The sequence below is a fragment of the Bos indicus genome, chromosome 22, assembly GCF_029378745.1.
Source record: "Bos indicus isolate NIAB-ARS_2022 breed Sahiwal x Tharparkar chromosome 22, NIAB-ARS_B.indTharparkar_mat_pri_1.0, whole genome shotgun sequence".
Lineage (NCBI taxonomy): Eukaryota > Metazoa > Chordata > Mammalia > Artiodactyla > Bovidae > Bos > Bos indicus.
In genome coordinates, this window is record NC_091781.1 from 398,260 (window position 1) to 645,771 (window position 247,512).

The following is a 247,512-nucleotide window of genomic DNA, read 5'->3' on the forward strand; positions in this document are numbered from 1 at the left end:
GAAATGAAGAAATGATAATCAGCAACATAAAAACATATGAAAGTACCCATCACACTGTTAAAGATGAAAACCATGTGGTCAGGTTTAGAACAATCTCATTCTGTAATAGAGTGGTATATTAACATATCTATGGCATAATAACAAGAATGAATTAGCAATCTAATTCTATAATTGGGTGGTATATTAACATATCTATAGGTTAAAAGTAAAGAGCATTAAAATAACTAGAGCGAGTAGTGACTCGACATCAGTATCATGATGGTGTGAGTCCTTCTTCTTTCTCTCCTCTTTGATTAGTTTTGTTGTTATTGTTCAGTTGTTAAGTCATGACTGACTCTTTGCAACCCCATGTTCTTAGCAGGCCCTGCTCCTGTGTCCTTCACTATCTCCTGGAGTTTGCTCAAATTCATGTTCATTGAGTCAGAGGTACTATCTAACCATCCCATCCTCTGCCACCCTCTTCTCCTTTTGCTTTCAGTTTTTCCCAGCATCAGGGTCTTTTCCAAAGAGTTGGCTCTTTGCATCAGGTGGTCAAAGTATTGGAGCTCAGCATCAGCCTTTCCAATTAATATTCAGGGTTGATTTCCTTTATGATGATGTACTCTGCATATAATTTAAGTAAGCGGGGTGACAATATACAACCTTGTTGCACTCCTTTCCCAATTTTGAACCAGTAAGTTGTTCTATGTTCACTTCTAACTGTTGCTTCTTGACCTGCAAACAGGTGTCTCAAGAGACAGGTAAGATGGTCTGGTATTCCCATCACTAAGAATTTTCCATGGTTTGTTGTGATCCACACGGTCCAAGGCTTTAATGTAGTCAATGAAGCAGAAGTAGATGTTTTTCTGGAACTCCCTTGCTTTCTCCATGATCCAATGAATGTTGGCAACTTGATCTCTGGTTCTTCTGCCTCTTCGAAACCCAGCTTGCACATCTGGAAGATCTTGGTTCACATACTGTGGAAGACTAGCTTGAATGATTTTGTGCATAACCCTGCTAGCATGTGAAATGAGCACAATTGTACAGCAGTTTGAACATTCTTGGATTAATATCAGTACACTATGGCTGGATCCCTAATGCACTCCCATAAATGGCAATTAAGAAAGTACAAGCCTTTGCAGAGAGACAGCAAACAAATGCAGAGAGTCAGCCCAGCTCTATGGAACTGGAAGAAGAATCAAAAACAGCGGCAATTCAGGAAACCATTCTAAAGAAAACAAATGGGAGGTTGTCAGCACCCAGCCTGGCTTTAGGCACATAGTATCAGGAATTCCACCCCCATCCCCATCATTGGAGGACATTAGAAGAATAGAGCAAGTGCATCTACAGAAGAAAGGTCTGAGAAACTCTCAGGATTCCATGCTGAACTGACTGGGGGAAGTTATCTCTCTCTCAAAGAAAACAGTAAGATTGGAAGAGGTGATTGCTTCTTAAAATGTGAAGACAGCAACACAAGACTTTAAAGAACATGGAATACCAAGGAAAATAACACCACCAAAGGAACACAAAAATTTCCAGCTATTGATCCCAAAGAAATATAGAAATATAAAAAAGATTAAAAAAAAGAAAGATCTTGGTTTTTGAAAGATAAAAAAAATTGTCAAATATTTCGCTATATAACTAAGGGGAAAAGGGAGAAAACTCAAATAAATAAAATCAGACTCAAAGTGTAGACATAACAACTAATACCATAAAATACCATAAAAACACATATAATTGCAAGAGATTACTATAAATGACTGTATGCCAAAAATTTGGGTACCTTAGAAAATAGATAAAATCCTACACATTATCTACAAAGATTGAATAAGTAAGAAATATAAAATCTGAACAGACTAATAACAAGTAAGAAGACTGAATCAGCAAAAAAACCTCCCAACACAGAGAAGTCCAAGACCAGATGCTTTAGCTTGTGAAATCAACCAAACAATATCAATCTTTCTCAAACTCTTCCAAAAATTGAAACGGAGGAAACATTCCCAAATTCATTTTACAAGGCCAGTATTACCCTGATACCATGGATGGATAAGGACAAAATAAGAAAATAAATCTATAAACCAATATCCCTGATGAGTGTAAACTTAAACATTCTAAATGATATATTAGAAAACCAAATTCACCAACAAGTTAAAAGGATCGTATAACATGATCAAGTGGGACTTATCCCTGGGATACAAAGATGGTTCAACACATGTAAATCAATGTGTGATATCATATTAATGAAATGAAACATAAAAATGGTATGGTCATCTAAATAAATGCAGGAAAAGCAATTGACAAAATACATCTCTTCATGATACAAACCATCAACAAATTGGATATAGAAGGAACATACATCAACATAATAAAGACCATATAGACAAACCTACAGCAAATATCAGAATCAAAAACTGAAAGGTTTTAAGGGTTGTAAGCTTTTTCTCTAAGATCAGGAACAAGACAAGGATGTCCACTATTACAGCTTTTATTCAACATAGTACTGTAAGTCCCTGGTAGCTCAGACGGTAAAGAATCTGCCTGCAATGCAGGAGACACCAGTTCGATTCCTGGGTCGGGAAGATCCACTGGAGAAGGGATAGGCTACCCACTCCAGTATTCTTGGGCTTCCCTGGAGGCTCAGCTGGTAAAGAATCCACCTACAATGCAGAAGACCTGGGTTTGATCCCTGGGTTGGGAAGATCCCTTGGAGAAGGGAAAGCCTACACACTCCAGTATTCTGGCCTGGAGAATTCCATGGACTCTACAGTCTGTGGGGTTGCAAAGAGTCAGACAGGACTGAATGACTTTCACTTTCACTGTAAGTCCTAACTAGAGGAATCAGACACAATAAACAATTAAAAGGCGTCTAAATAAGAAAGAAGCAAAATACTCATTATTTGCAGATGATAAGATCTAATTTGCAGAAAATACTAAAGGTTTAACCATAAAACTATTAGAAATAGTCAACAATTTTAGTAGAATTGCTGGATATAAAGTCAACATACAGAAATCAGTTAGATTAATAAACCCTAAAAATGAAATATCTGACAAAGAAATAAAGACTTTCACAATATCAAAAACAAAAAAATACTTAGGGATAAATTTAACCAAGGAAGTGAAAGATTTGTACAATGAAAACTACATGAGTTTGATGAAAAAATATTGAAGAAGGCATAAACAAATGGAAAGTTGTCCCATGTTTATGGTTCAGAAGAATTAACACTGCTAAACTATCCATATTACCCAAAGCCATCTATATTCAGTACAGTCTCTAACAAGTTTCCAATGACATTTTTCACAGAAATAGACAAAAACTATCCTAAAATTTGTATGAAATTGTAAGAAACTTGGGATAGTCAATACGATCCTGAAAAAGAACAAAACTGGAGATATCACATTTACTGATTTTAAGACTTAAACATAAATCTTGATACTATAAAACTGTGAGAAGAAAACGTAAAGGAGAAACTCCTCAATATAGGTCTTGGCAATAATTTTTTTTTTTTTTTGGAAATGACATCAAAAGTACATGTAACAAAAGCCAAAAATTAGTAGGTGAATGACTTCAAACTTAAAAGCTTCTGGAAAGCAAAAGAAACAGTAAAGTGGAACAGAATAAAGTATTTGCAAAAGATATATCAGAAAGGGTGAACACCCAAAATATATAAAGAATTCATACAACTCAATAACAAAAACAAAACAATCTGATTAAAAAATTGGCAGAGGAGCTGAATTGACATTCTCCAAAATTAGGAGACATACAAATGGCCAACAGGTGTATGAAAAGAGCCTCAATATCAGTAATCACCAGGGAAATAAGTGCAAATCAAACCCACAATGAAATATCACCTCACACTGATTAGAATCACCATCATTAAGAAGACAAGAGGAACTGTCCTGGCGGTCCAGTAGCTAAGACTCCACACTCCCAATTCAGGGGCCTGGATTTGATCCCTGGTTAAGGCACCCCACTCAGTACTCTTGCCTGGAAAATCCCATGGTGGGCTGCAGTCCATGAGGTCGCTAGGAGTCGGACACGACTGAACGACTTCACTTTGACTTTTCACTTTCATGCATTGGAGAAGGAAATGGCAGCCCACTCCAGTGTTCTTGCCTGGAGAATCCCAGGGATGGGGGAGCCTGGTAGGAGGCCGTCTATGGGGTCGCACAGAGTCGGACACGACTGAAGTGACTTAACAGCAGTAGCAGGAAGGAACTAGAGGGCTTCCCTGGTGGCTCAGAGGTTAAAGCATCTGCCCGCAATGCGGGAGACCTGGGTTTGATCCCTGGGTTGGGAAGATTCCCCTAGAGAAGGAAACCCACTCCAGTATTCTTGCCTGGAGAATTCCATGGACGGAGGAGCCTCGTGGGCTACAGTCCACAGGGTTGCAAGGAGTCGGACACGACTGAGCGACCTGACTTTCACTTTCACTTCAAGGAACTAGATAACACATGATGCAGCTAGGAGTTTGCATGTCACAATAAAGACTGAAGATCCTCATGCTGCAACTAAGCACAGTCAAGTAAATAAATAAATAAATATTTCTTAAAAAGACAACAGATACCAAGCATTGATGAGACTGTGTAGAAAAGAAGACAATGGTGTACTCTTTGTGGGAAGGTAAGTTGGTACAGTCACTATGGAAAACAGTATGAAGAATCCCTAAAAAAATTAAAAATATAATTACCAGCAATTCCATCTCTGAGTATATATCCAAAGGAAATGAAAACTCTATATCATCTGCACCCTCTTGTATATTATGGCACTGTTCCAATAAAACAGTGTTCCAATGAAACGGATTCACTGTTTCAATGAAACAATCCAAGTGTTCATCAGTGGTTGAATGGATATTGAAGAAGTGGCACATTTATTACAATATAATGTTACTTAGCCATGAGAAAAAAGGATGTTGAGGGCATTGTGCTAAGTGAAGTAAATCAGACAGAGGAAAACAAACATTGTATTATGTCATTTATATGTGGAATCTAAAGAAGCTGAACTTGTAGAAACAAAATGGTAGGTACCAGAGGCTGGTGTTATGGGGAGCTGGGGAGATGTTTTTTGAGGATACAAACAAACAACTAGGACATAAATAAGTTCTGAGAATCTTATGCACAGCATAGAAATTTTTAGCCAATAATACTGTATTATATATTGCAAAGTGGCCTAGAGACTTGATTTAAATGTTCTCACCACAAAAAAAGAATTGATAATTATGTTACATGATATGATAATTATGTTATATGTTACCTAACTCTATGGTGGTAATCATATTGCAATCCAATCAGTCAGTCAGTTCAGTCGCTCGGTTGTGTCCAATTCTTTGTGACCCCATGAATTGCAGCATGCCAGGCCTCCCTGTCCATCACCAACTCCCAGAGTTCACTCAGACTCACGTCCATCAAGTCGGTGATGCCATCCAGCCATCTCATCCTCTGTCGTCCCCTTCTCCTCCTGCCCCCAATCCCTCCCAGCATTAGAGTCTTTTCCAATGAGTCAACTCTTCACATGAGGTGGCCAAAGTACTGGAGTTTCAGCTTCAGCATCATTCCTTCCAAAGAAATCCCAGGGCTGATCTCCTTCAGAATGGACTGGTTGGATCTCCTTGCAGTCCAATGGACTCTCAAGAGTCTTCTCCAACACCACAGTTTCAAAAGCATCAGTTCTTCGGCACTCAGCTTTCTTCACAGTCCAACTCTCACATCCATACATGACCACAGGAAAAACCATAGCCTTGACTAGACAGACCTTTGTTGGCAAAGTAATGTCTCTGCTTTTGAATATACTATCTAGGTTGGTCATAACTTTCCTTCCAAGGAGTAAGTGTCTTTTAATTTCATGGCTGCAATCACCATCTGCAGTGATTTTGGAGCCCCCAAAAATAAAGTCTGACACTATTTCCACTGTCTCCCCATCTATTTCCCAAGAAGTGATGGGACCAGATGCATTGATCTTCGTTTTCTGAATGTTGAGCTTTAAGCCAACTTTTTCACTCTCTTCTTTCACTTTCATCAAGAGGCTTTTTAGTTCCTCTTTACTTTACGCTATAAGGGTGGTGTCATCTGCATATCTGAGGTTATTGATATTTCTCCCAGCAATCTTGATTCCGGCTTGTGCTTCTTCCAGCCCAGCATTTCTCATGATGTACTCTGCACAGAAGTTAAATAAGCAGGGTGACAATATACAGCCTTGACATACTCCTTTTCCTATTTGGAACCAGTCTGTTGTTCCATGTCCAGTTCTAACTGTTGCTTCTTGACCTGAATACAGATTTCTCAAGAGGCAGGTCAGGTGGTCTGGTATTCCCATCTCTTGAAGAATTTTCCATAGTTTATTGTGATCCACTCAGTCAAAGGCTTTGGCATAGTCAATAAAGCAGAAATAGATGTTTTTCTGAACTCTCTTGCTTTTTCGATGATCCAGCGGATGTTGGCAATTTGATCTCTGGTTCCTCTGCCTTTTCTAAAACCAGCTTGAACATCTGGAAGTTCACCGTTCACGTATTGCTGAAGCCTGGCTTGGAGAATTTTGAGCATTACTTTACTAGTGTGTAAGATGAGTTCAATTGTGTGGTAGTTTGAGCATTCTTTGGGATTAGAATGAAAACGGACCTTTTCCAGTCCTGTGGCCACTGCCGAGTTTTCCAAATTTGCTGGCGTATTGAGTGCAGCACTTTCACAGCATCATCTTTCAGGATTTGGAATAGCTCAACTGGAATTCCATCACCTCCACTAGCTTTGTTCATAGTGATGCTTTCTAAGGCCTGCTTGACTTCACATTCCAGGATGTCTGGCTCTTGGTGAGTGATCACACCATCGTGATTATCTGGGTCATGAAGCTCTTTGTTGTACAGTTCTTCTGTGTATTCTTGCCACCTCTTCTTAATATCTTCTGCTTCTATTAGGTCCATGCCCCCTTTATCGAGCCCATCTTTGCATGAAATGTTCCCTTGGTATCTCTAATTTTCTTGAAGAGATCTCTAGTCTTTCCCATTCTGTTGTTTTCCTCTATTTCTTTGCATTGATAGCTGAGGAAGGCTTTCTTATCTCTCCTTGCTATTCTTTGGAACTCATGAATATATGAAATCAACAAGTTGTATACCTTAAATTTACACAATGATATGTGTCAATTGTCTCTCAATAAAAAACAAAAGAATTAAAAAATAAAAATGACAGCTTTATATAAATGGCTTGCCCTAGAATGAGTGATTTAAGAGAACAAAGAGTGGTAATATCTTTTATGATTAGCTATAAGTCACACACCATCATTTCCACTGATAACCACATGAGGAAATTACGTGGCAGTGGGAATCTCAGAAGGTGAGAATCATAAGGACCATCTGAGAGGTTGGACTCCACGATTCCACATAACAAAATAACTCTGCACTATTACTTTAGGACAATCTGGTGGATATTCACGTCTTGAAAAACCTGTTTATAATTAAGTCCACAATGAAACTGTGTTTTACATATAAACACTATGTAGTTTTTGAGCCAGCAAATATACACTAAATTTTCTAGGAATGTAATTTCTTTGTAAATATAAGGAAAGCATATAACCATTTTGTTTATAACTGCACTAAATTTTTTTTAATCACTTCCCATCACCAACAGTAATGCCACATGACACTTCAGCCAAATAGCACACCTGGCAATCTTGGTATACACTTTTCTTCCAATTCATGGTAATTCTCTATATAATGGCAACTCGTTAACCACTCCACTGCATCAACCAGTGCTGAATATTTACATATCAAGGTACATATTATTTAATTATAAAAGTTTTTTTCTCCTTTTTACAGTAAGATTATTATGTTGTTTTAAATTATGTCTTTGTGAGGTATGAATTTCATCTCAGGATAGTAACAACAGTATTACAGTATATTTTAAGAAAAGGTGTGGAAGTCAAATAATGTTATGGATCATTGCTTTAGTTCAGGGTCTATTTTGCTAATTTTTATTTTATATTTGGGTATAGTCCATCTAGTCAAGGCTATGGTTTCTCCAGTGGTCATGTATGGATGTGAGAGTTGGACTGTGAAGAGAGCTGAGCGCTGAAGAATTTATGCTTTTGAACTGTGGTGTTGGAGAAGACTCTTGAGAGTCCTTTGGACTGCAAGGAGATCCAACCAGTCCATTCTGAAGGAGATCAGCCCTGGGTGTTCTTTGGAAGGAATGATGCTAAAGCTGAAACTCCAGTACTTTGGCCACCTCATGCGAAGAGTTGACTCATTGGAAAAGACTCTGATGCTGGGAGGGATTGGGGGCAGGAGGAGAAGGGGATGACAGAGGATGAGATGGCTGGATGGCATCACTGACTCGATGGACGTGAGTCTCAGTGAACTCCAGGAGTTGGTGATGGACAGGGAGGTCTGGCGTGCTGCGATTCATGGGGTCGCAAAGAGTTGGACACGACTGAGCGACTGAACTGAACTGATCTACAACGTTTTGATAATTTCAGGTATGCAGCAAAGTGATTCAGCTATACATATACATGTATCTATTCTTTTTCAGATTCTTTTCCCATATAGGTTATTACACAATATTGAGTAGAGTTCCCTGTGCTACACAGTAGGTCCTTATTAATTAAATACTTCCCATATAGTAGTATATGTATGTTAATCCAAAACTCCTAATTTATCCCTTCCCTCATTTTTCCCTTTGGGTAACCATAAGTTTGATTTTTATGTCTGTGAGGTTGTTTCTGTTTTGTAAATAAGTTCATTTGTACCATTTTTCTTTTTTGGATTTCATATATAAGTGATAGGACATTCATCTGTGTGTGAGTTACTTCATCTGGTATGGTGATCTCTAGGTCCATGCATGTTGCTGTAAATGGTTTGTTTCATTACGTTTATGGCTGAGTAATATACCATTGTATGTGTGAATCACACTTTATTTATCCATTCATCTGCTGATGGATACTTAGATTGTTTCCATTTCTTGGCAGTTGTAAATAGTGCTGCAATGAACATTGGGGTGTATGTATCTTTTTGAATTACGGTTTTCTCCAGAAACATGCCCAGGAGTGGGATGCAGTAGCTCTATTAGAACCCTGTTACTGTTCTCCCATAGTGGCTGCACCCATTTACATTCCCACCAGCAGTACAGGAGGGTTCTCTTTTCTCCACATCCTCTCCAGCATGTATCGTCTGTAGATGTTTTGATGATAGCCATTCTGGCTGATGTGAAGTGATATCTCATTGTAGTTTTAATTTGTATTTCTCTAATAGTGGTGTTTGAGCATCTTTTCTTGTGCTTTCTGGCCATCTGTATGCCTTCTTTAGAGAAATGTCTACTTAGATCTTCCACCAATCAACCAAGTTTTGATTGGGTTGTGTGGTTTTTTTATCTTAAACTGCATGAGTTGTTTGTATATTTTGGAGATTAATCCCTTGTCGGTTGCATTGTTTGCAAATATTTCCTCCCATTTCACAGGTTTTCTTTTCATTTTATTGATTGTTTCCTTTGCTGTGCTAAAACTTTTACATTTAATTAAATTCCATTTGTTTATTTTTAATCATTCTCAGAGGTGGATCCAAAAACACATTGCTCTCGTTTCTGTCAAAGAGTATTTTGCCTATGTTTTCCTCTAAGAGTTTTTATAGTATCTGGTCTTATATTTTTAATCCATTTTCAGTTTATTTTTGTGTATAGTGTTAGAGAATGCTTTAATTTCACCTTGTGCATGTAACTGTCCAGTTTTCCCAGCACCACTTATTAAAGAAGCTGTCCTTTCTCCATTGTATAGTATTGGCTCCTTTGCTGTGTATTAATTGATCATAGGTGTGAGTTTATTTCTGGGCTATCTATCCTGTTCCATTTTGTAAACTTTGACATGTTCCAAATACATTCGTGAACTCTCACAGTTCTCTGGTAGCATATTTAGGATTTTCTAGGTATAGCATTATGTCATCTGAAAACAGTGACAGCTACTTCTTCCTTTCCAAGTTGCATTTCTTTTCTTTTTCTTCTCTGATTTCTGTGGCTAGGACTTCTAAAACTATTTGGAATGAAAGTGGTGAGTGACCATCATTGTCTTTTTCTTGACCTTAGAGAAAATACTTTCAGCTTTTTATCTTTGAATATGATCTAAACTGTGGGTCATATATGTCATATATGGCCTTTAATTATGTTGAGGTGTAGTCCCTCTGTGCCCACTTTCTGGAGAGTTTTTAGTACAAATGGTAGTAAATTTTGTCAAAAGATTTTTATGCATCTGTTGAGATGGTCAATTTCTTAGTGTGATGTATCACATTGATTAACTTGTAGATATTGAAAAATCCTGTATCCCTGAGATAAATCCCACTTGATCATGGTACATGATCTGTTTAATGCATTATTGCATTTGGTTTGCTAGTACTTTTTTGAGGATTTTTGCATCTATATTCATCAGTGATATTGGTCTGTAATTTTCTTTTTGTGATATCTTTGTCTGATTTTGGTATCAGGACAATAGTGGCCTCATAGAATTAGTATGGGAGTGTTCCTTCCTCAACTATTTTTTTGAATAGCTTCAGACGATAGATGATAACTCTTATTTAAATGTTTGATAGAATTCACCTGTGAAACCATCTGGTCCTGGGCTTTTTTGTTTGTTGGTAGTTTAAAATCAGAGTACTAGCAATTTTTCTTGGCTGGAGAATCCTGCCGTCTGTGGGGTCGCAGAGAGTCGGACACGACTGAAGCGACTTAGCAGCAGCAGCAGCAGTAATTTTTCTGTTCATATTTTCTTTACTTGTAATTCATCTGTTCATATTTTCTGTTTTTTATTGGTTCAGTCTGAGAAATAGTGCCTTTCTAAAAATTTGTCCATTTCTTCTAGGCTGTCCATTTTATGGCATACAAATACATAGACATACATAGATACATAGAAATACAAATACATACAAAATCCTTTGTATTTCTATTGTTTCTGTTGTAACTGTTTCCTTTTCATTTCTAGTTTTATTGATTTGAGCTCTCTCCCTATTTTTATTGATGAGTCTGGCTAAAAGATTATCAATTTTGCTCATCTTTTCAAAGAACCAGTTTTTAGTTTCGTTTATCTTTTCTATTGTTTTGTATATATCTATTTCATTTATTTCTGCTCTGATATTTCCTTCTACTAACTTTGAGTTTTGTTTTTCTTCCTCTAGTTCCTTTAGGTGTAAAGTTAGCTTGCTTCTTTGAGTGCCCCCCCCCACCCCCGCCCACGAGGTAAGACTGTATTGTTACAAACTTCCCTCTTCAACCTGCTTTTGCCATGTCCCATAGGTTTTGAAGTGTCATGTTTTCATTTTCATTTGTCTCTAGGTATTTTTAATTTCTTCAGTGATCCATTGGTTGTTTAGTAGAGTATTGTTTACCCCTCGTGTGTGTGTTTTTTACAGCTTTTTCCCAACTTCATAGCATTGTGTTCAGAAAAGATGATTGATGTGATTCCAATTTTCTTAAATTTACTGAGGTTCCTTCCTCAACTATCACTTTGTGGCTTACCATATGATCTATCCTGGAAAATGTTTCATGTGCATTTGAGAAGAATGTGTATTTTTCTGTTTTTAGATGGAATGCTGTAAATATATCAATGAAGTCCATCTGGTCTAATGTGTCATTGAAGGCCTGTGTTTCCTTAATGATATTATCTGGATCACCTATCCATTAAGGCAAATGGAGTGTTGAAGTCCCCCATTAGTATTGTGTTACTGTCAGTTTCTCCTTTTATGGCTGTTAGCATTTGTCTTGTATATTTTAGGTGCTCCTATGGTGAGTACATATGTTCACAATTGTTATATCTTCTTCTTGGGTTGATCCCTTGATAAATTACGTAGTATCTTTATTTCTTGTCAGAGAAGGCAATGGCACCCCACTCCAATACTCTTGCCTGGAAAATCCCATGGATGGAGGAGCCTGGTAGGCTGCAGTCCATGGGGTTGCTAAGAGTCGGACACGACTGAGCGACTTCACTTTCACTTTTCACTTTCATGCATTGGAGAAGGAAATGGCAACCCACTCTAATATTCTTGCCTGGAGAATCCCAGGGATGGTGGAGCCTGTTGGGCTGCCATCTATGGGGTCACACAGAGTCGGACACGACTGAAGTGACTTAGCAGTAGCAGTTTATTTCTTGTAACAGTCTTTATTTTATAGTCTATTTTTTTCTGATATGACTATTGATACTCCAGCTTTCTTTTGATTTCCATTTGCATGGAGTATCTTCTTCCATCCCCTCACTTTTAGTTCATATGCATCTCTTGATTTGAACTGATTCTCTTATAGACAGCATATATATAGATCTTATTTTTTAATCCATTCAGCCAGTTCTATGCCTTTTGGTTGGAGCATTTAATCCATTCACATTTAAGATAATTCAATGTGTATGTTCTTATTGCCATTTCATTAATTGTTTTGGATTTGTTTTTGTTGGTGTTTTCCCCACTTCCTCTTTTGTTGTCTTTTCTTTTGATTTGATAGTTTTATGTTTGTATTCCTTCTTCTTTTGTGTATGTGTATCCATTGTAGATTTTTGGTTTGCAGTTACCATGAGGTTTTGATACAGTGGTATGGTATATATATATATACAGTGGTATGGTGTGTATATTGTGTTATATATATATATATGTACACACTGTATATATATGCATATATATATGTATACACATACATATATATATACACACACACATATATATACAGTGTGTACATATATATATAGTGTGTATATACTGTGTATATGTGTATATGTATATACTGTGTATACTGTGTGTGTGTATATATATATATATACACAGTGTATATGGTGTTTTAAATTGCTGATCTCTTAATTTCAAATGCATTTCCAATATCCTTCATTTGTACTCTCCTCATGATTGCTGGTTTTGATATCATATTTGTGTGTGGATGATTTCCTACCTTTACTGTGCATTTGTTCCATTTATTATTTTGTTTCTAGTTGTGGCCTTTTCTTTTCCACTTAGAGAAGTTCCAAAAACTGGTTCAGTGAATTCTGTTAGGTTTTGCTTGTCTATAAAGCTTTTGGTTTATCCATCGAATATGAACGAGTGCCTTACTGGGTGATTATTCTTGGTTGTAGTTGTTTTTTCTTTCACAGCATTAAATGTATCATGCCACTCCTTTGGGCCTTCAGAATTTCTGCTGAAAAATCAGTTGATAACGTTATGAGGATTCTCCTGTGTTTTATTTGTTGCTTTTCCTTTGTTGCACTGAATATTTCTCTGTCTTTAATTTTTGTCATTTGATTACTATCTTTCTCAGCATATTCCCTCGTGTTTATCTTGTATTGGAGTCTTCTTCCTGGACTTGGATGACTGTTTCCTTTCCCACATTAGGGAAGTTTTCAGCTATTATCTCTTCAAATATTTTCTTAGGCTGTTGTCTCTCTCTCTTCTCCATCTGTGACCCCTAAAAAGCAAATATGTGTGCATATGTCCCAGAGGTTTCAAACTGTCCTCACTTCATTCTTTTATCTTTATTATTTTTTCTGTGACTGTGATTTCCACCATTCTTTCAGCTCACTTATCCATTCTTCTGCCTCATTTATTCTTCTATTTCTTAATTCATATGGAAATAGAAAAGACCCTGAATAGCCAAAACAGTCTTGAGAAAGAAGAATAGAGCTGGAAGAATCAACTTTCCTGACTTCAGATTGTACTACAAAGCTATAGTCATCAAGATAGTATGGTACTGGCACAAAATCAGAAATATAAATAGCAAATGAAACAACTGACAAAGGATTAATTTCCAAAATATACAAGCAGCTCATACAACTCAATACCAGGAAAACAAACAACCCAATCAAAAAGTGGGGAAAAGACCTAAACAGACATAACAAACATATGAAAAGATGCTCAACATTGTTCATTATTAGAGAAATGCAAATCAAAACTACAATGAGATATCACTCACACCTGTCACAATGGCCCTCATCAAAAAGTCAACAAACAATAAATGCTGGAGAGGCTGTGGAGAAAAGGGGATGCTCTTGCACTGTTGGAGGGAATGTAAATTGATTCAGCCACTATGGAAGACGGTATGGAGATTCCTGAAAAAACCAGGAATAAAACCACCATATGACTCAGCAATCCCACTCCTAGGCATATACCCTGAGGAAACAAAAAATGAAAGAGACACATGTATCCCATTGTTCATTGCAGCACTATTTCCAATAGCTAGAACATGGAAGCAACCCAGATGCCCATTGATAGATGAACGGATAAAGAATTTGGTACACAATGGAATATTACTCAGCCACAAAAAGGAATGCATTTGAGTCAGTTTTAATGAGGTGGATGAACCTAGAACCTATTATACAGAGTGAAGTGAGTCAGAAAGAGAAAGATAAATATTGTATTCTAATTCATATATACAGAATCTAGAAATATGGTACTGAAGAATTTATTTACAGGGCAGCAGTGGAGAAACAGACATAGAGAATAGACTTATGGACATGGGGAGAGGGGAGGAGAGGGTGAGATGTATGGAAAGAGTAACATGGAAAGTTACATTACCATATGTAAAACAGATAGCCATGGGAATTTGCTGTATGGCTCAGGAAACTCAAATAGGGGCTCTGTATCAACCTAGAGGGGAGGGATGGGGAGAGAGATGGGAGGGAGGTTCAAAAGGGAGGGGATATGTGTAGACCTATGGCTGGTTCATGTTGAGATTTTACAGAAAACAACAAAATTCTGTAAAGCAATTATCCTTCAATAAAAAATAAATTAAAAAATGTTTAAATGTAGAATTTCTAATCATTCTGTTAGGCAGTTAGAGTAGGGAAGAAGGGGTCCAAATGGCAGTCAGAGGAAGTGGGGACTGGAAGAACCACATGCTGCCGCTAAGTCACTTCAGTCGTGTCTGACTCTGTGCGACCCCATAAACAGCAGCCCAACAGGCTCCACCATCCCTGGGATTCCCCAGGCAAGAACACTGGAGTAGGTTGCCATTTCCTTCTCCAATGCATGAAAGCGAAAAGTGAAAGTGAAGTCGCTCAGTCGTGTCCTACTCCCAGAGACCCCATGGACTACAGCTGACCAGGCTCCTCCATCCATAGGACTTTCCAGGCAAGAGTACTGGAGTGGGGTGCCATTGCCTTCTCCGACATAGAGGGCAAAATAAAGGTTAAAAAAAAAAAAAAAAGCCCATGAAAAAGGTAAACTGTGGACCAGAGTGAAGACATGCAGCAGGAAAACACTCCCCTTCCCTGACTGGTCTCAGACATATGTCCTATTTTCATTCCCTTCTCTGATTGGTCTTGGGTTCATGCTTCATTTGTATAAGGCATAACCAATCAGGCTCTGGAGACCACCCAGAGGAGGGAACAAAAGATTAAAAAACAGAAGCCAAAATGAGATGAGACCACTCCAATGAGGGTTGCTCTGCTCTCACGTCTCAAGAATGTACTTCTTACTGCTTGCTCAATAAACTTTGCCTGCCTGAGCTATCCTAGTCTGTTGTTTCAATTCTTTCCTATGAGGAAATAAGAACTGAGGGGGAGAAGAACTGACCCAACCTTTTGGTGCAGTGACTAACATCTAAGACCTCTTTCAGTTAAGGTAAGGTTCCTCGCCCATATGACTGGAAGGACCTTGACTCCCTCTAAGGCTTCCTCTGAGATTTCTCATTTCTTATCTCCTCAAACCCTCTGTGAATGGGCAAGCAGGTATGGAAGAAATTGAGGAATTCTGACCAGGGTTACCCCCTGGCATCCTCCAAAGTCCCTACTGCCCACTGTGCTCCAGTAGTTGCTGCCCAAGTGGACGAGGATCCCTCCTTCCTCTATCTCTCTTGTGCTGAGGAACAGGCCAATTATAATTGTCCAGGCATGGGTCAGGCACATACAAGCCTTTAGGGGCCTGCTGCTTGAAAACTCCTGTGACAGGATAAGAGAGGGTCATGGAATGGACCAGACAATTAATATCCACCCCCAGCAAGACAACTTCCATGCAATCCAGGCATATATTGGTTCAAGCAAAATACTGATCCCACTTCTTGGCTGCTGCCTCCCCAGTAGGACTATGAGGTGGACCTGGCAAATCTTTCCTATTGCTTTCATCTCCCATCCTCCTGGTTCCTCTTCTATCTATGCTTCTATTTATATCTGCAAAATTTTGGGAGGATCATCAGCTTCCTATTTCCAGAGGGTATATGCCTTTAGCAAGTCCTGTCCAAGCCCTCAATGCTACTTCTGCAGCCTTTTAGTGGGAAAATTGGTTGGCTGGCCCTGGAAAGCATGGAAATTCCCTACCTCAGGAGGGAGGTATTCTACAGTCCCCTTTATGTCCAAAGATTCAGGCCTTCATCTCCTGTGGTTCCTATGACATGTACAATGCAGCAACTCTCAATGGACCCATCAGAACAAGCAGCAGGCACACAGTGTCTTTTAGAAGTCCACCTATTGGTGCATCTCTTTGAGGGCAGTTGGCTTTACTGGGATGTTTGCTGCTTTAGGAATTAGCCCTCTTGGCCATTCGAACCCAAACCCTTACTGCCCTTCTCCTAAAGTTATAAACATATCCCCTTGATTGAGTCTCCACTCCACTCTATCAAACGTAGTCTGCTGCCCTTCATTATTCTTTGTAAGTTTGGCAGTCCCTGGTCCCTAAGCCATCTCATGCTTTACCTCTTACAATCACAACCTTGCACTCTCTGTGGGCAGAATTGCTCCAACTGACCAGCTCTTGAGGCACTCTGAGTACCCCTCACAGGATCAGACAACCCACTCCTTTATCATTACTTCTGTTATTACCTAGAATGGGCCCATGGTAGAAATATGTTCACTATTGGGAATACCCTGAGCTATTACTGTGGGGGGTTGGGGGAAGAAATAAAAAATTCACATCTCCTCAGGAAAGTACAGGGATTAGACCTGCAGTTATTCCAGCAGCCTCTGAGTCTCAGGGCACACTGCTCTACATCATTCTATTTATTCCCACTCAGGGTGGACAACTGACAAGGAATCCATCACCTATCTCCACTCAGGCTTACTAGACATCCTTCCTGCTAGAGTTCTCTGGGGATGCCCACTCCAGTAAAGGGGATCCCAAGGAGCATCACAGTCTGTATTGGGATCTGTATCTTGAAAAAGGATGCTAGTCTTTTAGATTACAACCCTTATTAATGTGGCAGAACAGGGATCCTTTCCCATTAGGCATGGCATGGAACCATCAGGAAGCATAGGGATGCCTGGAGGCCTAGGGATGCCAGGGAATTACCTGCCTCTTGAGAAATCTGTATGCAGATCAAGAAGCAACAGTTAGAACTGGATATGGAACAACAGGCTGGTTCCAAATTGGGAACGTAGTACATCAAGGCTGTATATTGTCACCCTGCTTATTTAACTCATGCAGAGTACATCATGCGAAATGCCGGGCTGGATAAAGCACAAGCTGGAATCAGGATTGCTGGGAGAAATATTAATAACCTCAGATACACAGATGATATCAGTCTTATGGCAGAAAGTGAAGAGGAACTGAAGAGCCTCTTGATGAAAGTAAAAAGGAGGGTGAAAAAGCTGGCCTAAAACTCAACATTCAGAAAACTAAGATCATGGTATCCAGTCCCATTACTTCATGGAAAATAGATTGGGAAACAATGGAAACACTGACAGACTTTATTTTCTTAGACTCCAAAATCACTGCAGATGGTGACTGCAGCCATGAAATTAAAAGACGCTTACTCCTTGGAAGAAAAGCTATGACCCACCTAGACAGCATATTAAAAAGAAGAGACATTACTTTGCCGACAAAGGTCTGTCTAGTCAAAGTTATGTTTTTTCCAGTAGTCATGTATGGATGTGTGAGTTGGGCTGTAAAGAAAGCTGAGTGCTGAAGAATTGATGCTTTTGAACTGCGGTGTTGGAGGAGACTCTTGAGAGTCCCTGGACTGCAAGGAAATACAACTAGTCCATCCTAAAGGAAATTAGTCCTGAATATTCACTGGAAGGGCTGATGCTGAAGCTGAAACTCCAATACTTTGGCCACCTGATGTGAAGAACTGACTCACTGGAAAAGACCTTGATGCTGGGAAAGATTGAAAGCAGGAGGAGAAGAGGACGACAGAGGATGAGATGGTTGGATGGCATCACTGACTCAATGGACATGAGCTTGAGCAAGCTCTGGCAGTTGGTGATGGACAGGGAAGCCTGGCATGCTACAGTCCATGTGGTTGCAAAGATTCGGACATGACTGAATGAATGAACTGAATTGAACTGAAGAGACATGAAGGAACTTTGCCTTAAGTATGGGATTGATGTTTACCCTAAATGTGGGCCTGCTAGACAAATGGTGTTGGGCATAGACAACCAAGAAAAAGAAGTCCCTAATAAGGCTCACCTCCCATGGTTTCTGAGCTGCTCCTCCCCTGTACCTCAGAGCACCCCTCCACAAAAGCCAGCTGGAATATGTCCCTTAGTTGAAATCAGAGGGGAATTCAGACCGACTCATGTTCATAAGCCCTTCTCCCTCTTAGAACTTAGACAAATCAAATAAGAACTAGGAAGCTATACAGACAACCCAAGCAAATATATAGATACCTTCCAACACATTACTTTGGCCTTTGACTTGACATGGAAAGGTGACATGGTAACATTTAACCAGACTTTATCTGACCCTGAGTACACTAGGGTTTTAAAGTGAAGTGAAGTGAACTCTCTCAGTCGTGTCTGACTCTTTGTGACCCCACGGACTATAGCCTACCACGCTCCTCTGTCCATGGGATTTTCCGGGCAAGAGTACTGGAGTGGGTTGCCATTTCCTTCAGCCCAAAAATATTCTATGGGACTTCACATGTCAAGCGATAAATATCTAGTGGGGGAAACTGCAGTACCCTCCTCAGATCCCAGTCAGAACTGTAACAACCTTGATCACATTGGGAAAGAGACTATTTTGTAGTCTGTATAAAGGCAGGACTAAAAACAGCAGGAAGTAATCAGCTACACTTGAGTCTCAGCAGTAACTCAGAAGCCCAGTGAAAACCCCATGGCCTTTTTGGAAAGGCTAAAAGAGGCTCTCTATATGTTCACCTTGCCTGGAAAATCCCATGGACGGAGGAGCCTGGTGGGCTGCAGTCCATGGGGTTGCTAGGAGTCGGACACGACTGAGCGACTTCACTTTCTCTTTTCACTTTCATGCATTGGAGAAGGAAATGGCAACCCACTCCAGTGTTCTTGCCTGGAGAATCCCAGGGACGGGGAGGCCTGGTGGGCTGCTGTCTATGGGGTCACACAGAGTTGGACACGACTGAAGTGACTTAGCATAGCATAGCATATGTTCACCAATGAGGGACAGATGACTTTAAAGATCAAATTTCTGTCCCGAAGTGCATCAGATATAAGAATAAAGTTATAGAAGTAACAGCAACAGGACCTTGTGGCCTCTGTAGATGAGATGGTCCAGACAGCCATTAATGCCTTTTATAATCAAGAGCAGGAAAGGGAGGCCAATGCCCAGGAAAAGGAAAAAGGAAGGAGACAATGCATGCCTGGATGCTAGCCACCGTCCAGGGATGCTCTATGGCAAATCCAAACCCCAAGTCTTTAAAGGACAAGGCACAAGATAAATGCTTGATCTGTAGGCAGGTGGGGCATTAGACTAAAGAATGTCCAAGTCGTGACAAGCATCCTAAAATGGCCTGCCAGAAATGCTGTCAGTTGGGACACTGGGACCCAAGGAAGCCAAAAGCCCTGAGATCAAGCACCAAGCCCTCCCCTGTGATGCTCCAGCAGGACTGAAGCAGCCCACTCCAGCCAGCCCCCATGTCTCAGATAACCATCACGCGGTTGGAGCCAAGGATGCAACTGGATGTGGCAGGTAGGTCCAAGAATAAAACCAGGGTTGCCTACTCTGTCCTGACGTCCTATTCCAGAGCCTTCTCCCCCAAATCCTGTACCATGTTATGTGTCACAAGAACAACAGTCACTAAAAGATTCAAACAGGCACTTCACTGTTGCTGGGGTGGACAGATATTCTCCCACCAGTTTCTGGTAGTCCCTGAGTGACCCACCCCATTGTTGGTTAGGGACATACTTCACAATTTGGAGACTACTCTCATCGTGGGTGGCATCTTGATCCCCAAGGCTTTACAACTTCTGCTGGTAGTAGGGGAAACTATCATGATCCCTCTGACAGGGAAAGCGGAGGAACCCTGGGAAAATGAAACTGACCCCTGGGTTCAGGACCATGGGGCCCGGGTGAGGGCACCAAACTAAGCCTGTCATTACAACCCTCCAAGACCCCACTTGGTTCCCAAGTTGAAAATAATATCTCATCAAAAAAGGAAGCCAGTGAGGGGTTACAACCCCTGATAAATAAGTTCCTTGCCTGCAGTCTAGTAATCCCCACAAATTTTCCATGCAATACCCTGATTCTTCCTGTAAAGGAAAAGGACAGGACATGCTGTATGGTACACAATCTAAGGGTCATAAACGAGGCCATGGTCCCAACTGCACCCAATAGTCCCCAAGTCATATGGTATCCTGGGCCAGATCCCACCTAATGCCAGGTGGCTTACTGTCCCAGATCTTAAAGATGCATTCTTTTGCACACCACTGGCCAGAGAACCCCAGTGTCTTTTTGCCTTTGAGTGGGATGCCCCAGGAGAAAAGCATCAACAGCTAACTTGGATGGTATGACCACAGTTCCCATCTGTTTGGACAGGCCTTAAGTCAAGACCTCCTAGATCTATACTTGGGACCAGGAGGAAAAATAATACAGTATGTAGATGATTTATTAATTTGCTCAGCAAATAAAAACGGAGCCCAATGACATGGTCCAGGTTCTAAACTTTCTGGCCAAATAAGATCTCCCATGCCAAGGCACAATTAGTCCAGTCAGAAGTATTTTACTTGGGAGCACAAATTGCCTGTGGATCAAGAAGACTCTCATCTGATCGAGTACAGGGAATACTCCAACTATCCAATCCCACGACCCAGAAACAACAGCCCTCAGAAACAACTCTTGGGGGCTGACAAGGTACTGAAGAATCTGGATACCCAATTACAGTCTTATAGCACAACCCCTCTATGAGAGCCTAAAAGGGCAAGATGACACTGTCCCATTGACATGGAGACCACTACAGGAAAAGGCAATGTCTACCCTGCTGCTGCTAAGTCACTTCAGTCATGTCCGACTCTGTGTGACCCCATAGACGGCAGCCCACCAGGCTCCCCCGTCCCTGGGATTCTCCAGGCAAGAACACTGGAGTGGGTTGCCATTTCCTTCTCCAAATGTCTACCCTAAACAGGTGTTAATTAGGGCTTCTGCACTGAGATTACTGGACTAAGAGAGGCCATTTCAACTGTATATTTACGAGAGGGAAGGAATGGCCTTGGGAGTCCTAACTCAGAGTTTGGGGTCTGAAGCCCAGCCAGTGGGATACTTATCTAAAAGACTTGACCAACATGGCTGCCATTGCCTTCTTACTAGAAGATGCCATCAAGCTCCCATTGGGAGGGAATTTAATCATATTCACCAATCATTGGGTGAATCAATTCCTCAGTGGGAAAGGTCATTTGTGGATATCTGACCAGAGGATCCTCGGATACCAGGTAATGCTAAAGGAAAACCCATAGTTCCCTGTGGGACACTCAAACCCGCTACTCTCTCACCCCTACAGGAAGAGTCTCTCCCCTCCACTCTTACCTAGAGACCACAGACCATTGGGAAAAGCCCAAAGATGGATTATCAGAAGATCCTATGACCAATCCTGAGGAAATTTGGGAGCAGCTGATGGGAGCAGCTTTGTCTTAGATGGATAAAGGAGAGAAAGGTATACCATAGTCTCCATTCACGAGAATAAAGAGGCTAAACTTTTACCACCAGGAACTTCAGCCCAATTGGCTGAGCTCATAGCTCTGACCCAAGCATTAGAGCTGGGGAAAGGGAAAAGATTAGCTATTTACACTGACTCCGAGTATGCCTTTCTGATGCTACATGCACATGCTGCCATTTGGAAAGAAAGGGGTCACCTGACCGAGGGTCCTCAACCAAGTATGGTGACCAAATCCATAGCCTCTTGGAAGCAGTCCATCTGCTTGCTGAGGTTTTGGTCTCCCAATGCAGGGGACACCAAAAGGGAAGTACGGAGGTGGCACAAGGAAACCAAGCTGCTGATCAGAGAGCGAAGAGAGCGGCACTACAGAGTAATGACCTAATAGGACTTGCCATCCTCAGGTACCTAAGGATACCTTACCAGAAACCCCTTCATATACCAAGAGTGGAACCCTCAAGGCTAAGAGTGAGGGCTTTCAACAAGATCATATGGGGTAGTTCCAAAAGGAGGGATGCTTCTTTCTGCCCGGGTACTTCCAATGGAAACTGGCTAACTCCCTACATACCACCACTCATCTAGGGGACAAAGCCCTCCAAAGATTACTGGAAAGATCTTTCAGGGGAATAGGCCTCCAAATGACTATAAGGCAGGTGGTCTCCTCATGTCCCACTTGCCAACTAAATAACCCCCAAGGAGCTCAAAAGCCCCAGTTGGCCCAACCAGTCCATTGGTGAGGAGCATATCCAGGGAAAGAGTGGCAGACAGACTTTACCCAGATGCCAGTCTCTCAAGGATATAAGTACCTACTGGTCATGATAGAGACCTACACAGGGCAGATTGAAGGCTTTCCTACCTGGACCAAAAGGGCTGAAGGGGTGATGAAAAAGGTGCTCCATGAAATTATTCCAAGATTTGGTCTACCGAAGTTGCTGCAAAGTGACAATGGAACATCATTTACTTCTAAAGTCACCCAAGGAGTTTCCAAAGCATTGGGCATTACTTATTACCTCCACTGTGCATGAAGGCCTAGTCTTCAGGAAAAGTAGAAAGAGCCAACCAATTCTTAAAATTGACAATAAAAAAGATAACCTAGATGACCTCCCTCAGATGGAAGGAGGCTTTGCCAATAGCCCTCCTTCACACTTGCATTGCTCCTAAAGAATAAGTCAGTCTTAGCCCTTATGAGCGGAGAAGGCAATAGCACCCCACTCCAGTACTCTTGCCTGGAAAACCCCATGGCGGAGGAACCCGGTAGGCTGCAGTCCATGGGGTCGCTAAGAGTTGGACACGACTAAGCGACTTCACTTTCACTTTTCACTTTCATCCATTGGAGAAGGAAATGGCAACCCACTCCAGTGTTCTTGCCTGGAGAATCCCAGGGATGGGCGAACCTGGTGGGCTGCCGTCTATGGGGTCGCACAGAGTCGGACACAACTGAAGTGACTTAGCAGCAGCAGCAGCAGCCCTTATGAGATGCTTTATGGGAGGTCTTTATTTTAATGACCTCTTTTTAGATCCAGAGACTCAGGCCCTCTGATCTTACACTATGGCCACTGGACAATTCCAACAAGAAATGTGCTTATGGGGTCTCAACCAGGACCCAAAAGACTCTAAGAAACTATCGCTATATGTCTCAGGGACCCAAGTACTAATCAAGATTTGGAAAAATGGGTCCCTAAAGGCTCAATCCCAGCCCTTATGGAAGGGCCCCTACCCTCCAATACTTTCTACCCACACAGCAGTCAAGGTACAAGGGCATGACTCCTGCATTCACCTCTCAGAGTCAAACCATGGAAGGAAAAAGAAGACCCCCAGTATACCTGCAAGTTCCTGGGAGATCTCTAATATCTATTCAAGGCTACAGATAAGTGCCATTCTGATGACCAGCCAGAAAATTAAGCTTCTTGGGATAAGCATACTGCTATGTCTATATTTTGTTACTATCACTCTCTTGGTTTGCCTATCCCAAGGAAACTCTTGCCTCACTTGTTATACTCAGATCCCATAAACTCTGTACCCTAGACACCACACCTCTTTCTCATCTGTCTCATCAGCTTAGGCAACTTGTACATACACCCTTTAAGCCTGGCCATCACCAAGGTTGCCAAGTCCCTCAACCAGTCTTTTGGGTGTGCCCTCATCTAGTGAAGAATGTTGACAATAAAACATGGTGACTACTTGAATACCCCTTGGTGGCCATCCTTGTACCTTATGCCAATCTAACACAGGTCAATGGGAGCTGGCTAAGTTCCACTCACTCAAAAGGAAATAATGTTCCAAAGGTCGGAAAAGTTGAAACAATGCCTGGTGTTGCCCCTGTATGCTTTGTAAGTTGCCCCTGGCAAAATGGAAAACTACTCATGAAGGTGTCATGTGATTTCTTCACTGGAGAACTTAACTTCTCCACCTACTGTAACTGGACTATGAAGATATGGAACTCTTCCCAGCTCTGGGACACCAGGTTCAAAACCCTTAAAACAGGACCTGAACCCTCAAAGGGCTCATCTCAGATGGTTAAAGAGGAATCAATTGGCACCAAAATCAGACCATCAACCCCTGGGACTTGGAATGAGGATCCCTTATCAAGGGAAATATAAAAAAATTTTATGATTGTAAGACCTACAACAACACTAATAGCTTCCCTAACAATGACAATGGAATCTGGTTTGCAGATGCCCACATACAGCTATACAGGCCTGTCCAAGCTGAGATTGGGGGAGTATCTGGGGACATATGTGGAGCAAATCCCTGTAACCCTAACCAAGATTGTGGAGCTGGGCACACAGTAAGACATTGCTACTCTAAATAGTCCATGCACCACCCTGGAAATATTATTTCACTCATCTTCCGAAACACCATTTGTCAAAAGACAACAACACATCCCGCATGCCAAAAACTTCCCCCATAGTGACAGACTACACCAAATGGGGGGTACCATCAACCAGCACAGGCCCCCATACAATGTATGGGAAACAAATTCACCTCACCAGGGCTAAACCGAACATCTCAGGTCAGCCCACATCAAGGGAAATCTCTATGGTGGGAATGGAAGTCTCTATACCTCGTCCTCCTGGCCCAATGATATGGGGTTTGCACAGTAGCCCTGACTGTTATGAGGGTTTGGTTTCTTACAGCTGAACAACTTGGAGCAACCTCGGGGCAATCTCCAACTTGAGTTCATTCTTAGAATGGGCAATAGCTAAAGCCATGTATTGGCACAAGCATTCCTTCCCTTCTTACCAATTACCATCTGATATAGGAGGCCATGCTCATGATAATCCCATCTTGGAAAGACTGGGAATAGGACATTCGATAGCTAGAGGGGTTTTTTTGGTTTGTGGGAATCCCCCTCCTTGAGAGCTCAATAATAAATATCTCACTGATGATGCAACAGAGACACAGCATCAGCTCTAGAGGATCAATAAAAATCCATTGACACCTTGGCAGGGGTGGTATTCCACAATAGGCAGGCTATAGGTCTTTTAACTGCTGAACAAGGAGGAACCTGTGCCATCCTGAATGAGACTTGCTTTTTTGGGTAAACATCTCAAACCAAGTTGAAGAAAGTCTTTCCATTCTCAAAAAGAATATACAGATTATCTAAGATCTCAAACATCAAGCAGGGGACCTCCAGATTGGCTCCAGTTCCTCCTCAGGCTTCTCTTGGAGAGAAGGGATTTGGAGTTGGCTGCTGCTCCTGCTGACCCCTGTTGTCACCATACTAATAATACTATTATGATTGCTCCATGCATTATCAACTGTTTAACCTATCTTATTTCTGTCCAGGGCAACAAGCTACAGAATGCAGTGTTAGTTCAATGAGGACATGTAGAACTGCACTCAACCACAGAAGAAATCTACTACTCTCCCCTTGATGGACATTATCACCACAACCCTGGTTTTGAAGTCTAAGTAGTAGCAAGAAAGGGAGACTTCAAACCCTTCATCACCCCTTCTCAGCAGGAAGTAGCTAGACCACTCATTGTCCCTATTTCTAAAGAACTGGGTCTCCCATCTCTTGAGAGGGGAATGTTAGGCAGTTAGAGTAGGGAAAAAGGGGTCCAGAGTAGTGGTCATAAGAAGTAGTAGCTAGAAGAACCACACAGAGGGTGAACAAATGGGGGGGGGGGGAAGTCGACTAAAAAGGAAAACCATGGACTAGACTGAAGACTTCAGCGGGAAAACGTGCTTAACACACCTCCTTTCCTGATTGGCCTTGGGCTCATACCTCCTTTGCATAGTGTGCAACCAATCAGGCTCTGGGGACCACTCAGAGGAAGGAACAAAAGATTAGAAAAGGGAAGCTGAAAGGAGAGGGACCATTCCCATGGAAGGTTGGTCAGCTCTCACGTCTTGAGAGTGTACTGCTTACTGCTTGCTTAAGTAAGATTCCTGGAAGATGTCATATATTAAGGAAGCTGATAAGCAAATTGTGTTCCCCTTCCTCCAATTTTGTATGTTGAAGCCTTAACTTCTAGTACCTCAGAATGTCACAGTATTTGGAAATAAGACCCATAAAGAGCTGAGTAAGTTAAAATGAGGACATTAGAATCCAAAATGACTGGTGGCCTCATAATAAGAGGGAACTTGAACACATAGATACCAGGCATGCATATGCATAGAGGAACAATCATGTGAACAGAAAGCAAGAGGGTGACCATCTATAAGCCAAGGAGAGAGGCCTCAGAGAAAACCAACTCTGCCAGTAGCACCTTGATCTTGGGCTGACTTTCAGTCTCCAGAACTGGATAAAATAAACTTTTGTTGTTTAAGCCACCCAGTCTATGGTACTTTGTTATAGCAGTCCTAGAAAACTGACACAGACTAATTCTGAAAAGTGGGGTGTTGCTGTAACAAATACCTAAAAATGTGGAAGTGACTTTGGAACTGAGTAATAGGTAGGGGCAAGGAGTTTTAAGTACATGTTAAAAAAACCCTAGATTTTTTACCTTGAAGTAAAAAAGGCTAGATTACCTTGAAGGGAATATTGGCAGATGAAATATGGACATTATAGGTCACTCTGATGAAGTCTCAGACAGAAATGAGGAAAATGCTACCGGCGGTGGAGAAAAGGTGATCCTTGTTATTGAGAGAGTCAATTCCTAGGCAGGTTGATAAGAAGTCCAGGGTCCCCAAGGAGAGAGATGTTTGGGATTCTTGAGGAGGAGATAGAGGTCTGGAATTCTCAAGGAGGAGGAAAGGACAAACATCTTTCTTTTTTTTTTTTTTCCTCTACCTTCCTTAGTCTTAGGCACATAAAACATTTTTTCTTTAAGCCCAGAACTAATGATTACACAACAAACAACTCAGTTTAAACTCTGTACTAAGGACTGCAAGGAGATACAACCAGTCCATTCTAAAGGAGATCAGTCCTGAGTGTTCTTTGGAAGGAATGATGCTAAAGCTGAAACTCCAGTACTTTGGCCACCTCATGTGAAGAGTTGACTCATTGGAAAAGACTCTGATGCTGAGAGGGATTGGGGGCAGGACAAGAAGGGGACGGCAGAGGATGAGATGGCTGGATGGCATCACCGACTCGATGGACCTGAGTTTGAGTGAACTCCGGGAGTTGGTGATGGACAGGGAGGCCTGGCATGCTGCAGTTCATGGGGTTGCAAAGAGTTGGACACGAATGAGTGACTGAACTGAACTGAACTGACTGAAGGATTATATAACAACAATGTATTCTGCTTGAGGACAGTTTCTCCTTCCTAAAACCCTGGCTAATCATGTTATCCTAAAATGTAAATTGTGGGAATGGGTCTGGTAAAATTTTCACAAACTTGAGACATTCTTTTGATTTATTGTAATAATTAGTTAAAAAGTATATAACTCCCCTGCTAACACTAGTGAGGGGGACACTCTCCACCCTCTTCTGATGTCTGTCAGAAGCTTTGTCTGTCCCTTTCTTATTTTAATAAAACTCTGCTACACAGAAGCTCTTGAGTGATCAAGCCTGGTCCATGGTCCCGAAGCTAAATCTTTGGAGATCACAAATCTGACACCGTTCACCATAAGCTATCATTATAAAGTGGCAAAGAACTTGATTGAATTGTGTTCTAGTGTGTTACAGTAGAAATCATAAGTGACAATATATAGCTAAGGAGGTTTCTAAACAATCACAATCACAATCTTAAAAATCAGAAGGTGATTGTAGCTCCCTTAAGGATAAATCTATTACACGGGGAAGTGAACTGTCCTTGGTGTTCGCATGTTGCAGGCGCAGAACTGGCTTTCCTTACTGCTTAGAGTAAAATGAGAGTGGAGAGAGATAAATTGAAGAATCAATTGGTAACCAAAGAGGATCTATAACTTGAAGATTTTAAATTCTGTCTGTCCATATTGAGAAAGTTGAGACAGCATTGTCAACCACCAACTGGCACTTGCCATGGGTATTTGCCATCTACAGCTACAAGGATTAAATAATGTGCTGCTGCAGCTGCTGACCTTCAATACATCCTGAAAGGAGTTCAGAGTGGAGAGTAGAAATGAGGCACTCTGTGCTTAGGGAAAAATTTGCAAAGTAGGCCTTCAGATGGCTAGATATTTTCAGGAGCTGATTTTATGAGCCCAATTCTTGTATCTCCTCATATCTAGAAAAGCAATAAAATCCTTCACGGTGATGGCTATTCTTCGTGTCTAGTAGAAAGCTTCACAAGACTAGAATAAACCTGGAAAAATATGTGGTTGATTGCATGTATTCCCCCTTCACCAAAATCACATATATACTGACCTTTCCCCCATGCCTCTTTGAAACAGTTTCTCAGAGCTGTCTGAGGTGCTGTCCCTTGAGCTGTAGTCCTCATTTTTCCTCAAATAAAACTTATAAAACTCACAACTCTAACATTGTGCATATTTTTTCAGTCAAGAGCTATATGGTGTCCAAGAAGAAGGGACCCAGAGTGGACTACTCTTCTTCGTCTGAACTCTATGAGGAACCAGAGCCTTGGTATCAGCCGAGGCTCCTTGTGCCTGTTTGCCTCCTTGGAGAGTCCAGATGAATTCTGTAAGTCTTCCCTGGTTTGATGGATCTCCCATACTGGTTGATGATCCTGAGTTTTATTTGGTGGTGGAGCAGGTACCTAACCCCCTTCCAGTTGAAAGAGATGGGAGGTTGAAAGATACAGGCCATACTCACCTAGTGGAAAGATACTGGGGTGGGGCTCAGTTGAAAGGTAACAGGGGAATACCTACCCAGTTGAAAGACACTGTGGGGTGTGGTTGAAATGTACCAAGGCTGCTTAGTTGTAGGAGACTGAGGGGTTAGGTAAGAGGCTGACCTGATGTTTTTATAAGGGGTATCAGAAAGCTAGCCTCTAACTAACACCCCAGCCAGGGTCATGTAGGTACAAAACTTTTATTTGAAAGTATCTACTTAACTGGGGAAATCATACTACAGAAGATCTGAACCTAAAATGGCCAAATTGGGGTTCTTTTGATATTCCAAAGTTGATATTTTTGTGCTTACAATTAGAAAAAGCTGACCATAAGATCAACAGAATGAATGGAATGGAATGCTTACTTTGATTGATATCTAGAAGCTTCTCTTGAAACTATCAGAGCCAAAAATACTGCTAGCACTCTGTCACTGACTCTGTCTCTCCCTCTACTTCTCCCATATATCATCTTTTATCTGTATTTCCTGACCAGATGCTTCCTCTTTTTTTTCTTTCAAATCTTCCTCCTCATGCTACTCCCCTTTTCCCAGGAAAGGAGGGGAAAAAAAATCAGAAGGTAATTATAGCTCCCTTAAGGAGAAACTTATTACACGAAGAAGTGAGCTGTCCTTTCTGTTTACATATACACCCAGGACCTGAGCAGAATTTAAAGCCTTGGCTAAAGAATTTTCCAATCCAAGTCAGGATACATTGGAATTTGCTAAGGAATTCAGGTTAACCATCTGGTCCTATGACTCTGGGTTTTCAGATCTATATCAATCAATACAGCTGTTAACTTCTAAAAGCAAAGCAAGGGAATGACTAAAGAAAGCAGGGTGGAAACACCCCTTAATGAACTTTGAATCACATAGTCCAGAGGCTCACACTAAATGCAAGGAATTAGCTTAAAAATTACTCTAACTTGTTTCAAAGCTTTTTCCTAAAACTGTACAACTGGACAGGGATTCAGCAGTGCAAGCAAAGATCAAATGGATCAATTCTGGCCTTTAAGAAAGGTTTAAAAAAAAAAAAAAACCTTTTAAGCAACATTATGTCTTGAGACCTGAGTGATTCTCTAACCACCAAACAATCCTTTGCTTAACTCCACTTTTTAGAATCATTAGATGAGGATTTGGCTACCGTAGTAAAAGAAAACCTAGGTTGGTCTGAGTTACACACAAACACCCTTGTTCCACTGGCTGACCAACTTTTCAAAACCATTAGAAGAAAGAAAAGGGGGTATCTATGAAAATTATGAACTTTCAATAGTGCCAGTTAAATACACAATGCCAGTTGAAGGTAAACCAACCCCCAATGAGTTTAATTTCAACTACCAGAGAAAATTAGCTTGAAAGAAATAATAATAAGTCCTGAAGGAATAAGCCCTATTTGGAGAACCTGAATTTTGCTCCTTATGCTTTGAGACCAGAGCTCCCAGGATCACTTATTTTATCTGCTGCTGCTGCTAAGTCACTTCAGTCGTGTCTGACTCTGTGCGACCCCATAGATGGCAGCCCATCAGATTCCCCTGTCCCTGGGATTCTCCAGGCAAGAACACTGGACTGGGTTGCCATTTCCTTTGCCAATGTGTGAAAATGAAAAGTGAAAATGAAGTTGCTCAGTCGTGTCTGACTCTTAGCGACCCCATGGACTGCAGCTAGACCATCTCTAATTCCTGAAACTGAAGGAAAAAAACAGGAAATGAATTAAATTTTTCTTTACTGTTATTATAAACTAGTGAGTTTTATATTGTGATATCTGATTCATGACTAAGTTTAAAAAATGAAGCTAGATTTCTTGTTCTGTCTATGTGAATATATATGTCTCAGTATGTGCCTTGGTCTTTGGATAATATTACTGAGGTTAATTTATAAATGAACTCTAATTTAATTGGCATAAAGAAAAGTAAGTGCTTACAAATCAAACAATTCTAAATATAAGAAAAATTAAGCTAAATGAATTCCAGGTTCACATGAACTGGGAAATATTCAATATTAAATTAATTCTTAAGTACTAATGATTATTAATGCTGGTATTAATGCTTAAGTTTATTGGTTGAATTAAGATAGACATGTCTTGAATCATCAAGATTAAGAATAATATTAAGTATAATACTTTCACCATGCCCAGATTTAATATAAGTTAAATAAAATCTTGTTATATCAGTTTCAAATTTGTCATCAGCAAAGCAATTTGATATGAAGAAAACCTTTAGGAAAGAGTTAAATGAGATAGCTTTAGATAAACTCTGTTAAGAATAATTATGCTTTAGGAATCTCTATTTTAGTCTCTGCAGATATTTGACACTTTAAAATTTAGAGTTGAGGCAAATATTAAGTGATGGAACTTTACTGAATAGCTAGGTCATTCCCTGGAGAAGGCAATGGCAACCCACTCCAATTCTCTTGCCAGGAGAATCCCATGGATGGAGGAGCCTGGTAGGCTGCAGTCCATGGGGTCGCTAAGAGTTTGATACGACTGAGTGTCTTCACTTTCACTTTTCACTTTCATGCATTGGAGAAGGAAACAGCAACCCACTCCAGTGTTCTTGCCTGGAGAATCCCAGGGACGGGGGAGCCTGGTGGGCTGCCGTCTATGGGGTCGCACAGAGTCGGACACAACTGAAGTGACTTAGCAGCAGCAGCAGGTCATTCCCAAATAAAAAAGAGAGTGAAACATTAATTACCAAACATTAGCTTCTTCTTACAGAGAAACTAAACATTTTGGACTATTAATGAATATGTTTGGTGCCATCCAGAGATGTTCTCTATAAGAAAGCAAATGTTTTTAGAATTATCACTAGTATTTATGCTCACCAAACTACAAAATGCTAATATAAAGAACAGTTCACGGTTGCTTAAGGATCATAGGATGTGTATTTTCAGTAAAGAAGGCATGATGAATGGGATTTCATTTTATTAAGGGAAAAGGAAGTAGGCATGGTTTATAGGTGGCTGTTTCTGGAAGAGCAAGTTAAGTGATGGCTACAGAAAGTAAGGAAGGTTTCTGGAAAGTGGACCCTGAGAAAAGAGTTTTGTGCGTGGTACAAGTTTTCTTAAGATGATGAACGTCTTTTGATAATAGATTTTAAATTTCTTTACATCTTGTGATCTGTTCTGTATTTGCCTTTGAAAACTTTTATTGTTACTTGGTTAAGTGAATAATGCTTTCACAGTGACTATGATCCTATATGACTGAGTGTTCTAAGCCTTTTTGGAATTCTTTGAAAAAATTTCCTAAATCAAATTCTAATGAAGTCTTTTTGTAGTTCTAGACAGCTAATTCTGGGATGCTTCAAAGGGCCCCTGAAACATGCTAAAGAGAGGTATAAACCAGGTTCATTTGGTACATTAAGGACTTCCCTTGTGGCTCACCTGGTAAAGAATCCACCTGCAATGTGGGAGACCTGGGTTCAATCCCTGGGTTGGAAAGACTCCCTGGAGAAGGGAAAGGCTAGCCACTCCAGTGTTCTGGCCTAGAGAATTCCATGGAATGTAGAGTCCATGGGGTAGCAAAGAGTTGGACACAATGAGCAACTTCCACTCACTCACTTAGTACATTAAATTACATGGAAAGTATTGTTTAATGAGTAATAAACCTTTTCAGATTATACTGTATGGTAAATGTTATTAATACAGATAACCTAAAATTCTGACACGTCCTGGCAAAATATTACCAGTCATTTTGTTACTTTCTAGTTACTTTCTTCAGGTGTTGTGTGTCACAGCAGTAACCAAGTTTCTTTGTCAACTGCATTGTAATCAGATTTTAAACATGCCTTAAGTCTTTTGTCATTATAGACAGTTATGGTTTTATTCTGATGTCTTTGCAAAAATGTTTCCTCTTCAAGAAGGCTAGTAGAAAGAACCTTTGGATAAATACAAGTTTATGATTTTTAGACCATAATGCTGAACTTGGGCTTCTCAGGTGGCGCCAGTGGTAAAGAACCCACCTGCCAAAGTAGGAGACATAAGAGACATGGGTTCAACCATGGGTAGGGAAGACCCACTGGAGAAGGGAATGGCTACCAACTCCAATATTCTTGCCTGGAGAATTTCATGGACAGAGGAGCCTGGGGGGCTGCAAAGGGTGACAAACAGTCAGACACGACTGAAGTGACTTAGCATGCATGCATGCTGAACTGGGTAAGAAATTAAAGAACACTAGTGAGAAACCTAATGGCTTCATAAACTGTTAACAAAAAGAGTTAGCTTCCGGTTCAAGAGTTAATTCTACTTCTGGCAGAGTAGAAGGACTTGTGTTCCTGTCCTCTTGCAAGAACACCAACATTGCAACTAGTCGTTGAACAACCATAGGCAGGAGGATACTGGAACCCACCAAAAAAAGATACCCCATATCCAAAGACAAAGAAGAAGCTGCAGTTAGACAATAGGAGGGGCACAATCACTATAAAATAAAATCCTGTACCCACAGACTGGAGAACAATAATACCAAACAAGTTCTCAGACTGTTGTGAAGGTTCTGAAGCCCATATAAGGCTTTCCAGCTTAAGAATCTGACAAAGGGACTGGGAACCCCAGTAAATCTGACCTTGAGAGCCAGTGGGAGTGATTATAGGACATCCAGAGATCTGGAGGAAACAGAGACTCCAGTCTTGGAGGACACAAACAAAATTTTGCACATACCAAGACCCAGAAAAGAGGAGCAATGACACCGTAGGAGACTGAACCAAAACTACCTGCTAGTGTTAGAGGGTCTCCTGTGGAGGCATGGATCAGCAGGGGCTCATCACAGGGACAGGGGCACTGGAGGGTCCCCTTTGGTGTAAATCCTGTAGGCCCCAGGGCTGGGTCGCCTCAGGCCAAACAACTACCAGGAGGGTGTGCAGCCCCACCCATCAGCAGATAATTGGATTAAAGCTGTACTAGGCAAGGAGAAGGCAGTGGCACTCCACTCCAGTACTCTTGCCTGGAAAATCCCATGGACGGAGGAGCCTGGTAGGCTGCAGTCCATAGGGTCGCTAAGAGTCGGACACGACTGAGTGACTTCACTTTCACTTTTCACTTTCATGCATTGGAGAAGGAAATGGCAACCCACTCCAGTGTTCTTGCCTGGAGAATCCCAGGGACGGGGGAGCCTGATGGCCTGCCGTCTATGGGGTCGCACAGAGTCAGACACGACTGAAGCAACCTAGCAGCAGCAGCAGCAGAGCAAGGCCCTGCCCACCAGAGCAGGACCCAGTTTTTACCATCCCCAGTCCCTCCTATCAAGAAGTTTACATAAGCCTCTTAGCCTCCTCCATCAGAGGGCAGAGAGAAGAAGCAAAAAGAAGCATAGTCTCACAGAGGCTAAAACAAAAATCATATTACAGAAAGTTAATCATAAAGAAAAGGCAGAAAGTTATGTCCCAGATGAAGGAGCAAGATAAAATCCCAGAAAAACAACTAAATGAAGTGGAGATGGGCAACCTTCCAGAAAAAGAATTCAGAATAATGATAATGAAGATGATCCAGGATCTTGGAAAAAGAAATGGAGAGAAGAAATTGAGAAGATGCAAGAAATGTTTACCAAAGACCTACAAGAACTAAAAAACAGAGTTGAATAGTACATTAGAAGGAATCAATAGCAGAGTAACTGCGGCAGAAGAATGGATAAATGACCTGGAGGAGAGAATGCTGGAAATCACTGCTGCAGAACAGAATATAGAAAAAAGAATGAAAATAAATGAAGACAGCCTAAGAGACCTCTGGAAAAACATTAAATGCACCAACATTCACATTATAGGGGTCCCAGAAGGAGAAGACAGAGAAGGACCTGAGAAAATATTTGAAGAGATAATAGCTGAAAATTTCCCTGAACATGGGAGAGAAAATAGTCAACAAAACTCAGGAAGCATAGAGAGTCCCAGGAAGGAAAAACCCAAGGAGGAACACACCAAGACACGTAGTAATCAAACTGACAAAAATTAAAGACAGAGATAAAATATTAAAATCAACAAGGGAAAAACAAATAACATACAAGGGACTCCCACCAGGCTATCAGCTGAGTTTTCAACAGAAACTCTACAAGCCAGAAGGGAATGGCATGATATATTTAAGTGATGAAAGGGAAGAACCCACAACCAAGAATACTCTATCCAGCAAGACTCTCCCTCAGATTTGATGGAGAATTCAAAAGATTTCCAGACAGGCAAAAGTTAGAATTCAGCATCACCAAACCAGCTTTATAACAAATAGTAAAGGCACTTCTCTAGGCAGGAAACACAAGAGAAGGAAAAGATCTACCCCAAATAAACCCAAAGCAATTAAGAAAATGGTAATAGGATCATGCTGCTGCTGCTAAATCGCTTCAGTCATGTCCGACTCTGTGCGACCCCATAGACAGCAGCCCACGAAGCTCCCCCGTCCCTGGGATTCTCCAGGCAAGAACATTGGAGTGGGTTGCCATTTCCTTCTCCAATGCATGAAAGTGAAAAGTGAAAGTGAAGACACTCAGTCGTATCCGACTCTAGCGACCCCATGGACTGCAGCCTACCAGGCTCCTGCATCCATGGGATTTTCCAGGCAAGAGTACTGGAGTGAGTTGCTATTACTGGAGTGGGTTGCCATTGCCTTCTCCATACATATCGATAATCACCTTAAATGTAAATGGATTAAAAGCACCAACCAAAAGACATAGACAGGCTGGATGGATGAAGTATACACTTCCGCTTCCCACATCACTCTGCTTGAGCCCCCCTCAAGTTGTATGCAATTATTTTATATTGTTGTTAATCATGTTCCCATTATTGCTTGCAATTGTAATTGTCTTATGTTTTTTTGACTGGCTATTTATTGTGAAAACTTATAAACATCTTTTACCATTGTGATTATGCAGCTATTACTTAATACCATTGTATCATGATTGGTGAACAGAAAAATAAAAGAACTCTATATCACCAAAACTGCGATCTAATAGAAAAACCTGTCATCACTTTTTAAAGCATATCAGATGCATATCAGAACTATCCTGAAATTTTTTGAAAAATACAAATCCTCAGGTATAGCTGTTTTTTTCTCCAGAGCTCCAGATATGTTTCTATTGAGCAGTTATGTTTAAAAACACCTGAACTGTATGATATCTTTTACTTTTAGCTAGCTTGTTTCACTTTTTCTATTTAATATTCAGGGCTTCCATTTCACTTGGTTTGCATTCTCCAATTTCTCCATCTCTCTCTTTTTTTTTTTAATGTTCTTTCTCAAGCCTTTATCAAGTGTAACAGCAAAGCTTTTGTATACATTTATATAAATAGGTATAATATATATTTTGGAAAAATGAATTTTTGCCTAATTTTAAAAATTATGACATTTTGATTCCACTTGTTTGATTTAGTATGAATAGAATGCTCGATTTCTAATTAAAATTTCTAATTAAAAATTCTAAAAAAAAATTCCTAATTAAAAAATTTTTTTCTAAAAAAGAAAAACGCTAATTTCTAATTATGCAGCAAGCAACAAAGGTTTACTATATAGCATAGGGAACTATGGTTAATATCTTATAACAACCTATGATAGAAAATAAAATAAAAAATAATATATGTGTATAACTAAATCACCTTGCTGTGCACCTGAACCATTGTAATTTAACTATACTTCAATAATATTTTCAATATATATTTTAAAGAGTTAGTTAACAAAAGGACTGAGTGAAGTGGTAAAAACGGTGATAATTTTTATGGTTGCTACTCTGAAAAATTATTCTTTTGAATCTGTGTTACAGGTGTAAGGAAAGTCTTCCCCTCAAATTAAATATGACTCATAGTAATTTGGTAAATTACACTTTTGTAAACAGAATTGAAACATTTATGCCTTTTCTCTATCTGCTCCCTCCAGAGATTGTAAACTCTTAGGTTTTCAGCAGCTTTATCAGATAAGTTAGGAAGGCTACCTCACTAACAGATACAGAAATCTCAATATATTTTGGGGATCTTATAAATGGAGGAATTCACCTAGATATTTTAGGAACCCATGTGATAAGCCCTTGACATGACTTTCTTAGACCTGAAAGGTTTTTTCCCCAAGGTTCAGTCTGAAAGTGAAAAGTGAAATCGCTCAGTCATGTCTGACTCTTTGCGACCCTGTGGACTGTAGCCTACCAGGCTCCTCCATCCATCGGATTCCCTAGGCAAGAGTACTGGAGTGGGTTGCCATTTCCTTCTCCAGGGGATCTTCCCAACCCAGGGATGGAACCCAGGTCTCCCGCATTGGAGGCAGACGCTTTAACCTCAGGTCAAGTTTTTCTGAGACCAGGGTTATTTTGCAACAAATTAGGCTTAAATTGGATATATTTGGTAGAAAGGAGGGTAATTTTAGAGAGAAAAAGATTATGTATCAATGAATGTTTATCCCAGTTTTGTTAATGGAGGACTGTATTACTGATTCATTTCCCAGAAAGTTCCTTACTGTTATGCTACATTAATGTAAAAGTTAATGGAATTATTAAAAGGACACTCTAAGTTTTGCTTCTGAAGTTTATCTCAGTAATCTTTGGATGAAGATCAGATGGCCCACAACCTGCAACCAGGGGATTATGCCTACTGGAAAAGGCACAATTTAAAGGAGTCTCTAACCTGGATGGGAGGACCTTCATCAGGTACTCTTAACTAGTTCATGCACAATGAAACTAAAGGGAAACTGGCTCTTAGATGAATTCCCACTTCCAAAGGCCCTGACCCGAGACTGACCTATAGAAGGGACTGCTGATCTCAGTTCATTTCAGTTCAGTCACTCAGTCGTGTCTGACTCTTTGCAACCCCATGAACTGCAGCACGCCAGGCCTCCCTGTCCATCACCAACTCCTGGAGTCCACCCAAATCCACGTCCATTGAGTCGGTGATTCCATCGAATCATATCATCCTCCGTCGTTCCCTTCTCCTCCTGCCCTCAATCTTTCCCAGCATCAGGGTCTTTTCAAACGAGTCAGCTCTTCGCATGAGGTGGCCAAAGTACTGGAGTTTCAGCTTCAACATCAGTCCTTCCAATGAACACCCAGGACTGATCTCCTTTAGGATGGACTAGTTGGATCTCCTGGCAGTCCAAGGGACTCTCAAGAGTCCTCTCCAACACCACAGTTTAAAAGCATCAATTCTTTGGTGCTCAGCTTTCTTTATAGTCTAACTCTCACATCCATACATGACCACTGGAAAAACTATAGCCAAAGCAATCTTGAGAAAGAAGAATGGAACTGGAGGAATCAACCTGCCTGACTTCAGGCTCTACTACAAAGCCACAGTCATCAAGACAGTATGGTACTGGCACAAAGACAGAAATATAGATCAATAGAACAAAATAGAAAGCCCAGAGATAAATCCATGCACCTGTGGACACCTTATCTTTGACAAAGGAGACAAGAATATACAGTGGATTAAAGACAATCTCTTTAACAAGTGGTGCTGGGAAAACTGGTCAACCACTTGTAAAAGAATGAAACTAGAACACTTTCTAACACCATACACAAAAATAAACTCAAAATGGATTAAAGATCTAAATGTGAGACCAGAAACTATAAAACTCCTAGAGGAGAACATAGGCAAAACACTCTCCGACATACATCACAGCAGGATCCTCTATGACCCACCTCCAAGAATATTGGAAATAAAAGCAAAAATAAACAAATGGGACCTAATTAAACTTCAAAGCTTCTGCACAACAAAGGAAACAATAAGCAAAGTGAAAAGACAGCCTTCAGAATGGGAGAAAATAATAGCAAATGAAGCAACTGACAAAGATTTAATCTCAAAAAAATACAAGCAACTCCTACAGCTCAATTCCAGAAAAATAAATGACCCAATCAAAAAATGGGCCAAAGAACTAAATAGACATTTCTCCAAAGAAGACATACAGATGGCTAACAAACACATGAAAAGGTGCTCAACATCACTCATTATCAGAGACATGCAAATCAAAACCACTATGAGGTACCATTTCACACCAGTTAGAATGGCTGCGATCCAAAAGTCTACAAGCAATAAATGCTGGAGAGGGTGTGGAGAAAAGGGAACCCTCTTACACTGTTGGTGGGAATGCAAACTAGTACAGCCACTATGGAGAACAGTGTGGTGATTCCTTAAAAAACTGGAAATAGAACTGCCTTATGACCCAGCAATCCCACTGCTGGACATACACACTGAGGAAACCAGAATGGAAAGAAACACGGGTACCCCAATGTTCATCGCAGCACTGTTTAGAATAGCCAGGACATGGAAGCAACCTAGATGTCCATCAGCAGATGAATGGATAAGTAAGCAGTGGTACATATACACAATGGAGTATTACTCAGCCATTAAAAAGAATATATTTGAATCAGTTCTAATAAAGTGGATGAAACTGGAGCCTATTATAGAGTGAAGTAAGCCAGAAAGAAAAACATCAATACAGTATACTAATGCATATATATGGAATTTAGAAAGATGGTAACAATAACCCTGTATATGAGACAGCAAAAGAGACACTGATGCATAGTACAGTCTTTTGGACTCTGGGAGAGGGAGAGGGTGGGATGATTTGGGAGAATGGCACTGAAACATGTATAATATCATATATGAAACGAGTCGCTAGTCCAGGTTCGATGCACGATACTGGATGCTTGGGGCTGGTGCACTGGGACGACCCAGAGGGATGGTACGGGGAGGGAGGAGGGAGGAGGGTTCAGGATGGGGAATGCATGTATACCTGTGGCAGATTCATGTTGATATATAACAAAACCGATACAATATTGTAAAGTTAAAAAATAAAAGAAAAAGTAAAACCATAACCTTGACTAGACAGACCTTTGTTGGCAAAGTAATGTCTCTGCTTTTTAATATGCTGTCTAGGTTGGTCATAACTTTCCTTCCAAGGAGTAAGCGTCTTTTAATTTCATGGCTGCAGTCACCATCTGCAGTGATTTTGAAGCCCCCAAAATAAAATCAGCCACTGTTTCCACTGTGTCCCCATCTATTTCCCATTAAGTGATGGGATCAGATGCCATGATCTTAGTTTTCTGAATGTTGAGCTTTAAGCCAACTTTTTCACTCTCCTCTTTCAAGTGCATCAAGAGGCTCTTTAGTTCTTCTTCACTTTCTGCCATAAGGGTGGTATCATCTGCATATCTGAGGTTATTGATATTTCTCCCGGCAATCTTGATTCCAGCTTGTGCTTCATCCAGCCCAATGTTTCTCATGATGTACTCTGCATAGAGGTTAAAGAAGCAAGGTGACGATATACAGCCTAACGTCTTCCTTTTCCTATTTGGAACCAGTCTGTTGTTCCATGTCCAGTTCTAACTGTTGCTTCCTGACCTGCATACAGGTTTCTTAAGAGGCAGGTCAGGTGGTCTGGTATTCCCATCTCTTTTATTTATTTATTTATTTTTTTCTTGTTCTCTTTTATTATTTTTTTTTTTTATTTTTAAACTTTACATAATTGTATTAGTTTTGCCAAATATAAAAATGAATCCGCCACAGGTATACATGTGTTCCCCATCCTGAACCCTCCTCCCTCCTCCCTCCTCCCTCCCCATACCATCCCTCTGGGCCGTCCCAGTGTACCAGCCCCAAGCATCCAGCATCATGCATCGAACCTGGACTGGCAACTCGTTTCCTACATGATATTTTACATGTTTCATTGCCATTCTCCCCAATCTTCCCACCCTCTCCCTCTCCCACAGAGTCCATAAGACTGTTCTATACATCAGTGTCTCTTTTGCTGTCTCGTACACCGGGTTATTGTTACCATCTTTCTAAATTCCATATATATGCGTTAGTATACTGTATTTATGTTTTTCCTTCTGGCTTACTTCACTCTGTATAATAGGCTCCAGTTTCATCCACCTCATTAGAACTGATTCAAATGTATTCTTTTTAATGGCTGAGTAATACTCCATTGTGTATATGTACCACAGCTTTCTTATCCATTCATCTGCTGATGGACATCTAGGTTGCTTCCATGTCTTGGCTATTATAAACAGTGCTGCGATGAACATTGGGGTACACGTGTCTCTTTCCCTTCTGGTTTTCTCAGTGTGTATGCCCAGCAGTGGGGTTGCTGGATCATAAGGCAGTTCTATTTCCAGTTTTTTAAGGAATCTCCACACTGTTCTCCATAGTGGCTGTACTAGTTTGCATTCCCACCAACAGTGTAAAAGGGTTCCCTTTTCTCCACACCCTCTCCAGCACTTATTATTTGTAGACTTTTGGATCGCATAGAAACGAATGAAAATGAAAACACAACAACCCAAAACCTGTGGGACACGGTAAAAGCAGTCCTAAGGGGAAAGTTCATAGCAATACAGGCACACATCAAGAAACAAGAAAAAAGTCAAATAAATAACCTAACTCTACACCTAAAGCAACTAGAAAAGGAAGAAATGAAGAACCCCAGGGTTAGTAGAAGGAAAGAAATCTTAAAAATTAGAGCAGAAATAAATGCAAAAGAAACAAAAGAGACCATAGCAAAAATCAACAAAACCAAAAGCTGGTTCTTTGAAAGGATAAATAAAATTGACAAACCATTAGCCAGACTCATCAAGAAACAAAGGGAGAAAAATCAAATCAACAAAATTAGAAACGAAAATGGAGAGATCACAACAGACAACACAGAAATACAAAGGATCATAAGAGACTACTATCAACAATTATATGCCAATAAAATGGACAACGTGGAAGAAATGGACAAATTCTTAGAAAAGTACAACTTTCCAAAACTGGACCAGGAAGAAATAGAAAATCTTAACAGACCCATCACAAGCATGGAAATTGAAACTGTAATCAAAAATCTTCCAGCAAACAAAAGCCCCGGTCCAGACGGCTTCACAGCTGAATTCTACCAAAAATTTAGAGAAGAGCTAACGCCTATCCTGCTCAAACTCTTCCAGAAAATTGCAGAGGAAGGTAAACTTCCAAACTCATTCTATGAGGCCACCATCACCCTAATACCAAAACCTGACAAAGATCCCACAAAAAAAGAAAACTACAGGCCAATATCACTGATGAACATAGATGCAAAAATCCCATCTCTTTTAGAATTTTCTACAGTTTATTGTGATCCACGCAGTGAAAGTCTTTGGCATAGTCAATAAAGCAGAAATAGATGTGTTTTTTTTTGGAACTTTCTTTCTTTTTCGATGATCCAGTGGATGTTGGCAATTTGATCTCTGGTTCCTCTGCCTTTTCTAAAACCAGCTTGAACATCAGGAATTTCACAGTTCATGTATTGCTGAACCCTGGCTTGGAGAATTTTGAGCATTACTGCTGACCTCAAACTCACCTTAAAAAGACACTCAGAGGAAACCACAATTATACCAGGGTGAGATGAAGATGACATCAGAAGTAGACAGCTTACCTAAGGTGCTAGACATGATTTGTATGATCATTTATAGTGGGTTTTTTTGACTTTTGGATCTTCATATGGATCAAATGTTTCCTATTATGGACAAAATCCTATTCCAGTTTTAAAAATAAATTCAATTGTTGGGTTGTGGCCAATTACACATGCCTAGAACTTCTAGACTTCCTTGGTGGATTTCTCCACTCGAAGGCTCTATTTGGATGACACTTAAAAATTTATTTTAGAAGAAAGAAGGCTCAGTCCTGTTCAGGCTACTTTTAATATTACTAGGTGGGATCCTCTTACCTGGTCAATTAATAATACCTGCTCTGACCCTGTCCATAATACGAATTTTCCTCTAAGTTACTCAAGCTCAATCAGAACAACAAGCAAAAATTTAGCCAGGGAATAAAACTTCCCACAATTAGGGGATGGATTCATGTGGTTAACACTTGGCTGTGGTCGTTTAAGAGTTAATACCCCCCTTTATCTCAGGAGGGCTTCCTTTGTGGTTCAGCTGGTAAAGAATCCGTCTGCAATGCGGGAGACCTGGGTTTGATCCCTGGGTTGGGAAGATCCACTGGAGAAGGGAAAGGCTACCCACTCCAGTATTCTTGCCTAGAGAATTCCATGGACTGTATAGTCCATGGGGATCACAAAGAGTCAGACACAACTCAGTGACTTTCACTTTCACTTTATCTTGTGAACAATTAAATTATGCTAAGCATAACCAGCCTAGTAACACTAGGACATTGGGCTGGGAGCCTTATGGATAGTGCCAATGTATATTAGGTTGGTCAAATGTAATTCCAGTTTTAGATTGTGAATTTTAAATCATTATAACTAGGCTCAAACACATCTACACTAATCAAAATAGGAACCATTAAAATCAACACATTTTTGCAATGAGAAATAAGTTTCTTTATTCTTGTAGTGTAGAAATCTGTGCTTCAGGACTCAATGAACTCTTGGAAAACATTTTATGCCTCATGCTGGTTGTGAAAGCATTTTAGCTGCAAATGTCAAGATGCTTGAAGAAGTGGTAGTCAGTTGCTGAGAAATCAGGTGAATATGGTGGATGAGGCAAAACTTTGTAGCCCAATTTGTTCAACTTTTGAAGCTTTGGTTGTATTATGTGTGCTTTGGCATTTTGAAAAGAATTGGGCCCTTTCTGCTGACCAATGCCTGTTGCAGGTATTGCAGGTTTTGGTGCATCTCATTGATTTGCTGAGCATACTTCTCAGATGAATGGTTTCACCATGATTCAGAAAGCTATAGTGGATCAGAGCAGAATCAGACCACCAAACACTGACCATGACCTTTTTGGGGTGCAAGTTTCGCTTTGGAAAGTTCTTTGGAGCTTCCTCTTGGTCCAGCCACTGAGCTGGTTGTCTCTGGTTGTCGTAGAAAATCCACTTTTCATTGCATGGCACAATCCAATCAAGAAATAGTTCATTGTTGTTGCATACAATAAGAGAAGACAACACCTCAAAACAATTTTTTTTTTTTCTGATTTGCAGTCAGTTCTTGAGGCACACACTTATCAAGCTTTTTAACCTTTTCATTTTGCTTCAAATGCTTCAAATGGTTCACGTTGAGTTCTTCAGCAACTTTTCATGCAGTTATAAGAGGATCAGCTTCGATGAAGGCTCTCAACTGGTCACTGTCAACTTCTGATGGCCAGCCACTGTGCTGCTCATCTTCAAAGCTCTTGTCTCCTTTGCAAAACTTCTTGAACCACAACTGTACTGTACATTCATTAGCAGTTCCTGGGACAAATGTGTTGTTGATGTTGTGAGTTGTCTCTGCTGCTTTAACACCCATTTTGAACTCAAATAAAATCACTCGTTTGTTTTTTGTCTAACATTATCTCCATAGTCTCAAATAAATATAAAATACACAGTAAGTAATACATCATTAGCAAAAAATCATAAAATGAGAAATGTGCATTACAAAGATATATAACATATATATGTTATATATATTACAAAGATATATAACATATATGTTATATATATTACAAAGATATATAACATATATATATTATATATATTATAAAGATATATAACATATATATATATGTATAACATAACCTCATTTAAGAATGTATTCCAATATCAGACAGCAAAGTTCAACAATGTAAAACTGCAATTACTTTTGCACTAACCTGATAATTTCCCTGAAAGATAAAAAACAGATATACTGGGTTGCACCTAATGGAAGTTCTTGGCTTAATTCTTTGTTACCTTTAATAATATTGCTAGCTCTGTTATTTGTACTTTGTCTGTTTTACAAGATTGTTGTTTCTAGCATTATGAAACATGTGACTGAACCTCCAATGAAAATAATGATGACTAGGTGATTTGAAACAGTCGATCAATATATAGATCTATAAGTGATCAATGATTGTAATACTGTAATTCTAGATATGGGAAGATACAACAAGCAGGAATATTTCCTGGACCATAACAGATTGAGGAAGGCAGCTGGTCCAGAGCTCCTTTGGTTACTATTGATAGACCTAGTCCAGTAAGAGAAAACTAAGTGACCTATCAGTGAAATCTTTGCTAGACCTGGGAATGAGCCTTCCTAGCATCATGGGATGAAATGGTCATGAAATGGTCAAATTTGTGACCAAGAGGGGCCCCTGTCAACCACAAACTGGCACTTGCCAAACAGTAATCCAAGTCTATGCTCCAACCTCTAATTCCAAAGAAGTTGAAGTTGACTGGTTCTATGAAGACCTACAAGATCTTCTAGAACTAACACCAAAAAAGATGTCCTTCATCATAGGGGACTGGAAGGCAAAAATAGGAATTCAAGAGATACCTGGAGTAACAGACAAGTTTGGTTTTGGAGTACAAGATGAAACAGGGCATAGGCTAACAGAATTTTGTCAACAAACTACAATGGTCATAGCAAACACACTCTTCCAACAACACAAGATACATCTCTACATATAGACGTCACCAGATGGCCAATATTAAAATCAGAATGATTATGTTCTTTGCAACCAAAGATGCAGAAGCCCTATAGAGTTAGCAAAAACAAGACTGGGAGCTGACGTGGCTCAGATCATTAGCTCCTTACTGCAAAATTCAGGCTTGAATTGAATAAAGTAAGAAAAACCACTAGGCCATTCAAGTATGACCTGAATCAAATCCCCTATGATTATACAGTGGAGGTGACAAGTAGATTTAAGGGATTAGATCTGGTAGACAGAGTACCTGAAGAAATATGGAGATCCATGACATTGTACAGGAGGCGGTGACCAAAACCATCCTAAAGAAAAAGAAATGCAAGAAGGCAAAGTGGCTGTCTTATGAGGTTTTACAAATACCTGAAAAAAGAAGAGAAGCTAAAGCAAGGGAAAAAGGGAAAGGTATATCCAACTGGATGCAGAGTACCAGAGAATATCAAGGAGAGATAAGAAGGCCTTCATAAGTGATGAACGCAAAGAAATAGAGGAAAACAATAGGATGGGAAAGACTAGAGATCTCTTCAAAAAAAACTGGAGATGTCAAGGGAATATTTCATGAAAGAATGGGCATGATAAAGGACAGAAATGGCAAGGACCTAACAGAAGCAGAAGAGATTAAGAAGAGGTGGCAAGAATACACAGAAGAACTATACAAAACAGATCTTGAAGACTTGGATAACTACAATGGTGTGGTCACTCACCTAGAGCCAGACATCCTGGAGTGTGAAGTTAAGTGTGCCTTAGGAAGCATTACCATGAATTAAGCTAGTGCAGGTGATGGAATTCCACCTGAGATATTTGAAGTCCTAAAAGACGATGCTGTTAAAGTCCTGCACTCAATATGCCAGCAAATATGGAAAACTCAGCAGTGGCCACAGGACTGGAAAAGGTACATTTTCATTCCAATCACAAGAAGGACAATGCCAAGGAATGTTCCAACTACCATACAATTGCACTCATTTCACATTCTAGCAAGGTAATGCTCAAAATCCATTAATCTAGGCTTCAGCAGTACATGAACCAAGAACTTCCAGATGTTTAGAAAAGGCAGAGGAATCAAAGATCAAATTGCCAACATTTGCTGGATTACAGAGAAAGTAGGAGAATTCCAGAAAAACACCTACATCTGCTTCATTGACTGCACTAAAGCCTTGACTTTAGTCAAGTTGTGTGGATCACAACAAACTGCAGAAAATTCTCAAAGACATGGGAATACCAGAACACCCTACCTCTCTCCCGAGAAACCTGTATGCAGATAAAGAAGCAATGGTTAGAACCAGACATGTAAAAACAGACTGGTTCAAAATTGGGAAAGGAGTACAGTCAAGGCTGTATATTGTCACCCTGCTTACTTATATGCAGAGTACATGATGTGAAATGCTTGGCTGGATGAATCACAAGCTAGAATCAAGATTGCCAGGAGAAGTATCAGCAACCTCAGATATGCAGATGATACCACTCTAATGGCAGAACATGAAGAGCTATTAAAGAACCTCTTTAATAGCATGAAAGAAAAGAGTGAAAAAGCTGGCTTAAAACTCAGCATTCAAAAACTAATGGCACTTGTTTCAATCACTTCATGACAAACAGAAGGGGAAAAATGGGAAGAAGGGACAGATTTTTTTTTTTTCTTGGCCTCCAAAATCACTGCAGACAGTGACTGCAGCCATGAAATTAGAAGATGCTTGCTTCTTGGTAGGAAAGCTATGACAAAGCTAGTTGTTATTGTTCACTCAGTCATGTCTGACTCTTTGATATCCCATGGACTACAGCATGCCAGGCTTTCCTCTCCTTCACTATCTCCTGTCCTTCAGGAGTTTGCTGAAACTCATGTCCATTGAGTCAATGATGCCATCTAAGCAACTCATTCTTTGTTGCCCTCTTCTTCCTCTGCCTTATCTTTCCCAGCATCAGGGTCTTTTCCAATGAGTTGACTCTTCACATCAGGTGGACAAAGTATTGGATCTTCAGCTTCAGTATCAGTCCTTCCAGTGACAGGGTTGATTTCCTTTAAGATTGACTGGTTTGATCTCCTTGTTGTCAAAGGGACTCTCAGGAGTCTTCTCCAGCACCAAAGTTCAAAAGCATCAATTTTTCAGTGCTCAATCTTCTTTATGGTCGCTGTCTAGGTTTGTCATAGCTTTTCTTCCAAGCAGAAAGTGTCTTTAATTTCCTGGCTACAGTCACCATCTGCAGTGATTTTGGAGCCCAAGAAAATAAAGTCTGTCACTGCTTCCATTTCTTCCCCATCTATTTGCTATGAAGTGATGGGACTGAATGCCAGAATATTAAAGAGCAGAGATCACTCTGCCAACAAAGGTCCATATATGGTTTTTCCAGTAGTCATGTATGGATGTGAGAAATGGACCATGAAAAAAGGCTGAGTGTCAAAGAATTGATGGTTTTGAACTGTGGTGCTGGAGAAGACTCTTGAGTGTCCTTGGACTGCAAAAGAGATCAAACCAGTCAATCCTAAATGAAATTAACCCTGATATTCATTGGAAGGATTGATGCTGAAGTTGAAGCTCCAATACTTTAGACACCAGATGGGAAAAGTCTACTCATTGAAAAGACCCTGATGCTGGGAAAGATTGAAGGCAAAAGGAGAAGGGGGGCGACAGAGGATGAGATGGTTGGATGGCATCGCCAACTCAATGGACATGAGTTTGAGCAAACTCCTCGAGATAGTGAAGGACAGAGAAGCTGGCATGCTGCAGTCCATGGGGGTAACAATGAGATGGACACAACTTAGCACTAGAACAACAACAACAAATGGGCACTTGCCATCTCCCTCTACAAGGATTAAGTCATGTGCTGCTGCAGCTGCTGACCTTCAACAATACTTGAAGGGAGTTCAAGGTGGAAAGCAGAAATGAGGCACTCTGTCTTTGGGGAGAAAACTGGAAAGATAGATCTTTAGATAGGTATTTTCAGGAGTCGATTTTATGAGCCCAATTATTTTATCTCCTCATATGTAGAAAAGCACTAAAATCTTTCATGGTGACGACTGTTCCTTGTGACTAGCAGAAAGCTTCATGAGACTAGGAGAAATTTTCTGGAAAATTATTTGGTTGATTGAATGTGTTCCCCCTGCAACAAGATGACATATTTACTGACCTTGCCCCTTGCCTCTTTAGAACAGTTTCTCAGAGCTCTCTGAGTTACTGTCCTTTGGGCTGCAGTCCTCATTTTGCTCCAGATACAACTTAACTCGAAACTCTCATATTGTGCACTTTTAAAGTCAATATAATATTTTAGAGAGAATCCCAAGAGTGGTTAGACAATCATTCTGTACACAGATTACATATATATAAAATAGATAACCAACTAGTTACCTACGATATAGCACAGGGAACTATACTCAATATCTATAATATTTTTCAGATTCTCTCTCCTTATAGGTTAGAGAATCTGAAAAATTATATACATATATATATATATATCTGAAGATACATATACATATGAATGTATATACGAATCTCTTTGCTGTACATGTGAAACTAACACAACATTGTAAATCTACTGTACTTCAATTAAAAAATGGTTAAAAAATAAAGAGATTTCAGCATGACCTATGGATCTAGTCCACTGTCTCAGCAGAAACTGGGAATATAAATGGGGTTGTATATTACCCAGCAATCCCACTGCTGGGCATACACACTGAGGAAACCAGAATTGAAAGAGACATGTGTACCCCAATGTTCATCGCAGCACTGTTTATAATAGCCAGTACATGGAAGCAACCTAGATGTCCATTGGCAGACGAATGGATAAGAAAGCTGTGGTACATATACACAATGGAGTATTACTCAGCCATAAAAAGAGTACATTTGAATCAGTTCTAATGAAGTGGATGAAACTGGAGTCTATTATACAGAGTGAAGTAAGTCAGAAAGAAAAACACCAATACAGTATATTAATGCATATATATGAAATTTAGAAAGATGGTAACGATGACCCTATATGCAAGACAGCAAAAGAGACACAGATGTATAGAACAGTCTTTTGGACTCTGTGGGAGAAGGCGAGGGTGAGATGATTTTTGAGAGAATAGCACTGAAACATGTATATTATACGTGAAATGAATCACCAGTCCAGGTTCAATGCATGAGACAGGGTGCTCAGGGCTGGTGCACTGGGATGACCGTGAGGGATGGGATGGGCACGGGGGTAGGAGGGGGGTTCAGGATGTGGACACATGTACATCCATGGCTGATTCATGTCAATGTGTGGCAAAAACCACTACAGTATTGTAAAGCAATTAGCCTCCAATTAAAATAAATACACATACACACACACACAAATAATTTACCAACAGGAAATGCACCAAAATGTTATCAAGATTATGTCTGGATAGTAGGTTCAATGGTGACTTTATTTTTCCTTTCTATATTTTTTTATTTTCTATCACATTTGTATTAAAAACTCAAAATTTTATTTTTAAATAAAGTAAGTAATACACACACACACACACACACACACACACAATGGGGTTGTAACAGCAGGAACACCAATGTCTTGAACTAAAGGGGACAGAAATAGTATAAAATGAGGGAAGACTATTGCGGATTCTTCAGGATGGGACAACAGAACTATTTGGCTTTGAACATGCATTATCCTTCAAGAAAAGAGGGAAATGACCTTCAGGTGGAACTGTCTCCTCAGTTTCAGAGAGCAGGGCCACTTACTAGGTTCCAGTGGGCCAAGCTGCCAGCATCCAGGGCTGAGGAGGCAAGCTTTCCTCTGCTGCACCCTGTCAGTAGGCCCAGATGCCAGAGATTCAACCCTAGTGAGCCCAGAAAACATAGCACTGAGGCAAAGAGAATTATTCTCAAGACTTAAAATCTAAGAATTTTTCCTGCTGGATTTGGATTTGTTTGGAACCCATCCCTGCTTCCTTTTTCTCCTATACATCTATTTTGGAATGGCAATGTCTGTACTACGCCTGTCCCACTTGTATCTTGGAAGTAAATAATTTGTCAGGTTTCATAAGTTCACAGCTGAAGAGGAATTTTCCCTCAGGATGAGTGGCACCTCAAGTCTCGCGCACATGTGAAGCAGATGGAATTTAGATGAGATTTGGGATTTAAGAGTTGATGCTATAATGGGTAAGACTTTTGGGCTCTTGGGTTGGAGGTGAATGTATTTTGTGTGTGTCAACTTAAAAAAAAACACACAACCTAAAAGTTGAAAATGATGTTTTTTGTGGACTTACTGAGGACTTAAACCTGGGAGACAGCCTCTCAGATACCTCTGAAGGACTGTTCCAAAGAGGTAAGGAAGGAGGGAGGTACAGGATATATAGGAGTTTTTGGAAAAAAAAAAAGAAGAAAACCAAAAATTAGGTAGTGTGAACATCAAAAGATTACTAATAATGAAAAACCAGGCACCTCAAATTAAGAAATTTAGCACTTTTCTCTGTATGGGAAGATGCAAGAGTCTGGGCTCACTGAAATAACTCCTTTTCTATGTACCTTAACTATCTATGGCCACTGTCCTGCTTTCCTCTATCCTGAATCTTTTCAGGGTGTGCAGTCTGGCGGAGCACAGTGGTTGAGGGCCTGATGCCCACATCATCCTTTGTTTAGTGCTTTGGTAGGCAATATTCTATGTCCACGTGTTTGAGAAGGACATGAATTCGGGAAGGACAGTGGTGGAATATTGTGGGCTGAATTGTATCTTCTCCAACTCATATGTTGAAATCCTAATCATCAGTACCTCTGAGTGTGATTCTTTTTGGAGACAGAACCTTAAGGTACGGGGAGGAAGGAGGGAGGACGGTTCAGGATGGGGAACACATGTATACATGTGGCAGATTCATGTTGATATATGGCAAAACCAACACAATATTGTAAAGTTAAAAAATAAATAAATAAAAAAGAAAAAGAAACTGAGGCCTGGAGAAGTTAAAAAAAAAAAAAAAAGGTGAGAGAGGTAAAATAAGGCCATTGTTGTGGACCTGAATCCAATCTGGTGGTGCCCTTACAAGAGGAAATTTGCACAGGGCCACGAGGGCCCTGTACACAGAAGGATCAGCACGTGAAGATGCAACAAAAGGGTGGCTACCTGCCAGACACGGAGAGAAGTCTCAAAGGAAATCAACCTGGTTGACCCATTGATTGTGAACTTCTTCTCTTTGGAACTATGAGTAAAATAAATTTCTGTTGCTTAAGTCGTCCAGTCTGGTACTTTGTTATTGAAGCCTAAGCAAACACCTAGAGCAAAGGAAACTGAAAAGTGAAATCCTCAGTATGCTAAACCCTGGGGGCCTATTTTTATGGAAGAAGAGGTGGGTTAACTCAGAGACTAGCATAACCCCTTCTCGTTGAAGACCTTTTCTTTTCTAAAGAGTCCCAAGTAATGCTTCAGACTGAAAAATTGAACTAAAACATCAGTAGTTAAGGGCTCGGTTATGTTGCACCTACCTTGTAAGTGATTAGGTAACCCAGAGACAGAAGTCTGCAATTCTTTCAATTGTTCATTTAGTAACGTCTGGGGCTGCTGAACAACCAGGTGTGGTAATGTCTTTTCCTATTCAGTACTCCCAGGTCTCTGCACTTTGCATCCTACTGGTGCAAGAGACTATCTCTCCCTTTAGACACTAGGCAGAGTTTTCTCGCCTCCCTCCCCACCTCCCCCACGAACTGCCTCTCCAGCTCATGATCTGGTACAACTTACAAGCTCAATAAATACTTGTTGAATAACTGTACAAATGAGATGCAATCTGAACCAAGATGTGGGGGGAAAAATATGGTAAGTACGTGGTACTGGAAGCTTCCCTTATGGCTTAGCTGGTAAAGAATCCGTCTGCAATGCAGGAGATCCGGGTTCGATCTCTGCTTTGGGAAGATCCCCTGGAGAAGGGAAAGGCTACCCACTCCAGTATTCTGGACTGGAGAATTAAATGTACTGTACAGTCAATAGGGTCGCAAAGAGTTGGACACGACTGAACTTTCTTTCTTTCTTTTCACGTGGTACTGAGGGGTGGAAAGTCAGTTCAGCAGAGGCGAAGGACATTGCAAGCTTACCAGCGGGACGGTGGGCTTCAACATGGTCCAGATGTAGAGGGTGTGCATGCAGGGACAGCGCAGGGGGACGTGGGCATGAAAGCACCACATTTAAGTGAGAGATGAGGCATAGGGAGCCTTCCATTCTCGGTCTGCCTCCTCATCCTTTGGCCATCCTTGCAGTCACACGTGGGGAGGGTGTACCATCCCACGGTAAGCGCAGGGATGAGAGGGACGAAGAACCTGCAGGCACACAATAGGTTCACGTGCCTCCTTGGAACAAGCCTCACACGGCGGAGACTGCTTCTTTTATAAACCTTACCAGGTCTATTCAGGGGTGACACGACGGTGTCTTCGGAGGGAGCAAACGGCTGGCAGCTTCCCTCCACTCGCCCTGCCGCGCGACTTGCCTCCTGGCTCCTGGCGCGTGCACTCTGGAGGGGAGGACCCTTGACACTCCTTAGCTGAGCCGGGGGCGCGCGAGCCGGGGGCGGAGCGCGGCGAGGGCGGAGCGGCTCATCCCGGGTCCCCGCTCGCCCGCTTGTGCCTCTGGGTCCCCAGGCTGGGATCCCGCCCGCCAGCCCGCTGGCCGCCTTGCAGGGGAAGTGCTACTGACCCGCGCCTGTGACCAGGAGGACGTGCAGCCATGGACAGCCTGGCCTGGAGAGTGGCGGCACTGCTGCTCGGGCTGCTGGTGGAGGTAGGGCCGGGCCGGGCGGGGTAAGCGGGAGCAGCACCGACCGTCCTCAGGAGCCCTGGGGGCCGAGGGACGAGAGCCAAAGGCTCACCGACCCGCAAGAGCCCCGGTGCGGAAGGCTCTGGGCCCTGGTGACAGGGTCGCCCGAGCCCTCCCCGCTCTTCTGATGGCCCTCAGTCCCCCCGCCCCGCATTTATCGTTTCTCGCGAGTAGAGAGGACTCAGGAGCACCCTTTGCGCGCTGTGCGCCGGTTCACCCCGCGGGGCCTCGGCTCTGGTCTGGGTGAGGGTCTCGGGTGCGGTGCAGGCAGAGATTCCAGGCGCCCAGTGGTTTGGGGCTTGGGGCTGGGGCGCCGCCGGGTCCAGGTGCGACCGCGCGGATGTGTGGTTGTGGGAAACGTCACGGAAGCACGAGTGAAATGGCGGGACAGAGCAGAAGTCCTCGCTTGTGAAAATGGAGCGCAGAGTCTTCAGATGCGAGAGAAAACCTCCGAAGAGATGGCGTGGTGGGTGTGGCCTTTTGGCGCCGAGACCCGGGACTTGTTGAAGCGACTACGGAGGAAGCGCCGGTAACCGCAACCTCGTGGAGACCTCGACTGCCCACTGCTGGAAAGGGGCTCCCTCGGATGGGGTCACCCCCTCCTTGATAAAACGGATTCTTTAAAATGTGAGCTGGGGGGTAGGTACTGGGGTGCAGTGTGGATTAGGGCTTGTTCCATTCCTTGCTTGGCTTCATTATTTTAAAGGAAAATATTGTTAATGAAGTCTAAGTAAATGGAGGGTGAGTATCTTACGTTTTCTATTTTAGGTAGTACATCTCTGGAAACGACTCCTTGGTTTTCTTCATTTGTAAAGAAATACAAGTTATAAAATGTTGGGAGGGAGAGCCTTAGCTCTCCTGCAAGAAAGGTTAATGGAAAAGTTTCTTATGCCAGGCGCCACCGTAGCAAGACTTCCTGTTTTTGTTCCTGTGTCCCCTGGCTAAGTGGTTAAAATTTTCGTGGCGTGCCCTCCACTTGAGTTGTCTTCGGTTATTCAGAATTTTATGACCTTAGGAATAACATCCTTTCTGTGATCACCAGACAGATAATGGAGAAGTGAATCTGACACCACTGTTCACATAAAAAGGCATGCATCTGTACTTACACGTGCAATCCGCCCCACCCCCCCCAACTTAAAAATCAGCACTTGGTGAAATAATTTACACTAAAATTTAAATAACTGAATTGATGCTTTCACAAAGTCGATTATCTAGATGGTTGGTAATTTTTGTTTTCATGGGATCATGCAGTGTAACCCATTTTTACATGATTGTCCCAAGCAGCTATTTTGTTTGTGGTAGAGGGGTGTCTCTCTGTGGCATTAAGGAGATTTCTTTCTAATTGATCACATGGAATCTTAACGCATGAGTTATGTATCTGAGATGTTTTCATCTTTAGTGTGTTGCTCTGAATTTCATTTAATATTGGTTATCAGGACATTTTTGATGTTTTTGAAGTCCTGAATCACATACTTAAATGTGCGATTTCTGTTGCTGAGTATGTGGAAGCAAAGAGCTGTTTTCAGTTTGAGGGTATAAGACAATTAAGGGAGGTGTTGGGAAGCCTGACAGCCAGCTGCAACCTGGGATTTTCCTTTTTGTTTCTTTGTTCTGCTTGCACTGGTTTCATTGCGGTTGTAGTGTAGTTGACCATAAACCACCTGGCGGCCTTTTTGCCCTCTGGGATCCTCTTCCAAGCCAGAGTCACTCTGGGTTGCTTGGGGTGAGGGTGGGGAAGTGTGTTTGAGAGAAGTCCTTGAGCAGGGAGAGTATCTAAAAGCTGTTTAAGCTGTTTAAGAAGGGATTTCCTCCAGCTGCTTCACTTCCTTAAATAGAAATTCACTTACCTGTTAGAGAGCTAGACTGGATGTTTGTTTTTTAATTAGCAAACACAGAGTGCCTACCCTGTGTCAGGGATTGTTCTAAGCATTTAACAAATATTAACTCGTTAATCTTCTTAGCAATTACTTTAATTCCCTTTTTTGTTTCAAATGGGAGATGATAGAGAGCTTGTCCACAGTCTCACTGCTGTGACATATGAGGGCTTGAGATGTCAGCACTAGCAGTGGCCTGACCACCCAGTGCTGTGTTGCTGCCTGTCCCACTGCTGGACACAGAGACGTGCAGAGAATTTGTACAGGTCTGTCCTGAGGCCAGTGATGGACTTGGAGAGGTATTGTCTCATGAAATGGGTAAGCCAACAAAATTCCCATTGGAACTCAGTTACATTTCCTTCGGGGACCATATAATTTAGCATCCAAGCTATGACACTGGAGAGTGAAGGTGGGGACTGTCAGCAGTCATGTCTGCACAGTTAGGCAGCAGCAGGACTGTCCTGGAAGCCCCAGTATGTGCTCACCCGAAATCCCAGGCACAGCTGTTGGTAGAAACAGGCTGGGGGTGGCATTATCCCTTCCCCGGGAGACTTCAGGGAGCTCATTACTCAAGTGACCTTTTCTTTCCGTCAACTTGGACTTGCCTGTGAACTGCATGGGAAGCCAGTGAGGACCCTTGTTACATCTTTTCTCCTCCCCACTCTATGCCAGCCTTGTAGATCCCAGGCACATAGGCCGTGGGGGAGGCCACAGAATAGGGGAATCCCAAAGCTCTTTGAGGGTCATGAAATTCTAAACTTCTGTGTTTTTCTTCTGTTCTCTGGTTTCTGGAAGGCCCTGCTAACAATGCCTGCAGGAAGAGTGATGATGTGAACTGTCCCCTAGTAACTCTGGTGAATTAATTCCCAGTGGCCTTCACTGGGCTGCAGCAGCACCTTAGAAACTGAAAAAGAAAAGCAGTTTCAAAGCTAATTATGCCTTAGTAGAACCTGGGGAGTCATTAGGTGCTGAGCATATGTGCATATGGGTTTTTGTCAGGCTGTGTGGTTTTCTGGATATCACTGCAATCTCTTTCTAGAGGTCTGGTTGTTGACACTTTGTTAGATACTGAGTAGTATTTGTTCTGGGTTCTGTCCTTTCTGAAATGAGCCCAGAAATGTGTAGTATATTATTCAGTATAAAATAACCCCCGTGCCAGGGCTGGGGACTGTAGGCATCCATTCACAAGGGAAGAAACTCTGTACTATGTTATTTTATTTAAGAGACTGGCATCAGTATCTTTCTGATCCTCCCCTGGACCAAAAGCCGGAAACCTTTAAGTGAGGCCGCCATGTGTTTCAAGTTATTCTGGCCAAAGAACATCCCTTCTTGGGCTAGAAAAAGGAGTGGTCTTCTCTTAGAGACAGTTGGAAAGGGAACATTGTCTCTTGAAACCAGGGAAATTAACAGGATTACTGAGTATTTTTCCAAGTCCATTGTATTTTGACACCCAGGAGTCTTGAAATTAGAACCAACTCATGTTTAAGAGTGTTTTTTGTCTCATGCCATCTGTTTTTTGTACCCTGGAATTGCAATGAATGTGGCAGCCCCTGGATGCCAATTTTCTGAAATAAACCAGTGCAGCTGTCCCTGAGCAACATGCAGTTTGAATGAAAGAGAAGACTGTAGGGAGTTTGTTATCTCTGGAAGCTCTCTGGAGGCTAGGTGATGAGGATGAGAGGTGGCAGTGGTAAATGAACCTGGTGGGAAGGACTCCACTCGGAACTGCGGGAACTGGCTCCTGGTGTAAGAAGAGGACCTGGGGCTCTGGGCGCAGACTCTGGGGCCCTAATTAACCTTGCATTCTTTGACTTGTGCAAACCTGTGAAGACCAGCTGGATGGCAGTGACTCTAGAAGTACATAGATTAAGCTAGTGGCCACTGGATTATTTAGCCATGGGCTGGCAAGTCATTCTCTTAGAACCTACATTTATCCTCTCAATGAGGTCTCTTAGATGTCACCCTCTTGATGAGGCCTACCTTGATCACTCTATATAAAATTCCAACCTAAATCTCTTCCCAGCACACTGGCTCTAACCTAAACAATTTCTTCTTTTCTACGTATTTATTCACTTCAAAATATGATGGAATTTACTTCCCACAATGTACACATTATAAAGGCAAAGGTTTTGATTCACTTGTGTTACCTGAAATATCCCAAACTCCTGGAACAGTGCCTGGCATACAGCAGGGATTCCATAAATATTTGAACAAGTGGAAAGAACCATGGGTAATGACCCTGGAGGAGGGAGCTGAATACAACTTCAGTAGGAGAAGGGAAGGTAATGTATTAGCTATGACTCTGAAGGGTCTTTGTGTGCTAATCACACAAAGAGCTAATCATTATGTGAACACCTGTAGAGATGGAAACTCACTATCTCTAAAGCAATGTATCAAAATTTTGGATAATTTTAGTTGTTAAAGTTTTCTGTTATATTGAGTAGAAATGTCTGCATTGTTTCTACCTGGTCCTAGTTCTATATCCTTGTGCTTTTCAGAAGAAATGTAATCACAATGACAGCCCTTCAATTGAACACAGCTGTGTTGGTCTCCATGCGTTCTTCTCTAGGTTTCATTTCCTTCTGTCATTTCTGACAAGACATGGTTTTGAATCATCGCATCATCCTCACAGCTACCCTTTGAAAACTGCCAAACTGGATGGAGAGTGCTTAGGAAATTATCACTGAAAAACTGGTCCTAGAAAAAGACCTTGGAGGACAAAGTGAAGTTTGGCCTTGGAATACAAAATGAAAAAGGGCAAAGGCTAACAGAATTTTGCCAAGAGAATGCACTGGTCATAGCAAACACCCTCTTCCAACAACACAAGAGACGACTCTACACATGGACATCACCAGATGGTCAGTATTGAAATCAGATTGATTATATTCTTTTCAGCCAAAGATGAAGAAGCTCTATACAGTCAGCAAAAGCAAGACCAGGAGTTGCCTGTGGCTCAGATCATGAACTCTTTATCGCAAAATTCAGACTTAAATTGAAGAAAGTAGGGAAAACCACTATACCATTCAGGTATGACCTAAATCAAATCCCTTATGATTATACAGTGGAAGTGACAAATAGATTCAAGGGATTAGATCTGATAGACAGAGTGCCTGAAGAACTATGGACAGAGGTTCATAATGTTGTATGGGAGGCAGCAATCAAAACCATCCCCAAGAAGAAGAAATGCAAAAAGGCAAAATGGTTGTCTGAGGAGACCTTACAGATAGCTGAAAAAAGAAGAAAAGTGAAAGGGAAAGGCAAAGGAGAAAAGAAAAGATATATCCATCTGAATGCAAAGTTCCAAAGAATATCAGGAGAGATAAGAAAGCCGTCCTCAGTGATCAATGCAAAGAAATAGAGGAAAACAATAAAATGGGAAAGACTAGAGACCTCTTCAAGAAAATTAGAGATACCAAGGGAACATTTCATGAGAAGATAGGCACAATAAAGGATAGGAACAGTATGGACCCAACAGGTGCAGAAGATATTAAGAAGAGGTGTCAAGAATACACAGAACTATACAAAAAAAGATCTTAATGACCCAGATAACAACGATGGTGTGATCACTTACCTAGAGCCAGACATTCTGGAGTGTGAAGTCAAGTGGGTCTTAGGAAACATCACTACGAACAAAGCTAGTGGAGGTGACGGAATTCTAGCTGAGCTATTTCAGATCCTAAAAGATGATGCTGTGAAAATGCTGCATTCAATATGCCGGCAAATTTGGAAACCATCAGTGGCCACAGGACTGGAAAAGGTCAGTTTTCATTCCAATCCCAAAGAAAGGCTAAAGAAAATCCTAAAGAATGTTCAAACTACTGCACAATTGCATTCTTCTCACATGCTAGCAAAGTAATGCTGAAAATTCTCCAAGCTAGCCTTCAACAGTATGTGAACCAAGAAATTCCAGATGGTCAAGCTGGAATAGAAAAGGCAGAGGAACGAGAGATCAAATTGCCAACGTCTGTTGGATCATCGAAAAAGCAAGAGAGTTCCAGAAAAATGTCTACTTCTGCTTTGTTGACTACACTAAAGCCTTTGTGATGGCACCCCACTCCAGTACTCTTGCCTGGAAAATCCCGTGGACGGAGGAGCCTGGTAGGCTGCAGTCCACGGGGTCTCCAAGAATTGGACACAACTGAGTGACTTCACTTTCACTTTTCACTTTCATGCATTGGAGAAGGAAATGGCAACCCACTCCAGTATTCTTGCCTGGAGAATCCCAGGGACGGGGGAGCCTGGTGGGCTGCAGTCTATGGGGTTGCACAGAGTCGGACACGACTGAAGTGACTTAGCAGCAGCAGCAGCAGCAGCAGCAAAGGCTTTGACTGTGTGGATCATAGTGAACTGTGGAAAATTCTTCAAGAGATAGGAATACCAGACCACCTAATGTGCCTCCTGAGAAATCTGTATGCAGGTCAAGAAGCAACTTTTAGAACCAGACATGGAACAATGGAATGATTCCAAACTGGGAAAGGAGTATGTCAAGACTATATTGTCACCTTGCTTATTTAACATCTATGCAGAGTACATTATGTCCAATGCTGGGCTGGATGTGCAAGATTGCCGTGAGAAATATCAATAACCTCAGGTATGCAGATGACACCACCCCTATGGCAGAAAGTGAAGAAGAACTAAAGAGCCTCTTGATGAAAGTGCAAGAGGAAAGTGAAAAAGCTGCATTAAAGCTCAACATTAAAAAAATGAAGATCATTGCATTCGGTCCCATCACTTCATAGCAATTAGATGGGGGAAACAGTGGAAACAGTGAGAGACTATTTTCTTGGGCTCCAAAATCACTGCAGATGGTGACTGCAGCCCTGAAATTAAAAGGTGCTTGCTCCTTGGAAGAAAAGCTATGACCAACCTAGACAGCATATTAAAAAGCAGAGACATTACTTTGCTGACAAAAGTCCATCTAGTCAAAGCTACAGTTTTTCCAGTAGTCGTGTATGGATGTGAGAGTTGGACCATAAAGAAAGTAGAGTGCCAAAGAATTGATGCTTTTGATCTGTGGTGTTGGAGAAGATTCTTGAGAGTCCCTTGGACTGCAAGGAGATCCAGCCAGTGAATTTAAAGGAAATTAGACCTGAATATTCATTGGAAGAACTGATGATGAAGCTGAAGCTCCAATACTTTGGCCACCAGATGCGAAGACTGACTCATTGGAAAAGACCCTGATGCTGGGAAAGATTGAGGGCAGGAGGAAAACAGGACGACAGAGGATGAGATGGTTGGATGGCATCACCGACTCAATGGATGTGAGTTTGAGCAAGCTCTGGATCTTGGTGATGGAAGTTGGTGATGGACAGGGAAGCTGCAGCTCCATGGGGTCTCAAAGAGGTGGACACTGAAGTGAGTGACTGAACTAAAATGAGAAAAAGACCACTCAAGAGTGAATAAAACAGAGTTCAAAGTTTCATACTGGGAAAAAGTTTGATTTAGCTTTATTTGGAAAAAGCAAAGCCCAGATTATAAAATAAGTTAATTTTATTCTAAGTACTCATTTTTAGAATTGAATCAATGGGTGAGGGGAGGAATTATTTTTCTGGTAAAAGTCTGTGATGCATAATAGCATAGTCCTCACTTGACTTTGGAAGTTAGTGGCATGATCATATTAAGAATTTTTTCTGTTTTTCCAGAATTACTTGCTTGAGTAATCAATCCCACCATCTCCAGGTGGGGGCAGGAGGGCCATCTCCAGCTTCTCTTGGTCTTTTTTTTATTATTAATATCATTCTGTTTTGAGCATCTGTGGGGTCACACAGAGTCGGACACGACTGAAGTGACTTAGCAGCATCAGGGTCATTATTAACAGGTAGCTTCCAGACTTTTTTGTCTCTTCCATAGGCTTGGTGTATCTTTGTAAGATCTGTGTCAAGATCTGCAAGGTCACTTGGCCGCCCATCTGTGTGTTACTGGTGTTGTACTTACTTGCCTGTGATCCTGGCATGGGAGGTTGCCTATGGAGCTGCTCTTGTTAAGTGAGCTGGGGTGTTGGTGCACTTTCTACAAGGAGTGAGTTCAGTGTTGTGTGCATTTTGTCATGCGGCCTTTGGCTTGACTCCCATCTCTTCCCCACTGGGACTTGTTTGAACAATAAGGACACCCTGTTCTGTAGGTGTGCCCTCGCTGGCACTGTCACAGCCCTTGTTTAGACCTTTTCGTTATGCAGATAAAATAATCCAAGAGGTTCACCTTGACTTTGCAGTGACACTTAAATCTTTTTAACATCAACTGGTGGTAACCCACAAATCCTCATAATAGTTGTAGAGCGTTTAGTATAATATTTAAAACCTGAATTGAGGACTATATATTCATTCTAATTATATTTTATGTTACTTCCTTCATCTCATCTTCTTAAGTCTGTTTAAATACTGTTTTTTAAAATCAGGTGTCCTTTATGGTTTTGTGCCATATACAGATTTCATTATCATACCATTTTCAGCTTTTCCAATGGAGTATTAAAAATATTAAACTGAGCCAAGTCAAACATGGAGACTCTTATCTGAGTTGAAGTAGATTGAGATTTTGACTTGGAGAATACTGATGTCCTTAATTTTAAAAAGTCACAATTTAGCTTTAAATATGCAGTGTTGAAGTGTTTCCTTGGTGAGGAAAGAGACAACAAATGAAAGTCTAGAACTCCAGCAAGATATCTAAATTTGGGAGTTATTTTGTGCTCATGCTGCAGAGCAATTGAGAGCTTTATGCAAAGCTGCTGTACTTGGTGAGTTGGACACGGTGGCCTTTGCTGGTTGGGGTTAATGAGTCAAGTAGTCAGCGAATACAGAGAGGCAATGAATATGAATATACATATTTTTTCAAGAAGTACAGCTGCATACTTCAAAGTTCTTGAAGAACACAATATCCTCAGACCAGAATAAAGAAGTAGTATCTTCTAAATCAGATTTGAAATAAGACATGTGATAGTAGTTAGTTTCTTGTTTAGATGTTCTCTTAGTCCATTTGAACTGCTATAACAATACACAGAATACTACCTACTGGGTAGTTTATAAACAACAAAAGTTCTGGAGGCTGGCAAGTCAGTCAGGGCACTGGCAAGGTCCATTTCTGGTGAGGATTCTCTTCCTGGTTCACAGCTGGCACCTCTGTCTGTGTCTTCACTTGGTAGAAGGGGCAAGCAGTCTCTGTGGAGTCTCTTTTATAAGAGCATCTATCCCAATCATGAGGGCTCTGCACTGTGATCTAATCACATTCTGAGCGTTCCCACCTCCTAATGCCACCACCCTGGCTTTGGGATTTCAACATGATTTTTAGGGGACATAAACATTCAGAGCATAGCAGATGGCAACATGGTGATGTGTTGTGGAATCTCAGCTCTTTGTCTATTGTCTGGCAGGCTTTTGAGTGAATTACTTAGGTTCTCATCAACTCAATTGAGTCACCTGTAAGAAAAGAAGTGCCCCAGCTTTCCCAGAGAGAAGGTCTGGGAAAATTCACCACTTGAAATTTAGCTCTCCGCACAGGATAGACCAGCAGGTTGTGAATATCGTCACTTGTTTCTAAGCAAGGTTCTTGGCCCAGGTTCCCTGCCAAAATGGAGAGAGGGTTCCAAAAAATACCTTTTCTAAAAGAATGTGTACTTTTATTTATTTATTTTTGCATGTACTGAGTCTTTGTTGCTGCATGTGCTTTTCTTTAATTTGGGTCAGTAGGGACTACTCTCTAGTTGCGGTGTGCAGATTTGTCATTGAGGTGGCTTCTCTGGTTGCAGATCACAGGCTGTAGGGCACATGGGCTTCAATCATTGCAGCACATGGGCTTAGTAGTTGTGGCTCCCAGACTTTAGAGCACAGGCTCAACAGTTGTGGAGCACTGGCTTAGTTGCTCTGAGACTTGGAACCTTCCCGGATCAGGGATTAGACCCACATCTCCTGCATTGGCAGGCAGATTCTTTACTGAGCCACCAAGGAAGACCCCAAAATACGTTTTTGTTTAAAAATTGTGCTTTCTTGCCTTTTCGTTGATGTTGTTCAGTCTCTCAGCCGTGTCCAACTCTTTGCAACCCCATGGACTGCAGCATGTCATCCTGTCGTCCACCATCTCCTGGAGTTTGCTCAAACTCATGTCCATTGAATCGGTGATGCCATCAAAACGATGTCATCCTCCATTGTCCCAACTGTTCAAAAAAAGTGAAAGGAAGACTGTGATTATTGTCATCTTTGGCTCTTCATTGTTGCCCTGGGTAAAGCAATGAAAGAGTGCAAATAAATGTTCTCTTCCCCCTTCTATGCTGTCTGGATGGAGGAGCAGAAGGCAGCATCCACACAGGTCACACCTGGACTTTAACTGGGAAGTAAAGATGAGTGAAACCCTTTGGCTCTTTAGCTTGTCTTGGTCTCTTGGTGTTTTGTAATTTGTGACAGTTTTTTTGAAAGAATCAAACTATTGCTTCCTGGAGAGAGTGCCGGTGGGGAGTGTGGGAGTGTGTTTCTGAGGGTTTCTAAAAGTTCCTACTGGTAATACCTTGTTTCCATGTGTGTATGTGTGCTCAGTCGTGTCCAACTCTTTGCAGCCCCATGGACTGTAGCAAGCCAGGCTTCTCTGTGCATGGAATTTTCCAGGCAAGAATACTGGAGTGGGTTGCCATTTCGTACTCCAAGGAATATTCCTGACTCTGGGATCCAACCCGTGACTCTTGCATCTCCTGCACTGGCAGGGAGATTCTCCACCACTGTGCCAACTGGGAAGCCCACCTTGTTTCCTTAGTTAGAAAAAAAGCCGGCATGAGAAGTGGGGATGACAAGGGTGCGGGGTGTTTGAAACAAGGCCCATAGCCCCATTGTTCTTGCACTGCTGCAGGGTCTCTGCCCTTAGTTAAAGTCTCTGCTACCTCAGCTGCTCTCTACTGACATTATGTATTTCAAGCAATTCAGGATTCTTTTCAGGAACCTTGGTTTCTTTCTGTTGTTCTTTTTTACTAATTTCTGGTCACTTTCCACCTGACCATTTTTCTCTAGCTCAGAGAGTGTCAAAGTTTTTGTGTGTATACTCTCTTAAGGAACTTTCAGAAACTATATACACCTGCACATATTTTTTAACTTGACATGCAGTCTTTTATTACAGATTTTAAATGACTAATGAATTGGATTCAATGAGATGAATGGATTTGATCTCTTGTCTATTGTGAAAGTTAGCTATTGAAAATTAAACTAGAATAGCACTCATTGTATACAGTGAAATTTAAATACCAGTAGCCAGGACTTCCCTGGTGATTCTGTGGTTAAGAATCTGCCTGCCAGTGCAGGGACACTGGTTTGATACCTGGTCTGGGAAGATCCCACGTGCTGCAGTGCAGCGAAGCCCATGTGCCATAACTCCTGAACCCTGTGTGCCTACAAAGAGGAAAAATTAAATTTTTCCATAACTTCCTGCTCTTTCTGCCTCTGTAACTCAGCTTGCTTCTTGGAGTCTGGATCATGTAGGTCATGTAGTCTCAGAAAGTGGGGACTTAATAATACTTAGGAACAGGAGCTTATCTCACTCGCCCTTGTCCTGCTCTTTGCAATCGCCTGGCCCCTGCAAACCTGCTTAATCATGCCTGTCTGTGTAAAGGTCCAGGCATCCCCCTCCCCATCCTGACTGCTGTTCCTGCACATGCGAAACCCTTTAGTTTAAACCAGCCTATTAACAGCCAGTGTTGCCCACTATAATCTGTCTATAAAAACTCTGTAACCCCTTTGTTCAGGGCTCAGAGCTTGGAGTGTTAACTCCTCTGGGCCCGCTGGCCCAGTAGTAAACCTGAGTTCTCTAACTCTCCGAGTGTGGTGCTTGGTTTCTTGAGTAGTGGTTTCTGCAACACCTAGAGCCCATGCTCTGCAACAAGAGAGGCCCCCACAGTGGGAAATCCACACACGACAACTAGAAGAGTAGCCCCTGCTCACCACAACTAGAAAAAGCCTGTGCACAGCCTTGAGGACCTAGTACAACCGAAAAAAAAAAAAAAAAAAAAAAAATACCAGTAGCAATTTGATACAGATTATTGTGGAGGAAGAATGTCACCTGCGGTATCAGTAAACAAAGGATGTCTGCGGCCTCTAAGCCAGCAGCTACTGCTGCCTCCCAGACTGTGCACCCTAAGGGGATTCATGATAGAGAAAAACAGGATACTGGCCCTAAATAGTTAAAATGCATAGCAAAGGAAGGATTTCAAAGAACCTAGACACTTGCATCTTCTCATACTTAGAAAAGTAGTAAATTCATTAACTTGAGATGCCAGGTTTTCTTTTTTTAAAAATATTTATTTATGCAGTGTCTTTGTTGCAGCCTGTGAGATCTTTAGTAGCGGCATGTGGGATCTAGTTTTCCGATCAGAGGTTGAACTCAGGCCCCCTGCGTTGGGAGCACAGAGTCTTAACCACTGGGCCACCAGGGAAGTCCCAAGATGCCTGGTTTTCTTCGGTAATCTTTTAATACTCTTAACTACATATTTTGGCTCCTCCCTTACCTCTTTGAAACAGTCTTTTAGCTACCTGAGAACCTGTCTCCAGGGCTTACGTCCTCAGTATATCTGCTGAATAAAACAATTCTCAATTTCTAGGTTGTGCCTTATAATTCCTTTAAAAATAAATGAGTTCATCTTACAACATTTGGAAATTTTATATCATATACTTTTCTCTTTAATCTTCTGTTTCCATTCTACTTCCCCCACAGAACTTTATTCTAATGAAATCTATGCTTAATAGTCTTTTTCTGATATCCATTTTTATAGCGAAAATATATATCTTGAGTTAATTTTTGAAACATTTCCTCAGATAAATCATTAAAAGATTAAAGAGTTATTATTACAGCTATTACTATCCATTTGATTGAAACAATATAAATATATTACAAACTGAATATTATTAAACAGAAAAACATTATTAAACAGTAAACATTTACTGGCAATACATTTCTGAGTGAGGTGGATGAGGGTTTTTTTGTTTTTGTTTTTCATTTAGATCATGTATCACTGGTAGAAATGGGAGAAGTTTCATGTTGAACTTCCTCTGAGTAATGTGCCCAAGCCTCATACTAAACTATGATCAGGCTGTTTTTCAATTTAATTAAAAGCGAAATATTTGAGAACACCTGAGGTGTAAAGTATGCATTGACGAGGGTAGTCTCCTTGATGGGACTTCAGCGAGGTTCTTTTGAGCTGTCTTCTTGACCAGCCCTCTCCTTGGCCTTGCACATCTGTCTGCACTGACCCCCATTTAGCAAGAATCTTGCTAAGTTATCCCCCAAGGGATAAGGGTATCTTGATATCCAATTACTTTGCCCTGCCTTCAGCAAGAATTCTCTTAAGTCAACTTAGCAAGAATGCCCCTCCCCTTGCTAGTGATTTTCCATCCCCTGACTCCCTCACTCTGCTCCTTGGCTATAAACCCCCTACTTGTCCTTGTTGATTTTGGGATTCAGCTCCATCACACTCTCCCCTGGGCTCATAGTCTTGAATAAAGTCTTTCTTAACATTTTAACATGTGTCAGAGGAATTTCTCTTTAAGAGAGTTGATACCAGTACGTGCAGTGGCCTTAGACAGATACCTGAACAGTTTTCAGTTCTAGACCAGTAGAGCCTGTAAAAGTAATGAATGAGTGGGAGGTGTGCCTTGTTTTGTAGAGAGGAGAAGGGTGATTCTGAAAGAGGAACCAGCACGGCCACTGGCCCAGCATCTTCACCAGAGCGTGTGTTCTTAGGAAGGTCAGTTTCAGGAAAGAGGGCCCATAAGAAGGTCTAGAGATTACATTTTTAACAGTATGTGAAATTGAGACCACAGGTTACTTGATGCGTTTACCACTTCCTTGCGGGAAAGGAACTGGTGACCACAGTCATGACACCTGGGCTTCAGTCAGCTGAGCAGGGTGTGAGGGGCCATCACTGAGATGGCTGGTCAGGCTGCTGTGTGGTCAGCTCTGTGGGCAGTGGCTGTTCTTCTAGACTTCATCCTGGACAGGGTCATGCTTCTCTCATAGGACTGGAGGGGTCAGCCTCTTCATTAGGCCTCTGTCTGGTCCCTTTCCAAGTGTCACCATGACCTGCTATTGATGTATTTCATGAAACTGCCTAGAGTAGAGATAGGTTTGTTTATTTTATTTCACTCCCACCCTTTCGATCAGAATTCAGTTGTGTGTTGGTCTAGCAAAGTGGGTGAGAAAGACCTGAAACAGGGGCAAGCACATAATGAGAAGACAGACACATGTAATTGGCAAGTGGGGAGTCAGGGGGCCCTCCTGCTCTCCATGGCAGGAGGACAAAATGGGCCTTTCAGCCCGCACTTTTATTGGCAGAAGTTACATGAGATTATTAGGGAATAGCTATACTGGGGAGCTTGATTAGCACACCGTAAAAGGGGAGTAAAGTTAAGGCTCTGCTGTTGATCAGGAATATCTTGTTTTGTTTCCATGGGGATGGACGCAGGGGTAGGCAGTGAAGTGGAGCAGCGAGCATGTCCAGCCCCGAAGATGTCCCGTTCGGCATGCTTACTAGGACAGTTACGAGGGTGCAGTTTGCCTTACCCTTGAGTCATGGGGCAGGTTCTGGTCTCTGCTCCACCAGGCTACAACAGTGTGTCTAGTTCTATTTTTGGTAGCTGGCTCAGGATCTCATTGAAACCACCATCTCAAAGAGGTAAGGGACCAGAATAAAGGAAACTTTTACTATCTACTTAACACCTAACATCCACCTGACTTAAGTTGTCTGTGTATTAATACTTTGAGCACAAATGTAATTAATACCGTTAAGTCTTCAGAAGGAAACTTAAAGAGGTGTAAAGCTTTTCAATGAAGCCAGCTCCTCTCTGAGCTTGAACATTAACCTTCCCTTTGCTTTCTCCTCTGATTTTTAGCAAGTTTGCACTATCTTTGCTGAAAAGGTCTTAGGACACTAAAACAGCTCTTTCTTTGATAGTCAGCTTCACCAGTGATGCCAGGGTCTGGCATTGTCCCTTTAGCCTACTGTGTTTTAGGCCATGGTCTGAAATCCTTACTCTGTGGGGTCATTGGCTACAAGGGGGCTGGAGTGAAAGAATGAGTGGCTATGTGGGTGAAGGTGGGAGGTGGGGAATTTTTCAGTGCAATGCACAGTCATGCTGTCTCTGTACAGAGACATTGTGGTTCCTGGGAGACTGAGCAGATATGGTTGGAATTGGCATTAGCAGAGCATTTACAGGTGGCAGGGCCCATCCACTGATGAAAGCAGAAACCTCCCATGAGGTTTCGTGCAAGGAAACAAGTTAGCAGGTATGAAACACTCACATAATTTGTATGTGTTTACATTTATTTCCCTGGGGAAAGTTTAAAGTAAACATTTGAAAAAATAATAGGATTCTCTTGTGTGCCTCTAATTAGAGTCCTTTAATTAGACTATATTGATTAGAATGCTTTCAACCCTAAGTGTTGTTGTTGTTCAGTTGCTCATCATGTCCGACTCGTTGTGACCCCATGGACTGCAGCACGCCAGGCTTCCCTGTCCTTGACCATCTCCTGGAGCCATCCAACCATCTCATCCTCTGTCGTCCCCTTCTCCTCCTGCCTTCAATCTTTCCCAGCATCAGGGTCTTTTCTAGAGAGTCAGCTTTTCGCATCAGGTGGCCAAAGTATTGGAGCTTCAGCTTCAGCATCAGCCCTTCCAATGAATATTCAGGATTAATTTCCTTTAGGAATGACTGGTTTGATCTCCTTGCTGTCCAAGGGACTCTCAAACACCACAGTTCAAAAGCATCAGTTGTAAATTTGGTCCACTGGAGAAGGTAATAGCAAACCACATCAGCATTCTTGCCTTGATAACCCTGAGTAACAGGGTTCTGTCTTTGTGGCTGCATTGTGGGTTGTAGCAATCCTTCATGTTATGCAAATAAACCAACTTCCACAGCTCTCTGTGAGGACATAGATGTATTTTTTCTGTTCTGGACCAGCAGTATGACTTGTTCCCCCCAACCCCCTGCCCAGTATTTCTCAATGTGAAACTCTTGGATGAGGATGGTATTGGATCAGCATTTTCAAGTCAAAAATCTACACAGTGATTCAGATATTAACACTCAGATATAGAAAACTTGCTAGCATGTGGCATTAATTACTTTTTGAAACCTCTTACATTTGAGTATTTTTTAAACTCTCCAACATTATTTACTTTCTCTAATTTATAAGTGATGATGGTGAAGATGTGGTAACTAGTACTTACTGTGTTTTTACTATGTGTCAAAGACTATTTTAAAAATTTTTTGATACTTTCAAATTTTCTTGTTCTCTTTTCTTTCGGCTTTACTGAGGTATACTTGACAAATTAAAATGATATATATTTAAGGAGTATAATATGATGATGTGATATGTGTATATTTGTGAAATGATCACCACAGTCAAGTTCATTGACACTTTATTACCTCATGTTACCTTGTGTGTGTGTGTGGTAAGAACATTTAAGATCAACTCTTTTAGGAAAATTTCAAGTACAATTTTATTAGTTTCAGTCACCATGCTGTATATTAGATCTCCAGAACTTATGCATCCTGTGTAACTGAACTTTTATACCCTTACCAACACCTTTTTATTTCCCCATCCTCTCAACTCTTGCAACCACCATTCTACTCTCTGCTTTTATGAGTTTGACTTTCTTAGATTCCACATATAAGTAAGATTATGTAGTATTTATGTTTGTGAGTTGTCTTATTGCACTTAGCATAGTGTCCTCCAGGTTCATGTAGATGTTAAATGACAAAATATTGTTTTTTAAGATTGAATAATCCATTATACATAAATGTTGTATATTTTAAATAAATAAATTTAAATAAGTTAACTTTGTTTAACACATATATTTATTTAAATAAATATACATATATGTAAATACATAGAATGTAAATTACTATATTAAATTTTATTTCACCTATATATGTATTATATATAAATATGTTATGTATACTGTATAACATATTAATATTATATATGTACATATTTTTTCTTTATTCTTCCATTGATGTACACTAGGGTTGTTTCCTTATCTTAGCTATTACAGATTTTACTGCAGTGAACATGAGGGTTCAGATATCCCTTCAAGATAGTGATTTATTTCCTTTGGATTTGTAGCCAGATATAGGATTGTTGAATCATATGGCAGCTCTATTCTTAATTTGTTGAGGAATCTCCATACTGTTTTCATAATGGCTATACCAGTTTATATTTCCATTAAAAGTGTGCAAGTGTTCTCTTTGCTCTACATCCTTGCCAACACTTATTCTCTTATGTTTTTGATAGCAGCCATTAAAACATATGTGAGGTGATATGTCATTGTGGTTTTGATTTACATTTCCCTAATAATAACTCCAGAATGAAGAGATGGAGCCAAAGCAAAAACAACATCCAGCTGTGGATGTGACTGGTGATGGAAGTAAAGTCTGATGCTGTAAAGAGCAATATTGCATAGGAACCTGGAATATTAGATCCATGAATCAAGGTAAATTAGAAGTGGCCAAGCAGGAGACAGCAAGAGTGAACATCGATATTTTAGGAATCAGTGAGCTAAAATGGACTGGAATGGGCGTATTTAATTCAGATGAACATTGTATCTACTACTGCAGGCAAGAATCCCTTAGAAGAAATGGAGTAGCCATGCATAGCCTCCTTAACAAAGGAGTCCGAAATGCAGTACTTGGGTGTAATCTCAAAAATGACAGAATCTCTGTTCATTTCCAAGGCAAACCAATCAATATCACAGTAATCCAAGTCTATGCCCCAACCAGTAATCCTGAAGAAGCTGAGGTTCAATGGTTCTGTGAAGACCTACAAGACCTTCTAGAACTAGCACCCAAAAAAGATGTCCTTTTCATCACAGGGGACTGGAATGCAAAAGTAGGAAGTCAAGAGATACCTGGAGTAACAGGCAAATTTGGCCTTGGACTACAAAATGAAGCAGGGAAAAAGCTAACAGAGTTTTGCCAAGAGAATGCACTGGTCATAGCAAACACCCTCTTCCAACAACACAAAGACGACTCTACACATGGACATCACTGGATGGTCAATACCTAAATCAGATTGATTATATTCTTTGCAGCGAAAGATGGAGAAGCTTTATACAGTCAGCAAAAACAAGACCGAGAGCTGACTGTGGCTCAGATCATGAACTCGTTATTGTAACATTCAGACTTAAATTGAAGAAAGTAGGGAAAACCATTAGACCATTCAGGTATGACTTAAATCAATTCCCTTATGATTATACAGTGGAAGTAACAAAGATTCAAGGGATTAGATCTAATAGAGGGATTAGATCTAATAGGCCTGAAGACCTATAGATGGAGGTTTGGGACATTGTACAGGTGGCAGTGATTAAAGACCATCCCCAAGAAAAAGAAATACAAAAGGGCAAAATGGTTGTCTGAGGAGGCCTTACAAATAGCTGAGAAAAGAAGAGAAGCTAAAGGCAAAGGAGAAAAAGAAAGATACACTCATCTGAATGCATAGTTCCAAAGAATAGCAAGGAGAGATAAGAAAGCCTTCCTCGGTGATCAATGCAAAAAAATAGAGGAAAACAATAGAACGGGAAAGACTACAGATCTCTTCAAGAAAATTAGAGATTCCAAGGGAACATTTCATGAAAAGATGGACACAATAAAGGATAGGAACAGTATGGACCCAACAGATGCAGAAGATATTAAGAAGAGGTGGCAGGAACACACAGAAGAACTATACAAAAAAGATCTTAATGACCCAGATAACCACGATTGTGTGATAACTCACCTGGAGCTAGACATCCTGGAACATGAAGTCAAGTGGGTCTTAGGAAGCATCACTATGAACAAAGCTAGTGGAGTTGATGGAATTCCACTGAGCTATTTCAGATCCTAAAAGATGATGCTGTGAAAGTGCTGCACTCAATATGCCAGCAAATTTGGAAAACTCAGCAGTGGCCACAGGACTGGAAAAGGTCAGTTTTCATTCCAATCCAAAAGAAGTTCAGTGCCAAAGAACGTTCAAACTACTGCACAATTGCACTCATCTCACACGCTAGCAAAGTAATGCTCAAAGTTCTCCACGCCAGGCTTCAACAGTATGTGAACTGTGAGCTTCCAGATGTTCACGATGGATTTAGAAAGACAGAGGAAAGCAGAGATCAAATTGCCAGCATCCTCTGGATCATCAAAAAAACAAGAGAATTCCAGAAAAACGTATACTTCTGCTTTATTAATTACACCAAAGCCTTTGATTGTGTAGATCACAACAAACTGTGGAAAATTCTTAAAGACGTGGGAATCACCTGCCTCCTGAGAAATCTGTATGCAGGTCAAGAAGCAACAGTTAGAACGAGACATGGAACAACAGACAGGTTCCAAATTGAGAAAGGAATACATCAAGGCTGTATATTGTCACCCTGCTTGTCTAATTTATATGCAAATACATCAAGTGAAATGCCAGGCTGGATGAAGCACAAGCTGGAATCAAGATTGCCAGAAGGAATATCAATAACCTCAGACACACAGATGATACCACCATTATGTCGGAAAGTGAAGAGGAACTGAAGAACCTCCTGATGAAAGTGAAAAAGGAGAGTGAAAAAGCTGACCTAAAACTCAATATTCAAAAAATGAAGATCATGACATCCAGTCCCATCACTTCATGGCAAATAGATGGGAAAACAGTGGAAACAGAGACTTTATTTTCTTGGGCTCCAAAATCACCGCAGCTGGTGATTGCAGCCATGAAATTACAAGATGCCTGTTCCTTGGAAGAAAGCTATGACGAACCTAGACTAAAAAGCAGAGACCTTACTTTGCCAACAAAGCTCCATCTAGTCAGAGCTATGGTTTTTCCAGTAGTCATGTATGGATGTGTGAGTTGGGCTGTAAAGAAAGCTCAGCACTGAAGAATTGATGCTTTTGAACTGTGGTGTTGGAGGAGACTCTTGAGAGTCCCTTGGACTGCAAGATCAAACCAGTCAATCCTAAAGGAAATCAGTCCTAAATATGCATTGGAAGGACTGATGCTGAAGCTGAAACTCCAATACTTTGGCCACCTGATGTGAAGAACTGACTCACTGGAAAAGACCCTGATGCCGGGAGAGATTGAAGGTGGGAGGAGAAGGGGATGACAGAGGATGAGATGGTTGGATGGCATCACTGACTCGATGGACATGAATTTGAGCAAGCTCCTGAGTTGGTGATGAACAGGAAAGCCTGGCGCGCTGCAATCCATGGGATCACAAAGAGTCAGACACCACTGAGTGACTGAACTGAACTGATAGTTATGTTGAGCAGTTTTGTCATGTGTCTGTTGACCATCTGTATGTCTTCTTTTGCTTAAGTCACTCAGTCATATCTGACTCTTTGTTATCCCACACTGTATCCCTCTGTCCATTATATTCTCCAGGCAAGAATACTGGAGTAGAGTATCATTCCCTTCTCCAGAGGATCTTCCTGACCCAGGGATTGAAGGTGGATATCTTGTGTTGCAGGCAGATCCTTACTGTTTGAGCTACAGGGGAGAATATATCTTCTTTGGGGAAACATATTTTCAGGTACTTTGCCTATTTTTATTGGGTTATTTATTGTTTTTTGTGTTTCATTTTTTTGTTAATGAGTTCATTGTATATTTTAGATATTAGTTCCTTATCAGATGTATGGTTTACAAGTATTGTCTACCACTCTATAGGTTGCCTTTTCACTTTGACTGTTTCCTTTGCTGTGTGGAAGTTATTTAGTTAGATGTAGTCACATTTGTTTATTTTTTATTTTATTGTCTCTGCTTTTGGTATCATAATGCAAAGACTCATGTCCAAGAGCTTTTTCCCATATGTTTTCTTCTATGGGTTTTACAGTTTCAGCTCTTACATTTAGGGGTTTGAACTTGTGATACTTTGATTTGTTGGAAATTTTTATGACCTGTTTTGTGAACTAATATAATCTTGCAGAATTTTCAGTGTATACTTGAGAAGTATGTGTATTCTTCTACTGTTGATGCAAAGTTCTATATATGTCTGTTTGGTCTATTTGATTCTATAGTGTTGTTCAGTTCTGTTGTCTCCTTATTGGTATTTTCTGATGATTTATCCATTTTGAGAGTGGATAGTGAACTCTCATATTTTTATTGTATTGCTGTGTATTTCTCTCTTTAGATCTGACAATATTTTCTTTATGTATTTAGATGCTTTGATCTTGGGTAAATACATATTTATAACTATTATAGCTTCCTGTTGAACTGGCCTTTTAGCACTATGTAATGACCTTCTTTGTTTATTTTGACAGTTTTAACTTAAGGTCAGTTTTGTCTAATATAAGAATAATTGACCCCTGAACAGTGGGAGTTAGGGGTGTCAACTGCCCAAGCATTTGAAAATTTGTATGCAACATTATAGTGAGCCCTTTGTATTCAAGATTCTGCATTCACAAGTTCAACCAACTGAATCATGTAATACTGGAGTACATATTTATCACAAAGCATCTGCGTAAAAATGGACTCTCACTGTTCAACACTGGTGCAGTGGGACAGCTATACAGTCACCCCTGTTCTTTTTTGTTATTATTTGCATAGATTATCTTTTTCCATCTTTTTTAGTCTATGTGTGCCTTTAAAGCTTGAGTTTCTTTAGCCATTCTGTTTTTTTGATTGGATAGTTTCATCTGTTTCTAAAGTGATTTGGTTCATTATTTTGTGACTTCTTTTTTCAAGTTTCTGTGTCCTTTTTTGCTTTTCTTCCTTTGGAATTTGTAGTGGTACACTTTGAATTGGGCTTCCCAGGTGGCACAGTGGTAAAGAATCCACTTGCTATTGCAGGAAGTACAAGGACTGTAGGTTTGATCCCAGGGTTAGGAAGATCCCCTGGAATAGGAAGTGGCAACTTGCCACTCCAGTATTCTTGCCTGGAAAATTTCATAGACAGAGGAGCTTGGCAGGCTGCAGTCCATGGGGTTGCAAACAGTCAGACACAACTGAGCAATTGAGTTCATACACATGCTTTGAATCATTTTAAGCTTTTGTGCATCTGCTGTAAGTTTTTCTTGGTGATTACCATGAGGTTTACATAAAATGTCTTATAGCAGTCTATTTTAAGCCAGTAACTTACCTTCATTGCTTTCTACACTTTTACTACCCCACACATTTTATGCTATTGATGTCACACTTCTTTTTATATTGTATATCCACTAACAAATTATTGTAGTGTATTTATTTTTAATATTTTTGTGTTTACTTTTTTTATACTAGAGTTGAAAATTATTTACCCATCAGCATTGCATATTATTCTGAATTTGATTATGTGTTTACCTTTACCAGTGAGTTTTATACTTTTGTATGTTTTCATGTTACATGTTAGCCTGCTTTCATTTTAACTTGAAAAATTCCCTTTAGCTTTTCTTGTAAGATAGGTCTAGTGGTGATGATTCCATCAGATTTTGTTTGTTTGAGAAAGTCTTTGTCTTATCTTCATTTCTGAAGGGCAGCTTTGCTGAATATAGTATTCTCAATTGGTCATTTTTTTTTCTTTTGTCAGTTTGAATGTATTATCCTACTGTCTCCTGGACTGTAAGTTTTGTGCTGAGAAATCCACTTATAGCCTTGTAGGGGTTCCTTGATATATCATAAATCCTGTTTTTCTCTTGCTGCTTTTAAAATTTTGTCTTTGGAAAAAAAATAATAAAATTTTGTCTTTGGATGTTGATAATTATATTTCTGTGTAACATTCTTTGGGTTGATCCTTTGAGGATTTGGGTTGATATTTTGGAGACCTTTGAGTTTCAGGAACCTGGATGGGCTTATCGCTCTCAAGATTTGGAAAAGTTTCAGCCATTTTTTCTTTAAAGAAAGTTTCTGCCTGTAATTTTTTCTCCTCTGCAAAGTCCCATAGTGCATCTATTGATCTGCTTAATGGTGTCCCTTAAATCCCATGGGCTTTCTTCACTGTATTTCATTCTCACCTCCCCCTGCCCAACCCCACTGGATAATTTCACAGATTCTGTCTTCTGCTTGGTAAAGTAGTGTTGAAGAAATATATTGGATTTTTCATTTCATTCATTGTGTTCCTTAGCTCTAGAATGTCTGTTTGGGTCTTTTTAATGATTTCTATCTTTTTGTTGAAGTTCTCTTCTTGTTAATTAATGTATTTTTATCTTGATTTTATTGAGCTGTCTGCCTGTGTTCTCATGTAGCTTGGTGAACTTCCTTAAGACAATCACTTTGAATTCTTTATGAAGCAAGTCATAGATTTCCGGTTCTTTGTGTTTAGCTACTGGGGCTTTATTAGTTTCCTATGGTGGGTCATGTTTGCCTGATGCATGTAGCCTTGTGTTGATGTCTGTGCATTTGAAGAAGCAAACACCACTTCCTGTCTTCACAGGCTGGCTTTAGTAGATTAAGGCCTTCTGCTGCTCTGTCCTCAGGCTGATGGAACTGCGTCACAGATTAAATTTGAGCAGGGCTAGAGCCTGGTCTCTTGGCTGCTGCTGGGTCCTCAGTTGTGTCCACCTTTGGCAGGTATATAATTGGGGATGCAAGTGGTTTGAATCCTGTCTGTTCCCTGGGTGCTGGGACTGCCTGCAGGACTATGGTTGAATAGCCTAGTCATGGTGCCATATCTAGGTCCACAGTTGAAAGGCCTTTTACCAGGGTCATGGATAGTGTGGTATCCACTGTGTCCCTGAGCATTCTCCCACCAGGTCTCTGGATGGGCAGCACTGCCTCTGGGACCAGAGTGCAGAGTGGGGTTAGAATGTCACAGGGCTGCTTCAGGATTTACCATCAGAACTGAGGTCAGCAGACCTGCCACTAGGGGTTCAGACCAGTGTGTCTTACACTGGTTTCCTGAGTGGGCAGTATTGCCTCTGGATCATGGCAGGTTGGGCTTGGAATCAAGTGGTAGGGCCCCTTGAGCATCTACAGCTGGGACTGAAGTCAGCAGACCTGCTATTTTCAACACTGATAGAAATTTCTTCTAATATTTAAGTCTATAACTTAAACAGAATGCTTCTCCTAAAGTTTTTGATTGATTTTGTTGTTATATATTTATTATTGACTTGTTATTTTGGGAAGTAGCATCTGGTTTAGCTATACCTTCATTCACACACATAATGGTTTTGGTGGTGGGTGCTCAGTCACATCCAATTCTTTGTGAGCCCATGGACTCACTCACATGTAGCCCACCAGGCTCCTCTGTCCTTGGGATTTCCCAGGTGAGAATACTGGAGTGGGTTGCCATTTCCTCCTCAGGGGCAAAGACTGGTGTTGCTGGGTCCCTGGGCCAGCCGGAGTGACTCCAAACCACTTCAGAGTGGGGCTGGGGCCAGGTCACAGGACTGCCTCAAGCCTGCAGTTCGGTCTGAAATTGGAAGTCGTGTTAACAGAGGCATGAATGTGTGTGACATCTCCTGGTCCCTTGGCAGCTTGGCTGTGTGCACCATGGCCAGGTTGGGCCAGAGCCAAGTCTGTGGGGGAAAGGGCTGTTTTTGGTCTGTAGCCAGGGCCACTGTCAGCAAGCCTGCTTCTCCAAGCAGTTCTTCTTGGTCTTGGGCTTATCAGGGTTTTGCAACTTTATACATGGATCCCCAAACTCCCAAGAAGCCCCTTTTGTCTGTGGAGGGATGCCAGGTTGCTCTTTGTGTGGGAGATGTGAGCTTGGCACCACCTATTCAACCATCTTGCTGCTATCCTGCTAAACACTTGACGTTTCATCTCTACAACACTTCTCTGAGTTTACGCTGCATTATGTCCATTTTGTAGGTGAACCAAATGAGGCACAGGAGATTAAGAAGCTTGTCCAAGGTTTTCTAGCTGGAGCCAGGATTCCAACTTCTTCAGACTGACTTCAGAGTTTGTGTTCTTAAATACTGTGGTTCCTCTCCCCTAAGTGTTTACATGCATATAATAATAATGTTTTCTTCTCTGCAGTTCCTGGGTGGCCTGACATGGAAGGAGTTCTTGGTGGATGGTTCACATGTAGGGCTTTTCCATTCTTAAAGTCTGAGAAATTCAGTCATGTTACCTTAAGTGATGTGTCTTTATTTTAAATAGAATGTGGAAATGGGGAAGATGGGGATTTTGGTTCATGGAATCCAGAAATGGATAAACAAGCTTAAGATCTGGAAGGCGACTCAGGAACCAGTGACCTCACTGGCTTGTCTTTGTGGCCTTTGAGTCACATCTTCTGCTGGGCTGCCTCACCAACCCCCACCAAACCCTTACCTACCTCACTAGGTAGGCTGCAGTCAGGGGCCCAACCTGTTTGGCCTGGTGCCCTGTGCCAAAGTGGGTCAGGGCAAGTTTAAGGAGACTTGACAGGCTCTGTGAGAGTGGAGGACTCAGAAGCAGGCTGCAGAGGTTCCAGGCGAGTGCCTTGTGCTTCATAAATGTGACTGGTTGGTCCCTGCACAGGTGAGCTGCGAGGCCGTGGGCACACATACACATTGTCATTGCCATGTAAAAATTATGCAAATCTCTTGGAAAATGTCTTAGAACACATAAAACAAGCAAGTAGGTTTTGGTTTATGAACCATTTGGCATTATTCACTAATTTGTATTTATTTTCTGTCTTATATTTTCATTAGTAGAACTCATTGAAGTATTTCTAGTACAAGCAGTCTTTTTATTTTGGCTGTGTGGCCTATGGGATCTTAGTTCCTCGACCAGGGATTGAACACATGACCCCTGCCGTAGAAGCAGAGTATTAACCTCTGGACCATCAGGGAAGTCCCAAGCAGTCTTTTAAGTCAGTAGGATTATAATCCATGAAAGGCCTTTGTAGGTAGAAATTATGTGAGTGAAACTTGGTTTTCTTTTTAAAACTCATCCTAAAGAATTATGTTGTCAGCCAAAGGCATGCCACTGCTGTGAAAATAATGGGCCACTACTACTCTAATAATGAACTGTGGGGCAGGGAAATGAGGAGCTCACACCTGGAGAGCTTTTGGCGCTTGGACACTTAGGGAAAGAGCCGCCTAGAACAATACACTGAACCAGGATGGCACTCCCACCCATGAGAGCTGGATGTCACCTGCACCCACAGTTTGCTGCTCACCCTTTCAATTGTTGTGGCCTACTTGTTTCCCCACAGGAACCTTGTAAATATCATTACTCTACAGGATGCAAACTAAGGTTGAGAAGTTAAGTGGTTTATTAAAGGTCATGTGTGAAGTAAATGAAGATGGTAAGAGCTTTCTTTTCACCTTTCTTGTGTGTGTGGGAAAACTGAAACACTAAAGGTCAGTGATTGTTTCAAGTCAGCATCATCCCCTTCCACACTTTGTCTTGCACCTTCCGTGTTTATGTCTTCTCCCCTTGGTTGAGCACTTCATCCTCTTCTCATTCTCTGAACGATCATGATAAATCTCATTCATGCCTAAATCTTCAATTACAGTGTTTATGCTAATGTTTCCAAAATATGTTTTTCTAGCCCAGGAATTCCCTGCTAAGTGCCAGCTCCTATTGCTCTGGTTGTCTAATAGAAATCTCTCAGGGCCTATATCTGAAATAGAGACCATCCTTTCCCCAGTAAATGGCCTCACCACTCACCCAGAATGCTGCTCCAGAAGCCTGGACTACTCCAACACCACCTACTCTGCATTCTCTGCAGTCCTGTTGACTCTTACTCTTCCAAGTTTCTGGAACTCGCCTCTCTCAGGCCTCCAACCTGTGTGCTTGCCTCAGTCCAGGCCATTCTTCTGTGGACAGCCCTCTTTCTTCTGTGTGCTCTCTTAAGGCGTAACCCAAGCTGTCACTTCCTTGTTTGAAATCCATGAATGGACCTAAAAATTCCACTCAGTCTTAGCTAAGTTCAGAGTGCCCATTGGTGCCCTGTCCACTCTTTAGGTGGTGTGGCTGTCCTGTCCCAAGCCTTTCTGACTCTATACACCATTGCCCTATGCAGGTGCTGCATCTAAGAGTGAGGTAGCAGAGATCACACATGTCTAAGTATGTTTTATCTTATGAGAATTAACTGATTACAAGTTTTGGAGCCTGGCTCGTCAGCAGTGAGTGAGTGAGGAGGGCCTTTGAATGGCTAGTTCTCTCTGTCTTTCTTCCTTAGCAGTGATCACAGTTCTGGGTAAAGTTTCACATTTTGGAAATCACAAAGGGTTGGAGGGAAAGATATCCAAGATTGTGAATTTTGAACAGAGTAGGCAGCATTGCTAAGATGCAACCAGGACATGCCTGCCAGAGCTGTGTCTTTCGAAATGGCCCCCACTGTGTTGTGCACTGTGTCATCCTTGTTGTCGAGCAGGACAGCCTTGGGAGCAGCCCTGCTATGAGGCTCCAGGCTCAAGGAGGAAGAGTGTGTGTGAGCAGTTGTGTGTGTGTGCTTAGGGTGGAGGAGAGGGAGCACAGTGAAACCAGTGGAATTGGGGTGGGGGGCTTCTTTTGTGGTGATGAATGACTCAAGTAGCCATGTTGTGTGTGTAGGGGGGAGTGGAGCTGTTGGGGTTGAGAACAGGGAGTGGGGGCACCTGGTAGAGTTGAGGGGAGCCCCAGTTTGTCTCATTGGTTTTGTTAAGGGAATATTTAAAGCAAAACCTCAGTCTTTAGGCCTAGATCTGTAATCTGGATATTATGTTTTGCAGTTGATGAATCAGCACTTATAGCCAAGCCTCATACCCTCGCCTTAGGGTCTGTGTCATTGGTAAACAGCCTCTGGCTCCCTAGGCTCGTCTTTTATTACCCTCACTTTGAAAGCAAGCCTCTTACCAAGATTTTCCACTGGTGAGAAAGCTGTCAGTCAATGTATTCCTGACTGCTCCTCCCAAGTGCTGCAAAAGCAGAAATGAAAATATATCCCCATTAAATTTTGCTCAGTGGTTGAACTAGTTGCTAGGAACTAGAAACTAGGGGCATTAAAATTTTTTCCTTTTAACCTCATTTTTGCAAAAAAATTTCCTGAATTCAAAAATTTAAATTAGCTGGTACAACAGATGAACTTTGGTTCCTCTCCGGCAGTACCTCCTGGTAGTGTAATAACATGTACTAGGAATGAGGTTATGAGATACAGTTAACTCCTGCACCTATGTTGTCACTCACCGAATGGTTCCAAGTTCAATTCCTTGTAGGAAAATTGACAGTTGTAATCATGTTGTCAGTCATTTGCCTTTTTTGCTGTAGCACCAACATTGATGTCCAGACAGAAAGCTCCACCCCGACTGACTAATATGAGGCACAGGTCTTGGTTGCATGTCTTTGCTAAAATGTCAGTATTCATCAGCAGTTTGCAGCCAGTGCTGTGTATATTTGTTTCCTTGGGTTCAAGAGTACAGTCTAGGAAGTCCTGTGTCTTGTCTCCACAGTGTTTAGTATGGTCAAGTTTCTATGTTTAGTATGGTCGACACCTGGAGGTCTCCTGGGAGAATGTCTCCACCAGGTGCCTTATCACTTTCTTCTATGAGTAAATCCCCATCAGCTGTCTGGTGTATTCAGACTCCATGACCTGAGGTCTCCCTCGGTTTTTGGAGGTGGTGTAATGTGGTAGGAAAAAGGCAGCTTTGGACCCAGACATTCCTGAGTTTTAAACTGATTCCAGCATTATGTTTGGGGGCATGTCGCTTAGCTCTCCTGGACTTTATTTGTAGCACAGGGAAACTCCTGTGTATCTGGAAGGGTATGAGCTTAGCAGTCCTGTGGAATGTGGACATCTGCCAGGTAAGAGACATCTGATAATGCCTGATGTCCTTGATATGTCATTTGCCTATCAGGGAAGCCATTCAATTTAAGGTGGGAATGAAAATATTTGCCACCGTGTTCCTAGAGACAGTGTGAAGACAACAGCCTTTGAAGGCAATTTAAGCTTCTTATGGGGAAAGGCATTTTGTGCAGAGCTTTTGAAATCAGCTAAACTCTCTCCTTGCTCATACTTACGTTCAGTCACTCAGTTGTGTCTGACTCTTTGCAACCCCATGGACTGTAGTCCACCAGGCTCCTCTGTCCATGAGATTTCCCAGGCAAGATACTGGAGTGGGTTGCCATTTCCTTCTCCAGGGGATCTTCCTGACCCAGGGATTGAACCTGAGTCTCCTGCTTGGCAGGTGGATTCTTTACTACTGACCCTTCAGGCAAGCCCAACCTCTATCCTTGCTGTTTCTAAACCCAGAAGTTGCTAGTATGTGTCCATTTCATCTGGTTCTTAAATGGCCCACCTTATCCATACAATGAATGTTAAAAACTAGCTGAAGGCACAGCCCTCAAATGCAGTGAGTCCCCCCATGGCAGTCCCCGCCATGTCGCTGGCCGTGTCTCTGACCTGGCTCCCAGTTCTCTCCCTCTACTTCTGCACCCTTGTTTAGTTCAGCACCCACTTTGTGTTGTCCTCCTGCTCCAGCTTCCATTCACTCCTTCACTGTGTTTCCCTTTCCCTTCCTTCTGTTCTAAAGGGAAACCAGGCCCTCCTTCTCCACCTCATGGACCCCTCCCCATTCAGGGTTTCCCTTGGGAGGAAGGTACAACACATCCTTTCATTTATTTTTGTGTGTGGGTGGGAAAATTGACCTTTGAGATATAGAAAGTGCTCAGAAACTGATTTAGCACAGAACACATCTTGAACTGTTTCAGCCCTCTAGGAAATTTATAGGTAATTTGCCAGCCAAACTGGAGTGCTCAGTGTTTACACAGAAGAACCTTTCCCTTTGCTTCTGGTGGTGCTGTTTCTTCCTCTGGGAACACCCTCTTTCCTTGTCTTTCTGTTCTCATTTCATAGACAGCCTCCTTAAGAAGCCTGCCGCAAAACAATGTGATCTCTGACTTTCAAACTTCATAATTAAAAATTGCTGATTTATTATGAAAATAAAAATAATGCATTCTAATAATAGAATAATTTTAAAGTAGAGAAATACATGAAGAAACAAAACCACATCTCTCATTACACCAAGACAAGAGCTATTTACATCGAATGATGTTTTCCTTCCTGCCATTTTCTTTGCATCCTTCATACAGTGGTCATAACATACATAAAATTTTGTATTCTCCTGTCGTAAGTACTTCTATTCTATTTTACATTTCCTTTAAACATTGTAGAAGCTGTATGATATCTTATGATGTGGCTCCTGATTGGCTGATCCGTTCTCCTGATGTGGAATATTTAGCTTCTTCCCCCATTTTTCTGTGTTTTAAGAATCCTAAGATAAGCATCTTTGTGCATTTTGGATTTTTTAAAAAAAATAGATTTCTAGAAATGCAATAACCAGATCAGAGCTTATTGACAGATTTAAAAGTATGTGCTATATCTTAGCAAACTGACTTTCAGAAAGTTTGCTTTTTAAAACAAATTTGTACTCCCAAATTTATACATTCAGCAGTGTATGTGACTACAGGGTCACATATTATATGTTTGCTATTTGAACAAAAATATATTTTCCCCATGTTATGAGACTTGGAGGATTAAGACTGTAGCACATGTGTGCATTTACTGGGTATTGCAGATGTCGTCTCTTGGAGGTGGGTTGACAATCCACTCCTTGGTCCCAGCTTTCACGCCAGGTAGATCAACCTCTCAGTTGGTGTTGGGTTGGAATGTCAATCCAGATGGCTGAGTTCTGCAGTGATAGGAAGTGGGATTCTTCCAGGAGCTTTTGGTCTAGTGCTGTGCCCTCTCCCCAGCGTGGTGTTTTCTGGTGTCCTCCTTCATTCTGCTCAGCTGTTCTGGCCCCTTGATTCCAGCCCTGTGGTCCTCAGCGGCGTGGGCTCTGGGAGCATCCTGGAAAGCAGCCAGTTTTGATATGGATGACTCAGGCACTGCTTCCCTGGTCAGAGGAGTCCGTCCCTGCAGTTACCCTGATGGGAGTGGGTGAAAATGAGCATTGCCCTGATTTGAGAGCACCATTTTTTTTCCTTCAGAAAGAATAGGAGTGGAGGCTTTTAAATATATAGGGTTTTTTTTTTTTTTTTTAAGGGAAGATTTCTTTTAGAACAATCCCTTACTCTCTTGTCTGGAAAGAAGCAAAGTGTTCTTCATATAGTTGGATGTGTGTCTGTTTAGAATGTAGTGTTTGGATTAAAGGAAGTAGATGAAGCCTTGCATGCATAGGCAGATGCCTCATCGTTTTGTTTATTGAGCACAGAGCATTAGCCAGTGCAGCCCTGCTCCTCCCAGCCGCCCTGGGGAGACTGTGAAGGTTGAATAGATTATTTCTTAGGGTGGGAAACATGAAAAGATCTCTAAGAACATGGATCTCTGGTTCTGTCCCGATTGCAAAAATGATGTTTGAGGGTCACTGCCTTCCTTACTTTCTGTCTGGTTGTGTCACAGATTAGAGGATTTGGGTAGAAATTAAGCCATATTACCAAGTCTATGTTCCATGAAGTATGGATCCCTGACCTGGGGGCCACTTGCTCTGAGGGAAGGACAAATGGTAAAAGGACTTGAGCCCTTGCTAACCTTTTTGTCCCATGACTGTCTTAATAAATGGGCCTTTGCTTTAAGAGCCTGGGTATTTTTTTTTCTTTTTTCTTTTTCTTTTTTATAATGAAAACTTTTATTATATTTGGAATTAACCAGCTGGACTCAGTTTGCTGCTGCTGCTGCTGCTGCTAAGTCACTTCAGTCGTGTCCGAATCTGTGCGACCCCATAGATGGCAGCTCACCAGGCTCCCCTGTCCTTGGGATTCTCCAGGCAAGAACACTGGAGTGGGTTGCCATTTCCTTCTCCAATGCATGAAAGTGAAAAGTGAAAGTGAAGTCGCTCAGTCGTGTCTGACTCTTAGCGACCCCATGGACTGCAGCCTTCCAGGCTCTTCCACCCATGGGATTTTCCAGGCAAGAGTACTAGAGTGGGTTGCCATTGCCTTCTCAGTTTAGATGATCTAATTTTGTTGGCAACATCCAAAGCATCATAGTCAAGAGCCACTCGAACATATGCCTTCTTCTCTCCATCAGGCCTGATCACAATTTTCACTTTGGCCATGTTAATGTCATAGAGCTGCTTCACAGCCTGTTTAATTTGGTGCCTAGACGTTCACAATGGATACCAATGTGTTATTGTCTTCTGTTTTCTTCATGGCTGACTCAGTGCTGAGCAGGAATTTGATGATGGCATAATGGTCAAGTTTGTTTCTCCTAGGGGCACTCTTCTGAGGATGTTTGGGCTGCCTCCTGAGCCAGTGTTTCAGGCTGTCAGAAGGGGGGTAACATTTGGATTTTTTTTTTTTTTTTTTTTTTGTGGCTGTGGATGCCTTTCAACACTGCTTTCTTGGCCTTTAAGGCCTTTGCTTTGGCTTTGGCTTTAGGAGGGGCATGGGCTTCCTTTGTCACCTTCAGCACCATCTTTGTGAAAAGGAACCTGGATATTTTTAATGCTTGGGAATGGTTTACGGTGAACTAGTCTTATCTCCTCGCCTATCTCCAGCTGAGCTATTTCAAATCCTAAAAATGATCCTGTGAAGGTGCTGAAATCAATATGCTAGCATATTTGGAAAACTCAGCAGTGGCCACAGGACTGGAAAAGGTCAGTTTTCATTGCAATCGCAAACAAAGGCAATGCCAAAGAATGCTCAAACTACCACACATTGCACTCATCTCACACGCTAGCAAAGTAATACTCAAAATTCTCCAAGCTAGGCTTCAACAGTACGTGAACCAAGAACTTCCAGATGTTCAAACTGGATTTAGAAAAGGCAGAGGAACCAGAGATCAAATTGCCAACATCTGTTGGATCATAGTGAAAGGTTGCTGCTGTGAGCCATGTGCTGCACCAGGATTTGTGACCTCCAGAGGAGAGGATTTTGATCCAGGGCCAGAGACCAGGCTTGATTAATGGAGCTTTTTATGTAACAGAACTTTATTAAAGTATGAGAGAGATAGAGAAAACTTCTGACATAGACGTCAGAAGAGGGAAGAAAGAATGCCCCCTTGATAGTTTTTAGCAAGGTGTTTTATGTCTGTTAGCAAGCTTATTAATCAGATAAGAGAGACCTCAGGGCTGAGGGAGTTTCACCAGGCCCCTCTCCCACAATATGCATTTATGAGATAAGATGGCATAAGGTATGTCATCCCCCAGCCATAAAACAACTGGAATGAATACTGGTTTGTTGAGCCGTTATCAACCCAAGGTTTGAGAAAAGAAAGTAGTTAGTCTTAGGGGGAACCATTTTGAAGAAAGGCAGATTCCAAAGCAAATAAATAGTTTCATTAACATAGCTTAAGAAAAACATTTCCTTAAGGAAAACACATTGGTTAGCTCAAGTCAGAACCAGGTGTCCTCAACACAGAATTAAAAGAAGACTCTTTTAATTTTGTGTAGAGAAGGAGAAGTCTGCCACTTGCAGTTTATTTCTCCTGCAGCTTGGGGACCTTTAGCCTTTCTACCTGTTACCCTCTCAATAGAAAAAGCAAGAGAATTCCAGAAAAACATCTGCTTCTGCTTCATTGACTATGGTAAAGCCTTTGACTGTGTGGATCACAACAAACTGTGGAAAACACTTGAAGAGATGGGAATACCAGACCACCTGACCTGCTTCCTGAGAAATCTGTATGCAGGTCAAGAAGCAACAGTTAGAACTGGACATGGAACAATGGACTGGTTCCAAATTGGGAAAGGGGTATGTCAAGGCTGTATATTGTCACCCTGCCTATGTAACTTATATGCAGAGTACATCATGAGAAACGCTGGGCTGGAGAAAACACAGGCTGGAATCAAGATTGCCGGGAGAAATATCAATAACCTCAGATAAACTGATGACACCACCCTTATATGAAGAGGAACTAAAGAGCCTCTTTATGAAAGTGAAAGAGGAGAGTGACAAAGCTGGCTAAAGCCCAACATTCAAAATACAAAGATCATGGCATCCAGTCCCATCACTTCATGGCAAATAGATGGGGAAACAGTGGAAACAGAGAGACTTTATTTTCTTGGGCTCCAAAATCACTGCAGATGGTGACTGCAGCCATGAAATTAAAAGGCGCTTGCTCCTTGGGGGAAAAAAAAGCTATGACAAACCTAGACAGCATATTAAAAAGCAGAGAAATTACTTTGCCGACAAAGGTCTGTCTAGTCAAAGCTATGGTTTTTCCAGTAGTCATGTATGGGTGTGAGAGTTGGGTATAAAGAAAGCTGAGCACTGAAGAATTGATGCTTTTGAACTGTGGTGCTGGAGAAGACTCTTGAGAGTCCCTTGGACTGCAAGGAGAGCCAACCAGTCCATCCTAAAAGAAATCAGTCCTGAATATTCATTGGCAGAACTGATGCTGAAGCTGAAGCTCCAATACTTGGGCCACCTGATGCAAAGAACTGACTCACTTGAAAAGACTCTGATCCTGGAAAGACTGAAGGCAGGAGGAGAAGGGGACAACAGAGGATGAGATGGTTGGATGGCATCATCCACTCAATGGACATGAGTTTGACCAAGCTCCGGGAGCTGGTGATGGACAGGGAGACCTGGTGTGCTGCAGTCCATGAGTCTCAAAGAGTTGGACACGACTGAGGAACTGAACTGAACTGAGTCCTATCTCTTTTATCAAGCCTTTAGGTAATTTAAGGTCCATTTGGAACACCTGGTCTCCGACTGCCTGAACTATCCCTTATGTGCTGGCAAACCTCTCAGATGTCCTTTCTTTCTGTGAGGCAGAACCCACAGAATCCACTTCCAGTTCCTACAAGGCCCTGTGTTTCCAGCTGGCCAGTCCCATTCTTGTCACTCCAGGCTCATCCAAGACATAAACGGTGATAAAACAAGATGCCCCCATCTCCTTCCTAAGATCATAGACTTTGTTGATTATTGGGAGATGCTGCTTCTTCATTATTCTGTAGTACCTATTTCAGAACCCATAGTATTTGCCAGCTTTTCCTCATATTTTGTTTACTCCCAGCTTCACCTCATTCTAAGTAATGGGAAGGAAGGTGGTGATCCAGAACAGTCTCATCACATGACAGACAAGTCAGTGGCGGCAGGAGGAGGGACAGGGTAGGTACCACTCAAGGCCTAGTTAATTGTTGATAGGCCTTTGGGCTTTTTCACAAAAGTTTGAAAAATCTTGCTTTTTCTGTAAAGTTTCCTTGTCATAAAACTACTGTGGGCCAAACAAAACACATACATGGGCGCTAGTTGGAGATAACTGTTCTCAGCTCAGCTTCTAGTAAGGGCTTGAATGATTGGTATACTTATTTCCAGGTCTTTAGAGGTCACTAAAGGAATTTTCCTGCTGTTTCTCAAGTTTACATGGTTCTGTAACTCGCAAGAAGCTGGCAGGATTTATCAGGATGCAGAGACTTAAGTTTAAATTATTGATCCCTGCATTTAAATGTCGCAGAAGATAAGGACTTCACTATAAAATTAGCGAAAATGTCCTGCCTCAGTTCTCCATGTGGCATCACAGTTAGACAGAACCTCAGAGGCACCTGGGCACCCCTCTCCTCTTCCTGCCTCGAGGGGAAGAGGGTGACCATGGTCCACTGGGATCTATTTGTGAAATCCCTGGAGTCTCTTTTGTCTTCCTCTCTAGCCTCAAAGCTGGGGCAGGGTTTGACCTGGATGTTAATAGGCATTAACTGAGAGGATTGAAATGATACCCAATGTACCAATATCCAGCTCTGCTTCCTAGATCTGTGACCTGGGGCTGCTGAAATCTGGGTCAGAGGAATTAAGAATTGCCCAGCCTTCTGCCACACTGGGCACTTGGCACAATGTGGGTCAGAGCTGGCCCTCCACTTCCTTCTGTGCTCATGTGTGGATTCACTCATCTGCACCCCAAGACCTGCCCATCAGCCATGCCCTAGAAGCTTCCTCTCCACCTCTTAACAGAGGCCAGAATCCTCAGGGCCAGGCTGAGGGCTGGTCACCCCACTACAGCGCTTCCCCACCCCTGCTGCCTCTGCTCCTTGTGTTTGAAAGCCAGGAGCCTTAATTCAGGTTTTGTTGTCATTGTGGTGGTTTATTTGTTTTGGCATAGTACATTTCTATGTTTTTAATCAGTCTTTAGGAAAATTTTAGATTTATAGAAAAGTTGTGAAGCTAATATAACATTCCTGTATACCGCTTACCCATTTTCCACTGATTTAACATCTGATATTGCCTCACTATATTTGCTGAAGAAAAACAAGCCTGCATTGATAATGTTACTATTAATTAATTAACGTCTGATATTACCTCACTATATTTGCTCATGGATAGCAAACCTACATAGATGATGTTGGTATTAATTAAACTTATGGCTTTATGTGAATTTCACTAGTTTTCCTGCTGAGTTTTCTCCTGTTCCAGGACTCCATGTTGAATTTAGGCTTCAGTGTTTGGTGTTGCCGCAGTTTCCTGCCTGCCTTTCCCTTTTCTTTACATGTTCTGTTTGTATAACCATTTTCAACCTGGTGAATTCCCCACGAGAGATTATGTGCTCATTTGCAGGCTAATTTTGAAATACGAGAGCTTTAATCCCCACCCCATGATAGAACTGTCAGCTTGGAAGGTGTATAGCTAACACAGACGTGGGTGGGGGCTTCTCAGCGCCTCTGAAGCAGAGCAGGAGCAGGTGCTGCTCAGACACAGCTCTGCGACCCCGCACTCTGTCAGTGTATAACCAGCGTGGCTCATGAGCCTGGACTCCAGCTGCAGTCACATCTGCTTTATTTTCCCAGTCACACCAATGTGTCATCATACCTGTGTTTATCTCTAGGTGAAGTCAGCTGTGCCCATCCAGCCAGAAAGTGGGAGCGGGAAAAGACACTGTGGCCCGAGCTCAGGAGCACTGGCTGTGTTGAGGCTGGGGGACACGGGAGAGGCCGTGGCCAGGCACGGACGGGCAGGCTTCGCCACCAGAGCCCCAGGTTCCTCACCCAGTCTCGGCTAGTACCTTCTGTGGAAGAAGCCATGTTCACAGCTGACTGTAAATCACGTTTGCTGTATGTAGTGGGTTTATTTTTATTATTTTTTGTTTTTAAGAAACTAACATGCATATCAATGGAAAAGTTCAGTAGTACTAGAGTTTAAAACTAATTACAGCCCCCTCATGCCTCTGCCATTGATGTCTGAAAGGCAATGAGCTTCAACTTTTTAAGTTGGTTCTTTTAATATTTGCCTCCAAAGTTAAAAATAATGTGCATATACTTCTAGCTCTCGACTCTAGACTCCTAGCAGTGTTGGACGTTAGTTTTCAGGCTCTCTCCCTCTGGCATCTCAGTATATTTGGTTATTGCTATTGCTAGGTCACTTCAGTTGTGTCCAACTCTGTGACCCCATAGATGGCAGCCTACCTTATAGCAGTAGACATATGGTGTACTAATATTTTGCATCTCTTATTGTACTGCTTTTTTGTTTTTCCTTGAGTTCAAAACAGCCTTATGTCTTCATTAACTTTGTTCATCTAGACTGTATGGTTGCGCTCCCAAGGTCTCCACCAGCTCTGTAGAAATCCTCAATAGCATCTTTCAGAGATTAGCATCAGATGACATTCGTCAGTCCCAGTTCCCTTCTGGGGAGATCCTCCCTGGAACTCTGAATTCTCTTTCATGCCAACCACACTGTGTCCTCCTTGGGAAGAGCATGCCAATATGAGAATGATGATTGTTTTCTAAATTGTTTTCCGTTGGATGGATCATGGGGTCTTATAGCTAATATTGTTTCTTTCTGCCTTGGCTTTGAAAGGTTGTTGCTGAACAAAAAGACGCCAGGATTCTTGGCCTCCAGAGAAGAATTCAATCCGGGGCCAGAGACGAGGCTTGATCGCTCAGAGCTTTTGTGTAATAAAGTTTTATTAAAGTATAAAGGAGAGAGAAAGCTTCTGACATAAGCATCAGAAGGGGGCAGAAAGAGTACCCACCTGCTAGTCTTCAGCTGGATGTTATATAGTCACTAGCAGTTTGTTAATGAAAGAAAGGAATGCCTTAAAACTCAAAATGGCACCAGGCCCTTCACTCATAACATGCATTTTGGGATAATCTTGGCACCAGATGATTCATCTCGGGCCATAAAATTAACTTGAATCTTATAGAAGGGCAGATTACCATACAAATAGTTCATTTACATAGATTAGGGGAACAATGTCTGAGTATAACATTCTGGTTTGTCAAGAAGGTTCTGAGCCATTAAGCGGAACTGACTTGAAGACAGAGTCTGGGGTAAATGCATAGTACATTAACATAGCTTAAGACAAACATTTCCATAACAAAAATGCATTGGTTAACTCCCGGTTTGAGAGTAGTTAACTTCAGGTGAAACCAGGTGTCATTATGGCAACAGTATTTCAAGAGAAACCTCCTTTTAAATTTGTATAGAGAAGAAAAAAAATTTCGCTAGTTTGTTTCCTCCTGCCGCTTATGAGAGATAAAAATGTCTGACACTTGCAGGCTATTTCCTCCGCTTGGAGACCCCTGGCCTTCCTGCCTGTTACCCTCTCAGCTTCTGGAAGCTGGGGGCCTATCTCCTTCCCCCACTTGCCACACTGCCGCAACGACCAACACTGTGTTATTTTGTGTATGTATTTCATTCCAGTTTCATCATATTTTCCTCTTCCTGTTCCCCTTTTACTCAGCTGTCATTTTTTAAAAATGTATCTTAGAAATGAACATAAATGAATACATGCTTGTTTTTCTTATATTTTTAAAGAAATTTTATCGAGATGTAATTCACGTATCATACACTTTGCTTGCTTAAATATATAATTCAATATTTTCTAGTATATTCACAGTGTTGTGCAACCATCATTGTGATCTAATTTTAGAATATTTTTTGCCTCCTGAAAAAACCCCATAACTCATTAATAGTCAGTCACCCCCCATTCTGCCCCATCCTATGGCCAGCCCTGAGCAACTGCTAATCTTCTTTCTGTCTCTAAATTTGCTTATTATGGACATGTTAAATAAATGGAGTCATACAATATGTGGTCTACTGTGACTGGCTTGTTCCCTGTTATAGCATGTATTAGTACTTCTTTCCTTTTTCACTGGGCTTCCCTGGTGCCCAGGAATAGATCAGAGTATTTATTCAACAGTTGATGTGCTTCTGATTTGCTTCCACTTTTTTTTGCTATTATAAATAATGCTGTTGTGAATATTTGTATACAAGTATTTTTTTATGTGGATGTATGTTTTAATCTCTGTTAAGTATATACCTGGGAATGAAACTGCTGAGTCATATGCTGTTTAGCCTTTTGAAATTAGCCAGACTTTTTCAAAGTCTGAGAATGGCTGCACCATTTTATATTCTCAGAAGCAAATCCTTGTAATTGTGTCTTTTTTTTTTTTTTTTAATCATAGTCATCCTAGTGAGTGTGAAGTGGTGTCTCGTTGTGATTTTCACTTGCATTTCCTTAATGACTAATGATGTTGAGCATCTTTATATGTGCTTATTGGCCATCTGTATATCTTCTTTGGAGAAATGTCTATTCAAATGTTGCCCATTTAAAGAACAGTTTTATTGAGTTATGATCGACATACATGCAGTTCACCCATTTAAAGTGAATAAGTCAGTGGTTTTTAACATTCACAGAATTGTGCAATTATTGCCACAGTAAGTCTGAGAAGTTAGACTAGTTCTCATCACCCCAAAAAGAAACCCTGTACCCATTAACAGTTATTCCTTTGTCCATTTTTAATAAGTTGTCTTTTTATTGTTGAGTTTTAAGACTTCTTTATACAAGTTGCTTATCAACTGTCAGACTGGCAAATATTTTCTCCCATTCTGTGAGTTGTGTTTTTATTTTCTTGATGGTGTTGTTTTCAGCAAAACAGTTTACAATTTTGATATGGTCCAGTACTCTTACCTGGAAAATCCCATGGACGGAGGAGCCTGGAAGGCTGCAGTCCATGGGGTTGCTGAGGGTCAGACACGACTGAGCGACTTCACTTTCACTTTTCACTTTCATGCTTTGGAGAGGGAAATGGCAACCCACTCCAGTGTTCTTGCCTGGAGAATCCCAGGGACGGGGGAGCCTGGTGGGCTGCCGTCTATGGGGTCGCACAGAGTCGGACACGACTGAAGTGACTTAGCAGCAGCAGCAGCAGTAGTTTATTTTACTTTTTCTTTTGGTACATTTGTTTTTGGTGTCTTTGTCTTGTGTTTTTAATTGGTGTTTACTTCTGTAGTCTCCTCAGATTTTTTTGAGATCAAAGTCATTCATAAAAATAAATAAGAAAGTTGTGTGGCAATGGCATGAACTCTGTCCACATGCATCTCGGCAGGGAAATCAGTAATGAGTTTTTAATGTTGAAGCCTCGGTAGAGGCAGGGATCTTTCTAGAGTCTGGAGGGATCAGTTGCCTTCAGCTATGCTTCCCTAAATCTTTCTTTCAACCCCTCTCTCAGGTTGGTGTGGGGCTGGGCAGCAGGTAGAAACTGGAGGAAACTTGATGAACCCCTGAAACAGTATCCAGGACTGTCCCCTTCACCCCTTCGCTCGTGCTTGGGGTGGCGGGGTGGGGGGATGCGTAGGTGGGTCTGAAGAGCACAGACTGGGATCATTCTGCAGACAGCTCTGAACCACTTACAAGGATGGAAGGGAAGTTCATTTATGTTATGAGCTCAGAAGAAATGGGTTGGCTACCAGGTAGTTAGCCACATGTGCACCATTATTTCTGTGAGAAAACAGGCCCTAGATTCTAAATCATCAGTTCAGAAATAGACTTTTAAAAAGTGCTCTGTTTCTAAGTTGGTTCTACCTGTGCCTGTTCGTTGGTGTTCTTTTCGGTAGCTGTTCCACCCATGGGGTGTGTGTGTGTGTGCAGTTTTATGTCCATTTTTTTGTCTGCCTATGAGCATTACTATCCTAAGATCCCGGCTGTAAGGCAGCATGCCCAGGGTGGCCATCCCCATTCAGACCCCACAGCCTGTCAAGGGAGAACGTGAGCTCGGCCAGAGGCTGGTCTGAGTGGCTGTAGCCCTTTCTCATGAAGAGCTGATTATCCAAGTGTGAATTAGAGCTCTTTTTTTCTCTTCCTTCCAAACTCACATTTGGTTGTTTCATGGCTCATTAGTTTTGTTTTAAGGATGGGCAGGGAAACATGAATAGGGAGAAACTGGAGCTTTTTAAAAAGTGGTGGATATCAACTGAAATGGCATTGTTAATTTATCTAGGGATTTTATCTGTGTTGATCTTGTTCCACGTTTTCATAGAGAATTGATATGATTTTTTAAAACAAAATGAATGCATACATATGGTTAATAAGGAGTGTGAAACTGAACATGATGGCCTCTCCCCCTCCCTATTACCTCCCCAACTCTAGACTCTCTGCAGAGGTAGCTACTGTTAAATTTCTTTTGTTTCCCTATGAATTTTTAAAGTATTTATATATTAGATAGTTTGTTAAAAGTGCACAGATGGTATCATATTATACACAGTCTTGTGCATCTTTTTTCTTCTTTTTTCATAAGAGGTATTTGTTGAAACTGTTTCCATGTTGGCATGCACAGACCTGCATCCCCCTTGGAACTGCAGAATATTCCTTTATATGAATGGTTGTGACTCTTAATCTGCTCTCTTGATAGACATTTAGGTAGTTTCTCACTTTTTGCTAATACAGTGCCCCATGAAACTCTTGGGCAAGTGTCTATCTTTTGTAAGTTTGAATTAATGGATTATTATATTTGCCCTTAAACCATAAAAGGTCCTGGTTTCCAGTGATTCTTAACTGGGCCATGGAATCATGAGGCTTTGGGTTGTAGACTGATTTGTTGTATATGGTTTGGGAGCAGTCTGATAGGAGAGAATAGAATTCAGATTTTATTTTTGAGAAGATACTTGAGCATTAAGTTCAAAAAGGACCCAAGCATTATTGTCTGTTTTGTAGTGCTCAAACATTTATGCTTACATTTTGTGTCTTTGTAATGCTTTGGAGGCTGAAAGGACCTTGATTAGCTTTGCCTGGATGTGGAGATGGACTGGAGGGTGTAGCTTGGTTAGAGAATACAGTCCCAAGCAGGGGAGTAGGGGCAGAACTGGTGAACTGCACCCACTCATTCTGGTCTATAGGAAAAGACCACTCAATGTTTCCTGTTCTAGAAGTACTTTTGCAGTGAGATGAAGACATGGTCTGTGGAGTGGATCAATATTAAAAGTTCTCACAGTGTCAGATGGTGAAGACAGGTTTCTTGAAGTGCAAGGTCTGGATGTATGGGAGTGTGGCAGAGGGCAGCTTGGCATGACTGAGCTGGACAGGGGTTGGGCATTTGGTTCTGACTGTACAAACCTCTCTGCTCAGACTACAGTTTCCCAAGCAGAGCTGTTGACCTTCGTGTTGGCTTGTGGAGAAGAGCTAGCAAGACAAACAAAAGATGTGGGCAGGTAAAGACTTTGATCTATCCGGCCACTGCCATCCCCACCTGTCATGACAGTCAGGACTTACTAGTGCTTACTAAGTGGATTTTGGGAGAATTAACTTTTGTGGGTAGTTTGGGAGTTGAATTTTCATTAAGTGCTTTGGAGTAGTTGGAGTGGGAGGACCTGGGAGAAAGGAAGGTGATTGTTTCTTGATGGCCAGTGAAAGGGCGGCAGACCCAATTTCATGCTTTTACACACGTTATCTCATAGAATCTTTATAATATCCTCAGTGAGGTGTTTGCCATTATCTACCTTTAACGGATGAGGGTGTGAGTGGAGTCAGAGTTTTACTGATGGTTGACCTGTAATTGGTTTCATTTCTGTGAGCTATAGATGGAAGGTAACTGTAGGCCTTCCACTGACTGCACTTTTTTGCTCTGTGTCTTTCCTGGGGTCCAGTGTGATGTTGAACTGAACACTCATTAGAGCGGTCATGGGGCTGTTGGTTGAGTTTGCTGAAGCCTTGCCCAAAGTTTGGATTTCTGTTCCCGGAAGAGTATTGTTGGGGTGTTATACATTATCCTCCCAAGAACTTGAATGTGAAGCTGCTTGTCTGACTTATATGCTTCTGCTTGCTCAAAGAATGATGGCGTGATCAATTCTTCCTGCTGGGTTTGGTTCATGTCTATTTTCTCATAGTGAAAGCATGCTCAGGAATGTTGTGTGAGCTGCCTCACCTGAGAGATGCTTGATGAAGTTCGTGGCTGTCTTTCATGGCTTTGCTGAGTACTTGGGGTGCTCAGGGCACACAGACTGAGCATGGGGAAGCAAACTTTTTTCCCTATAAGTCCAGCTGGCTCCAGAAGAAGTCCTGACAGACAGTCCTTTCCAGTTAGGGAATTAGACAGGGTTAGGTTGAAAGGTCTTTGACTCACCATTGACATTCAGCCTGTTGTCGGAAAATGGCCAGACTCTTCCCTCCACATGCTTCTGTTGACTTGAAGTTTCTATTAAACCCTCCAAACTTCTTAGGCACAACTTTAAAATCCAATTCTTCTGCCAGTTCTCTTGCCTCCTTCCCCAGTTCTGCCACAGGAGCTATGTTTCACAGACTACAAATTCTGTTCTGTTCACTTTTTGTGACGGTTCTGCCTAGTTAGAGTGCATTTCCCGTCTGGCAGGGAGTGGCGCGATGTGCCTTTATTGATCCAGGGAAAGCGTGCCTTTCCTACTGCTGACGTCCAGTCATCAGAACTGCTGCCCTGCCATTGCTCTCCCCAGTGCCCCAGCCAGTGTCTTCCACTAACAGTGTTCTACTCTCATATCAGTCTTACTCTTTAGTCCTGCACACGTCATCTGCTTCCCGTCACTCAAAGGTGCCCTGGGATCTCGTCTCACCTTGTTCCCTCAGCAGCCCCCACAGCGTGTTGTGCTTTCGGGTTCCTGTCCTCACTGTGATGAATCTTAATTGGAAAGTGAGCAGGGCTGGGGACCAAACACCCCAGGAGTGGGTGCGCAGGAGTATGGAAGAGTGGAATCCCCAGGTAAAGAATATGGGCCCTTGGAGACAGCTTCATACCAGCTGCCAGGTGGGCACCACATGCTCCCTGACATACTGAGGATGGTCCCTCCCTGATCACATCATGGGGAGCCCACACCACACTAAGTATCCCTCCAGGCTCAGCAATCTACCCATTGATACATTTTTAGGAATCAGTTCAGTTCAGTTTAGTCGCTTAGTCGTGTCTGACTTTTTGCGACCCCATGGACTGCAACACACCAGGATTCCCTGTCCATCACCAACACCCGGAGCTTACTCAAACTCATGACCATCGAGTCGGCGATGCCATCCAACCATCTCATCCTTTGTCGTCCCTTTCTCCTCCTACTTTTACTCTTTCCCAGCATCAGGGTCTTTTCCAATAAGTCAGTTCTTTGCATCAGGTGGCCAAAGTATTGGAGTTTCAGCTTCAGCATCAGTCCTTCCAATGAATATTCAGGACTGATTTTCTTTAGGGTTGACTTCTTGGATCTCCTTGCAGTCCAAGAGTCTCTCAAGAGTCTTCTCCAACACCAGTGTTCAAAAGCATCAATTCTTTGGTGCTCAGCTTTCTTTATAGTCCAACTCTCACATCCCTACATGACTAGTGGGATAAACCATAGGTTTGACTAGATGGAACTTGGTTGGTAAAGTACTGTCTCTGCTTTTTAATATGCTGTCTAGGTTTGTCATAGCTTTTCTTCCAAGGGGCAAATGTCTATTAGTTTCTTGGCTGCAGTCACCATCTGCAGTGATTTTGGAGCCCAAGAAAATAAACTCTGTCACTGTTTCCCCATCTATTTGCCATGAAGTGATGGGACTGGATGCCATGATCTTCGTTTTTTGAATGTTGAGTTTTAAGCCAACCTTTTCAGTCTCCTCTTTCACCTTCATCAAGAGGCTCTTTAGTTCTTCTTCACTTTCTGCCATAAGGGTGGTATCATCTGCATATCTGGGGTTATTGATATTTCTCCCAGCAATCTTGATTCCAGCTTGAGCTTCATCCAGCCTGGCATTTTGCATGATGTACTCTTCATATAAGTTAATAAGCAGGGTGACAATATACAGCCTTGATGTACCTGTTTCCTGATTTGGAACCCTTCTATTGTTCCATGTACAGTTGTAACTGTTGCTTCTTGACCTGCATACAGATTTCTCGGGAGGCAGGTCAGGTGGTCTGGTATTCCCATCTCTTTAAGAATTTCCCACAATTTGTTGTGTTCCACACAATCAAAGGCTTTGGTATAGTCAATAAAGCAGAAGTAGACATTTTTCTGGAACTCTCTTGCTTTTTCGATGACCCAGTGGATGTTGGCAATTTGATCTCTGGATTCCTCTGCCTTTTCTAAAACCAGCTTGAACATCTGGAAGTTCATGGTTCACGTACTGTTGAAGCTGGCTTGGAGAATTTTGAGCATTACTTTACTAGCATGTGCTACTGCTACTGCTGCTAAGTCACTTCAGTCGTGTCCGACTCTGTGTGACCCCATAGACGGCAGCCCACCAGGTTCCCCCGTCCCTGGGATTCTCCAGGCAAGAATACTGGAATGGGTTGCCATTTCCTTCTCCAATGCATGAAAGTGAGATGAGTGCAATTGTGTGGTAGTCCACACAGATGTCCACACCGCACATTTAAGGAATAAAGCAAAGTCACTCAGTTGTGTCCAACTCTTTGTGACCCCATGGACTGTAGCCTACAAGATTCCTCCATCCGTGGGATTCTTCAGGCAAGAATACTGGTGTGGGTTGTCATTTCCTTCTCCAGAGAAATAAGATAATGTAATTTAAGAATAAGATAATGTAAGATAAGATAATTTTAGGAATAAGATAATGTAAATGAAATTTCTTATACTAATGATTTTAGAAAAATTTAGAGCCCCAAAGAGAATGCTAACATCTCATTTTCTGAGAATTCAGGAAATTTTCATCTAAGTAACACAGCCTGACCCCAAACAGTGGGCACTGCAGGGAAGAACATTCCAGTGGAGATAAAGATCTAGATTTGCCTTCAGGAGCTTGTGGTCCAGAGGCAGGTAGAAGGCAGGGAATGGAAAGTAGCCCTGGGAGTGGCTGAGCCTGGAGGTCTGTCATGTTGGGCATGTGGCCAGGCCAAGGCGAGACCTTCCCTGGTTGTCTGGAGTTTAATCTGTCATGAGGAATTTTCAGGGATTCAGGGGAAACCTGTGCAGGGTAGGCTCTCTGAGCCCCACTGCTTTCTCTTGTTCATATAATGCAGTCCTGTGTAGGATAAAATTATATTCCAAAGGAAGGGTTTTGTAACCTCCAGGGGGAAAAAAGGAAGAAACATGCAATGAATGGGAAGTCACTGGAGATTTGCAAGCAAGGAGTTGGTGTGCTGCTCTCCATCCTATTGGGTTGTTCTCTACAGAGCCTGGTGTAGCCCCCTGAGCCTTGTTAGGTCTTGTGAGAAAGGAGGGAGGCAGGCGTAGTACCAGCTGTGCCCCCAGCCTGGCCTTCTTGGGTGCAGGAGCTCATGAAGGCTGTGGAGAATACAGGAGTGGCCTTGGGCCTGCCCAGCCTGGGGCCCTGCTCTTCTGTCCCCACTTGTCTCCCTTGTCATCCTTATCCTCTTTACTGCTGGCAAGCTCCTACGTTCTCTATTCAACTCCTGACTCCTGACATGGCTTGCTGACCAGGTAGCTGGTGTGGCAATAAGAGGAAAAGCTGGCCTGCGTGGCTAGCATGCTCTCATGGGGGTGCTGTTGTTCCCAAATAGGACCCCCTGGAGCTGGAGGCAGTGGAGGCTCTCTGCTGGTATGCTACCATGAGGTTGTATCTGATAAGGTGTCTAGATGCCAGGGAGAGGTGGAAGAAGGTCCCCAGGTCAGTAGAGAACCCTCCACAGTATTGTATCCTGGCATTTGTCATGCTCAGGATGCCTGTAAGAGGGCTGCACTGGAGAAATGAGGGAGACCTTAGGTCAAAACTGGGGAAGCTGCAGAGAAAACGCACAAGCAGAAACTCTGTTTTGGGAAATCCTGAAATTGGGTTCTGAGTGAGAGAGAGGCAGAGATGCAGAATGAGGCTATGGGCAGTCCCAGCTTCCCAAACAGCTACCCCAGGGGAGTAAGAATTGATGCACTCTGCAGGCAACTGTCACAGGACCAGGCCCTTTGTCAAAACTGCAGAGCAGAAGATTGTATGAGAAATGAAGCTGAGTCCACCAGTGGAATTTGTCATCTGCTTGTATTTGCTTTTTTACCACCATATGGTCTTCCATTTCTCCCTTCATTCTCCATTCCCTTAAGGGGGGAAAAAAAAAAAAACCCACACAAAGAAACTTCCATCACAGATTTTAAAAAGCAAGACACAGTGAAAACTATTAGAAATGATAGTTGATGCAGCCATGAATTAAAAGACGCTTGCTCCTTAGAAGAAAAGCTATGACAAACCTAGACAGCATATTAAAAAGCAGAGACAGTACTTTGCCGACAAAGGTCCATCTAGTCAAGGCTATGGTTTTTCCAGTAGTCATGTATGGTTGTGAGAGTTGGACTATAAAGAAAGCTGAGTGCCAAAGAATTGATGTTTTTGAACTGTGGTGTTGGAGAAGATGCTTGAGAGTCCCTTGGACTGCAAGGAGATCCAACCAGTCCATCCTAAAGGAAATCAGTCCTGAATATTCATTGGAAGGACTGATGCTGAAGCTGAAACTCCAATACTTTGGCCACCTGATGCGAAGAACTGACTCATTGGAAAAGACCCTGATGCTGGGAAAGATTGCAGGCAGGAGGAGAAGGGGACGACAGATAATGAGATGGTTGGATGGCATCACTGATTCAATGCACATGAATTTGAGTAAGCTCCAGGAGTTGGTGATGGACAGGGAAGCCTGGTGTGTTGCAGTCCATGGAGTCTCAAAGAGTCAGACACAACTGAGCAACTGAACTGAACTGAGAGCTAGGAGACAGAGCTATAAAACGTTTGCTGATAGTCTTCCAGAAATGTGTTGCATTGGGTGGAAAGCCATGGGTGTCTATAATTCTTAACAAATTGTTTTCCTTTTTAACTGAGTTCTGCTATCCTCCTCCCAGTGGGTGTTTTGCTGCACCCTAGCCCACCCCAACCCACATCCTCAGTAGGAGAAAAGGCAAGGAGTCACCCAGAACAGAACATTGAGAGGGTGATGTCTCCATGAGGTCATTAATTGTAGCCACTGTCAGATGTGGGCAAGCAGGTCATTCAGACCACATGCCCTGGACTGTTTCAGGACACATTTCTTTTCATTCTTTAAGCTCATTTATTATGCAGCCTATGCATGCAAGGACCAAGTGTGAGTCACACCCATGTATTCCTGCCATCCTGTCTAGGGGAGCAAGGATGGGAGCAGCAGTTAACACCAAGTACTCTGCTCATTGTAGCCACAGAGTAGAGTCCAGGGCATGCAGGCACAGGGCTCAGATGGCACAGAGTAGTCAGTTCAGCCGAGTTCCCCCTGATAGACTCAGATCTAGGAGAAACTTCATGTTTAAGTTGAGACCTGAAGGAGAAGTGCCAGGCACTATGGGGCTGATATGGAGACACACTGGTAAGTCGAAGCTGCAGGAAAGAACAAGACAGGACTTGAGCTCTTGACCCAGGGTGAGGGGTAGGTCACAGTGCCTCTGAACATCGGGGGCCACCATATGTTCAGCCTTTAGACATGTTTTAGTCAGATCTCAGCTTCTTTTCATCTCCTGTCCTCCTTACAGTTAGAATCCAGACTTAGAGATGTATATGTCATCATACGGCCCAATACACTCTTCTTGCAAAATATAAGTTAAATAGGAAGGGGTAGTACACAGGTTAAGTTAGGAAATCCTTGTCTACTCATTTTGGCATTTTTTGCTCTTAAAGCTGCTGGTCTTACTAATCTAAGGCATTTCTGTTAACAAAAGTTGATAAGTAGATATTTTCTCCTTTGGTGGCTAAGTTTTGGGTCTGCTGGTGAAGACTTAGAACCAGTATCTGGTTTTGAATTTGAGGGGCCTATGTGATGTGGTTGGAAACAACAGTTCTTTCTCCCATTCTTACTGACTTCCCTTGTGGTCCTTAAAGCTACATTTCAGACCCTTGCCCACCCGTGCCCCCACTCTGGTTGCAGAGCTGCTCTGCTGGGCTTTTCACATTGCAGCTCGTGTGCTCCAAGCAGTGCTGCTCAAAGGGATGCCTTTCCTGGACTAGGCCTTTGGGAAAATCATCAAAAGCCTGGACTTTCTTTAGGGCTTTTGTTGAAATTGGGCCCATAACCAAGGTTGGTTATATTAGTTTATATTTGCCACCAAATAGCACTGATTTTCCATCTGTTACCACTGCTTTCACATTATTCTAATTAGCTCTCCTAGTCATCAGTTTCTGAATGAATTATGTTTTGTGATATTTGGAAAATTTGTCACAGAAACCCTTTTGGCTGCAGCCCATGCATTCATTTCCTGTTGTTTTGTGCCATGAAGTTGCACCTCTGAGTATTTTTAGTAGCTAAGAACTCTCTTCTGTTGCCTTAAAAATTTGTACAAAGTGAGAATTGAGAGTTAAGTTTTATTTGGGGCAAAATGAGGGCTGAAGCCTGGGAGATAGTACTTCAGATAGCTCTGAGGAACTGTTCTAAAGAGGCAGGGGGAAAAGGTTAGGATATATGTGATTTTGGTGAAGGAGGAATACATGCAATCAAGCACATATTTTCCCATAAGTTTTCAGCTAGTCTTCTAAAGCTTTGCTAATCGCAAGGAACATCACCTTGAAGGATATTACTGGTTTTCTAGATATGGGGAGATACAAGAATTGGGCTCATAGATTCTACTCCTGAAAATATCCAACTATCTGAGGATCTGTCCTGCCAGTTTTTGCCCCTTGAGCACAGAGTGCTTCACTTCTGCTCTCCACCCTGAACTCCGTTCAAGGAGTGTTGAAGGTCAGCAGCTGCAGTAGCACATGATTTAATCCTTGTAGAGGTAGGTGTGTGTGTGTGTGTGTGTGTGCGCGCGCGTGCACTCGGTTACTCAGTCATGTCCAACTCTTGACGACCCCGTGGACTGTAGCCTTCCAGGCTCCTCTGCCCATGGGATTTTTCAGGCGAGAATACTGGAATGGGTTGCCATTTCCTCCTTCAGGAGATCTTCTCAACCCAGGGATCGAACCCACATTTCCTGTGTCGGCTGCATTACTACTGAGCCAGCAAATGCCAATTTGTAGTAGGTGCTTCTAAGGGCAAGGGGGGTGGTTTTGTGGTTTGCCTCCAAGATGGATTTTGGGTCCATTTATGCTGCAGTTGTTCTTGGCAGGTCACCCAATTTGAGCACGTTTGTTTTCATTTTGCTCTAAGAGATGCGGTGACAGCTAAGATATCTGAAGAATAATTCCTAATAACCTATAAAAGGAGATGGAGGTAGACTCTTCCATGTGGTTTCAGTTGTCATTTTCATTTTCTTCTTGACAGTGAAATCATGCCTAAAATAAATCTCATATGACTCCCTGTGAGACCTGTGTCAGATGTTCCACAGAATAAGACTGTGGATTATTGCGGCACAGGAAACTGCATCTTCTATTCACTGCCAGGGAAAGAACAGACATAGAAACCACCTTACCTCCTGCAAACCCAGCTTTCTGCTTACTTTTTGTGTTATCTTGGCCAAGTTAGTCTACCTCTCTGAGACTTAGTTTACTCATTTGTATGTATATGAGCTCCTGATTCCCAGGGTTGTTATGCTGTTGAATGAAATTTCATATGAAGAGCACCTGGAGGATGATAGATTCTCCACCAATGGCAGCTGCTATGTTTACCTTACAATTGAGCTGGAGTGAAAAGGTGTTCATTGTTAGGAAAATGCCAGTTAAAACCACAGTGGGGTACCAGAACATCAGACGATTAGTGTGGAGAAACTGGAGCCTCATACACTGCTGGTTGGAATGTAAAGTAGTACAGCAGTTTGGGAAACAGCAGGTTCCTCACACAGTTAAAAGCAGAGTTGCCATATGACCTAGCAATTCCACTCCTAGGTACCTTCCCAAGAAATGAAGACACATGTTCACACAAAGACCTCCATGTAAGTGTTTGTAGCAGCCTCATTCATAGTAACCAAAATTAGAAGAACAACCCAAATGAATGGATAAACAAAATATGGTATGTCCATTCAGTAGAATACTATTTAGCACTAAAAAGGAGTCAACTGCTGATAAATGCAACATTGATATATCCAGATATAAAGGACTGTAAGTTATATGATTTTTATTTAATTGAACCTTTGTAGAGAAGGCAAAGCTATAATGATATAGAATTAGTCATTGTTGCCTGGGCTGCAGTGGGACTTTGTGCTTTCACTGCTTAGCACCCAGGTTCAATCCCTGGTTGGGAAACTATCACACAAGAAGTACAGCATAGCTACAAAAAAAAAAAAAGAAAGAAAAGGAGAAAAAGAAAATGGATGATATCTACAGTTATGATTTTGTGTTTTGTAATGAGAAATATGTATTCAGTAAAAATGTCTGTTGTTAGATTAATGGAGTGACTTTTGGAAAGCCCCTAGGCAACCTAAGAATAGGGGCTGCTTCCAGGAAAACCAGCCATGTGATCAGAAGACTGGAACTTTCACTCCACCCCCAGATTTCCAGGAGAAGGGACAAGAGTGGGAAATTGAGTTCATTTACCAACAGCCAGTGATTTAATCCACTCCAAGATGGCAGAGTAAAAGGACATATGCTTGTCTTTTCCTGTGAGAACACTAAACTTTCAACTAGCTGCTGAACAGCGATTAATAGCAACATGTTGGAACCCACCAAAAAACATACCCCACATCCAAGGACAAAGGAGCAGCCTCACCAAGATGGTTGGAGGGACCCAATTGTGTTTAATCAAACTTCATACCTGCCAGAGATGCTTGGAGGGCACAAACAGAACCTTGTGTGCTCCAGGGCCCAAGAGACAGGAGCAGTAAGCCCACAAGGGACTGAGCCATACTTCCCTATGAGTGTTTTGAAATCTCTGGTGAAGTCATGGATTGACAGTGGCTTGCTGTGTGACCAGGAGCACTGACAGCAGCAGTGCTGGGAGACACAGTATGCTGGCATAAATTCTTTTGGAGGAGGTTGCCATTACCCCTATCATAGTTTGGGCTCAGGCCAAACTATAGAGAAGGAGCACAGCCCCACCCATCAGCAGAAAATTGGATTGAAGAGTTACTGAGCATGGCCCTGCCCATCAAAGCAAGACTGGATTTTCCCCATAGCCAGTCCCTCCCATCGGAGAAGGCAATGGCACCCCACTCCAGTACTCTTGCCTGGAAAATCCCATGGATGGAGGAGCCTGGTAGGCTCCAGTCCATAGGGTTGCTAAGAATCGGGCATGACTGAGCAACTTCACTTTGACTTTTCACTTTCATGCATTGGAGAAGGAAATGGCAACCCACTCCAGTATTCTTGCCTGGAGAATCCCAGGGACAGAGGAGCCTAGTGGGCTGCCCTCTATGGGGTTGCACAGAGTCAGACATGACTGAGGCGACTTAGCAGCAGCAGCAGCCCCTCCCATCAAGAAATTGTACAAGCCTCTTATCCTTATCCATCAGAGGGCAGACAGAAAGAAAACCACAATTGCAGAAAACTAAACAAAATAATCACATGGATCACAGCTTTGTGTAATTCAGTGAAACTATGAGCCATGCTGTGTAGGGCCTCCCAAGATGGATAGGTCATGGTGGAGAGTTCTGACAAAAATGTCCACTGGAGAGGGAAATCCAAACCACTTCAGCATTCTTGCCTTGAATACCCCATGAACAGTATGAAAAGGCATAAAGATATGACACTGAAACATGAACCTCCCAGGTTGGTAGATGTCCAGTATGCTACTGGAGAAGAGCAAAGAATCAGCTCTGGAAGCAATGAAGAGGCTGAGCCAAAGCAGAAATGATGCCCAGTGGTAGGTGTGTCTGTTGGTGAAAGTAAAGTCTGATGCTGTAAAGAAGTTTTGCCTAGGAACCTGGAATGTTAGGTCCATGAATCAAGGTAAATTAGAAGTGGTCAAACAGGAAATGGCAAGAGAGAACATAGACATTTTAGGAATCACTGAATGAAAATGGAGGGGTGGGCGAATTTAACTCAGATGACCATTATATCTACTACTGTGGGCAAGAATCCCTCAGTATAAATGGAGTAGCCCTCATACTCACACAACAGTCCAAAATGCAGAACTTGGGTGTAATCTCAAAAATGACAGAATGATCTCACTTTGTTTCCAGGGCAAACCATTCAGTATCACAGTAATCCAAGTGTATTCCTCAACCACTAATGCTGAAGAAGCTGAAGTTGAATGGTTCTATGAAGACCCACAAGAACTTTTATAACTAACACCAAAAAAAAAAAAAGATTTCCCTTTCATTGTAGAGGACTGGAATGCAAAAGTAAGAAGTCAAGAGATACATGGAATAACAAGCAAATTTGGCCTTGGATTACAAAATGATGCAGGGCAAAGGCTAACAGAGTTTTGGCAAGGGAATCAACAGTCATAGCAAATACCCTCTTCCAACAACACAAGAGAGGACTCTACACTTGGACATCATCAGATGGTCAATATCAAAATCAGGTTGGTTATACTCATTGCAGCGAAAGATGGAGAAGCTCTATACAGTCAGCAAGCAAGACTGGGAGCTGCCTGTGGCTCAGATCATGAACTCCTTATGGCCAAATTCAGACTTAAATTGAAGAAAGTAGGGAAAACCACTAGGCCATTCAGGTATGACCAAAATCAAATCATTTATGATTCAGTTCAGTTCAGTTCAGTCTCTCAATTGTGTCCGACTCTTTGCGACCCCATGAATTGCAGCACGCCAGGCCTCCCTGTCCATCACCAACTCCTGGAGTTCACCCAGACTCATGTCCATCGAGTCAGTGATGCCATCCAGCCATCTCATCCTCTGTCGTCCCCTTCTCCTCCTGCCCCCAATCCCTCCCAGCATCAGAGTCTTTTCCAATGAGTCAACTCTTCACATGAGGTGGCCAAAGTACTGGAGTTTCAGCTTTAGCATCATTCCTTCCAAAGAAATCCCAGGGCTGATCTCCTTCAGAATGGACTGGTTGGATCTCCTTGCAGTCCAAGGGACTCTCAAGAGTCTTCTCCAACACCACAGTTCAAAAGCATCAATTCTTTGGCGCTCAGCCTTCTTCACAGTCCAACTCTCACATCCATACATGACCACAGGAAAAACCGTAGCCTTGACTAGACGGACCTTTGTTGGCAAAGTAATGTCTCTGCTTTTGAATGTGCTATCTAGGTTGGTCATAACTTTCCTTCCAAGGAGTAAGCGTCTTTTAATTTCATGGCTGCCGTCACCATCTGCAGTGACTTTGGAGCCCAAAAAAATAAAGTCTGACACTGTTTCCACTGTTTGCCCATCTATTTCCCATGAAGTGATGGGACTGGACGCCATGATCTTTGTTTTCTGAATGTTGAGCTTTAAGCCAACTTTTTCACTCTCCACTTTCACCTTCATCAAGAGGCTTTGTAGTTCCTCTTCACTTTCTGCCATAAGGGTGGTGTCATCTGCATTGAGGTTATTGATATTTCTCCTGGCAGTCTTGATTCCAGCTTGTGTTTCTTCCAGTCCAGCGTTTCTCATGATGTACTCTGCATATAAGTTAAATAAGCAGGGTGACAATATACAGCCTTGACATACTCCTTTTCCTATTTGGAACCAGTCTGCTGCTCCATGTCCAGTTCTAACTGTTGCTTCCTGACCTGCATACAAGATTATACAGTGACAAATAAATTCAAGGGATTAGATCTGATAGACACAACTCCCGAAGCACTGTGGACAGAAGTTTGTAACATTGTATTTGGTGGTGACCAAAACACCTCCAAGAAAAAGAAATGAAGCAAGACAAAATGGCTGTCTGAGGAGGCCTTACAAATAGCTGAGAAAAGAAAAGATGTGAAAAGCAAAAGGGAAAAGAAAAGATAAATCCATTAAATGCAGAGTTCCAAAGAATAGCAAGGAGAGAGAAGAAAGCCATCGTAAGTGATTAATGCAAAGAAATAAAGGAAGAAATAGAATGGGAAAGACTAGAAATCTCTTCAAGAAAATTAGAGATACCAAGGGAACATTTCATGCAAAGATGGACACAATAAAGGACAGAAACAGCAACGACCTAACAGAAGCAGAAGATATTAAGAAGAGGTGGCAAGAATACAAAGAACTGTACAAAAAAGTTCTTAATGACTCAGATAACCAAGATTGTGTGATCACTCACCTAGAGCCAGACATTCTGGAGTGTGAAGTCAAGTGGGCCTTAGGAAGCATTACTACAAAAAAAGCTAGTGGAGGTGATGGAATTCCAGCTGAACTATTTCTGATCCTAAAATATGATGCTATTAAAATGCTGCACTCAATATATCAGGAAATTTGGAAAACTCAGCAGTGGCCACAAGACTGTAAAAGGTCAATTTTCATTCCAGGCACAAAGAAGGGCAATGCCAAGAAATGTTCAAACTCCTGCACAATTGCACTCATTTCACATGCTATCAAGGTAATGTTCAAAATACTTCAAGCTAGGCTTCAACAGTATGTGAACCAAGAACTTCCATGTACACACTGGATTTACAAAGGGCAGAAGAACGAGAGATCAAATTCCCAACATCCGTTGGATCATAGAAAAAGCAAAGGAATTCCAGAAAAACATCTACTTCTGCTTCATTGACTATGCTAAAGCCTTCAACTATGTGAATCACAACAAACTGTGAAAAATTCTTAAAGAGATGGGAATACCAGACCACCTTACCTGCCTCTGAAGAAACCTGTATGGAGGTCAGAAAGCAACAGTTAGAACTAGACATAGAACAACAAACTGTCTCAAATTTGGAAAAGGAGTACATCAAGGCTGTATATTGTCACCCTGCTTATTTAACTTATATGTGGAGTACATCATGTGAAATGCCGTGCTGGAAGAAGCACAAGCTGAAATCAAGATTGCTTGGAGAAACATCAATAACCTCAGATATACAGATGACACCACCCTTATGGCAGAAAATAAAGAAGAACTAAAGAGCCTCTTGATGAAGATGAAAGAGGAAAATGAAAAAGCTGGCTTAAAACTCAGCATTCAAAAAACAAAGATCATGGCTTCTGGTCCCATCACTTCATAGCAAATAGATGGGGAAACAGTGGAAACAGAGACTTTATTTTCGTGGGCTCCAAAATCACCACAGCCATGAAATTACAAGATGTTTGTTCCTTGGAAGAAAAGCTATGACAAACCTAGATACGATATTAAAAAGCAGAGACAGTACTTTGCCATCAAAGGTCCATCTAGTCAAAGCTATGGTTTTTTCCAGTAGTCATGTATGGATGTGATAGTTGGACCATAAAGAAAGCTGAACACCAAAGAATTGATTCTTTTGAACTGTGGTGTTGGAGAAGACTCTTGAGCGTTCCTTGGACTGCAAGGAGAGCCAACCAGTCCATCCTAAAAGAAATTAGTCCTGAATATTCATTGGAAGGACTGATGCTAAAGCTGAAACTCCAATACTTTGGCCACCTGATGTGAAGAACTGACTCACTGGAAAAGACCCTGATGCTGGGAAAGATCAAACGTGGGAGGAGAAGGGGAAGACAGAGGATGAGATGGTTGGATGGCATCACCAACTCGATGGACATGAGTTTGAGCAAGCTCTGGGAGTTGGTGATGGACAGGAAAGCCTGGTGTGCTGCAGTCCATGGGGTCACAAAGAGTCGGACACTACTGAGCAACTGAACTGATGACAGTTCCCAGAATTTTCCCAAGGATATTAACTGGGATTAATTATGTCTTATAATCTCTATGATCCTGGAATTTTCAGGATATTAGTAGATAGTGCTATATCTTTCTGGTTATTTGCAGGCCATTTATGAATTCCTGGTGTGGTGTGGTTTCCTTGTATTAGACACTGGAGGATTTTTTGTTTCTGTTTCTTAGTTTCTCTGTTTTTTTTTTTTTTTTTTTTCCCTTTAGAAAGTTTTTTCCATTCCCTCTGAGAAGTCTCATACTCTTATTGCTAAAAAAAAAAAAAAAGAAAAGAAAAGAAAAGAAAAAGAAAATAAAGAAAAAAGAGCAAGGTTCCTTGGAGATTTCTTCCTGAAAATAATGAATGTGCATAAGCCCAGGGATTAAGTAATTAGCAATTAAGGAACTGATTAAAATTTTGATACAGGAGTTTAAGGAATTATCATTTCAATATATTATTTGGGATCTTGAGATAATTAACTGTCACTCACTCTGTAAATTCTTTTTTTAAAAGTTGTCTGCTTTTAATTGACTTCCCTGGTGGCTCAGATGGTAAAGAATCTGCCGGCAATGCAGGAGTCCTGTGTTTATTCCCTGGGTCAGCAAGATCCTTGGAGAAGGAAATGGCAGCCCACTCCAGTATTCTTGCCTGGAGACGTCCATGGAGAGAAGAGCCTGATGGACTATAGTCCATGGGGTTACCAAGAGTTGGAAATGACTGAGCGACTAACACACAACACACAACACACAATGGAGGATAATTGCCTTACAGTGTTGTGTTAGTTTCTGCCATACATCAAAATGAAACAGCCTCAGGTATACCTATATCCTGAAACTCCTACCCACATCCCACCCATGTAGGTTGTCACAGAGGACCAGTTTGAGCTCCCTGTGTCACAAGCAAATTCCCACTGGCTATCTGTTTTTCATATAGTAATGTATGATTACATGCTACCCTCTCTTTTGCCCTCTATGTCCACAAGTCTGTTCTCTGTGTCTGCATCACCATTTCTGCCCTGCAGATAGATTCATCAGTACCATCTTTCTAGATTCCATGCTGCTGCTACTGCTAAGTTGCTTCAGTCATGTCCGACTCTGTGCGACGCCATATTCGGCAGCCCACTAGACTCCTCCGTACCTGGGATTCTTCAGGCAAGAACACTGGAGTGGGTTGCCATTCCCTTCTCCAATGCATGCATGCTTGCTAAGTCGCTTCAGTTGTGTCCGACTCTATGCGACCCTATGGACAGCAGCCCACGAGGCTCCTATGTCCATAGGATTCTCGAGGCAAGAATACTGGAGTGGGTTGCCATTTCTGTCTCCAATCTAGATTCCTTATATACGCATATGTGATATTTGTTTTGTTTTGTTTTGTTTCCTGACTTCACTCTGTATAATAGGCATTATGTTCATTCACCTTATTAGAACTGACTCAAATGAGTTTCTTTTTATGGCTGAGTACTATTGTATATGTGTACCATGGCTTCTATATCCATTCATCTGTCAATGGACATCTAGGTTGTTTCCATGTCCTAGCTATTGTAAATAGTGGTGCAATGAACATTAGAGTATGTATGTCCTTTTCAATTACAGTTTTCTCAGAGTATATGCCCAGTAGTGAGATTACTCGGAGAAGGCAATGGCACCCCACTCCAGTACTCTTGCCTGGAAAATCCCATGGACGGAGGGGCCTGGTAGGCTGCAGTCCATGGGGTCACTAGGAGTCGGACACAACTGAGCGACTTCACTTTCACTGTTCACTTTCATGAATTGGAGAAGGAAATGGCAACCCACTCCAGTATTCTTGCCTGGAGAATCCCAGGGACAGAGGAGCCTGGTGGGCTGCTGTCTATGGCATCGCACAGAGTCGGATACGACTGAAGCGACTTAGCAGCAGCAGCAGTGAGATTACTGGCACATGGTACTTTTATTCCTAGATTTTTAGGGAATCTTCATGCTGTTTTCCATAGTGGTTGTATCAATTTACATACCCACCAACAGTGCAAGAGGGTTCCTTTTTAGCCACACCGTTTCCAGCATTTACTTTTTATAGATTTGATGATGACTACTCTGACCAGCATGAGTTGATCAGTTCAGTTCAGTCACTCAGTCGTGTCTGACTCTTTGTGACCCCATGAATCACAGAACGCCAGGCCTCCCTGTCCATCACCAACTCCTGGAGTTCACCCAAACTCATGTGCATCGAGTCAGTGATGCCATCCAGCCATCTCATCCTCTGTCATCCCCTTCTCCTCCTGCCTCCGATCCCTCCCAGCATCAGGGTCTTTTCCAGTGAGTCAACTCTTTGCATTAGGTGGCCAAAGTATTGAAGTTTTAGCCTCAGCATCAGTCCTTCCAATGAACACCCAGGACTGGTCTCCTTTAGGATGGAATGGTTGGATCTCCTTGCAGTCCAATGAACTCTCAAGAGTCTTCTCCAGCACCACAGTTCAAAAGCATCAATTCTTCAGCCCTCAGCTTTCTTCATAGTCCAACTCTCACATCCATACATGACCACTGGAAAAGCCATAGCCTTGACTAGACGGACCTTTGTTGGCAAAGTAATGTCTCTGCTTTTGAATGTGCTATCTAGGTTGGTCATAACTTTCCTTCCAAGGAGTAAGCATCTTTTAATTTCATGGCTGCAGTCACCATCTAAAGTGATTTTGGAGCCCCCCAAAAATGAACTCTGACACTGTTTCTACTGTTTCCCCATCTATTTCCATGAAGTGATGGGACCAGATGCCATGATCTTTGTTTTCTGAATGTTGAGCTTTAAGCCAACTTTTTCACTCTTCTCTTTCACTTTCATCAAGAGGCTTTTTAGTTCCTCTTCACTTTCTGCCATAAGGGTGGTGTCATCTGCGTATCTGCGTTTATTGATATTTCTCCTGGCGATCTTGATTCCAGCTTCTGCTTCTTCCAGCCCAGTGTTTCTCATGATGTACTCCACATATAAGTTAAATAAGCAGGGTGACAATACACAGCCTTGACATACTCCCTTTCCTATTTGGAGCTAGTCTGTTCTTCCATATCCAGTTCTAACTGTTGCTTCCTTACCTGCATATAGGTTTCTCAAGAGGCAGGTCAGGTGGTCTGATATTCCCATCTCCCATCTCATAGTTGATACTTCATTGTAATTTTGATTTGCATTTCTGTAATAATGAGTGATGTTGAGCATCTTTTCATTTGTTTTTTAACCATCTGCATATCTGCTTTGGAGAAATGTCTGTTTAGGTCTTCCACCCAATTTTTATTGGATTTTTGTTTTTCTGGTATTGAGTTGCATTAGCTGCTTGTATATTATTGAAGTTAGTCTGTTGTGTTTGTTTTATTTGCTATTATTTTCTCCCATTCTTTTTTTTTTTTTTTTTCCTGTGCAAGAAACTATCTTTTATTAGTCATGTACTTTTTTAAAATTTAAATTTATTTATTTTAATTGGAGGCTAATTACTTTACAATATTGTATTGGTTTTGCCATACATCAACATGAATCCACCACGGGTGTACATGTGTTCCCCATCCTGAACCCCCCTCCCACCTCCTCCTCCTACCATCCCTCTGGGTCATCCCAGTGCACCAGCCCCAAGCATCCTGTATCCTGCATCGAACCTGGACTGATGATTCATTTCTTATATGATATTATACATGTTTCAATGCCATTCTAAAGGTTGTCTTTTCACTTTGTTTATAGTTTCCTTTGCTGTGCAAAATGTTTTAAGTTTAATTAGATACTACTTATTTATTTTTGTTTTTATTTATTTTTTAATATATTTTTATTGAAAGATAGTTGCTTTACAGAACTTCGTTGTTTACTGTCAAACCTCATCATGAATCAGCCATAGGTATACATATATCCCCTCCCTTTTGAACCTCCCTCCCATTTCCCTCCCCATCCCACCCCTCTAGGTTGATATAGAGCCCTGTTTGAGTTTCCTGAGCCATGCAGCAAATTTCTGTTGGCTATCTGTTTTACATATGATAATGTAAGTTTCCATATTAATCTTTACATTCATCTCACCCTCTTCCACTCTCCCCATGTCCATAAGTCTATTCTCTATGTCTTTTTCTCCACTGCTGCCCTGAAAATAAATTGCTCACAACCATTTTTCTAGATTCTGTATATGTGCATAAAAATATGGTATTTATATTTCTCTTTCTGACTCACTTCACTCTATAATAGGTTCTAGGGTCATCCACCTCATCAGAACTGTCTCAAATGTGTTCGTTTTTATGGCTGAGAAATATCCCATTGTGTGTATGTACCACAACTTCTTTATCCATTCATCTGTTGATGGGCATCTGGGTTGCTTCCATGTTCTAGCTATTATAAATAGTGCTGCAATGTACAATGGGAAACACGTGTCTTTTTCAACCCTGGTTTCCTCAGGGTATATGCCTAGGAGTGGGATTGCTGGGTTATATGGTCGGTTTATACCTAGTTTTCTAAGGAATCTCCATACCGTCTTCCATGTTGGCTGTATCAAGTTACATTCCCACCAAAAGCACAAGAGCTTTCCCTTTTCTGCACACCCTCTCCAGCATTTATTGTTTGTTGAATTTTTGATGATGGCCATTCTAACTGGCCATCATTCAGAATGTAAGTCATCACTGTAAGGTGATATCTCATTGTGGTTTTGATTTGCATATCTCTAATAATAAGCGATGTTGAGCATCTTTTCATGTGTTTGTTAGCCATCTGTATGTCTTCTTTGGAGAAATGTCGGTTTAGGTCTTTTTCCCATTTTTTGATTTGGTTGGTTGTTTTTCTGGTATTGAGCTGTATGAGCTGCTTGTATATTTTGGAAATGAATCCTTTGTCAGTTGTTTCATTTGCCATTATTTTCTCCCATTCCAAGGGTTGTCTTTTCATATTGCTTAGAGTTTCCTTTGCTGTACAAAAGCTTTTAAGTTTAATCAGGCCCCACTTTACTTTTGTTTTTATTTCCATTACTCTAGGAGGTGGGTCATAGAAAGATCTTGCTTTGATTTATGTCATCAAGTGTTCTGCCTATGTTTTCCTCTAAGAGTTTTATAGTTTCTCATCCATTTGAGTTTATCTTTGTGTATGATGTTAGGAAGTGTTCTAATTTCATTCTTTTACAGGTTCAGTTCAGTTCAGTCATGCAGTCGTGTCCGACTCTTTGCGGCCCCATGAATTGCAGCACGCCAGGCCTCCCTGTCCGTCACCAACTCCCAGAGTTCACTCAAACTCACATCCATCACCAACTCCCGGAGTTCACTCAAACTCACATCCATTGAGTTGGTGATGCCATCCAGCCATCTCATCCTCTGTCGTCCCCTTCTCCTCCTGCCCCCAATCCCTCCCAGCATCAGAGTCTTTTCCAATGAGTCAACTCTTTACATGAGGTAGCCAAAGTATTGCACTTTCAACTTTAGCATCATTCCTTCCAAAGAACACCCAGGGCTGATCTCCTTTAGAATGGACAGGTTGGATCTCCTTGCAGTCCAAGGGACTCTCAAGAGTCTTCTCCAATACCACAGTTCAAAAGCATCAATTCTTTGGTGCTCAGCTTTCTTCACAGTCCAACTCTCACATCAGTACATGACTACTGGAAAAACCATAGCCTTGACTAGACGGACCTTTGTTGGCAAAATAATGTCTCTGCTTTTGAATATGCTATCTAGGTTGGTCATAAATTTCCTTCCAAGGAGTAAGCGTCTTTTAATTTCATCCCTGAAATCACCATCTGCAGCGATTTTGGAGCCCCCCAAAAAATAAAGTCTGACACTCTTTCCACTGTTTCCCCATCTATTTCCCACGAAGTGATAGGACCAGATGTAGCTGTCCAGTTTTCCCAGAACCATTTACTGAAGAGGCTGTCTTTGCCCCATTGTATATTCTTGTCTCCTTTGTCAAAAATAAGGTACTCATAGGTGCATGGGTTTATTTCTGGGCTTTCTATCTTGTTCCATTGGTCGATAATTCAGTTTTTGTGCCAGTACCATACTGTCTTGATGACCATAGCTTTGTAGCATAATCTGAAGTCAGGAAGGTTGATTCCTCCAGCTCCATTCTTCTTTCTCAAGACTGCTTTGGCTATTTGGGGGTCTTCTGTGTTTCCATAAGGATTGTGAAATTTTGTTCTAGTTCTGTGAAAAATGCCATTGGTAATTTTATAGGGATCACATTGAATCTGTAGATTGCATTTGGTAGTACACTCATTTTAACAATATTGATTCTTCCTACCAGGGAACATGGAATATCTCTCCATCTTTTTATGTCATCTTTGATTTCTTTCATCAATGTCTTATAATTTTCTGTGTACAGTTCTATTGTCTCCTTCAGTTCATTTCAGTTCAGTTCAGTCGCTCAGTCATGTCCGACATTTTGCGACCCCATGAATCGCAGCACGCCAGGCCTCCCCTGTCCATCACCATCTCCCGGAGTTCACTCAGACTCACGTCCATCGAGTCGGTGATGCCATCCAGCCATCTCATAGTCTGTCGTCCCCTTCTCCTCCTGCGGCCAATCCCTCCCAGCATCAGAGTCTTTTCCAATGAGTCAATTCTTCACATGAGGTGGCCAAAGTACTGGAGTTTCAGCTTTAGCATCATTCCTTCCAAAGAAATCCCAGGGCTGATCTCCTCCAGAATGGACTGGTTGGATCTCCTTGCAGTCCAAGGGACTCACAAGAGTCTTCTCCAGCACCACAGTTCAAAAGCATCAATTCTTCGGCACTCAGCTTTCTTCACAGTCCAACTCTCACATCCATACATAACCACTGGAAAAACCATAGCCTTGACTAGACGGACCTTTGTGGGCAAAGTAATGTCTCTGCTTTTCAATATGCTATCTAGGTTGGTCATAACTTTCCTTCCAAGAAGTAAGCGTCTTTTAATTTCATGTCTGCAATCACCATTTGCAGTGATTTTGGAGCCCAAAAAAATGAAGTCTGACACTGTTTCCACTGTTTCCCCATCTATTTCCCATGAAGTGATGGGACCAGATGCCATGATCTTAGTTTTCTGAATGTTGAGCTTTAAGCCAACTTTTTTCCTCTCCACTTTCACTTTCATCAAGAGGCTTTGTAGTTTCTCTTCACTTTCTGCCATAAGGGTGGTGTCATCTGCATATCTGAGGTTATTGATATTTCTCCCAGCAATCTTGATTCCAGCTTGTGCTTCTTCCAGTCCAGCGTTTCTCATGATGTACTCTGCATATAAGTTAAATAAGCAAGGTGACAATAAACAACCTTGACGTACTCCTTTTCCTATTTGGAACCAGTCTATTGTTCCATGTCCAGTTCTAACTACTGCTTCCTGACCTGCATATAGGTTTCTCAAGAGGCAGGTCAGGTAGTCTGGTATTCCCATCTCTTTCAGAATTTTCCACAGTTTATTGTGACCCACACAGTCAAAGGCTTTGGCATAGTCAATAAAGCAGAAATAGATGTTTTTCTGGAGCTCTCTTGCTTTTTCGATGATCCAGCATATGTTGGCAAATTGATCTCTGGTTCCTCTGCCTTTTCTAAAACCAGCTTGAACATCAGGAAGTTCACAGTTCACGTATTGCTGAAGCCTGGCTTCGAGAATTTTGAGCATTAGTTTACTAGCGTGTGAGATGAGTGCAATTGTGTTGTAGTTTGAGCATTCTTTGGCATTGCCTTTCTTTGGGATTGGAGTGAAAACTGAGCTTTTCCAGTCCTGTGGCCACTGCTGAGTTTTCCAAATTTGCTGGCATTTTGAGTGCAGCACTTTCACAGCATCATCTTTCAGGATTTGAAATAGCTCAACTGGAATTTCATCACCCCCACTAGCTTTGTTCATAGTGATGCTTCCTAAGGCCCACTTGACTTCACATTCCAGGATGTCTGGCTCTAGGTGAGTGATCACACCATCATTATTATCTTGGTCGTGAAGATCTTTTTTGTGCAGTTCTTCTGTGTATTCTCGTCACCTCTTCTTAATATCTTCTGCTTCTGTTAGGTCCATACCATTTCTGTCCTTTATCGAGCCCATCTTTGCATGAAATGTTCCCTTGGTATCTCTAATTTTCTTGAAGAGATCTCTAGTCTTTCCCATTCTATTGTTTTCCTCTACTTCTTTGCATTGATCGCTGATGAAGGCTTTCTTATCTCTCCTTGCTATTCTTTGGAACTCTACATTCAGATGCTTATATCTTTCCTTTTCTCCTTTGCTTTTCACTTCCCTTCTTTTCACAGCTATTTGTAAGGCCTCACCAGACAGCCATTTTGCTTTTTTGCATTTCTTTTCCATGGGGATGGTCTTGATCCCTGTCTCCTGTACAATGTCACGAACCTCTGTCCATAGTTCATCAGGCACTCTATCAGATCTAGTCCCTTAAATCTATTTCTCACTTCCACTGTATAATCATAAGGGATTTGATTTAGGTCATACCTGAATGGTCTAGTGGTTTTCCCTACTTTGTCTCCTTAGGTAAGTTTATTCCTAGATATTTAATTCTTTTTGTTGCAATGGTGAATGGGATTGATTCCTTAATATCTCTTTCTAATTTTTCAGTGTTAGTATATAGAAATTCAAATTATTTCTGTGTATTGATTTTGTATCCTGCAACTTTGTTAAATTCACTGATTAGCTCTAGTAATTTTCTGATACTATCTTTAGCGTTTTCTATGTATAGTATCATGTCATCTGCAAACAGTGAGAGCTTTACTTCTTTGCCTATCACAATTCCTTTTATTTCTTTTCTGATTGCTCTAGCTAGGACTTCCAGAACTATGTTGAATAATAGTGGTGAAAGTGTACACCCTTGTCTTGTTCCTGATCTTAGGGGGAATGCTTTCAGTTTCTCACCATTGAGAATAATGTTTGCTGTAGGCTTATCATATATGGCCTTTACTATGTTGAGGTAGGTTCCTTCTATGCCCATTTTTTGAAGGGTTTTTATCATAAATGGGTGCTGAATTTTGTCAAAGGCTTTTTCTGCATCTATTGAGATTATCACATGGTTTTTATCCTTCGATTTGTTAATATGGTATATCACATTGATTGATTTGCATATATTGAAGAATCCTTACATTCCTGGAATAAACCCAACCTGATCGTGGTGTATGAGCTTTTTGATGTGTTGCTGAATTCTGTTTGCTAAAATTTTGTTGAGGATTTTTGCATCTATATTCATCAGTGATATTGGCCTGTAGTTTTCTCTTTTTGTGTTGTCTTTGTGTGCTTTTGATATGAGGGTGATGGTGGTCTCATAGAATGAGTTTGGAAGTGTTCCTTCCTCTGTAGTTTTTTGAGAGTTTTAGAAGGATAGGCATTAGCTCTTCTCTAAATGTTTGGTAGAATTCTCCTGTGAACCCATCTGGTACTAGGCTTTTGTTTTTGGGGAGGTTTTTTTATCACAGCTTCAATTTCAATGCTTGTAATTGGTTTGTTCATAATTTCTATTTCTTTCTGGTTCAGTCTTGGAAGATTGAACTTTTCTAAGAATCCATTTCTTCCAGGTTATCCATTTTAATGCCATATTCATAATGGCCTCTTATACTCCCTTGTTTTTCTGCACTGTCTATTGTAACCTCTCCTTTTTCATTTCTAATTTTGTTGATTTGATTCTTCTGTTTTTCTTGTTGAGTCTGGCTAAAGGTTTGTCAATTTTGTTTATCTTCATAAAGAAACAGATTTTAGTTTAATTAATTTTTACTATTGTTTCTTTCATTCCTTTTTCATTTATTTCTGCTCAGATCTTCATGATTTCTTTCCGTCTACTAATTTTTTGTTGTTGTTGTTGTTCTTTTTCCAGTTGTAACAAGGTGTAAAGTTAGGCTGTCTATTTGATGTTTTTCTTGTTTCTTGAGGTAGGATTGTACTGTTATAAACTTCCCTCTTGGAACTGCTTTTGCTGCATCCCATAGGTATTGAGTTGTTGTGATTTAGCTGTCATTTCTTTCTAGAAAGTTTTTCATTTCCCTTTTGATTTCTAAAGTAACCTGCTTGTTATTTAGAAAAATGTTTTTTAATCTCTATGTGTTTGTGTTTCTTACAGTTTTTTTCTTGTAATTGATATCTAGTCTCATAGCATTGTGGTTGAAGAAGATGCTTGGTATGATTTCAATTTTCTTAAATTTACTGAGGTTTGATTTGTGACCCAAGATGTGGTCTATCCTGGAGAATGTTCCATGTGCACTTGAGAAGAAGAGGTATTCTTCAGCATTTGGTTGGAATGATGGTCCTAAAGATAGCAGTGAGATCCAACTCGTCTAATGTATCATTTAAGACTTGTGTTTCCTTATTAATTTTCCGTTTTGATGATCTGTCCATGTATGGTTGGGCTGTTAAAGTCTCCAACTATTATTGTGTTACTGTCAATTTCTCCTTTTATGTCTGTTAATGTTTGTCTTGGGTATTGAGGTGCTCCTATGTCGGGTGCATAGATATTACAATTGTTATGTCTTCCTCTTGGATTGATCCCTTGATCATTATGTAGTGTCCTTTTTATCTCTTGTAATATTCTTTATTTTAAGGTTTATTTTTTCTTTTTTTTATTAAAAAAAAAATGGGTGTACGTGTGTTCCCCATACTGAACCCCCCTCCCCCCTCCCTCCCTATCCCATCCTTCAGGGTCTGATATGAGAATTGCTACTCCAGCTTTCCTTTGCTTCCCACTTGCATGGAATATGTTTTTCCATCCTCTCACTTTCAATCTATATGTGTCTTGAGGTCCGAAGTGGGTTTCTTGTAGCCAACATGTATATGGGTCTTGTTTTTGTATCCATTCAGCCAGTCTATGTCTTTTGGTTGGAGTACTTAATCCGTTTACATTTAAAGTAATTATTGATATATATGTTCCTATTGCCATTTTCTTAATTGTATGGGGTTTTTCTTCTCTTGTTATTTCTTGACTATATAAGTCTGTTTAACATTTGTTGTAAAGCTGATTTGGTGGTACTAATTCTCTTCACTTTTGCTTTTTATTTCTTTTTATTTCTTCAACAATTTTGAATGAGATCCTTGCCTGGTATGGTAATCTTGGTTGTAGACTTTTCCCTTTCAGTACTTTAAATATATCCTGCCATTCCCTTCTGACCTGCAGAGCTTCTGCTTAAAGATCAGCTGTTAAGCATATGGGGTTTCCCTTGTATGTTACTTGTTGCTTCTCCCTTGTTGCTTTTAATATTCTTTCTTTATGTTTAGTTTAAACTTTCTTTGTTAGTTTGATAAGTATGTGTCTTGGTGTGTTTCTCCTTGGGTTTATCCTGTATGGGACTCTTTGTGCCTCTTGATACATTCCAGCTCATTTCTTTCTAAAGATTGCTTTGGATATTTGGGGACTTTGTGTTTCCATACGAATTGTGAAATATTTTATTCTTGTTCTGTGAAAAATGCCATTGGTAATTTTATAGGAATTGCATTTAATTGGTAGATTGCTTTGTGTAATACAGTCTGTTTTTGCAGTGCTGAGTCTTCCAGTCCAGGAACATAGTATCTCTCTCCATCTGTTTATGTTTTCTTTAATTTATTTAATTAGTATCTTACAGTTTTCCATAGACAGCTCTTTTGTCTCCTTAGGTAGGTTTATTTCTTATTGTTGCAGTGGTAAATGGGATTCTTTAATTTCTCTTTATGATTTTTCACTGTTAGCATATAGGGATGCAAGTGATTTTTGTATATTGATTTTGTATCCTGCAACTTTACTAAATTCACTGATTAGCTCTAGTAATTTTTTTGTGACATGTTTAGGGTTTTCAATGAGTAATATCATGTTGTCTACAAATCATGAGAGTTACTTATTTTCCAGAGTGGATTCCTTTTATTTCTTTTTTCTCTGATTGCCATGGCTAGAACTTCCAAAACTATGTTGAATAGTAGTGGTGAGTTTGCACCCTTGTCTTAGTCCTGATCTTAGAAGAAATGTTTTTAAGTTTTTCACCATTGAGAATAATGTTTGCTTTGGGTTTATTGTTCAGTTCAGTTCAGTCGCTCAGTCATGTCCAACTCTTTGTGACCCCATGCACTGCAGCATGCTAGGCTTCCCTGCCATCAACTCCAAGACCTTACTCACACTCATGTCCATCGAGTTGGTGATGCCATCCAACCATCTCATCCTCTGTTGTCCCTTTTTCTCCCACCTTCAATCTTTCCCAGCATCAAGGTCTTTTCAAATGAGTCAGTTCTGGTATATGATATATGACCTTTATTATGGTAAGGTAATTTCCATCTATGTCCATTTTCTGAAGAGTTGATCATACATGGGTGCTGAATTTTGTCAAAAGCTTTTTATGCATCTGTTGAGTTTTTTGTCTGTTAGCATTTGCTTTATGTATTGAGGTGTTCCTGTGTTGGGTGCATAAATATTTATAATTGGTATGTCTTCTGGATTAATCCATTGATCATTATGTAGTGTCCTTCTTTATCTCTTATAATAGTCTTTATTTTAAGGTCTATTTTGTCTTATATGAGAATTGCTACTTCAGCTTTCTTTTGATTTCTATTTTCATGGAATATCTTTTTCCATATTCTCACTCTCTAGGTCTGAACTGGGTCTCTTGTAGACAGCATGTATACAGGTCTTCTTTTTGTATCCATTCAACCAGTCTATGTCTTTTGGTTGGAGCATTTAAGTCATTTACATTTAAAGTAATTATTGATATATATGTTCCTATTGGCATTTTATTAATTGTTTTGGATTTGTTTTTGTAGGTCTCTTCCTTCTCTTGTATTTCTTCCATATAGAAGTCCCTCTAACATTTGCTATAAAGCTGGTTTGGTGGTGCTCTTTAACTTGTGCTTGTCTGTAAAGCTTTTGTTTTCTCCCTCAATTTTGAATGAGATCCTTGCTGGATAGAGTATTCTTAGATGTAGATTTTTCCCTTGCAGTACTTAAACTGTGTCCTGCCATTCCCTTCTAGCCTGCAGAGTTTCTGCTGGAAGATCAGTGGTTAATCATGTGGGGTTTCCCTTGTGTGTTACTTGTTGCTTTTTTGTTACTGCTTTTAATATTTTTTCTTTGTTTTTAATCTTTGTTAGTTTGATTTATGTTTCTCAGCATGTTTCTTCTTGAGTTTATCCTGGATTGGTATCTCTGTGCTTCTTGGACTTGATTGGCTATTTCTTTTCCCATGTTATGAAAGTTTTCAACTATAGTCTGTTCAAAAAATTTCTTAGACTCTTTCATTTTCTCTTCTTTTTCTGGGACCCCTATAATTCGAACGTTGATGCTTTTAATATTATCCCAAAGGTCTCTTGAAACTGTCCTTAGTCCTTTCCATTCTTTTTCTATATTCTGCTCTTTAACAGTTATTTCCACCATTCTGTCTTCCAGCTCACTTACCTGTTCTTCTGCTTCAGTTAGTCACTCTGCTATTGATTCCTTCTAGAGTATGTTTAATTTCAGTAATTATGTTGTTCATTTATGTGTGTTTGTTCTTTATTTCTTCTATGTCCTTGTTTAGTGTGTTAATTGATTTGTATTTTCTCCATTCTATTTTTGAGGTTTTGTATCATCTTTACTATTGTCACTCTGAATTCTTTTTCAGATAATTTGCCTATTTCCTCTTTGTTTATTTGGCCTTCTGAGTTTTTACCTTTTTCCTTAATTTGCAGAGTATTTCTCTATCTTAATTCATTTTTTCTAACTTACTTTCCCCAGGCTCTAGGGTCACAGTTACTCCTTTTGGTCTCTACCCTTAGTGGCTGGATTTGGTTCAGTGCTTTGTGTAGGCTTCATGTTGGGAGGGACTTGTGCCTGTGTTCTGGTGGGAAGAGTTGTGTTTTTTTTCCCTCTGGTGGGTAGGGCTGTGAGGTAGCATGTTTTGGGGTATCTGTGGGAAGCCTGTCTGCTGTTTTTGTCTTGTTGTTTGGGTGAGACATCCTGTACTGGGTGCTGCTAACAGTTAGATGGTGTCAGGTCTTGGACACAGGTGGAGGCTTCGTGGGAGTTCTCAGTAGTTAACACTCCCTGGTGTCAGGAGTTCTCTGCAGTCTAGTATCCTGAACTCAGTTTCCCCAGCCCAAAGGCTCTAACCCAACCTCTGGCAGGGAACCAAGATCCTACAAGTCATTTGTTATGGCATTAAAGAAGATTAAAACAAACACACAAAAGCAAAAATAAACAAAAAACAAACCCTAAACAAAAGATAAACGGACAATCAGCCAATAATAACAAAACCAAAGGAACACACACAAACACACACAACACCAAAATAGTCCAAAGAAAACAAAGTATAAGACAGTGACCTGGCAGGCAAAGAAAGCTATGAATGATATCAACCAACTAAAAACAAAACTAACTAAAACACAACCCAGAAAACAAGACCAAAGGAGATTACCAACTAGGGAATAGAGCAAAGAAAGCCAAACAAACTAACAAACATGGTGAAACAGAGAAAAGGAAGAAAACAAAAGAAAAATAGAACTATATAGAAAAATGCATATATACACATGTTGTTCTTTTCCTGCTGTAGCTATTCTTTTACATATATACAAGTATATAGCATGTATAAATATATATCAGTTCATTTGCTCAGTTGTGTTTGCAACCCCACAGACTGCAGCATGCCAGGCTTCCTTGCCATCACCAACTCCCAGAGCTTACTCACACTCATGTCCATTGAGTTGGTGATGCCATCCAACCATCTCATCCTCTGTTGTCCCCTTCTCCTCCCGCCTTCAGTCTTTCCCAGCATCAGGGTCTTTTCCAGTGAGTCAGTTCTTCGCATCAGGTGGCCAAAGTAGTTGAGTTTCAACTTCAGCCTCAGTCCTTCCAATGAATATTCAGAACTGATTTCCTTTAGGATGGACTGGTTGGATCTCCTTGCAGTCCTAGGGACTCTCAAGAGTCTTCTCCAACACTGCAGTTCAAGAGCATCAATTCTTCAGCATTCAGCTTTCTTTATGGTCCAACTCTCACATCCGTACATGACTACTGGAAAAACCATAGCTTTGACTAGACGAATCTTTGTCAGCAAAGTACTGTCTCTGCTTTTTAATATGCTGTCTAGGTTGGTCACAGCTTTTCTCCAAGGAGCAAGTGTCTTTTAATTTCATGGCTGCAGTCACCATCTGCAGTGATTTTGGAGCCCAAGAAAATAGTCTGTCACTATTTCCATCATTTGCCATCTATTTGCTATGACGTGATGGGACCAGATGACATGGTCTTAGTTTTTTTGACTGTAGAGTTTTAAGCCAGCTTTTTCACTCTCCTCTTTCATCTTCACAAGAGGCTGTTTAGTTTCTCTCTGCTTTCTGCCACATGATGTCATCTGCATATCTGAGGTTTTTGATATTTCTCCTGGCCATCTTAATTCCAGCTTGCACTTCATCCAGCCTGGCATTTTGCATGATGTACTTTGCATATAAGCTAATAAATATATAAACAACATATATGGAAACATACATATAAAAATATAACATTTATATATATATAGCATATATATAAACATATATAAAAGAATAACTACAGCAGGAAAAGAACAATATGAGAAACAAACACAATTTAAAAAGGAAAATGAAAATACCCCACAGAAACCCCAAAACCTAACATAGAGTTAGAATTATGTAATGGAAATAAAAAGTGTGATTTAAAAAAAAAGTTTCTCAGCAGGTTAAACAGAGTTAATAATAAAAAAAGAAATAGCAACTACAAGAACACAAAAAATAGAAGAGAAAACATTCAGAACAATTCCAAATATAAGCATAATAATAAATATTTTTGTTGGATCTCAGCTGTCAGTATCCTTTTCAGCACTGTGAGTCACAGCCCACTTCTGCATCCATAGGAGGCCCTCCAGTACTGGGCTGGTCTCTGGACCTTCTGTGGGGACAGCTCATACTCTAATCTTGCCTTACTCCTATGTGTTTTTGCCTTCACTGTCTACCCCTGCTACAGCTAGGGCGTTTTCTTTTGTGAGAACACTCCTTGTCCTTTTTATATATTCCATAGATACAGAGTCCACCTAGATTGTATGGATTTGATCTATAGCTTGTACAGCTGGTGGGGAGGTTTTCAATCCTCTTCCTTCGCCACACTGCCCCTGGGGTTTAACTGTGGTTTTATCTCAACTTCTGCGTGTCGGTCATCTGCAGGAGTTGGAGGACCATGCATGGAAGTGGCACAGCTGCTTGGATTGTGGGGACCCTGGAAGCCCCAGGTACACAGGGGTGCTGGTGGCCACAGGAGCAGGAGATAGCACTATTAGGGTTTTTTCTAGCCTCTGGCAGCTCTGCCCCAGTGAGGATCAAGCGTTGCCTTTGTAAATTTTTTATCAGGCTTCAACAGGGCCTCTCCGTACTTTCTGCCTCTGTCTCTGGTGCTAAGCACAAGACCAGCCAGTGTCTCAGAGGCTCTCTCCATGAGACTGTGGATGCCCTAGCTAACTGGGCTGAAGCTAACTGGGTTGAACTGAATGCAGCCTCAAGGCATGTTGATGAAAGTAAAAGAAGCACCAGGTTCCAGCACAGAATGGAGAGAGTCATCAGGCTGATTTTCTTGGGGACCCCCTGCCACCGTCTCACAGCAGATTGTGTACTTATTGGTCCATAACAGACCACCTAAAGTTATTACCACAATAAGTGAAACAAGTGTACTTACTTTCCAGGTGGGATTAGTTCTGTTAGTGAAGCCCTCATTTGCCAGTTTGCTATTCAGAGATCCCAATGCAGCCTCCACTGAACAGAAGGAGGAGGATAGAATTTAGATAAACTCCTCAGTGCTTTGAATCCCTTAGAGCTTGCTCTTGACCACCATGTGTCCAAAGTCACAGGTCAGTTCTCTCAAAGTTGATCAGTATTGTGGTACTGTTCTTTGAACTTGATCAATATTGTGGTACTGATTCTTTGAATTTGGAACAGAAAAAGGATGTTCAATTTTATCAAACAGTGGCATCATGATTCTTCCTATACAGTGGAAATAGATGTAGAATAATTTCTGTCAATATGAGGATTATCATTTGAGATTAGCAAGGATTTGTTCTTTGGGGCCTATTCTTGGCTCACTATGGATAACAATGTTTAGGAGGGCTTAACTACATTTATCGGAGAAGGCAATGGCACTCCACTCCAGTACTCTTGCTTGGAAAATCCCATGGACGGAGGAGCCTGGTAGGCTGCAGTCCATGGGGTCGCTAAGAGTCAGACACGACTGAGTGACTTCACTTTCACTTTTCACTTTCATGCATTGGAGAAGGAAATGGCAACCCACTCCGGTGTTCTTGCCTGGAGAATCCCAGGGATGGCTGAGCCTGGCGGGCTGCCGTCTATGGGGTTTCATAGAGTCGGATACGACTGAAGCGACTTAGCAGCAGCAACTACATTTATAATATCATAGTCCTTGAATGACAGACCGCTAGGATTCTTTCCTGAGTACAGATAACTTACAAGCCTTTCCAGTTTAAATCTTAAGATTCTCTCACTTGGATTGTGCTTGACAGTAAATGTTTTCTTGCATTCCTGCAGGTTCTACTTTGTCAATAGTTTATAAATTGAATGTTGCTACTCTCCACTCTCTCTTCAGGAAATAGATAGCTTTACTATTGGTGCTTCTCTGAGCTCAGGGAAGGCCCACTGTTTGCCCAGAACATGGTGGGGCATCCTGGCTGTCGAGGACACCATCAGTGACAGCAAGTAGCTGGCTGATCTCTCCTAACAAATGTATTTTCTGTTTCAGTAGATGGTCAGTTTTTAAGAAGTCATGGTAATATCTTTATAGAATGGGTTGAGCTACTTTTGGAGGTAGACATAAAACCTTGAAGTAGTTTTTTTTTTTTTTTCCCCCCCCTTGTTTACTTTTCAAACTCTTTTTGGAAAGGGGCTTATTCTTTTAAGGAGATTTTAGAAAACTGCATACCACAGTTTTCCAAAATGTATTTATGTATTTAGAATCTTTATTTTCAGGACATTTTGCTTTTTCTTAAGTGATAAATGATCACAGTGAAAATAAGCCTTAGAAGTCATTTGTTCCAGAGAATTAAGAAAGCTGGCTTCAGGATGCATATTTCCAAATAGAGTGCTAACTGGCTGTGGGATTCCTGGAGCCATTCCCTGGTCTGGCCAGGCATTTCGAGGTAGTCAGTCTCAATTAGTTCATCAAGCTCTCTCATGCATCCCTCAGGGATGAGAGTCCATCCTACTTTAGAAGAGGATGCTGAGAGCCAGGCCAACTGACAGCGTGGTTGGTGAGTGGCCGTCAGAATTGGAATACAATTCTCTAGGTGTTAATCCATCCTTCCTCTATGGGTGGATTCATCCTGGCCCCGGTGCAGTGGAGCCTGGCACAGTGCCTTCTTCCTACTTTTTGCCATGCTGCCATCTGCCTGTCTATGGGGTTGCCTCTGACAGCCCAGCACTGTTGGGGAGCATTCTGGAAAGCACCCTCACTTTACAAATGCCCATTTTGACCACATCTGCAACGCTTGAGCTATCTGGAAACACCCTGAATTTTTGGTGTTTATGCTGATTTGGAAACTGGAATCAGTAGGCTAACTGTGGCTCTGCTGGTAGACTTTCACTTGGTAGAACCTGGCTCTCCATCCTGGGAGGGTTCCAGCAGAAATCTCCCTCTGCACTTCCTCCCTGGAGAGCCTAATCGCCATTTTTACCGCTGGGTCTCTCAGGTGCTTGTGCAAGGTGACTTTAACACTGGTGCTCAGTTAACCAGCTTTTACTGGAGGAGAGACTCAACAGTGGAAAGGATCAGGATTCTCCAGTCCTCATTGAGTTTTACAGTTAATGTAACTGTCTTACAATTAATGAAACATGACTTGTGTTCTTCATATTATTCAGCTGTAAAATGATATAATGATGTGTTAACTTTTGTGAGGTACCATATATATGTGTTGTTGCTCTATTGATAAAAGCTGTTGTGAAAGTCTGGCATCCAAAAGTAGTGAAGAAGTTGCCTGGATATTAGCAAATTTCAAGAATTTAAATGTTAGATAGCTAGCTCAATTTAACAGAGATTTTTCTCTTCTGTCTCAGGAAATATAACTGCAACATTTTCTTAGAGAATATTTTATAAAGGAACAAAGTGGGTTACTATTTAAAAAATAGATCTTATGTGAGTGGCTTTAGTGATAAGTGATGAAAGGTCATCGCCAAAATAGTCAACAAACACCAATGGATTTAGTAGACACCCAGCAAATGCTGAGAAGAGACTAGGGATGGTCTGAGCAAGAGTGGGCAGAAAAGGGCGACCTTGGTATCTTTGGGCAGCAGGAAGGGAGGGCATTTTTGTAAGTCTCTTGTGTTAATCCCACCTCCCTCTGTGTGGTTGCTCTCAACAAAGTGGTAGCTTGTGTAGGAGGAGCTCCATCATGGAACTCAGGGAATTTCTTCAAGCTTTCCCAAGTGGAATTTTTTTTTTTTTTTGAAAGTATTTCTTCTTTTTTTAATTTTATTTTATTTTTAAACTTTACAATATTGTATTGGTTTTGCCAAATATCAAAATGAATCTGCCACAGGTATACATGTGTTCCCCATCCTGAACCCTCCTCCCTCCTCCCTCCCCATACCATCCCTCTGGGTTGTCCCAGTGCACCAGCCCCAAGCATCCAGTATCGTGCATCGAACCTGGATTGGCGACTCGTTCCATATATGATATTATGGAAAGTGGATTTTTAAAAAATCCTTTTTGACTTTACTTTTTTCTTTTCTTTTTGTTTCAAATATGCTTTATTTTTAAAAGAAACTGGAAACAACCTAGTGTGTTACTCACTAAGCTGTGTCCAACTCTTTGCGACCCCATGGACTGTAGCCCACCAGGCTCCTCTGTCCATGGAATTCTCCAGGCAAGAATACTGGAGTGAGTTGCTATTTCCTTCTCCGGGGATCTTCCCAACACATGGATTGAACCTGGGTCACCCACATTGCGGGCAGATTCCTTACCATCTGAGCCACCAGGGAAGCCATGGAAACAACCTAAATGTTTGTTAATAATTGATGGATAAGCAACTGTATAACATCCATACACAGGGAAAAATTACTCAATGCAAAAAGGAATAATATATTGATATTCCCAACAACAGTAAATAATCTCAAAACAATTATGCTTACTGATAGATGGTTAAAAAAAAAAAAAACCTCATACTGTATTACATTCATATAAAATTCTAGAAAATTCAAACTAATGTATTATGAAATGAAATAAATCAATAGTTGCATCTGGATAGGAAGGACAAGAAGAGATCATTAAGGGGTGTAAGAAAATTTTTGTGGGTAATGATATGTTCATTACCTTAATTTTGTGATATTATAGGTGCACATCAGATCAGATCAGATCAGTCGCTCAGTCATGTCCGACTCTTTGCGACCCCATGAATTGCAGCACGCCAGGCCTCCCTGTCCATCACCAACTCCCGGAGTTCACTCAGACTCACGTCCATCGAGTCAGTGATGCCATCCAGCCATCTCGTCCTCTGTCGTCCCCTTCTCCTCTTGCCCCCAACCCCTCCCAGCATCAGAGTCTTTTCCAATGAGTCAGCTCTTCGCATGAGATGGTCAAAGTACTGGAGTTTCAGCTTTAGCATCATTCCTTCCAAAGAAATCCCAGGGCTGATCCCCTTCACAATGGACTGGTTGGATCTCCTTGCAGTCCTAGAGACTCTCAAGAGCCTTCTCCAACACCACAGTTCAAAAGCATCAATTCTTTGGCACTCAGCCTTCTTCACAGTCCAACTCTCACATCCATACATGACCACAGGAAAAACCATAGCCTTGACTAGACGAACCTTTGTTGGCAAAGTAATGTCTCTGCTTTTGAACATATATTAAAATGCATCATATTGTACAATTTAAGCGTTGTGTTGTTTAGTCACTAAGTTGTGCCTGACACTTTTGCGACCCCACTGACTATAGCCTGCTAGCCTCCTCTGTCCATGAGATTCGCCAGGCAAGAATACTGGAGTGGGTTGCCATTTCCTTCTCCAGACTTTGTTTTTTGAATATGAAAAACATTTACATGATTCGAAATCAACCTATATAAAACAGTATACGTGGGGACTTTCTTGATGGTCCAATGGTTAAGACTCCGTACTTCTACTACAGGGGGCACAAGTTTGATCCCTGGTCAGGGAACTAAGATCCTGCATGCCATGCAGTGTGGCCAAAAAAAAAAAGTATACTCACAGAATCCTCATTCCTGCCCCAGCCTCTGCCACTCCTCTAACACCTCCCCTACAGGACAAGTATTCTCATTACTTTTCACTATACCTTTCCTGTGGTTCTTTTTGTAAAAAAATTAACCAAATGTACAAGTTTCCTTTTCCATAAAAATTAGTGTGCTACATGTGCCCTTCTTAATATTGCTTTTTCACAGCACTGCATTGTAGAAATCATTTCATTCAGGTTCTGAGAAACTTCATTCTTGTTGGCTGCTTAGTCCTCCATTATATGGACATACTGTTCTCTATCTGATCAGCCTGCTATGAGTATGTATTTACATTGTTCTAATAATTTCATTATTAGAAATAATGCCACAGTACATAACCTTGTGCATGTGGTGTTCCATCTTTGTGGAGAGGGAATCCGTGAAAGAAGAATGGAACCATAGTTTTGCAGAGATTACTTTTCCTTCCCAATAGCCACATGTGGAAGTGTCTGAGAGTTGTGCTGTCTCATAATTCAAGTTGTTATTTAACCTGCGGTAGCTCTGAAGCTCATGCTCCCATGGGTTCTGCTAGATATGGATGTGCATCTTCCTACCACCTGTGCTGCTGCTAAGTTCAGAGGAGGCCCAAACTGGGAACCTGCCTTCCCAAGCCTCTCACCTGCTGATGGTGGAACTGGGAGCAGATCTAATGTCAGTCTGTCCTCCAGTCACACAACATGGGGACATGGGAGGTTGGCAAAGGAAGTTCTTCAGGGTAATGTTGATTAATCTAGGAGAAACCACGCTGTAAAGAAATGTGGCTTTGAGCAAGACACCTGTGAGGGGTCCCAGTGTTTAATCTGTAAAATGGCATTCCTCGTATTGACACACCAAGAAAAAAATCCTAAAAGGCAACAATGATACTATTTTTGTTGTTATCTTAAGAGTTAGGAGATGTGGTGCTTGGGTCCAAAAATGTGGCTGCTTTGAATAGGAGGTTTTCAGGTAAAGGGCTGTCCCACAGCAGACACCGAGGACAGCATCTTATGCCCTGACTGCTGAGGCACTGCTGGCCCTTGCTCCTGGGTCCGTGGGTCTGAGTCTCCAGTGAGATGCCCATGTGGGTGACCAGAGCAGCAATAAGCGGGGGCTTGGACTTGGCTCTGGTGTGTCGAGTTTTAGGACTGGCATTAGGGACACCAATTTCTTGACTGTGTGTGGATCTTGAGTGTCAAATTCCAAGAAAGTGTGTCTGTCTCTAGTGGTGATGGAGAATGAAGAAGAGACATTGGAAATGCCACCTGGAAATGAGACCTGGTTTCTCAGTTTATCATAGAAGTCTCTAGTGAAATGAATTGAAACTTAGGGTACAGACCTGGAATTGCTCTTCCTTGACAAAATAAATTGATTTCTTTAGCTGTCTGAACTTCGTTTCTTGAATTGGACAAGAGCTGACCTAGTCTAAATTAAATTCATTTTCCATTAATAAAGTTGGGTCATTTCAGGCTGCCCCAATGTGCTTCTGAGTGTCTTAAAGCATATATATATATTTTTAAAATCCAGTGTTTCACGCTCTTTTCATAACTCATTGAATTTAGCCAGCCTAACACGTAACATTCATACTCACCTCTCCCTTGGCGTTCTGCTGTAGATTTGGGGTATGTTTCTGACCTTCTACAGCTATCAGGCAGACTGAGGTAGAAGGGCATCAGCATACACCCTGGGAAACGGGGGTGAACAACACAGTTGGTCCCTGCCTTACCCAAAGAAAGCTTTGTTTTCACTGTGCCTTTTCCTGCTGGTACTTTTGCATTGTAATATTTTGAAGGTGTTATTTACATATGGGAGCTAATGAACTGGGTCATGAAGGTAGGAAGTTGTGTATTTTTTTAAAATAATGGCATGAGTGGAGTAATTTTAGAAAAGCCTTGCTCAACTCGGTCAGAGCATTTCTGCTTGGAGCTCTTACTTGGAGTTGGTGCCACTGGCTTCCTGTCACTTGTCAGGTGTTTGAGATACTGAACCCCCTAGGGTGGTATCATATCTGCTCAGCCCTGCCATCTGGAAGATTCAGCCTCAACTTCCTTGGAAAGCACAGAGAAGTCCCTCCTTGTCCCCCTCTTCCATCTTTCTCATCCCTGGGAATGAATGAGGGCAGGACCCCCACTGATTGTATCAGATCAATTCTGTCTCACAGAGTCTGGAAGGCATAGGTGCCCACTGGGCAATATGCCTTTTGGAATACTGTAGACCCTTGGAAGGAAAGTTATGACCAACCTAGATGGCATATAAAAAGCAGAGATATTATTTTGCCAACAAAGGTCCGTCTAGTCAAGGCTGTTTTTTCCAGTGGTCATGTGTGGATGTGAGAGTTGGACTGTGAAGAAGGCTGAGCACCGAAGAATTGATGCTTTTAAACTGTAGTGCTGGAGAAGACTCTTGTGAGTCCCTTGGACTGCAAGGAGATCCAACCATTCCATCCTAAAGGAGACGAGTCCTTGGTGTTCATTGGAAGGACATGCTGAGGCTGAAACTCCAATACTTTAGCCACCTCATGTGAAGAGTTGACTCATTGGAAAAGACTCTGATGCTGGGAGGGATTGGGGGCAGGAGGAGAAGGGGACAACAGAGGATGAGATGGCTGAATGGCATCACTGATTCGATGGACGGGAGTCTGAATGAACTCCAGGAGTTGGTGATGGACAGGAGGCCTGGTGTGCTGCGACTCATGGGGTCACAAAGAGTTGGACATGACTGAGCAACTGAAGTGAACTGAACTGAGACCCTTGAACAATATGGGTTTGAACTGCATGGCTCCACTTACACGTGATTTTTTTTTTTTCAATAGTAAATACAACAACACTATATGATCTGTGGAGCCATGGTGATGGAGGGCTGACCTATAAGTTCTACGTGAATTTTCAACTGTGTGGAGGGTGGGTGCTCTGAACCACCATGTTGTTCGAGAGTCATTATATCCTGAAATATAAAGATCTAGAAATGTTAAAATTCTGGGAGATGTTTTTCAAAAACAAAAATTAGGGAGAATCTGTGTAATTATTTCTAGCATCTTTAGATATTTGAAGTATCATACCATGTGAATTTTTAAAAATGGATTGTTTTAAATTTGCATTTTAATGAAGTATTCATCCCCTTGTACTTAGAAAAGCTACAAAAATGATAGGGAAAGAGATGTTTTCTTCTCTTTCAAAAATTTTGAAGAAATAAAAAGTCACATAGTGGGTAAATCTCCCTCTGGTTCATTGTCCCGCCAATGTGTGCTTCTCACACTTTAAGCTGCTTTCACTCATCCTTCCTTGTTTTTTTGCGTGAGATCTTCTCAACAGTATGCAAATGAGTTTTCACTGACAAACCTTTTCTTCCTTTTATTTCCAGTGCACAGAGGCCAAAAAACATTGCTGGTATTTTGAAGGACTCTATCCCACTTATTATATGTAAGTATTTGCACTTATCTGTGATCACATCTTTCTCTGAGAATTATTTCTTTCATAGATCACAGGAGTGGTTATGAGATGGGGCAAACCCAGCCTTGGGAGGCCTCTAGCCCTGGTTTCACTTGCCTGTGCCCCTGAATGAGCAGGCAGCCTCCCTAAGGATTCAGACCAGCTGCTCTAAGGACAGTATAGAATCCTGAGTGCTCTGTTCTGTGAGGCATGTTAGCTTGTATGTGATTGGTGAGGGCAGAATGTCTAAACAAGGCCAACATTATATTGATTTATACAAATCTTCCTAGTCAAAGGGAGCAGAGGTGGTAGGAAAGTATTTTGTATTTGAATAGGGCAGGAAAAAGTACTTAGCTCTGCTGTGAGTGTGAGAGAAAGAGAAGGAGAGATGAGAGTGATCACAAAGGTCACCTGGCCCTGGCACCTCTCTAGGCAGGTGCAGTCAGCCTTGCATGTCTGCAGGGTACGCCTCTTCCTGTGCCCTCAGCCCCTGCCAGTATTGCTTTTATTAAAGCTTTGCTGTATTTTAAATATCTGCTAGAGAAGCCACTAGCCCCACTGACACACCTAGATTAACTGTCTAGATTATCAATTAATATTTTTTATTATGTTTTGAAGTTCCCTAAGTTTCAAGTGGAATGCGTCAAAGCAATTTTTCCCCAAAAACCCTTGTATTGAATTTTGTTAAACATGAAAAATTTTAGTAATGCATATAATTGTTATAGCAGAAACTATTTTCTAGTATATGGGGAGATTGGGCAGGGAATACTATACATAATAGCCAAGAGGGTTATTTCTTAACTGGCCAAGATGTATATTTTTCTTACCTGTCTTTCTTCAGTTTTTAATCTTGAAGAGATCAGTGTGTGTGGAGAAAGTTGCTGGGCTGTGAATGGGAATGGAATACAGGTAAAGGGCCAGTTTTTCTGCCTTGGTTTCATATCGAAAAGCAGGAGTCCTTAGTGCCCCACAGGGTGTAGTCCTGGCAGAAATTCTCTGCAGCCGCAGAAAGACAAAATGTACTTGAAAGATAAAGCAGCAGCAAAGGGGTTTTGGTTCTAATTACAGAGTTGTCATCTTGAAGAAAAGTGGTTGTGGGATAACAGGGAGATGAAAGATTTGGTTCTTAGTACAGTGAATTTTCCTTGCAAAGCTTTAGTGCTTTTTAAAAAAATTGCTTTACAATATTGTGTTGCTTTCCACCATACATCAACATAAATCAGCTATAGGTGTACGTATGTCCCCTCCCGCTTGAACCTCCTTCCAACTCCCCATCACATCCCACCGCTCTAAGTTGTCGCAGAGCCTCGGTTCAAGTTCCCTGAATCATATAGCAAATTGCCACCGGCTATTATCTCACATATGGTAGTGTATGTGTTTCCATACTGCTGTCTCCATTTGTTGCACTCTCTGCTCCACCCTCTCCCGTATCTACAAGTCTTTTCTCTATGTCCGTGTCTCCATTGCTGCCCTGCAAATAGTTTCATCAGTGGCATCTTTCTAGATTCCATATATATGCATTAATCCTCGATACTTGTTTTTCTCTTTCGGACTTACTTCACTCTATGTAGTAGTCTCTAAGTTCATCCACTTCATTAGAATTGAGTCAAATGTGGTCTTTTATGGCTGAGTAATATTCCGTTGTATACATGTATCATAGCTTCTTTATCCATTCATCTGTCAGTGAACATCTAGGTAGTAGCTTCCATGTCCTAGCTATTGTAAATAGTGCTGCAATGAATATTGGGGTATGTATGACTTTTCCAGTTTTGGTTTCCTCATTGTATATGCCCAGTAGTAGGATTGTTAGGTCATATGGTAGTTTTATTCCTAGTTTTTAAAGGAATCTCCATACTGTCTTCCATAGTGGCTGTATCAATATATATTCCCACGGACAGTGCAAAAAGGTTTCCTTTTCTCCACACCCTCTCCAGCATTTTTTTTTTTTTTTTGTAGATTTTTAAACATTTATTTATTTTTTTAGTTGAAGGATAATTGCTTTATAGAATTTTGTTGTTTTCTGTGAAACATTAGCATGAATCAGCCATAGGTATACATATATCCCCTCCCTCTTGAACCTCCCTCCCATATCCCTCCCCATCCCACCCCTCTAGGTTGATACAGAGCCCTTGTTTGAGTTCTCTGAGTCATATAGAAAATTCCCATTGGCTATCTGTTTTACATATGATAATATAGGTTTCCATGTTTTTCTCTCCACACTTCTCACTCTCTCCTCCCGCCTCTGTGTCTGTAAGTCTGTTCTCCGTGTCCGTGTCTCCAGTGCTGCCCTGCAAAGAGGTTCATCAGTACCATCTCTCTAGATTCCGCGTATATGCGTTAGTACACGATGTTTTTCTCTTTCAGACTTACTTCATTCTGTATAATATACTCTAGGTTCATCCACCTCATTAGAACTGACTCAGATGCATTCCTTTTTATGGCTGAGTAATATTCCACTGTGTATATGTGCCACAACTTCTTTATCTGTTCATCTGTTGATGGACATTAAGGTTGCTTGCCTGCATGTTCTAGCTATTGTAAATAGTGCTGCAGTGAACACTGGGGTACATGTGTCTTTTTCAATTTTGGTTCCCTCATGGTATATGCCTGGTAGTGGGATTGCTAGGTCATGTGGTGGTTATATTCCTGTCTTTTTAAGGAATCTCCATACCATCTTCCATAGTGGCTGGATCAATTTACATTCCCACCAACAGTGCAAGAGGCTTCCCTTTTCTCCACACCCTATCCAACATTTTTTGTTTGTAGACTTTTTGATGATGGCCATTCTGACCAGTGTGAGGTGATATCTTATTATAGTTTTGATTTTCACTTCTCTAATAATGAGTGATGTTGAACATCTTTTAATGTGTTTATTAGCCATCTGTATGTCTTCTTTGGAGAAATGTCCATTTGGGACTTCCACCCACTCTTTGATTAGCTGTTTTTCTGATGAGTTGCACGAGCTACTTGTATATTTTGGAAATTAATCCTTTATCAGTTGTTTCATTTGCTACTATTTTCTCCTATTCTGAGGTTTGTCTTTTCACTTTGTTTATAGTTTCCTTTGCTGTGCAAAATCTTTTAAGTTTAATTAGTTCCCATTTGTTTATTTATTTTTTTTTAATTTTATTTTATTTTTAAACTTTACATAATTGTATTAGTTTTGCCAAATATCAAAATGAATCCGCCACAGGTATACATGTGTTCCCCATCCTGAACCCTCCTCCCTCCTCCCTCCCCTTACCCTCCCTCTGGGTCGTCCCAGTGCACTAGCCCCAAGCATCCAGTATCGTGCATCGAACCTGGACTGGCATCTCGTTTCATACATGATATTTTACATGTTTCAATGCCATTCTCCCAAATCTTCCCACCTTCTCCCTCTCCCATAGAGTCCATAAGACTGTTCTATACATCAGTGTCTCTTTTGCTGTCTCGTACACAGGGTTATTATTACCATCTTTCTAAATTCCATATATATGCGTTATTATACTGTATTGGTGTTTTTCCTTCTGGCTTACTTCACTCTGTATAATAGGCTCCAGTTTCATCCACCTCATTTGTTTATTTTTATTTCCATTGTTCTAGGAGATGGGTTACAGAGGACCTTGCTGTGATTTATGTCATAGCGTGTTCTGCCTATGATTTCATCTAAGAGTTTTATAGCTTCTGGTCTTTATTTAGGTAATGCATTTTGAGTTTATCTTTGTGTATGGTGTTAGAAAGTGTTCTAATTTCATTCTTTTACCTGTTGCTGTCCAGTTTTCCCAGCACCACTTATTGAAGAGACTGTCTTTTCTCTATTGTATATTTTGCTTCCTTTGTCAAAGATAAGATGCCCATAGGTGTGTGGGTTATCTCTAGGCTTTGCATGTTGTTCCATTGGTCTATATGTCTTTTTTTATACCAGTACCATACTGTCTTGATGATTTTAGATTTGTAGTATAGTCTGAAATCAGGAAGGTTGATTACTCCAGCTCCATTCTTTTCTCTCAGGATTGCTTTGTGTTTTGTGTTTCCATACAAATTGTGAAATTTTTTTATCTAATTCTATGAAAAATGCCATTGGTAAATTAGGGATTGTATTGAACCTGTAGATTGCATTTGTTAGTAGAGTTATTTTCACAGTATTGATTCTTCTAAAACAGGAGCATGGAATATCCTTTTATCTGTCTATGTCATCTCTGATATCTTTCATCAGTGCCTTACAGTTTTCTGTATATAGCTCTTTTATCTCCTTGAGTAGGTTTATTTGTACCTATTTTGTTCTTATTATTGCAATGGTGAATGGGATTGTTTCCTTAATTTCTCTTTTTGATTTTTCATTGTTAGTGTATAGGAATGCAAGTGATTCCTGTGTATTGATTTTGTATCCTGCTGCTTTACCAAATTCACTGATTAGTGCTAGTAATTTTTTGGTGGCATGTTTATGGTTTTTAATGTATAGTGTGAGAGTTGGACTGTGAAGAAGGCTGAGCACCGAAGAATTGATGCTTTTGAACTGTGGTGTTGGAGAAGACTCTTGAGAGTTCCTTGGACTGCAAGGAGATCCAACCAGTTCATTCTGAAGGAGATCAGCCCTGGGATTTCTTTGGAAGGAATGATGCTAAAGCTGAAACTCCAGTACTTTGGCCACCTCATGTGAAGAGTTAACTCATTGGAAAAGACTCTGATGCTGGGAGGGATTGGGGGCAGGAGGAGAAGGGGATGACAGAGCATAAGATGGCTGGATGGCATCACTGACTCAATGGACAGGAGTCTGAGTGAACTTCTGGAGTTGGTGATGGACAGGGAGGCCTGGCGTGCTGCGATTCATGGGGTCGCAAAAAGTCGGACACGACTGAGCAACTGAACTGAACTGAACTGAATGTTGTCTGCAAACTGTGAGAGTTTACCTCTTTTCCAGACTGGATTCTTTTAATTTCTTTTTCTTCTATGATTGCCATGGCTGGGACTTCCAAAACTATGTTGAACAATATTGAGATTGAGCACTGTTGTCTTAGTTCTGATCTTAGTGGAAATACTTTCAGTTTTTCACCTTTGAAAACGTTTGCTGTAGGTTTATTGTATATGGCTTTTATTACTTTGAGGTAGTTTCCTTCTATGCCCATTTTCTGAGGAGTTTTTGTCATACATGGGTACTGAATTTTGTCAAAAGCTTTTTCTGCATCTATTGAGATTATCCTATGATTTTTATCTTTTAATTTCTTAATATGGTAATTTTAATATGGTATATCCCATTGATTGATTTGTGTATATTGAAGAATCCTTGCATCCCTTAGATAAACCCAGCTTGATCATGGTTATACAATCTTTTTAATGTGTTGTTGAATTCTGTTTCCTGGAATTTTGTTGAGGATTTTTGAATCTATGTTCATCAGTGATATTTGCCTGTAATTTTTTTGTGTTCTCTTTATCTGGTTTTGGTATCATGGTGATGGTGGTCTCACAGAATGAGTTTGGAAATGTTCCTTCCTCTGCAATTTTTTATTTTTTAATTATTTTATTTTTTAAAACCTTTATTTATTTTACTTTATTTTATTTTTAAAAATTTATTTATTTTAATTGGAGGCTAATTACTTTATAATATTGTAGTGGGTTTTGCTATACATTGCTATGAATGAGCCATGGGTGTACATGTGTTCTCCATCCTGAACCCGCCTCTGACCTCCCTCTGTATCCCATCCCTCATGGTCATCCCAGTGCACCAGCCCTGAGCACCCTTTCTCATGCATCAAACCCTGACTGGTGATCTGTTTCACTTATGATAATATACATGTTTCAATGCTATTTTCTCAAATCATCCCACCCTCGCCTTCTCCCACAGAGTCCAAAAGTCTGTTCTTTGCATCTGTGTCTCTTTTGCTGTCTTGCATATAGGGTCATTGATACCATCTTTCTAAATTCCATATATATGTGTTAATATACTGTATTGGTGTTTTTCTTTCTGACTTACTTCACTCTGTATAATAGGCTCCAGTTTCATCCACCTCATTAGAACTGATTCAAATACATTCTTTTTAATAGCTGACTATTATTCCACTGTGTATATGTACCACAGCTTTCTTATCCATTTGTCTGTCTTTCTCTGCAATTTTTTAAAAGAGTTTCAGAAGGATAGACAATAGCTCTTCTCTAAAATTTTGTAAAATTCACCTGTGAGGCCATCTGGCCCTGGACTTTGGTTTTGGGGGAGATTTTTTAATCACTGTTTTTCTATTTCAGTGCTTATGATTGGCTTGTTTATCATTTCAGTTTCTTCTTGGTTCAGTCTCCGAAGTTTGGACTTTCCTAAGAATCTGTTCATTTCTTCCAAGTTGTCCATTTTACTGGCATATAATTGCTCATAATAGTCTCTTATGATCCTTTTCATTTCTCATTGTCTGTTGTAACCTCTCCTTTTTCATTTCCAATTTCATTGATTTCAGTCTTCTCCCTTTTTTTCTTGATGAGTCTGGCTAATGGTTTGTCAATTGTGTTTCTTTTCTCAAAGAACTAGCTTTTAATTTTATTAAGCTTTACTATTGTTTCCTTCATTTCTTTTTCAGTTATTTCTGCTATGATCTTTATGATTACTGTCCTTCTATTAATTTTGAGGTTTATTTCTTTATCTTTTTCTAGTTGTTTTAGGTATAAATGTAAGTTGTCTATTTGATGCCCTTGTTGTTTCTTGAGGTAATATTATATTTCTATAAACTTCCTTTTCAGAACTGCTTTTGCTGGATCTCATAGGTTTGAGTTGTCATGTTTTCGTTGTCATTTGTTTCTAGGGATTTTTTCATTTCCCTTTATATTTCTTCAGCAACCTGTTGCTTATTTAGAAATGTGTTATTTAATATTCATGTGTTTGTGCTTTTTACAGTTGTTTTCCTTTAATTGGTATCTAGTTCCATATCGTTGTGGTCAGAAAAGATGCTTGATACAATTTAAATTTTCTGAAATTTACTGAGGTTTGATTTGTGACCCAAGATGTGGTCTATCCTGGAGAATGATCATGTGCCCTTGAGAAGAAAGTATATTCTTCTGCATTTGCCTGAAATTTCCTGATATCAATTATGCTCATCTCATCTAATGTGTCATTTAAGGCTTGTGTTTCCGTAATGCCTTCCTGTTTTGATGGTCTGTCCGTTGGTGTAAGTTCAGTGTTAAAGTGCCCTATTACTACTGTGTAATTGCCAATTTCCCATGTTATGTCTGTTAGTGTTTACTTTAGGTATTGAGGTACTCCTTTATTTGATGCATAAATATTTACAATTGTTATGTTTTCTTCTTGGATAGATGCCTTGTCATTATGTAGTGTTCTTCCTTGGGGATGGTATTGATCTCTGTCTCCTTTACAATGTCACGAACCTCCATCCATAGTTCATCAGGAACTCTATCAGATCTAGTCTCTTAAGTCTATTTCTCACTTCAACGAATAATTGTAAGGGATTTGATTTAGGTCATACCTGAATGGCCTGCTGGTTTTCCGTCCTTTCTTCAATTTTAGTCTGAATTTGGCAATAAGGAGTTCTTAATCTGAGCCACAGTCAGCTCCTGGTCTTATTTTTGCTGACTGTATAAAGCTTCTCCATCTTTGGCTACAAGGAACATAATCGATCTGATTTCGTTGTTGACCATCTGGTGATGTCCACGTGTAGAGTTTTCTCTTGTGTTGTTGGAAGAGGTTGTTTGCAAGAGAAAAAAATGCAAAAGAGAAAAATGGCTGTCTGAGGAAACCTTACAAATAACTGCGAAAAGAGAAGAAGCAAAAAGCAAAGCAGAAAAGGAAAGATATACCCATTTGAATGCAAAGTTCCAAAGAATAGCAAGGAGAGATAAGAAAGCCTTCATCTGTGATCAGTGCAAGGAAGTAGAGGAAAACAATAGAATGGGAAAGACTAGAGATCTCTTCAAGAAAATTACAGACACCAAGGGAATATTTCATGCAAAGATGGGCTCAATAAAGAACAGAAATGGTATGGACCTAACAGAAGTAGAAGGTATTAAGCAGAGGTGAGAAGAATACACAGAACTGTACAGAAAAACATTTTCAGACCCAGATAATCACGATGGTGTGATCACTCACCTAGAGCCAGACATCCTAGAATGTGAAGTCAAGTGGGCCTTAGGAAGCATCACTACGAGCAAAACTAGTGGAGGTGATGGAATTCCATTTGAGCTATTTCAAATCCTAAAAGATGATGCTGTGAAAGTGCTGCATTCAATATGCCAGCAGATATGGAAAACTCAGCAGTGGCCACAGGACTGGAAAAGCTCAGTTTTCATTCCAATCCCTAAGAAAGGCAATGCCAAAGAATGCTCAAACTACTGCACAATTGCACTCATCTCACATGCTATGAAAGTAATGCTCAAAATTCTCCAAGCCAGGCTTCAACAATACGTGAACCATGAATTTCCAGATATTCCAGCTGGTTTTACAAAAGGTGGAGGAACCAGAGATCAAATTGCCAACATCCGTTGGATCATCCAAAAAGAAAGCGAATTCTAGAAAAACATCTATTTCTACTTTATTGACTATGCCAAAGCCTTTGACTGTGTGGATCACAACAAACTGTGGAAAATTCTGAAAAAGATGAGAATACCAGACGATCTGATCTGCCTCTTGAGAAATCTGTATGCAGGTCAGGAAGCAACAGTTAGAACTGGACATAGAACAACAGACTGGTTCCAAATAGGAAAAGGAGTACGTTAAGGCTATATATTGTCACCGTGCTTATTGAACTTGTATGCAGAGTACATCATGAGAAATGCTGGGCTGGATGAACCACAAGCTAGAATCAAGATTGGTGGGAGTCATATCAATAACCTCAGATATGCAGATAACACTACCCTAATGGCAGGAAGTGAAGAACTAAAGAGTCTCTTGATGAAAGTGAAAGAGGTGAGTGAAAAAGTTGGATTAAAGCTCAACATTCAGAAAACTAAGATCATGGCATCTGGTCCCTTCTTCATGGCAAATAGATGGGGAAACAGTGGAAACAGTGTCAGACTTTATTTTTTGGGCTCCAAAATCACTGCAGATGGTGACTGCAGCCATGAAATTAAAAGACACTTATTCCTTGGAAGGAAAGTTATGACTAACCTAGACAGCATATTAAAAAGCAGAGATGTTACTTTGCCAACAAAGGTCCATCTAGTCAAGGCTGTGGTTTTTCCAGTAGTCATGTATGGATGTGAGAGTTGGGCTATAAAGAAAGCTGAGTGCTGAAGAATTGATGCTTTTGAACTGTGGAGTTGGAGAAGACTCTGAGAGTTCCTTGGACTGCAAGGATATCCAACCAGTTCATCCCACAGGAGATCAGTCCTGAGTATTCATTGGAAGGACTGATGTTGAAGCTGAAACTCCAATACTTTGGCCACCTGATGTGAAGAACTGACTCATTAGAAAAGACCCTGATGCTGGGAAAGATTGAAGGCAGAAGGAGAAGGGGATGACAGAGGATGAGATGGTTGGATGGCATCACCATCTCAATGGACATGAGTTTGAGTAAACTCCGGGATTTGGTGATGGACAGGGAGGCCTGGCATGCTGCAGTCCATGGGGCCGCAGAGAGTCGGACATGACTGAGCGACTGAACAGAACTGCACTGAATTTCCTTCCTTATCTCTTCTAATAGTCTATATGTTAATTTCTGTTTTTTCTTATATGAAAATTGTTACTTTGGCTTTCTTTTGACTTACTTTTGCATGGAATATCTTTTTCCATACTCTCAGTTTCAGTCTGTATGTGTCTCTAGGTCTGAAGCGGGTCTTTTGTAGATAGCCCATATATGTGGGTCTTATTTTTTTATCCATTCAGCCATTCCATGTCTTTTGGTTGAAATGTTTAAACCATTTGCATTTAAAATAATTATTGATATATTTGTTCCTATTGGCATTTTTCTAATTGTTTTGAGTTGTTTTGTAGGTCTTGTCTTTCTCTTGTATTTCCTTCCTATAGAAGTCCCTTTAATATTTATTATAAAGCTGGTTTGGTGGTGCTGAATTCTCTTATCTTTTGCTTGTTTGTGAAGTTTTTGTTTTCTCCCTCAATTTTGAATGAGATCCTTGCCAGTTAAAGTTATCTTGGTTGTATTTTTTTTTTCCCTGTCAGTACTTTAAATATATCCAGCCATTCCCTTCTAGCCTGCAGAGTTTCTGCTGAAAGATCAGCTGTTAATCGTGTGGGGGTTCCCTTGTATGCTACTTGCTGCTTTTAATATGCTTTGTTTTGTTTAATCTTTGTTAGTTTGATTAGTATGTGTCTCAGCGTGTTTCTCCTTGGGTTTATCCTGTACAGGTATTTCTGTGCTTCATGGACTTGACTATTTCTTTTTCCATGTTAGGGAAGTTTTTGACTATAGGCTCTTCAAAGATTTTCTAGACCTTTTTCTCTTCTGTGCATGCACACATGCTCATTCGTTTCTGTCATGTCCAACTCTGACCTTATGGACCGTAGCCCACCAGGCTTCTCTGTTCATGATATTCTCCAGACAAGAATACTGGAGTGGGCTTCTATGCCCTCCTCCAGGGGATCCTCCTGACCCAGGAACTGAATGCATGTCTCCTCTATCTTCTGCATTGCAGGCACTTTTTTACCCACTCAGCCACCTTTTTAGGGCCCGAGAAGCCCCTTCTTCTTCTGGGAACCCTATAATTCAAATGTTGGTGCGTTTAATATTGTCTCAGCGGTCTCTGATGCTATCTTCAATTATGTTCATTCTTTTTCCTTTTTTCTACTCTTCAGCAGTTTTTTCCACCACTCTATCTTCCAACTCACTTACCCATACTCCTGCTTTATATATTCTTCTATTGATTCCTTCTAGAATATTGTTAATTTCAGTAACTGTGTTATTTGTCTCTGTTCTTTATTTCTTCTAGGTCCTTGTTAAGTGTGTTAATTGATTCTTGCACTTTCTCCATTCAGTTTTGGATGTTTTGGATCATCTTTGTCATCATTAATTTGAATTCTTTTTCAGATAGTTTGCCTAGTTCCTCTTCATTTATTTGATCTTATGAGTTTTTACCTTGTTCTTTCATTCTACAACATTTCTCTTTTTTTTTCTAACTTAATGTGTTTGAGGTCTCCTCTTCCTAGGCTTTATGGTCATATTCCTTCTTCCTTTTAGTTTCTACCATCAATGAGAAAGATTGGTCCAGTGGTTTGTGTATGCTTGGTGTTGGGAGGGACTTGTGCCTGCATTCTGGTGGTAGAAGGTGAGTTTTTTTTCCTTCTGGATGGGCAGTGCTGTGTGAGGTGTTATGTTTTAGGGTATCTGTCTGCTGATGATTGGGTTTGTGTTATTGTCTTCCCTGTTTTGTGAGGTGTTCTGCACTGGGTGCTGGGTGTTGAGTAATGCTGGGTGTTGGATACAGGTGGAGGCCTTTGTGGGAGTTTTCATTAATTAATATTCCCTGGGGTTAGAAGTTCTCTGGAAATCTTGGGTCCTGGACTCAGCACTCCCACTCCAAAGGCTGAGACCCAAGCTCTTACTGGGGAACCAAGACTACGCAATCTCTCTGCGTTTCAGTGATTTGGTTTGCTTTGTTTTCTCTTTATTTTCTTAGACATCTATTAAGGCCTTCAGATTACATTTCTTACTGAGTCCAGGCTCACTCTGCTCACCACATGATAGGCCAATGATAAGAGATAAGGTGTTGAAGCAAGGAATCTGATTTTATTCAGAAAGTTGTCTGACCAAGATGATGGCAGACTGATATCTCAAAATAACCATCTTGCTTTAGTTCTTGATTCAGCTTCTTATGCAGATGTGGATCAACCTTGTCTTCCTTTGTATTCTTGATTTTGTTTGTGTGTTCTTTCTTGAAAGTGGATCTTGCTCAAATTAATTTGTAGATCAGCTGATGAACCATTTCCTGATTTTTAGTAGTCAGACGTCCTTGCTCCTTTGTTCTTTTATACGTTTATTTGTTCACTACATATTTTGTAAGTGTTTTGCATTGATGGAAACACACAAAGAAAGACAAGCCCTGTTTTATCACTCAGATGGTCTAGTTTGGCCCTCTCATCTCTGCTGATAGTGAGGAGAAGGGTCCTAAAAATAGAAAAGTAACATCACTTTCTTTTTAGAATACTAATGCTCTGTATAAAAATAAAAAATGTAACATTCATTGAGCACTTAATACAGTCTAGGCATTGTTTTATGCACCTCACATGAATTTATGTCATTCAACCCCATAGCCACTTGAAAACTCTAACCACACACACCTAGTTCTTGAATCTATCTCTGATTTTTCTCTTTCTTTTCTCTCTGTTCCCATGCCTCACCTGAATCCATACCTCTGTTAACGCTCATCTAAACCATTGTTTTTATAAATAATAAAACCCCAGTTTTATTAAGATATAATTGGCATATAACATTGTATAGATTTAAGGTATATAATATGGTAATTTGATACACATACATTACAAAATGATTACCACCATTGCGTTAACTAACACCTACATCACATCACAGAATTACCTTATTTTTTGGTGATGAGAACATTTAAGATCTACTCTTTTAGTAATTTTACAGTATATGATAAAATAGTATTAACTGGAATCACCTAAGACACAGGCCTTAGGTCCCCAAAACATTCATCTTATAACTGGAAGTTTGTACTCCTTGACACACCCTCATTGCATACCCCTGTCTGCCCCCATTGCCTGGTTAAAGCCACTATTTTACCCTCTTTTTCCATAACTTCTGCTTTTTAGATTCCACATATAAATGAGAGCATTGTTGTTGTTGTTTAGTCACCAAATCATGTCTGGCTCTTTGTGACCCCATGGACTGTAGCCTGCCCGACTCCTCCGTCCATGGGATTCTCCAGGCAAGAATACTGAAGTGGGTTGCCATTTCCTTCTCCGGGGGATCTTCCTGACCCAGGTATTGAACCCATATCACCTGCTTGGCAGGGAGGATTCTTTGCAACTGAATCACCTGTGAAGCCTAAGTGAGATCATACATCTATCTGTATTATTTCATTTAGCATAATGCCTTCAAAGTCTGTCTCAGTTCAGTTCAGTCGCTCAGTCGTGTCCGACTCTTTGTGACCCCATGAATCGCAGCACGCCAGGCCTCCCTGTCCATCACCAACTCCCGGAATTCACTTAGACTCACGTCCATCAAGTCAGTGATGCCATCCAGCCATCTCATCCTCTGTCGTCCCCTTCTCGTCCTGCCCCCAATCCCTCCCAGCATCAGAGTCTTTTCCAATGTGTCAACTCTTTGCATGAGGTGGCCAAAGTACTGGAGTTACAGCTTTAGCATCATTCCTTCCAAAGAAATCCCAGGGCTGATCTTTAGAATGGACAGGTTGGATCTCCTTGCAGTCCGAGGGACTCTCAAGAGTCTTCTCCAACACCACAGTTCGAAAGCATCAATTCTTTGGTGCTCAGTCTTCTTCAAAGTCTGTCTATGTTGTTACAAATGCAAGTCTTCTTTCTCAGGACTGAATAAAATTCCATTGTGTGTATATGTACATTTCCTTTATTCATTCATCTGTTGACAGACACTCAGATTGTTTCCATTTCTTGGCTGTTGTGAATAAGGCTGAACCATAGGATTTCAGATGTCTCTTCAAAATCTTATTTCCATTTCCTTTGCATATATACTGGAAGAATAATCGGCAGTTCTATTTTTAATTTCCATAGTGGCTGCATCAATTTCAATTCCTACCAGTAGTGTACAGGATTCACATTTTCCATACCATACAGGGTTCACATTTTCCATGCCAATATTCTTCTTGTCTTTTTAATGATAGCCATTCTAACAAGTTGGCGAAGGCAATGGCATCCCACTCCAGTACTTTTGCCTGGAAAATCCCATGGATGGAGGAGCCTGGTAGGCTGCAGTCCATGGGGCGCTAAGAGTCGGACATAACTGAGCGACTTCCCTTTTGCTTTTCACTTTCATGCATTGGAGAAGGAAATGGCAACCCACTCCGGTATTCTTGCCTGGAGAATCCCAGGGACGGGGGAGCCTGGTGGGCTGCCGTCTCTGGGGTCACACAGAGTCGGACACGACTGAAGTGACTTAGCAGTAGCATTCTAACAAGTGTAAGATGATAGATACCCCTGTGTGGTTTTGGTTTGCGTTTACTGATATGTGATATTGAGTGTGTTTTCATGTACCTGTTGGGCATCTTTATGTCTTTTTTGGAAAATAATCTATTCATTTCCCCTGCCCATTTTAAAATTGGATTATTTGTTTTTCTTGTCAAGTTATATGAGGTCCTTGAATATTTTAGATATCAGCCCCATATCTGATATATAGTTTGCAAATATTTTCTTCCATTCAGTAGACTGCCTTTGCATTTTGTTGAGTGTTTGTTTTGCTGAAAAGAAGCTTTTAGTTTGATGTAGTCCCTTTTGTTTTTTGTGTTTTTGTCATTTGTGCTTCTAGTGTCATGTCCAAAGTCATTGCCTAGACCAATGTTGAAGATTTTCTTCCCAACATTTTCTTCTAGGAGGTTTAGATCCATTTCAAATCAATTTTTTTAAGTGGTGTAAGATAGGGGTTCAATTTCATTTTTTTTACATGTGTTTCTTCAGTTTTCCCAGCTCTATTTGTTAAAGAGACCGTCCATTCCCCACTGGATGCTCTTGGCTCTTGTGTTAAATATTAGTTGACCATTTGTGCAAGGGTTCATTTCTGGGCTTCTTATTCTGTTCCATGGGTCAGTGTGTCTATATTCATGCCAGTAGCAAATTGTTTTATTACGGTAGCTTGTCACGTAGTGTAAAGTTAGGCAGTGTAATACCTCCAGCTTAGTTCTCTCTCATGATTGCTTTAGCTATTCAGGGTCTTTTGTGATTCCATAAAAATTTTAGGATTGTTTTACCTATTGCTGTGAAAATACCATTGAAATTTTAATAGAAATTGCATTGCAGCTCTAGATGACTTTGTGATAGATCTCCTTTCATTCTCTTCTCCCATCAAGTTCTCACTTCTTTCTAGATTACTGAAAGTTTTGTGTCATTTTCCTACTTAGAGCCATTAGGAAAAAGTTCAAACCCTTGGCCAGCTGTAAACAGTAGGTTTCCAGATACTTGTCTGGTTTTGTCTTCTTTATTTTGAGTCTCATGAAGGCAAGCCGCACAACTGTATTTTTTTTTTTAAGTATTTTTGTCTTTTTTAAAAGTTGAAGTATAGTTTACTTACAATGCTGTAGTTTCAAGTGTACAGCAAAGTGATCCAGTTTATATATATATATATATATATATATATATATATTCTTTTTCAGATTCTTTTGCATTGTAGGTTACTACAAGATATTGAATAGAGTTCCCTGTGCTATACAGTAGGACCTTGTTGTTTACCCACAACTTTTAAATGAATTCTCAATGCCTAGGACAGTGCCTGGCACACAGGGGACATCCCTGAATGTTGAGTGGATTTGAGTGGATGCTTTTCCACCCAGTGCTCACCACATGTCAGTGTTGGCTCTGCTGGTTCCTCTCAGGCATTTCCATGTTCTCTGCCTGGAAGGCTTCTCAATTCCTCTTTCCTTCAGAACCTGTTCCTCCTTCCTGTTGGCTATGACACAGCCTCTTGGAGAGTCCTCACACAGTGCTGTAAATCCCTTGAGTGCTTGTGTGATGGGGCCATGACATGTGCATCTGTTTGACTGAGTGTGCAGCAGAGTGCATGGCATATGAGTGGCACTCGATACTTACCTTCACCTTTGCAGTTTGTTTACTACCAGCTTGTTTCACTCTTGATTTCATTTAACATATTGTGGCACCTTGTCATTAATCATAGATTTTGAAATGTTTTGGGGTCCAGAAGATCAGGGTTCAAATATTTGCTCTATTACTTTTTTTTTAACTGAGATGAATTTACCATAAAATAAAATTATAGGCCAGTATCACTGATGAACATATTTGCAAGAATCCTCACAAAATACTAGCAAACTTTATCTAACAACACATTAAAAGGATCATATACCATGATCAAGTAGGATTTATATCAGGGAGGTGAAGAGATTTTTCAATATATACAAGTCAATTAGTATGACATGTCACATTAACAAATTGAAAAATAAAAACCATATGATCATCTCAATAGATGCAGAAAAAGCTTTTATAAAACTCAACATCCATTTATGATAAAAAAAAAAATATCTTCAGAGAGTGAGCATAAAGGGAAGCTACCTCAACATAATAAAGGACATATCACAGATTTACAGTTAACATCATACTCAATGGTGAAAAAATGAAAGCATTTCCTCTAAGATTAGGAACAAGCCAAGGACATCCATTACTGCCACATTTATTCAGCATAGTTTTGAAAGTCCTAACCAGAGCAATCAGAGAAGGAAAAGAAATAAAAAGAATCCAAATTGGAAAGGGAGAAGTAAAACTGTCACTTTTTGCATAGAAAATCCTAAATATGCTAGCAGAAAACTACTAGAGCTTATCAATGAATTTGGTAAAGTTATAGGAAACAAAATTAATGTACTTAAATTGGCTGCATTTCTATACACTAACAGCAAACTATCAGAAAGAGAAACGAAGGAAACAATTCCTTTTATCATCACATCAAAGAGAATAAAATATCTAGGAATGAACCTACCTAAGGAGGCAAAAGACTCTCTGAAAACTATAAGACTATAGTGAAAGAAACTGAAGACCACAGAAGCAGGTGGAAAGATACCATGTTCTTGGATTTATATGAATCAATATTGTCAAAATGGTTATACTGCCCAAGGCAATTTACAGGTTCAGTGCAATCTTTATCAAATTACCAGTGGCATTTTTCACAGAACTAAAACAAAAAATTTTCAAATTTGTATGGAAACACAAAAGACCCTGAATAGCCAAAACAGTCTTGAGAAAGAAGACTGGAACTGGAGGAATCAGGCTTCCTGACTTCAGACTATACTACAAAGCTATAGTCATCAAAACAGTATGGCACTCACACAAAGACAGAAAAATAGATCACTGGAACAGGAGAGAAAGCCCTGAAATAAACCCATGCGCTGATGGTCAATTTATCTATGACAAAAGAGGCAAGTATATACAATGGAGAAAAGACAGCTTCTTCAATAAGTGGTGCTGGGAAAACTGGACAGCTTCATGTAAAAGAATGAATTAGAACATTCTCTAACACCACACACACACACAGACACACAAATTCAAAATGGATTATAGACTTTAATGTAAGACTGGACACTATAAAACTCATAGAGGAAAACATAGGCAGAACAATCTTTAACATAAATTGAAGCAGTATCTTTTTGGATCCATCTCCTAGAGTTAGGAAAGTAAAACAAAAATAAACAACTGGGATCTAGTTAAACTTAAAAGCTTTTACACAACAAAGGAAACCATCAACAAAATGAAAAGACAAACTATGGAATGGGAGAAAATATTTGCAACTGATGCAGCTGACAACAATTAATCTCCAAAATATACAAACAGCTCATATAAATCAATATAAAGACATCCAATCAAAAAATGGGCAGAGGAGTTAAATACACATTTCTCCAAAGAAGACACGCATGCTCAGTTGCTCAGTTGTGTCTGACTCTGTGACACTTTGGACCATAGCCCATCTATCTCCTCTGTCAATGGGATTTATTAGGCAGAATAGTGGAGTGGGTTGCCATTTCCTCCTCCAGGGGATCTTCCTGACCCAGGTATTGAACCTGCACCTCCTGTGTCTCCTACATTGCAGGTGGATTTTTTGCCATTGAGGCATCATTGCTAATTATTAGAGAAATGCAAATCAAAAATACCTCACACAGGGCCCTCATCAAAAATCCTACAAATAGTGAATTCTGGAGAGGGTGTGGAGGGAATGTAAATTGGTACAGCCATTATAGAGAACAGTATGGGACTTCTTTGAAAACTAGAAATAGAGCTACCATGTGATCCAGCAGTCCCCCTCCTGGGCATGTACTTAGAAAAGGTGAAAACTCTAATTTGAAAAGATACATATACTATTCATTGTAGAACTGTTTGCAGTAGCCAGGACCTGGAAGCAACCTAAATGTCTATCAGCAGAAGAATGGATAAAGAAGATGTGGTGTATATATACACACACACACACACACATATATATATACACACGTACATACATAAACACACAATGGAATATCACTCAGCCATATAAATGAATGAAATAATGCCATTTGCAGCCACATGGATGGTCCTAGAGATTATCATACTAAGTGAAGTAAGCCAGACAGAGAAAGACAAATATCATATAATATCACTTATCTGTGGGATATAAAAAAAATGATACAAATGAACTTAAATACGAAACAGAAGTAAGACCAACAGACTTAGAAAACAAATTTATAGTTACCACAGGGAGAAGTGGGGGAGGGATAAATTAGAAGTTTGGGATTAACAGACAGATACTGCTGTATATAAAATAGATATTCAACAAGGATCTACTTTATAGTACAGGGAATTCTATTCAACATTTTATAATAATCTCTAAGGAAAAAGAATCTGAAAAAGAATATATATGTATAATAATTTTGCTGTACACTTGAAACTAACACAACATTGTAAATCAATTATGCTTCAATTAAGAAAAAATGGAGGTGAAATTTACATAACAAAAGTAACCATTGCAAAGTGAACAGCACAGTGGCATCCAGTATAGTCACAGTGCTGAGAAGTCACTGTGTTTGTCCAGTTCCAGACGTTTCCATCAGGGGTCCATCATTTGCTAGCTCCTTGACCTTCTCAATTAGCTTCATTGTGAACTGTAAACAGGAGTATTGACCTTCTGGATTGTGGCACAGGGCCTTGCTGCTTGCTTGCACCCCTGAGGCATGTCGGTGTCCCGACATACCCACAGGCTCATTGTGGCACCAAGAGAAGATCTTGGTTTTACCATCTGGGTCAATTAACATGTGAAAGCTCTTCTCCCTGCTTTCCATCCAATTGGGGCAAAGGAAAACTTTTATCCCAGGGGAGTGAGGAGCAGTGATTTGGATGCATTCTAATCTGGCCCAGCTTATATTGTTCAAGGGTTGATTTGCTGCAGGTAGACACCAGCTGCAGAAAGATCACAATCTTGGCTTGGCTACAAGCACTTGCCCTTGTGTGTTGTTCCTGGAAGCCAGCCCCATCATGGTTTCTTTGGACATGGCACAGAAGGTAAAGGAGACTCTCATCCAGTGCAAGCTTGCCCTTGCTGGGGTTCTGAGTGGCAAGGTTTGGTGCTGTGGTCTGCACAGGACGCCAGACCTGCCTTAGGACACACGTCAGGTGCCATGTGCTTACTACTCAAGGACCTGGGATGCTACATTTCCTTTGTTCAATCCACCAATGCCCGTTGAGTGTCTGCCACATGCTGGTTGTTGGGGGTTGGTTGTACAGGTCAGAGGTGGTGCTTGTGCCCCAGAGAGCTGTGAAAACTATGTGTGACTGACCAGTTAATTTTTTGAAGCATCTTTAACATTAAATTTAAAAATCATGAGTTATTAACAGATCTCATTTAACAAATATATTCCAGTACTCTGCCTTTCATTTCTACTGGGTAAAGTGCTTTGTGTAAGATTCTCCTAAGTACATAATTCCTTAGGGATATATTGACTCAAGATGGAATGTTTTTATTCTGTTTTGGGGTTTTCCCTGCCCTGTGGAAAATATGTTAAAAGGACACCTCTATTTTGTGCTTATAGCTTACCTTAGAGCACAATGGGGAGAGAACATCTGGGTCACATACTTATTTTAGAGATTTTACTCTTACTTTTTAAATCTAATTTCATTTGTCTCACCAGAAGTTCCATATGACACTCTCTTGTCTCTCTGCATGTTCCTGAATTTCATTCTAATGTTACAGCCATCAAGCTATTAGAGGCTAATTTTTTAAAATGATAGTTAGGTTTCCATTGTAGCTACCTGGACATGCAAAATGACTTTCCCTTGATCTGTTTATTTATCCATATTTATCCACATTATAATCTGCCTCCGCCATTTCCCTTCATTAGGATTTTTTATTTCTTTAATTTATTAATTTACAGCAGATGTGTGTACAAACAAAATATGTTGTCATTTTGGAAGAAAAAAATCCCTTTGTAATCAGAACAGAGAAGCAACACTTAACTTTGAACGATGTTTTCTTCTCACCTATGCTTCACCACTTTTCTTTCTGCTCTACAGGGGGCCCTTTAAAAAGCTTTTAATTAATGTATCTTTTCCTGTGCTTTGGTTCTGGGCTCACTGGAGATACCTCCTCTTAGCAACAGTGTGATTTTAAAAATACCAGGGAGGTCACCATGTCCTCACGAATCCCATTCCTTTGCTTTCACTCTGGCCCTGAGTTGTTCTGCAAAGGACTCAGTCATTCAGCTGTCTTTGTCTGCAGCAGAAGGTGACGAGGTGAGCTGGTAAGAGGTGAGCAGATGGGGAACTACCTGCCAAACAGCTCTTGCTACTGAGTCCGCAGAGTCTGCATTCCTTCCTGTTTGTTCAGAATTCAGAGAGCACCATAGACCAAGGTGGCAGTTGTTGGAGAAGAGTCCTGATGCATCCTGATGCATCTCCCATCCTGAAGTGGCCGGGCACTCTGGTAGCTGTCCTGCTCCAAAGTGCACCTGTGATCTGCTCCTGTGTATGCAGGAGGGCAGCCACACTGCTGGGGCTAGTTCTGGGTCAGCTGTTCTCACCAGCTGATACTTGTAGAATTTATTTGGTTTTGGCTCCTGGACAGGAACTTGAACCTTGGGCCCTCAGATTAAAAGTCTGATGCTCTTCAAATCATAGGAGTCCCAGAAGAAGAAGACAAAAAGAAAGGGCATGAGAAAATACTTCAGGAGATAATAGTTGAAAACGTCCCTAAAATGGGGAAGGAAATAGCCACCCAAATCCAAGAAACCCAGAAAGTCCCAAACAGGATAAACCCAAGGCAAATCACCCCAAGACACATATTAATCATGTTGACAAAGATCAAACACAAAGAGCAAATATTAAAAGCAGCAAGGGAAAAGCAACAAATAACACCCATGGCGACCCCCATAAGGATAACAACTGATCTTTCAATAGAAACTCTTCAGGCCAGAAGAGAATGGCAGGACATACTTAAAGTGATGAAAGAGAAAAACCTACAACCCAGATTACTGTACCCAGCAAGGATCTCATTCGAATATGAAGGAGAAATCAAAAGCTTTAGAGACAAGCAAAAGCTAAGAGAATTCAGCACCACCAAACCAGCTCTTTAACAGATGCTAAAGGATCTTCTCTAGACAGGAAACACAGAAAAGGTTTATAAACTCAAACCCAAAACAACAAAGTAAATGGCAGTGGGATTATGCTTATCAATAATTACCTTAATGTAAATGGGTTGAATGCCCCAACCGAAAGACAAAGACTGGCTGAATGAACACAAAAATAAGACCCCTATACATACTGTCTACAAGAGACTCACCTCAAACCAAGGGACACGTACAGATGGAAAGTAAAGGGCTGGAAAAAGATATTTCATGCAAATAGAGACCAAAATAAAGCAGGAGTAGCAATACTCGTATCAGATAAAATAGACTTTGAAATAAAGGCTGTGAAAAGAGACAAAGAAGGACACTATATAATGATCAAAGGATCAATCCAAGAAAAAGATATAACAATTATAAATATATGTGCACCCAGCATAAGAGCCCTGCAATACATAAGGCAAAAGCTAACAAGTATGAGAGGGGAAATTAACAGTAATGCAATAATAGTGGGAGACTTTAATACCCCACTCACACCTATGAATAGATCAACCAAACAGAAAGTTAGCAAGGAAACACAAACTTTAAATGATACAATGGACCAATTAGACATAATTGATATCTATCAGAAATTTCACTCCAAAACAATGAATTTCACCTTCTTCTCAAATGCACACAGAACATTCTTCAAGATAGATCACATCCTGGGCCGTAAATCTAGCCTTGGTAAATTTTAAAAAATTGAAATCATTTCAGGCATCTTTTCTGATCACAATGCGGTAAGATTAGATGTCAACTACAGGAAAAAAAAAAAAAAAAAAAGATTAAAAATACAAACATATGGAGGCTAAACAACATGCTTCTGAATGACCAAAAATCACAGGAGAAATCGAAAAGGAAATCAAAATATGCATAGAAACGAATGAAAATGAAAACACAACAGCCAAAACCTATGGGATTCAGTAAAAGCAGCGATAAGGGGAAGGTTCATAGCAATACAAACTTACCTCAAGAAACAAGAGAAAAATCAAATAAATAACCTAACTTTATACCAAAATCAACTAGAAAAAAAAAAAAGAAATTAAGAACCCCAAAGTTAGTAGAAGGAAAGAAATAGTAAAAATCAGGGCAGAAATAAATGAAAAAGAAACAAAGGAGACTATAGCAAAAATCACCAAAACTAAAAGTTGTTCTTTGAGAAGATAAATGATATAGAGAAACCGTTAGTCAGACTCATCAAGATAAAAGGGAGAAGAATCAAATCAACAAAATTACAAATGAAAATGGAGAAAGCACAACAGACAACACAGAAATACAAAGGATCATAAGAGACACTGTCAGCAACTATATGCCAATAAAATGGACAACTTGGAAGAAATAGATGAATTCTTAGAAAAGTACAACTTTCCAAAACTGAATCAGGAGGAAATAGAAAATCTTAAAAGACCCATCACAAGCATGGAAAATGAAACTGTAATCAAAAATCTTCCAACAAAGAAAAGCCCATGACCAGATGGCTTCACAGCTGAATTCTACCAAAAATTTAGAGAAGAGCTAACACCTATCCTACTCAAAGTCTTCTAGAAAATTGCAAAAGGTAAATTCCCAAACTCATTCTGTGAGGCCGCCATCACCCTAATACCAAAATCAGATAAAGATGCCATAAAAAAAGAAAACTACAGGCCAATATCACTGATGAACATAGATGCAAAAATCCTTAACAAAATTCTAGTAAACAGAATCCAACAACATATTAAAAAGATTATACATCATGACCAAGTGGGCTTTATCCCAGGGATGCAAGGATTCGTCAATATTTGCAAATCAATCAGTGTGATACACCACATTAACAAATTGAAAGATAAAAACCATATGATTATCTCAATAGATGCAGAGAAAGCCTTTGACAAAATTCAACATCCATTTATGATAAAAACCCTCCAGAAAGCAGGCATAGAAGAAACATATCTCAACATAATAAGAGCCATATATGATAAACCCACAGCAAACATTATCCTCAAAGGATAATGGGAAAATTTTCCTCAGTGGAAAAATTGAAAGCATTTCCCCTAAAGTCAGGAATAAGACAAGGGTGCCCACTCTCACCACTACTATTCAACATAGTTTTGGAAGTTTTAGCCACAGCAATCAGAGAAGAAAAAGAAATAAAAGGAATCCAAATTGGAAAAGAAGTAAAATTCTCACTGTTTGCAGATGACATGATCCTCTACATAGAAAACCTTAAAGAGACCACCAGAAAATTACTAGAGCTAATCAATGAATATAGTAAAATTGCAGGATATGAAATTAATACACAGAAATCCCTTTCATTCCCATACACTAACACTGAAAAAAACAGGAAGATAAATTAAGGAAACAATTCCATTCACAATTGCAACAACAAAAAAATACAATACTTAGGAATATATCTACCTAAAGAAACAAAAGACCTATATATAGAATCTATAAAACACTGGTGAAAGAAATCAAAGATAACACAAATAGATGGAGAAATATACCATATTCATGGATTGGAAGAATCAATATAGTGAAAATGAGTATACTATCCAAAGCAATCTATAGATTCAATACAATCCCTATCAAGCTACCAACAGTATTTTTCACAGAGCTAGAACAAATAACTTCACAATTTGTATGGAAATACAAAAAATCTCGAATAGCCAAAGCCATATTGAGAAAGAAGAATGGAACTGGAGGAATCAAAGGCTCTACTACAAAGCTACAGTCATCAAGACAGTGTGGTACTGGCACAAAGACAGAAATATAGATCAATGGAACAAAATAGAAAGCTCAGAGATAAACCCACACACCTATGGACACCTTATCTTTGACAAAGGAGGCAAGAATATAGAATGGAGAAAAGACAATCTCTTTAACAAGTGATGCTGGGAAAGCTGGTCAACCACCTGTAAAAGAATGAAACTAGAACACTTTCTAACACCATACACAAAAATAAACTCAAATGGATTAAAGGTCTAAATGTAAGACCATAAACTATAAAACTCCTAGAGGAAAACATAGGCAAAACACTTTCTGACATAAATCACAGCAGGATCCTCTATGACCCACCTCCCAGAGTAATGGGAATAAAAATAAAAATAAACAAATTGGGCCTAATTAAACTTAAACTTCATTTGCACAATGAAGAAAACTATAAGCAAGGTGAAAAGACAGCCTTCAGAATGGGAGAAAGTAATAGCAAACAAAGCAACTGACTAAGAATTTATCTCAAAAATATACAAGCAGCTCCTGCACCTCAATACCAGAAAAATAAATGACTCAATCAAAAAATGGGCCAAGGAACTAAACAGACATTTCTCCAAAGAAGACATACAAATGGCTAACAAACACATGAAAAGATGTTCATCATCACTTAGTATCAGAGAAATGCAAATCAAAACCACAGTGGGGTACCATCTCATGCCGGTCAGAATGGCTGCTATGAAAAAGTCTACATACAGTAAATGCTGGAGAGGGTGCAGAGAAAAGGGAATCCTCTTACACTGTTGGTGGGAATGCAAACTAGTACAGCCACTATGGAGAACAGAGTGAAGATTCCTTTAAAAACTGGAAATAGAATTGCCATATGACCTAGCAATCCCACTGCTGGGCATACACACCGAGGAAACCGGAATTGAAAGAGACATATGTACCCCAATGTTCATCACAGCAGTGTTCACAATAGCTAGGACATGGAAGCAACCTAGATGTCTATCAGCAGATGAATGGATAAGAAAGCTGTGGTAAATATAGACAATGGAATATTACTCAGCTATTAAAAAGAACTCATTTGAATCAGTTCCAATGAGGTGGATGAAGCTGGAGCCTATTATACAGAGTGAGGTAAGTCAGAAAGAAAAGAACCAATACAGTATATTAATGCATATATATGGAATTTAAAAAGATGATAACTATGACCCTATATGCGAGACAGCAAAAGAGACAAAAATATAAAGAACAGACTTTTGGACTCTGTGGGAGAAGGAGAGGGTGGGATGATTTGAGAGAATAGCATTGAAACGTGTATATTACCATACGTGAAATAGATCACCAGTCCAAGTTCAATGCATGAAACAGGGCACTCAGAGCCAGTGCACTGGAACAACCCTGAGGGATGGTATGGGAAGGGAAGTAAGAGGGGGATTCAGGATGGGGGACACATGTTCACCAGTGGCTGATTCATGTCAATGTATGGCAAAAACCACCACAATATTGTAAAGTAATTAGCCTCCAATTAAATTAATTTTTTTAAAAAGAGAAGTTAAAAAAAAAATTCTGATTCTCTACCAACTGAGCTACCCACGCACCAGCAGATCACTTGGCCTCTAGGTCTTGGTTTCAGTGTCCTGTGGCTGTGGGAATGGTTACTACCACATTCAGTTTCTTGGAGGGTGGATACTACCCTACATGTCCCTAGTGTGTATATCATCACCAGTATTTGCAGTTTCATGGTGGCTTAGTCAGTGGATCTGTGTCCAGAGGTGACCAGATGGGTGCCCTGACTTTAATGTAGGGACTGCTGCCTCAAAGAAGGGCAGGAATGCTGGATAAACCTGTCTGGGCCAGCTCTTGGTAATGGGGAGGGCCCTTCTGCTTGTCTGCAGATCCAGTGGTGCCTTTATGGGTTCCACCACAGCTGTAATCGACTCTCTTGTGGGCAGAGGGGCAGCCTCTCTGATTTGCAGTGTTTCTCTGTATATGAGAAATGTCGACCTTTCTGCTGAGATTTATAGCTTGGGACTGCTCAGCTTGTTCCAGAGACTCATTCACCTGTATCATCCATCTGTGGAAGGACATGAGTGCCAAGGGAGCAGCTTATGAGGCAGAACCAGGTGGAAGGTGGTGGTGCCATGGCTGTGTTGGGCACTTGGACTTGTGGGAGTTTTCAAGTGTGGGGACCAGAAACCTCTGGGCTTTCTCTAAAGTTGACAGTGGTGGAAGGACCTCACTGCCCTACAGCTGCCTCTGAGAATCACCAAGACCAACCCATGTCTCCCTCATACCAAGGCAGAGCAGAGCGTGCCCCTGAGTTTTCCCAGACTGTGGCTGAGGCAGGGCCTTCTCCATTATGTCATGGAAATTGTGAGGGAATTAATTATAACATAAAGACTAAGAAGAATGGGTTCAGTTCAGTTTAGTCACTCAGTTGTGTCCGACTTTTTGCGGCCCCATGTACCACAGCACACCAGGCCTCCCTGTCCATCACCAACTCCCAGAGTCTACTCAAACTCATGTCCATCGAGTCAGTGATGCCATTCAGCCATCTCATCCTCTGTCGTCCCCTTCTCCTCCCACCTTCAATCTTTCCTGGCATCAGGGTCTTTTCCAATGAATCAGCTCTTTGCATTAGGTGGCCAAAGTTTGGAGTTTCAGCCTCAATATCAGTCCTTCCAATGAACACCCAGGACTGATCTCCTTTAGTATGGACTGGTTGGATTTCCTTGCAGTCCAAGGGACTCTCAAGAGTATTCTCCAACACCACAGTTCAAAAGCATCAATTCCTTGGTGCTCAGCTTTCTTTATAGTCCAACTCTCACATCCGTACATGACCACTGGTAAAACCATAGCCTTGACTAGACAGAATTTTGTTGGCAAAGTAATGTCTCTGCTTTTTAATATGCTGTCTAGGTTGGTCATAACTTTCCTTCCAAGGAGTAAGCGCCTTTTAATTTCATTGCTGCAATTGCCATCTGCAGTGATTTTGGAGCCCCCCAAAATAAAGTCAGCCACTGTTTCCACTGTTTCCCCATCTATCTGCCATGAAATAATGGGACCAGATGCCATGGTCTTAGTTTTCTGAATGTTGAGCTTTAAGCCAACTTTTCACTCTCCTCTTTCACTTTCATCAAGAGGCTCTTTAGTTCTTCTTCACTTTCTGCCGTAAGGGGGGTGTCATCTGCATATCTGAGGTTATTGATATTTCTCCTGGCAATCTTGATTCCAGCTTGTGCTTTCTCCAGCCCAGCGTTTTTCATGATGTACTCTGCATATAAGTTAAATAAGCGGGGTGACAATATACAGCCTTGATGTACTCCTTTTCCTATTTCGAACCAGTCTGTTGTTCCATGTCCAGTTCTAACTACTGCTTCCTGACCTGCATATAGGTTTCTCAAGAGGCAGGTCAGGTGGTCTGGTATGCCCTTCTCTTTCAGAATTTTCCACAGTTTGTTGTGATCCACACAGTCAAAGGCTTTGGCATAGTCAATAAAGCAGAAATAGATGTTTTTCTGAACTCTCTTGCTTTTTGGATGATCCAGCAGATGTTGACAATTTGATCTCTGGTTCCTCTGCCTTTTCTGAAACCAGCTTGACCATCTGGAAGTTCACAGTTCATGTATTGCTGAAGCCTGGCTTAGAGAATTTTAAGCATCACTTTACTAGCGTGTGAGATGCGTGCAATTGTGTGGTAGTTTGAGCATTCTTTGGCATTGCTTTTCTTTGGGATTGGAATAAAAACTGAGCTTTTCCAGTCCTGTGGCCACTGTTGAGTTTTCCATATTTGGTGGCATATTGAGTGCACCACTTTCACAGCGTCATCTTTCAGGATTTGAAATAGCTCAACTGGAATTCTATCACCTCCACTAGCTTTGTTCGTAGTGATGCTTCCTAAGGCCCACTTGACTTCACATTCCAGGATGTCTGGCTCTAGGTGAGTGATCACACCATCATGATTATCTGGGTCGTGAAGATCTTTTTTGCTCAGTTCTTCTGTGTATTCTTGCCACCTCTTCTTAATATCTTCTGCTTCTGTTAGGTCCCTACCATTTCTGTCCTTTATTGTGCCCATCTTTGCATGAAATGTTCCCTTTGTATCTCTAATTTTCTTGAAGAGATCTCCAGTATTTTCCATTCTATTGTTTTCCTCTATTTCTTTGCATTGATCACTGAGGAAGGCTTTCTTATCTCTCCTTGCTATTCTTTGGAACTCTGCATTCAAATGGGTATATCTTTCCTTTTCTCCTTTGCTTTTTGCTTTCTGTCTTTTCACAGCTATTTGTAAGACCTCCTCAGACAGCCATTTTGCTTTTTTGCATTTCTTTTTCTTGGGAATGGTCTTGATTCCTGTCTCCTGTACAATGTTGCAAACCTCCATCCATAGTTCATCAGGTACTCTGTCTATCAGATCTAGTCCCTTAAATCTATTTCTCACTTCCACTGTATAGTCACAAGGGATTTGATTTAAGTCGTACCTGAATTGTCTAGTGGTTTTCTCCATTTTCTTCAATTTTAATCTGAATTTGGCAATAAGGTGTTTATGATCTGAGCCACAGTCACCTCCCCATCTTATTTTTGCTGACTGTATAGAGCTTCTCCATCTTTGGCTGCAAAGAATATAATCAATCTGATTTCAGTGTCAACCATCTGGTGATGTCCATGTGTAGAGTCTTCTCTTGTGTTGTTGGAAGAGGGTATTTGCTATGTGACCAGTGCGTTCTCTTGGCAAAACTCTATTAGCCTTTGCCCTGCTTCATTCTGTACTCCAAGGCCAAATTTGCCAGTTATTCCAGGTGTTTCTTGACTTCCTACTTTTGTATTCCAGTCTCCTATAATGAAAAGGACATCTTTTTTGGGTATTAGTTCTAGAAGGTCTTGTAGGTCTTCATAGAACTGTTCAACTTCAGCTTCTTCAGTGTTACTGGTCGGGGCGTAGACTTGGATTACCGTAATTTTGAATGATTTGCCTTGGAAAGGAACAGATATCATCCTGTCGTTTTTGAGATTGCATCCAAGTACTGCATTTCAGACTCTTTTGTGGACTCTGATGGCTACTCCATTTCTTCTGAGGGATTCCTGCCCGCAGTAGTAGATATAATGGTAATCTGAGTTAAATTCACCCATTCCAGTCCATCTTAGTTCACTGATTCCTAGAATGTCGATGTTCACTCTTGCCATCTCCTGTTTGACCACTTCCAATTTGCCTTGATTCATGGACCTAACATTCCAGGTTCCTATGCAATATTGCTCTTTACAGCATCGAATCTTCCTTCTATAACCAGTGCCATTCACAACTGGGTGGGTTTTTTTGTTTTGTTTTGTTTTGTGTCCATCCCTTCATTCTGGAGTTATTTCTTCACTGATCTCCAGTAGCCTCTTGGGCACCTACTGACCTGGGGTGTTCATCTTTCAGTGTCCTATCTTTTTGCCTTTTCATACTGTTCATGGGGTTCTCAAGGCAAGAATACTGAAGTGGTTTGCCATTCCCTTCTCCAGTGGACTACTAAGAAGAATACCAGTTGACATTCACATAGTGCTTATTACATGTATACTCTTCAGAGAGCTCTTGATCATGGCCCCTCTCCTTTCCCTTCCTTTCACGCCATTTCTCTGAGGTACTTGTATACCACGCTTCTTCCTCAGACTTGCTGTTGCTGAAAGAAAAGATTCAGTTTCCTCTCTCGACTGGGTCTTCATTGAGGGCACACGTTCTGTCTTCGGTGCTGGCACACTGCCTGCACATGGAAGCATTGTACTCATTTAGTAACATATGTGGTGGCCTCAAGCAGGATTGCAGAAGGACAGAGTGACTCATTCTTCAGTCATGGAAATTGTTTTAGGGACTTCATGTCCAGAGACCTTCTCTAGTCCTGCCTTGCCATTAGGTTGCTGTGTTGTTGTTGTTAGTCACTCAGTCTTGTCCGACTCTTTGTAACCCCATGGACCATAACCCACTGGGCCCCTCTATCCTTGAAATTCTCCAGGCAAGAATGCTAGAGTGGGTAACCATTCCCTTGTCCAGGGAATCTTCCCGACCCAGGGATGGAACCTGGATCTCCCACGTTGCAGGCAGATTTTTTACCATCTGGGCCGCCAGGGAAGCCCCAGGTTGCTGTGTGATCTGGGTCAATCTCCTAACCTTTCTGGGCCCAACTTCCTGTGATAGATAATCTCTAAGGCCTCATACTACTTAATTCTATGACACCCTCTGGCTGACTACACAGAATAATTTAGGAAATAGAGACTAAACGATGAACAACCAAGCAGGCTAATGTGTTGTAACAGAGACAAGGGTACACATAATGAAATGGATTTCAGTGCATTAAAGTTGCAACCTCCTTGACAAGTAGAAAGCAATCACCTAACATTTCCTTTCTAAGCATGAGTCATCTTTCTTCTGAAGTTCTTAGTACCAACACAACAGTGGGGAAGAGATGTTAGTCACACAGTCGTATGGTAGAATGGATCTGCAAGCCTGTGATCACCCACTGCTCCAGTTTTTGAGGTTTCTGAGATGTCTTTATTCAGTGCTGAGCTGGAGCTTTGCGACACTCAGGTACATAGATGTTTATCTAGACTGTGACTATTTTCATTTGATTTTAAACAAGCCAGAGAAAGCTGGTGATTTAGATGTCTTGTTTCCTCTTCTTTATGAATAGAAATGGATCTGGTCATTCCTTCCAGAAAATTGAAGGTAGGTTAGAAATAGGTTGGGTCTCCTTAACTAGACACCAGTGATTTAAAACCAGCAGGACCCTGTGGCCCTCTGTAGAGCTGGCAAGTGGGAACGGACACAAAAGTTCCTTGATGTACCTTTACTCTCGTGGAATACTGAGGAAACCTTAAGACCATCCCTGCCTAATTTTCCAAATGAAGTAACTGATGCAGGAGATGCCAAGCTCTCCATCTGGGCCCTCAGTGTCTTCAAGGGTCTTTTTGTATGACTGGGTCACACCTCTAGCCGCCACATGGATGGAACAGAGCTGTAGGACATTGGGGTTCTGGGTGTTGTGTTTGTGTACCTATTTTGGTTTTGGATTCATCTCTAAGTACCATTGAAATAGAGAATGTGATCTACTGAAACAAACTAAGAACCTCTAAAAATCTCCACTGAGACTTGAGGGAATCTACAACTGCCCACCCAGCTCAGAGCAGAGAACAAAGGGAACAGAAGGAATATAAATGGAAGACAGGATGCATAAACAGGTAGTGAGGACACACATCAGGATCATGCACGGATTCCTGCAACCTTTGTTGAGTACCTGTTATTTGCCTACCACCACTGAGGCCCATCTCCTGCAGCTTTAGGAGGGGCCGTTACTTCCAGCACTGTTTTTCTCTGGCTATTGATTTCGACCAGGCCATTTTCAGACCCTGTTTCCAAGTTTCCCGTTGGAGTGTTGAAGCTTTGTTCAAAATACAAAGCTGGTTTACCTGGTTTATCACGCCTCTCTGGGTTCATTTCTCTGCTCTAAATAATCAAAGATGCAAGTGGGTGAACTGTTTCCAAGGTATCAGATCAAGATCCCAGAAACAGGCTTTGTAGAGCCTGCACCCAGCTAGGAGGTTGGTGTCAGTATCAGCTCAGGGACCCTGCATTATGACTGTCTGTGCCCAGTGCCCCCAGCAGCTTGGGGAGCTTGAGGTCTGTGCCAGGTGGGGATAGGGCAGGGCAAGGGGATTTCAACTGGTGAAGCAGCTGAGCACAGCCTTTGGTAGCAGCCTGGGATGGGGGAGGTATCTGGTCCAGGGACAGATACACTAAATAAGAACTTTTCTTCTCACTCATTCTTGTTGTTGGGCTTCTCAATGAAGACTCCTGGTGTAAGTTGAGGGCATTTTCAAGTCCTTAGAACAGGGAGAAACATGCCACTGTAACTCTCCTTTCAGATATCTAGACTGCTGCTATGATTTGAATGTTTGTGCCCCACCCCCAAATTTCCACGTTGATTCCTAATGTACAAAGATAATAGTGTTAGGAAGTAAGCCTTTGGGACGTGCTGAGGTCATGAGGGAGGAGCAGTGCTCTTGGAAAGTAGCCCTTGGAGAGCTCCCTCACCACATCTCCCATGTGAGGACCCAGTGGGAAGGCTGTGAACCAGGAGGGGTCTCACCAAAACACAATCACAAGCTTGATCTTGGACTTCCCAGCTCCCCTGTGAGAAGTAAATTTATGTTGTTCATAAGCCAACTAGTTGGTAGTATTTTGTTATATTGTCCAAAAAAAAAAAAAAAAAACTAAGACAACCTCTAAAATATCATTTTATATGTATTCTGTAACCTGATTTTTTCATTAACTATCTATTGTAAATCTTCTTCTAAATCAATATACAAAGCAACCTCATTGGTTTTCACAGTTATAGAGTGTTCCTTGAGGAGGTACCATAATTCATTTATACATTCCGTTATAATCATTGTACATTCAGGAGTGCCACTTTTGTTTTGAAGGTCTGCCTTTCCTTATCTATTATTTTAAAATTTGAAACAGTACTCATAAACAAATTTTTAAATAATTCACTTGGTAGCAAGAATGGATTTGAACAACTTGAGGCTTTTAAAATTCTTCTTAGAATTCCATTTATTGTGATGTGCTAAAATATAAACTGAGATGTATTAAAATTTTCAAGAGTTTATTGGAGGAAATATCGATTCAAATTGGGCAGCACCATCCTGGCAGTGGTGAGGAACATTCCACCTCCAGGAGCCAGGGGCCAGGTGTTTATTATAGAGAAGCAAACAAAGAAATGATTTGATTGGCTACAGTTTAAGAGGTTGCCTAGTCTGAGAAAGTACTGTTGGCTATTGATTTCCTCCCCAACCTTGAGGCATTCCCAGGAATCTGGCTCAGGTTTCAGCTTGCTTACTAGGCTTGGCAGCCCGCCATGAGAGCCCACCTCAGGCTAATGACCTTGTTTGTGAAGGTGAACACTTGAACAGGTGTTTTGTGTATTTCAATGCAGATTTTGCTGGCAGTGTTATGTAGCACATTGTGTTACATATCTTATCATTCGTAATTCCAGACAGTTTTCAGTCTCCACATATCTAGTCCCAGGAGTTTGGAGAAAGGAATCTGATATGTCCCCATGCTCAATAAACATTTTCCTACACGTACTGGAACTTACTTTGTTGTGAGATGGATTTGAAAAAAAATCCATCTCTGGATTGCTGAGGCAAAAGTTATGCTTGCTTTATATATTTTTTTTAAATACTCTTAGTCTCCCAAATGTCATGATATAATTGGCCATCAGAGTGTGGGAGCAGCTGACCTTCCTTAGCACCACTGGGTGGAACGCTGTGATCAGAGGACACTTTGTACTTTGGGTTCCTGTTAGTTATGTGTTGTTGTATCATGGGGAGCTCTGCTAAAGGCATCACCTCTGCTAAAGGCAAACACTTGTAATGTGCCAGGAACTGTGGTAGCACCTGAGCTATGTGTAGAAGAATGTGCTAGGGTTGCTCTTAAGCTCATGGTCTGAGGGGGATAGTTTCCTTTAGCAATGAGCAGATATTGTACATGGTCAGAAGTGGAAAGACAGCAATGGGAGGATTCTGTCCTAGGGGGAGAATAAGGGGTGGTGCTGAGGAAGTCCTCACAAAGCTGACCTTTGACAGCCGAGGAGCAGTTTCAGAGGCTCTGGTAAGAGTGTATTTGGGAAACCACAAGGCTGGAGTTTAGCCCACCTTGCTGACGGCAGGGGCTGAAGTGAAGAAGGAGGGTGTGGCACACTGAGAGGGTGTCAGTGGCCTTCTGATGAGCTGAGACCTCCTTCTTCATAAAGCGAGTCTACGGCACCAATTTGGCCTCTGAGAAGGCTACCAGTGCAGCCCTGAGCTAAGGAGATTGCCCTGCACTGAGGGCACAGGGTGGTGGGTCTGACTCCTTCAGTGAAGCTGGGCTGAGAAATAGGTCAGTGGGCTCAAATGTACCTCAGAAGAATCAGGGTGGGGACGAAGGGAGTCAGGAACTTAGATGTCTCTGCTTTCAGACAGTGAGAGCAAGTGTGAAGAAAACAGGCTCAGTAAGGGTTTTTGCAGGAGGGTGTGGGGGATATCAAGTTGGAAGTTTTTGCACAACATCCCAGCAATGGAGGCTTTGATTCTGCAGTTCAGGAGGTTCCAGAGACAGAATATAAATTTAGGAGCTCTGAACACGTAAGGAAGAGTTAAACCAACTCAAGTAAAAGTCAAGCTGCGAAAGTAAGTTGGGTGTCAATCCGAATCCAAGTTTCTAGATTTTTGAGCTGATGGGTCCTATAATCTATCTGCTTTCCAGAGCTCTTGGCCACACTCATCATTCTGTTTATGCCTTGCTTGTGTTATTTCAATGAAATGAAATTTAGTATCAGATTTCTTTAATTCTAAAATAGGAGGCCTTCTGATTTTCATTTTCAATAATACCTGGCTGGTCAGAATTTACTTTATAATCTGAGAGGTAATTTACCCAAGCTATAGAAGGATAAGTTTTCTGTTTTCCAGGATAGATTTGGATAGAATTGATATTAAATGATCAGCAATTTACTGAAAGGAGGGAAGAGGAGAAACCTCTACTACAGAAACACAAGGGCAGAGTTTCAAAATCTGGAGCCAGCAGAGCCCAGTACCTGTGGGGAAGCCACTCAGGCTATCTTTCCTCCTCTGCTTACTCAGCTCTGGCTGCAGCTGGGCTTGGAGGTGGCAGGGAAACGAGCACTTTCTAGCCTGTTTAGTCTGTTATATTTTACATCTTGTAATAAGCACTTATAATGTTTTCTCCATGGAGGAAGTAGCAAGAATTTCCCTATGTAAAGCCCATATGCTACCCTAAGTACAACAGATTTTGGTTTATTCAGGTTTGAAATATTTTCTGGTAAAAGATGTGTCATTGGAGGAATGACTCAGGGCACCTCCTCCCACCCCAGAGGCTCATGGTTGGTCTTGTAACAGCCACTGCACCCCCCTCTTTACAGCCCAGATATGTGTGACTTCACCATGAGGTACTGAAAGGTAATCAAACTGTAACCATCTATCTCCACAGATGGGCAAACCTCTGCCTGTCAGGGAAACCAAGTCAGACTAGGAAGGAAAAGATTCTAACATGTGACTCCTCAGCTGAAGTTGACTCCTCAGGTGTGTGAAGATTTTGACATGACAGCCAGCATATAAGACATATAAGCCAGCATATTAGACATATAAGGTTTAAAGCCTGTGACTGGAGAGGTGAAAATTCTTCTGAAAAGACTTTTTCTCACAGATATTCAATACTGAAACTTACCAGAATATGTCTGTTACCTTGTTTGTGATGGTGGTATTATATGTGGGTTTGTATGTGTACAAAATCAACAAACTGCATATTAAATATACACAGTTCTTTGTATATTAATTATACTTTAGTAAAGCTATTTAAAAAAGAAAACAGATCAAGAAAGCCAAGGCACTGTCTCCTCCCCTGCAGTGCTCCTGCCGGGTGCCCTGAGAGCAAGGACCAAGGCACGTGTTCCCAGCGCAGGGCCCTGGTTCCCCGTCTTGGCCGTGCTCTGGACTCACCTGAGCTGCTGCTGCTGCTGCTGCTAAGTTGCTCAGTCGTGTCCAACTCTAGCGACCCCATGGACTGCAGCCCACCAGGCTCCTCCATCCATGGGATTTTCCAGACAAGAGTACTGGAGTGGGGTGCCATTGCCTTCTCCGGACTCACCTGAGCAGCGATTCCAAATCCACAGGTCTCAGAGGTGTATCTGAAATTGCCCAGTAATTGGGAGTGAACCAGAGTGGAAAGCCACTGTTTTCTCGACCATTCATCACAGGGTGTCCACCTGAAGCTGCAGGGGCTCCTCCTGGGCTGCCTCCTTTCCTCTTTAGAGGCCCACAGGTAAAGGGTTCTGCATGGGAGGACTTACTGCTGCCTTGTTGAAATGAAGAACTTTCCCAAGGCAGGTCTGGGAGGAAAGGCTGGAAATATGATCTGCCATGTTATGCCATGCTGCTGCTGCTAAGTCACTTCAGTCGTGTCCGACTCTGTGCGACCCCATAGATGGCAGCCCGCCAGGCTCCTCCATCCATGGGATTTTCCAGGCAAGAGTTCTGGAGTGGGGTGCCATTGCCTTCTCTGTGTTATGCCATAATAAGGCTAAAAATAAATTAATGCATTAAATAATATTTTAAAACCTTGTTATAGGAAGGTAGAATTGGTGGTAAGTAATATATTTTGGATGATAGACTCAATATTGGGAAAGAGATGGATATGACACATGGATATCCATCTGAACAGGAAGAGTGCTTCAGGGAATTAGTGGGAAACCTGAAATGTCATGAAAATCACAGAAGACTTTGTTTAAGGAGAGAAGAGGCAGGAATTCCCAGGATGTCAAGAAAGCAAGCAGCCTACTGAAGCAAGAAGACTACTGAGATTTTAAGTGCAAAATAGTAGGGAACCCATGTGAAGGCTTCAGGAGAATCTAAAAAAAAATGATTAATGGGGCCTTTTGTGATCATTTGGAGCTAATTTGGATTTGCCTGCTAACATCCTGTGAGGTTGGGCTCATTGTTTCAGTGGAATCACGAGACTATGATTTGACAGTCCTGAGATGCATGGAGACATGTAAAGCAGGTCTCTTATCCCAACTGATAAGATAGGGAGTTCTGGTCTAAATAAACAGGCCAATTAGGTAGATTTGTGGCTGGTGTAATAGCTGTACATATAAAAGTATGATTAATAAAATACCAACATGGAAGGAAGGTCTTTAATGGAACTGATCTGTCCAAGACAGCTCATCAGAGAACACCAGATAGTGTTTGGGTAACGTGCGTGGGTGCACATGCCCCCTCTCTTCCAGCAGGGTCCTTCCTTTCTACCTATCCTCCTGGCCCTCTCCTCTCTGACTTTCCATGAGCTAGGCCAAGACTCTTTATGTGGAGTGGCCTTCTCTCTTTCTCTTCCGTTGAGTTTCTTACTCCAGGTAGCCTGTCTGACTGTGGAAGATGTCAGGTTCTGGGCTGTGGTTTAGGATGTGAAAGATCCCCCTGTCTGTTCAGGCCCAAGCCTCATGGTTACACCTGACCTTCCTGTGGGGCTATGCTATGGTCATTGCAGAGAAGAGGAGCAGGATATATTCTGCACTCCTGGGGCCAACAAAACTTGGTTCTTGATTTAAGTGACAGGAATCTGGGAGGAATAGTGAATACCTTGAGTGACAGAATGAGGCTCCCAAAGCTCCTGACTGGCTAGAATAATGAACCAGATTCATACGTTTAAATTTTATTATGAATAACTGTAAGATCCTATATTTAGGTTCCTGAGCCGTGTACCAGTACAGGGTGGGAAGATAGAACTTACTGACTGAGAAAAGCTTGGAAGCTTAGTTGACAGAAAGTTCTTTATGACTCAGTTGTGTTATGGTTGCTAAAAATGTTAATACTGTCTGAAGCTGCAGTGGTAAGAGTGAATGGGCATTTTTTCCTGATGATGGGGAGCCAATTGTATGGAAACTGGGCATGCTTTCCTGGAGGTAAGAAGACTCCAGAAACATGAGGACCCCTTCAGATGATGGAGGGTGTACTCTCACTGGAATGGCTGTGGAAGATGTGGGCAGCCAGCCTCTAATGGGGAAGTTGAGAGGGAAGGTGAGTCAGTGATGTAGCGGGGAGAGGGGGGTGGGTTCCTCCATACATGGGAGTGGGAGCAGAGCTCTTCAGGTTCTTGGTGGGGACCTGCCAGGGGCATTGTATGCCGAGGGACCGACGACCTTGCCTCTGCCCCTAGTTTCATTTCGCCTTTGGAGTTTTCTCTCATACTGTGGGGCTGTGTTGAGTGTTTTCCAGGAGCCCAGTTTCTCACAGTTGAATTGAAAACCTCTGATAACCTTGAATGTACTTCCTGATTCTAGCTCAGGAAGTCCTTAAGCATCTGCCTTGTGTTCTGCTCTGTGGGAAAATGCAGATAATAATGGTCCTGTAAGAAGCAGGTCCAGGTGTCAAGATCCATATGGTATATAACTGAGGAGAACAGACCAACCGTCAAACTAAGAAACTAAGAGGAAAAAAATGTTCTGGCTGATACATAGAAGGGAGAAAATAGCCCACTGAGATTTATCCCAGCATGTTTGGGAAGAGCTGGCCTTGTGCTTGAGATGGGATTGATGGGAATTTACTTAAAACCCTAAAATGTCCTTATTTCAGCCATGCTCCCTTCTTTAACACCAAAACAAACAAACAAAACCATCCCCCATGAACTCCATGTCTAGTCCTCTACCTTGAAGACTCTTCTCACAGAGTCTTCAGTGGCTCTGAAGTGGCTGCACTAAATGCTGGGATGATTTTCCATGAGTCAATTTAAACATAAATTACCATTTTACAGCACAATAAAAAATCTCTTCACCAACAGTTGGCTATTTTTTTTAATAGAGTTTGTAACTTTATAAATACTGGACACTCTCTGACTTGATGTTGCTCTCTCTACTCTTGAGGTTTATGTGACTCAAAAGCCGAGAATGGATGTGTCTGGTGTGCAGACCCTTCCCTTCCTGGGCAGTGCTGAGATGGCGCGTGCTTACCTCTTAGGCTCCTTGAACTCCCAAAGGGCCATCCTGTTATATTTGCATTTAATCCCTGCTGTGGCAAATCTCTAACTTGGGGCAGACAGTCTTGCAGGCAGAAGTATCCTCAAAACGACATCACCTTTCATTTTCCTGGAGGGAAACACCCTGACGTTACCTATGTGTTCATACCTGCTTAGAATGGACCATTCTTTTTCTGTCCTTGTAGCAACTTGTGCTGGATCCTGGGATACAGTGGAGAATACTTGGTTAACAAGAAGCAGACCCAGGGGCCCATTTCAGCTAATGTACATGCTCTTTTCACTCTTCTAAAGCAATCGTGTATTTCAGAGCCTTAGACCTATAATTCGAAATGTCTGGGATCTGGGAGTAGATGTATTAATGGTACTGAAAAGCACTGACTTCCTTTCTACTGCAAGTTTGAAGATCTGGCACACAGAGTAGGACAAGAAGGAAAACACAGTTCTGTTGTCTCCTCCTAAGCAGCTCTGTACACAGCGGAGACAAGGTCATGGGCTTAAGTCAGTCTTCAGCTGTCCTTTGGAACACCAATGCCATCTCAAGGCTTGTGCACTGGAAGCACAAGACCGGGTGTGGCAGATGATGACTTATTTAGTAGCTAGACTGCCTGCTAATGTTGGCTACTTTTAATTAAGCTCCGTATTACATTTAACATTATTTTTATAATTGAAATTATTTGGAATGTCAGCAGGGGTATGCTTAGGGCCCCAATTTACCAGCAGGTTCATTGGAAGAAGGAGCTTTCCTTGTGGCTCAGCTGGTAAAGAATCCGCCTGCAATGCACAAGACCTGGGTTTGATCCCTGGGTTAGGAAGATCCCCTGGAGAAGGAAAAGGCTACCCACTCCAGTATTCTGGCCTGGAGAATTTCACGGACTGTATAGTCCATGGAGTCGCAAAAAGTTGAACATGACTGAGTGACTTTCACTTCATGTCACTTCAATGGGAGCTAGTTTGCTGCAGGAGTTCAGGTTTCAAAGCAGTAGATATTTCCTGATGAATACACCTCTGAAGGGAAATGTTTTATCAAATCAGGACCCCACCCTTACAGCCTCATTTAACCGTAATTACCTTTTTAGAGAGTCCATCTTTAAATTCAGTCACACTGAGGGTAAGGACTTAAACACAGGCACTTTGGGGAGGTACAGTTCAATCCTAACAACGTTCCTCTGCATCACATCCCACAGCTTCTGAGTGTAGCCCACAGAATTCTACACACCAAAAAAAGGAGAGAAAAAGCCTCACTGAATTTTTATTCTTTAATTCTTTTTTATTGAATGATAATTGCTTTACAGAACTTCATTGTTTACTGCAAACCTCAACATGAATCAGCCATAGGTATACATATGTCCCCTCTCTTTTGAACCTCCCTCCCATCTCCCACCTCATCCCACCCCTCTAGGTTGACACAGAGCCCCTGTTTGAGTTTCCTAAGCCATACAGCAAATTCCTGTTAGCTATCTATTTTACATATGGTAATGTAAGCTTCCATGTTACACTTCCCATACATCTCACCCTCTCCTTCCCTCTCCCCATGTCCATAAGTCTATTCTCTATGTCTATTTCTACACTGTTGTCCTGTAAATAAATTCTTCAGTTCCATTTTTTTAGATTCTGTATATGTGCCTTAGAATACAGTATTTATCTTTCTGTTTCTGACTCACTTCATTCTGTATAATAGGTTCTAGGTTCATCTACTTCATTAGAACTGACTCAAATGTGTTCCTTTTTGTGGCTGAGTAATATCCCATTGTGTTTAACTACAACAACTTCTTTATCCATTCATCTGTCCATGGACATCTAGGTTGCTTCCATGTTCTAGCTATTGTAAATAGTGCTGCAATGAAGAATGCGATACATAGTCTCTTTCGATTTTGTTTTCTTCAGGGTATATGCCTAGGAGTGGGATTGCTGGGTGATATGTGGTTTATTCCTAGTTTTTAAGGAATTACCGTATCATCTTCCATAGTGGCTGGATCAATTTACATTTCCACCAACAGTGCAAGAGCGTTCCCTTTTCTCCACACTCTCTCCAGCATTTATAGTTTGTTGACTTTTTGATGAGGACCATTCTGATGGTGTGAGGTGATATCTCATTGTAGTTTTGATTTGCATTTCTCTAATAATGAGTAATGTTGAGCATCTTTTCATGTGTTTGTTAGCCATCTGTATATCTTCTTTGGAGAAATGTCTGTTTAGGTCTTTTCCCCACTTTTTGATTGGTTTGTTTTTCTGGTATTGAGTTGTATGAGCTGCTCGTATATTTTGGAAATTATCCTTTGTCAGTTGTTTCATTTGTTATTATTTTCTCCAATTCTGAGGGTTATCTTTTAATCTTGTTGATGCTTTTGAACTGTGGTGTTGGAGAAGACTCTTGAGAGTCCCTTGGACTGCAAGGAGATCCAACCAGTCCATTCTGAAGGAGATCAGCCCTGGCATTTCTTTGGAAGGACTGATGCTAAAGCTGAAACTCCAGTACTTTGGCCACCTCATGCGAAGAGTTGACTCATTGGAAAAGACTCTGATGCTGGGAGGGATTGGGGGCAGGAGGAGAAGGGGATGACAGAGGATGAGATGGCTGGATGGCATCACTGACTCGATGGACATGAGTCTAAGTGAACTCTGGGAGTTGATGCTGGACAGGGAGGCCTGGCGTGCTGCAGTTCATGGGGTCGCAAAGAGTCAGACATGACTGAGCGACTGATCTGATCTGATCTGATAGTTTCCTTTGCTTTGCAAAAGCTTTTAAGTTTAATTTGGTCCCACTTGTTTACTTTTGTTCTTACTTCCATTACTCTTGGAGGTGGGTCAAAGAGGATCTTGCTTTGAATTCTGTCATTGAGTGTTCTGCCTATATTTTCCTCAAGAATTTTATAGTTTCTGGTCTTACATTTAGCTCTTTACTCCATTTTGAGTTTTTCTTTGTGTACGGTGTTAGGGAGTGTTCTAATTTCATTCTTTTACATGTAGCTGTCCAGTTGTCCGAGCACCATTTATTGAAGAGGCTGTCTTTGCCCCATGGTATATTCTTGCCTCCTTTGTCAAAAATAAGGTACCCATAGGTGCATGGGTTTATCTCTGGGTTTTCTATCTTGTTCTATTGGTCTATATTTCTGTTTTTGTGCTAGTACCATACTGTCTTGATGACTGTAGCTTTGTAGTATAATCTGAAGTCAGGGAGGTTGATTCCTCCAACTCCATTCTTCTTTCTCAAGACTGCTTTGGCTATTTGGGGTATTTTGTGTTTCCATATGAATTATGAAATATTTTGTTCTAGTTCTGTGAAAAATGCCATTAGTAATTTTATAGAGATGCATTAAATCTGTAGATTGTGTTTGGTAGTATACTCATTTTCACAATATTAATTCTTCCTACCCAGAAACAGGGAATATCTCTCCATCTGTTTATATTGTCTTTGATTTCTTTCATTATTGTCTTATAATTTTCTGTGTACAATTCTTTTGTCTCCTTAGGTAAGTTTATTCCTAGATATTTAATTCTTTTTGTTGCAATGGTGAATGGGATTGATTCCTTAATTTCTCTTTCTGGTTTTTCATTGTTAGTATATAGAAATGCAAGTGATTTCTGTGTATTGATTTTGTATCGTGCAACTTTGCTAAATTCACTGATTAGCTCTAGTAATTTTCTGATACTATCTTTAGGGTTTTATAGGTACAGTATCATGTCATCTGCAAACAGTGAGAGCTTTACTTCTTTTCCTATCTGGATTCCTTTTATTTCTTTTTCTTCTCTGATAGCTTTAGCTAGGACTTCATGAGCTATATTGAATAATAGTGGTGAAAGTGGACACCCTTGTCTTGTTCCTGATCTTAGTGGGGAATACTTTCAGTTACTTGCCATTGAGAGTAATGTTTGCTGTAGGCTTACCATATATGGCATTTACTATGTTGAGGTAGGTTCCTTCTATGCCCATTTATTGAAGACTTTTAATCATAAATGGGTGCTGAATTTTGTCAAAGGCTGTTTCTGCATCTATTGAGATTATCATATGGTTTTTATCTTTCGATTTGTTAATATGGTATATTGCATTGATTGATTTGCATATGTTGAAGAATCCTTACATTCCTGGAATAAATCCAACTTGATCATGGTGTATGAGCTTTATGATGTGTTGCTGAATTCTATTTGCTAAAATTTTGTTGAGGATTTTTGCATCTATATTCATTAGTGATATTGGCCTGTAGTTTTCTTTTTCTGTGTTGTCTTTGTCTGGTTTTGGTATCAGGGTGATGCCACGTGGTCTCATAGAACAAATTTGGAAGTGCTCCTTCCTCTGCAATTTTTGAAAGAGTTTTAGAAGGATAGCATTAGCTCTTCTCTAAATGTGTGATAGAATTCTCCTGTGAAGCCATCTGATCCTAGGCTTTTGTTTCTTGGGAGATTTTAGATCACAGTTTCAATTTCAATGCTTGTAATTGGTTTGTTCATAATTTCTATTTCTTCCTGGTTCAGTCTTGGAAGATTGAACTTTTCTAAGAATCTGTCCATTTCTTCTAGGTTATCTATTTTATTGCCATATAGTTGTTCATAATGGTCTATAATAATCATTTGTATTTCTGCACTGTCTGTTGTAACCTTTCCTTTTTCATTTCTAATTTTGTTGATTTGATTCTTTCTCTTCTTTTGATGAGTCTCACTAAAGGTTTGTCAATTTTGTTAATCTTCTCAAAGAACCAGCTTTTAGTTTTATTAATCTTTACTATTGTTTCTTTCATTTATTTTTCATTTATTTCTATTCGGATCTTTATGATTTCTATTCTACTACTAATTTTGGGGTTTTGTTATTCTTCTTTTTCCAGTTGTTTTAGGTGTAAAGTTAGGTTGTCTGTTTGATGTTTTTATTGTTTTTTGAAGTAGGATTATACTGCTATAAACTTCCTTCTTAGAACTGCTTTTGCTGCATCCCATAGGTGTTGAGTTGTCGTGTTTTCATTGTCATTTGTTTCTAGAAATTTTTTGATTTCCCTTTTGATTTCTTGAGTAACCTGTTGGTTATTTAGAAACGTGTTGTTTAGTCTCCATGTGTTTGTATTTCTTACATTTTTTTTCCCTTGTAATTGATATCTAGTCTCATAGTATTGTGGTCAGAGAAGATGCTTGATTGTGATTTTAATTTTCTTAAATTTACTGAAATTTGACTTGTGACCCAAGATGTGGTCTATCCTGGAGAATGTTCCATGTGTGCTTGAGAAGAAGGTGTATTCTTCCTCATTTGGATAGAATGTCCTGAAGATATCAAGGAGATCCAACTCATCATTTAAGACTTGTGTTTCCTTATTAATTTTCTATTTTGACGATCTGTCCATTGGTGTGAGTGGGGTGTTAAAGTCTCCTACTTTATTGTGTTACTGTCAATTTCTCCTTTTATGCCTGTTAGTGTTTGTCTTTGGTATTGAGGTGCTTCTATGTTGGGTGCATAGATATTTACAATTGTTATGTCTTCCTAATGAATTGATCCCTTGATCATTATGTAGAGTCCTTCCTTATCTCTCGTAATCTTCTTTATATTAAGGCCTATTTTGGCTGATATGAGGAGTGCTACTCCAGCTTTCTTTTGCTTCCCATTTGCATGGAATTTTTCCATCCTCTCACTTTCAGTCTGTATGTGTCTTGAGGTCTGATGTGGGTTTCTTGTAGACAACATATATATGGGCCTTGTTTTTGTATCCATTCAGCCAGTCTGTGTCTTTTGGTTGGGGCATTTAATCCATTTACATTTAAAGTAATTATTGATATATATGTTCCTATTGCCATTTTCTTAATTGTTTGGGGTTGGTTTTGTAGATCTTTTTTCTTCTCTTGTATTTCTTGACTCTATAGGTCCCATTAACATTTGTTGTAAAGCTGATTTTGTGGTACTGAATTCTCTTAACTTTTGCTTGTCTGAAAAGCTTTTTTATTTCTCCATCAGTTCTGAATGAGATCCTTGCTGGGTTCAGAATCTTGGTTATAGATTTTTCCCTTTTGGTACTTTAAATATATCCTGCCATTCCCTTCTGGCCTGCAGAGCTTCTGCTGAAAGATCAGCTATTAAGCATATGGGGTTTCCCTTGTATGTTACTTGTTGCTTCTCCCTTGTTGCTTTTAATATTCTTTCTTCGTGTTTAATCTTTGTTAGTTTGATTAGTATGTGTCTTGGCATGTTTCTCCTTGGGTTTATCCTGTATGGGACTCTTTGTGCCTCCTGGACTTGATATTTCCTTTTCCATTTGGGGAAATTTTCGACTATAATCTCTTCAAAATTTTTCTCATATCCTTTCTTTTTCTCTTCTTCATCTGGGACCCCTATAATTCAAATGTTGGTGTGTTTGATATGGTCCCAGAGGTCTCTGAGGCTGTCCTCAGCTCCTTTCCTTCTTTTTACTTTATTCTGCTCTTCAGAATTTATTTCCACCATTTTATCTTCCAGTTCACTGATTTGTTCTTCTGCTTCAGATATTCTGCTATTGACTCTTCTAGAGTATTTTTAATGTAAGTAATTGTGTTGTTTGTCTCTGTGTGTTTATTCTTTAATTCTTCTAGGTCTTTGTTAATTGATTGCTGCATTTTCTTCGTTTTGTTTTCAAGATTTTCGATCATCTTTACTATCATTATTCTGAATTCTTTTTCAGGTAGTTTGCCTATTTCCCCTTCATTTATTTGGACTTCTGTGTTTCTAGTTTGTTCCTTCATTTGTTCAGTATTTCTCTGGTTTTTCATCATTATTATTATTTTTAAGTTATTGTGTTTGAGGGCTCCTTTTCCCAGGCTTCAAAGAAAGTTGAATTATTTCCTTGAAGAAGGTTGAATTAATTCTTCCTTTTGGTTTCTGCCCTCCTAAGATTGGTCCAGTGGTTTGTGTGAGCTTTGTTTAGGGTGAAATTTGTGCTGAGTTTTTGTTTGTTTATTTTTCCTCTTATGGGCAAGGTTGAATGAGGTGGTAATCATGTCTGCTGATGATTGGGTTTGTTTTTTTGTTTTGTTTCTTACTTAGGTGAGGCATCCTGCATAGGATGCTACTTGTGGTTGGGTGATGCCAGGTCTTGTATTCAAGTGGTTTCCTTTGTGTGAGTTCTCACTGTTTGATCCTCCCTAGGGTTAGTTCTCTGGAAGTCTAGGGTCTTGGAGTCAGTGCTCCCACTCCAAAGGCTCAGGGCTTGATCTCTGGTCAGGAACAAAGATTCCACAAGTGGTTTGTTATGGCATTAAGTGAGGTTAAAACAAATATCCAAAAGTGAGAAACCAAAGATGAACCCCAGACAAACAGCAGTTACAAAATCAGGCAAATAATAATTAAAATAATGGAGTATACATATATACATATACACCCATGAGCAGTGAAAACAGTCCAACAAAAATAAAGTACAGTAGATTGACCTGGCAAACAAAGGAAATGAAAAATTATGTTGATCAGTTAAGAACAAAACTAACTTAAGCACAAACTGGAAAACAAAACTAAAGCAAGGTGCCAAGTGGGGAATAAAGCAATGAAAACAAAACTAAGAAATATGTTGAGAGGAAAGAAGAGAAAGAAAGGAAAGAAAGAATAGATATGCAAAATTAAATAGAGGTAGATGAAGAAGATTTATATACATTAAAAATTAACTGAAATGGGAAAAGAACAATAGGAAAGGCAGACAAAAGAATAAATGTAGAAAAATACAATAGGTTTTAAAAAATTAAAATTCTAAGAAAGAGAAAAGGAAAAAAAAAAAAAAACAGAAGAATAAAAAAGGAAAACTCCACAGAACTGCAAAAGCCCAACGTAGAGGCAGAGGTTTATAACAACATTAGCAAATGTGACTGAATATACACATATGCATATACACACCCATAAGCAAAATCAAAACAGTCCAACAAAAATAAAGTACAATAGACTGACCCAGCAAACAAAGGAAACCAAAAATTATATCTACCAGAACAAAACTAATTAAAGCACAAACTGGAATAGAAAACTAAAGCAAGGTGCCAATTGGGGAATAAAGCAATGAAAATAAAACTAGCAAATATATTGACAGGAAAGCAGAGAAAGTAAAGAAAGAATGGATATGCAGAGTTCAGGTAGATAAAGAAGATTTATGTATGTTAAAGATTAACTGCAATGAGAAAAGAACAGTAGGAAAAGCAAACAAAGGAATAAATGTAGAAAAATAATAATAGGTTTAAAAAATTAAAATTAAAAAAGAGAAAAGAAAAAAAAAAAAGAGGAAAACTCCACAGAACTGCAAAAGCCCAACTAGGAGGCAGAGGTTTATGACAACAATAAAAAATGTAACTGAGGGGGAAAAAAAGCTCAAAAGCTTAGTTGGATGTCTTAGTGCCAATAAAATTGACAACTACAACAGAGGAGGAAAAAGGGGGGAAAAATCCAACAGAATCTACAGAACAAGTCAAAAAAAAAGAAGAAGAATAAATGTTTTTCTTGAGTCACCGCTGTCAGAATCCTTTCCCTCGCTGGGAGTCACAGTCCCCCTCACCTCCCTAGGATGCCCTCCAACACTGTGCTGATCTCTGGACCTGCTGTGGAGGCAGCTCAGATTCTAATCTGGTCCTACTCCTGTGTGTTCTTGCCTTCAGTGTCCACAGCCATCAGAGCTAGAGCATTTTCTTTTGTGGGAGCTCTCAGTGGCCTTTTATATATTCCATTAGACACAGAGTCTGCTTAGTTGATCATGTGGATTTAATCTGCAGCTTGTACAGCTAGTGGAAAGGTTTTGGGTCTTCTTCCTTAGCCACAGTACCCCTGGGTTTCAACTGTGGTTTTATTTCCACCTCTACATGTGGGTTGTCCACTGGGGTTTAGCTCCTAAGGCTGCACTGCAGGATTTGGGTCTGCAGGGATTCTGGCAGCACCAGGTACTCAGGGGAGTTGGTGGCTAGGGCAGCAGGAAATATAGTGCTCTAGAAGAATATGGCAACCAGTATTGGCCAATACGCTCCAGTATTCTTGCCTGGAGAACTCCCTCTCTGACAGAGAAGCCTGGCAGGCTACAGTCTACAGGGTCACGAAGAGTCGGACACAACCGAATCAACCCTGTGCGCATAGACATGAGACACTTAGTTGAGCCTGAAGGTGGAGCAGCTGCTTGGCTTGGGGGGACCCTGACAGCACCAAGTGTGCAGGAGCACAGACTGCCTCTGCCGCAGGAGTTATGGCCCTGTCAGAGTCTGTTTTTGAGCCTCTTGTAGCTGGCAATGAGAAGGCCTCTTTGGCCACTCTTTCTCCATAGCTCTGCCCATTCAGGCACTTAGAAGGCTCCCTTGCCTGGAGTCCTTGTCTGTCATTTGGGTGTGTCAGGCACTTAAAGGGGCACCCTGAGTGGGGTCCTACTCTGGAGTTCAGGGCATCAGTCACTGAAAGAAGCACCCTGGCTGGCATCCTACTCTGTGGTTCAGGACATCAGGCGTTTGATGGGCCAGCCTGTCTATTGTTCAGCTGCTGATGCTGGCGTGTGGGAAGAGAGAGACTATGGTGTGACTCAGCAGTATTGCCTTGCTTCCATGGCTGCCTGCCTTTCCTCTTCCATCATTTCCTGCCACAGTCTCCTCCCTAACATCCCCTCGATCCATCTGTCTGCAGTCAACAGCAGCCCTCGCCCTGGGATTGCTCCACATTCCCTAAACTCCAGCTCCCAGCCTCTGTGCTTTCCAGGAGACCAGCATTCCTGTCTGGGGTATGTATGGCTGCAGCAAGGACTGTCTGATTCTCATTCCATTTAGGCTGATGCAGATCAGCTGTTTCACCCTCAACCTTAACTATTTCTCCTCTGATTCAGACAGTTGCCCCGCTGTGGGGGTCGGACCCCTGCTTCAGTTCCCCTACCTGCTGTGGGCAGGTCCAGTCCTACTAACACTCCAGTCTTTCCCCCTAGTTCCTTCATCCTACCGAGTTTTGCGTGGTTCTATATATTCTTTTCCACCGGCCAGGTTCTCCTGTCTGCTCTCAGCTGGTGTTCTGCATGCACGTCTGTGTCTGAAGGTGTATTCCTGATGTATCTGTGGAGAGAGATGTACTCCATGTCTACCTACTCCTCCGCCATCTTTTTCCCTCCTAAATTTTTATTCTTATATCTGCTTTCCGCCTTTGTACCAAGTTCATGATCACTGGACAGGTTACCCTTCAGCCCTCACTGTGCCCAGAGCTGGGCAGCTCTAGTTATAGTCAAGAGTCAAGCTAATTCCGCAGGAAACATCTTGATGGTGAAGGTGATAGAACAGTGAGAAAGAAACTGTTCTGAGCTTGGAAGATCACAGTCTCACTGCTCCTAAGCTGCAGGTGTCTGCCGTCTGTGTTCTCCATCCTGGGCAGCCACCTCCTACCCTCATTCAGAGGTTGTCCATAAGAAGCAGATGAGCAAGGATATCTCTTACTGACAAAACTCTCCACGAGAGTTCTAGAATGTGATCATTGCAGGACATCAAGTAGAATTAGGAGCAGCATCAGTGTGACCCAGACAGAAGTCATAGGGGACCAGACTTAGCCCAGCACCATTAACAGCAGGAAGTGATCTGCTAGTCAGGAGACTTGGGCCTGCAGCTGCCCAGCACCTACCAGGAGGATGAAAGAATCCCTTCTAGACACAACAGAAACTTGAGCCTGTTCACTTTTGACCTGGGGCTTCCACAACAGTAGGTTTGAAGCAATGTGTATATCTATGTGGCTGTACGTGACCAAAACCTAAGTTTTACAGAACATTCTTTTTGTGGGATACCCTCTGATTTTTAAAAAATTGATCTTTACCTTTGTAAAATACATGATGTTACAACTCAATAACTTGATTTCATAATCCACTAGTGGGTGACAATATCTGAAAACACTCTCTGTTGTATAATATTGTGGGAACTTTGGTCAGATCAGATCAGATCAGATCAGTCGCTCAGTAGTATCCGAGTCTTTGCAACCCCATGAATCACAGCACGCCAGGCCTCCCTGTCCATCACCAACTCCCGGAGTTCACTGAGACTCACGTCCATCGAGTCAGTGATGCCATCCAGCCATCTCATCCTCTGTCGTCCCCTTCTCCTCTTGCCCCCAATCCCTCCCAGCATCAGAGTCTTTCCCAATGAGTCAACTCTTCGCATGAGATGGCCAAGTACTGCAGCTTCAGCTTTAGCATCATTCCTTCCAAAGAAATGCCAGGGCTGATCTTCAGAATGGACTGGTTGGATCTCCTTGCTGTCCAAGGGACTCTCAAGAGTCTTCTCCAACACCACAGTTCAAAAGCATCAATTCTTCGGCACTCAGCTTTCTTCACAGTCCAACTCTCACATCCATACATGACCACAGGAAAAACCACAGCCTTGACTAGATGAACCTTTGTTGGCAAAGTAATGTCTCTGCTTTTGAATATGCTATCTAGGTTGGCCATAACTTTCCTTCCAAGGAGTAAGCGTCTTTTAATTTCATGGCTGCAGTCACCATCTGCAGTGATTTTGGAGCCCCAAAAAATAAAGTCTGACACTGTTTCCACTGTTTCCCCATCTATTTCCCATGAAGTGATGGGACTGGATGCCATGATCTTCGTTTTCTGAATGTTGAGCTTTAAGCTAACTTTTTCACTCTCCACTTTCACTTCCATCAAGAAGCTTTTTAGTTCCTCTTCACTTTCTGCCATAAGGGTGGTGTCATCTGCATATCTGAGGTTATTGATATTACTCCCGGCAATCTTGATTCCAGCTTGTGTTTCTTCCAGCCCAGCATTTCTCATGATGTACTCTGCATATAAATTAAATAAGCAGGGTGACAATATACAGCCTTGACGTACTCCTTTTCCTATTTGGAACCAGTCTGTTGTTCCATGTCCAGTTCTAACTGTTGCTTCCTGACCTGCATACAAATTTCTCAAGAGGCAGATCAGGTGGTCTGGTATTCCCATCCCTTTTGGAATTTTCCACAGTTTATTGTGATCCACACAGTCAAAGGCTTTGGCATAGTCAATAAAGCAGAAATAGATGTTTTTCTGGAGCTCTCTTGCTTTTTCCATGATCCAGCGGATGTTGACAATTTGATCTCTGGTTCCTCTGCCTTTTCTAAAACCAGCTTGAACATCAGGAAGTTCACGATTCACATATTGCTGAAGCCTGGCTTGGAGAATTTTGAGTATTACTTTACTAGCGTGTGAGGTGAGTGCAACTGTGTGGTAGTTTGAGCATTCTTTGGCATTGCCTTTCTTTGGGATTGGAATGAAAACTGAGCTTTTCCAGTCCTGTGGCCACTGCTGAGTTTTCCAAATTTGCTGGCATATTGAGTGCAGCACTTTCACAGCATCATCTTTTAGGATTTGGAATAGCTCAACTGGAATTCTATCACCTCCACTAGCTTTGTTCATAGTGATGCTTTATAAGGCCCACTTGACTTCACATTCCAGGATGTCTGGCTCTAGGTCAGTGATCACACCATCATGATTATCTGGGTCATGAAGATCTTTTTTGTACAGTTCTTCTGTGTATTCTTGCCATCTCTTCTTAATATCTTCTGCTTCTGTTAGGTCCATACCATTTCTGTCCTTTATCGAGCCCATCTTTGCATGAAATGTTCCTTTGGTATCTCTGATTTTCTTGAAGAGATCTCTAGTCTTTCCCATTCTGTTGTTTTTCTCTATTTCTTTGCATTGATCACTGAAGAAGGCTTTCTTATCTCTTCTTGCTATTCTTTGAAATTCTGTATTCAGATATTTATATCTTTCCTTTTCTCCTTTGCTTTTCACTTCTCTTCTTTTCACAGCTATTTGTAAGGCCTCCCCAGACAGCCATTTTGCTTTTTTGCATTTCTTTTCCATGGGGATGGTCTTGATCCCTGTGTCCTGTACAGTGTCACAAACCGGGAACTTTGGTAGTTCTTCCCAAATCATCACCGTACTTTTACCCAGTGTCTCATCTTCCTATGTTAGTTCTGTCTTTATGGTTACATTATCTGCTAATTGTAGAGAGTTCTTGGCATGGAATGGTATAGGAAGTCTGGTCAATATGCAGTTCCATGTTAAAGCAAGAACTCCCTCAGGTATTATTAAAGAGTGGGTTGCCATTTCCTTCTCCAGGGGAGCTTCCCAACCCAGGGATCGAATCCAGGTCTCCCACATTGCAGGCAGACGCTTTAACCTCTGAGCCACCAGGGAAGCCCTATTATTAAAGAGTGGTTGCTAAATTTCTGTTTGTAACTCCATCACAGGGATCTCCCACCATTTGCCCAAGAAGTCTATGCTTCCTTCACCTTTTCTGTTACCATCTGCTGAATTTTCACCTTTACCTCCTGTTTCTTCTGGGCTTGGTTTGCTCTTTGGGAAATGTTAAGCTTTAAACTGTGCCACCTTAAACTTCGCCTTCCCCTCTATACCTTTAACCCTAACCCTTTACTTTCCTAGACATCCTGCCACTGCCCTACTTCTCAGTCCTTTGCAGTTGGTTTATTTGCATGAGTAAATGGTTGTGAAGTCTTACATAGTCACTGTTCATGAGCATGATCACGACACACCATCGTGGTGATGACTTGGTCCAAGCAGAAGAATAGGAAGATCAAGTGGGATCCAAGAAGGTAGCCCTTTGGTGACAAAAGACTCAGTGTTACTGCAGAATCAGTGTCTGTGCAAAACACCTTCCTGGAATATTTGCCAAATCCTTTCTTGGCTTCAGCAGACAGTGGCCTGGGGAGGTGTGTGTGTGGGAGGTGTGACATCCCCAGCGCCTTGTTACCTGAGCTTATTTCAAACATGGAGTTGATAATATTTTACTTGCATGTTAAATAAGACAGTTGTGAGGCACTGACCTGGCATCTTGAATGTAAGATGTGACCAAAGCATATAACCTTTGTTCTCGTTTGTGTAAGTTCTCTGTTGCTTAGTCATTAGTCACTGCCAAGTGAGCAGATTGAAACCATTTGTGTTTATTTTCTTACAGTTCCTATAGATCACAAGTCTGGACACAGCATTGAGGGGTCCTTTGCTCCTGGATATCACAAAGCTGAAACCAAGGGGTGGCTGGGTTGTGCTCTCTTTTGGAGCTTGTGTCCTCTTGTAAATTCATTCAGTAGTTGACAGCATTCATGTTGTAGGACTGAAGTCCCAGTTTCCTTGTTGGTTGGCTGGGGGTCACATTCAGCTCTTGGAGACCACCCTTAGTGGTCTCTTCTTCAAAGCCACAGAGGCCCCCCTGGTCTGCTACAGCTGTCTTACATAACATACTACTTTATTTAATGTTTCATAATCATGGGAGTGACGGTCCCATCATAGTCACAGGACCTGCCACACTCAAGGGGAGGAAATCATGCAGTCTGTGCATTCTAGAGGGGCAGGCATCTTGGGGCTGTCTTTGAATTCTCTCTACCACATCATCACATTTATCTTTGGATCTAACTTAGTTGCTAAGGACTCTTGTCTTTGCAAATTCGTGGTCAAAAATGGTCCCATCTCTGTGTGTACAATTAATTGTCGGAATTCCACGTACTCTGGAAGGCAGAAGCCCTTTATCTCCTTTGAGTGCCCCCCTCCCTACACACACACACACACACACACACACACACACCCAAGGAGTCACTGTGGATGGTGCTCTGTGTAGTATCAGCAGATGATGCTATTCGTGCAGTGCCCATCCAACCCTGGCCTAGTCCCTGGCTGGCCTGCCCCCAGCGTTTCCTTTTGTCTTCCTCGCTGTGCTTAGCCTCCTCTCCACACTGCAGCTGGAGGGCTCGCAGCCCTGGGGCCAGCGATCCTCTCCTAACACTGAGGCCCTCGTGCAGTTCACGTCACAGCCAGGCTGGATGTCTGTGTGGTCTGTGTTCAGATGTCACCCTGTCAGTGAATCATCCTTGAATGCCTGGTTTTACATTGTATCATCCACCACTCCTTCCCACTGCTTTCAACTTGCCAGCTTCTACTTTAGTTTTCACCATGTGGAACTTACTGCCATCTAACCCCATTCATGTTTCTCTTGCTTGTTGTTTGTCCCCTTCTTCTAGAAAGAAAGCTCCCGCATGTCCTTCTGTTAGGGTTTTTATGGCTCCCCCCAGACCCAGCACAGGCTGAGTTCAGAGTGGCAGCTCGGTGACTCTGTGTTGGATGCCTGGGTTGTGAGAACCAGTAGTGTTTTTAAGCACATATTTTGGTGCTCTGCTAGCTGTTGGTTGGATAAAAGAAGCTAAACAGATTTTAGCTTATGCTCCAGCATGTAGGAGCATCCCATCAAAATCAAGAATTTCTACCTAGTAGACAGAAGTTCATGTTTGTGGTCTATAGGAGGAATGGGCGTGTGTGTGTGTGTGTGTGTGTGTGTGTGTGTGTGATGGCATGGTTTGGTGGGGGTCTCTCTGCTCAGTTTATCCTTGAAATGATAGAGGATATAGCAGTGATTGGGTGCTGAATGTTTAAAGAGCTCGAAGCCCCGGGAGCCAACCAGGGAGAAACAGCACTACAGCTCAAATGTGTGGGGTTCCGTTATAACTCATAATACTCCATCTTAGCTAATATTTTATAGGGAGCTATTTTCTACATATTTTTCTACATAAAGCAAGTCAATTTGTACTGTAATTACCTAAAAATTCAGTGTCCAAAGTCTTGGATCAAATTGTGTATTTCTCCCAACTACTTTTTTTTTTAATTAGAAAATTGGCAGGAACTTGATATATCATAATTCTGTGATCATTTAATATTATTGAGAAACAGCCTTACCCCTCAACACACACCCAACCCACTGCCACTTGGACTGAAACTGCTGTAGTGAAAGTGTGTCTATAAAAGCCAAAGTGCAGAAGCTTTCATCGCTTCTCTCTTTTCTTAAAGAAAGCGGGTCTGGGGAAGAGTGGGGATATTGGAGGAGTCCGAGCTGACCCCTGGGAACCTTGGCCCTGTGCTGGGCCTGTCCTTGGAGAGTGAGGGCCTTTCTCAGGGCTCTACTCAGGGAGGAAGGGCGCTGAGCACCATGACTGCAGCATCAAGGGGGCAGGACAGGTGTGAGCAGCCGTGGCCCTTGTCAGCACTTTAGGTGAGGGTGAGGCCTTCAGACTTAAAGCAGTGCTATAAGGAGGCCCTGCCCTCCCATGCCTTTTGCTTATGGGGAAACAGGCTCATAGATGTTGAGTAACTTGCTAGCAGTCTTGCAGCCGGTAAGTGGTAAGACCAGGACTAAAGCACAGAACTTGTCCAGCTTCATGACCTCTGCACTTCAGCTCTCTGGCCTTGTTGATGCAGGTCCCCAACTTCTGACTTGGTCAGCACTGCCCAGCATCTGCACGGTGCTGATGCTCCCCTCTGGTTTCATGCAGGTCTTTGCTCATCCAGTTATAGGGCCTCCCCAGAAGGAAACCACTGTGATTCTGCCCACCGGGATGTGTAGCAAACAGATGCTTTGAATGACACTGTCCCTCTCAGCGCCTACTATTTGGGCCACCACAGCTCTGCTAGTTTCATAAAATGCAGTGGTGGCAGTTCTGTCCTTCACACTGAAATCTGCCTGGACCTCCCAATTGGTCCAGCCCTTCTTCTGCAGGAAGCTGACAGCCTGTGCCCTCTCTCCCACAGATGCCGCCCTTACGAGGACTGCTGTGGCTCCAGGTGCTGTGTGCGGGCCCTCTCCATACAGAGGCTGTGGTACTTTTGGTAGGTCATGACTCTTCCAGGTCTCAGATGCTCCCCCCTTCCCCAGGGCTCTGCCCAGTCAGTCTCAGCCAGGGTGACATCACCTCCACCTGAGGTCGTGGTCTCCGGGTGGCCTATCAAGCAAGCAGATAAGTTTGGGCTGGCTTTGTATCAAGTGCTTCTGCTCCCAGAGTTTGCAGAAAGCTCATCCCTGTTTCCTCAGGCTTGTGGCTGGGAAAGAAGAGTTATTCTTTGGGAAGCTGGACTGTACAGCAGCTTCAGCCTTCAGCAGCTCTTCCACCAATGTCTGAAATGGATTGAGGCTGCCTGTCTTAATTGGAGAATCGGCAGATCTTGCTATAGAGTTTTTGCTGCCTGGAAATCTTCCATATTTATTTTGTGTCAGCTGAATCCTAACTTTCAAGACAGCCTACATCCTTGCCCATCTTCCAGATCCACTGGAGGAACTTGAAAGAGCCATCCGGCATCTGTAAGATTGTAGCTCAGGAGAGAATGAGGGAGTAAAGCTGACAGAGTCCTGGAAGGATGGGTGCAGAGTTTCCAGTAAGGTGAGGAACCTCCTGTGAGTTGCTGTCCTCAGAGGATGCCTGTAAGGAATGCCTTTAGACATAAGGAATGTCTGAAGACAGGCCTTTCCTGACCCCGTGGCAGGAGCCACTTGGCTTTTTTGTGAGATTTTTCTATTGGCCTCCTGATAACTGTTCCTAATATTTGATTAGGGAAACCAGCACCATCGGGGACTCCACATGCCGCTTTCTGTAATGGGAGAGCCTCTTCATTTGACCATCACTGCCTTGTGGCCAGGCCTTGGCCATTTGGGGGCTGGACTCAGCTGTCATGTGGGGCCCTGAATGGTGCCAGGCTGTCACTGGCTTCTCCCCACCTTCTGGCTGCTAGCACCTCAAAATATAGTAGAAGAAAAAATCTTTTAGCCTGAGACTTTTGGAATGTAAACACCTCTGGCATTTCAGAGCTTTGCCTGGCGTCACCCACGTGTTCCCTCGGAACTTGTGGCTAAGGGTCCCGTAAGGGATCAGCAGTGCTTCACATTGGCCTGAAGCACCAGAGAATGATGATGAAGCTGTGAAAATGCTGCCAAGAGGAGAAAACTTGTCAAAGTCTAGGTCTTATGTGATTAGAAAGAAGGAAAAGTTGAGAGTCCAGGAGAACTCTGCAGGCCTGGCTGCCAGAGCAGCTTCTGTTGACCTTTCCTGGAAGCGTCCTCTGAACTGGCAGCTGGTGCTTCCGAGCTGTTTGCCAGTGTCCCTTGTCAGGGTCAGGGCACCTCAGCAAGCCAATGGGCCCCTATACAGAGGCATCTCATGAGCGCCGTGGAAGGAAGGCATGTCTCCACGCTCGGGATGCCAGATACCAGGAGGTTTGGTCTAGTTCTTTGGGTTGAGATTCTGATACCAGCTTCTAAACCAGGGGAAATGCTGGCTTGAAACTCAGCATTCAAAAAACAAAGGCATCTGGCATCTGGTCCTATCACTTCGTGGCAAATAGATGGGGAAACAATGGAAACAGTGACATACTTTATTTTCTTGGCTCCAAAATCACTGCAGACGGTGACTGCAGCTATCAAATTAAAAGATGCTTGCTCCTTGGAAGAAAAGCTGTGACAAACCTAGACAGTGTATTAAAGAGCAGAGACATCACTTCACCAACAAAGGTCCATATAATCAAAGCTATGGTCTTTCCAGTAGTCATGTACAGAAGTGAGAGTTGAACCATAAAGAAGGCTGAGTGCTGAAGAACTGATGCTTTCGAACAGTGGTGCTGGAGAAGACTCTTGAGAGTCCCTTGGACTGCAAGGAGATCAAAACAGTCAATCATAAAGGAAATCAACCCTGAACATTCATTGGAAGGACTGATGCTGAGGCTGAAGCTCCAACTCGCTGGAAAAGACCCTAAAGCTGGGAAGGATTGAGGGCAGGAGGAGAAGAGGATGACAAGGGATGAGATGGATGGATGGCATCACCGATTCAATGGACATGAGTTTGAGCAAAGTCTGGGAGGTAGTTCACTATTTCCTTCAGGACAGGGAGGCCTGTCGTGCTGCAACCTACAGGGACACGATTGAGCGAATGAACAACAACAAAACCAGGGAGACAGCCAGAGAACACCCTGAGATGCAAGTCCCAGCTGAAGTTTGAGGGCGCTTGGTTTTCACTCCATATGTTCCTTCTCTCGGTAATGTGTCTGTTATGTACCAGGGTCCTGTGGAGAGGCCCTATGGCAGCTGGGTTCCTAGAACAGATGTCTAAACACATGGAGAATTTTAAGCCAGTGTTCTGGAAACAAAGCATGCAACTTCTGATGACAGAAAAGTTGGGGAAAGCTCATGGCTTCTGTCTGGGTCTCAGAGAAGAGGGCCCTCCTGGCAAACGGACCTGCACATTTTAGGGCCAGGGCCCTAAGAATGGACCTGGTGAGAGAGGGATGGTGGGGAGCTGGTGTTGGGGGGAAGTTTGGGGGGAGAGGTAGGAGGTTGGGAGGAGGGATCTGGGCATGGAGCGAGTGGAGGGCTGTTCTCCAACCTGGCTCCCCTTGACTTTGGAGGATTTGGGGTTCCTTAGCATAGCACAGAGGTTTTGGCAGAGAATGCTTTTGGAAGTCAACTCTAATATCTTAAGTAATCCTTACCTAGGGTAGTCTAATGTAGGCCCCAGGATTTGGAAAGCTGTAGAGTTGAAAAGCACACTGTGACACAGTGCAGTCTGGCAGGTAAGTGCTGCCTGCTGTGGGGCTCCTGCAGAGTTGGGGGATGCGGGCCCAGGGAGGCTCTGCTGCTGCCTGAGACCTGAAAACTGCTGGGGAGGAAGGCAGGAAGAGACTAAAAAACAAACTGAAGAAGCCAGATTACTTTTAATGATAAAAAGACACAAACTTCCTCTCTTAATCCCAGGAATGCTCCCCATACCTGCTCAGCAATGAAAGAGAACTTCGAGAATTGCTTTTCTTACCTTGACCCCCCCTTTCCTCTTTGTTACCAGAAACTCATTCCCCTGCCCCTCTCTTCTCAGACTGCTGTTTCAATAAGGAACAAGTGTGATGATGACTGCCCCAGGAGCCAGGAGTGGGCCTCCTACCCCGTGACTGTGCTCTTACTTGCTTGCACCTATTTGCTCTCCAGCAGTCCACACTGTGAGGTGCATATCGCTTATATTTGTCCAGAAAAACGTGTATTCCATTTGAAATGAACCAAGGTCTCCTGCACTGCAGGCAGATTCTTTACGAACTGAGCCATCAGGGAAGCCCTTTCCGTTTGACAAATAAGCCAAAACTATCATTTTGGGTTATCTCATGGAAGAGACCAAAATCTCTCATGGCTTCTGCATGTCCAACACCGGGAGCCTGGACCTTTGGGAGTGAGCAGGGGTGTAAAACCTTATGCACAGTCACCTCTGTGTGCCTTGCATTTCTGCTCAGATATTTACAGTTGGACCCAGGGTTGAATGTAGGACTCTCATGGAGTCCAGACGAAGTTGTCCATCTTAGATTCCAGCTTCTGACTTGGGAGTGGGGGCTTTGTTTTGCACTATTTGGATTTTTCCTGCTCCCCAGGACTGCACCCCTCTAACCCCTTCCCCATCTGCAGCTCATAGCTGTCCTCCTCAGGCCTCTCGCCCACCCAACTTTTCCTGTTGGCGCACCTATGCAATTCCTTTCTACCCAGAAACATCTTCACTTCTCTTCAATTTGTCTCTTTCCATCATTCAGAATTCAGCTCAGATGTTGCTTTGAAGGAAAAGAAGCTTTTGTGATCTCCCTTAGTCTGGCAGATACCCTCTTTAAACCTCTTGTTGCACTGAATTGCACCCTTGAAATGATGAACACGGCTGTTATATGCATTCTTCTCCCCAACCTATGATGCACCCTTCCTCTTCTTTCTTGGCACTATCAGAGTTGTAAATAAGTAATTTTGTTGCTTTGTTGTTTACTGTCCTCCTCCCCTATGACAACTCAAGTTCAGTGAAGGTGAGGCCCCACCTGTCTTACTCCTTATAATGCAAAGATTGGTGCTGGGAGCCTGGCAGATGCTTCAGAAATTTTGTTGAATTAATAATGAATTATATGAAAGATTAGAAAACCACGATTTCAGTCCTCTTCTGAATCATTTCCTGTCTGGTGCCCCTGATCTTTGTTCCTTCTCAACGTTCCAAGGTATCTGGTCAATACTTATTGATTAACTCTTAATATCATGTTTATATTCTCAAAGGCTTTATTGTCTACTCTTTCCTTAAATTGCATTCATGTGTGGACAGGTGCCTTTGACCATGACATGGCCAGCTCGGCTGTGTGTGCATCCTTCACAAGAATGTGTGTGTTGTTTGAGGTTCTGACAGGTTCTGTGAGTCCCCATCATCATATCAGTTTAGAGATGGACAAGTTTCTCAGCTATGGCTGTGTGGAACAGTCAACTTGGTCCTGCTTCAAATGATTTCCCCTGTTGCTAGAAAAACTAGGTGAATGCTGAAGTGAGATGGGAAGTGCCATTCGTTCATTTTTTATTGAATGCTAGTGATCCAATAGTCACTGAGAATCCTCAGATGATTTCAACAAACATCCGATCCTTCAAGGAGTCAGCTCTTGTCCATTAGACTGTGGGGTCACAATAAAAGGTCCAGCTATACTTAGAACCTAGAGATTTAAAAACAGCTTTTAAAATGAATTGTATTTTCTCTATTCCTATAGTTTCTCTAAAATTAAGATGTGCTCTAGAAAGGGCACTTTTAAAAAATTTTATAGATGTTCATATAATAATGGAGAGAAAACTGTTAGAAAGGATCCCATGCTTCCTCTTCTTGCTTTAACAGAAAAGAAAACTGCAGGGGGGCGGGGCGGGGTGGCAGGGGGTGGGGAGGACAGTGAGAACCAGCAGTAGTCTTCAAGCAGGATTGAAAAGGCATCTTCTGTTTTGACTAAATGTTGGGTTGAAGTCAGGGCCATGGACAGGGAAGAACTGTACCAGCCCTTTGAGGTCAATGGCCATTTGGAGCTTTTGAGGCAAAATGTTCACTTTGAGAGCTTCTCCATGCTAGTCGCCTCCATCCAGGGGCCCCCAGAGCTCTGATGCCAGGTGTCTCCCTGGTTCCTCCACTGGGACCATTCCCGGGGAGAGCGCTTGGGTAGAACCAGCCAGGGGAGCCCTGCCGTCTGCCCAGGCCTCACCCTGTGCTCTCGCCCAGGTTCCTCCTGATGATGGGTGTGCTCTTCTGCTGTGGAGCCGGCTTCTTCATCCGGAGGCGCATGTACCCACCACCGCTGATTGAGGAGCCGGCATTCAACGTGTCCTACACCAGGCAGCCCCAAAACCCCACTCCAGGTCAGCCAAGCCCTCTGCCCTTGTCTGTCCTCCTTCCAGTTTACATGTCCTCTGTAAGCATTTGATAAAAGCACCGCCATGGACTATGCTGGAAGAAAAATTCAGGCCACATTTATTCATTTAAGTTCTGATGCATTTGTGCTAATAAGAAATTCATTGTCTGTTGTATTATATGTCTATCACCTCATATTCTTACCTTATTATTGGTGCATCTTTTATGCACAATTATGCAGTCCATGGGGGCTTCCCAGGTTTCAGTGGTAAAGAATCTGCCTGCAATACAAGAGACACAGTTGATACCAGCTAGATCCCTGGGTTGGGAAGGTCCCCTGGAGGAGGGAATAGCAGCCCACTCCAGTATTCTTGCCTGGAGAATCCCATGGACAGAGGAGCCTCATGGGCTACAGTCCTTGGGGTCACAAAGTCAGACACAACTGAGCATGCACATAGACATGCATATGTGGTTCATATATGCACATTATTTTCTTTTTTTTCTAAAAAATTATTTCACATATTTTTATGTAGAAAGTGTAATATTCTTGCCATTCTTAATGCTTCTGGACTAAATATTAATCATGTTGTGTGTGTGTGTGTTAGTTGCTCAGTCATGTCTGACTCTGCAAACCCCATAGACTGTAGCCCACCAGACTCCACTGACCATGGAATTCTCCAGGCAGGAATATTGGAGTCGATTTCTATGCCCTTCTCCAGGGGATCTTCCTGACCCAGGAATCAAACCTGGGTCTCCTGCATTGCAGGCAGATTCTTTACTGTCTGAGCCACCAGGGAAGCCCATTAATCATGTTGCTGCTGCTAAGTCGCTTCAGTCGTGTCTGACTCTGTGCGACCCCATAGACGGCAGCCCACCAGGCTCTGCCGTCCCTGGGATTCTCCAGGCAAGAACACTGGAGTGGGTTGCCATTTCCTTCTCCAGTGCAGGAAAGTGAAAAGTAGTCTGTCATTACTGATCATTTGTTTTCTTTGTTTTGCTTTTTATTCCTTCACTCAGTAAGCATGTACTGTGCATTTATTAGTAGTATCACGAGTACCTGTTAATTGTGCTGCTATAGACTTTTTCCACAAGTTACATTTGGCCTATTTATGGAACATTACCCAGAGTGGTGCCCCAATGTCAAAAAGAATTTGTGGTTTCTTAATTCTTATAAAACACTGCTCTAACTATCTAAACTCAGACATACTGTAGTGGGTGAATTCCGGTTTCCCTGGGGACACAGGCCCCGTTCCTTGTCTTGACATTCCATTTCAGGAGGGGGTTTGTGGGGCTCTGCAGGCCTGGGGAGGTCATGCTCCTGGAGCTCCTGTCTTTCGCCACGTGGTGGGCTGGGGGTTGCATGGCTTCCCTGGGGCCTTGAGGGTGAGGGGAAGGGTTTCTCTATTCCTCATACACTGTAGAGGGAGTCAGAGGTCTAGGAGCAAGTTCTGCTTGGGTTTTTACAGAATTTCAGTCCTATAACATCAGTCATAAGGTCTGCTGCCCAGAGTGAGGCCTGTAGTTAATGACACTATCATATACTCACAAATTTGCTAAAAGTGGAGATCTTTTTTCCCCCATTGAAGGATGGTCGCTTGACAGCCTTGTTTCTGTTTTACAACAAAGTGAATCAGCCATATGTATACACATATCCTCTCCCTTCTGGATTTCCTTTCCATCTAGGTGACCGCAGAGCATCCTGTAGAGTTCCTGCACTATTCACTAGTATCTGTTCCATGCATAGCGGTGGCAATCCCAGTCTCCCAATCCACCCCACATCCCACTTCCCCTCATGGTATCCATAGGTTTATGGCATACATTGTGGTGATGGCTTCACAGTGTATTTTTATTTCTAAAGTTATCAAGTTGTAGACATTAAATATGTTCACCTTTTTGTATGTCGAACAAACCTCAAAGGAAAAAGAAGTTGGAGACTGAGTGTGACAAGAGCTCTCTCTCTCTGTGCTTTAGACAAAGATATGGGGATGGTCATTTGCTGATCTGTTCTTTTATAGTTTTATTCCACCAGATACTCTCTGGGATTTTAAAAAAATCACCTTTATTATTGTTTAAAATGTTACTAAAAATCTGAATATGTATTTTTCACAACAGTTCAGAGGTTGTTGTACCTTAAACTTTCTCTCAAGGTTAGTACCACTTTTCATGCATAAGTGGATTTTTATTCTTTCCTATTTGGAAATGTTTGTATAGCTTCAGATCTGCTCCAACGTATGGCAAAGTGAAAAGTTTCACTTAAAATGAGAGGCCAAACCTAAAGTTTATCAAGATTAGTCTGACTTTTGAGTGCTTTGATTTCTTTTTTCAAGAAGCAGACAATAGATCAGAGAACTGGGTAAAAGACTAATGAATTTCCTTTTTCTTGTACCTTCATAACATGGATTTTGAGCGTCCCATATGGCCAGAGATGCAAGGTGCTGTGTGTGCTTGGCCTATGGTGTCAGGCCTGGGCTGGTCTAGGGCACACAGCTCCCACTGAATGTCCTCAGCCTTTCAGTGTTTCAACACGGAGGCCCTGCAGCCTCTGTCACCCTCTCTCCTCGGCCCCACCTCTTTTCTGCATTGTAGTCCACACGTCTTTCTGACTGGAGTCCTCAGTCCCCCTATAATAAAAATGTCATCGACCCTACAAGTCTTCCTTCATTCAGACTCTTACCTCACCCCTGAGCAATGCCTACTAAAAATTTTCCAGTCACTAGTCTCTGCCAGTTCTTCTCTGTCTTCCATGTTGCCACTAGAAAGTTCTCTGGGGACAAAAGAAGCACATAGGTCATGTTATTCTCCTGCTTAAGATAGTGCATGGGCTTCTCTTTTTTCCACATCCTTGTCAACAAGTGTAGACACTTGTTGTTTCTTATCTTTGGCAATAGCCACTCTGACAGGTGTGAGGTGATAGCTCATTATGGTTTTATTTGCATTCCTTGGTGGTCAGTGGTGTTGAGCTCCTTTTCATGTCCCTGTTGGCCATCTAGATACCTTCTTTGGGAAAATGTCTATTCAGATCCTCTGCCTATTTTTAATCAGGTTGTTTGGGTTTTTGTTGTTGAGTTGTAAGAATTCTTTGTATCCTGAATATTAACCCTTATCAGATATATGATTTGCAAATATTTTCTCCCATTCAGAAGGTTGCCTTTTTGTTTGACAGTGGTTTCCTTCACCGTGTGTTTGTGTGTCTTTGCTTTGGTTTCCCTTGCCTAAGGAGACATGTCCAAAAAGATAGTGCTAAGACTGGTGACAAAGAGCTTACTGTCCATATTTTCTTCTAGAAATTTTATGTTTTCAGGTCTTACAATCAAGTCTTTAATCCATTTGAGTAAATTTTTGTGTGCGGTATATGATAGTAGTCTAGTGTGATTCTTTTGCATGTGGCTGTTCAGTTTTCCCAACTCCATTTGTTGAAGAGACTATCCTTTCTTCACTGCATGTTTTTCATCTCTTTTTTGTAAATTAATTGTTTATGTCTGTGTGAGTTTATCTCTGAGCTCTTAATTCCATTCCACTGATCTCTGTGTGTGTTTTTCTGCTAGTACCATGCTCTTTTGATTCTTATAGCTTTGTAGTATCATTTGAAATCAGGGGGCATGTGATACACCTCTAGCTTTGTTCCTTTTTTTGTCAGGATTGCTTTGGCTATTTGGGGTCTTTGGGTTTCATATAAATTTTAGAATTTTTTGTTCTTTTTTTAAATTTATTTTTAAATTTTATTTTATTTTTAAACTTTACAATATTGTATTGGTTTTGCCAAATATCAAAATGAATCCGCCACAGGTATACATGTGTTCCCCATCCTGAACCCTCCTCCCTCCTCCCTCCCCTTACCATCCCTCTGGGTCGTCCCAGTGCACCAGCCCCAAGCATCAAGTATCGTGCATTGAACCTGGACTGGCGACTCGTTCCATATATGATATTATACATATTTCAATGCCATTCTCCCAAATCATCCCACCCTCTCCCTCTCCCACAGAGTCCAAAAGACTGTTCTGTACATCAGTGTCTCTTTTGCTGTCTCATATACACGGTTATTGTTACCATCTTTCTAAATTCCATATATATGTGTTAGTATACTGTATTGGTGTTTTTCTTTCTGGCTTACTTCATTCTGTATAATAGGCTCCAGTTTCATCCACCTCATCAGAACTGATTCAAATGTATTCTTTTTAATTGGCTGAGTAATACTCCACTGTGTATATGTACCACAGCTTTCTTATCCATTCATCTGCTGATGGACATCTACGTTGCTTCCAAGTCATCAGGATTCTAATAGTGATTGCATTGAATCTGTGGATTGCTTTAGGTAATATGGACATTTTAACAGTGTTAATTCTTCTAATCCATGAGTATGGGATATCTTTCAGTTTCTTTGTGTTATCTTCAATTTCTTTCATCAGTGTCTTACATAGGCCTTTTACCTCCTTGGTTAAATTTATTCCAAGGTATTGTATTCTTTCTGTTGTAATGGGATTGTTTTCTTAGTTTCTCTTTCTGCTAGCTCATTGTTAGTGTATAGAAACAACAATGATGCTTGTGTATTGATTTTGTACCCTGCCACTTTACTGTATTTGTTATCTCTAATATTTTTTGTTGGAGTCCTTAGGGTTTCCTGTATCATGGTGAGTTCTAATCTCTATGTATACTTTGGGCTCCCCACTGGGCTGAGCCCTGAGTGCCAGGACTCACGCCTCAGGCACCAAGGTGATTTACATCTGCCAGCTGAGTGAACGGTCAGCCTGGGGCAAAGATTTTCCATGGCCACACTTGGAGCCTCAGTCAATCCATATTTACTTCCCGCTTGCTCAGGTGCTGCAGGTGCCTGGGACACAGACTGCAGCCTGGGTTCCAGCCCTCACTCACCCCGCTGTGCTCTGTAGGCTTCTCACAACCATATGTGGAACACTGTGTCATTGCACAAGTAACTGTAAAGTCACTGACTGTGATGAGAGGTATGTAGAGAAAGTTCAGGATGCTGGCAAGCCAAGTAAATGGGAAGCACAATCTGTTGTATGGATGGAAGGAACCTAAGAGTTTGTAAGTATATTTAAGTGGAAGTAAGGCAGGAGGGCTGGAGACTGAGGAGCAGCCAGCAAGGGTCCTGTACCTTCCTTTGCTGCCAGAATTTCACATGTCTGCCCACTGAGACCTCTGAGCCACAGAGTCCAGGTGGCTCTAGTCAGTCCCGTAACTTCGGCATCAAGGGCTGCTGCTTTTGTAGGCAAGGCGGACGTAGGCGTCTAATGCAGCAGAGACGCCACATCAACAATCCTGACTTTCCCTGGGGAGACTGGGGGTCACGATCAAGGTCCAGCAGAGTGTCTCCCACTTCTCTGGTAGTTCAGTTTGGCCCGATTCTACCCTGCAGTTTGGGGCCCTCAGAGAAATGGGGGCTGTTAATTCTCCTCCACTGCCATCTCATAATGCAGCCACCTGTGGGGCCTGTGGAAGTATCCTCACCTTCTGCTGGGAGGTGCTGGTGTGGGAGTCTGCAGGGATCTACCATCCCCCTCCATGCGTACAGTATGAAAAGTTCAGTCCCAAATGTACCAGATCATCATAGGAAGGCTCGTTTTGTTCCATGGAAGTATACAGTTCCCATACTTTCACCACCAGATCCAGGGCTGTGTCCTTAGTTAATAGCGGGGTGTTTGGGAAGAATTTACTTTGATTTTTTACAATCAGTGATAATGATGAAAAAATAGGATCTGTTAGTTTCTCTAATGGGGCCTGAAGACTCACCTCTTCCCATGGGTGGGGTTCAGCTGTGCGCTTTGGTGGGGTGGGAGGTGGTAAGGGCAGGCTGCGGGGCCAGACTGGGAAGGCAGCCTTGCGCTGATGGGTGCGCTGACTGCGCGAGGTAGGCACTCAGGCCCTGGAGGAGCCTGGAGGGTGTGGAGGGAGATGGGATCAGCAAAGGGAGCATGGGGCACATCTGCCCATCTGCCAGGTGCTCTGTTTTCCCTCTGCTGCTGATCTAGGGGAGGGGAAGTGGATTCTGGTGGGTTGTGCTTATTCATGAAGAAGAAAAGGCAAGTTTTCTTCTTTTTTTTTTTTTTTAAAGAACAAACAGTCAATTCTATTGGGCTCAGCATAGGAATCCATGGGTCTTGAGGACCTCTTTGAATTTGTCAATTGTCTTCTCTAATCATCTCACTTACTGAGAAAGGCTTGGGAATACCCAGGGATTATCTTCCAGAGAATTTCTGCCGTAAGTCAGTTCAGTCAGTTCAGTCACTCAGTTGTGTCTGACTCTTTGCAACCCCATGGACTACAGCATGCCAGGCCTCCCTGTCCGTCACCAACTCCTTGAGCTTACTCAAACTCATGTCCATCAAGTTGGTGATGCCATCCAACCATCTCATCCTCTGTCATCCCCTTCTCCTCCTGCCTTCAATCTTTCCCAGCATCAGAGTCTTTTCCAACGAGTCAGTTCTTTGCATCAGGTGGCTAAAGTATTGGCGTTTCAGCTTCAGTATCAATCCTTCCAATGAATATTCAGGACTGATTTCCTTTAGGATGGACTGGTTGGATCTCCATGCAGGCCAAGAGACTCTCAAGAGTCTTCTCCAACACCACAGCAATACCACAGCAACACCACAACAACTCTGCCTGAAGAGTTGTGTTCAAAAGGCAACTTTTAAAGAACCAGCACTCTTGCCCTGGAGGGCTGCAGGAGGGCGCACTCATGTCCTGCCTGCAGAGGGGCACATGCTAGCGTTTTGGCAGGACCAGCTCCCCAGCCCAACAAGGCTGAGTACAGAAGAGCAGAGACCTGCACATGATCAAGATGCTCACAGCTGGGGTGGGCCTGGCCGCTCCGTGGTTCTGTGGACTGCTGCGTGTTGGAACAGGACTTGGGGGAAGGAAACTGCCTAACTAGGTATGAAAGCTGAGGTGACGAGGTGGGGCTTCGAGACCACCCAGAAACCAAGAAACACAGGTTGAAGCTGTTGGTCAAAGGCAGAGGCCTGCATCAGCTCACTAGGGCCTTTGCCAGCATAGAGAGCAGAGGCGTGCAGCGAAGCTGGTCTGGGGACCAGGGAGAGGCAGCTGGATGGGGCGCCAGAAGGACTGAGGTCTGTTGGGCCTAGGCTAGGCACTGTCTCTTCTGAGCCTCTGTGCCTTGTCTGCAAAATGAAGTTGCATAAAGAAAAGAGGTCCCAGTTATTGTCTTATGTCCAGAGGTGGCCAGAGTGTGACAGAGATAGTTAGAGCTCCCTAAGAGGCTTAGCCTCCTGCCTCCCACGCCCCTGGCAGGGTCCTGGATATGCCCTTCTGGGTATTGAGGAAAGGTGGACTTTGTTCATTCAGAAAACACTGGCTGACTGACAGTGTCATACACAGCCTAGTGGCCATGCGGAACTCTATATTTGAAAGCTGGTAAGAGAGTAGATCTTAAAAGTTCTTATCATAAAGGAAAAAAATGTCTAACTATGAGGTGATGGGTGATAACTCATTTGTGGTAATCACAATGTACATGATTACCAAATCATTATGCCATGCAATGTTATATGTCATTAATACTTCAATAAAACTGGAGAACATTTACAACAGTGGGAAGAATGTAAAACCTTGGCTACAGCAGAACTATGGGCCCGGAGGAGAGTAGGGCTGGATTTCAGGGTGATCAGAGCAGGGCCTGAACTTGTACTCTTGAGACTGAATGTGGGGAGAGCATTTGGGGCCACAAAGAAAAAGATGATGGTGTTACGGTCTCTTTTCTGCATATTATGTGGCACTCAAATTGATAGTCAAGATGAGGGCTGTGGAACTGTGGCAGGACAAGCATGAAGCTGTATTTAGGGACGAGGGTGGGCCCTCTGTTACAGAGTGGTCCCTTGTGTGATGACACAGGTGCGGAGACCGGAGAGAACAGTTGGTAATGACATCTGTGATGTTAATATGGTTTAGCAGTGTTAACTGTCCTCAACAGTGGTTTCCTTTCATATGACTGGTACTGATTTTTAAGATACTTAGAAGTAGATGGAGTATTCCCACTGGGAGATACTTTCTTTCCTTTCCATTAGTGAGTTTGTTGATGGTTTTCTGACTGTTCTGGTGCCCCAATCCTGTACTAAATCGGTCAACCTGCAGTCATGGTGTGTGTGTGCATGCTAAGTCACTTCAGTCGTGTCCGACTCTTTGCAACCCTACGGACTGTAGCCCACCAGGCTCCTCTGTCCTTAGGATTCTCTAGGCAAGTGATGGTAGTGGCCTGATTAAATGATGCAAAAGGAAGGAGAATGGAAACAGTAGGAAGTATGTTTTGACAGTTTTTTACCCTCCAAATCAAAGCTGAAACACACACAGGGCTGCTTCAGTTGTGAAGATAAGCTGTGTTTGCCTTTTTTTGTGGGATGTGAGGGCCCCGGTGTTCATCTTTGTGTTGGCAGAATTTCAGCTATATAATCTACAAACACTGACAGGTCAGCCTGAAAGACCAGGTACCTAATACAGAGACAGCTTTCAACTCCCTTCTTCCCCTCCTCCCAACGAAGCAGTAAAAGAAGGGCATCTTTGTGATCGCTGATCCTTGCAAGAGAAAACGCAAAGGGTCAGGCTTTCCTGCTCCCCTCCTTGGACTGACCAGTATGACCAGTCTTTTGTGTATCTTCCAAGAAATTATCCATGATTGTCCTAACATATATATGAAAATGAACATCTTTTTAATACTGATAAAAATAACTTTGGATAATGAGGATATAACTTGAGTCATCATATATTGAATAACGTCAAAGTATGTAAAACAAAAACTCAAGAAATAGGGAAGTATGATGGAAACTGTCAAATGTCAATGCATTATTATTAATCTGCTCAAAATACAAAAGTGAATGGAGTATTCAAAAGAATTTATCAAATTGTCCACAACAAATAAAATCTGAATAAGTCTGCAAGAACAGAAGCAACAGACCTTGGTGTCTGGACTAGGACATTCTGGGGGCCATTTCTAACCTGTGCCTGTGGCACATCTGGGAAGTGACTCCATTCTGCAAAGCCTCCAGCATCTGAACTGTGAGGCTGAGCTCTTAGGCGACTGTCTAGGGTGATTGCCTGTGAGATGATGCAGCACCGTGCTTTAGCACAGTGCCTGAGACCTCAGAGTGAATGGCAGTGGTTGCTGCTACTAATATTACTAAAACTTATAGTTTTAAGAAATCTATTCAACATAAATAAGCAAATTAATCACCTTCTAATCCACTTGGAAATGAAAGAATACCCCCCTAAATTACTCCTTGAGTAAATGAAGTATAGGATGAGGGAAGACCCCGAAGTCCTGACCTGCTCCCACACCCTCACTCCAGACCTCCCGCGCCACCTTCCTATCAGGGTGAACCACAGCTCCACGGCTTCTCAGAGCCCTTCTGAGGTTTCCACCAGCTCTGCCTCCAGAGCTGCACCTCTGATGGAGATGATCAGAAGACCTCCTAACTAGTCATCCTGCTTCCCCAGCTCCTACTTCAGTCTATGGATTTCCAGAAGAGCAACCAGAGTGAAAACAGAAGTCAGAGCACAGTTCACAATCAGAAGTCCTCAGAGTGGCCATAGGCCATTTCTAACTGAGCGTCTCACCTCTGCCTGCTCCATTCTCACCCACGTCTCCTGCTGTCTGTCCTCCTGGCCCTCCTTCCACTCTCGCTGCTCATGGACTTTGTGATTTTCCTCAGAACTTCCAGACTGCCATGCTGATGCCTTCATACTGTGATTCCCTCTACATTTGCACCTTCCTCCCCCTGTACACATGCTGCTTCTCCATCACCTGCTCCCCCTGTACATGTAGCAGCTCCTCCAACCCCTTCTCCCCCACACATCTGCTCAAGTTTGGCTCCTTCATTTATTTCTACCCGTTTCACCTCCCAAAGACCTTCCCTTTGCAAACAGTGAAAAATTGTACTCTGTTTTCTCTTTTTATCCCCACTTTATTTCTATCTTTAACACTGTCATCAGTAACATACTACATACTTTTGTTTTTATATTTTTTATTTCTCTTAACTGCAAGTGCCATAAGGATTTGAGAATTTCTGTTTTCATCATTGCTGTGTCCTAGGTGTTCATAACAGTGCTCAGTTCAGTTCAGTTCAGTTGCTCGGTCCATGTCCAACTCTCTGCGACCCCATGAATTGCAGCACGCCAGGCCTCCCTGTCCATCACCAACTCCCAGAGTTCACTCAGACTCATGTCCATCAAGTCGGTGATGCCATCCAGCCATCTCATCCTCTGTCGTCCCCTTCTCCTCCTGCCCCCAATCCCTCCCAGCATCAGAGTCTTTTCCAATGAGTCAACTCTTCGCATGAGGTGGCCAAGTACTGGAGCTTCAGCTTTAGCATCATTCCCTCCAAAGAACACCCAGGACTAATCTTCTTCAGAATGGACTGGTTGGATCTCCTTGCTGTCCAAGGGACTCTCAGGAGTCTTCTCCAATACCACAGTTCAAAAGCATCAATTATTCGTTGCTCAGCTTTCTTCATAGTCCAACTCTCGCATCCATACATGACCACTGGAAAAACCATAGCCTTGACTGGTAAATAGTAAAACTTCAGTGTTTGTTTGATTATCAATGTGAATTAAGTATTAATGTAATTAACAAGTGAATTAAGTATCAATGAAAAGTTAATACAGAAACATATGCAGTGTAAGTAAGCTGGCATTCAAACTTAAATTCATGGCCTTAATCTTTGTTAAAAGAAAGCGAGTTAGCTGACCCCCTTCTTAAAAGAGGTTCTGAAATTAATAAAATAAAGTCATAAAAAGCAGTAAGGTATACATAATAAAAACTGTAAGTTAAACAAAGCAAAGAGAAAAATTGATTTGCAGATCTCAAAGTTAGTGCTTTGTAAAAAACAATAACAGTAATGGTATTGCCAATATATATTCAGAAAAAAACTATAATTGTAAAATATACATGTACCCTGTGTTCACAGGAGCACTATTTACAATAGCTAAGACATGGAAACAACCTAAATGTCCACTGACAGATGAATGGATAAAGAAGATGTTGTACATATATATACTACTACTCTACCATAAAAAGAATGAAATAATGTCATTTTCAGCCACCTTGATGGACTTCTCATACTAAGTGAAGTAAGTCAGAAAGAGAAAGACATTCATCACATGATATCACTTGTATGTAGAATCTAAAATATGACACAAGTGAAGTTATCTACAAAACAGAAACTGGCTCAGAGACAGAGAACAGACTTGTGTTTCCCAAGGGGGAAGTGAATGGGGAAGGGATGGAGTGGGGCTTTGGGACTTCTAGATGCAAGCTATTCTAAATAGAACGGATAAACCACCGGGTGCTACTGTATAGCACAGGGAGCTATATGCAATATTCTGTAATAAACTATAATGGAAAAGGATATGAAAAGAATGGAAAACCTTGCTGTACAGCAGAAATTAACACTACATTGTAAATCAACTCAGTTCAGTTCAGTCCAGTCGTTCAGTCGTGTCCGACTCTTTGTGACCCCATGAATCGCAGCACATCAGGCCTCCCTGTCCATCAGCAACTCCCGGAGTTCACTCAGACTCACGTCCATCGAGTCAGTGATGCCATCCAGCCATCTCATCCTCTGTCGTCTATACATCCATAAAATAAATTTTCAAAAGTAAATTACAATGCCATTCCCATCCCAATAAATCTAACTGGTAAAACTAGGTAAAGAAAATATGAAATGATAACTGAAAACATTACATATCCATATGAGATTAAAATGACAAAGAACTATACCTGAAATGGAAAATTTTGGTAAGATAAGAAATGTACATTACCAAAGATGCATTAGAATATTGAAAATGTAAGTGGTCCAAAAAGCAAGCAAGAGTTTGAGGAAGTTTGCAGAGAGTTAATGTTCAGCTCCAAATTCATATGGTATCTTTGAAACTTTTTAAGAAACAGCTCATTTGAGTGCTTATGAATTACTGCAAGTATAGAGAATTATAGAAATGTAGAAAAATTATAGAAATTATATAAAAAACAAAGCAATTTATTTTGTACAGCTACTGTAACTTGGAAATGAACACCAAAATAAAATTCTTTTGAATCATGTTTAATGAGCATAAATACAAAAATCTTGAGAGACTGAATTAAACAGTATGTCAAAGAAGTAAACTACCATGTCCATCAGTCTACCACAGAGCAAGCTGTTAACAGTGCAAGTTGCATCAAGAAGCAATGATTGGCAGAGAATTCTGGGGAGAAGGTGGAATCAGAAGCACCAGAATTCTTTTCCCTCACCTAGACAAAAATTGTACTGGCAGAATCTGTCTGATGTAACTATTTTGGTAATCAGAAGTCTGTTGAAGGCTTAGAACTTCCAGGGGAAGACTTAGAGGGCAAACTGAAGTTAATTTTGGTCTTTATCAACTCTTGGCACAGTAGCAGCTACCTAACCCCTGACCCTAGGCCACATGGGAGGCAGCTGTGCACATGATCCTGGGGCAGCTTGTATGAGCCAGAAGCAAAAAGGACCCTGTCCTCCAAATATCGGGGATCTGTGCTCTGGTTGCTGTTTGCTGCTTCTTATTAAAGAGAGGGCAGCCACATTGTTGCAAGCCCTTCTCCCTCCAGCTGAAGTGACCTCCAGGAGATGTGAATGCCTGGTGCCCTTCCCCACGCCCCTTGGTTTTTCACCTTTCCCCCTCTTGGGAGCCAGAAATTAAAGATGAAAACATTCAAAAACAACTTCATATGGGAAAAAAATTACTCAGTGACTACACATCCCCAGGGAAAGGCTCAGAAAAGACCAAAGAACACCTTAAATTTATACCTCAGGCTTTTCCTTTGCACAGAGACAGCCTACAATAACAGCAACAAAAACCCAAACAGTAAGCAAAAACAAAAATGAAAAACAGTAGAACACTGGGGAAGTAATTTCCAGAAGAATCTGATTTCCCGAGTTATCACATTGTTCAATTCAAATGTCCAGTGATCAAAAAATGCATAGAAAGAAAGGAAAGTATGGTTCATCCAAAGTAAACAATCAAATCAATAGACTGTCCCTGAAAAAGACCTATAGCATGTTTCAATGCCACCCATGGCAGATTCATGTTGATGTATGGCAAAACCAATACAATATTGTAAAGTAATTAGCCTCTAATTAAAATAAATAAATTTTTTGGACCTATGGCACATCTTCTAGACAAATCTTTTAAAGCAACTCTCTTAAAGATGCTCAAAGAACTAAAGTAAGATGTGGAGAGAACTTAAAAAAAAATGTGTGAACAAAATAGAAATATCAGTAAAGAGATGGAAATCCTAAGAAGATATGAACAAAAAATTCTGGAGCTGAAGAGTACAATAACAAAAATGAAAAATTCACTACATGATTCAAAGGCAGATTTGAGCAGACAGAAAAAGGATCAGGAAATTTGAAGATTAGATAATGGAAACTATGTAGTCTGAGGAACAGAAAGAAAAAAGATTGAGAAAGTTGAACAGAGCCTCAGACCTGTGGGGCCTCATCAAGCAAATCAACATAGGCATCATGGGAGTCTCAGAAGGAGAAAAGAGAAAAAAGGAACGGAATATTTAAAGAAATAATGGCTGAAAATGTCAAAAATTTGATGGAAAGCATGCATATAAGCATCCACTCCAAGTAAGAGGAACTCAGAGATCCACACCAAGACACATAATCAAACTTTGAAAAGCCAGGCACAAAGAGAAATCATGAAAGTAGCAAGGAGAAGAAAATCACAAATAAGGGATCTTCAATATAATTATAAGCAGATTTCTCATTAGAAATCATGGAGGCCAGAAGGAAGTGGGACAATATATTCAAATAAAAGAATAAAAACTGTCCATCAATAATCTGATATCTGGCAACACTGTCCTTCAGGTTGAGGGAGGAATTAAATCATTCCCAGATAAATCAAAGCAAGGGAGTTCATAACCATTAGACCTGCCCTGCAAGAAATGCTCAAGGGAGACCTGCAGGTGAAATGGAAATACAATAAATAGTTATTCAAAGCTGTGTGGGTAAAGGAAGATCTCAATAAGAGTAAGTACTTAGGAAATTATAAAGCCAATATTAATGTACCAGTGATTTGTACTTTACTTTTTGTTTTCTACTTGACTTAAGATACTGTTATATATAAAGAAGAAAAGTTATTAGTATAAATCTAGTATTACTATAATGTTGCTTTTTAACTCCCAAATCTTTTCTACATAATATAAGAAACTAATATATTTAAAAGAATTATTAGTTTATGTTTTGGAGATCAGACAACATATGAAGATGTAATTTTGTGACATCAGCCACTGAATGGGGTGGGGACAGAACTTTAAAGGAGTAGTTTTTGTAAGTAATTGATGCTGAGCTGGTATAAATTCAAATTACAGCGAACCCTCTATGCCCACAGTTTCTGTGTCAATGGATTCAACCAACTGTAGATCAAAAATATTTCCAGAAGATTCCAAAATGCAAAACTTGGATTAGACACATGATGACAACTATTTACAGAGTATTTACATGATGTTAGGTATGATAATTGAGAAGGAAATGGCAACCCACTCCAGTGTTCTTGCCTGGAGAATCCCAGGGACGGGGGAGCCTGGTGGGCTGCCGTCTAATGGGGTCGCACAGAGTCGGACACGACTGAAGCGACTTAGCAGCAGGTATGATAAGTAATCTAGAGAAGATTTAAACGGGAGGATGTGCATAAGTTATATGCAAATACTACATCATTTTCCGTAAAGGACTTTGAGCATCCACAGATGTTCATATCTTCAGGGGCTCCTGGAGCTGATGGATGACTGAAAAGTGACAACAGTAGGATGTTTAATGTAATCTCCTTGGTTAACCACAAATAATTAGCTATAGAATACACAAAAAGAAATGAGAAAGGAATTAAACTTTGCTTTCAAAAGACCCACTAAGCATAAAACATTGCACTTCAAAAAAGCCACTATACACAAAAAAGTAAAAATGCAGAAAATGAGGGCCAAAAAAACCTGTAAAGCATGTAGAAAACAAATAGCACAATGACAGAAGTAAATCCTTCCTTGTCAGTAAATACTTCAAATGTAAATGGATTAAACTGTCCATCAAAACACTGAGATTGCAGAATGGATAAACAAGATCCAGATACGTATCTTTCTCAACTTATGATGGGGTCCCGATAAGCCCATCTTAAATTGAAAATAGTGTACGTCGGAAATGCATTTAACCTACTGAATATCTTAGCTTTAGGCTAGTTATCTTAAGTGTGCTCAGAACAGGTACACTAGCCTAAGCTGGCCAAAATCATCTAGCACAACGCCTATTTAATAATAAAGTATGAGTATCTCATGTATTTTATTGACTGCTATATTGAAAAACATTGATTGTCTGGGTACAGAATGGTTGTGAGTGAACCAGTTCTTTATCCTTGTGATCACAGTGCTAACTGGGAGTTATGGTTTGCTGCCACTACCCAGAATCATGATAGATCTTATCACATACCACTAGCCCAGAAAAAGATTGAAATTCAAAGTATGGTTTCTGCTGAATTTGTATCACTTTCACTCCATCGTAGATTTCAGACCCCAAAGCACAAAGAGGTTGAAAATGAAAGGAAGGAAAAAATATTCCTTATCTTTAAATGGTAATCAAAAGAGCGGACTGTCTATATTTTTTTTCTTAAAGAAAAAAAAAAAAAGATAAGGCCTAAACTACTAAAATCATACTGAGAGTAGAAACATTCCAACAATTCTACAGAAATAAAAAGGATTATGTGAAAACAATTATAGAGCAAAAAAATATGGGTAAACTAGATAGGACAGCTTTCTAGAAACAAAATCTACGAAGACTAAATCATGAAGAAATAAAAAATTTGAGTAGTCCTGTAACTAGTAAGGAGATTGAATCAGTCATCAGAAAATTCCAAACAAAGTACAGCCTTGGACCTAATGGCTTCAATAGTAAATTTTACCGAACATTTGAAGAAAAAGTAATATCAATCCTCCCCACCCCCCACCCCAAATCAAAAAGGTAGGAACATTTCCTGACTCATTCTGTGAGGCCAGCATTATTCAGATCCCAAAGCCAGACAAAGACACTACCAGAAAAAAGAAATTATAGGCCCTTGTCCTTGATCAACGTTGATGCAAAAATCCTAAACGAAATAGTAGCAAACAGAGGTCAGCATTTTAAAGGATTATACACCAATTTGGATTTTTCCTGGAATTTAAGGATGGTTCAACAGGCTTCCCTGGTGGCTCAGCTTGTAAAGAATCCACCTACAATGCAGGAGACCTGGGTTTGATCCCTGGGTTGGGAAGATCCCCTGGAGAAGGGAAAGGCTACCCACTCCAGTATTCTGGCCTGGAGAATTCCATGGTCTGTATAGCCCATGGGGTCGCAAAGAGTCAGACACAACTGAGCGACTTTCACTTCACTTCACAGCATATAAAAATTAAAGTAATACATCATGTCAGCATAATGAAGGAAAATAATGATTATTCAATTGATGCAGAAAAAGCACTTGACAAAATGCAACACACTTTCATCATCAAAACACTCAGCAAACTAGGAACAGAAAGAAAGTACCTCATAAAGTCCAGACAGAGGTTCATGACATTGTACAGGAGGCAGTGATTGAAATCCCCAAGAAAAAGAAATGCAAAATGGTTGTCTGAGGAGGCCTTACAAATAGCTGAGAAAAGAAGAGAAGCAAAAGGCAAAGGAGAAAAGGAAAGATATACCCATCTGAATGCAGAGTTCCAAAGAATAGCAAGGAGAGATAAAAAAAAATCTTCCTAAGTGAACAATGCAAAGAAAGAGAGAAAAACAACAGAATGGGAAAGACTAGAAGTTTCTTCAAGAAAATTAGAGATACCAAGGGAACATTTCATGCAAAGATGGGCTCAATAAAGGACAGAAATGATATGGACCTAAGAGAAGCAGAAGAGATTAAGAAGAGGTGGCAAGAATACACAGAAGAACTGTACAAAAAAGATCTTCATGACCCAGATAATCACAATGTTGTGATCACTCACCTAGAGCCAGACATCTTGGAATGTGAAGTCAAGTGGGCCTTAGGAAGCATTACTATGAACACAGCTGGTGGAGGTAATGGAATTCCAGCTGAGCTATTTTAAATCCTAAAAGATGATGCTGTGAAAGTGCTACACTCAATAAGCCAGCAAATTTGGGAAACTCAGCAGTGGCCACAGGACCAGTTTTCATTCCAATCCCAAAGAAAGCAATGCCAAAGAATGTTCAAAGTATCACACAATTGCACTCATTTTACATGCAATCAAAGTAATGCTCAAAATTCTCCAAGGCAGACTTCAACAGTACATGAACTAACAACTTCCAGATGTTCAAGCTGGATTTAGAAAAGGCAGAGGAACCAGAAATCAAATTGCCAACATCCACTGGATCATAGAAAAAGCAAGAGAATTCCAGGTAAACATCTACTTCCATTTCATTGACTACACTAGAGCTTTTGTGTGGATCACAACAAACTGTGGAAAATTCTTAAAGAGATGGGAATACCAGACCACCTTACCTGCCTCCTGAGAAATCTGTATGCAAGTCAAGAAGCAACAGTTAGAACTGGACATGGAACAACGGACTGGTTCCAAATTGGGAAAGGAGTATATTAAGGCTGTATATTATCACCCTGCTTATTTAACTTATATGCAGAATACATTATGCAAAATGCCAGGCTGGTTGAAGCACAAGCTAGAATTAAGATTCCCAGGAGAAATATCAATAAGCTCATATATGCAGGTGACACCACCCTTATGGCAGAAATAGAAGAAGAACTAAAGAGCCTCTTGGTGAAAGTGAAAGAGGAGAGTGAAAAAGCTGGCTTAAAACTCAAGGGAGGTGGGAGGGGGGGTTCATGATGGGGAACACGTGTATGCCCGTGGCAGATTCATGTTGATGTGTGGCAGAACCAATACAATATTGTAAAGTGAAAAAAAAAAAAAAAGAAAGAAAAATTCAACGTTCAAAAAACAAAGATCATGGCATCCGGTTCCATTACTTCATGGCAAATAAATGGGGAAACAATGGAAATAGTGACAGACTTTATTTTCTTAGGCTCCAAAATCACTGCAGATGGTGACTGCAGCCATGAAATTAAAAGATGCTAGCTCCTTGGAAGAAAAGCTATGACAAACCTAGACAGTGTATTCAAAAGCAGAGACATCACTTTGCCAACAAAGGTCCATCTAGTCAGAGCTATGGTTTTTCCAGTAGTCATATATGGATGTGAGAGTTGTACCATAAAGAAAGTGGAGCACTGAAGAATTGATACTTTTGAACTGTGGTGTGGGAGAAGATCTTGAGTGTCCCTTGGGCTGCAAGGAGATCAAACCAGTCAATCCTAAAGGAAATCAATCCTTAATATTTATTAGAAGGACTGATGCTGAAGCTGAAGCTCCAAAATTTTGGCCACCTGATGCAAAGAGCTGACTCAATGGAGAAGATCCTGATGCTGGGAAATACTGAAGGCCGGAGGAGAAAGGGATGACAGAGGACGAGATGGTTGGATGGCATCACCGACTCAATGATTTTGAGCAAGCTCTGGGAGATGGTGAAGGACAGGGAAGCCTGGCGTCCATGGGGTCACAAAGAGTCCTGCTAGTGCAGGAGATGCTGATTTGATCCCTGGGTCAGGTAGATCCCCTGTTAGAGGAAATGGCAACCCACTCTAGTATCCTTTTCTGGAAAAATCCCATGGACAGAGGAGCCTGGCTGCCTACAGTCCATGTAATTGCAAAGAGTCGGACACAACTAAGTGCACACACACACATACACACACAACAGAATACAGTTCAGCCATATAAAAGAATTAAATCCTGCCATTTGTGACAATATAGGAAGACCCTGAAGACAGTATGGTATTTGAAATAACTTAGATGAAGAAAGACAAATGCTATATGATTTCACTCCTGTAAAGTCTAATGAAACAAATGAGCAAACAATAAAAAAAAGCAAAATTTTAGATACAGAGAGCAGATTAATGGTTACCAGAGGGGAAGTAGTGTGGACAAATTGGGTGAAGGGGTGAACAGTGTGGTGATGGATGGAGACTAGACTTGAGGTCAGCGCTTTGTAGGACAGTAAGTCCGCTACATATAAACCTTCCAGTTGCGAACTTTCAAAGATGAGAATGTTCATTCTCACGTCCAGTCACATAAGTTATTTCATATGTCTGGTGTGCATTGTCGTGTCCGTCCATCCTCCACAAGTGGTTGTGCTTTTGCGTAGTTTGCAGTGCTGCATATAGTACAATAGTACAGTACATTCATTTCAAGCCCAGGTTGTCTGGAAGCAACTGGCTTAGTTCTTCAGAAGTAACTGAAGAACCAAAAGGATTCATGACATGGGAAATGGGAAGGGGTTTTCTTTATTTGAAGAGGTAGTTTTTGAGGCATGGGACCCAGATGTAATATGGAACATGAAGCTTGTAGCAACCATTCAGAACTCAATCCAGTGCTACCATGTCATCTATGATGAGAAAAAAGAGGCACTGGACCATTTTTCCAAAAGGGTAGGAAGGGTAGGTAGAATTAAATCCAGCAAAGAACCAGACCAATGCCCTCGGCGTCAAGCATGGGTGAGAGTGCAGCTCGCCCTCCGTCTCTTATTGCTGATGACCCTTCAGTGCTGCCATCTCACACCTCCTCTCCCTACTCCAGTCAGCTCTTCTTGCCTGTTCACTCGATGCCAGACCCCGTATGCCAGGTGTTGTACTGTACTATTGTACTTCTGAAGGTGTGGTTCAATTTAAATGTTTTCTTTATTTTTGTGTTTGTTTCTTATGTATTTTTATGTGAAAAGTAGTAATATTTTAAACTTATTGCAGTACAGTACTATACATCTGATTGTGTTAGTTGGGTACCTGAGCTTGTTGGATTTACAAACAGATTTCATGTTCCATAATTTACTGTTGGAATGGAACTCCTTTGTATGTAGGGGTCTTACTGTATAGAAAACATGGAGCTGTGAACGTGCTGTTTTGTGTGAACCTAAAATGTCCATCGACTAATCTCAGTTTTAAGTCATTAGTTTATAACCAATAAACATTCTCTCTAGGTTTTTCTTAATTTTTAAAAAGATCACTGAGTAACTCAGTAGATGCTAGAAAAATGGTAATAAAATTCAATATACATTTCTTATCAAAACTCAAAGTACTGATGTAAAGTGTAATATATCTAGCAAAATAAGGCTTTTTCTTAATATAACGAAGCCTTAGACTATGTGTTTGGGGTCATTGGAGGTGAGGACCAAGTTCTCAGTGGTACACCTAAGCCTAGTGTTACCAGCTGTGACTTTTGAATGGAAATGTTTAGTAGTTGTCTATTAAGCTCACTTTGTACCATCGACCTGCTGCCAACAACATACTTAGTTTAACAGTACAAGTATTCCTATTAAAATTAGGATACTTACTAACAAAGTTTAACACTGTTCTAGAAATTCTTGGTCAAAGCATTAACACGAAAACATTTATTCATCAGGAAGGAGAAACACAACTGTCTCTCTTTGTAAACAATGTATCAGTATATATACCTAAAAAAGTCCTGAAGGATGAACTGAAAAATATTTTTAGTAGCTGAGACAATTTTGGGAAATGAATGGATACAACATAAAAAGAAATTAAAAACCAGAAGGCTTAGAAAAGGAAGGGAGCAAGTTATGAAGTGGGGAGACTTGTCTGTTGATGAAGAGAATGTTCTCTGCAAGAATTAGTTCAAGTGTTTTGGCTGCAAGTAACACACGCCCTAATCAGCCAGGTTAAAATCATTTATAAGAGTTACCTCTTGTGACAAAAAAATCACAAAGACAGGGGCTCCTGGTTTACCTCCATGCTTAGCGGCATGCAGAAGCTCAGGTCCCCCACCCCCACTGGCCATCTTTTGGCTCTGCTATATCCATGTGTCCTGGGCTGCAGGACGGACCCCTCAAGGGTTAAGACCCAGAAGTGTCCAGTGGAAAAAGATTCCCAGGCAAGTTACTGATATATAACATTTTTGGCTGTCGGGAGCCGCGTTAGGCTTTACTGACAAAATGGAGGCACGGCCCCAACCCCCTCTCCTCATCTCACAGGCACGGCCCCGGGATGAAGGTGTTAGGCCTTGTGATTCTGACTTGTTCTTTCCTTTCTTTGGTTGAGTTGACTGGAAGGAATGTTAAGGTGCTTATTGTTCTTGAGAGAAACATGAGAAAGCACAAAGCCTTTTTCAGTTGTGCCTAGAAAATAATCTGTTCAAAGATCTTTACAAAGAATGTTCCAGGATGAGCATGTAGGCCATGGGAAGGATTATTATCTGAGACCTGTTTGTGAGGGGAATGTTTATGGCAAAAGAAGTTTGCTGAGTTTAGGGTTTAGGATTAATTAAGAATAGCTAGAAGCCTTTTTAGGAGACAATGATCTTAAGATGCTAGGGGGAAACAGGATTTAGAAAGATAGGAAATAAACTGAGGAATGTAGCATGAGTTACAATGTAATCACAAGTTAAGTACAGTAAATCTGGGTGGGGGAAACTAAAAACGTCAAACCTCTGACCTAATGCTTTTGTCAAAGTATAAAAGAGAACCTGAAACTTGAAATAAACATGTAGTCCCGGAGAGGCTACATCAAGATGTAGTCCCGTACTATGAGTCAGAGGCTACATATCATCGCCGACACTGTCCATCTCTTCAGGTTGAATCCCTGGCTGCTGGAGCTGGACTCTGGCATTTGGCCATCAACCAAAAATCTATAAATTGGAGAAAAGTAATATATATCTCATAGTATCCAGGTGGTACTAATGGTAAAGAACTCTCCTGCCAGGGTAGGAGATGTAAGAGACATGGGTTCGATCTCTGGGTCGGGAAGTTCCCCTGGAAGAGGGCATGGCAACCCACTCCAGTATTCTTGCCTGGGGAATCCCATGGTTAGAGGAGCCTGGAGGACTACAGTCCACAGGGTCGCAAAGAGTTGGACAGGACTGAAGCGACTGAGCATGCATGTATGCCTGTCACTCTGATACTGCACGTGCATGCATGCTTCGTTGCTCAGTTGTGTCCGACTCTTAGCATGCATGCATGTATAGTATCACTATGACAGGCATACATGCATGCTTAGTTGCTTCAGTGATGTCCAACTCTTTGCAACCCTGTGGACTGTAGTCCTCCAGGCTCCTCTAACCATGGGATTCCCCAGGCAAGAATACTGGAGTGGGTTGCCATGCCCTCCTCCAGGGGATCTTGCTGACCCAGGGATCTAACTGTGGGTCTCTTACATTGCAGGCAGATTCTTTACCATCTGAGCCATCAGGGAAGCAAGTATTACTGTAGAGCTTAAGTATGGGTTTTATTCATTTCTTCACTGTGGTACTATGTCAACCAGGACATGTGAATGCTTTCCCCAAAGCCCAGCCCTTACTTATCTTGGAGTTTCATTTTCTCTCATTTTTTAATCTCTGTTTCAGTTTGAAAGTTATTCTCTTTGATAGAGAATAAGATTTGAGGTATTTTTATATTATTTTCTATTAAAAAAATTTTTTTCTTGGACTATAGTTGATTTACAATGTTGTGTTAGGTTCAGCTGTACAACAAATTGAATCCGTTATGCGTGTATCCACTCTTTTTAAGATTCTGTTCCCATATAGGCCATTACAGATTATTAAGTAGAATTCCCTGTGCTATAGAGGATGTCCTTATTAGTTATCTGTCTTATGTATAGCACCCCAATCTCCCTATTTATCCCTCCCTGTCCCTTACTCCCTAGTAACCATGTTTGTTTTCTCCATCTGTAACTCTATTTCTCTTTTGTAAATAATTTTATTTGTATTCTTTTTCTAGATGGTATTTGTCTTTGACTTACTTAGTAGGACAATCTCTGGGTCCATCTGTGTTGCAAATGGCATTATTCTGTTCTTTTTTATGGCTGAAGAGTCAGATATGACTGAGCAACTGAACTGAACTGAATATTCCGTTGTATATATGTAATGCATCTTCTTTATCCTTTCCTCTGTTGATGGGCATTTAGGTTACTTCCATGTCCTGGCTATTGTAAATAATGCTGCCATAAACATTGGGGTGCATGTATCTTTTTGAATAATGGTTTTCTTTGGGTATATGCCCAGGAGTGGGATTGCTGATTGATACAGTAGTTCTGTTTTTAGCTTTTTAAGGGAGTTCCATTCTGCTGTCCATACTGGATGTACCAATTTACATTCCCGCCAACAGTGCAGGAGGGCTCCCTTTGTTCCATACACTCTCCAGCATTTATTGTTTTAGATTTTTTAATGATGTCCATCCTGACTGATGTGAAGTGATACCTAATTATAGTTTTGGTTTGCACTTCTCTAATAATTAGAGATGTTAGCCATCTGTATGTCTTCTTTGGAGAAATGTCTATTTAGATCTTCTGCTATTTTTTGACTGGGCTTTTTATATTGAGCTGCATTGTATATTTTAGAGATTAATCCCTCATCCATTGCTTTATTTGCAAGTATTTCCTCACATTCTGAGGGTTGTCTTTTCATTTTCTATATGGTTTCCTTTGCTGTACAAAAGCTTTTAAGTTAAGTTAGGTCACATTGCTTTATTTTTGTTTTTATTTTCATTACTGTAGGAGGTGGGTCAAAAAAGATCTTGCTGAGATTTATGTCAAAGAGTGTTCTTCCTGTTTTCCATTAAGAGTTTTATAGTGCCTGGCCTTAACGTTTAGGTCCTTAAACCATTTTGAGTTTGTTTTTGTGTACGGCATTTGGTAGTGTTCTATTTTTCATTCTTTTACATGTAACTGTCCAGTTTTCCAGTACCACTTATCAAGGAAACTGTCTTTTCTCCATTGTATATTCTTGCCTTCTTTGTCACAGATCACAGGTGCCCATAGGTGCCTGGGTTTATCCCTGGGCTTCCTATCCTGCTCCATTGATGAATTATGATTTTAAAATGCTTTGAACTCCAGAGTCATGTGCCATGGAATCATGTGTATGTTTGGGGGACATTTTTGAAATGATCTCTCTCATCTGTGGCACATACCTGTTCTTGCCTGGCCTTTTTTCTGTGGTTTTCACATATACAACGTCTTCGTCACTCCACCTCCCTAAATGAGTCAAAACTGAGTGTGTCTCCTCTCTGTGTCTCTTCTCTGCGAGATCCTGGATATTCTGCCACATCAGTATGTTGTCAGGAGTTCTGCTTTAGCCAAATCAGCAAGCATAGGGAGCGTCTGGGACACACACATCCTCCATGCCAGCCGATGCCCCCTCTAGCCCAGGAGCCTCATGCCACCCCAGGAGAGTGCAGCCTCCACTCCTGCTGTCTGTGCCCTCAACCAGTCTTTCTAGCATTTTCATCCTTGTATTTGTTCACTTGAGGGTTTATGTTCTTGACAAGTACAGAATTTATCCACCTCCCATTTGTTGTTTCTTTACTATTCTAAGTACCTCTCCATCTCCATGCTCAGATGTTTTAACCCCACCCTTCAGGTTCCCATGTGATGAGACTGCTAACATAACTGTCCAGTTAAGTCAGACACACTTGTCATCGTTTCTCATTACCCTCCAGTGTGAGTGACGGTGCTGCACGAATGTTCCAGACATGCCCTCAGCACATCTCTGGTACAAAAACCACAGCCCTAGCCTGCCCCCACCCCCGTCGCTTGTGATGGGGAGGTGGAGTCGTCCCTTCGAATGCTTCTATCCTCAGGGGCAGCAGGTAGGCTTGATGCAGGCCTGCTGGGCATCAGAAGCAGGCATGTCTCACGAAGCTGCCACACGTGTTCAGCGTGGTGTAGCAGAGGCGAAGTTCAGGCACCATCCCTCCCTCCTTCCATCGCTTATCTGTCTCATGGATGGGATGTCTGTCGCAATGCCAGATGCTGGCTTGGGTTCTAAGAGTCCCCAGGTGAGTTAAATCCTCTCCTTGTATGCAGAAGTTCAAACTATTCTACTACACGGTGGTGCCCAATATGTGGATTCTTTTCTGAGTGCCAAGAGGACAGGGGTCCTAGTCCAGTCAGGATTGTGGTGATAGTCAGTGAGCTGTGATTCTGATCTGAGGCTTGAAAGATAAATGGGAATTAGTCAGATGAGAGGCTGAGGGGGTGGGGATGGTGGTGTGAACATGGCCCAAGACTTTGCAGGAGGAATGATCTGCATGTTTTAACACTAGGAGCTGCTTTCTGATGAGGGTCTGGAAGAGGTGAGCAGGATACAAGCAGTTGGTTGTTATTGGCAGGACAGTGGGAAATGAGACTGAAATAAGTAAGGACCTGAGGATGGAGGGCCTTTCACCCCTAGTACAGGAACTCAGCTCACAGCCCTGTGAGTGAATTGGTGGCTGTGGTGACATAGGATGTTCAAGTCATGGGTGGGAAGATGAGCTGCGTGTCTGCTGGAGTGTGTTTGAGAAACCTGTCTAAACCTTGAGAAGCAGCCTGGCTGGAGGAGGTGGATGTAGGAATTTGGGATCTGAGCTCTGATTAAACTGTGTGAGGCAGGTAGTGTATGGAGGAGAGAACACTAGAGCCCACTCTGAGCTGAGCTGGTTGTACAGACACAGGGAACAGATGGAGTCACTTAGGAGAGCTGCAGAGACCTGGTGGCCCTGGGCTTGCAAGCCACTTGATCTTTCTCAGGTGGTCATCACCCCTCCTTTCTTTATGGCGAGCCGGATTCTTCTGCATCCCAAGAAAAGGTTGGCCTGGCTCATCTCCTCCTCCGTTAGTGGCCAGTGAGCTTGGTGGAGTGGCAGCAGGGTCACTGTGAGGAAAGCGTGGCAGCATCAGTGGAATGGTTCCCCTCAGGTGGAGCTGCTATAATTGACTAGTATTTGCTGAATCTGGGGTTCCCTCTCAGATCTCACCCAGACTGTCAGGGAGGAAAGAGGATGGCAGTAAGGAGTAAAATGACTTCTGCTCTGTCGAGAAGCACAGTGTGGTTGGGATAGAGTGCAGCCCAGCGCAGCCTGGCTGGTGACAGCCCTGAACTAAGCCCTCAGTCCTGGGATGCTGCTCAGAATGCAGGTCTAGCGTATCCCCAGCCTTCCGTAGTCTGCTGTCCCTCTGCAGCTGGAGGGAGGCCCATTTCATCACCCTGTTGTGAGAACGTGTCACCGTGGAAAGAGCTTGGGCTTCACAGGACAGTACTCGGTTCAATTCTGGTGCCTCCACATAGTAGCTGTGTGACCTTGGCAGGTTATGTCTTGCTGAGCTTCAGTGTCTTCAAGAATATGGATGCAATAGCAATACCCTTGCTGTGCCCACACCACGCCCTTCCCACGTGATAGAGGTACGATGCAGATTGGCATTAACACTTGAGAAGACAGCTGGGCAACTGAGTGGCTGCAGTTGTTTTACTCACATCTCCTGATCCTTTCCTCTCTGTCTCCTGGAGAAATAGTCTTCCTCTGACTCTGCTTCTTCACAGATTCTCTATTTTCTTTCTCTAATTAAACCATCTACCATAAGGCTTCAGAATGTAAGGGCTAGTTCTCTTCCCCCACATTCCACCCCCTGTAAGATAGAGGGATGGTCCTGGTGTCCCGTTGGCTCCTGACCGTCACTTTTATGTCCTTACAGTCCCAAGAATCCCAAACCACACACTGAATCCCAAACAAACTGGTTCTTCCATTCTCCAACACCATTTTGCTACCATCTGTGACCATCTCTTCTTTGAGGACTTGGGAATCTGTCTGCTCAAATCACCAACCCCCATGGCCTGCAGTGCACGGGCTGCCTGTGTGAGCACCTGGGCCTCCTTCACGCAGGGGGCTGTGGGTCCCTGTGCTGCCACTCTGAGCTACTGCCTGTGCTCCTCTGCCCATTCGACGGAAAATACTAGGTGCCCTCCTGTGTGCCAGGCTCTTTGCTAGACAGTGGGGTTCAAATTTTGAACCAGGCATATAAGGTCCCTAACCTTCATTGAGCTTATATTCTCCCTAGAAATTCTCTTGGAGAAGGCAATGGCACCCCACTCCAGTACTCTTGCCTGGAAAATCCATGGATGGAGGAGCCTGGTAGACTGCGGTCCATGGGGTCGCTAAGAGTCAGACACAACTGAGCAACTTCACTTTCACTTTTTACTTTCATGCATTGGAGAAGGAGATGACGGCCCACTCCAGTGTTCTTGCCTGGAGAATCCCAGGGACAACGGAGCCTGGCGGGCTGCCATCTGTGGGGTCGCACAGAGTCAGACACAACTGAAATGACTTAGCAGCAGCAGCAGAAATCCTCTCTTTACTATATTTCTGTCCCTAACTGTATAAACATGTTCAAGCACTTCCTGTCCTTAAAAATACTTCTGTCTTAAGAATATGCAATGGGGAAAAGACAGTCTCTTCCATAAGTGGTGCTGGAAAAACTAGAAAGCTACATGTAAAAGAATGCAATTAGAATATGTTCTCATGCCATATGTAAAAATAAACTCAAAATGGATTAAAGACCTAAATGTAAACCCCCAAATCATACAACTCCTAGAAGAGAACATGAAGCAGGGCAGTCTTTGACATAAATCACAGCAAAACATTTTTTTGAATCTGTCTCCTAAGGCAAAGGAAATAGAAGCAAAAATAAACAAATGGGACAACATCAAACTAAAATGCTTTTAACAGTGAAGGAAACCATCATCAAAACAAAAAGACAGTCTTCTGAATGGGAGAGAATAGTTGGAAATCATATATCTGATAAGGGGTTAATATCCAAAATATATAAAGAGCTTATACAACTCAAACAAGTAACCAAACAACCTGACTTTAAAATGGGCAGAGGATCTGAATAGACATTTTTCTAATTGCCAGTCCAGGTTCGATGCAGGATACCGGATGCTTGGGGCTGGTGCACTGAGACGACCCAGAGGGAGGGTACAGGGAGGGCAGTAGGAGGGGGGTTCGGGATGGAGAACACATATATACCCATGGCAGATTCATGTTGATGTATGGCAAAACCAATACAATATTGTAAAGTAATTAACCTCCAATTAAAATAAATAAATTTATATTAAAAAAGATAAAGATAATTACGTGAAAAAAAAAAAGAAGATACGCAGATGGCCAGGAGGCACATGAAAAGATGCTCTACATCAGCAGTCACCAGGGAAATGCAAATCAAAGCCACCCTGAGGTATCATCTCACACCTGTCAGAATGGCTAAGTTGCAAGTATGTGGAGAAAAGGGAACCTTGTTCCCTATTGGTGGGAGTATAAGTTGGTGTAGCCACTATGGAGAACAGCATGGAGGTTCCTCAAGAAACTAAAACTAGAGCTTCCACATGACCTTGCAGTTCTTCTCCTGGGTAAACATCCAAAGAAAATGAAAACACCAACTTGAAGAGTACGTGCACCCCAATATTCTGTGTACAGTAGCCAAAATATGGAATTGACCTAAGTGTCCATCAACAAATGAATGGCTAAGAAGACCTGGTGTGTGTGTGTATACCCACACAATATGGGCTATTACTCATAGAAAAATAAAATTCTTTTTTTTATTACTCATAAAAAAAAGAATGAAATGTTGCCATTTGTAACAACATGGATAGACCTGGAGAATATTATGCTTAGTGAAGTAAGTCAGAGAAAGACAAATACTGTGTGTTACCACTTGTATGTGGAATCCAAAACATAAAACGAATGAATATAACAAAACAGAAGCAGACTCACAGACTTAGATAACAAACTAAGTGCTTACCAGTGGGGAGAGGGACAGAGGGAGGGGATTAAGAGGAACAAACTGTCTAAAAAAATTAACAATAAGGATATATTGTACAGCACAGTGAAATATAGCCATTATTTTGTAATAACATTAAATGGAGTATAATTTGTAAAAATCTTGAATCACTATGTTGTACACTTGAAACCTAACATAACCTTTAAATCAACTACGCGTGCAAGCCTCCCTGGTAGCTCAGACCATAAAGAATCCGCCTGCAATGCAGGAGACCGTGGTTTGATCCTGGGTTGGGAAGATCCCCTGGAGGAGGGCATGGCAACCTTCTCCAGTGTCCTTGCCTGGAGAATCCCATGGACAGAGGAGCATGGCGGGCTACAGTCCATGGGGTCACAAAGAGTCAGACACGACTGAGCGACTAAGTACAGCATATGCATGCATGCTAAGTTGCTTCAGTCGTGTCTGACTCTTTGCGACCTTTTAGACCGTAGCCTGCCAGACTCTCCTGTCCATGGGATTCTCCAGGCAAGAATACTGGAGTGGGTTGCCGTGACTTCCTCCAGGGAATCTCCCCAACCCAGGGATCAAACCTGCATCTCTTAAGTCTACTGCATTAGCAGGCAGATTCTTTACCACTAGCACCATGTGGGAAGCCCTAAATCAACTATACCTTAATTTAAAAGTGTTTTTAAAGAATAAAAGAAACACACCTTCCCTTATCCTGCACCCCTTTAGCCAACACCCATCCCCTCTCTGGTCTTTGCCCCTTACCCTGGAGCAGCTCTCTGCCCCAGCAGCTGGGCCTCTGTGCCAGCCTCAGTGCTGAGACTACTGGCAAGAAGTATGAGGGTCCTCTTCGGGGAGCGCGTGTAGTACTGCTCGTCCTGCCCTCTCCTCCTCCTCCTGGTGACAAAGCTCCTGCCTCACCGTTCCACTTTCTGCCCAGCCTCCTCTTCTTCTCCTCGTCCACCTGAACCGCCTGTGTCTCTCCTGTCCGGAGTCTTGGTCCTCTCCTCAGTCGCCCTCTGGCCCCCTCCACACGCTCTTCCTTGGGTGGTTTTGGCCACGGCCATGTCTCTGCTACCACTTCCATACCAAAGGCTCCCAGAGCTGCTCGGACTCCTGCAGACCCTGCCCTTCTGTCCCCTCTCTTGCCAGGTGGCCCCTCCTCAACACTGGAAGCGGGGTCTTTCGTAGGCAGGCCTCTCCTCCCCCTGGTCTTCACACTCAGCTGGTCCCCGGTCCTTGGATACGCCTCCTGAATCCCTCGGTCTCTCCTCATTTCTTGTCTCATAGTCAAAGGTTTTTTTGTGTCTTTCCTAGACTATTACATTAGCCTCTCTTTTTTATCTTTAACTTTTTCTTTGTATAAAATATACAGAGATTCAAAGATAAATAAACTATCTTTGCCCTTGAGAAGTGGACGGTCCTGGCTAGTCATGGGCTTGTGAACAAACACATCTCCTGGCAACAGGAAGACGCACCACTAAAAGCCTGTTTGAGAGGAGGAGCGGATCGAGGTCCATCTGTGGCTGATGCGCTCCTCCTGACACCCCGAATGCCTCTTTGACTGTATGTTTCTGTCCTATGCTCTCCTTCAGCACATTTGTAGATTTCCAAGATATCCTGCACACATTGGTGGGCATCTTTCCAGGAATCTAACCTTTATTTGGTTAAACTGTAGCAGAGGGAGATTTGCACAAAAAAAGACCCCACATAATATACAGGCAGACACTACCTCTCTGGTGCCCGAGCATCCCCTGGGTTGAACGAGGCCTAATTCAGATGCATCTGATTCACTCGTGAACTTAGCTAAGCCCACGAAAAGCCCGGAGCCCACGATTTCTTTCTTGATTCTTTATTTAGTCAGTTTCCTATCACATTATCAACATGATCAGAAAATGCAGATCCAAGAAATAGGCTCAACACAGCAGCTCGGGTATTTCTACTGTTAAACGAGAGTTGGGGCTAGATATTCCCTCTTGTCACCATCTGTGTGCTCTTGCCCTCTGTGTCCTGCACCCTGGGCTGCAGCCGGGCTCAGCCTGCATGTACAGCCTCTCCCTGAGACAAGGGAGCGGCATCTTTCTGCAGCACCCAGGGCAGGGGAGAGCCCACAGACCTGTCAACGCACCCCACTGACTTCAGGCCCCTAGGTTGTCTCCCTGTCTGGGAATTTGGTTCACCTGGATGACAGGTGCTCTGCCCTGAGTAAATGTTACCCAGCAGGTGTGAGCACAGCTCATACTTCAGCACACTGTTCTCAAAAACTTTGTGGAGGGGCCTGTGGTGCTTCTAGCCAAGAGCTGGGAACCCCCGGTCCTCTTCTCAGTTCTCTCTTAAGTTGGCTTACCTTTCGGCATCCTGGCTTTCCAGGCTCTCAGGGCTGCTGGGCCGTCTGTGTTGATAATTTTCTGGTGCATGTCCCCAAGTGTTGGCAAAGCTCCTCTGGTTGTCCCTCGGTTGTGGGTTGGCCTCCACCGCACCTGACCCTGCTATCATCCCTCCAACACTCGGGCACCCTCGTGGACTGAGGTGCTTTCTGGCCGTCTGCCCTGTGAAGGAGCCGCTTCAGGAGGCTGGGCCAGCATCTCACCTTTGCTCATTCCCTGCACCCTGGTGCCCTCCTGTGTCTGGGCTTGTTGGCCTGCGATACACGTCCGCTAAGTGCATGACCGAGGCAGTGGTCTTCACCGGGGCACCCGGCCGGGCTGTGCTCTCATCTGCTTGTTTGTCTTTCAGGAGCCCAGCCGCTGGGGCTGCCATATTACACCGACCCCGGAGGATCAGGGATGAATCCTGCTGGGAACCCCGTGGCGATGGCTTTCCAGGTCCAGCCCAACTCATCCCAGGGAAGCACGGCCTACCCACCACCCCCTTCCTACTGCAACACGCCCCCACCCCCATATGAGCAGGTGGTGAAGACCAAGTAGCCGGGGGAGCTGCCAGCACCTGCCTGTGTGACGTGGCCGGGAGGCAGGGCGAGGCTGTCGCTTGCTCTCCCTGCTCCATCACTGCTCACTTCCAGGAAAGGTCTTATGAGCCACTGAGGGCAAGTTCCTTTTTGATATCTTCAAAGCACAGCTTCCTCTCGAGTTTTCCTTGGAGGACCAATATTTCAATTCACCCTATGTCTCCTCTGTTGCTTCTGTTTCCAACGTAATCTGTGCTCTGGCTGAGTTGACAGTCCTGAGGGTTGCCCCCCTGAGCTGGCTGCCCAGGCCCATGGGGGGAGACCCCGGCGGAAGGCCAGGCAATACGGGTGAGTGCCTGGGGACGTGAGTGGGGCACGTAGCCCAGGCACCCTGCACACGGCAGGCTGCCGGCTAAAACCAGGCCCCGCAGAGCCAGCAGTTTCCTCTTCCAAAAATGATGACGGGGTGCAGCCTCTGAGCCCCTTCTTCCCCTTCCCTTCCTGAAGACCAGAGCGCTGCCCTTGGTACCGCCAGGGCTGGGAGAGCACTGGTGTGCTGTACCTCAGGGAGATGGGGCTCTAGAATCAGGCCAAGTTGATGTCTGTAGTTCCCCGAAAATCACTAAGGGAAGGTATTTAAATTCATGGGAAATTGCCTCCTGCCTCAAACTGGACATTGCATTCCATGAGCTCTTGGTCTGACCTGGGAGGAAAATGGAGCTGTTTTCAGTGCATCTGGGGAAGGTGGTGTGGAGTCGTGCCCTGAGGTCAGACTCAGAGTCCTTCCTGGGTGTCAGTAGTTCTCTGGCCTGTGATCACAGCCAGGCATCTCTGCACCCTCCCCTGAGGCAGGCCTGACAGTGTGTTGTAATGGACACCTTCAAAGCAGAGAGGTACATCCGGCTGGGAAGCCACCTCGGCCCCTGGAGAAAAGTGTCCCAGCGGAGCACAGCCAGTGGCTTGAGCCTGGGTGGGCAAGCCTTGGCCCTGCCTGACTGATCTCAGCGGGTGTATGCCAGGCTCTGCAGAGGAGAAGCTTGCCAAGAAAAAGACAGGAACACAAAACCCCGGGACTGCAAATAGATCTCTTCCAAAAGGAACGAATAGATTTTACTCACGAGTTAATCACAATTAGAATAAAGATGTGGTTGGAAATGCAAAATTGGCTCAGAAACCTCTCTGGCCCTCGAATCACAGGCAGTCCTGGATTGTTAGGGGACTGGAGTTCTGCTCCTCTACGTAGGTTACGCCCACCAGCATGTACGTAAACCCAAATTGAGACCTGATGGGTCATGTATAGGAAGGGCAAAGCGTCGTAGCGGAGACATGTATGTATAGTAATGGGGTGGGGTGGGGGTGGGGGTTGGGTGCTTATTTTTGAAATGAAGTAATTAGAGCCTTTTGAGAGGTTGTCAGTCATTGAACTTGAGCATCAGGACATCTCACTAGAGTGATACTGAGTGTTTTCATTCCCCATTCCTTGTCTCCATGTCCCTGCTCTGCTGGAGTAGGAGTGAGGAGTCAGGATGGAGAATCTGGGAGCCTCCCCAGGGACTCCATGGGACACTCTTGGAGCCAGATGAACACTGGAAATAGTCTGAACATAGATGCTGCTGCCGGTGCTTTTGACCACTGAGCGTGACCTCTGAACTCCTGTCCCCAACTTCAGTCCCTCCCCACACTCAATTCCTTGATCTGAATGAGCAACAAAGCACAACATTTGCTGTTTACAACCCAGGATAACTACACGGGTCCAGAAGTTTCTCTTCCTCCAGGCCATTCGTTTGGCATTTTCAGCTCCAGTTTCTTCCTTTACAGTTCTGATGAGGAAGCGTCCCAAGTTGGAGTTGGTGCAGCTACATAGGCGCCCAAATGTCCACGATGAAATTCTGTTTTGGGTTTGTTTTTTTTTTTTTTTAATAGCAAATGATCTTAAGAGACTAGATGATTTAGGTAGCACTCAACTATTTTATATTCATGCTTGTGTGAGATAAACTCTGTTTTCCCTTGAACATTGGTGAGAACCCACTCAGTGGTCAGTGTGTGTGGAAATTCCTTCTACAGTGATATTTCCTGCCCACTGTTCCCCCATGCTGTCGGTGGACAGTGCCCACTGCTTGGAGCCAGTCCAAGCCAACTTGTGGTGTGTGAAGTCCCATAGAGTCCATGGCTAGGAGTGAACTGGGAGTAGATCTATGCATGCTTTTCCTCTTGTAACACTTGGCTCCTTTGTCTTTTTTGTTCTTTTGATAGGGTCATGTTTCCTATGTATGCACAATAAAAATAAATTTGGGCGTGTGCTTTGACTGTTTCGCTGGGGAGTAGCAAAGAGGGTAAAGATGAAGTTTCTGAAGGACAGACAGCAGGCTCTGAGGTTAGCTGAGTGGGGGTGGAATAGGTGGGAATGCAGTCTCAGGAGAACTGGAAATAATATGCTTTCCGAGAATATAAGGAACTTTTGTTTCACCGACACATTAAAAAACTCTAGCTAAGGAAAAAATATCTGAAGTAAGTAGGACGACAGAAACCCTAATTACATAAAGTCATAGGTAGTACTGGTATTAATTATCTGCGGGGCTGCCTGTGCTCTGTATAGGTAGGGGGGGCCTTGATTTTTAAATCTGACTCTATTTGGTCAGAAACTGTATTTCTCTCACATATCTATATCTACAGCTACAGTTAGGCTGTATTTTAGATGAATTTCTAACAGATAATATTTATCAAGAAGTGTTTCATAATTTACCGTCTTAAAACAGGACAGGAAATCAGGTAGAAGACTTTCAGAGCTAATTCACACATCTCACTGGACATGCCTCGGGTCATCAACTTCCCCCCAATGAAATGGGGGCAGGGTCATTTACACATCAAAGGTCATGACTAAAGGTAGCCAACAGAGTACTCAGTCTCATCTGTCCCCACACCCAAATTTCACCGAACTCCAAAAGTCCATAATGTTAATAGTCCTCCAGGCAAAAGAAGTACAAGATCAGAAATTGAAATTTCTGAAACAGAAGATGGTGTGTGGGACTGAGGAAGAAACCCACATCTGAGAAGGTGGGAGCTGAAACTGTAAAGAGAAGTTCAGTGACTCAAAGAATCCAAAACCTCAGTTTTTTCAACTGCAAAATGGGGGTCATACTCAGTTCAGTATCAGTGGCTCAGTCATGTCCAACTCTTTGTGACCCCATGAACCGCAGCACGCCAGGCCTCCCTGTCCATCACCAACTCTCGGAGTCCACCCAAACCCATGTCCATTGAGTCGATGATGCCATCCAACCATCTCATCCTCTGTCGTCCCCTTCTCCTCCTGCCTTCAATCTTTCCCAGCTTCAGGGTCTTTTCAAATGAGTCAGCTCTTAATATCAGGTGGCCAAAGTATTGGAGTTTCAGCTTCAACATCAGTCCTTCCAGTGAACATTCAGGACTGATCTTTAGGAGGGACTGATTGGATCTCCTCACAGTCCAAGGGTCATACTACTTGTTGCTTACACCAGGCTTGTGCCAGGCACTTTATGGTCACTCAGCAAATGTTAGAAATCCTCTGTTCTTCACTCCACATTTCCCTGAGCAAGAGAAACTGAAGTGGAGAGAGAGAATGTGTTCCCAACTAGTCCTTTGCCCATCAGGAGATGAGCTCCGTGGTGTGACAGGAGCAAATTCCCTTTGAATACATCCAAGATACGAAGGTGGGAGTTGACAGGGCCCCATTCACTGCCACTGCCCCTATGTCACCTTACCATCCTGAAATGTTGGTGTGTGCTGCTCAGTCATGGGTGTAGAGCCCACCAGAACTGGGAAGGAGAAACCTCAGGCAACTTTTTTTCCCTACCATTTACATGTAGAATGAGATCTGTGAGTGCCCCAGATCCAGCCATGAATGATAAGCAGTATTTTGTCCATCATTACTGGGGTGTATCTTTTGCCATTCCTTGACCCCACCCCCACCCCAGCTGTTTATTATAATGCCCCTGCCTCACCAGCTGTGCCAAAGTGTCCGGGGAAGATCCTGCTCAAAGCCTTTCTCAAAATGGTATGATGGGAGTGGGTATGATTATCAACACAAGCCCCCTCCATTAAAGCTGGGTCCTGTTGGATCTCCCTACTAGGAGATTCGAGTTCTGACTCCAGCCATAAAGGACTGGCTTTCCTTCTGTGAGGAAAGGCTCCTGATCTTGTGATGAGCAATAGTGTACTGAGGGTAGAGGAGAGCCACCCTTTCAGCTGGAACAGGGGTGCATGGGAGCGCTGCATTTTCTTCCTCTCTGGACTTGAAACCACAAACAGCCTTGAGGTCCTGAAGCCCATAAGTCATATTTGCCACAGACCTGGTGCTCATTGTACAGGAATTGGAGGTGGATACTTGAGGGATTGAGGGCAGGAGGAGAAGGGGATGACAGAGGATGAGATGGCTGGATGGCATCACCGACTCGATGAACATGAGTCTGAGTGAACTCCGGGAGTTGGTGATGGACAGGGAGGCCTGGCGCGCTGCGATTCATGGGGTCGCAAAGAGTTGGACACGACTGAGTGACTGAACTGAACTGAACTGAACTGAACCAAATATGTACCTTTGAGAAGTGCCTGGGCAGGGACTTCCCTGCTGGTCCAGTGGTTAAGAAAAGTGCCTGGGCATAAACGATCCCTCATGTTTTTAAGGAAGAAAGAAAATTTTCATCTTGCTTTAAAGTTTACAAGGAGAAATGCTTTTAGCTGTATGTTCTAGACCAGGCGGAGAAGGCAATGGCACCCCACTCCAGTAGTCTTGCCTGGAAAATCCCATGGACGGAGGTGCCTGGTAGGCTGCAGTCCATGGGGTCGCAAAGAGTCGGACACGACTGAGCGACTTCATTTTCACTTTCACTTTCACTTTCTAGACCAGGACTGTCCATTAAAAACATATCAGCTAAGTATACTACATTTTCATTAATTATATTAAAAAGGTGAAATTTATTTTGATCTCATCCAATGTATCAAAATATTATTTCAACCTGTAATATAGAATATATTAATAAGAAATGTTACATTCTTTTTACATACTGTCTTCCAAATCCAATGTGGATTTTATATTCACCAGCACAGTGAACTTGGAACAGCTGCTTCCCAAGTGCACAGTAACTCTACAGCCAGCGGCTGCTTTATGGGACACTGTGGGGTGAGTTAGTAAGAAAATACTCCCCTCCTGTTCTGGCTGGTCACTTGCAACAAAATCCAGTGAGGTTAAAAGGCAATTAATTATAAAAAGGTTAAAGGTAACGTTCAACCTCAGGTGACAGTCTACAGCTTCTAGGGAACCAACCTATTCTCTAAAACATCTGATATTGTGGATTATGTAACAAAACTCAAGAGTGTTAAGGTTATAAGTCAAGGGCCTTGAGAAGTACCGGGGAGAGTTTTTCCTGAGCTCCTGGCATGAGGGGTGCTGCCCCCATTGCAGCTCAGCCCCAGTGGCTCTGCTAGAAAACACCCCTGGGGAGAGACTGCAGGTCTAGCAGGACCTGGAAATTGTGCCCAAGATCAGGTGTTCAGCTCTGGTAGATGGTGCTAGGACTAGCCCTGGGGTCTTCTGCCCCAAATGTCCCCCCGTTACCAGCTGTCACTCCTTTGTTCTCACCAAGTTCTCCAAGGAAACTGAAATCCTGGGTGGAGTGAGTTGCTCTCAAGCCAGGGAAGAGAGCACAGGCAGCATTATCTTTTTCATGCCCTTCGTTATCAGGAGGAACTCAGCAGTATGAGAGATGCATAAGTCGTGTTCTCTGGTCAGAGTGCTCATCCCTTCAAACCTGCTAAGCATGCCCTTGAATGAGTTTCTCCTCTCAAATGTGATCAGGATGTAGGCACAGGCGGCTAGGACTTGTCTCAGCTGAATCTAGGACCTGGCCCTAGTTTGCAGGCTCAGGAGTGGGAAGGGTGAGGGGGCTGTAGGGTGACAGAATCTACTGAGGGCAGAGTCTGGAGGGCAGGGAGCTCCTGTCTCCTCAGGTCCTGGTGGGCACGGAGGGAACCGTACATACACAGGGATGGCCGTCCCGAAGGCTCTACCCCGGAGTCGTCCAGACCACTGGGGTCACGGGACGTCCCGGTGTCCTCGGTTCTCCGTCTGGAAAGGGGTTTCGGAGGCGCCCAGTGTTGTGGTGCGGGTTGGACAGCCAGCGACTCACGCACTAGCCCCACGCTGAGCCCGGGATCCGGGGCCGCGGCTTCTGAGCCCAGATCGACCGCCCGAGTGGGGACTGGAGACCCTGGCCCCGCTCCGCCCCCTCGGACCCCACTTCTCCCAGGACCCAGCCCGGAGCCCCGCGGAAGCACCACACCCGCGTGAAGAGGCTGGAACGCCCCCCGGAGAGGCTCCAGGAGGGGATCCTGCTTAGCCCTTCTTGGCAAAGTCCCTGCTGATATTTTTTTACTCAAAACTAAACTTGATTCTTAATCTAATTGCGAAAGTAATCCAAGCTCACTGCAGAAACTGCAGACCTTACAGGAAAGCACAAGGCAAAGGAAAACTAGAAATCCTGCGACCCCAGCATCCTAGTTCTGCAGGTGCGTGTTTCCGTCGCTTTCTAGGTCCCTGGCTCTGACGACACACAGCGAGCCATCTTTTGTCACCAGCTTTTCTCTAGCACTTTTTCTGACATTCAACCCTCCGCCTGCTTCTTCTTCCCTGCAAGGATTCGGTAGCGCCCCGCCACACCGCTGCTCAGCAGTTGATTTAACCCACGCAGTCGGATCAAATTTGGGGGGTCGTTCCATTTTATTTTTCATTGTTAAACAACAAAATATTCTACAGACTCAGAATCGTGAGTGTGACTTTTGCATAAGGCGTGTGGTGGATGCCGGAGAGAGCTCAGGAGTGAACGGGGTCGAAGTGGACGGGGTCGGGCCGGCTGGGGCGCCCTGAACACCGGCCAGCCTCGATGCTCTCGCTCCGGCGCCAGCTCTGCCGCCTAGAGTTCAGGAAAGTACCCCTGGCTGGGGAAGCCTGGTCCTGTGTGACTGTGCGGCCGAGATTTCCAGCAAACCCCCAGAACGATGGCTGCCGTGAAAAATCAGGCTCTGTTGTGATGCCGCTCGGTTTGCTGGAACAACTGTGGATAATGTATACCAACTATACCCACGTGAACACACATTCCCACTTAGGACACCGGACTGAGTTCCCTGCGAATCTGCTCCATTGCACCGCCTACCAATACCTACATTTTTCTTTGTAATTTTCCTACAAACATGTTTTGCTTCACTTTTAACTTTATAATATTAATATATTTCTCCAACTTTCTTTTTTTATTTTTTATTTTTATTTTTAAACTTTACAATATTGTATTGGTTCTGCCATATGTCGAAATGAATCCGCCACAGGCATACATGTGTTCCCCATCCTGAACCCTCCTCCCTCCTCCCTCAAAGCTTTTGCTAATTTTTCCCTACTATGAACAATGCTATGCTGAGCCTGCTTGTGACCATTTTTAATGTTCATCCACTTTATTTCCTCAGAATAAAATCTTAAACTGCTGGGTCAGAGCATGTTTAGGGCTTTTGGTACATATTACCATTAGCAAGATTGTATTCACTGTCCCACCGGCCTTTGCCACACTGCCTATGATCATGGGTCCATGTGTAGCTGCCAACTTGAGGAGGAGCCGGAAGCCCCATTTTTCTTTAATTTGTATCATTTATTACACAGATCTCTCACCAACTATAAGGAACACCTTGAATGGTGTGTGATTAACAAGACCAGGCTGGCAAGACTAAGCTCCCATGGTAAAGAGAAGGTTGGGAAGAAAAATGAAATACAGCATAAATATATTTATGATATATAAACAAAGCACTGAATATATTTAGCATTAAGTATGTAGATACTTCAAATGTAGCTTTAAATATATATTACAAGTGGAGTAAGTAAAAGTTCTCTGAGCTGTCCAACCCAAACACCTGTGGCATTCTTCTCCTGAATGTCTTTCTTCAGTTTTTTATTCAGGTGGTGACACACTAGGGCAGCCTCACTCCTATTCTTTGAGGACACACACATTCTACCTCTGAAGTGTCTGAACAGCTGGCAACATCAGAGTCATCGCATTCTTCAGTGAGCATGTCATACTCACCATGGGCTCTGGAGTTTAAGCATCTCTGCTGCTTACTCAGCAGTTGAGGAAGCCTGAGCACACTGGCTTCCTCAACTGAACCTTGAGGATAGGGACACCTCCACTGTTGCTTGGTTTAATCCGACCCACATTCCCTTCCCTGTCTCTTCTACAGAAGCCCGAAGAGTCAAACATCATACTCATTTTCCCAGTCTTTTTGCAACGCAGGTACAGTCTTAGCCCATGATAAGTACTATAGAAGTCCACTCCGGGCCTCTGGGAAAGATTTCGCTTCTGCCGTAAATGAGACTGTGATTGCTGGCACCGCCACATGCAGGCTCAGCCTGCTTTTATCACTGATGTGATAACTGGAGCTGCAGCATCGACCTTGCAACCATGCTGGAAAGGCCACAATGATCAGAGAGAGATCAGCTTTCCTAGAGCTGAACCATTTCTAGGTTTCTTATTACCTGAAAAAATAAATTCCTGTTAATCAGAGATTTTCTCTAAGTAGCCTTCCTTGTGAGATGGTTGTAAGAAGCATGTGAAGTAATTTTTTAAAAACATTTATTTATTTACTTATTTATTTGGCTGTGTCTGGTCTTAGTTATGGCACTTGGGATCTTCGATCTTCGTTGCGGCATGTAGGATCTAGTTCCCTGATGAGATCAAACCTAGGTCCCTGGCATTGGAAATGCAGAGCCTTAGCCACTGAACTACCAGGGAAGTCTCTAAAGTAATTTTTTTAAAGACTAAATACAGTATCTAATACTGATAAGTAATCAACAAAAGCTATTTTCTAATTATTTTAGTAGTGTTAGTACCAGCTGATCTCAGTTATCACAGGGTGTTTTCAATTAAGGGGTTAGCAGCAAGAAGATGCTTGCTGAAGGTCATTATCTACTTCCAGCTAGTATCAGTGACCTTGGGCAAGTCTTGAGCCTCTGTGGGCTTCAGTTTCCTGAGCTGCTTATAAAATAATATCGAAGTTTCCTCTCAAATCTAAAATTCTTTGATTTTATTTTCATTTTTTAGAAATCTTGCCATCACAGAGTGTGGGATCCCAGCTGACAACCAGAGAATGATGTGGAGGAAATTTGATATTCCTAGTTACATGTGCAATTTACAAGTCCCTCAGGGCACCCCGGGACTCCCAGGTAGGCCTCTGCAGGTGATGCAGTATGGAGTATGAAATCCCACCTAAGAAATAGTCTTGCCTAAAATGTCCAGCTAATATAATAGCATCTGGAGCAGTGTTATTTGACAAAAGTTTTTATGATGATGGAAATACTGCCACTGTCCAGTATACTTCCCTGATAGCTCAGTTGATAAAGAATCCACCTGCAATTCAGGAGCCCCCCGGTTCCATTCCTGGGTTGGGAAGACCGGCTAGAGAAGGGATAGGCTACCTACTCCAATATTCTTGGGCTTCCCTGGTGGCTCAGTTGGTAAAGAATCCGCCTGCAATGTGGGAGACCTGGGTTTGATCCCTGGGTTGGGAAAACCCCTTGAGAAGGGAAAGGCTACTCACTCCAGTATTCTGGCTTAGAGAATTCCATGGACTGTATAGGTCAGACACAACACAACCTATACACAGACTGTATAGGTCAGAAAGTGAGCAGCTTTCACTTTTTACCAGCACACTAGTGGAAGTGTTAGTCACTAGGCCGTGTCTGACTCCCTGTGACCCGATGGACTGCAGGCTGCCAGGCTTCCCTTCCCATGGAATTTCCCAGGCAAGAATACTGTTGTGGGTTGTTCAGTCACTCAATCGTGTCTGACTTCTTGTGACCCCATGGACTGCAGCACACCAAGCTTCCCTGTCCTTCACTATCTCCCAGAGTTTGCTCAAAGTCATGTCCATTGAGTCAATGATGCCATCCAACTATCTCATCCTCTGTCATCCCCTTCTCCTCCTGCCCTCAAGCTTTCCCAGCATCAGAGTCTTTTCCAATGATTTGGCTCTTTGTATCAGGTGACCAAAGTATTGGAGCTTCAGAATATTCAGGGTTAATTTCCTTTATAGGATTGATTGGTTTGATCTCCTTGCAGTCCAAGGGACTCTCAAGAGTCTTCTCCATCATTACAGTTTGAAAGCATCAATTCTTCGGCACTCAGCCTTTTTTATGGTTCAACTCTCACATTCATACATGATTGCTGGAAGAACCATAGCTTTGACTATATGGACCTTTTTTTGGCAAAGTAATGTCTCTGCTTTTTAACATGCTGTCTAGGTTTGTCATAGCTTTTCTTCCAAGGAACAAGCATCTTTTAATTTCATGGCTGCAGTCACCATCTGCAGTGATTTTGGAGCCCAAGTAAATTAAGTCTGTCATGGTTTCCATTGTTTCCCTACCTATTTTCCATGAAGTGATGGGGCTGGGTGCCATGATCTTTATTTTTTAAATGTTGAGTTTTAAGCCAGCTTTTTCACTCTCCTCTTTCACCTTCATCAAGAGGCTCTATAATTTCTCTTTGCTTTCTGCCATTAGGGTGCTGTCATCTGCATATCTGAGGTTATTGATATTTCTCCCAACAATCTTGATTCCAGCTTGAGCTTCACCCAGCCCGGCATTTCACATTTCCATACTCTGCATGGAAGTTAAATAAGCAGGGTTACAAAGTACAGCCTTGACGTACTTCTTTCCCAATTTTGAACCAGTCCACTGTGTTCTTGCCTGGAGAATCCCAGGGACGGCGGAGCCTGGTGGACTGCCATCTATGGGGTCGCACAGAGTTGGACACGACTGAAGCGACTTAGCAGCAGTAGCTGCAGCATTGTTCCATGTCTAGTATTAACTGTTGGTTCTTGACCTGCATGCAGGTTTCTCAGGAGGAAGGTAAGATGGTCTGGTATTCCCATCTCTTTAAGAATTTCCCACAGTTTGTTGTGATCAATCAAAGACTTTAGCATAGTCAATAAAGCAGAAGTAGATGTTTTTCTGGAACCCCCTTGCATTTTCTATGATCTGGCAGATGTTGGCAATTTGATCTCTGGTTCCTCTGCCTTTTCTAAAACCAGCTTGAACATCTGGAAGTTCCGGTTCACATACTGTTGAAGCCTACCTTGAAGGATTTATAGGATTAATTGGTTTGATCTCCTTGCTACCATGTGAAATGAGCACAGTTATGCAGGTGGATTCTTTACTGTCTAAGCCACTTGAAATGAGGCTAGAGAGATGCAGAAAGTGGATATAAAAATTTAAGTTAATCTTCATTAAACTAATTTACATTCAAATAATCATCTGTAGCTAGTGGTTACCATGCTGGACAATGTAGCTCCAGAATCCAAACCTAACCTTCAAGTTGCAGGAAGTGGGAGATGGCAGAACAAGCTTCCATGGGAAAGAGACAGACTCAAGGGGGAGATTTGTAGGACAGCAGTCCTGGAGTCTTCAGAAAATCAGAGTCATTAAAAAAAAATAGAAAAAGCAGGTGAGGCAGGGGCTGTCCAAGGTTATGAAAAGATTAACAAAATACAAAGCACAAACCTAGATGGATCTCAGTTGAAAACAACACCACAGACTTAAAGCACTGCTGAGTCGGGAGGGGCACAAGCCATGGCCTGGATGCAGTGTAACATTACAGAATCATTGTAGTTTTCTCAGGAGTGACACTACTATTGTGATTATGCAGCACATTATTATTTTTAGAAGATGCGTGAGGAAGTATGAGTAAAGGGTCATAGTGCTCACAACTTTCTAATGATGCAAGAGGTGCAGGCGGAGGACAGAGAGAAAGAGAGTGCTAAAGCAGATACGGCAAATGTTTTAAAAACAGTCCTGTCATGCATGATACTTCTTCCAAGAAAGTAGAATATGTACTTACTGAACTGAGTGACTTACAAGACATTTCCAGGCAGAATGCTCAAGATGCTATCTGGCTGTTTTCCACTCTTTACAGTGAAACGCATGATTGAAGAGATGCTTGGAGAGGCTCTTAACCACAGATGAGTCAGAGTTGCTGGTTCTGAAAATTCTCAGACCCTCAGATGGCAAATGATGCTAAAATGAAGAAATGGCTTTCAGTCAAAGATAAAACTCAGGGGACTGTCAGGAAAATATGATACAGATGAAGGCAAGTGTATAGCTGTGAAATCTTTCACAAAGAGTTTTGTTAGAGGACACAGTTGGGCCACGACAAACTCTTCGGATAAACAAAAGGGCTTTGTGCTTCCATAGCCCAGACATTGATGTGGGGTGAGCATCTGGGGAGTCTTGGATAGGGCTGAGTGTATTTTTTTCAGGTGGAGCATGTAGCCAGCCTCCAGGATGGCCTTAATGACCCCCACATCCTGAGATATGTGCTCTCACCAGTCCTTCTGCTCTGAATACAGTACTATAGAAGTGATGGTGTACGACTGATATCTGGCATGGAAGAATGACCTTGGTCTCTCCTAAATGCTCTGGGGCATCCAGCCGCTGTGTCATTTGGACTCTCGGGCAGCTATATGGTGAGTGTACTGGGTTGGAAGTGTTCCCCTCCTTCATCTCCTTCTTGGAACTTCAGGATGAGATCTTATTTAGAAATAGGTCTTAGTTAAGAGGAGACCATAACTGGGGTAGGGTGGGCCCATAATCCAGTATGACTGATATCCTCAGAAGAATAGAAAGAGCCCAGAAACACACACACAGTTGAGGACATGTGTGAAGATATAGACAGAGATTGGAGTGATGTATCAGCGAGGAAGAGGGCCAGGTGTGGTTGGCAATCCCAGAAGCTATGAGAAAGGCATGGAACAGATAGATCCTCCCCCAGATCCTGAGAGAGTGACTCTGACAACACCGTGATTCCAGACATCCAACTCCAAGTACTGAGACAATGAATGTTTCAAGCCAGAATGTTTAACTTTGTATGGTGGCCCCAGGAAATGTCAGAGATGAACTGAGCCCTCCTGCTGCCAACACCAGCTTGCTAGCCCAGTGGGTACCCGTCTTGGAAGTCTCCCTTCAGCTATAACCTCATGACAGACTCTGAGCTAGAAATGCTGACTGGGTTGTTCTTCAATTTCTGTCCTATAAAAACAGACATGTTTACTGTTATTTTAATTGATGTTTGGGGTATCTGGTTATACAGCTAAGACTAACACTGCACAGATCTTGGGGAAAGGCCATACACTTGAATCAATGAATAAATTACTTATTTAGTTCACAGTTTATTTACTCTGGTCTAGAACTCTGATGATGCTTTGGAGGCTTGTTTTGAGCAATCAACTTAAATCAGAGATTATCAGACTGAAGTAGTGGTTTGGGAAGTGGTATGGCCTTTCAACCACCTTTTTCCAGTGGTCATGTATGGATGTGAAAGTTGGACTATAAAGAAGGCTGAGCACTGAAGAATTGATGCTTTTGAACTGTGGTGCTGGAGAAGACTCTTGAGAGTCCCCTGGACTGCAAGGAGATCCAACCAGTCCATCCTAAAGATCAGTCCTGGGTGTTCATTGGAAGGACTGATGTTGAAGCTGAAACTCCAATACTTTGGCCACCTGATGCAAAGAGCTGACTCATTGGAAAAGACCCTGATGCTGGGAAAGATTGAGGGTAGGAGGAGAAGGGGATGACAGAGGATGAGATGGCTGGATGGCATCACCGACTCAATGGACATGGGTTTGGGTGGACTCTGGGAGTTGGTGATAGGGAGGCCTGGCGTGCTGCAGTTCATGTGGTCGCAAAGAGTTGGACACGACTGAGCGACTGAACTGAACTGAACTGATGGCCTTAAAAGTGGTTGAAAATCCAGACTTTTATTCCACAGGGCATGAACCCTGATACTTCACGCCCCCTGAACACACTGCCTTTCTTCCTATTCTCTTCAAGACATAGGGCTCTCTCTTCAGCCCTTCTTGCGCAGTCACTACTGCACGTCACAGTCGTGGTTCTAATGGTCCTTTCCAGACCATGGTACTCCCATGGTTCCGGTTTCAACTAGGCCCCAATTACAGGAAACTTCGAAATATACAAAAGAACAGAGATTAGGATAAGGAACTCTTATGTAGCCATCACTGAGCATCAACAATTGGCTTTGAGTTCAACAGCCAATTTTATTTTCCTCTACCTCTATTCCTTCTGATCCTTCCTTGAATTATTTGGAAGTAAATCTCAAACATTTTGTCCATAAGTATTACAACATGTAGCATTATCACACAATTAAAATTAATAATAGCTCTTTAATATTATTAAAGGTACAATCAATATTTACATTTCTTTTTATTTTCTTGCAGTTTTTTTAAAAAAAAAAATCATGTTTGTATCCAAATAAGGTCACATCATAATATTGATTTCTGTATCTCTTTGGACCTCTAGGTTTTCCCTCCATTTCTTTTCATCCCTTTGCTTTTTTTTTTTTTTTTTTAAATGCTGTAAACGAAACCAGGTTGTTTGTCTTGCAGGCTTAGCCATAGTCTGGAATTTTCTGGTCATATCTCCATCATCACAGTGATTCAAGTATCTCTGTGATGTGTGTCTTTCTTGTAAACTGATAGGCAGAGTGTTTTGTTTTTTTTCTCAATTTTTTTGAAGGTCAGCTTCAGAAGTAATGTTGTGTATTCAAATCAGGAGATACATGATGTCCACTTGTCTCCAGATAGCAACTATAATTGATGAGACTAATTAATTAAGGGCCAAAATAGTAACATTCTCATTCTCTTATTCCTTCAAGTGTATCATAAGCTGGAACACTGAGGACAGCACTTGTATGAACAGAGTATAAGAACCATCCAGTTCATGTGCGTGAATAAATGCTTAGATTTGGAGAACATTTTCTGGCCACAGCCTTGCCACCTGTGCCCACTAAACCTTAAATGTGATGTCACTCTGCTATCTATTCTAATGGCCTATCTTCCTACACTACCCTCACCTCTCAGTGAGAATGGAAATCAGTTCCATTTTTATCCTTGACTTTGAAATGTCTGATGCAACACCCATAAATTTGTGTCTCATTGAATCTCTTGTCCACACCTCAGTAGCTCATAGCTTGGGCAGCTCAAGCCTTGTAGTAAAACATAGTTTGGGCTTCCCAGGTGGCGCTAATGGTAAAGAACCTGTCTGCCAATGCAGGAGATGTAAGAGATGTGGATTCGATCCCGGGGTCAGAAGGATTCCCTGGAGAAGGGCATGACATGCCGCTCCATGGCAACTCCCATTCTCAGTCTTGCCTGGAGAATCCCATGGATGAAGAAGCCTGGCAGGCTACCATCCATAAGGTTGCAAAGAACTGGACACAACTGAATAACTTAGCACGCATGAAAAACGTGGCTGAGCAGCCTCTGCAAAGGCATCATAAAGATGGTCAATGAACGTGACATTGCTTGTAAGTGCTTCACACAGTCCAGCCCAGCATGTCATCACCATCATCATCATAATTAGAAATGAAATGCACTCAAGCAATTAAACCCAGTAGATGTATGAGAGCCTAGAATAAAAGTGTGAAGAATACCCTGTTGCTGCAGCCCTCAAGCAGGTTATCGGGAACACTACTATTGACTCAAAGATGTGCAATTTTATTTTTATTTGTATGTATATTTAACTATTTATCATTTATTTATTATTATTATTTTACTTTACAATATTGTATTGGTTTTGCCATACATCAACATGAATCCACCACGGGTGTACACGTGTTCCCCATCTTCAACCCCCCTCCCACCTCCCTCCCCGTACCATCCCTCTGGGTCATCCCAGTGCACCAGCCCCAAGCATAATTTCAGGTATACAACTGGTGAGTCGGTATTTTTATAGATGATCATCCACTTAAAGTTATTAAAACAATATTCCTAGAATATGCTGTGGACGTGTGCATGCTACAGTGGGAGGGCAAGCACCTCCTGTGACAACAGCAGGAAGAACTGATAAAAGCTGCTCTGCCTGGTGGCCGGGCTGCCCACTGCTCTCTGAGGTGGTGCTAGCACAGAAGCAGCCAGTCCATTATCACAAACTTTTTTCCCTGGAAAATGATCTGATGTCAGTTACTAATCCCTGCTTATAGTAAAAGTGACAATTTTATTGAATATTTGCACTGTGCTAGAATTATTTAATTCTCCCCACAACCCTTCATTCTTTATTGAAAGTGGCAGAGCTCAGCCTGGAACTCAGTGAGGCTGGTGTGAGAGACCAGTCTCCCCACCTCTCCCCGGACACGGCGTGGGCCATGTCAGCAGGCCCGGCCCCTCTCTGTCCTCCTCTTCCCTCCTTCCACCGCTGCTCTCAGTGACCTTTGAGGTCTATTCTTCCAGATATGGCAAATATTTGTGATGGTAAAATAACTGAGAAACTATGGTGTTTTACAAACGCTTAACATTTTTCCATTACATATTTTTTCTAATGGTTTTCTATATGGGACAAAATCAAAAATAAGTTAGTAAGACAATTCAAGGTGAGGAAACTTCCACAAACAGTCTGGGTACAAACAGCACTCACCCCTCACTAGACCCTACACCTACCGGTGGTAGTAAAGGGGCTGGTACATTAATGGGACGTTTCAGTTCTGCTCTGGGTGTGGTGATTATGGCATGGGGTAGTTGCTCAGTATAGCTCAGGAATAGTCCCTCAACACTCTCGTGAGCTCAAAAGCATTGGGCCATGCCGGGCCCTGCAAACTCACTGGGGAGCTGGGGAGAGGAGCTGTGGTCTGAGCACTTGGGCCCTCCCAGGGTCAGCGAGCAGCCTGTGCCCAGCTGATGCCCAAAGAGCATGAAGTCAAGGGGGAGGAAACAGCCACATCCTGAGGAAGCTTCCCGGCAGCTGCCCAGATCCTGCGTACTGCGGGGATCTCAGCAGCACCAGGGCATCTGGAGGGTGGGGAAGAGGCTGGGCCCCCAGATACCATGATGCCTCCCTACCTGCCCAGCAGTGGGCTCCTCCCCTTCCTGAGACAAACTGGAGCCTTCTTTTCTGTATGGAGTTCTGACCTTTGACTCAGAGGATAGGACAGCTAGGTCATGGTTGCAGTACCATCAGAGAGGGTGATTGTCCATTCTTCCTCACTGGGGAGCTGCTCAGCAGGGACTGATGGATCCCAGACACCGATCCCAGTGCTTCCCCAACTGGATGAGCCAGGCCACTCAACACAACTCAGACCAGAATTTCCAATCAGCTTCTGCAGCATAAGACTAGTAGACCAAACTTCTAACTTAAAAGATAGAAACTAAAGCCAACAAACAGGAAAAGTAATTCAGATAAACTGAAAAGCAAGTGGGACATGGCTGGAAAAACTGCTCTTCCCCTCCTGCTGACTCATCGCAGCACATCCACACTGGTCCTTCTGAAGCAACCAAGAGGAGAAGGGGGTCCCCAGGGAAGCTCAGCCTGGCAGTTGTCAGAAACGAATTCCCAGCTCTACTAAATCAGACAATCCCAGCAATCCATGTCCTAACAAACCCTTCCTGGAACTGCCGAGTGAAGTCTGAGCCCCTCCTCCCCTTTCCCACTCTCCTGGGCAACATTCACACTTTCTCTCCTCTCCTCACATCCTACACCTCATCTTCCTCCATCTTCACTCAGCAGATGCTGCCTCACTTCTCACTTCACCAAGACAAGTGAAGAAGCCAGAGAACTTCCAAGCTCCACCCGCCACCACCCACGCTCTGCCTCCGCGCCCATCTGTTACCCGCAGGCTCCTCTCTGGCTGAGCAGCCGCCTGGTGCTAGCTCCAGTCTCCTCTGCTTACCTGAAGACATCACTCCACACATCCCTTTCTGTTCTGCATCACTTTTAAAAGAAGCCCTCATTGGATCAGACTGATTTACAAACATGCTGTTATTTTTCTGAATAAAAAAGATTTTTTTATTGATCCTATTTCTCTTGAAAACTATGGCCCCATTTCTTTCCTCTCTTTTGCAACAAAACCCCTTTAGTGTTGTCCATTCTGCTCCCCAATTCATTAAGGACCTAGGGGTGATGAATGCAATGGCCAATTCTGAGGTTTTCACTTAGGATCATCTGAAACAGCCAATCACTCTGCTGCACATTGTATTTTCCTCACTGGCTCCAGGAACACAGACCCCCTACCCAGAGACTTCCTCTTCTTACCCTCCTTTGCTGGAGCAAACTCCTTTGGATTCTTAATGCTGTAGGCTCTGCTTTCCCTGTTCCCTTTATCCTCACCTTCTGGGTGAGCTCATCCAGCTCTTAGGTGTAAATAATCAATATGCAAATGACTCCAAAGTGACAGTTGCCTCCCAGATCTCCCTTCCAACTCCAGCAGTCAGGCCACCTCACATTCCACATGCCTAAGCAGACTCTGATCCCCCCTGTAGCTTCTTCCACATCTCAGCTGCAGGCAACGTCCTTTCCAAGGCTTGGGCACTCCAACTCTGCTGGCTCTTCCATGCTCTGCACCTGGCTGTCAGGAATCTTACTGGCTCTAAGGACACATCTAGAGAACAAAGCTAGTGGAGATGATGGAATTCCACTTGAGCTATTTCAAATCCTAAAAGATGATTATTGCTGGCACTCAATATGCCAGCAAAATTGGAAAACTCAGCAGTGGCCACAGGACTGGAAAAGGTCAATTTTCATTCTAATCCCAAAGAAAGGTAATGCCAAAGAATGCTCAAACTACCACACAATTGCACTCATCTCACACGCTAGTAAAGTAATGCTCAAAATTCTCCAAGCCAGGCTTCAGCAATACATGAACCGTGAACTTCCTGATGTTCAAGCTGGTTTTAGAAAAGGCAGAGGAACTAGAGAAAATTGCCAACATCTGCTGGATCATTGAAAAAGCAAGAGAGTTCCATCTATTTCTGCTTTATTGACTATGCCAAAGCCTTTGACTGTGTGGATCACAATAAACTGTGGAAAATTCTGAAAGAGATGGGAATACCACCTGATCTGCCTCTTGAGAAATCTGTATGCAGGTCACAAAGCAACAGTTAGAACTGGACATGGAACAACAGACTGGTTCCAAATAGGAAAAGGAGTACGTCAAGGATGTATGTTGTCACTGTGCTTATTTAACTTATATGCAGAGTACATGATGAGAAACACTGGGCTGGGTGAAACACAAGTTGGAATCAAGATTGCCGGGAGAAACATTAATAACCTCAGATATGCAGATGACACCACCCTTATGGCAGAAAGTGAAGAAGAACTGAAGAGCCTCTTGATAAAAGTGAAAGAGGAGAGTGAAAAAGTTGGCTTAAAACTCAACATTCAGAAAACTAAGATCATGGCATCTGGTCCCATCAGTTCATAGCAAATAGATGGGGAAACAGTGGAAACTGTGGCTGACTTTATTTTCTTGGGCTCCAAAATCACTGCAGATGGTGACTGTAGCCATGAAATTAAAAGAGGCTTACTCCTTGGAAGAAAAGTTATGACCAATCTAGACAGCATATTAAAAAGCAGAGATGTTACTTTGCCAACAAAGGTCCGTCTAGTCTAATCCGTCATGACTATGGTTTTTCTAGTAGTCATTTATGGATGTGAGAGTTGGACTATAAAGAAAGCTGAGCACCGAAGAATTGATGCTTTTGAACTAAGGTGTTGGAGAAGACTCTTGAGAGTCCCTTGGACTGCAAAGAGATCCAACCAGTCTATCCTAAAGGAAATCAGGCCTGAATATTCATTGGAAGGACTGATGCTGAAGCTGAAACTCCAAAACTTTGGCCACCTCATGAGAAGAAGTGACTCATTTTGAAAGACCCTGATGCTGGGAAAGATTGAGGGCAGGAGGAGAAGGGGACGACAGAGGATGAGATGGTTGGATGGCATCACCACCTTGATGGACACGAGTTTGAGTAAATTCCAGGAGTTGGTGATCAGCAGGGAGGTCTGGCCTGCTGCAGTCCATGGGGTCACAAAGAGTTGGACACGACTGAGGGTCTGAACTGAACTGAACTGAGAGTCCCACCATTCTTGCCAAGCCACATCGTTTCTCTCCTGGACCAGCATTCTGGTTTCCCTGTATCCTCCTGGCATTTTCTCAGGAGTCAACACATAAATTAGGTAATATCCTTCCTTTGCACAAACCCTCAAGTGACTCTGTGCTTCACCCAGAGTAAAAGTCAAGAGTCTTTAGAATGGCCTTCCCTCCCCACTGTCCTGTCTCTGCTCTTGAGCAGGGCACACCATCTGTCTGATGCTCTTTCCAGACACTCGTCTGGCCAACTCCATGAACTTCTTCAAGTCTTGGCTGTCACTGTCTCTAGTCTCACTCTGACCATCCTGCTTAAAACAGTAATGTGTGTTCTCTCCACCACGTCAGTCTCTTGCTTTATTATATCCTATTATTATTTAATATCTTACAACATAGGAGAAATTTGCTTATCTAGACTTCTTGTCTCTCTGCTATACCACAAACTCCACAAGATGAGATTTTTTTGACTGTTTTGATCATTGATGGATTCCAAGTGCCTAGAAAAATATATGGCACTGAATAAGCACATAATGACTATGTGCTAAATAAATTAACATCCTCAAAGAGATAAGATACTGCAATAAGAAATAAGAAGACATACACAAAAGATATCCTAAGGACAAGAAAAACACCTGGAAATAAAGACACAATAGAAGGCTTTGAAAATAAAGTTGCCATCTCTTAGAAAAGAAAGCAAAAGGCAGAGGAGAAAAAGCAAAAAATAAAAAAATAATTTTTTTTAAAAAGAAAGTATTCAAGAAAATTTCTTAGACTTGAAACAGAGTTTCTAGATTGGAAGGACCTACCAAGAACCCAGGACTAGTCTCATTATCATGACAGAGAGAAAAATTCTACAACTTGCAAAGTAATCACATCAAAACACAAGATTGAGCACAAAGAAACAAGAATCACTGTGACTTTGAGGTTCTCAGAGATAACACTGCAAGCTAGAAGTCCGTATGATACCTTGAAATCTCAAGAGGAAAGTGACTTCCAGTGCAGAATTCTCTAAGCAATCTGATTTAAGTGTCAGAACAATGACATCCTTCAGGCAGAAAAGGTCTCAGAACTTTCTGTTTAGCTGCAGGCAGTATGGTCCTTGTTACTGGAGAGGCTCTGGGAGCAAGTCTGTCCCTGTTCACAACCCTCCCTTTCAGTGTCCCACAGCCGAGCATGAAGCTCTTGGTAACTTCCCTATGGCCTCCCTGAGGAAATGGTTTGAAAAGCAGGCCTCCTCAGTTCTTGGGACTGTGGGGGTTATTTACATGATTATGGGTAGATTTATGTTTATGCCACTTTGGTACATGTTTTATTCTCTCATGAATGATACTTTAAGGAATGCAGTAGGGTCCCCGTTAACACATGACCAGGACTGCATCTGTTGGATGATCCCATGAAAGCCACAAGAATCTACCTGGTACAGAAGCGGGAAGATCTCCAGGGCCATTGAACAAAGAACAGGCCAGAGAAACAGAAAACCCCGCCTCTCTGAACTTTTAGGTTTGGTGTAAGCCTGAAATTGTGGTTTGGCTCCTCCTTGCCCCTGTGGCAACTCTTCCCCTTGAAGGACCTTGGCGCAGCGGGCACCCGCACACAGTGTACAAAACAGCTGGCTGAAGGGGACTGAGGGGAGGCTTGGGATTTGGGATTTTCAGTTTTACTCAGGAGAGTGAGCCCGTTTCTCCACACAAAAGCACCACACCCATCCTTCGTGAACCCCATCACAAGAGCACTGTCATGTGCTAGGTGCTTCTTCCATTTGTTGTTTCATTCTAATTCTCCCACTAACCAAATAAAGTTGGCCTGATTACACAGAAAAGCTCAGTAGGAAATTCCTTGTCCGAATTCATACAAGTAGCAGAGCCCAGATTCCACACATCCAGATTCCACAGTGTCTGCTCTTGACTTCCATTCCACAGGGTTATGGATGACAAGGACCAGTCTAACCTCACGCCAGAGGCATCAGACTGCAAGACTGACCTGGTCAGCTTACCTGTGGTCCCCTC

General features: G+C 42.0%; 1 protein-coding gene across 1 annotated transcript; it reads left to right on the forward strand.

Annotated features, from left to right (window-relative positions):
* Nucleotides 1-52,669: 52,669 nt before the first annotated feature.
* VOPP1 (VOPP1 WW domain binding protein) lies at nt 52,670-227,876 on the forward strand. The gene is made up of 5 exons (XM_019984914.2): nt 52,670-52,895; nt 133,642-133,700; nt 188,661-188,738; nt 193,931-194,067; nt 225,407-227,876. Exons 1-5 carry the CDS (start codon nt 52,842-52,844, stop codon nt 225,595-225,597), a joined length of 519 nt encoding a protein of 172 aa, XP_019840473.1. The 5' UTR covers nt 52,670-52,841; the 3' UTR covers nt 225,598-227,876.
* The last annotated feature ends 19,636 nt before the right edge of the window (nt 227,877-247,512 follow it).

What these genes read in the sequence shown, in the direction of transcription:
- VOPP1 (XM_019984914.2), top strand. Translation starts at nt 52,842, where the DNA reads ATGGACAGCCTGGCCTGGAGAGTGGCGGCACTGCTGCTCGGGCTGCTG. An exon ending in TGCTCGGGCTGCTGGTGGAG is followed by an intron (nt 52,896 to 133,641) that starts GTAGGGCCGGGC and finishes TTTTATTTCCAG; the next exon opens with TGCACAGAGGCCAAAAAACA. An exon ending in CAGAGGCTGTGGTACTTTTG is followed by an intron (nt 188,739 to 193,930) that starts GTAGGTCATGAC and finishes GCTCTCGCCCAG; the next exon opens with GTTCCTCCTGATGATGGGTG.